The sequence below is a fragment of the Nerophis lumbriciformis genome, linkage group LG19 (assembly GCF_033978685.3).
Source record: "Nerophis lumbriciformis linkage group LG19, RoL_Nlum_v2.1, whole genome shotgun sequence".
In the NCBI taxonomy this organism is placed as follows: Eukaryota; Metazoa; Chordata; class Actinopteri; order Syngnathiformes; family Syngnathidae; genus Nerophis; species Nerophis lumbriciformis.
Genome location: NC_084566.2, coordinates 44,719,125 through 44,966,624, shown reverse-complemented (window position 1 = coordinate 44,966,624; position 247,500 = coordinate 44,719,125). Strand labels below are relative to the sequence as shown.

Here is a 247,500-nt window from a genome sequence, read left to right as displayed (position 1 = left end):
GTGGACTACATCTGCCCCACATGTGGCAAACCATGCGGGTCGCGCATTGGCCTGCACAGCCACATGCAATGGCATATACGGAACCCCCCTCAATAACCCATTACTGGAGCAACGTCATCATCGTAATCGATGGACAGCCATAAGCAGTAAGTGTGAGAGTCTACATGTGTGTGTGTGTGTGTGTGTGTGTGTGTGTTTTGGGAGGGGATGAGAGACAAGGGTGTGGAGATGTCACCATTCTCTATAGAAGAGATCACATTTGGTATTTTTTTATAAAGGACTGTAACATAGAAATGTTTGTCAACATTATTATGCTCCAGGCAAAAATGTTCCTACATAAATGTTTATTTATGAAAGTAAGGCCTACATTTTCTAATTGGCTTAATAGTTTACAATTATCAATCGAGAGGGTATACTTCTCGGGGGGCTAAAGATTGCGTCACTGCATAACGTAAATATATCCGGTTCTAATAATATAATTATTGCTCACTTACTAGCAGTGTTCTGAAAATTACTTTTAAAAAGTAATTCATTATAGTTATTCGTTACTTACCAAAAAAGTAATTCAGTTACTAATTGAATTATTCTTAAATAAATGTAATTAATTATTAGGGAAAGTAATTAATACATTACTTCCTTTTTTTTTTTTTTTTTTTTTTTTTTTTTTTTTTTTTTTTTTTTTTTTTTAAATGTCCTGTCCAGCTTCTCAGGCAAATCATATAGTAGATGTAGATGCCCATGTCGGCTGTTCAGATTTACTTTACAAAAGAGAAGTGTAGGATACTTCTCTTGTTGCCTTATTTGTATTTGACTTTATTAAATGTATTTATATTATCATTTAGTGCAGCCGGGCCGGAGCAGGAGGGGATAGAAAGAGAAAAAAAAAGAAGACAGAGGGGGAAATTGTGGGGACAAGAGGGGGATTAGACAGAGAGACAAAAACAACAACAGCAAACAACAACAACAACAACAACAATAGAGCAACATCAGCAAATATGACATGTACAAATATGATGGTAAAAGTAATAGCAAATAAGCAGTTAGCGAAAAATAAAAAATAATACAGAAATAACAATGAGCATTATTACACTACAAATGGATCAATACAAATACCAATAGAAATAGCGCTATTGATAATGAACAATACCAATAATTTACCTTTATTATCAACAATACAGTTGTTTAAATGCAACAATACATATACGTAATGATAACTTGAGATACGAAAGAATGCAGAAAAATGGAGGGGGAGAAAGAGAAGCAACCTACATTAACCTTGAAGATTGTTATAGTCACAATAGGTTAAGCTTTGTCAGTGTGCCATGTGTTACACCCAGTTTACCCTAGGGCAACAACGTTAATATATGTTTGATGAAACGTGATTATGTGCATGAGTGTAAGTATGCATATGTACTTGTATATGTACAGAATGTGTATATGTGTTTGTACAATGAATGTATATGTACAGAATGTGTATATGTGTTTGTACAGTGAATGTATATGTACAGTATGTGTATGTGTATGTTTGTATATTGAATGTGCGTGTGGATGTACGAACATTAGGTAGGTAAATATGTACTGTATTTGTGTATGTATGTGGGAGCGTAGGTACCTATGTACGTATGTGAGCATATGTGAATTTGCATGTACAATACATTCGACTCCCAGAGTGCGTGGGAGCCAGAGCACGGCCCCATCACCCCCGATAGCCCAACCCACAAACAGGAGGCGTGGTGCCCAGGGAACCAGGGACCACCGCCCCCACGCAGCCAAGCCGGCCAGCGACAGGAACCCCAGAGCCCGACCCACCGTACCGCCCACAAGGGCCAGCAGCAGGCCGCAGACAGACGCACCCGGCAGAGGACAGGGCACGAGAAAAGCAGGGGACAGCCAGACCCCAAGCCAGCGAGAGACCACACCCCACACGGGCAGAAAGGCGAGACGCCCCGCCCGAGGGACCCAGAGACTCCCCGCAACCGGACGGGAAGACCGCCCCCGCCCCACCGGCAACCGGGCCCCCACGAGCCCACCCCCCACCCCCGGAGAGCGCGGCGAGGCCAGCCCCCGGCCACCCCACCCAAACCGGCCGCCGCAGGACCACCCAGGCACAGGGCCACGGGAACCACCCACCCCACCCGCAGGGACCCCAACGATGGAGATGGAACAACCAGCAACCGCCCCGCCGAGCCCCCCCCCTGAGGGAGGGGAAAATTAAAAAATAATATTAATAAAATATATTAAAAAATAAATAAATAAATAAATAAATAAATAAATTAATTAAAAAAAAAAAGAATTAAAAGAAGATCACAGACATGCTGACAAACAAGGTCACTACCCCAGCAACTGGCCGACTCGCAGCACCTCGGAATACCTTGCAGCACCAAGCTACCACAATAGACGCAGGGACTAGGCCCAACAGGCCCCAACCAAGACGGGCACCCGGAAGGGATGGACAGCGGGACCCAGGAGCTCCAGACACGCAGTTCGGATGCAGTAGCCTGTGGCGTCGACCCCCGTCTGACAGGCAGGCCCAGAGCGTACCCCCAGAAATATACATACATACATACATATATACATACACATACACACATACACGTATACATACCCACACATACACATATATACATATACATACACATATGTACACATACACATATATAAACATACATACATACACACACATATACATACATATACACAGTTCGTCAGCCCCGACAGCCATCACGCGCGCGCGCTGCCATCAGTCACAACATCAGCCACACCCCTGCACCAGACCCAGCAGCCACGGGCGCCCACACCACAAACAAACGGCAGCAGAAACAGCAGCCGCAATAACCCCAGACAGCCTGCACCAGCCAATCAAATCAAAGCGATCAAAAAAAAACTGCGACCAGCAACCACACGCCACCAGGGCCACGGAGACCAGCCGGCGCCAGCTCGCCGGTCAGCCCGAACGCCAACACGCAAACAAGAGACACCAACAACCCCCCCAACCAGAAGGCCCCCCACCCCAACCCAAACCCGCACAAACACACCACCGCCCAAACAACCGAGACACAGCATCCAGACCAGACACGGGGGCTGCGCCGCCACCACACCAAGTCACCAACAGAGACCCCACAGCGCAAGGTCGGGCCACACGGGCACGGACCCCATCCAACAGGAAGCGAGACCCGCGCGACGCCACACACAAATAAATAATAAGATTAAAAAATAAATAAAAAAAAAAAAATAAAAATAAAAAAATAAATAAAATAAAAAAATAAATAAAATAAAATAAAATAAAATAAAAAATAAAATTTAAAAAAAAATAAAATAAAATAAAAATAAGTAAATAATAAAAATAAAAATAATAAATACATTAAAAATAAAAAAATAAATATATAACAATAATAAATGAATAAAAGCCTGGCAGGCCACCAGACCGCAGTCCCCGCCGGCCGACGAGGCAATGAGGGGTGCGCCGAACCCCAAACCCCCCATGCATGTGTACAAGGCCCCCAGAGTGTCTACTGTGTAGTTAAAATTAGGAGGTCAGCCGTTACAGCCGACCTCCAGTCCCTATTGATGTGTGTACTGTAGCGTGAGTGAGATATGTATGCTTGTGGGAACTAATAATGCGATTAAAATTGGGGGACATCAAGGTCATGGTGGGTCCCAACCAAACCAAGCCCCCCAAATCCTAAGTGTCTAATATGCAGCTAAGATTGAGGGATGGACGAGCAGGGGACAAGACAGGAGGACTGGAGCCCCATTGGAGGCATCCTCAACCCCCCGCCATGCCTCCCCGCAGGACAATCCCCAAAGTCCTATATATGTGTGACTGTGTGCGCTATAAGTAGGAGGAGTAGAGGGCCCGGACATCCCCCCAGTCCACGCGGCCGACAACCAGGAACTACGGCCAGGAGGCCGCCACCCCCCGCCACAGCCCGTGACCCACACCAGACCACTTTAACGTGACGCCACGCGAGCCCCCCCCCCCCGCCAAACAAAGCCAGCCCCCGCCCGCCCCAACCCAACCCTGCAGAGCCCATACCGGCAACCAAACGCAGAGAAACCGCACAGCCCCCACGCCCAATGCAAACACCGCATCCCGGCCATCCACACAGCAACGTGCCCATACGAGTCCCGGCCAGGGGAAGGAGCCCCCCAACGGGGGAAGAAGCCAATGCATCCCGTCCGCCCGCCAGCCCCCAAACCAGCCGGCAAGCCAACGCCAGCCAGCCCCACAACCCCACAAGCGCACAGACACCAGCCACAGTCCCCCAGCCACTCCAACCCAACACAGCGATGCCAACCGCTGGTATCACCGCAGCAACCATCACCACCACCGCCCGTCCGCAGCGCAAACACCCGCGGCCGCCGAAACCAAAACAAAAAAGCGACCGACCCCGTAAACCACAACAACGCACACCCCCGGCTACCACCGAGGCCACCAACCCACCTACCCCAACTCATCCACAGCCAGGCCAATTGAGCCACCGGACATCCACACCCATGCACACACCTACACATTCATATACACATACATACACACATACATATATGCATATACATACACATACACACATATACACACGCATGCATATACATATAAACATACACATCCACACATATATACACATTAATACACCCACACACATATACATAAGCCCACATATACACAAACACATACATACACAACACACACACAAAAATAAACCCTTTAAATAAAATAAAATAAATAAAAATAAATAAGAGGCCTGGTCGCCAACAGTGCCCAACGCCACCAAACCCCGCAGCCCCTCCCGCACGTCCAGGCCCCCCCCGCCCACCACCCACCAGGCATCCCATCCGGCAAAAAGCCATAAGGGCCCAGCCCTGCGCCCACAGCCGGCATGCCACGGCACCTCAGCAGACCCGGCGCCGCGATCAGCAATGCACACCGGGGCAGCGACACATACATATGTACCTACATACATACACACAGATTTCACCATACATATATACAAACGTACACACACCCACATACACGCGTACCCATATATAATTTAACAGAATAAGTTAAATATATTAAATAGATTAAAAAAATAATAATAATAATAATAATAATAATAATAATAATATATATATATATATATACATACACACATACATACATATATATACACATACATACATACATTCATACATACATACATATATACATACATACATATACATACATACACATATATATATATATATATATATATATACACATAAAATAAATTAAAATAAATAAATAAAATTAATAAAAAAATAAGGGCAGAGTAAAACACAGGAGGGGGACTCCCGCAGGGCAGTCGGGCAGCACCGCCGGGGCCCCAACAAGGGAGGCAAGCAGTCCCCCCAACCCGGCACCAGGCAGGCCCGCACAGCCGCAGCGCAGGGCGACCCCGGGCAGACCCCGCCCCGCGCCCCAGGGGAAGGAGGAAGCCCACGGACACCCGGAGCCAGAGGGGCACGAGCCGACCCCCGCCCGACAGCGGCAAGACCCCAGCCCCACGGGCGCAACCCCCCGCCCAACCACCCACGGGAGGGACAGCCCCCCTAACCAACCCAAGGCGGCCGCCCACAGCCCCACCCGCACCCCAACACCCGCCCAGGCACCTCCACCCACCCCCAGCCACCAGACCACCCACGGATCGGCCCGCCAGGCCGATCAAATATCTGGCATTTGCAGAATGTCCTAAAGTGCAGTGTGCGTGTGTCTGTACGTTTAAAAGGCGGGGCCTGTTGCCTAGTGACGTCATCGTGGGTTTTAACAGAGTCGTGTTTGGTAGCTTTAGCCGTTAGCTTTACACCGGATTGTTACCTCTGCTTAGTGATGAGATTGCATGTGCTTCCATGGCTGTCATATCCTCTTGTCAACAAACGGGGTATTGTTTGGATGGCAAGTTTGTCACTTCAATCATTGATTTGTTGTTCAATATTCCCAGTGTACGTGTGTATGTTGTCTGTGTGACGTCACACCTTCCTCTTCGATATCAACCTCATTTTAGTGTGATACTGCTTGTCGCTTTCACCAGTAAAATGATATTCCCTGCATTGAACTTGCTGCACTTATGAGGCTGTCTTGTTGGCGACATAAAACCACATCAAAAGTAGCGTGCCACGTTACATCAAGCTATCGCTAACAGCGCTGTATCAGACCTAAAAGTAATTTGATTACTCGTTACTAGTAAAAGTAACGGCGTTAGTACGAACACTGCTTACTAGTGTTCATTTAATTGGGGGACAGTTTTTAGGAGCTGATTTGAAAGTTTAAAATTGTCAGAATTGTAAGGGAAAGCAATTCAACAGAATACATGTAGTTGTAGTTCAATAACACCAGGGGGCAGCAATGAAAGTATCTGCAGCCTTAATATAGAATCAAGTTCTTGTCATTTTTGCAAGTGAATGTCTAAACATTTGACACAAATGCTGCAGTGTGGGAAGTCTCACCACCACCAAAGTCTACTTCAATCCACCTTGAAAGAGAAAGAAAATAGCTTTGTTAGATGACATGTTGACCAGCAGCATTCAAACTGAAAGCCTTGATTAATCAAACTCATACTTTGGTCAACACATTTAATACTTTCCTCTTATTTCCAACTTCCACATGTGGGGCTTTAAACAAAAAAAAAGTGAAATAAAGGATGATTAAAATACATTTGCTATTAAAACATTTACACTTGGTGGTTGTTGTCAGGCTGAGATGACATGTTTTAGGCTTCCGGAAAATAGTGACTTAGACTAGCATCTTGATTTTTTCACATTGGCTAAACCTGCCTTTACAAAGATGTTAATGCAATACTGGATCTTATGAGACGCTGCAGAAGTACATTAGTGTTTACAACACAATTGATCTTAGTACACAAAGTGATGCAGGAAACATTTCAATATAGTTCTCAGCTAAAGGGCTCGCACTTTTATAAACCAAGATGCAAATTAGTGATCATCTGGGGGTTCATTAGTGCTTGTGGGACATAGTTTCTTTAAAAGGGAGACAGAGTTTAAGAGTTCTAAATAGGCGTTCAAGCACACAAATAAGATCATTCTTTGCACAAGCAACATAAAGATGGCTACAGCTGACAGAATCAATCAGTCTCTTGCACACACTCACCTTTACTTTCCTATCATTTCCCAAAATGAACACACAGTTTGTAGTTTCATGTGCAAGACCCTCTCCTCGGCATGGAAAGAAAGACGCTCCTAAAAACCAACCCTACAAAGTGTACAATGACCTGAGAGTCAACATGAACTTACGGGACTTGGGGCTGAAAGATGGTCATGTGATGCCAAGTGCTAAATGTCGACAAAAGAAGGTTCTGGAGGAAAACATGGCTACTTGACAGCTCAGTTTCAAAACTGGCCGTACTACTTTAGTTGTCGTCGTCTTCATCGTCCTCGCTGACCAGGTAGCCCCGTGCCCCGCTGTAGTGGGGCGGGGAGGTCTTGTTAAAGAAGGGCAGACGGAAGGTGGGTGAGGGCGAGCGCTCCTCGCGGGCTGGACTGCTGCTCGGGCTCTGGCGGGGGCTGATGGCCTGCAGCATGCGACCTTTGCCCTCCTTCAGCATGTGCTTCTGTGGACACACACACACACACACACACACACACACACACACACACACACAGAGACAGAGACAGTGGTCAGTCCTGCCTGCATAGACTATGGTGGTCTTCTCCATCCTCACCAGCGCTCCTTCAGGTCCAAACATCTGCAGGAAGTTGCCAATGAACTCCCTGGATTTCTCCTCCCACTTCTGGATGAGGTCAATGCTCTTCTCCTCCACCTTGAGGACAAACTCTTTGCTCTTCTCCTCAACGTCTCGTACCTTCCTCTTCACCTTGTCCACGCGCTCCTGCAGGTGGTACTTCTTCTCCTGGGAACACACAAAGACTACGTTCACACTGCAGGACAACAGTCTTAGTAGATCACATACAACACACCCACTAATAGAACACACAAAGACTACGTTCACACTGCAGGACAAAGTGACACAAATCACACTTTTTGGAGATCTGATATTTTCTAGCTGACTGTTTACTCTGCAAGAAAAATGTGAACTTATATCAGTGTAAACACACACAGGCCCCAATGTGGTCCCAATGTGGTCCCCAATGTGGTCCCAATGTGGTCCCCAATGTGGTCCCAATGTGGTCCCCAATGTGGCCCCAATGTGGTCCCCAATGTGGCCCCAATGTGGTCCCCAATGTGGTCCCCAATGTGGTCCCCAATGTGGTCCCAATGTGGTCCCCAATGTGGCCCCAATGTGGCCCCAATGTGACCCCAATGTGGTCCCAATGTGGTCCCAATGTGGTTCCAATGTGGTACCCATGTGGCCCCAATGTGACCTCCACATCACTTGCATGCACACTTCCATCAAGTGAAAACAAAGGAAGTTGACCAGGAGGAAGTGGCTACAATTACAAAATAAAATAAATGTTGAACCACCTTAAAATGAGTGTTTCTTTAGGTGAAAGTAAAGTAATATAAAGTATGAATGAATGTATATAGTGTCATATATTTGTCATCTTGTTATGTCTGCTAAGTAGAGGAGCCACGGACATCACATTTATTCTTCAAAACAAATGTGCCACAGCATCAATTGAGTCTTTCAACGATCACTATTTCTTTAGAATGAAAATATATATTCCTATATTACATCAAGCACTATTCTGTCATGTTAAATACAAACAGAGATGTAGTGATGATGAAATATGCTGTAGGAGCCAAATAGAGAGCCATACTTGAATCTATGTGTATTGTATTATTTTGAGTGATTGATGTGTGTATGTCAGTGTGCAGCCTTTGCAGGTGGTGAAAAGTTCCCACTCAGGCCTATAAGGGGCAGGAGCATGCTGGGCGCGTGATTGGCAGTCGGGCACCAGCATACCGTCTTTGAGCTCACCAGGTGAGGTCTACAGACAGGTGACACCTGTCTGTAGACCTCGGCTTTATATAGGCTAACATTTATTTTGTTTCTTGAGTATTCTGTTCCTTGATTTTTGTAAATAATAATAAGGGTTAATGTGGTCAACATATATCAAATAAAAACTAAATAAGATAAGGCTCAGAATGGTTTCTTAACAAAACCTTTCTACATATAAAGTGCTTTTTTTGATTGATTGATTGAAACTTTTATTAGTAGATTGCACAGTACAGTACATATTCCGTACAATTGACCACTAAATGGTAACACCCCAATAAGTTTTTCAACTTGTTTAAGTCGGGGTCCACGTTAATCAACATTAAACTGCCTCAAGTTGTTGCTCAGATTAAATAAAATGACACAACTTTTCTTCTACATATAAAAAGTGCAACATTAAACAGTTTCAAGTCAACTCATCATGCTTAATTTATTACAGCATTTGGGAAGACTGTAGTTTATTTTTATTATGTAAATGTTATATTTGTATCAACATGTGATAGCAGGGACCCTGCCATTCAAAACTAGGCTGCTGCATTACTAATGATTAATGTAACTATAGCTGAAAAAATAGTACAATAGCAATAGGAGAGACTATTCATCCCTGAACACCATGGAGTTCATGTAGGCTTAATGATGCACTTACATTATTATATCAACTATCAGACAGAAACTCTTCATTTAACAAAATGTCCTTTTTTGCTGCTTCAACACAGCTCAATCAACACAGAAAACGTTAAAGTAAAATAACAGACAGACAGGGCTTTGCTGTCCATAAGACAGACAGACGGACGGACGGACGGACAGACGGACATACATCAAGCAAGAATGGGAAAGAATTCCACCTGAGAAGCTTCAAAAATGTGTCTCCTCAGTTCCCAAACCTTTACTGAGTGTTGTTAAAAGGAAAGGCCATGTAACACAGTGGTGAACATGCCCTTTCCCAACTACTTTGGCACGTGTTGCAGCCATGAAATTCTAAGTTAATTATTATTCGCAAAAAGAAAATAAAGTTTATGAGTTTGAACATCAAATATGTTGTCTTTGTAGCATATTCAACTGAATATGGCTTGAAAAGGATTTGCAAATCATTGTATTCCGTTTATATTTACATCTAACACAATTTCCCAACTCATATGGAAACGGGGTTTGTGTATATATGTGTGTGTATATATATATATATATATATATATATATATATATATATATATATATATATATATATATATATAGTGTTTATGTGTTTGTGGTGTACAGACCTTTGATTTTCAACTGTGTTGTTCTTCAAGGTCTATAGAAGTGAAGTTGGTATGGTATGATATGGTGTTGTATGGTGTGGTGTGGGAATGATGTGGTGTGGTATGGTATGGTGTTGTATGGTGTGGTACATTCAGGTCACACACAGATGGGATAGTTTAGACTGCAGTCACAATTGAAAAGATCAGATCCAGGACTACTTCCTGATGTGGTCTGAATCTGATGCCAACAGATGGGATGTGAAGCACTTCAGAGCGTTTAGACTGGCCAAACTAAATCAGGTGTGTGTCACTTGGGTTTTCTCACATTGATGAAGCTGACGTTGAGCTCCTTGGCCGTGTAGCCCCTCTGCAGGTTGCGCCTGACGTACAAGTCGTAGTCGCGGACAATACGTGTGATGATGTCAGAGGTGGAGATGCCTTCTGTCCGCTGGGTGGGAGCAAACATGCCTGTGGAGGACAGCAGATAGTAATTAGTGCAAAGATACTGTAGATACTATTCCCACCACTGCTGATGAGTGGGTCTATTTTCATACAATGATTATAAGGCGCACTAAAGAGGTTATATTATGATGATCTTCTACTTTAAAAGACTTCCTGGTGGTCTACATAACATGTCATGCTCAAAATGTTGCATACATGATGTTTTACACACCATCCTCAAACTGCTTTCTGACTTTCTTTTCAGGATGTGCCATTTTGTGGGAGGTCTTAATTACATGCCTCCACTTTGACACCGTCATCTTTTGTTGTAGCGGTAGGTTTTAGCGCTTCCATAGCGAGTCTACTGACAGATATAAGTTAGAACTCTACGCTACTTTGTGTTAGAAATGGCAAGAGTGCAGGATACATGCTCCACAACACCAAGATAGAGAAAAAGAAGGAGCTTCTCGACTAAGACGTCGGCGCAGACTACAATGGTGAACACATGCACATTTTCAGGACTTACGCAGATCCCAAATACACATCAGCAGGTACCAGAAAGTAAGAAAAGTTGGTTTTGCATAATATTGCGAAACAATGCTAGATAATGTCTGCTAACAGGTGCCATTTTTAAGTCCTTCTACACACACCATTATAATACTGTATGTTGAAGCACAGTACGTCTGACTATGGTAGCCGTAATGCTACGAATGCCATTAATAATAAGCAGCTTCATAGCTCACCAAAGTCGTATTTAAACATTTTGACAGATGTTTTTAAGCAGCATGAGTAATGTTCTATATTCTCTATGAAACATCAAAGTGTTGCTTGCTACTTGCTCGCGTCATTTATTGAACAAGCGTCAACCTGCAGTCCACACGTATCTCTTATTTGTGACTGCCATCCAGTGCGCCTTATAGTCCGACAAATATGGTAGGTGTGTTTATGCACTGGGTGTGTGTGTCTTTATTGACATAGCAATCCTCAGCTAGCATGTCCCCTAGAAGCAGAGTCAACTAGAAATGCATGCATGTAGATGACCATAATGTACGCCACAGAGCATCCAACAATTGCTTATGATACAGGATTGCTTATTATTTTTATTGGATAGTAGTCTGTTTATTTCAATTGTTAGTTTTATTTCTTTTTCTTTATTACCTCTTGTGTAATTTATTTTTTACCCCATATTTGTTCCCACTACCGCACCTTAAGTTGGAGTCCTTAATCTCGTTATATGCAAATATAATGACAATAAAGTCCATTCTATTCTATTCTTCTATATTGTAGATTGGGGTGTCCAAATCTTTTTCACAAAGGGCCGCATAGTGAAAAATGCAAAAATGCTGGGGCCACTGTGATTTTACATTTGGTTCAAGTCACCCATGAAAACATTTTAGGCAAGCATTCATTTGATGACATTTTTCACAGCAATCATTCTGACACAGTCAAGACGTGTTAGAAGGACAAACACAATTAGTACAACGACAAAAACTATTTCCACCAACCGTTGCAGAGGGAGAAAGAAGCCATTAAATGTTAGTGAAGATCCTAATAAAGCTCACTACAATAATAATAATATTTAGTTTGTTTATTCTAATGTAACAGAAGAGCTGTAATATAAAAATACGTTCATATTTAGTCGATGGAAATGTACGTCACACCCCATGAGTCATCACTCACTACCATGCAAACCTGTTGTTTACCTGTCAATCTTCTCCTTCAATAATGGACAAATATTACAATCTGCTGCTGCACAACACACTACACAGCAGGGAGGCGCTCAGCAACACCTAACAACCACACAACACTAGACAACTACATAACACTAGACAACTACACAACACTAGACAACATGTAACAATGAGACAACACGTAACAACTAGACAACACGTAACAACTAGACAACACTAGACAACTAGACAACACTAGACAACTAGACAACACGTAACAACTAGACAACACGTAACAACTAGACAGCACGTAACAACTAGACAGCACGTAACAACTGGACAACAAAAGGTTGACACTTCGTGGTGGATATGATTTAACACGCTCAACTCAAGTCTTCACAGGAAATCTTGGAGGGCGTTTGAGAACAAGATGTGCAGAGAGGTACCTGTCTCACTCCCCCTCGTTAAGAGAGTTGATATCTTGTGTTTGCTGAAGATGTTCAGAGAGTTACCTGTCTCACTCCCCCTCGTTAAGAGAGTTCAAAGAAAGCCAGTGATCAAAGATGAGCCTTTACACTGTGCAATCATCACAATACATGTTACATTTCATGAATGCTAGTGGAACTATAAGTAGTGTTATTGTCATTTTAGGGATCAAACAGAGTTTGCGTTGTATTTGCTGGGAAATAATCTGAAATGTCTTTTTGAAAGCTGAAGGTGGTTAAGCCCCATCCCACATGAATAGGAAGTAGCCTGCAAACTAAAACACTTTTATTACATTTCTTTTAGAATTACATCGCTGTGGAGTGTGTTTGCATTAGTTAGTTAGCAAGATAACACAATCAATCAAAGTTGACTTATATAGCCCTTAATCAGGAGTGTCTCAAAGGGCTGCACAAGCCACAATGACATCCTGGGCTCAGATCCCACATCAGGGCAAGAAAAAAAGTCAACCCAATGGGCACAACCACAAACCTTGCAGGGGACTTCAGATGTGGGGACCCTCCTGGGTGACCGGTGCAATCAATGTATGCCGTTAATAAAACTTCCCCTTCCAACAGATGGATTATTATCCTATGAAGTGGACCTTTCTTTCATACCATGGTGACTCAAACTACAACAATTATTACTCTTTCTCCTGATCTTCACCAACATTTACCGTATTTTCCGCACTATAAGGCGCACCTAAAAACCACAAATTTTCTCAAAAGCTGACAGTGCGCCTTATAACCCGGTGCGCTTTATATATGGATAAATATTAAGATTCATTTTCATAAAGTTTCGGTCTCGCAACTTCGGTAAACAGCCGCCATCTTTTTTCCCGGTAGAACAGGAAGCGCTTCTTCTTCTACGCAAGCAACCGCCAAGGTAAGCACCCGCCCCCATAGAACAGGAAGCGCTTCTTCTACTGTAAGCAACCACCCGCCCGCGTAGAAGAAGAAAAAGCGCGCGGATATCACCGTACGTTTCATTTCCTTTGTGTGTTTACATCTGTAAAGACCACAAAATGGCTCCTACTAAGCGACAGGTATCCGGTTCATGAAAAGACGCAATCTCTCCATCCGCACACGGATTACTATTTCACAGCAACTGATATTCCTGTGAACCGCACTGTGGATACAACAGGAGCACGTACGGTGAATATTCGCACCACAGGGAATGAGAAGTCATCCTTCACTGTGGTTCTAGCTTGCCATGCTAATGGCCAGAAACTTCCACCCATGGTGATATTCAAAAGGAAGACCTTGCCAAAAGAGACCTTTCCAGCCGGCGTCATCATAAAAGCTAACTCGAAGGGATGGATGAAGAAAAGATGAGCGAGTGGTTAAGGTAAGTTTAAGTTTACGCGAAGAGGCCGGGTGGCTTTTTTCACGCAGCTCTGTCCATGTTGATATACGTATGTTTGTGATTGCACATTTGCGTACATTTTGGGAGTGAACAGAGTTGTTAGAACGCTGGTTTTTAATATATTATTAAAGTTTGACTGACCTATCTGACTGTTTTTTTGACATTCCTTTAGCGCAGTTAGATGCGGCTTACAACACGGGGCGGCTTATAGGTGGACAAAGTTTTGAAATATGCCGTTCATTGAAGGCGCGGCTTATAACCCAGGGCGCCTTATGGTGCGGAAAATACGGTACTTTCTTCCATGTCTCCTGTATGGTAATTCTACTAGTGAGTTAATGTATCTGTCCTATTGACTGTGTAATTCTACTAGTGAGTTAATGTATCTGTCCTATTGACTGTGTAATTCTACTAGTGAGTTAATGTATCTGTCCTATTGACTGTGTCAAAATGATTGCTGTGGAAATATCATTCAAACATTCAAATTAGTGGTGGCCTAAAACTTTTGCACAAGACTGCATATTTGAAGAAGCCTGGGCATCCATTTTGTGATGTAGGTGACAGATTATTAATCGTAGGACCTCGAGAGGGACAAGTGGTAGAAAATGGATGGATGAAAGTTTTCTCGTTACGTTTCACTTTTTGCTCATTCTTTGATCTTTGATCTATCAATTTTACAAATAACTCAACTTTGTTGTAATGTTCTTCTTGTTAAGGTCTGACTTTATTCCCATATTTTCACTGAAGTCTCATACTATTATTACTGCAACAGTATACTTTGTTTTGTTTAGGGAAGTGCCGATTGATCGACCACCAATTGGTGTTGGACAATTTTAGTGAAAAAGAATGTGATCGCCATCGCTCTTATGGCATTTCAATTACAAACACCAATGGCCTCTGGCTGACACTATTTATTTTCACTGCCCTGGCTGACAAGCAGATACCAGCTAATGATGTGTTTCCATACACTGTGTAGAGCCACTCCTCTAAACTAATAATAATGGCCTCCATTACGGCATATAAGCAGCATTTCAAAGTATCTTAAGTATTATTATCACTTGAAGATGAGGCTAAACATGTTACACAGCGAGAAAAAGAATAAGGAACTGGTTTAAATATTGTTAACCTGTCAATAGCACTCACCATAAATAAATGGAAAAGTATAAAGTTATTACATGCAGGGATGGGTACTTTTCAAATTTGAACCGATACTCTACCGATTCCTGGTCCCTGGGAATCGATTCCGGTACTTGACGATACCAACTTCCGGTACTATTGTGTGTGTGTTAATAAAATGGACACTTATTTTTCATTGAAAAATTGAAAAATGAGCCAATTATTATAACTAATGTCCAGTTGTTGTAACTGGTTTCATAATCACACGTATGAGTACCATTTGCAGGTATGACACTTACTGTATTTTTCGGACTATAAGTGGCAGTTTTTTTCATAGTTTGGCCGGGGGTGCGACTTATACTCAGGAGCGACTTATGTGTGAAATGATGAACACATTAGCGTAAAATATCAAATAATATTATTGATCTCATTGACGTAAGAGACTAGACGTATAAGATTTCATGGGATTTAGTGACAGATTGTTTGGTAAACGTATAGCATGTTCTATATGTTATAGTTATTTGAATGACTCTTACCATAATATGTTACGTTAACATACCAGTTGGTTATTTATGCCTCATATAACGTACACTTATTCAGCCTGTTGTTCACTATTCTTTATTTATTTTAAATTGCCTTTCAAATGTCTATTCTTGCTGTTGGCTTTTATCAAATACATTTCCCCAAAAAATGCGATTTATACTCCAGTGCGACTTATATATGTTTTTTTCCTTCTTTATTATGCATTTCCGGCCGGTGCGACTTATACTCCGGAGCGACTTATACTCCGAAAACTACGGTAGTTTAGGGTCTGTTGGCCACTTCATTTTTTGCTGTCTGCTGCTATGTTACTGTAAGTATTGTACTTATTTGACTGTAATGTCAATCTTAGTTGTAGTTTGCATTAATACATTTGAAGGTGTTGTTTAAATTGATAATGCTAATAAGTAGCATGTCAATAGCAAAGCCAATGTATATTAGCATCAAGCTAGCACATGATTTGTGTAAAAGTGGAACCTTACTTTGCTAACATTGGAGCAGTTTTTCAGTCAATTTCTTTGTTGCCATTGAAAATTGCAACATTACCTAGAGGTAGTTGGTGGAGTGATTGCCAGGTGCCAGGTGGAGTGATTGCCAGGTGGCAGGTGCAGAGAGCTCGCTGAGTCAGCAACCAGGCATGACGTCATGCGCAACCCAAGTACCGAAACATGGTATCCTTGAATTTGGAATTCAGTTGGTGCCAAAAAAGTACCGGATTTTGTACCCATCCCTAATTACATGTGATTGATACTGGTATTGGTATCGGTCGATCTCACTCAGAGATGATCCTAGTTTTGTCTATATATTATATTCAGACTTTTAAAAATATATATATTTTATTTAAGATTTCCAAAAATATATTTTGGCCCCATTTTTGCTGTTTTTTCTTTTTGAGTTTTCCCAGATAGACAAAGAAAACAAAAAGTGTTTGGTTACCAGCTTCCTTGATGTGCTTGTAGACGTCGTCACTGCCGGCTGAGGAGTAAGGGATGTCATCATGGGCCACAAAGTCAATCTGCTCAACACAGTGATGTGTTCTTTCAACAAGATGCATGATGGTCTTTAAAGGGCTTTTATTGACTCACGCGATGTTTGGCCAGAAACTCTGGCGACAGCGTCCAGGGGGCGTTGCGCACCACTTCGTCCACGTAGCGACAGTGACAGACAGCGTCGTAGCGCTCGTCTTCGTTCATGACTGTGAAGCCCTTGTACTTGTGTGTCAGGTCATCGCTGCACACTTGGAACAAGATGGGAGAATAAACACAATAAATGATACGATCAGGTTTTCATAGCCAGACACAATCCAATGGGTGTGCCAAGTAAACCACAGACTCTACAATTACCTCCAACTCTGAGGTGTGTATTGGGGAAGATGTACAATTACCTCCAACTATGAGGTGTGTATTGGGGAAGATGTACAATTACCTCCAACTATGAGGTGTGTATTGGGAAAGATGTACAATTACCTCCAACTATGAGGTGTGTATTGGGGAAGAGGCATTTTGCCTGCATTAGAGCCCTGGCGTGTCCTGAGTGGAAAACATCAAAGATTCCATCTGCATACACTCGCACTGGCCGGTCAGCTGAAAAACAAAACATCCACCAAAGACCTCGTATGTGTTCATGGACAAAAGGGAGATGAATGATAAGAGTTGAAGACTCACGTGGTGTTCCCTGTTTGGCCTCCTCCATGTTGACTCTCTGGTATGGCTGAGCATCAGCTGGCACCAGCTCATCGGCGAAAGGTGCAGGGTGCTTCAAGCCCTAATGGAGCCACGTAGAAAGCACAAGAGGAAAGAACAATTGGCAGTAATATGTCATTATGAAGTCATACAAGTCAATGGGCCAACAAGCTAAATGTTCCCAGCAAATAATCAACTCTTTGATCATGCGTAGATCAACAGATGTGTAGCATACAAGTAGACACACACACACCTTGAAAGTGACAACTTACCACAGTACATCTGGCGATTTTCCCAATCTTGGCTGCCACCTCATTGTCTACGTTGGAGACATCTCGTTTCCTCTTTCGGGACGGGAGCGATGGCACGCTGGAGCTCTGCATCTGGGTCAATGGACAAAGACATCTGGTTTATCTCTGCACACACTACAGATGGTCCGCAGCGTGGTCACACACACAAGTGTCTGCTTTCTTCTCCATCCCTGAGATACAACGTCCAGTCACCACTTCCAAAGAGTGTGAAGTGTCCAGCTGCAGCCTGGACCTTTTCCTTCATGACACAATGCCCAATGGCCATTTCTGCAGAGCGTTTCATTGACCGATCGCGTATAGTTTCACAAGGCATAAACTCCTTCCATATTGGCACTTTTACGTTGTTGTAATCTTTTATCATTCAAATCGGGCACATACTTAGACATTTGTTTTGGGCAATTTATTTTAAGCAACTAACTTAAGTCTAAATAAAACATCCAAGTTTTGTCTGTTCATGCCAGTCTGAGCTGGCAGCGTTTATTCAACTTCAGCATATACTGTACACACTTCTTCTGCTTACGAGACTTAGACTTCCTTTTTATTGTCATTCAAATTTGAACTTTACAGTACAGATAAGGATGAAAATTCGTTACATTAGCTCATGGTAGTGCAGGATAAAAAAGCAATAAGGTGCATATATAAATAAATAAATAGGTTACTGTACAGATCAATATATTGCACTTTTTCACATACATCCACGTTTATGGATGTATGTTATATTGTCTTTATATTCCAGCAAGTTAATCCATTTTGGGGGGAGTTGAGGGGATCATTATGATGCGTTCAAGAGTCTTACGGCCTGAGGGAAGAAGCTGTTACAGAACCTGGAGGTTCTGCTTCGGAGGCTGCGGAACCTCTTTCTAGAGTCAAATATGTCAACTATCAGTTACTATGTCAACCTTCAGTGTAATACATACACATATACTGTAAATATATATACACACATATATATAACGTATATGTGTGTATATTTATATAAATGACTGTTTCAACAATGGCAAAACAACATTTGTCTCACATGAGAGACATTAACAAACTCCATTTTCACATGAAGGGAAATGAACAATTTATGCCAGGACTGTAATCCTGAGTACCTTTTATACCAGTGTTAAGTAAGCTGCATCGCCTCCCTCCTCCCTGGGTAGCTTCTTCCATAACAGCCACAATAAAAATGGTAAAAAAAAACAAAACAAGCAAATACAGAGAGAAAGTGTTTTATTGTTTGTGCGATGTCGCCATCTTATGGAGGAGTTTGCTCACTGCAAGTGTCCTTCATTTACAGGTAGTGATTTGTTGTAGCTGAGATAGGCTCCAGCGCCCCCCGCGACCCCAAAAGGGAATAAGCGGTAGAAAATGGATGGATGGATGGATTTGTTTTGAGGATTTTTCAACTGGAGTTCCGTTTGGCTTCCAGCTGTGCATAGCGTATGAATTCTTACCTTACAGTAGAACTAAAAGTGTTTATACCTACTAAAGTGTCCCATGTGTGATGTCTGTAGGAGTGTTTTCATGCATATTTGTACGTGCTATTGTATTGTAATGACTTATTACATAGTTATGAGCTAATATGCTAACATGTTTACAAGTGTCTGTGTTAGTATTATTAACTTACAATGGAACTAATCTTCTATTGTTTTCTTCGTAAATTCACCAAGCTGTCACCGTTGAGTTATTGAGTGTGTTTAGCTGATTGGAGAGCTAGCTTCCGCAGCTAATGGGTCCATGACCATGACTTCTGTTTTATTTGATCAGCTGTTTTACTGCCACGTTACAGACACAGTTTTTTTAAACAATTAAGGTATATAAATAAACATTTACAAAATATTTCATATTGATATATATATATGTGGCTTATAGTCCGGTATGGCTAATACATGGAAAATATTTGTTTTCTTCTAAAAATGTTGTGAGTGCGGCTTATATCCCAGTGCGCTCTATAGTCCTGAAAATACAGTATACATACATATATGCATGCATGCATACATACATACATATATATATATAAATATATATACATAAGCAGTTAAACACATATATATATATATATATATATATATATATATATATATATATATATACCAATATATGTACCAATCTAAGGTAATACGCAAGGACATTAACACATCCGACACATATGTAGGATTAACCGAGGGATAATTCAAAACCAGATGGAACAACCACAAGGCTTCTTTCAGGAACCAAAACCTGCGGAATACCACAGAACTCAGCAAACACATTTGGGACCTCAAAGACAATAATGTTGAATATTCAATAACATGGCAAATTCTTGCATCCAGCACACCTTACAATAGTGGTAATAAAAGATGCAACCTATGCTTGAAAGAGAAACTGTTTATTATTTACCGTCCAGACCTGTCATCCCTCAACAAGCGCAGCGAAATTGTAACAGCATGCCGCCACAGACGGAAACACCTCCTAGGTAACACATGAGCCAATCACCACGCCCCTACGCCAGCCTGTACCCACCCACTCTGTGCCCTATATAAACCATGGTATGTGAATGCTCCCATTAAAATCTCCTGATGATTGAGGGTACCCCCCCTCATGAAACAGGCCTGTAGAGATGAAATAGTCTTGTGATTTTTTTTCCCACACATACATATATTGCGCTCTACTACGGTATCGAGCACTATTTTTTGGATAACCTTATTAAGACATATATATACATACATATACACTTATTATATATCAAGGGCAGAGAGAGAATTGTCCAATGAACATGAAAATGTTATACACAACATTTACATGTCATTATTTTCAACTACCATGGAGCGTCCCTGAAATCATACTTTTGTAATATCAGTAAATGAAACCAGACCAAGCCGCTCAAAAGCTGCCTTAGCCATTTACTGTAGTTTGATGCTAACTGACGTCTGCCTCTGCTTAAAGTTAGGACTGTCAGAGAGATAGATTAGTCATGAAGATGTAATTGGACCAACATTCTTAATCGACTTACAGCAGCTTGCGAACGTTCAGACCCCTACGGACTGGAGATCTTATTTTGAAACTCTGGACGGACGTTAAGAAGTCTGCGTAAACAGGAAGCCCCGCCAGCACAACAACGCCCACTTGTGGCCCCAGTTGGATGATATTGCAAAGAAAGTGAAGTCTGGTTGCCGTCACATGGATATGTGACACATCCACATTAGCTGCTGATTGACTTCAGCTGAGCTTGCTCACATGTCAGTGTCCACAGGCACGGTCCTAACTCCCGTTAAAGACACAAAGGTAATTTACATGTCAGTGTCCACAGGCACGGTCCTAACTCCCGTTAAAGACACAAAGGTCATGTACATGTCAGTGTCAACAGGCACGGTTCTTACTCCTGTTAAAGACACAAAGGTCATTTACATGTCAGTGTCCACAGGCACGGTCCTAACTCCCGCTAAAGACACAAAGGTCATGTACATGTCAGTGTCCACAGGCACGGTCCTAACTCCTGTTAAAGACACAAAGGTCATTTACATGTCAGTGTCCACAGGCCCGGTCCTAACTCCCGCTAAAGACACAAAGGTCATGTACATGTCAGTGTCCACAGGCACGGTCCTAACTCCTGTTAAAGACACAAAGGTCATTTACATGTCAGTGTCCACAGGCCCGGTCCTAACTCCCGTTAAAGACACAAAGGTCATGTACATGTCAGTGTCCACAGGCACGGTCCTAACTCCTGTTAAAGACACAAAGGTCATTTACATGTCAGTGTCCACAGGCCCGGTCCTAACTCCCGCTAAAGACACAAAGGTCATGTACATGTCAGTGTCCACAGGCACGGTCCTAACTCCCGTTAAAGACACAAAGGTCATGTACATGTCAGAGTGTCCACAAGCACGGTCCTAACTCCCGCTAAAGACACAAAGGTCATGTACATGTCAGTGTCCACAGGCACGGTCCTAACTTCCGTTAAAGACACAAAGGTCATGTACATGTCAGTGTCCACAGGCACGGTCCTAACTCCCGTTAAAGACACAAAGGTCATGTACATGTCAGAGTGTCCACAGGCACGGTCCTAACTCTCGTTAAAGACACAAAGGTCATGTACATGTCAGAGTGTCCACAGGCACGGTCCTAACTCCCGTTAAAGGCACAAAGGTCATGTACATGTCAGAGTGTCCACAGGCACGGTCCTAACTCCCGTTAAAGACACAAAGGTCAGGTCCTATGGAGTTTTTCAGGTGACAAAAAGAAGTTGCTAGAACTAACTTAGTGTAGTTTACTAGATGAGTGTTTGTCAATGATGTTCTGTCATGGGTAGAGAAATGAATATGACCTCCCTGTATTGACAACTTGATATCTAGTCATTCCCACTGTGTGAGTTACATTCTGTCCGTGCAACTGACAACTCACTTTTGATTTGCATTCCTGTCACTAACTTCTCTACCTCTGCTAGATCTGTACACACCTGTTCCTCTGACATGTGTGCACTGCTGCCACCTTGCTGCAGGCGTGTGTATACAAACAGTGGACACAAATAATGAGAAATCTCTCAGGGAACTATTTGGGAAACACTGTGATAGATCATCCTCTCTCACTATACAATCTTTGGTTGTTGCACAGAGCACTGAAACAGAGTCCAGCCATAGAAGTTCACATTTACATTTAACATTATTCTCCCATCCCACAATAAACATCATCCGATCCGACCAAAGTCTGCTGTCATCAATCATATGACTCAGTCCTGATTTAGAGACCTCTGAATACTCGCTAAATATGGCGTCACATTTGCCAAGTTGCCAAATCTGATCCCTTCTGCAATGTCTTCTTATCCTCTGGCAGAGCAGGTGCGTATGAGAGGTGAGGAGTTGTAACCACCAGCTCATAGCTCATAACATTTGCTGTTTGCAATCCAGTAATGCTATGTTACTGTACCTTTCATGCCTATTTGACTTTATCACTATGATTCTAAAACGTGTCATAGTTGTCACGTCCATCAATAGTGGTTCACATAGCAGACTTCTTTGCAATGGCCGTAGATGGCATAGACTTGCACCACAACAGTGAAAATAAGACCAAAAGGTTTGCTTGTCTGGCTGAATTGAAAGAAAAGAGTTGTAAACATTGTCAACTACTAACACAGAATCCACAGAGGTGGAGGCTCCATTCCATACATGCTACACACAATACAGCAGGGTTATTAAAGGGTGTGCTTGTTATTTTTAAACATCCAACCGGTCGGACACTGTGGACTTCTTGAACTCACCACTCATGAGAGAAGTTTGCAGCTGTGCTGCTCATAAAAGTGCAGACAATTACAAGGCAGGCGTGCTCAGACGCTCAGCTCTGAAATAACTTTACTGTAAACAAGAGTCACAAATCTGTGCATGTTACATGGCAAGTACATGGATTGAAGATTGAATCGAGGATTGTGTTGAATTGAGAATCGATTCTGAATGGAATCCTCACCCCAGGAATGGGAATGGGATGGAATTGATTCCCACCTCTAATAATACACACTTTTTCCACCTCAGGAACTTTGTCAGGAAATAAGTTCCCCCTGTGCTTCCACCAAAAACTACCCGGGTAGATTTAGTTCTTTAGGAACCTTTCGGAGTTCCTCCTACACTCTTAGAAATAAGGGTTCTAAAAGGGTTCTTCTACAAGGGCTGAGGTTCTAACTGGAACCATTTGCTTCTGAAAAACCCTTTCCCGAAGAAAGGGTTTTTCAAGGGTTCTTGGTAACGCTAATGGTTCCAGTAAGAACCATTTTGATCCAGAGAACCCTTTAAAACCCCTTTTCTGAATAATTGGTTTTAAAAGGGTTCTCACTAACACTAAGGGTTCCAGTAAGAACTATTTTGATCCAGAGAACCGTTTTTGGAAGAAAGAGTTCTTCAGGGATTGTTGAAAGCATGGGTAAGATCCTGTGTCACCAGGGACATACTTCCTGATAACATTTGCCAATAATGGTGCCTATCTTTAAATAAATGTTTTTCTCATTAAAATGTTTTGAATGTTTGTTCAATGTCAACATGATAAATGACCACAATATAATATGAACTAAACTGATCTGTAGAATACAATATGGTTCTTTATAGAACCCTCAGAAGACAAGACGGTTATCGGTGAAAACCTTTGAAAAGGGATGTTTTTAGAACCCCCTGTGTCAGGTCTAGATGAAACCCTTGAAACATGAAAAAGTTCTTTGTGGAACTCCTGTGTGGGTTCTAGATGAAACCCTTGAAACATGAAAGGGTTCTTAGTGGAACTCCCTGCATGGGTTCTAGATGAAACCCTTGACAAACGAAAGGGTTCTTAGTGGAACTCCCTGTGTGGGTTCTAAATGAAACCCTTGAAATACGAAAGGGTTCTTAGTGGAACTCCCTGTGTGGGTTCTAGATGAAACCCTTGAAACATGAAAGGGTTCTTGGTGCAACTCCCTGCGTGGCTTTTTTGTAGAACCTCTCATGGGGGGTTCTGGGTGGAACCTTACACACACAGTTCTAGGTAGAACACTCCAAAAGGGTTCCAGGTGGAACCTTTATAAAAAGGTTCTACCTGGAGCCAAAAAGGGTTCTCCTATGAGGACGAGCAGAAGAACCTTATATGGTTCTACTTAGCACTTTTATTTCTAAGAGTGTAGCTCGGTGGGACTTTTCCAAGCGACCAGGAACATTTTGGGGGGCGTCAATCACTGATTGGTTGAACACAGTGGGGGGCCTTCCTAAAACTTCCCTTTCAAACCCACGACCTCCATTGAAATATACGCAGAAACTTATTCATTTCTTGTGTATTTTCTAGGACAACTACCGGTAAGAGAAAGAGAAGAAAAGAAAGTTTCAAAATGCAGGAACTTTTGTGTGGCATCTTTGTGCTGAAGAGCACTGATCAGTGGAACTACTCAGTCGTAGTCTTTAAACTCTACACAGTTTATTATTTGTCCAAACTTCATTTCAATACGCCAATGTAGGAGAAGTGGATGGACTCTTTCAAAGGTGCATACGAAGGTGCATGAAGCGGCGACCTCAGCTGCTTACTACTCGGACTTCGTTGGATAAATGTGGAAATAAAGGAGGCAGCACACGAGGTAAATAACATCAAATATTAACTATTTACCTTATTACATGTTGTACAAGTAGTGAGTGACACTCCATTTGTGTCGTTATTTGCCTCAATATGAGTGAACAGAATGCTACTGCTAACAAGCTAATGCTAAGGGCAATGTGTTTGTAGTGTCGGGGTGAGATAAACACTGACATTTATTATTGATATATTGTTATTTACAGATAAACACTGACATTTATTATTGATATATTGTTATTTACAGATGAACACTGACATTTATTATTGATATATTGTTATTTACAGATAAACACATTTATTATTGATATATTGTTATTTACAGATAAACACTGACCTTTATTATTGATATATTGTTATTTACAGATAAACACATTTATTATTGATATATTGTTATTTACAGATGAACACAGACATTTATTATTGATATATTGTTATTTACAGATGAACACTGACATTTATTATTGATATATTGTTATTTACAGATAAACACATTTATTATTGATATATTGTTATTTACAGATAAACACTGACCTTTATTATTGATATATTGTTATTTACAGATAAACACATTTATTATTGATATATTGTTATTTACAGATAAACACTGACCTTTATTATTGATATATTGTTATTTACAGATAAACACTGACATTTATTATTGATATATTGTTATTTACAGATAAACACTGACATTTATTATTGATATATTGTTATTTACAGATAAACACTGACCTTTATTATTGATATATTGTTATTTACAGATAAACACATTTATTATTGATATATTGTTATTTACAGATAAACACTGACCTTTATTATTGATATATTGTTATTTACAGATAAACACTGACATTTATTATTGATATAATGTCATTTACAGATAAACACTGACATTTATTATTGATATATTGTTATTTACAGATAAACATTTATTATTGATATATTGTTATTTACAGATAAACACATTTATTATTGATATATTGTTATTTACAGATAAACACTGACATTTATTATTGATATATTGTTATTTACAGATAAACACTGACATTTATTATTGATATATTGTTATTTACAGATAAACACTGACCTTTATTATTGATATATTGTTATTTACAGATAAACACTGACCTTTATTATTGATATATTGTTATTTACAGATAAACACTGACATTTATTATTGATATATTGTTATTTACAGATGAACACAGACATTTATTATTGATATATTGTTATTTACAGATGAACACTGACATTTATTATTGATATATTGTTATTTACAGATAAACACATTTATTATTGATATATTGTTATTTACAGATAAACACTGACATTTATTATTGATATATTGTTATTTACAGATAAACACTGACCTTTATTATTGATATATTGTTATTTACAGATAAACACTGACATTTATTATTGATATATTGTTATTTACAGATAAACACTGACATTTATTATTGATATATTGTTATTTACAGATAAACACTGACCTTTATTATTGATATATTGTTATTTACAGCTAAACACTGACTTTTATTATTGATATATTGTTATTTACAGATAAACACATTTATTATTGATATATTGTTATTTACAGATAAACACTGACATTTATTATTGATATAATGTCATTTACAGATAAACACTGACATTTATTATTGATATATTGTTATTTACAGATAAACACATTTATTATTGGTATATTGTTATTTACAGATAAACACATTTATTATTGATATATTGTTATTTACAGATAAACACTGACATTTATTATTGATATATTGTTATTTACAGATAAACACATTTATTATTGATATATTGTTATTTACAGATAAACACATTTATTATTGATATATTGTTATTTACAGATAAACACTGACATTTATTATTGATATATTGTTATTTACAGATAAACACTGACCTTTATTATTGATATATTGTTATTTACAGATGAACACTGACATTTATTATTGATATATTGTTATTTACAGATAAACACTGACATTTATTATTGATATATTGTTATTTACAGATAAACACTGACTTTTATTATTGATATATTGTTATTTACAGATAAACACATTTATTATTGATATATTGTTATTTACAGATAAACACTGACATGTATTATTGATATATTGTTATTTACAGATAAACACATTTATTATTGATATATTGTTATTTACAGATAAACCCTGACATTTATTATTGATATATTGTTATTTACAGATAAACCCTGACAATTATTATTGATATATTGTTATTTAAAGATAAACACATGTATTATTTATATATTGTCATTTACAGATAAACCCTGACATGTATTATTGATATATTGTTATTTACAGCTGAAATGGACCAAAAGGAACACAACATGAATTCATCATTTACTGAGAGGACGTCTTTCTGACTGTTGGACATTGCAGGCAAAAACTTGACTTTTTATGAACAATTCGGTACACTTTATTGTATAAATAATATCATTTTATATATTATTGCTTTGTATTACAATTACTTACTTTTTAGTCAAATAAGTGTGACCTAATAATGTCTGTTTATTACCATTGTATCAGTGTAGAAATATAGAAAACCGCTCCTCCATACGTCATCAGCCTGATTTTTATAAACTACCTGACCTGTGAAATGCAGTGGAAACACAAACTACACACTTCTACGGGAACCAAATGTTCCTAAACTTTTGGTGGAAAATGGGCCTAATAATATAATATTTGTTGAATACGCAGATATTAAAACATATGCAATTTCATACATTACTTGTTTTTTTTCCAGTCAAAATGGAAATAATGAATACATTTAGTAAAAAAGATGAGGTAGATTATTTCCAGGCTTTCAAGGGCCGCATTAAAAGATGTGGCAGGACATATCCAGCCCCTTTAAGACCAGTATTAGTGTCTATAGTTGTAATGCAATTCAAATAATGCAACACATCATTAGGTCAATCTGTAACTTGGAGAAGGACTAGGACTAAACATATTCTGCTTCTTCATACTCATTCTGGGAATTAAAAACATATATTGTCCTATTTGACACAGACAAAAGAGAAATACTCCACAACTTTCCAGCTTGAGAACATGAAGAAGATGATCTTGTGAAAGTGTGTGATATTTAGTGCATGATGGAATGTAGCATAAAGAAAGTGTGTGATATTTAGTGCATGATGGAATGTAGCATACAGAAAGTGTGATATTTAGTGCATGATGGAATGTAGCAGACAGAAAGTGTGATATTTAGTGCATGATGGAATGTAGCATACAGAAAGTGTGATATTTAGTGCATGATGGAATGTAGGATACAGAAAGTGTGATATTTAGTGCATGATGGAATGTAGGATACAGAAAGTGTGATATTTAGTGCATGATGGAATGTAGCATACAGAAAGTGTGATATTTAGTGCATGATGGAATGTAGCAGACAGAAAGTGTGATATTTAGTGCATGATGGAATGTAGCAGACAGAAAGTGTGATATTTAGTGCATGATGGAATGTAGCAGACAGAAAGTGTGATATTTAGTGCATGATGGAATGTAGGATACAGAAAGTGTGATATTTAGTGCATGATGGAATGTAGCAGACAGAAAGTGTGATATTTAGTGCATGATGGAATGTAGCAGACAGAAAGTGTGATATTTAGTGCATGATGGAATGTAGCAGACAGAAAGTGTGATATTTAGTGCATGATGGAATGTAGGATACAGAAAGTGTGATATTTAGTGCATGATGGAATGTAGCATACAGAAAGTGTGTGATATTTAGTGCATGATGGAATGTAGCATAAAGAAAGTGTGTGATATTTAGTGCATGATGGAATGTAGCATACAGAAAGTGTGATATTTAGTGCATGATGGAATGTAGCAGACAGAAAGTGTGATATTTAGTGCATGATGGAATGTAGCATACAGAAAGTGTGATATTTAGTGCATGATGGAATGTAGGATACAGAAAGTGTGATATTTAGTGCATGATGGAATGTAGGATACAGAAAGTGTGATATTTAGTGCATGATGGAATGTAGCATACAGAAAGTGTGATATTTAGTGCATGATGGAATGTAGCAGACAGAAAGTGTGATATTTAGTGCATGATGGAATGTAGCAGACAGAAAGTGTGATATTTAGTGCATGATGGAATGTAGCAGACAGAAAGTGTGATATTTAGTGCATGATGGAATGTAGGATACAGAAAGTGTGATATTTAGTGCATGATGGAATGTAGCAGACAGAAAGTGTGATATTTAGTGCATGATGGAATGTAGCAGACAGAAAGTGTGATATTTAGTGCATGATGGAATGTAGCAGACAGAAAGTGTGATATTTAGTGCATGATGGAATGTAGGATACAGAAAGTGTGATATTTAGTGCATGATGGAATGTAGCATACAGAAAGTGTGATATTTAGTGCATGGAATGTAGCAGACAGAAAGTGTGATATTTAGTGCATGATGGAATGTAGCAGACAGAAAGTGTGATATTTAGTGCATGATGGAATGTAGGATACAGAAAGTGTGATATTTAGTGCATGATGGAATGTAGCATACAGAAAGTGTGATATTTAGTGCATGATGGAATGTAGCAGACAGAAAGTGTGATATTTAGTGCATGATGGAATGTAGGATACAGAAAGTGTGATATTTAGTGCATGATGGAATGTAGCAGACAGAAAGTGTGATATTTAGTGCATGATGGAATGTAGCATACAGAAAGTGTGATATTTAGTGCATGATGGAATGTAGCAGACAGAAAGTGTGATATTTAGTGCATGATGGAATGTAGCAGACAGAAAGTGTGATATTTAGTGCATGATGGAATGTAGCAGACAGAAAGTGTGATATTTAGTGCATGATGGAATGTAGCATACAGAAAGTGTGATATTTAGTGCATGATGGAATGTAGCAGACAGAAAGTGTGATATTTAGTGCATGATGGAATGTAGCATACAGAAAGTGTGATATTTAGTGCATGATGGAATGTAGCATACAGAAAGTGTGATATTTAGTGCATGATGGAATGTAGCATACAGAAAGTGTGTCATATTAGTGTATGATTGAATGTAGCATACAGAAAGTGTGATATTTAGTGCATGATGGAATGTAGCATACAGAAAGTGTGTCATATTTAGTGCATGATGGAATGTAGCATACAGAAAGTGTGCTATTTAGTGCATGATGGAATGTAGCATACAGAAAGTGTGTCATATTAGTGTATGATTGAATGTAGCAGACAGAAAGTGTGATATTTAGTGCATGATGAAATGTAGCATACAGAAAGTGTGATATTTAGTGCATGATGGAATGTAGCATACAGAAAGTGTGTGATATTTAGTGCATGATGGAATGTAGCATACAGAAAGTGTGATATTTAGTGCATGATGGAATGTAGCATACAGAAAGTGTGTGATATTTAGTGCATGATGGAATGTAGCAGACAGAAAGTGTGATATTTAGTGCATGATGGAATGTAGCAGACAGAAAGTGTGATATTTAGTGCATGATGGAATGTAGCAGACAGAAAGTGTGATATTTAGTGCATGATGGAATGTAGCAGACAGAAAGTGTGATATTTAGTGCATGATGGAATGTAGCATACAGAAAGTGTGATATTTAGTGCATGATGGAATGTAGCATACAGAAAGTGTGTGATATTTAGTGCATGATGGAATGTAGCATACAGAAAGTGTGTCATATTAGTGTATGATTGAATGTAGCATACAGAAAGTGTGTGATATTTAGTGCATGATGGAATGTAGCAGACAGAAAGTGTGATATTTAGTGCATGATGGAATGTAGCATACAGAATGTTTCTATGACGTCACTGGAGGACACACAAGGCCTCATTTGCCTTCCGCTGGAATGACAAAGTGAACTTTTATGGCACTCACTCAACTATATGGCACTTTTATACACACCTATATGCCAATGACATGTTATAAAGCGCAGTGATTGAAAAGAAGAAGTCTATCAGGTGCAGTTAGTGACTAAGACAAGTGCAGTTAGACAAGTGACACTGGTTGAGCAACTTTGAGCTTTACAACAAGACGCTAACTTGTCTTCTTATTCACCTTATTGTTTACTCACTTTATTGTTTACTCACTTTTGTCCGATGTGCGGCTTTTCCCCAGCGGTTGTTGTCTTCCTGCCTGTTAGCGCCGAGCTAGCGCAGCTTTGGCTAAGCTAACTCCCAGTCTACTGCTGCTAGCTGGCTTAGCTGCCGAAGCTAACTAGCTAGTTAAGGTGAAGGCTGCACACAGCAGAGAAGTGTCAGCAGTGGAAGGCTGCACATAGCAGAGACGTGACAGATTGAACTACAACCACTCCTCAACTACACAAGTGCAACATTGAAGTATGCGGAAGTGATTTGCTAGAAACTACATTTCCGGGTTTGTTGTGGGCAGTGCTGCCACCTGCTGGAGTAAAGCTGGAATAACACAATTGTTGTGGGCAGTGCTGCCACCTGCTGGAGTAAAGATGGAATAACACAATTGTTGTGGGCAGTGCTGCTACCTGCTGGAGTAAGTCTAGAGTAACACAATTGGCTGCCGTCAATGTGATGTTATGAGCTAGGGATAAAGTACTACACTACCCAGCATGCAACAGTAGTGACGAGCATGCGCAGTAGCCCCGGGAAGATTGTTGAATGTCGCCATGCCCATACACATCTTCTAAGGGGAGCACCAGTAGCGCTGCTGACGAGACGCCGGGGCCGCCATCTTGGAGTGGTGATCCGCTCCACTCAGTGCAATTCATTTGGCAGGAGCAATGAACTGTCAGCGCATTTAATTCATCTTACCTCACTGAATACCACTGATTTTCACACGTTTTTGTTGTCATACGCGTAGCTATGATAAAGGACACATGTTTTATCATTCATAGTTTGCTTAACAGTAATATAATACTCTTATATGCTATAAGTGACCAGACGTCCCAGATCAAAACTGGGCAGAGGTGGGTAGAGTAGCCAGAAATTGTACTCAAGTAAGAGTACTGTTACTTTAGAGATTTATTACTCAAGAAAAAGTAAGGAGTAGTCACCCAAATATTTACTTGAGTAAAAGTAAAAAGTATGTTGTGAAAAAACTACTCAAGTACTGAGTAACTGATGAGTAACATACACACTCATATATATATATATATATATATATATATATATATATATATATATATATATATATATATATATATATATATATATATATATATATATATATATATATATATATACATACATATATATATATACATACATATACATTGATATATACAGTATATAATTTATATGTATTTATTTTGGTGTTTTTGTTTACATGTTAAAGGTGTTTTAATGAATATACATTCATGTTTAACATATAGATTCCTTTCTTTCATGAAGACTAGAATATAAGTTGGTGTATTACCTGATTCTGATGACTTGCGTTGATTGTAATCAGACAGTAGTGATGATAACGTCCACGTTTTCAAATGGAGGAGAAGAAAAGTTCCTCCTTTCTGTCTAATACCACATGAAAGTGGTGAGTTTTTGGCATCTTATTTGTCCAGCTTCCATATTCGTTTTTATACACTTTACAAGAAATATATTGGCGTCAAACTCCGTAGCTTGCTAGCTTGTTTGCGCTGGCTTTCGGAGACTCTTGTTTTGAAAGCGCAGGCGCGATGGAGCGGCACTTTTATTGTGAAGACAGGAACGTCCTCATGTGCGGTCAGTCTTTAGGCTTTTGACGGGATGTACGGTTGAAATAAAACAAGTATATTTTTTCCTTCACACTTTTGATTGATTGATTGGAACTTTTATTAGTAGATTGCACAGTACAGTACACATTCCGTACAATTGACCACTAAATGGTAATACCCCCATAAGTTTTTCAACTTGTTTAAGTCAGGTCATGTGACCACCTGGCTCTGTTTGATTGGTCCAACGTCACCAGTGACTGCATCTGATTGGTGGAACGAAGTGAAACGTCACCAGTAAGGCAGGCACTTTGAAGGTCTGTCTGACAGACCAAAACAAACAAAGCGTGCATTAACAGATCGATAAAAATTAGTAGCGAGTAGCGAGCTGAATGTAGATAAAAGTAGCGGAGTAAAAGTAGCGTTCCTTCTCTATAAATATACTTAAGTAAAAGTAAAAGTATGTTGCATTAAAACTACTCTTAGAAGTACAATTCATCCCAAAAGTTACTCAAGTAGATGTAACGGAGTAAATGTAGCGCGTTACTACCCACCTCTGAAACTGGGAATATAATCCCAGAGAAGGGTCAGCTATTTTTAAGTTGAAGAAACAATATGATTAGGTTATATATACATGCGTATATCCTTCATAAACAATGTATGAATACATTAGATATCTATATATATATATATCTTATATACTGTACCTCTGTTGCTGCAGCAGCAGAGAGTTTATTCTGTCTTGACACTTTGTATTGACATTTTCTATTACATTCTTCCCTTAAGTGATCATGTCTACACTGATAGGGAGGTGTTTAGGGCACGTCCGACCGGTAGGAGGCCACCGGGGAAGACCCAGGACACGTTGGGAAGACTATGTCTTCCAGCTGGCCTGGGAATGCCTCGGGATCCTCCGGGAAGAGCTGGACGAAGTGGCTGGGGAGAGGAAAGTCTGGGCTTCTCTGCTTAGGCTGCTGCTCCCGCGACCCGACCTCGGATAAGCGGAAGACGATGGATGGATGATGGATGGATGGATGGATGGATTAGTTGTTGGTTGTTAATTGTTAAGTACTTGAACTAAAGTGGGCACATCTCTCGCTGAAGGAACACAATCCGTTTATTCCACCTTTGACATTACTGAAGTTAGCTTAGCAGGTTTTTCTTTATTTTTCTCAACACGTTGCAGCGTCTCTAAAAAACGATACTCCTGGAGGAGGCCCACCTCGTGTTTTGAGCAAAAGAAAACCTGACATAAATGAATGCTAAAGCAGTGTTTTTCAACGTTTTTGAGCCAAGGCACTTTTTATTTTTAATTGAAACAATGTGGAGGCACATCATCAGCAGAAAACATAAAAAAATTAACTTTTTTGCTGTTTTCCTGTGTGTAGTGTTTTTCTTCTTGTCTCGCGCTCTTATTTTGGTGGCTTTTCCTGTTTTGTTGGTATTTTCCTGTAGCAGTTTAATGTCTTCCTTTGAGCGATATTTCCCGCATCTACGTCATTTTAACAATCAAGAATATTTCACTTGTTTTTATCCTTCTTTGTGGGGACATTGTTGATTGTCATGTCATGTTCGCATGTACATTGTCTTTGCTCCTCAGTAAGTCTTTGCTGTCGTCCAGCATTCTGTTTTTGTTTACTTTGCAACCAGTTCAGTTTTAGTTTCATTTTGCATAGCCTTCCCTAAGCTTCAATGCCTTTTCTTAGCAGCACCCACTTTTTGTTTATTTTTGGTCTAAGCATTAGACACCTTTTTGCCTGCACGATGCCTCCCACATATTGTGATCACGACAAGCCATGTTCCGACATCTACAAAGCAATTAGGTACCTGCTGCCACCTACTGATATGGAAAAGTATTACACGGTTACTCTGCCGAGCTCTAGACAGCACCGACACTCAACAACAACACATCATTTACAGACTATAATTACTGCTTTGCAAATAATATTTTTAACCCAAATAGGTTAAATTAGATCATCTCTCACAGCACACCAGACTGTATCTCATGACACACTAGTGTGCCGCAGCACATTGGTTGAAAAACACTGTGCTAAAGAACCCAACAAATATGGATCAAAAACTAAATGTGTTTTTCTTATATTTTTAGATGTCAGGCTTGTCTCTGCATAGACGTGAGATCAAGCCTGTCATTTGTGAGAAACCCCATGTTTGTCTTCTGCACAGCACAATTACAGGTACTGATGTTGACCACCTGGCAGAACACCTGGAGACGTCTTCTTTCATTCCCCTGCTCCTTGATTGCAGCCTTGCTTGCTGGTGTTCAAGTGGAACTTACTAGCAAACATGAAAATGGGCAGACGATGAACACAGGACTTATGTATTAATGACTAGGAATGAGAGACTATGGTGGCCTTATGTGGTCATGTCACCAACCTCCGAGCCGCACATTGATTGATTGATTGAGACTTTTATTAGTAGATTGCACAGTGAAGTACATATTCCGTACAATTGACCACTAAATGGTAACACCCCAATAAGTTTTTACACTTGTTTAAGTCGGGGTCCACGTTAATCAATTCTTGGTACAAATATATACTATCATCATAATACAGTCATCACACAAGTCCATCATCAGAGTATATACATTGAATTATTGACATTATTTACAATCCGGGGGTTGGGAGTTGGGGGGGGGGGGGGCGGGGGGGGGGGGTGCTGGTTGGGTTGATATCAACATTTCAGTCATCAACAATTGCATCATCAGAGAAATGGACATTGAAACAGTGTAGGTGTGACTTGGTAGGATATGTACAGTGAGCAGAGAACATAGTGAGTTCAGAAAGCATAAGAACAAGTATATACATTAAAGCATAAGAACAGACATTCCTTCTTTAGGACCTAAACAGCAGTTGGCTCTGCTTCCCCTCTATTTTCTCACCATCTGTTTTGGTACAGGGGTTCATTTTTGACCTTCTGGGACATGTTTTGTCACACATATTTGACATACTTGAGCCATGAGACAAAATGGAACACATTTGAAATAGGCCTGGGTGATATGGCTTTTTATTAATATCTCCATATGTTTAGTCCATGTCAACATACACCATATATATGTGGATATGTTTAGTCCATGTCACCATACACCATATATATGTGGATATGTTTAGTCCATGTCACCATACACCATATATATGTGGATATGTTTAGTCCATGTCACCATACATCATATATATGTGGATATGTTTAGTCCATGTCACCATACACCATATATATGTGGATATGTTTAGTCCATGTCACCATACACCATATATATGTGGATATGTTTAGTCCATGTCACCATACACCATATATATGTGGATATGTTTAGTCCATGTCATGATACATCATATATATGTGGATATTTAGCCTTAGCCTTGAATGAACACTTGATGCATATAATGAGAGCAGTATGATGATTCTATGTGTCTACATTAAAACATTCTTCTTCATACTGCATTAATATATGCTACTTTTAAACTTTCATGCAGAGAGGGAAATCACAAGTAAAAGTGTATTTATTAAAGAGTTATTAAGCAGTGGCACAAACATTCATGTCATTTCCAAACAGAAAGTGCAAGATTGTCAGAGACATTTTAAAACAAGCTATTAGTGCACTTTTGTGCATGATGTCACTAAGATGACATATCAAAACAACACTAAATTAAAGTGCACTTTTTGTACAGAACGCCACTACAATAGTTAAAAATAAAGTGCACTTTTGTGCATGATGTCACACAAGATATTTCAATAAGTGTCAAATAAAAATGAGCTGCATAATAGGAAATCAAATAGTGTATGTCCTTCACTGTGTGGTAGGTTCCTGCGGACGTTATCTCCTTCTGTTGTTGACTATTTGTTTCATACGGTGTTGATGTGGAAATGGTTGCCTAGGCATTTTGTGGGTGTGGCACTGAACGGAGATGTTGACATGCGGAGTTTCAAGCACTCTTCATTCTCTAGCGGGTGACTTTTCAAATGATGCTACACATTAGCATTCATGCTACTTTTTGTAGCAACGCTTTAGCCGCATACTTGACATATTACGGTTGTCTGTTCGACATCTTCCCGCTTGAAGCCAAACCAGTGCCAGACGATGGACCCCCTGCTGTTTTTCTTGAGAATTAATTATTCCTTCATTTGTAACCAGATTTGCACCTTCTCTCTCTCGTATTATCACTCGCACCACAGCTAATGTTACCCATGCTGCTACCTGTCTGCTCCGCGAGGGTGTATACGTATGTGACGTATGTAAGAAGGTGCGCTTGTTTTATGTCTCTGTGAGAAGGAGAGACAAGAAAGAGTGTGTGTAGTGTAATGCCTGCAGCTAAAAGCAACTGTGTGAGAACGTATACTCCAATATCACCATATAGTCATTTTCTATATCGCACAGACACAAATAAAAACCCGCGATATATCGCGTATATTCCATATATCGCCCAGCCCTAATTTGAAGCAAAAATGTAGCAGTTCTAACCAATGCCTGCACCTTAAATATCTTATTGACTTTAGGACAACTGACATGTTGTGTGCTTGCAGGTGTCAGCGCTGCAGATGCATGAGGGGAGGAGCTCAGTGGAGACTCTTCATACAGGTATTTATGAACAGGTATGATGTGAGGCAGGTGAGACAAGAGCAGCACTGCAGGGGTGATGCAGCAGCAGCAGGTGAGCGTGACTCTTTTTGCTGTACAAAGTAGGGTGGTTGAATGTGTCTCGCTGTCATGAACAAAACAACAATGTCATTAACAATCAATAACGTATTGTGACAACCAACCACATCTCAGGGATGGTTGTTGCAGTCTTATTGAAATGGGAAAAACCTTTTTTAAAGGTAAGTTTATTTGCGTTGACAACTGACATTGACATCCAGGGGCCTAGATCTTCCTGCACATAGCAGACAGGAGTAAAAGAATCAAAGTATGCATTGGACTACAGCCCTGTACTTGATCAAAAAAAGATGTGTGGAGTAATAACAAGGATTATTCGTCAGTCGAGTTCCCAAACATGTTGAACAATGGTGTGCTCCTGACGTCATTTTACACCACAACACTTGTAAAAGCATGGAGGTCTACAACGTCTTTGTGTGTGTCTGGGTCTAGGACTTTGGTATCAAGACCCTCCCGGGTAAATATGCATTGTTTTTGCTCGGGTAAGTTTGCATTTCAGGATTTAACCTTGCGTCTACTGCCATGTTTGTTGTTGTTGTTGTTGTCGCACGCACCGTTTACCTACACGTGATTTTCCCCGTCTTTATCAAAATATAACTATAGATGTCAACATTGTGTACGTGCTGAAAGATTCATTTATGATTGTTTATCAAAATATAACTATAGATGTCAACATTGTGTATGTGCTGAAATATTTATTTGTGATTGTTTATCAAAATATAACTAAAGATGTCAACATTGTGTACGTGCTGAAATATTAATTTATGATTGTTTATCAAAATATAACTATAGATGTCAACATTGTGTACGTGCTGAAAGATTTATTTGTGATTGTTTATCAAAATATAACTATAGATGTCAACATTGTGTACGTGCTGAAAGATTCATTTATGATTGTTTATCAAAATATAACTATAGATGTCAACATTGTGTACGTGCTGAAAGATTCATTTATGATTGTTTATCAAAATATAACTATAGATGTCAACATTGTGTACGTGCTGAAAGATTCATTTATGATTGTTTATCAAAATATAACTATAGATGTCAACATCGTGTATGTGCTGAAAGATTCATTTATGATTGTTTATCAAAATAGAACTATAGATGTCAACATTGTGTACGTGCTGAAAGATTCATTTATGAATGTTTATCAAAATATAACTATAGATGTCAACATTGTGTACGTGCTGAAAGATTTATTTGTGATTGTTTATCAAAATATAACTATAGATGTCAACATTGTGTACGTGCTGAAAGATTCATTTGTGATTGTTTATCAAAATATAACTATAGATGTCAACATTGTGTACGTGCTGAAAGATTAATTTATGATTGTTTATCAAAATATAGATGTCAACATTGTGTACGTGCTGAAAGATTCATTTATGATTGTTTATCAAAATATAACTATGGATGTCAACATTGTGTACGTGCTGAAAGATTCATTTATGATTGTTTATCAAAATATAACTATAGATGTCAACATTGTGTACGTGCTGAAAGATTCATTTATGATTGTTTATCAAAATATAACTATAGATGTCAACATTGTGTACGTGCTGAAAGATTCATTTATGATTGTTTATCAAAATATAACTATAGATGTCAACATTGTGTATGTGCTGAAAGATTCATTTATGATTGTTTATCAAAATATAACTAAATGTCAACATTGTGTATGTGCTGAAAGATTCATTTATGATTGTTTATCAAAATATAGATGTCAACATTGTGTACGTGCTGAAAGATTAATTTATGATTGTTTATCAAAATATAACTATAGATGTCAACATTGTGTACGTGCTGAAAGATTCATTTATGATTGTTTATCAAAATATAGATGTCAACATTGTGTACGTGCTGAAAGATTCATTTATGATTGTTTAACAAAATATAACTATAGATGTCAACATTGTGTACGTGCTGAAAGATTCATTTATGATTGTTTATCAAAATATAACTATAGATGTCAACATTGTGTACGTGCTGAAAGATTCATTTATGATTGTTTATCAAAATATGACTATAGATGTCAACATTGTGTACGTGCTGAAAGATTAATTTATGATTGTTTATCAAAATATAACTATAGATGTCAACATTGTGTACGTGCTGAAGGATTCATTTATGATTGTTTATCTGTCAGGACTTGATCTTGGGAGTTTGCTTTTCCGGGATGCAGCGGAAAGTTGGCACGGGCGAGACGGGAACCAAGGTACATGATTTATTTATTAAAAAAAGATCAAACAAAAAGTGCGCACAATGGCGGAGAATAAGCTATGAAACCAAAAGACTATAGCAAAAAAGTACAAATGAAAAGCACGCACAGTGGCGGAAACTATGAACAATTAAACAAAACATTAACTGTGGCTTGAGAAACAAAAACTTACTTGGCATGGAACCGGCATGAAAAAGGAGCAGCAAGGATCATAAGGGTGTGCAGAAGCATATATGGTGTGCGTCGTCAGGACGAACAACAGAAAATGAATGAACTTAAATACTATGGACATGATTAGTGAAAGCAGGTGCGTGACTCAAAACGTGAAACAGGTGCGTGACGTGACAGGTGAAAACTAATGGTTGCTATGGTGACAAGAGTGCACAATGAGTCCAAACGTGGAACAGGTGCGTGACGTGACAGGTGAAACTAATGGTTGCTATGGTGACAAAACAAAACAAAAGTGCACAAAAAGTCAAAAATTTAAACCGAACATTACTAAAACAAAACATGATCACACAGACATGACATTATCAAAATATAACTACAGATGTCAACATTGTGTACGTGCTGAAAGATTCATTTATGATTGTTTATCAAAATATAACTATAGATGTGAACATTGTGTACGTGCTGAAAGATTCATTTATGATTGTTTATCAAAATATAGATGTCAACACTGTGTACGTGCTGAAAGATTTATTTGTGATTGTTTATCAAAATATAACTATAGATGTCAACATTGTGTACGTGCTGAAAGATTAATTTATGATTGTTTATCAAAATATAACTATAGATGTGAACATTGTGTACGTGCTGAAAGATTCATTTATGATTGTTTATCAAAATATAACTATAGATGTCAACATTGTGTACGTGCTGAAAGATTTATTTGTGATTGTTTATCAAAATATAACTATAGATGTCAACATTGTGTACGTGCTGAAAGATTCATTTGTGATTGTTTATCAAAATATAACTATAGATGTCAACATTGTGTACGTGCTGAAAGATTCATTTATGATTGTTTATCAAAATATAACTATAGATGTCAACATTGTGTACGTGCTGAAAGATTCATTTATGATTGCTGCCTTTGGTAAAAAGTGAACTCTTTTAGGTGTGCGTGTGTTGGCCCTGTGATGAGGTGGACTCGGCCTTCCTCAGCTGGGATAGGCTCCAGCCCCCCCGCGATACCGAGAGGGACAAGCGGTAGAATATAAGGGTATATGTGACGACCAAACTTTAAGTGGGATTCTGCAAACTTCCATACTACAAATTGAGAGACAGTGCGAGAGATAAAGAGTGCAACCCTCCTCCCTCTCCTATTATTAGCTGAGAAGTGGTGAAGAATGGCAGGTGAAGATGTTCATGTTGCAGATGCCAAGGATGAGTTGTGGAGTGTTCCTGCTGGGGGCTCTATGCTGTCTGCTGATCATGCCAGGTGTGTGTGCTATTCACATCATCTTGGAGTTTTAGTTGAAGTATGACTTCTCCACCTCCCTACAGCCTTGCTGCAAGCCTCGTCTCTGATGCGACTCAACAAAGATGCAGGTATTTGGTCTTTTATGAAGCAGTCTTGTAGTCTAACATCTTGAGTAGAACGTTGGTGCATTTGGTTTCTATAGAGGTGACATTGGTAAGCATACCGCAGGAAGTGACAGCACAACAATATGACCACACAAACTTCATACAAGAGCTGCTGGGCTTTTACAAAGGTCATTGTTCACAAAAAAGTCCAAATTACCTTAAGTTAACTACGGCAAGACAGGAGGGTCAAAATACAACTCGAACTACAATACTAATTTCCACCACTAGGTGTCTTAGAAAATAACATTGTGGGGCATAACAAAGTAATATGATACTTTTAAAAAGTTATTTAAAACCAAAAAGAAAACCTTCATTGTCAGGTTCACATTGCACCATAAAAAAGATTTAAAAAATGTAAATAAAATAGAATAAAAGCGCAGTGTTATACACCTCAGTGCTACAGAGACAGATATATATGAAATATATTTGATTTTTTTTTTAAAAGAAGGAATTGTATTATTGTAAGAAAACTTTGTGGGTCTAATGTTATCAAAATGATGGTGGGTGTTTTCATGAAAGCATACAACTTGTTTATGTCAGCACTGCCAAGACCAATATTATTATTATTATTATTATTATTATTATTATTATTATTATTATTAGATCGTTTATGTCAGCACTGCCAAGACCAATATTATTATTATTATTATTATTATTATTATTATTATTATTATTAGATCGTTTATGTCAGCACTGCCAAGACCAATATTATTATTATTATTATTATTATTATTATTATTATTATTATTATTATTATTAGATCGTTTATGTCAGCACTGCCAAGACCAATATTATTATTATTATTATTATTATTATTATTATTATTATTATTATTATTATTATTATTGGATCGTTTATGTCAGCACTGCCAAGACCAATATTATTATTATTATTATTATTATTATTATTATTATTATTATTATTAGATCGTTTATGTCAGCACTGCCAAGACCAATATTATTATTATTATTATTATTATTATTATTATTATTATTATTAGATCGTTTATGTCAGCACTGCCAAGACCAATATTATTATTATTATTATTATTATTATTATTATTATTATTATTATTATTATTAGATCGTTTATGTCAGCACTGCCAAGACCAATATTATTATTATTATTATTATTATTATTGGATCGTTTATGTCAGCACTGCCAAGACCATTATTATTATTATTATTATTATTATTATTAGATTGTTTATGTCAGCACTGCCAAGACCATATTATTATTATTATTATTATTATTAGATCGTTTATGTCAGCACTGCCAAGACCATTATTATTATTATTATTATTATTATTATTATTATTATTATTGGATCGTTTATGTCAGCATTGCCAAGACCAATATTATTATTATTATTATTATTATTATTATTGGATCGTTTTTGTCAGCACTGCCAAGACCAATATTATTATTATTATTATTATTATTATTATTATTATTATTATTGGATCGTTTATGTCAGCACTGCCAAGACCATTATTATTATTATTATTATTATTATTATTATTATTATTATTATTATTATTATTATTAGTATTAGTATTATTGGATCATTTATGTCAGCACTGCCAAGACCAATATTATTATTATTATTATTATTATTATTATTATTATTGGATCGTTTATGTCAGCACTGCCAAGACCATTATTATTATTATTATTATTATTATTAGTAGTATTATTACTATTGGATTGTTTATGTCAGCACTGCCAAGACCAATATTATTATTATTATTATTATTATTATTATTGGATCGTTTATGTCAGCACTGCCAAGGCCATTATTATTATTATTATTATTATTATTATTATTATTATTAGTATTATTATTATTGGATCGTTTATGTCAGCACTGCCAAGACCAATATTATTATTATTATTGTTATTATTATTATTATTAGAAAATTTATGTGAGTACTGCCAAGACCAATATTATTATTATTATTATTATTATTATTATTATTATTGGATCGTTTATGTCAGCACTGCCAAGACCATTATTATTATTATTATAAGATCGTTTTTGTGAGCACTGCCAAGACCAATATTATTATTATTATTATTATTATTATTAGATCATACCATAGATACATTTGGGCCCGAAGCAGAATTTTATTTGGAGAACCCCAATTACACATTTTTTTCACTCTATTTACGTGAAATTATTTTTGTACTATTTTAAATCATATACACAGGTAATACATACTTTTTAGTATGTATTATATTAGTAATAAATATAATTTGTATTAAAATATGATGTTCCTAGAAGGGCAGCCATAACTGCCATGTGTTATACCAAATTTGGTCTTATTTCCTGCTCTTTTCCTCCTTCACATGAAATGCAGTCAGCATTGAGTCGGCCAAGGCGCACGGCTTCTTGACTCATTCTCGAGCCAAGAGGAACATGGACCCCAAGTGGTACAGAGGCACACCTGACTTCCAGTCCTATTACCGCTTCTACACCAGCATTGGACATATTGAAGGAGTACGTTTGTTGTCTTCACAATGATTACGTTGCACTGTAAGTCTCATGTGTTTCTCTGTCAGATCTATGAGATAGACAGAATCCGGATGCTGTACCAGCAGATGCGCCACTTGGAGCTCACCTATGGCCCGGATGCCTCCAGCTACCAAAGTGTCTTAGGTGTACAGACCACCACTGCAGCTCCTACTAGCACCACCCAGCCTCCCACCAGCCCAGCTCCTACATCTGACCCTCTGGAGCACGCTCAGAGGATCTACCTGTGCCACCCAGAAGACCCTCTTTGCAAACCTCAGATTGTCTACATGCCCACCGGGGCCATGGTGGTGCTGTGCGACCCACGGCACAACCCGGCCTGCAGGCCCAGGACGGAGGAAGAGATCAAATCCGCTGCTTCTCATCCTCCTCAACAGCCTCCAGCTCCTCCTGCTGCTCCCAAAAAGTCTGCTCCACCTCCTCCCATCACTGTGAAACAAATGGACTACCACTGCGACCCTTACTGGGATCCCGATTGCCTCAGGGACTACCCCCCCAGTCCCGTGCAGGACACCACGGAGTCTGTTGAAGAGAAGGCGGTGAACGAGGACGACGCGAACGCTGAGGAAAGCGTGCCTGCAGGAAGCACCAAGAAAGAAGCCAACTACCCTTACTTTGACCCCTATGATTTTAAACGTGACCTCTATGACCCCTCCCACTTTGCCAATCCAGACCCTGGGGAGCAGTAAAAACCCTAAACCAGACTACCAACAAACCTGTCAAGTCTAGATCAGCACACCTGTGTTGTTATCATTAGTTACACGCAATATTAAGCAGAATAACAGCAATAAATTTTTAAAAGTGGTCCTGTGTGTTGACTGTGTTTCATCACTTTAAACACATCATGTTTAATAATAGAATTGTCATCATTTTTTATCAATGTAATTATTGTCTAATTATATATTATATCTATCATTATTCTCGTCTCCATTACTGTAACCTATCATTTTCATGTCTCCCTATGTCTAGCATTAAAAGATTACAGTTGGTACAAAATGCGACTGCTAGACTTTTGACAAGAACAAGAAAGTTTGATCATATTACGTCTATACTGTATATACCTTTATATACATATACATATATACCTATATATAAACCTATACTGGCTCACCTGCACTGGCTTCCTGTGCACTTAAGATGCGACTTTAAGGTTTTACTACTTAGGTATAAAATACTACACGGTCTATCTTGTCGATTGTATTGTACCATATGTCCCGGCAAGAAATCTGCCTTCAAACAACTCCGGCTTATTAGTGATTCCCAGAGCCCAAACAAAGTCTGCGGGCTATAGAGTGTTTTCTATTGGGACTCCAGTACTATGGAATGTTCTAGCACAGGGGTCGGCAACCCGTGGCTCCGGAGCCGCATGCGGCTCTTTGATCACTCTGATGCAGCTCAGCTGCATACGTGCCAACCCTCCCGATTTTTCCGGGAGTAACCCGAATTTCAGTGCCCCTTCCGAAAATCTCCCGGGGCAACCATTCTCCGATTCACCTACTCAGTGGCCTAGTGGTTAGAGTGTCCGCCCTGAGATCGGTAGGTTGTGGGTTCAAACCCCGGCCGAGTCATACCAAAGACTATAAAAATGGGACCCATTACCTCCCTGCTTGGCACTCAGTATCAAGGGTTGGAATTGGGGGTTAAATCACCAAAAATGATTCCCGGGCGCGGCCGCCGCTGCTGCCCACTGCTCCCCTCGCCTCCCAGGGGGTGATCAAGGGTGATGGGTCAAATGCAGAGAATAATTTCGCCACACCTAGTGTGTGTGTGACAATCATTGGTACTTTAACTTTAACTTTATTCTCACCCGTACAACAACATCGAGGGCACGCCGTGATGGCACTGCCTTTAGCGTCCTCTACGACCTGTCGTCACTTCAGCTTTTTCATCATACAAACTGCGTGCCGGCCCAGTCACATGTTGTATACGACTTCTGCAGACACACGTAAGTGACTGCAAGGCATACTTGGTCAACAGCCATACAGGTTACACTGAGGTTGGCTGTATAAACAACTTTAACACTGTTACAAATATGCGGCACACTGTAAACCCACACCAAGCAAGAATGACAAACGCATTTCGGGAGAACATCCGCACCGTAGCACAACATAAACACAACAGAACAAATACCCAGAATCCCTTGTAGCCCAAACTCTTCCGGGCTACAATACACGCCCCACCGCAACCACCAAACTCTCACACTATTATGTTAGATCCACTATGGACTGGACTCTCACAATATTATGTTAGATCCACTATGGACTGGACTCTCACAATATTATGCTAGATCCACTATAGACTGGACTCTCACTATTATGTTAGATCCACTATGGACTGGACTCTCACTATTATGTTAGATCCACTATGGACTGGACTCTCACACTATTATGTTAAATCCACTATGGACTGGACTCACACTATTATGTTAGATCCACTATGGACTGGACTCTCACACTATTATGTTAGATCCACTATGGACTGGACTCTCACTATTATGTTAGATCCACTATGGACTGGACTCTCACACTATTATGTTAGATCCACTATGGACTGGACTCTCACACTATTATGTTAGATCCACTATGGACTGGACTCTCACACTATTATGTTAGATCCACTATGGACTGGACTCTCTCACTATTATGTTAGATCCACTATAGACTGGACTCTCACTATTATGTTAGATCCACTATAGACTGGACTCTCACTATTATGTTAGATCCACTATGGACTGGACTCTCACAATATGATGCTAGATCCACTCGACGTCCATTGCACCGGTCGCCCGGGGGGGTTGGTGGTGGTGGTACCTCACATCTGCGGTCCCCTCCAAGGTTTCTCATTCTCATCCCATTGGGTTGAGTTTTTCCTTGCCCTGATGTGGGATCTGAGCCCAGGATGTTGTTGTGGCTTGTGCAGCCCTTTGAGACACTCGTGATTTAGGGCTATATAAGTAAACATTGATTGATTGATATATAATAATTGTTGTAATAATAGTATTATTCCAGGATAATTAGATCTGAGGTTGCATTAATGAAGCATGATTTGGATGTATTTATGACAACAACTTTTCATGGAGTCTTTGACTACTTGCTGCGTGCAGTATATTTTCCGCCTGCGGGGGGCGGTAGTTGTTCCCGGTTGTGGTGGCGAGTGCCGAGGAAGAAAGGCCGCGGCGTCTCCCAGCCTCCTTCCAGCATCATCACCGCCATCACTTACTGCTCTTCACCAACAACATTGTCGTCACTGGCTGCTTCAAATCTGACGTCAGGTGATTATCTCTTCACGCACATTTGACATGTACGCGCTTTTTCCCCCCGGCTTGTTGGGATGATTGTGACAGCAGAGGCCCGCCGGATTAGCATGCTAACCTAGCTAGCTAGCGGCCCGTCCGCTTTTAATGACACGGATTAGCATGCTAACTTAGCTAGCTAGCGGCCCGTCTGAGCTGCTAATTAGACAAATAATCTTGTCGGACAAGATGACTTGCTGGTGGAAAACTTCGGGCATGACATTCACAAGTGACTCAAATAAAGAGCAGTTTAATGAATGCTGCATTTGTCCTACTAGCTATTGTTATGTACAGTTGTCAGCGGGAGGGGCGGGGTCACGCCCTCACAATGACGTCAGAGATGGAAAACACAGATTTTGGGACACAAAGATGAATGATATCTTATAATTGTGCTTCATGTATTGAATTCAGATGGTTTGAAAGTGCAGTTTAAGACTACGCCCTATGTGAAGTCATGAGGTTGTACAAAGATAAAGAGAACATTGTAATGATCAGATGTCAGCAGTGTGACAACTTAAGCCCTGGGCCATTTCTTTGGGAGGATTATACAAACATACTTGCTGACTTTCTTTACGACTAATGTGTTGAAGAAGTCCAGCTAAACCCACTCTTAACTGACAATAAAATGTTGATTTTTTTAAAAATATCGTCGCTCATTTTTATTGCTGTTAATTGGCCTCTAATTGGACTCCTTTAATCCAACGTAGTGTACATCATTTAAAATAAGACATATGCTCCACTGAATGCACTTATTTAGTGAACAATACTACTGAAGTGTTTATAGTAGAGGTGGGAATCCTTGGCCACCTCACCATTCGATTACGATTCAGGAGCCAATATTCAATAAAAAATCGATTATTGTTAGATTTAGACACATTAGATGCATTTTTAATTTATTTACATTGATGCAGTTTTACATTTATTTTGGTTTCACTAAATAACTGTTTATTACTTGCAACTTTAAAAAAAACAGTACATTTGTAATAAGAAACAGTTAATTAATTCCCATCAACATAAGTGCCCTAAAATAAAGGAGCTGATCCAATCTCTCGCTGCAGTCAGACACATTTTACAACTGTCTGCATGACTTTATTTACAATAAATACATCGATTATCAATTATTGATGTTTGCTCATTGATTTTATAATCCTCCATGTCCGAATTGCGATGCATCTAAAAATCGATTATTTCACCTCTAATTGTTTCTAGGGTTAGTGTTCAACTTCAGCCTAAACCCTTTCGGTCTGCAACATTTTCAATTTATGAATGTACAACTGTTTGTTTATTTTGTTTTGATTGATTGATTGATTGATTGAAACTTTTATTAGTAGATTGCACAGTACAGTACATATTCCGTACAATTGACCACTAAATGGTAACACCCCAATAAGTTTTTACACTTCTTTAAGTTGGCGTCCACGTTAATCAATTCGTGGTTGACCACTGACCGAAGAAATAATTAACTAACTAACTAACTAATTGATAGTCTTAGTTAGTTAAGACATTTCTTTGTCTGAAAATGCTCAGATCAAGTCCAAGATATGCTTTACAAAAAACAAATCTGCAATAGATTAAGCCTGTGAATTTTCAAAGTGACTGTAGCAAGAATAGTCTCCTTCCATGCATGAACGATCGAATTTAAGTGCCGTAATCTGCAATACAACCACAATTATGAAGAAGCATGATGTTAAATGAATACTTCTCTGACAAGTCATGATCTGTGTAAATTGTTTTTGTGTTGGTCTGTTGGACAAATGTGCTGTATTAGCTAATGTTCTGACCAAAAAGTGTAAATAGCTATCTGGTAAAAAAAAAACTAAGTTGTTAGTAACGCTTAAAGACCTTTGGTAATAGTGATGTGTAAAAGTAATCAGAGTTTCCTACATATTGCCAATATACCATGCTGTCATTATATGATCATTTGCATTATCAGCGATAATGCATACATTTAACATTTATTTACATTTAAAGAGGATAAAAAAATGTTGTACATGTATTTAAAAACAAATCTGTGTTATTAGTAATTATACAGTATATTTTGTTCTTATACCGTTTTGCTCTATTTTTCAATTGTTGCTGCACTCTTCTTTAATGACATATTATTCTGCCCTCCCTAAATGTTGGAATTTAGTTTATGTAAGCAGTCTTTTAAATTAGAGATGCAAACAACTACTTGAGATTGTTTATTGTAAAACTAAGAGCAATAAACACACAAAGGAAAATCCATTGATATACATATAAAGTGCATATACTTGTTCAATCAGTTTGTTGTATAAACTGGTAAAAAGAAATGCAATTATACAGGATGAAGGCAGGCTGTAATGCTGCTGGCTTAATACTAGCGTACAAAGATGAAATTTAGCACAGCGCACTTGTTTAAACGTTTATCAAATGCAAATTTAATGGGAAAAAATGGACATAGAACAGCAAATGTATTTTTACTAACAGGCATATATTCACCAAACTGTAGAAACAAATACTGACTTTGTTCTCCTAAATGAGTCTTCTGCTGCGTGTATGTGCCACACAAGCCTCAAACTCTTTTGATTGGAAAACAAATAACCTTATCAATGTTTTGGGGATATATATATATATATATACAGTCTATATATATCATTAGATATATAATACATATATACAGTACAGGCCAAAAGTTTGGACACACCTTCTCATTCAATGTGTTTTCTTTATTTTCATGACTATTTACATTGTAGATTGTCACATCAAAACTATGAATGAACACATGTGGAGTTATGTACTTAACAAAAAAATAACTGAAAATATGTTTTATATTCTAGTTTCTTCAAAATAGCCACCCTTTGCTGTGATTACTGCTTTGCACACTCTTGGCATTCTCTCCATGAGCTTCAAGAGGTAGTCACCTGAAAGGGTTTTCACTTCACAGGTGTCATAGTTTTGATGTGACAATCTACAATGTAAATAGTCATGAAAATAAAGAAAACACATTGAATGAGGAGAAGGTGTGTCCAAACTTTTGGCCTGTACTGTATATATATATATATATATATATATATATATATATATATATATATATATATATATATATATATATATATATATATATATATTAAGGCTGAAACGACGCGTCGACGTAGTCGACGTCATCGGTTACATAAATACGTCGACGTCGTTTTTATGCTTCGACGTGTCGCATATTTACGTCACACTGCCGTCATGGCGGAGCGCAAAGCAGATGATGCGAGCGGTGCGAGCGAGGGAAAAAAAGCACGCCAAAAGTCGTCAAAAGTGTGGGAGTATTTCAATAAACGGCCTAATAATGTTGTAGCGGTGAACAGCTGTCTCGTCAGCTGAAGCGCGAGCTCGCAACCGTGGCTGTTTAGCAACCAGCCAAACCCCACTTAATAAAATTATATTTTATCTTAGAGCACATCCGCATCCCTATTCACCTAGGCAACCCCAGGAAATGTATATAATTCGGCATTATTTCGGCCAGTCGGCTTATAAAATCAGAGCCGATCAGTTTACGTTCGCGCGCAGGTATAACGCGGCGCGCTCCTGTCTCATCTGCTGGTGCGCGAGCCCGGTAATTAGACCGCTGTGTCAAATCAAGGAGTACAAAAGACGCCAGCGCAGAGTGGAAAAAGGTTTAGTTCATTACAGATAACCAAGAGTTGTGCCAAAAGTATGTAAGATTTAATATTTCTCTTCGTGGGTGTGGCGCACCTGTTGCGCTGGTGAGATGGGGGGCGGGGTTGTGTGCATGTAGCGTGCTTAGTCTGGAGGCTAAATACACACAGTGTGTTATGTAACTGTTGTTTAGTGTTGATATTCTTTGCTTAGTTTGATAAATGTTGGAGCAGTTTGCTTCATCAGGAGGGTGAAGTCGCTCAATTTAAAGTGTTGGATTTAACTGTGTTGGTGAGGGCGTAGAAAAAGGGGCATTTTTCTACCAGTAGACAGCGTTTAAGATTGAGTGTTTCACTGCTAAATTAATAATATATTTATATTGAATATGGATTTTAAATATGTATCTAAATAGGTGGTTAATTGGTTAGGTATTTATGTATTTGCATATTGGGTTTTCTGTTGCATTTATCTATTGTGTTTCTGGTGTTAAATGTATTTTATATGTATCTTGGTGCATTTATGTTGAGACAATTTATTTAAAATCTGTTTTAACTTAAAGGGAAAAGATGTGTCCATTTTCTTGCACTTGTTTAATGGTTAAGAGTTTGATAGCCTAATTAATAGTTGTAAATTATGGGATTGATAATTGATTGATTTTTTACAGCATGTTAATCTTGTGGTGTTTTGTCCTTAAAGGTTTTTCACCTACTAAAGAAGCTAAAGGCTACTAAAGGCTACTAAAGGCTACTAAAGACAGCTAATGACAGCTAAAGAAACTAAAGTCTATTAACACTGCTAAAGACTGCTAAAAAGACTAAAGAAGAAAAAAGAAGCTGTTTCTTGGTTGGAAAAACTGTTGCAAACTAAAGGAAAATAAAAGGAAAAAGTAACTACGGTCTGGTCTTTTGAGTGAAATCCAGAAGCCACATTCAGCATTGGTACATCCCTTCAAGTGTGGGATAAGCACAGCGAAAAAAGCAAAACACTTTACAGTTGTTGTATGCACACTGTGTCGAGCGGAAATGGCCTATCATAGCAGCACAACGGCTATGAAGGAACATTTGAAAAGAAAACACCCGACAGCGTTCTTGCCATCACCATCAACTAGTCAATCGTCCGCGTGAGTATACGTTGTCATCATTACACAAAATCATGAATGTGTCATTTGTATCTGCGTTGTAAATTCATAAACTAAAACACTGTTTCGCTCTGAGAGGCGCGTTTGGCGTGCCTATTCAGTGTTTACAAAGACGCGCTCCTCTTTAACGCTAACGTTAATTAGTTGTGCAAATACCTTTTACAACATTAACAGTTACATATACTATGTACAAACCAACAATTAACTTTCACTTTAATCATACTATCATTGTTGTGTTATTAAGCAAAATAAGCAATACTTTTACTTTTGTTGAAATGTTTACACTGTTACAGAATATTTCGTTTTGCACTTTTTTGTATTGGATGTTTATCTTTATTTTTGCACATTTTAAAGCAAAATAAGCAATACTTTTACTTTAGAAATGCTTATACTATTGCAGAATATTAAGATTTGCACTGGATGTTTACTTTTATATTTGCACATTAAAAAGCAAATAAGCTACTTTTAATTGTGTTAAATGTTAAAAGTTTTAAATGTTTACATTGTTACAGAATATTTTGTCATGTTGTTGTCAATGTTGACTGAGTGGCCATACTTTTTTTTTTGTATATAAAAGTCATGCCTTTTGAAAAAACTGGCCAACATTTATTTTTTCATCTTCATTTTAAATAAAAAAAATAATCGGTAAAAGGAAAAATAATCTATAGATTAATCGAAAAAAATAATCTATAGATTAACCGATTAATCGAAAAAATAATCTATAGATTAATCGATAGAAAAATAATCGTTAGCTGCAGCCTTAATATATATATATATATTATACATGAGCTAGCCAGATCGCAACACAGAAAGCTAATGCACATGCTGGTGTTATGTACATCATTAGCTGCTGAAAGATATAATGCTCACAACACAGGTGTGGTAAAGCTCGCAAACAAGCCCTTTATGAGAATAATTAGTACAAAATATGATGCACTTTTATGCATATACTTTATAGGCATATTTTTCCAGAAGATTTGGTTTCAATTTGACTGCATTGAAGACGTTTGTTGTTGTTGAGAAGGTTGGTGGTCACGCCTCACTTGCAACTGGACGTATATTTGCTCTCAGCGCAGGACGACATGTGAGTGTTCACTATTGATCTCTTCCTGCAGAATGTCTGACAAGAGTGAGCTGAAGGCTGAGCTGGAGAGGAAGAAACAGCGGATCGCCCAGATTCGAGAAGAGAAGAAGAGAAAAGAAGAGGAGAAAAAGAAGAAAGATGTGAGTGGCCCGAGGTGTAAGGCTCCAAACAAGAGGAACTCATCTTGTCCTTGTTGTGTACAGGGAGACTCCAAGCGTGGTGTGGACCATGAAGACTCTGACCTGGAGAGGAAGAGGAAGGAGGCAGAGGCCATGCTGCAGAGTGTTGGCATCACCTCAGACATAACACACGGTACACACACACACCAGCATGTGTAGTGTTGGCATCACCTCAGACATAACACACGGTACACACACACACACACCAGCATGTGTAGTGTTGGCATCACCTCAGACATAACACACGGTACACACACACACACACGCACACACCTGCATGCTCTTGTTTTATCAGCACTGTAACACACATGAGGTCTGCTTTGATGCCCTTTAACAAAGTCTCCCTCTCACTGTAACTTTAACAAAGTCTCCCTCTAACTCAGTGGTTCTTAACCTTGTTGGAGGTACCGAACCCCACCAGTTTCATATGCGCATTCACCCAACCCGAACCGTAATCATAAAATGATGTTATTACGGTATATTAAAGAAATACTAATAGATATATATTTTACAAACAGAAAGAGACAGGAATGTACACATAATCCCAAGTTTACATCTCATTGTGCAACATGTGAAAGTTTTAGTGGGAACTAAATGCCATATCTGAAAGGGGTACAAATGATTTCCAAAGTAGGACCCCCACCCAGACGTATAATACTAGTACACAGCTCATGAAAAACAATATGTTATAGTCATTGTAAGTGGGCCAAAACACTTATATTAGAAAATAATCTCATGGAAATTACTGTTGTCTTTTGATTATAATAATAAAACATTGAACTTGTTATTTCGTCAGGTTTGGGACAGGTGTGCTGCAGGTGTGACCACATGTGCTCCACCGAATGCTCAAGGAGTTTTTGCGTTTGCTCACACAGATGGAAAATTAGAGGGAACATTGTTTGGGGGTATCCATAATATGCCGATAGGGAGAAGTTTTTATTTACACGATTAGTCGGGCGTGTCTTGACCTCCGCCCCCTGAGGCCGACTCACCGAACCCCTAGGGTTCGATGGAACCCAGGTTAAGAACCACTGCTCTAACTGTAACTCCTTCCACCCCTCTCACTTCTCATCATATCTGAGCATGTCATTTACCTTCTCATTCTCTCTTCTCTCTCCTGTGTGTGTATTGTCACCCCTTTGCTGCATGCACACACACCTGCTGCTCACAGCTCAGCCCCTCAGGGTAGTAACAGAAGATACCTGTCTGTTTCACTACCTAGTCCCCGCCCCCATGTCTCCCTCCAACAAATCAGTGGGCAGCGACGCAGGAAGCCAGGATTCTGGGGACGGAAACGCCGGACCAAGGTGTGTGTTTGTATTTGTGAGATGAGCTTATTGCATGTGCACTTTAGCACGAAAGGAGTGGACAGACACTTCATTAGGTACACATCTAATCCAAATAGTGTCTTTACAAATACATTAAGATCAGTTGTAGTATTTCCTGTAGCCATAGATAACACACAACGTTGCTGTAATAGCAGTGGTGTACCTAATGTGGTGTCCATGAGCTGTTTGAATGAAGCAGCATGCTGATGTTTACTCAATTAACATGCTCTCTCCCTGTCATCTTCAACTCTCTTCCATCTCCCTTTCTTGTCCCGTCCTGTGTCTCCTGTCTCTAATTGCTAACTCCATCCTCTGGTGGTTTGGCCCCTTTAAGGACATTGCACTGGGACCCTGACCCCTCTACTCTGCAACTCCACTCCGACTCTGAGCTGATGGGGTACTGCTCCTCCTTTAGCTTCTCTGCTTTCATCAGTCTTAGTCCTTTCTTTGTACTGGAAGCCATTTTCAGTGTTTTCCCGCTCATCTCACCTTCTCTCCTGTGCTGCAATCTTCCTCCCGGTGTTTATTTCCGCTGTGATGCCTATATGCAGGCGTGGGGCGGTGAAGCTCACCATGTCCAAAGTGACTCAAGTGGACATTGTCCCTAAAGAAATGGTGTCTTACTCCAAAGAAACCCAGACCCCCACTGAAGCTCACACAGAAGAAAAAGCTGGTAAGCAGACAGAGAGTGACACTTGAGGGTGTGATCTGGGAGTGACAGGCTTGTGGCTTCTACAGATGAGGATGAGGATGATGAGATAAGTGCCCCCCCACCGACAGAGGACACACAAGAAGACAAAGAAGACCAGGGTGACCAGCAGGAGGAGGGTAAGCGAGCTTGAAAAATGAAGCACTTTGAGTCTTGTCCACATGGAATTCTTGGCTCAAAGAAGAAAAGAGCAGCTGTCGATCATTTAAAAGTGAAAAAGTTGTAATGTTTGCAGAGCCAGCATTTCACCATAGCACGTGATCAATAATGCAGCATGTTATTAGAAAACATCCTTCATATTTAAGTGCAGCATCAATGTAAAAGTCTATTTTGGCACATCTTCTATTTTTGACTTGCATAACAAATGTTTTCTTCAAACACATTGAGGAATGTGTCAGTGGCTACAGTGAGTGTGTTAATGCTAACTCCTCCAACTCATTTTCATACTCATCATTAATACAATAGTTTTTTAATTCATCGATTCATTTTCAAATGTGTGAAATACATTGTCACACAATTTATTACACTTTATCAGAGAGTATTTTTGTTTAGTTCAGTAATTTGTTATTTATTACCGTATTTTCCGCATTGTAAGGCGCACCTTCAATGAATGGCCTATTTTAAAACTGTTCATATATAAGGCGCACTTGCCAACCTTGAGACGTCCGATTTCGGGAGGTGGGGGGTGGGCGTGGTCGGGGTGGGGCGGGGGCGTGGTTGGGGGCGTGGCTAAGTGGGGAGGAGTATATTTACAGCTAGAATTCACCAAGTCAAGTATTTCATACATACATACAGTATATATATATATATATATATACATATATATATACTGTATATATATATATATATATATATATATAAAATAAAATAAAATTAAAAATATATATATAGCTAGAATTCACTGAAAGTGAAGTATTTTCTTCTATATATATATATATATATATATATATATATATATATATATATATATATATATATATATATATATATATATATATATGTATCTCAAGAGGGACAGAGACAGCGCACAGTGCATGTGGATCACATGTTACCATGGCGAGAAAACATGGAGAGACTGCCAGTTATCTAGTCTCCACCAGTTGCAGAAAATGTGCCATCAGTACAACTGGACAGTGCTGTTTCAATTCCATCATCAGGACCATCAGTGAGTCAAACACAAACTAGTCTCATCATTGAACCAGATTCAAGGGCTGCTGAGTTGCCATCATCAGAACCCAGATCACCCACAACAAAAACCCCACCAGTGATCCGCAGGTACCCAGAAAGGTTTCGAGTACCACCAAATAAACTGAATCTCTGAAGACAGTATAATAATCTGTGTTAAAGATGTACAAATACTGTTTGTATAATAAGCATGTTATTGTTTACAAATGAGGGTTAAGAGTTCAGTACTAAAAAAAAAAAAGAATGTGGCTTAAGTACAGTTTTTTAATTGAGCTGCTGCATTTTTTGGTTGGGTTGTTTATTTCTTTTGAGTAACTTCCACATTTCTAAAAGGGGAGGAATGTAATTGAGTGATCTTTGTTTGTCTGTTGCCATCTCCTGGTGAATGTTGGCTATAGCGTACTGGGGTTACTTTTTGGTTGGCCAACGATTTACGTGGTGTTGCGCACCTGACGTCAAGTGTGTGAGTCTGTTCTGAAGTCTACAGTAGAGAGACGTACTTCATCACCTCGCCTGGTTATTGCCTCCAACTCAATATATTACAACAACATTGCTCCATGCGGACCTGGAGGGGGCGTGGGCTCCAGGCCCGCCTGAATTTCGGGAGGAAATTTGTCCCGGGAGGTTTTTGGGAGAGGCGCTGAATTTCGGGAGTCTCCCGGAAAATCCGGGAGGGTTGGCAAGTATTTATATAAGGCGCACCGCATTATAAGGCGCATAGAATAGAGGCTACAGTAGAGGCTGGGGTTACGTTATGCATCCATTAGATGGAGCTGCGCTAAAGGGAATGTCAAGAAAACAAATAATGATTGTACTGACACTTCTACTTGCTGCTCTCTGTTCAACAACCACTTTGTCCTCCAACTGTAGCCATCTTGCTTTGTTCCCTCTGTTTAGTCCTCTTTACTTGGCTCAGGTCATCATGTTGCTTCTTCCACTTCCACACCATTCATTCCTTAATGTTCAATTCTCTCGCTGGTGCTCTATTCCCGTGTTCTACTGCGTGACTGATCGCCTTGAGTTTGAACTCTGCGCCGTAAGCGTGTCTCTTCACAGGAGCCATTTTTGGGTCTTTACATAAAGTTTAGGTCTCGCAACTACGGGACTTCATTTTCCCCCGTAGAAGAAGAAGTTCTTCGGTAAGCAGCCATAGAAGGGGGAAAATGAAGTCGGCGTAGTTACCGTAGTTGCGAGACCTGTTGTGGCTCAATATTGGTCCATATATAAGGCGCATTGGATTATAAGGCACACTGTCAGCTTTTGAGGAAATGGGAGGTTTTTAGGTGCGCCTTATAGTGCAGAAAATACGATACCTAGTTTTAGGTAGTAAAAACCCTCTTTATTTCACCAATGTTCTCTAAAAGATGCATTAGGGTTAGAAAGTGTGTTTTATTCGATGATTCAAACAAATGAATCAATACATTACTTGATTACTAAAACAATAATGGATAGCTGAAGTGCTATACATCATCATTTGACATAGGGGTCATAAAATATGGTCACTACTGCATTGTTTCTCTTGTTATATCTCCCTCTCCATGTGACACAGGCTCCTTCTTTGGCTATTTTTAAGACCAACCCAGCATGAGACTGAGATTTTTTAACTGCTTTTTAACTTTTTAACTGCTTTTTATCTAACAAATTGTTCTTAGGGTAATTTGTATTTGCTTTTTCATTGTGTATTTTTATTTCTGTTTTAAATGTTATTTTTTAGTCTGTCCTTTGCCTGTATTTCTTTTTGGTGTACAGCCCTTTGTTCTTCAACTGTGCTTGTTTTTAAAGGGCTTTATAAATAAAGTTGGTATGGTATGGTATGGTATCTATCTATCTATCTATCTATCCATCTATCCATCTATCTATGTATCTATCTATCTATCCATCTATCCATCTATCTATCTATCTATCTATCTATCCATCTATCATCTATCCATCTATTTATCTATCTATCTTTTAAAAAGACAACTTAAAAGTGCTTTAGTTGTAATTCCAGTTTCAGTTTCATGAAGAAGGAATGTTTCTCCTGTGTGTGTGTGTGTGTGTTTCCCCTGTGTGTGTGTGTGTGTGTGTGTGTGTGTGTGTGTGTGTGTGTGTGTGTGTGTGTGTGTGTGTGTGTGTGTGTGTGTGTGTGTGTGTGCAGACACAATCAAAGAGCTGACTGAAGAAGAGAAGCTGCAGCTCCTGCACTCTGAGGACTTCCTGACCTTCTTTGAGCGTGGCAGCAGGATTGTGGAGCGAGCGCTGGCCGAGCAGGTGGACGTCTGCTTTGACTACAGCGGGCGAGACCTGGAGGACAAAGAGGGGTGAGAAGAGAGAAGTAGATGGAGTGTTGCAGCACTTGAAATGGTGTGTCCTGCTCAGGGACCTGCAGGCAGGAGCCAAGCTGGTTCTGAACAGACAGTTTGCTGATGAACGCTGGACAAAAAACCGAGTGGTCACCTGTCTGGACTGGTCTCCTCAGGTGGGCTTGCAGTAGTAGATCAGCACACTTTGAATGAGACTAATAGGTGTGGTCTGCCAGTACCCAGAGCTGCTGGTGGCCTCCTACAACAACAATGAAGATTGTCCCCATGAGCCTGACGGAGTGGCGCTGGTGTGGAACATGAAGTACAAGAAGGACACACCAGAGTACATCTTCCACTGCCAGGTAGGAAGAACACTCATTTTGGTAAGTTACAGCCTTATTCCTAAATGGAATACATTCATTCTACACACAATACCCAATCATGACAATATAAAAAAAACCAACTAAAAACTTTCAAGTATTCACAGCCTTTGCTCAATACTTTGTTGATGCATTGATGGCAGCAATTAGTCTTTTGGATGACGATGCCACAAGGTTGGCACACCTATCTTTGGACACTTTCAACCATTCCTCTTTGCCGCACCTCTCAAGCTCCATCAGGTTGGATGGGAAGTGTTGGTTTTCATCCAGGATGTCTCTGTACATTGATGCATTCATCTTAGTCTAGTCAGGGAGGTGACCAAGACCATGGTCATTGTGTCACAGCTACATCATTCCTCTGTGGAGAGAGGAGAACCTTCCAGAAGGACAAGCTACCAATCAGGCCTGTATGGTAGAGTGGCCAGACAGAAGCCATTTCTTCCTAAAAAGTTTGCCAAAATGCACCTGAAATACTCTCAGACCATGAGAAAGAAAAATGATATGGTCGGATGAAACAACAATTGAGTGGTGGCAGCATCATGATGTGGGGATGTTTTTCAGCAGCAGGACCATAAAGTCTTTAACACAACAAATACTGGTGCTTAGTCTACATCCAACCATAAAGTCTTTAACAGGACAAATACTGGTGCTTAGTCTACATCAAACTATAAAGTCTTTAACACAACAAATACTGGTGCTTAGTCTACATCAAACCATAAAGTCTTTAACAGGACAAATACTGGTGCTTAGTCTACATCCAACCATAAAGTCTTTAACAGGACAAATACTGGTGCTTAGTCTTCATCCAACCATAAAGTCTTTAACAGGACAAATACTGGTGCTTAGTCTACATCCAACCATAAAGTCTTTATCAGGACAAATACTGGTGCTTAGTCTACATCAAACCATAAAGTCTTTAACACAACAAATACTGGTGCTTAGTCTACATCAAACCATAAAGTCTTTAACAGGACAAATACTGGTGCTTAGTCTACATCCAACCATAAAGTCTTTATCAGGACAAATACTGGTGCTTAGTCTACATCAAACTATAAAGTCTTTAACACAACAAATACTGGTGCTTAGTCTACATCAAACCATAAAGTCTTTAACACAACAAATACTGGTGCTTAGTCTACATCCAACCATAAAGTCTTTAACAGGACAAATACTGGTGCTTAGTCTTCATCCAACCATAAAGTCTTTAACAGGACAAATACTGGTGCTTAGTCTACATCCAACCATAAAGTCTTTATCAGGACAAATACTGGTGCTTAGTCTACATCAAACCATAAAGTCTTTAACACAACAAATACTGGTGCTTAGTCTACATCAAACCATAAAGTCTTTAACAGGACAAATACTGGTGCTTAGTCTACATCCAACCATAAAGTCTTTAACAGGACAAATACTGGTGCTTAGTCTACATCCAACCATAAAGTCTTTATCAGGACAAATACTGGTGCTTAGTCTACATCAAACTATAAAGTCTTTAACACAACAAATACTGGTGCTTAGTCTACATCAAACCATAAAGTCTTTAACACAACAAATACTGGTGCTTAGTCTACATCCAACCATAAAGTTTTTAACACAACAAATACTGGTGCTTAGTCTACATCCAACCATAAAGTCTTTAACAGGACAAATACTGGTGCTTAGTCTACATCAAACCATAAAGTCTTTAACACAACAAATACTGGTGCTTAGTCTACGTCCAACCATAAAGTCTTTAACACGAACACATACTGGTGCTTAGTCTACATCCAACCATAAAGTCTTTAACACAACAAATACTGGTGCTTAGTCTACATCCAACCATAAAGTCTTTAACAGGACAAATACTGGTGCTTAGTCTACATCCAACCATAAAGTCTTTAACAGGACAAATACTGGTGCTTAGTCTACATCCAACCATAAAGTCTTTAACAGGACAAATACTGGTGCTTAGTCTACATCAAACCATAAAGTCTTTAACAGGACAAATACTGGTGCTTAGTCTACATCCAACCATAAAGTCTTTAACAGGACAAATACTGGTGTACATTAGATTTAGCTGTGTTATGGTCTTCTTTCATTGAACTCAATAGCACCTGAAGTGAATGCTCAGTAAACCCAAATGTGTTGTGCTCAGTCAGAGGTGATGTCAGCCAGCTTTGCAAAGTTTCACCCCAACCTGGTGGTGGGCGGGACTTACTCGGGACAGATCGTCTTATGGGACAACCGCAGCAACAAGCGCACACCTGTCCAGAGAACTCCCCTGTCTGCAGCTGCACACACTGTAATGCACACACACACACAGACACACACACACTCACACACACACGCTGAGTGAGACTTTCTCTCCTGTGGCAGCACCCGGTCTACTGTGTGAACGTGGTGGGCACCCAGAACGCCAACAACCTGATCAGCATCTCCACAGATGGCAAGATGTGCTCGTGGAGCCTGGACATGTTGTCCCAGCCGCAGGTACTCCCAGCGCCCAGGTGAGTCCCACTCTCAACACGCCCTGTTGTAAGAGGCCCCGCCCCCACAGGACAGCCTGGAGCTGGTGTTCAAGCAGAGCAAGGCGGTGGCCGTCACCTCCATGGCCTTCCCCCTGGGTGACGTCAACAACTTTGTAGTGGGCAGCGAGGACGGCTCTGTGTACACCGCCTGCCGCCATGGAAGGTGAGTTCACAGCAGGTGCTTCTGCTTCTTGGTGTGGCCTTCAAACCTTGCAACGTATTATTAGGGCTGTCAAAGTTAACACGTTAACTATAAGTTCATTTAACGGCGATACGTTTTTTGATGCAAATGCGTCCTGACTCCTCTTTGACCCTCGGTCCATTCCGTAGTGTGGGAAAATGGAATGGCATCCAGTTACTGTTGAGCCACATGCTTGAAAATAGGGACAAAAAAGGGACATTCTAGAAATCTCTGATCCAAAGCCATGGCAAGTCCTTCTCCCGACCAGACAAGACCATTTTATCTTCCATCGCCGTCAGACGACATCATTGAAGCCATCGCCTGCTGGCGGCTTGTAGAGAGGAGGAGCTTCACATCCATGTTTACATTACAGTTAATAACATCAACTGGAGATGGTCACTCAAACTGCTTCAGGAAGATGACATAAAAGCTCAGCAGAAAGGAAGTCTAGAGTCACTTTAATCCCAGACTTTCATCAAAACACTTCTCATAGCAATCACACACTGCACCATGATCACTAATTATTATGCAGGCGTACTCAATATAATACAAAAAAGTACAGCAACTCAGTCAACAACACGTGAGTTTCTTTGTTGAAGAACTTTATTCCATGTCAGCTGACTAGTTTGACACACAATGTTTGGCCCGTATAAAAAAAACTTGTTTTTCTGAAAAGCAAGGTTTGAGCATGTCAGTATTGTGTGTGTTCCAGTAAGGCGGGCATCACTGAGGTGTTTGAACATGTCAGTATTGTGTGTGTTCCAGTAAGGCGGGCATCACTGAGGTGTTTGAACATGTCAGTATTGTGTGTGTTCCAGTAAGGTGGGCATCACTGAGGTGTTTGAACATGTCAGTATTGTGTGTGTTCCAGTAAGGCGGGCATCACTGAGGTGTTTGAACATGTCAGTATTGTGTATGTTCCAGTAAGGCGGGCATCACTGAGGTGTTTGAACATGTCAGTATTGTGTGTGTTCCAGTAAGGTGGGCATCACTGAGGTGTTTGAACATGTCAGTATTGTGTGTGTTCCAGTAAGGCGGGCATCACTGAGGTGTTTGAACATGTCAGTATTGTGTATGTTCCAGTAAGGCGGGCATCACTGAGGTGTTTGAACATGTCAGTATTGTGTGTGTTCCAGTAAGGCGGGCATCACTGAGGTGTTTGAACATGTCAGTATTGTGTGTGTTCCAGTAAGGCGGGCATCACTGAGGTGTTTGAGCATGTCAGTATTGTGTGTGTTCCAGTAAGGCGGGCATCACTGAGGTGTTTGAACATGTCAGTATTGTGTGTGTTCCAGTAAGGTGGGCATCACTGAGGTGTTTGAACATGTCAGTATTGTGTGTGTTCCAGTAAGGCGGGCATCACTGAGGTGTTTGAGCATGTCAGTATTGTGTGTGTTCCAGTAAGGCGGGCATCACTGAGGTGTTTGAGCATGTCAGTATTGTGTGTGTTCCAGTAAGGCGGGCATCACTGAGGTGTTTGAACATGTCAGTATTGTGTGTGTTCCAGTAAGGCGGGCATCACTGAGGTGTTTGAACATGTCAGTATTGTGTGTGTTCCAGTAAGGCGGGCATCACTGAGGTGTTTGAACATGTCAGTATTGTGTGTGTTCCAGTAAGGTGGGCATCACTGAGGTGTTTGAACATGTCAGTATTGTGTGTGTTCCAGTAAGGCGGGCATCACTGAGGTGTTTGAACATGTCAGTATTGTGTATGTTCCAGTAAGGCGGGCATCACTGAGGTGTTTGAACATGTCAGTATTGTGTGTGTTCCAGTAAGGCGGGCATCACTGAGGTGTTTGAACATGTCAGTATTGTGTGTGTTCCAGTAAGGTGGGCATCACTGAGGTGTTTGAACATGTCAGTATTGTGTGTGTTCCAGTAAGGCGGGCATCACTGAGGTGTTTGAACATGTCAGTATTGTGTATGTTCCAGTAAGGCGGGCATCACTGAGGTGTTTGAACATGTCAGTATTGTGTGTGTTCCAGTAAGGCGGGCATCACTGAGGTGTTTGAACATGTCAGTATTGTGTGTGTTCCAGTAAGGCGGGCATCACTGAGGTGTTTGAGCATGTCAGTATTGTGTGTGTTCCAGTAAGGCGGGCATCACTGAGGTGTTTGAACATGTCAGTATTGTGTGTGTTCCAGTAAGGCGGGCATCACTGAGGTGTTTGAACATGTCAGTATTGTGTGTGTTCCAGTAAGGCGGGCATCACTGAGGTGTTTGAACATGTCAGTATTGTGTGTGTTCCAGTAAGGTGGGCATCACTGAGGTGTTTGAACATGTCAGTATTGTGTGTGTTCCAGTAAGGCGGGCATCACTGAGGTGTTTGAACATGTCAGTATTGTGTATGTTCCAGTAAGGCGGGCATCACTGAGGTGTTTGAACATGTCAGTATTGTGTGTGTTCCAGTAAGGTGGGCATCACTGAGGTGTTTGAACATGTCAGTATTGTGTGTGTTCCAGTAAGGCGGGCATCACTGAGGTGTTTGAACATGTCAGTATTGTGTATGTTCCAGTAAGGCGGGCATCACTGAGGTGTTTGAACATGTCAGTATTGTGTGTGTTCCAGTAAGGCGGGCATCACTGAGGTGTTTGAACATGTCAGTATTGTGTGTGTTCCAGTAAGGCGGGCATCACTGAGGTGTTTGAGCATGTCAGTATTGTGTGTGTTCCAGTAAGGCGGGCATCACTGAGGTGTTTGAACATGTCAGTATTGTGTGTGTTCCAGTAAGGTGGGCATCACTGAGGTGTTTGAACATGTCAGTATTGTGTGTGTTCCAGTAAGGCGGGCATCACTGAGGTGTTTGAGCATGTCAGTATTGTGTGTGTTCCAGTAAGGCGGGCATCACTGAGGTGTTTGAGCATGTCAGTATTGTGTGTGTTCCAGTAAGGCGGGCATCACTGAGGTGTTTGAACATGTCAGTATTGTGTGTGTTCCAGTAAGGCGGGCATCACTGAGGTGTTTGAACATGTCAGTATTGTGTGTGTTCCAGTAAGGCGGGCATCACTGAGGTGTTTGAACATGTCAGTATTGTGTGTGTTCCAGTAAGGTGGGCATCACTGAGGTGTTTGAACATGTCAGTATTGTGTGTGTTCCAGTAAGGCGGGCATCACTGAGGTGTTTGAACATGTCAGTATTGTGTATGTTCCAGTAAGGCGGGCATCACTGAGGTGTTTGAACATGTCAGTATTGTGTGTGTTCCAGTAAGGCGGGCATCACTGAGGTGTTTGAACATGTCAGTATTGTGTGTGTTCCAGTAAGGTGGGCATCACTGAGGTGTTTGAACATGTCAGTATTGTGTGTGTTCCAGTAAGGCGGGCATCACTGAGGTGTTTGAACATGTCAGTATTGTGTATGTTCCAGTAAGGCGGGCATCACTGAGGTGTTTGAACATGTCAGTATTGTGTGTGTTCCAGTAAGGCGGGCATCACTGAGGTGTTTGAGCATGTCAGTATTGTGTGTGTTCCAGTAAGGCGGGCATCACTGAGGTGTTTGAACATGTCAGTATTGTGTGTGTTCCAGTAAGGCGGGCATCACTGAGGTGTTTGAACATGTCAGTATTGTGTGTGTTCCAGTAAGGCGGGCATCACTGAGGTGTTTGAACATGTCAGTATTGTGTGTGTTCCAGTAAGGCGGGCATCACTGAGGTGTTTGAGCATGTCAGTATTGTGTGTGTTCCAGTAAGGCGGGCATCACTGAGGTGTTTGAACATGTCAGTATTGTGTGTGTTCCAGTAAGGCGGGCATCACTGAGGTGTTTGAACATGTCAGTATTGTGTGTGTTCCAGTAAGGCGGGCATCACTGAGGTGTTTGAACATGTCAGTATTGTGTGTGTTCCAGTAAGGTGGGCATCACTGAGGTGTTTGAACATGTCAGTATTGTGTGTGTTCCAGTAAGGCGGGCATCACTGAGGTGTTTGAACATGTCAGTATTGTGTATGTTCCAGTAAGGCGGGCATCACTGAGGTGTTTGAACATGTCAGTATTGTGTGTGTTCCAGTAAGGTGGGCATCACTGAGGTGTTTGAACATGTCAGTATTGTGTGTGTTCCAGTAAGGCGGGCATCACTGAGGTGTTTGAACATGTCAGTATTGTGTATGTTCCAGTAAGGCGGGCATCACTGAGGTGTTTGAACATGTCAGTATTGTGTGTGTTCCAGTAAGGCGGGCATCACTGAGGTGTTTGAACATGTCAGTATTGTGTGTGTTCCAGTAAGGCGGGCATCACTGAGGTGTTTGAGCATGTCAGTATTGTGTGTGTTCCAGTAAGGCGGGCATCACTGAGGTGTTTGAACATGTCAGTATTGTGTGTGTTCCAGTAAGGTGGGCATCACTGAGGTGTTTGAACATGTCAGTATTGTGTGTGTTCCAGTAAGGCGGGCATCACTGAGGTGTTTGAGCATGTCAGTATTGTGTGTGTTCCAGTAAGGCGGGCATCACTGAGGTGTTTGAGCATGTCAGTATTGTGTGTGTTCCAGTAAGGCGGGCATCACTGAGGTGTTTGAACATGTCAGTATTGTGTGTGTTCCAGTAAGGCGGGCATCACTGAGGTGTTTGAACATGTCAGTATTGTGTGTGTTCCAGTAAGGCGGGCATCACTGAGGTGTTTGAACATGTCAGTATTGTGTGTGTTCCAGTAAGGTGGGCATCACTGAGGTGTTTGAACATGTCAGTATTGTGTGTGTTCCAGTAAGGCGGGCATCACTGAGGTGTTTGAACATGTCAGTATTGTGTATGTTCCAGTAAGGCGGGCATCACTGAGGTGTTTGAACATGTCAGTATTGTGTGTGTTCCAGTAAGGCGGGCATCACTGAGGTGTTTGAACATGTCAGTATTGTGTGTGTTCCAGTAAGGTGGGCATCACTGAGGTGTTTGAACATGTCAGTATTGTGTGTGTTCCAGTAAGGCGGGCATCACTGAGGTGTTTGAACATGTCAGTATTGTGTATGTTCCAGTAAGGCGGGCATCACTGAGGTGTTTGAACATGTCAGTATTGTGTGTGTTCCAGTAAGGCGGGCATCACTGAGGTGTTTGAACATGTCAGTATTGTGTGTGTTCCAGTAAGGCGGGCATCACTGAGGTGTTTGAGCATGTCAGTATTGTGTGTGTTCCAGTAAGGCGGGCATCACTGAGGTGTTTGAACATGTCAGTATTGTGTGTGTTCCAGTAAGGCGGGCATCACTGAGGTGTTTGAACATGTCAGTATTGTGTGTGTTCCAGTAAGGCGGGCATCACTGAGGTGTTTGAGCATGTCAGTATTGTGTGTGTTCCAGTAAGGCGGGCATCACTGAGGTGTTTGAGCATGTCAGTATTGTGTGTGTTCCAGTAAGGCGGGCATCACTGAGGTGTTTGAACATGTCAGTATTGTGTGTGTTCCAGTAAGGCGGGCATCACTGAGGTGTTTGAGCATGTCAGTATTGTGTGTGTTCCAGTAAGGCGGGCATCACTAAGGTGTTTGAACATGTCAGTATTGTGTGTGTTCCAGTAAGGCGGGCATCACTGAGGTGTTTGAACATGTCAGTATTGTGTGTGTTCCAGTAAGGCGGGCATCACTGAGGTGTTTGAGCATGTCAGTATTGTGTGTGTTCCAGTAAGGCGGGCATCACTGAGGTGTTTGAACATGTCAGTATTGTGTGTGTTCCAGTAAGGTGGGCATCACTGAGGTGTTTGAACATGTCAGTATTGTGTGTGTTCCAGTAAGGCGGGCATCACTGAGGTGTTTGAGCATGTCAGTATTGTGTGTGTTCCAGTAAGGCGGGCATCACTGAGGTGTTTGAGCATGTCAGTATTGTGTGTGTTCCAGTAAGGCGGGCATCACTGAGGTGTTTGAACATGTCAGTATTGTGTGTGTTCCAGTAAGGCGGGCATCACTGAGGTGTTTGAACATGTCAGTATTGTGTGTGTTCCAGTAAGGCGGGCATCACTGAGGTGTTTGAACATGTCAGTATTGTGTGTGTTCCAGTAAGGCGGGCATCACTGAGGTGTTTGAACATGTCAGTATTGTGTGTGTTCCAGTAAGGCGGGCATCACTGAGGTGTTTGAACATGTCAGTATTGTGTGTGTTCCAGTAAGGCGGGCATCACTGAGGTGTTTGAGCATGTCAGTATTGTGTGTGTTCCAGTAAGGCGGGCATCACTAAGGTGTTTGAACATGTCAGTATTGTGTGTGTTCCAGTAAGGCGGGCATCACTGAGGTGTTTGAACATGTCAGTATTGTGTGTGTTCCAGTAAGGCGGGCATCACTGAGGTGTTTGAGCATGTCAGTATTGTGTGTGTTCCAGTAAGGCGGGCATCACTGAGGTGTTTGAACATGTCAGTATTGTGTGTGTTTCAGTAAGACGGGCATCACTGAGGTGTTTGAACATGTCAGTATTGTGTGTGTTCCAGTAAGGCGGGCATCACTGAGGTGTTTGAACATGTCAGTATTGTGTGTGTTCCAGTAAGGCGGGCATCACTGAGGTGTTTGAACATGTCAGTATTGTGTGTGTTCCAGTAAGGTGGGCATCACTGAGGTGTTTGAACATGTCAGTATTGTGTGTGTTCCAGTAAGGCGGGCATCACTGAGGTGTTTGAGCATGTCAGTATTGTGTGTGTTCCAGTAAGGCGGGCATCACTGAGGTGTTTGAGCATGTCAGTATTGTGTGTGTTCCAGTAAGGCGGGCATCACTGAGGTGTTTGAACATGTCAGTATTGTGTGTGTTCCAGTAAGGCGGGCATCACTGAGGTGTTTGAGCATGTCAGTATTGTGTGTGTTCCAGTAAGGCGGGCATCACTAAGGTGTTTGAACATGTCAGTATTGTGTGTGTTCCAGTAAGGCGGGCATCACTGAGGTGTTTGAACATGTCAGTATTGTGTGTGTTCCAGTAAGGCGGGCATCACTGAGGTGTTTGAGCATGTCAGTATTGTGTGTGTTCCAGTAAGGCGGGCATCACTGAGGTGTTTGAACATGTCAGTATTGTGTGTGTTCCAGTAAGGTGGGCATCACTGAGGTGTTTGAACATGTCAGTATTGTGTGTGTTCCAGTAAGGCGGGCATCACTGAGGTGTTTGAGCATGTCAGTATTGTGTGTGTTCCAGTAAGGCGGGCATCACTGAGGTGTTTGAGCATGTCAGTATTGTGTGTGTTCCAGTAAGGCGGGCATCACTGAGGTGTTTGAACATGTCAGTATTGTGTGTGTTCCAGTAAGGCGGGCATCACTGAGGTGTTTGAACATGTCAGTATTGTGTGTGTTCCAGTAAGGCGGGCATCACTGAGGTGTTTGAACATGTCAGTATTGTGTGTGTTCCAGTAAGGCGGGCATCACTGAGGTGTTTGAACATGTCAGTATTGTGTGTGTTCCAGTAAGGTGGGCATCACTGAGGTGTTTGAACATGTCAGTATTGTGTGTGTTCCAGTAAGGCGGGCATCACTGAGGTGTTTGAACATGTCAGTATTGTGTGTGTTCCAGTAAGGCGGGCATCACTGAGGTGTTTGAGCATGTCAGTATTGTGTGTGTTCCAGTAAGGCGGGCATCACTAAGGTGTTTGAACATGTCAGTATTGTGTGTGTTCCAGTAAGGCGGGCATCACTGAGGTGTTTGAACATGTCAGTATTGTGTGTGTTCCAGTAAGGCGGGCATCACTGAGGTGTTTGAGCATGTCAGTATTGTGTGTGTTCCAGTAAGGCGGGCATCACTGAGGTGTTTGAACATGTCAGTATTGTGTGTGTTTCAGTAAGACGGGCATCACTGAGGTGTTTGAACATGTCAGTATTGTGTGTGTTCCAGTAAGGCGGGCATCACTGAGGTGTTTGAACATGTCAGTATTGTGTGTGTTCCAGTAAGGCGGGCATCACTGAGGTGTTTGAACATGTCAGTATTGTGTGTGTTCCAGTAAGGTGGGCATCACTGAGGTGTTTGAACATGTCAGTATTGTGTGTGTTCCAGTAAGGCGGGCATCACTGAGGTGTTTGAACATGTCAGTATTGTGTGTGTTCCAGTAAGGCGGGCATCACTGAGGTGTTTGAGGGCCATCATGGTCCTGTGACAGGCCTGAGCTGTCATACTGCTGCAGGACCTGTGGACTTCTCCCATCTCTTCATCTCTGCTTCTTTCGACTGGACCGTCAAACTGTGGAGCACCAAGGTCAGACATTAACACACACACACACCACTGTGTGGACACTATTAACACACACACACACACACACACACACACACACACACACACACACACACACACACACCACTTTGTGGACACTATTAACACACACACACGCACACACTACTTTATGGACACTACTAACACACAGTACTTTGTGGACACTACTAACACACACCAATTTGTGGACACTATTAACACACACACACACCACTTTGTGGACACTATTAACACACACACACACCAATTTGTGGACACTATTAACACACACACACACACCACTTTGTGGACACTATTAACACACACACACACACACACACACACACACACACACACACTACTTTATGGACACTACTAACACACAGTACTTTGTGGGCACTACTAACACACACCAATTTGTGGACACTATTAACACGCACACACACCACTTTGTGGACACTATTAACACACACACACACCAATTTGTGGACACTATTAACACACACACACCACTTTGTGGACACTATTAACACACACACACACCACTTTGTGGACACTATTAACACACACACATCTTACATTGGATACTATTAACACACACACACCACTTACATTGGATACTATTGACACACACACACCACTTACATTGGATACTATTAACACACACATCACTTACATTGGATACTATTAACAAACACACACACACATTGGATACTATTAATGCACACACACCACTTACATTGGATACTATTAATGCACACACACCACTTACATTTGATACTATTAACAAACACACACCATTTACATTGGATACTATTAACACATACATACCACTTACATTGGATACTATTAACAAACACACACCACTTACATTGGATACTATTAACACACACACACACACACACACACCACTTACAATGAATACTATTAACAAACACACACCACTTACATTGGATACTATTAACAAATACACACCTTACATTGGATACTATTAACAAACACACACACACCACTTACAATGAATACTATTAACAAACACACACCACTTACATTGGATACTATTAACAAATACACACCTTACATTGGATACTATTAACACACACACACCACTTACATTGGATACTATTAACACACACACACATTGGATACTATTAACAAACACACACCACTTACATTGGATACTATTAATACACAGACACCACTTACATTGGATACTATTAACAAACACACATTGAATACTATTAACAAACACACACCACTTACATTGGATACTATTAACAAACACACATTGGATACTATTAACAAACACACAGCACTTACATTGGATGCTATTAACAAACACACATTGGATACTATTAACAAACACACATTGGATACTATTAACAAACACACAGCACTTACATTGGATGCTATTAACAAACACACATTGGATACTATTAACAAACACACAGCACTTCTATTGGATACTATTAACACACACACAGCAATGACATTGGATACTATTAACAAACCTGTGGTGCAGAGTACCCGCCCACTTTACTCCTTTGAGGACAGCTGCGACTATGTGTACGATGCCATGTGGTCTCCTACGCACCCTGCTCTGTTTGCTTGTGTGGACCTGGCTGGACGTCTGGACCTGTGGAACCTCAACAACGACACTGAGGTTCTCTCGCCATGGAATGTAACACCTGTAGGAAGCAAGAAGGTGTCTTGACGCAGTGATGTGGTCTTCCTCAGGTTCCCACTGCCAGTGTGTATGTGGAGGGGGCTCCAGCGCTGAACCGCGTGCGATGGGCTCACACCGGAAAAGAGATCGCCACCGGAGACTCTGAGGGACAAGTGCAGGTGTACGACGTGGGCGAGGTGAGGCGGCAGCCATCAAATCATCCAACTCGAGGACAAACTATTGCCAAAAGTATTTGCACACCTGCCTTGACTCACATATGAAGTTGAAGTGTCATCCCATTCCTAACTCATAGGGTTCAATATGATGTTGCAGCGATTACAGCTTCAACTCTTCTGGGAAGGCTGTCCACAAGGACTGCATTTGTTGCACAGGTGGCATCCTATGACAGTTCCACGCTGGAAATCACTGAGAGCGGCCCATTCTTTCACAAATGTTTGTAGAAACAGTCTCCATGCCTAAGTGCTTGATTTGATACACCAAGTGATTAGGACACCTGATTCTCATCATTTGGATGGCTGGCCAAATACTTTTGGCAATTTAGTCTACGTACAGTATGTATATACTGTATATATCCATCAATCCATCTTTTTCCGCTTATCTGAGGTCGGGTTGCGGGGGCATCAGCCTATATATATATATGTATACAAATATATATATGTATATATACACAGTATATACATACATATATATGTATGTATATATACATAAATATATGTGGTTGTGTGTATATATATATATACAGTATATATTTACATACATATATATATATACATGTGTATATATACGTATATATACACAGTATATATATATATATATATATATATATATACATACGTATATGCATACATGACTGTCTCAGAAAATTAGAATATTGTGATAAAGTCCTTTATTTTCTGTAATGCAACTAAAAACATGAAAATGTCATACATTCTGGATTCATTACACATCAACTGAAATATTGCAAGCCTTTTATTATGTTAATATTGCTGATTATGGCATACAGCTTAAGAAAACTCAAAAATCCTATCTCAAAAAATTTGAATATTTCCTCAGACCAAGTAAAAAAAAAAAATTTATAACAGCAAAACAAAATCAAACATTTGAAAATGTCAATCAATGCACTCAGTACTTGGTTGGGAATCCTTTTGCACGGATGACTGCACCAATGTGGCGTGGCATGGAGGCAATCAGCCTGTGGCATTGCTGAGGTGTTATGGATGCCCAGGATGCTTCAATAGCGGCCTTTAGCTCATTTGCATTATTGGCTCTGGTGTCATTCAGCTTTTTCTTCACAATACCCCACAAATTCTCTATGGGGTTCAGGTCAGGGGAGTTGGCAGGCCAATGGAGGACAGTAATGTCATGGTCAGTACACCAGTTACTGGTGGTTTTGGCACTGCCAGATCATGCTGGAAAATGAAATCATCATCTCCATAGAGCTTTTCAACAGATGGAAGCATGTAGTGCTCTAAAATCTCTTGGTACACAGCTGCATTGACTCTGGACTTGATGAAACACAGTGGACCAACACCAGCAGCTGACATAGCCCCCCAAACCATTGCTGACTGTGGGAACTTCACACTGGATTTCAAGCAACTTGGATTTTGCTCTTCTCCAGCCGTTCTCCAGACTCTAGCGCCTTGACTTCCAAATGAAATACAGACTCTGGACCACTCTGCAACTGTCCAGTACTTCTTTCCATAACCCAAGTCAGGCGCTTCTTCCGTTGTCTTGAGTTCAGGAGTTGCTTGACCATGGGAATACGGCTATTGTAGCTGTATCTGTTGAAAAGCTCTATGGAGATGGTGATTTCATTTTCCAGCATGATCTGGCACCTGCCCATAGTGCCAAAACCACCAGTAACTGGTGTACTGATCATGGCATTACTCCGGTCTGCCAATCCAGAGGTACCACCCCTGATGTCCACGCGATGTTGCAGAGTCTTGTCCACTAAGACAGCCCCACAGCATCCAGAGCCTTAAGGGACTTCGGGCAGATCTCATCCACCCTCGGGGCCTTGCCACCAAGGAGCTTTTTAACTACCTCAGCAACCTCAGCCCCAGAAATAGGAGAGCCCACCACAGATTCCCCAGGCACTGCTTCCTCATAGGAAGACTTGTTAGTGGGATTGAGGAGGTCTTCGAAGTATTCCCTACACTGATCCACAACAGTCACAGTCGAGGTCAGCAGAACACCATCCTCACCATACACGGTGTTGACAGTGCACTGCTTCCCCTTCCTGAGGCGGCGGATGGTGGTTCAGAATCGCTTCGAAGCCGTCCGGAAGTTGTTTTCCATGGCTTCCCCAAACTCTTCCCATGTCCGAGTTTTTGCCTACGCAACCGTGAAGCTGCACACCGCCTGGCCTGTCGGTACCTGTCTGCTGCCTCCGGAGTCCCAAGAGCCAAAAGGACCCGATAGGACTCTTTCTTCAGCTTGAAGGCATCCCTAGGTTCTAGGATTACTGCCACGACAGACACCAACCACCTTGCGACCACAGCTCCAATCGGCCGCCTCGACAATAGAGGTGCGGAACATGGTCCACTCGGACTCAATATCCAGCACCTCCCTCGTGACATGTTCAAAGTTCTTCCGGAGGTGGGAATTGAAACTCTCTCTGACAGGAGACTCTGCCAGGCGTTCCCAGCAGACCCTCACAGTGCGTTTGGACCTGCCAGGTCTGTCCGGCATCCTCCCCCACCATCGCAGCCAACTCACCACCAGGTGGTGATCGGTAGAAAGCTCCGCCCCTCTCTTCACCTGAGTGTCCAAAACATAAGACCGCAAATCCGATGACACAACTACAAAGTCGATCATGGAACTGCGGCCTAGGACGTCCTGGTGCCAAGTGCACATATGGACACCCTTATGTTTGAACATGGTGTTTGTTATGGACAATCTGTGACGAGCACAAAAGTTCAATAACAAAACACCACTCGGGTTCAGATCCGGGCGGCCATTCTTCCCAATCACGCCTCTCCAGGTTTCACTGCCGTTGCCAACATGAGCGTTGAAGTCACCCAACAGAACAAGGGACTCACCCGAGGGAGCACTCTCCAGTACTCCCTCAAGGGAATCCAAAAAGTGTGGGTACTCTGAAATGCTGTTTGGTGCATAAGCACAAACAACAGTCTGGACTCGTCTCCCCACCCGAAGGCGGAGGGAAGCTACCCTCTCGTCCACTGGGTTGAACTCCAACGTGCAGGCTTTGAGCCGGGGGCAACAAGATTTACTACCTCAGCCCGTCGCCTCTCACTGCGTGCAACGCCAGAGTGGAAGAGAGTCCAGCCCCTCTTGAGAGAACTGGTTCCAGAGCCCTTGCTGTGCGTCGAAGTGAATCCGACTATATCTAGCCGGATCTTTTCCACCTTGCGCACTAGCTCAGGCTCCTTTCCCCCCAGCGAGGTGACGTTCCACGTCCCAAGAGCTAGCTTCTGTAGCCGAGGATCGGACCGCCAAGTGCCCTGCCTTCGGCTTCCGCCCAGCTCACATTGCACCCGACCTCTATGACCCCTGCTATGGGTGGTGAGCCCATTGGAGGGGGGACCCACGTTGCCTCTTCGGCCACCAGGTGCTCGCCATCGTGCCCCACCCCCAGGCCTGGCTCCAGAGGGGGGCCCCGGTGAGACGCGTATGGGCGAGGGAAAACTGGGTCCTTCATTTGTATTCTTCATAGAGGTCTTAGAGCTGACGGTTTTGTGATAATGAAAAATGTGAGTGGTATTACTAGCTGTCTAGAATTTTACCACGGTGGATTTTACTGTTATGGATATAAATGATAAATATAATTGATATTAAAGGCCTACTGAAATGCCATTTTCTTATTTAAACGGGGATAGCAGGTCCATTCTATGTGTCATACTTGATCATTTCGCCATATTGCCATATTTTTGCTGAAAGGATTTAGTAGAGAACATGGACGATAAAGTTCGCAACTTTTGGTCGCTGATAAAAAAGCCTTGCCTGTAGCGGAAGTAGCAGACGAGTAGCGTGACGTCACAGGTTGTGGAGCTCCTCACATCCAAACATTGTTTACAATCATGGCCACCAGCAGCCAGAGCCATTCGGACCGAGAAAGCTACGATTTCCCCATTAATTTGAGCCAGGATGAAAGATTTGTGGATGAGGAAAGTGAGAGTGAAGGACTAGAGGGCAGATAGGGAAGATGCTGTGAGAGGCGGGTGGGACCTGATATTCAGCTGGGAATGACTAAAACAGTAAATAAACACAATATACTCTATTAGCCACAACACAACCAGGCTTATATTTAATATGCCACAAATGAATCCCGCATAACAAACACCTCCCCCCTCCCGTCCATATAACTTGCCAATACAACTCAAACACCTGCACAACACACTCAATCCCACAGCCTAAAGTACCGTTCACCTCCCCAAAGTTCATACAGCACATATATTTCCCCAAAGTCCCCAAAGTTACGTACGTGACATGCACATAGCGGCACGCACGCACGGGCAAGCGATCAAATGTTTGGAAGCGTACTCACGGTACCGCGTCTGCGTATCCAACTCAAAGTCCTCCTGGTAAGAGTCTCTGTTGTCCCAGTTCTCCACAGGCCAATGGTAAATCTTGACTGTCATCTTCCGGGAATGTAAACAATGAAACACCGGCTGTGTTTGTGTTGCTGCAGCCGCCCGCAATACACCGCTTCCCACCTACAGCTTTCTTCTTTGCTGTCTCCATTGTTCATTGAACAAATTGCAAAAGATTCACCAACACAGATGTCCAGAATACTGTGGAATTTTAATAGCTGGCCACCATGCTGTCCCAAAATGTCCTCCACAATCCGTGACGTCACGCGCTGACGTCATCATACCGAGACGTTTTCAGCAGGATATTTCGCGCCGAATTTAAAATTGCACTTTAGTGAGCTAACCCGGCCGTATTGGCATGTGTTGCAATGTTAAGATGTCATCATTGATATATAAACTATCAGACTGCGTGGTCGCTAGTAGTGGCTTTCAGTAGGCCTTTAAGAGTAAGCAAAAGTAAAGACTACTACCTTGTTTACGTCCTTCACTTCAACTTTTATCATCATTCACAAATATTGCTTGCATGTTTGAAACAAACTCAACTCAACTCAAGCATTTAAACATGGTTTGTATTTGTCCCATCATGCATTGTGCTGAATAGAACTGTTTGTATTTGTCCCATCATGCATTGTGCTGAACAGAACTGGCTGTCATTTGTAATTGACTTGATAAAGTCATGTTGACACATTCCTTACTGAGCTTGTTTGCTGACTTCTGCTCTCAACTTAATACTCTCTGATCACTTCTGTGTCCTCCTGCAGCAAATCTGCGTCCCCAAAGCAGACGAGTGGACTCGCTTCGTCAGAACTCTCGCTGACATCAACCAGAACAGAGATGAAGCTGAGGAGCTGGCCAACGTTTGATCACACCACACTTTATCCAGAAATCACACCCACTACACCACACTTTATCCCTAAATCACACTACTCATCCCTGCTGGACGTGGAGGACCTGGCTGTGCATCTCCTCCTCTTCATCATGACTGTCCATCTCCTCCTCCTCATCATGACTGTCCATCTCCTCCTCTTCATCATGACTGTCCATCTCCTCCTCATCATCATGACTGTCTATCTCCTCCTCCCTCCTCCTCATCATGACTGTCCAGCTCCTCCTCCTCCTCATCATGACTGTCCAGCTCATCCTCCTCATCATCATGACTGTCCATCTCCTCCTCATCATCATCATGACTGTCCATCTCCTCCTCATCATCATGACTGTCCATCTCCTCCTCATCATCATGACTGTCTATCTCCTCCTCCCTCCTCCTCATCATGACTGTCCAGCTCCTCCTCCTCCTCATCATGACTGTCCAGCTCATCCTCCTCATCATCATGGCTGTCCATCTCCTCCTCCTCCTCGTGGCTGGCCATCTCCTCCTCATCAAGACTGTCCATCTCCTCCTCATCATCATGACTGTCCATCTCCTCCTCCCTCCTCCTCCTCCTCATGACTGTCCATCTCCTACTCATCATCATGACTGTCTATCTCCTCCTCCCTCCTCATGACTGTCCATCTCCTACTCATCATCATGACTGTCTATCTCCTCCTCCCTCCTCATCATGACTGTCCATCTCTTCCTTCCTCCTCCTCATCATGACTGTCCAGCTCCTCATCATGACTGTCCAGCTCCTCCTCCTCCTCAGGACTGTCCAGCTCCTCCTCCCTCCTCCTCCTCATCATGACTGTCCAGCTCCTCCTCCTCCCTCATCCTCCTCAGGACTGTCCAGCTCCTTCTCCCTCCTCATGACTGTCCATTTCCTCCTCCTCCCTCATCCTCATCATGACTGTCCAGCTCCTCCTCCTCCTCATCATGACTGTCCAGCTCCTCCTCCCTCCTCCTCCTCATGACTGTCCAGCTCCTCCTCCCTCCTCCTCATCATGACTGTCCAGCTCCTCCTCCCTCCTCCTCCTCATGACAGGTCCAGGAGTGCTAGAAGAGACCACCTTACATGTTCCACTCTTAGCGTCTGCTACAACCAAACTCTCAATAGTTTCCATCTGAAATTGAGCTCTGAAATTAGAACCTTCTTCATCCGCTGACTGCTCCTCAACAATATGCAAACCTTTCTACTTGCACCTTTATACTAACACTTGAATATTGTTCTGACAGCCTCCCTGGTGCTGAAGATGGAGAAGACTAGCACTCACAAGTGTTGCATTTTAACCCCTGCAATATTTAATATTTATTCTGCTCATTTGAATTGAAGTGCATTAACATGTACAAGCCTAAGTAGCACACTAACAAATTGGCACCTCAATTAGATTTCATGTGTGAGAGGATTCAGTGCCCTTTCTTTTACATGATGAAGAGGTCAGATGTACTTTGTACCCTCAATGCAACTTCAGAGACATCCAACACCACGTCAAGGACCATACTTAACAACTTTTTTGTTTTTAAAAGAAGGAAATTGTATCCTTGTGTCCAATTCATTTAGTCACCATCAAGAAGTGTTTTTCCAAATGCATTTAAGAAACTGTTAAAACTACACAAATCAATCATAAATGGTTTTGTATTTGAATACTTCCTTCTATGATCACGTGAGGCCCGTGATCAAAGTCACAATGGGAGAAGAAATATTGATTAAAAACAATGTAACAAAGTTTGCTCTCTTGATATGTGCACCTTTGGGTAGTTTAGGACCTAGAAGAAGAAACATTCATCCTCAGAGTCTGAAAATGTATGTTGAGCATTCTTCAAATGTTGGCCTTTCCTTCTTTGACAAAGAGAAACCATTTGAATGCATAGAGAAGTGTATTATTATTATCCTCATTGGAATAAAACTCAGAATCTGTAGTTGTAAAATCAAAACCATATGGATGATTTATTTCAATAAAATGACTGAATTATATGCTTTTAATTTAATAACTAATGTCTCACTGATTTGTATTGCAAAGGAAGAAAAAGTCTTCTCATAGACCGCCTTGCCGTCACACCACCATGCACACATTTCCATCTCAGCACAGCTTTACAATATGTACAGTACACCACTTTGTGCACTTTTACAGTATGTACAGTACTCATCCTCTATGTCAGACAACACAAATCATAACGTAATACAGGAGTGCATAAGGCTGTTTTATATGAAGTGAGGAGTGTGAGCCACTGAAGACACAAGGCAGCGTCCTGATGGGCTGAGGGCCACAGCTCCTTCATCCAGGCTTCTTCTTCAAACTGGCTTTGTGGTTTTTGCAAATGTAAATATCTACGTGGCGATATGAAGGCTCCTAAGGGGCCTGAGCGGGAGCGGCGGGCTCGGGCAGGTGGATGGACGCCACGCCGGATGACTTGAATTTGGGCAGGTGGAGCCCAAATTTGTTCTCCACTCCGGCAAAGGTGGCGGCGGCCAGACGGTAGCCTCCCACGTGATCGGCGTTGATGGGCGGAAGCTCCAAGATCCGGGACTTGGGAGTGGGTTCGGATCCGGACGGGCGACTGCACAGGGAGAGGACACAATGTTTGATGTTCTACTTGCAGTGGAAGCTCCATTTCCCATGTGCCCTTTTGCAGCCCACCAACGTTTACATGGAGCCAAATATGTCTTGTGTTCATGCATTCATTCATTAACATAATCATCAACTTAGAATTTAATGGCAGCAACACATTGCAAAAAAGGCATTTTTACCAGTGTGTTACATGGCCTTTCCTTTTAACAACACTCAGCAAAGGTTTGGGAACTGAGGAGACACATTTTTGAAGTGGAATTCTTTCCCATTCTTGCTTGATGTACAGCTTAAGTTGTTCAACAGTCTCCCTTCTCATATTTTAGCCTTCACACATTTTCAATGTCTGGACTACAGGCAGGCCAGTCTAGTACCCGCACTCTTTTACTATGAAGCTACGCTGTTGTAACACCTGGCTTGGCATTGTCTTGCTGAAATAAGCAGGGGCGTCCAAGGTAACGTTGCTTGGATGGCAACATATGTTGCTCCAAAAGCTGTATGTACCTTTCAGCATTAATGGTGCCTTCACAGATGTGTAAGTTACCCATGCCTTGGGCACTAATACACCCCCATACCATCACACATGCTGCCTTTTACACTTTCACCCTAGAACAGTCCCCATGCTTCTTTTCCTCTTTGGTCCACAGTTTCCAAAAACAATTAGAAATGTGGACTCGTCAGACCACAGAACACTTTTCCACTTTGCATCAGTCCATCTTAGATGAGCTCAGGCCCGGCGAAGCGTTTCTGGGTGTTGTTGATAAATGGCTTTGGCTTTGCATAGTAGAGTTTTAACTTGCACTTACAGATGTAGCGACCAACTGTAGTTACTGACAGTGGTTTTCTGAAGTGTTCCTGAGCCCATGTGGTGATATCCTTTACACACTGGTGTCGGTTTTTGATGCAGTACTGCCTGAGGGATCGAATGTCCATAATATCATGGCTTACGCGGAGTGATTTCTCCAGATTCTCTGAACCTTTAATGATATTACGGAGCGTAGATGGTGAAATCCCTAAATTCCTTGTTGAGAAATGTTGTTCTTAAACAATTTGCTCAGGCATTTGTTGACAAAGTGTTGACCCTCGCCCCCGTCCTTGTTTGTGAATGACTGAGCATTTCATGGAAGCTGCTTTTATACCCAATCATGGCACCCACCTGTTCCCAATTAGCCTGCACACCTGTGGGATGTTCCAAATAAGTCTTTGATGAGCATTCCTCAACTTTCTCACTCTTTTTTGCCACTTGTGCCAGCTTTTTTGAAACATGTTGCTGCCATTAAATTCTAAGTTCATGATTATTCGCAAAAGATAATAAAGTTTGTCAGTGTGAACATGAAATATTTTGTCTTTGCAGTCTATTCAATTGAATATAAGTTGAAAAGGATTATTATTATTTACACAAGGTGACAACTTCACTGCTATACTCACCTTCTAGTGTCTTCAAAGTCTCCATTTGTGAGTATAAAATAGGGACTATTATTCATGTTTACGTGGCTTCTTATGGGGAAATGTGTTTCACTGTGCGAATGCTTTAGTTGGCGAAGCATGTTCAAGAACCAATCAAGTTTGTAAATGGAGGTTCCACAGTACATTCAATCCTAAAAGTGTTAAGTGGTTGAATAATTAAATTAAAACAACAACTTACTGTCCTCCAAAGTCAACATAGAACCACCTCTGCAAGAGTTCATAGGTGACTAGAGTGACACCAAACTGAGGTGAGGAGCGACACATACGAGCTGGAGGAGAAAGCACATGGTGTTTAACACTGACTTCTCTAAATCCTTCAACAACACACACACCTCCTGCTCCCTTCCACAGAGCTCGGAACCCCTCCTCCTTCATGATCTTCCTGAAGCAGTCCAACACGCCCGTGTAGGTGGTCTGTCCCGCCCGGGCCGCCACTTGCAGGCGTGTCTTGATGACGTCGGCGGGCGTCACCAGCGAGGCCGCAGGGATACCTGGGAAATACAAGCACGGGACATTAAAGTGACAATGTATGTTGAAGTTGTTTCACAAACATTAAAAGCAACAAGACCGTATGAAGGTGTAAATATCCAAACAACAATGATGTCATAGAATAAAAGGGTAAGAGTAACAATATCAAATGAAGAATAGTAAACAAAGCAGGTAGTAAACTACAGTCTTTTTAAAGGAGCTGACACTTTGAGCAGACCTCAGATCAGCAGCACATTTGTTTACATTTCATACAATCTCTTCTACAAACACTGGAAATCCTATTTCTATTATTTACATTTCAAACAATCTCTTCTCCAAACACTAGAAATCCTATTTCTATTATTTACATTTCATACAATCTCTTGTACAAACACTAGAAATCCTATTTCTATTATTTACATTTCATACAATCTCTTGTACAAACATTAGTGCTGCAGACACTGCAAGGTCACACAATGTCAGGCCACAGCAGCAGATGTCATCAAAGCTTTTTACACTCTTGAAATGTTTCTGAGTCCCCTCTTTTACACATTTGTTTTATTTGTTTGAGTCCCCTCTTTTACACATTCGTTTTATTTGTTTGAGTCCCCTCTTTTACACATTTGTTTTATTTGTTTGAGTCCCCTCTTTTACACATTCGTTTTATTTGTTTGAGTCCCCTCTTTTACATATTTGTTTTATTTGTTTGAGTCCCCTCTTTTACACATTTGTTTTATTTGTTTGAGTCCCCTCTTTTACATATTTGTTTTATTTGTTTGAGTCCCCTCTTTTACACATTTGTTTTATTTGTTTGAGTCCCCTCTTTTACATATTTGTTTTATTTGTTTGAGTCCCCTCTTTTACACATTTGTTTTATTTGTTTGAGTCCCCTCTTTTACACATTTGTTTTATTTGTTTGAGTCCCCTCTTTTACATATTTGTTTTATTTGTTTGAGTCCCCTCTTTTACATATTTGTTTTATTTGTTTGAGTCCCCTCTTTTACACATTTGTTTTATTTGTTTGAGTCCCCTCTTTTACACATTTGTTTTATTTGTTTGAGTCCCCTCTTTTACACATTTGTTTTATTTGTTTGAGTCCCCTCTTTTACACATTTGTTTTATTTGTTTGAGTCGCCTCTTTTACATATTTGTTTTATTTGTTTGAGTCCCCTCTTTTACACATTTGTTTTATTTGTTTGAGTCCCCTCTTTTACATATTTTTTTATTTGTTTGAGTTCCCTCTTTTACACATTTGTTTTATTTGTTTGAGGCCCCTCTTTTACATATTTATTTTATTTGTTTCTGAGTCCCCTCTTTTACATATTTGTTTGAGTCGCCTCTTTTACACATTCGTTTTATTTGTTTGAGTCCCCTCTTTTACACATTTATTTTATTTGTTTGAGTCCCCTCTTTTACATGTTTGTTTTATTTGTTTCTGAGTCCCCTCTTTTACACATTTGTTTTATTTGTTAGACCTTGTGCTTCTTAGTGCCCAAATATGAGACATGAAGTGTTATGCTCTACTTGAAGTATCTTCATGTCAATAGTACCTGCAATGCTCTACTTGATGTATCTTCATGTCAATAGTACCTGCAATACTCTACTTGAAGTATCTTCATGTCAATAGTACCTGCAATGCTCTACTTGATGTATCTTCATGTCAATAGTACCTGCAATGCTCTACTTGATGTATCTTCATGTCAATAGTACCTGCAATGCTCTACTTGATGTATCTTCATGTCAATAGTACCTGCAATGCTCTACTTGAACTATCTTCATGTCAATAGTACCTGCAATGCTCTACCTGAAGTATCTTCATGTCAATAGTACCTGCAATGCTCTACTTGATGTATCTTCATGTCAATAGTACCTGCAATGCTCTACTTGATGTATCTTCATGTCAATAGTACCTGCAATACTCTACTTGAAGTATCTTCATGTCAATAGTACCTGCAATGCTCTACTTGATGTATCTTCATGTCAATAGTACCTGCAATGCTCTACTTGAAGTATCTTCATGTCAATAGTACCTGCAATGCTCTACTTGAACTATCTTCATGTCAATAGTACCTGCAATGCTCTACCTGAAGTATCTTCATGTCAATAGTACCTGCAATGCTCTACTTGATGTATCTTCATGTCAATAGTACCTGCAATGGCTCCCGCAGTGAGAAGCTGCAGGGCGCCCAGCCGACCTTGCTCGTCAGCCATGGTGGACTTGAGGTGGGCGTAGGCGGGGAAGTAGATGGCGGAGAAGGGGATGTCCCTCAGGAAACAAGCCTTGGCTCCCTAAAACATGCATGGGTTTAAAGAGCGAGCCACACATGGACCTTGTGGGGTACAACACCTCACCTTGTAGAGGCCGAAGAAGCCCAAGTCTCGCACCACGTTGAGGGCGCTAACTCGAGGTCCTGTGGTGATCTCACCTGCCACCTGCAGGCGAATCTTCACGATCTCCAACGGGTTGGTAAAAATCACCTGGGAGCCTCCAGCCTTTATGAAGAAGGAGAAGTTTGCACTTTTCCTGTCGCGTGCAGTGGTTGCTGCTACTCACACAGCCACCGGCCATGATCTCTGCCACGAAAGGAATGGAGTTGTCCTTGTCCGTGAACTTGTCTCGTACAAAGTCGTTGACCTGTGAAGCGTCAGTACAAAGGAAGTTGCTGTGTATGGACTTCTTCACACTGCAGGTGCCCAAGTCTAGGCTATTATTCTCAATTCCTCTATATATTTGAGACAATACCGCCATACCTGTACCTTTTGATGTGCCTTTGTCAGGCCGTTTGTTCTTTTGTGCGCCTGACTGGCGAAGCACAGGCCACACCCATGTGTTTGTGGAGGCTCCTCTCTGACGCATCAAACTTTTTAAAAAATAGGGCGACTTCTCGACTCCCGAGTGATGCAATGCTTTGGTCAGACAATGTTTTGGCTTTTGGTGAATGACTAAATCTTTTCTTTACACATCCACCACTTTGCTTGAGAACATATCTCTCCTGGTAAAGATTTTATAACTATTGTGCAAGTTGTTGACTTCTGTTAGCGACTTAACACAGAAGCTAAGCTATACCTCCTCTCTGCTACTAGCTGGGTGTGTCAAATATTTAGCTACAAGCCGGTGCCTCCACCCACAGCCTGTGCGGACTAAGCTACTGTAGTAGCTTTAAGCTTAACAGCTAGCGGCTTTCACGCAGTACAAACTCCATCTGTCACAAGCGTGAGGATGTAAACCTAACATTCATAAACAAATGAAGGAAAATTGCTTTGACATAGCAACGGCTAACTTAGAACTTTTTAAAGAATAAACAACACAATGGTTATCTAGCCATAAAACACTTAGGCACCCTTAAGCACTTTATTATCCCACTATTCCAACTAGAAATACTGTGGTATGGCCCAGCCCTACCCATACCTGACCTGTATTCAACTGTTCTCATGTCAGTGTGAACACAGCAATTCACATTTTTTCTAATCCGACCCAGGCTGCTTTCCTATGTGGATATAAATCTGATATGTATGGAATGGGACTCAAGGAGCCTTCATCTGACCAATATGTCATCAAATAGCGATAAGTGTCATCATTCTTGGCAAAAATAGACAGTTGTTAACAAAATGAGCAAACTTAATGTTATGAATTCATGCCAACGTTCCACCACTGCTGCCTCTGACTGCTCGTCCACTTTTCAGGGCAGACATGGAGCAAATGTTATGCAAACCACAAGAGCCAAAATGCTTGCCCTCTTCCATCTTAATCGTTTGCCGTTTGGAAAATGCTGACTTTGATCGGAGAAAATCCTTGAAATTGCCACAAGAGCGCCATGACGGAGACCTCCTAGAAACAAAGCCACTGCAGCAGGTGTGACGTCATGACATCATGTCTGCATGCGGGTCACTTTGCATTCACATTACACATTTTTTGTAAACTGGACGATTACATAAAAAGATTAAAAATCTGAATTTGGCCAGTGTGAACGTAGGTCAGGTCTATCTTTGATTTCTGATGCAATGTTATTGAGTGTGTGAGGAACTTACAGTGAGTTTGATAGCCTTCTCAGGGGCCACACCAATGAGCTGAGGAACCAGACCTGTGGGGCATCAAGGGTGAGTCAGACATAGTTATAACATGAAAGTGTTTGTTTCATTAATGGCAGATGAAATGAAGAAGATGCAGGTGAACTTTAGCCCTTGTGCAACCTTAAGATTGACTACAGGAGGGATATATAAGGGATGGGATTCGCGCATAAGTCAGCATTTTTTATTTTTTACTTTCAACGCTTTAAATTTTTCCTATCTAGCTATTGATAAAGTCTCTAATATCATGTTTATCTTTTCTTATGTTTCATGGCTTTCTTCAAAAATAACAGTTTATAATGAGAAAATGCAAAATAGGGCAATATTACTAAAATAAGAGTGGAATATTTGAGGTTGTGTAATTACAGACTTCAATTCAGAGATTCATTCAATTTTCATGGAAAAAGCATTAAAAATAGCAGTTATAATAGGGATGATTTATTTTTATTGACATATCTTCGATTCAGCAACATAGCTGCTGGAGGAATTAAAGGGGCTGTTTAAAACAATGCGTTTTGGTGTCCTTTAGTGGTTTTTGATTAAGTTTGTTTTTTTCATAGAATTGGGGCTGCAACTAATGATTAATGTGATAATCGATTAATCTACCGATTATTACTTCGATTAATAATCGGATAAAAGAGACAAACTACATTTATATCCTTTCTAGTATTTTATTGAATAAAAACACCATACTGGCACCAGACTTATTTTGATTATTGTTTCTCAGCTGTTTGTACATGTTGCAGTTTATAAATAAAGGTTTATAACAAAAAAACAAATTTTTACTAAAAAAATAAAATTTGCCTCTGTGCATGCACATAGCATAGATCCAACGAATTGATGACTAAATTAATCACCAACTATTTTTATAATCGATTTTGATTCGTTGTTTCAGCCCTACATAGAATATATATATATCATTTCAATATTTCTTATACAAAAAAAACCTCTTGAAGAGTAAGTGCAGCTTCTCTGCCACGCACCTTCAGCGGTTAAAAAAACCCGATGTCAATGTAGATGCACTGCACGACTGCTTCTAAAATGCCCAAAAAAATTTGTAAATGTCTCCTGCATGTTTAAAAACAGCAAAACGTCACAGGTAGGAGCATGACAACATGAATGTGCAGTAATAGTATAGTACAGTAGACACACAATCCTCATTTAAATAAGGCAGTCTGCAACACTTTACAATTGCACACACGGTCTTAGTAAATCACACACACTATTTTATAGATTGCTCACGCTGTTTAGTGCGTGGTTTTTGGATCTTAGTAAAGCAGGCCCAATTCTATGAAGAAGGCAGTGTTACAACAAGTGCATGATGTAGCAGCATGTACACACGGTGCCCCCTTCACATTTCTGACTGCCCCTCATATATGCCTGCCTAGAACCGGCCCTGGAAGGAATACACGTAAAGCCCGTTTTGGTAGCAGCATACCTCTGTAGAAGCCGAAGAATCCTTCATAGCGCAGCACCTTCTTCGCGCAGTCAAAGCTGTTCTTGTACATCAGCTCCCCCACAAAAGAGCCGGTGGACCTCTGGTTCTGCATCCGGGTCTTCACCAGGTCGATAGGGTACACAGCTGTCGCACCCGTGGCTTCACAGACAAACACAAACTTGGACTGAAGAGTCTTTCTTTTCTCTGCTGCTGTGATTGTCAAACTGTGTTACGTGTACCACTAGTGGTACGTGGGACTTGATTAAAGTACAGTGTTTTAGTTTCCTATATTTAAACACAGTGTTACTGTTCAAACTGTGTGTAATGTTACAGTGACCGACATTTATAAATATAATTATAATAAATAAAACATCTGCCTTGTTTTTAATGAATACTTATGCCTACTACGCTACAGTATTTGAATGTTGGTCACTACGGGGAGGGCCAAGTTTTTCCTGGGGTGGTACTTGGTGAAAAACTGCATTGTTGGTTTTCAGGATAAAAAAAAAAAAGACTTCTGAGTCTTACCTCCAGCAATGGAGCCCAAAGTGAACCTGTAAGCAGATTCTGCAATTTGGAGCCACACAGGCCTTGAACTGTCCCCGTGAGTCTGATGGAGGAAGCAGAATCAGACCATTATGATGAAGTGATAGCACTTTCTCAAATATAGATAGATGCTGCAACAATGAAATACTGGATGCATGGGGCACCAGGACAATTAACTACGATAAGACAAATACAAACCAGGTTTCCATATGAGTTGGGAAATTGTGTTAGATGTAAATATAAACAAAATACAATGATTTGCAAATCATTTCAAGCCATATTCAGTTGAATATGCTACAAAGACAACATATTTGATGTTCAAACTCATAAACATTTTTTTTTTTGTGCAAATAATCATTAACTTTAGAATTTGATGGCAGCAACACGTGACAAAGAAGTTGGGAAAGGTGGCAATAAATACTGATAAAGTTGAGGAATGCTCATCAAACACTTATTTGGAACATCCCACAGGTGTGCAGGCTAATTGGGAACAGGTGGGTGCCATGATTGCCCTTTGAGACACTTGCGATTTAGGGCTATATAAGTAAACATTGATTGATTGATTGATCTGTCAGGTTGATGTTTACAGCGGCAAAAGTGAAGCAAATGCTTGCAAACGTTCCAATGTGGGAATCAATTAAATATTCATTTTTTTCAAAGAAATTTACAGAAGTCTAGAAGTAACTTCTCCCTTCAAAAACCCATTGTCCCTAAAAGGTATATTATTGAGTAGATAAAAAGGACAATGGGGTGTGTGTGTGTGTGTGTGTGTGTGTGTGATAGAGAAAGTGACAGTGGTGATGTTACCTGTTTTTGGGTTTCAGCCAGGTTATAGGGAAGACTTCCCTCTTCTAATGGAGCTATTCTCTCGATGTCAGCCAGGTTCAGGCGCCTGACAAAGAGTACACACACCACTGCTGAGAGCTGCCATGTCTGACACAACTCATTTCAAAGCAGTCATTTATGCACAATGTTTTTGTTTACACTGTCGTGGTAAATTATAGATGTATTCAAATGTACCATCTTATTAGCAGGACACTTTTCCTTTTTTGTTGTTGTTACCTATCAGATGTTCAAACTGATCATGTGTCACACTGACCCCAGTTGTTTGTTTTTGAAGTGTGTTTACCCTGAGGGGGAGTGCAGTCCTGATAACTGGTAGAGGATGTCAATTTCCATTGGCGTGATTTGACCAAACTTGTTGGCCCCATGAACAAACTCCTCTGCAGATAAGATACAATTGTAAACAGACTTCCCTTGAAAGCTTCCACATGGTTGCCAACAGACAAACTGGACGCACCTTTGGTGACTAGTGTGTCGTTCCAGGAGCCAGCCAGTGTGCTATAGATCTTACGGATCAGCTCCATGTTGTTAAGCAGAGAGTTAAAGGCGTTAAAATAAGAGAAGCTGACAACGTGAGAGGTGCTGCCTCCTGCTGCCTGGAAGGAGAAAGACATACATATACATTCAGTATGTGTGTATAAACATATACAACTTGTGAAATGTTATATATATATATATCAGGGGTGTGCATCTCTACTTTAAATGACAGTTCAATATGAAACTCGATACATGGGTTACGATACCATTCACTAACAATACTTTTTAAAACATTACAATTCCATTCAATGCAGATGGAAGCTTTGCATGGTGAAAAAAAAATCCAATACATCATGTCATGTCAGAACAATGTCATGTGTGTATTTTTGAAATAGACACATACAAAACAGGCGATGCCTGCATTAATTATGAGCTAACTTCAAGGCATTGCAATCCATATACTGTATGTGAAGAAAAGAATATGTAAACAAATCACTTTTGGAAAAGTGAGCTGGTATTTCATGTAGCAACAATAAAGTAGAGAACAATCAAGTGGAGGTGTTATAACACCACAGTAACACAAGTGCAAGATACAATGAAGTGCCAGCAGTAAACTAAACTGCAGCTCAAACACTTTTATTTATTCACTACTTCCAATGCATTAGAAGTACATCAGTCTTTCATGATTGTGAACATTCCAAAACAAGTGCAGTTCCCCTTCAAGTGACCTTCACTTGAAACTCATGAGGATGAATTGTTGTGTTACCAACTTTTATGTGGGGTTGCTTCTTATTTCTAATCATTCTAAAGTCATTTGTGATGTGTATGCAATGTGAAAGTGTGTCATAACTACCACCATCAGATGGATAAAACAAATAGCGGAAGCAGTATCATGAGTCCAGAATCTTCACTGACCCAATTAGAAAGCAGTACTAGTAGTTGATGTGATTACCTCACAGAGTTGTGTCTAAGTTGGGGCTGGACGTCTTTAAAATCATTCTTGCCAGTCGGTAGGTCTGCTAGCATTAGCATTCTTAGCTCCTTCATCACCGGCTTGAGTGTCCCAATACAGGTGAGTGCTCAGATTAGTTCTGCTACTTTATTGCTGCTTTCCAGCATGGCCATACTTTTATCCAACTGACCATTCTTTTTTTTGTCTTTTATCCAAACGTTAACTACACCTTAGATTTAATATTCCTGGGCGCATTGTTTGTAATTGCCGTCTGACATGAGTCGCTAACGACAACGGTACACTCGTATTACGTCATCACAGAAATCTCGCAAGGTGAGAGCGGCCATCTTTTGTAGTAGATCTATAAGCAACCAATTCATGGCTTCCAACATTACATCGACCGATCCATACCATATATAGATCCATCCAGAGGCTCACCAAACGATGTATTCATACCTCTTAAGTTAAAATCGATTTGTACCGATTATTTTTTACACCCCTAATATATATATATATATATATATACATACATACATATACACACATCATAATCATTCCATAATTGTTGAGGGTAAAAGTATAACTGCACTAATACTGAGCTGTGTTGTGCTAACGACACATGTGGGGAGAAGGGGTTTGATTGGTTAGGTTGTTTCTCACCATGGCCTTAATCAAGACAACCTCGACACATATAAACTCACTGAGACAAGGTTCTCCTCCACGAAGGGGGTGAGCATGTGGTGCCTGATGGTGGCCATAATGTCACTGAAGTCCAAGGCAGAGATGACGCCATTCTTGCCTTTGTCCTTCTGAGCAAAAGCCTGCCGTGCGTGCTCTAACTGCAGTTCCTAGAAGAACATGACACCGCACAGACGAGGGTAAAAATATAGTGGCAGAACGAGTTTAACCTTGGAGATTCTAGGCATTTGCATTTCAATACCTGCAGAAACTGAGTGAACTCGAGGTAGTTGAGACGTTTCTTGCGGTCACGGCCAAAATGCAAATGGATAAACTCACAGTCCCAGTTGAAGGGAATGTGGTGGTGCACTGTGGTCTGGCTGAAAATGTCTCTCACATTCTCTGTAACATAAACAGACATGGAAACTGTGTCACGGTAGCAAAAGGCATTGTTTGGATTTGGAGAGAAAGTGGAAGTGGTTAAGTGCACCCGTGTGTAATTGTGTAATGAGTCAGACAGAGAAACATTGGGAAATTCAATGTCAGCTGTGGACTGCAAGGCGCTCTAAAGATGCAACACACAAACAAGTGCAGCTGCACACAGTCCAATGTATTTTTGGATCAACTGCAATCACATGACTGCAACATAAGCCCGGTGTTGGGCAAGCTACTTGTAAAGTCTAGGTAGCTAAATGACAAGTTAGTTTACATTCAATGTAACGAGGTTCACTACACTGAAGCTACCCACCAGAGAAATGTAGCTAAGCTAAGCTGCAATAAAGGTAACTTATAGGGGAACATTATCACCAGACCTATGTAAGCGTCAATATATACCTTGATGTTGCAGAAAAAAGACCATATATTTTTTTAACCGATTTCCAAACTCTAAATGGGTGAATTTTGGCGAATTAAACGCCTTTCTAATATTCGCTCTCGGAGCGATGACGTCACAACGTGGCGTCACATCGGGAAGCCATTTTCTCAAACACCGAGTCAAATCAGCTCTGTTATTTTCCGTTTTTTCGACTGTTTTCCGTACCTTGGAGACATCACGCCTCGTCGGTGTGTTGTCGGAGGGTGTAACAACACGAACAGGGACGGATTCAAGTTGCACCAGTGGCCCAAAGATGCCAAAGTGGCAAGAAATTGGACGTTTGTTCCGCACACTTTACCGACGAAAGCTATGCTACGACAGAGATGGCAAGAATGTGTGGATATCCTGCGACACTCAAAGCAGATGCATTTCCAACCATAAAGTCAAAGAAATCTACCGCCAAACCCCCATTGAATCTGCCGGAGTGTGTGAGCAATTCAGGGACAAAGGGCCTCGCTAGCACGGCAAGCAATGGCGGCAGTTTGTTCCCGCAGACGAGCGAGCTAAACCCCCTATCGACCCTAGCTTCCCTGGCCTGCTGACATCAACTCCAAAACTGGACAGATCAGCTTTCAGGAAAAGAGAGCGGATGAGGGTATGTCTACAGAATATATTAATTGATGAAAATTGGGCTGTCTGCACTCTCAAAGTGCATGTTGTTGCCAAATGTATTTCATATGCTGTAAACCTAGTTCATAGTTGTTAGTTTCCTTTAATGCCAAACAAACACATACCAATCGTTGGTTAGAAGTCGATCGCCGAATTCGTCCTCGCTTTCTCCCGTGTCGCTGGCTGTCGTGTCGTTTTCGTGGGTTTCGCTTGCATACGGTTCAAACCGATATGGCCCCATAGCTTCACTTTCTTCTTCAATTTCATTTTTGCTACCTGCCTCCACACTACAACCATCCGTTTCAATACATGCGTAATCTGTTGAATCGCTTAAGCCGCTGAAATCCGAGTCTGAATCCGAGCTAATGTCGCTATAGCTTGCTGTTCTTTCCGCCATGTTTGTTTGTGTTGGCTTCACTATGTGACGTCACAGGAAAATGGACGGGTGTTTATAACGATGGTTAAAATCAGGCACTTTGAAGCTTTTTTTAGGGATATTGCGTGATGGGTAAAATTTTGAAAAAACTTCGAAAAATATAATAAGCCACTGGGAACTGATTTTTAATGGTTTTAACCATTCTGAAATTGTGATAATGTTCCCCTTTAACAACATCAGAGCTATTTTTAAGGACCAAACCTAATTCCAAGTCATTGCTATATAACCATTAAAACTGTGATACAGACAGATCAAATCAGTTCAATTGATTTCCCACTTTTATCAGTCAGGTATAAATGAAGACTACATTTTACATTTGGATAACACGTGTCTTACTACCACTGCAATATGAATATTGCTTGAGCTAATACTGTAATTGTCTCATTATAAACAACTGTATTAAATAAATAATGTATTTCAGTTGTTGGTATGACTAAAGAATCAAACACACTGCTTTGCTTACATGTTGCCGGCTTGTGCTTGTTCTATGTTTACTTTCTGCGTGACTTGAGAAGTGACACAAAGTTGTTTAGGTAGGGCCAAGGTGATTTACACAACTGTGCGTTGGTGCTTTTCATCCGAGCTGCAACATAATTTGCGGGCATCATTTTATACCCTCCAATCTCAGCTGCGGAAGGATACCGAAGTGACGTAATACTGAAGATATACATCTAGGCTTTAGAAATGCCTGGGAAAATGTAGTTTCTGTGGGCACAAAATTAGTTTGAGCACTGAAAAGCTCTAGAAAATACAAAAGAGCAAAGCTCTGACCACGTTACAGAAAATGTAGTTAAACTAGAAACAAGACTACTTGTAGTGCCGCTACTGCCCAACACTAGCTACGTGTACATGGGCTAAATGTATTCAATGTGATCATAATTCAGATTAGAATGTTACAAGGTACATGGACCCTGAAAAAAAACATCCGATTATGACGAGCGTTTTCATGCATCACACCTGAAATGGGGATACTTTATTTGATCTAGCGCAGCACATGCTGTAAATGGAAGTAGAAGCAGCAGTGACTTCCGCTGTAAACAAACATGGCTCTGTGCATTTCTGCTTTTCCGACATCACGTTATTTATTTGATCATTTTTTCCTTCTGTTCACTACTTTTGTTTGACCTCTCTTTTTTAAATGGAGCTGTTTTGTGCCCTCCATGTTGTGATATGTACAGGTTGCGGTAGTTCCTGTGGTCGCACACGTGACGTCATCAGGGCGCGTCTTCATGTTATGACATTCTGTATACGTGCCTGAGGCTAGCAGTTAGCACTTGGAGTAGCTGTAAACAGCTTGCTTTATTGAAACATCTACACATGACACTCCAGACCATACTCTTGTTTTTGCTAGTCTCGGTTTTAGAGCAACAAACAATATATAACGCTACGTCTGTATATGTTGAATGGGGGGAGACAGCAAGACAATCGCTTCATTCCGGGACTATTCAATTTAGTCCCTCCTCCACCACCAAAGTATGGCTGACGTCACAAACATGCGCAGCAAGGATCATTTCGACCCAAACTTTGGAAGAAGTGTTCTCATGCGCTACCATCTGAATGACTATCGGCATATACCACACATTTCTATCAGAAGAAAATCTAGATCTGAACGTGTGTGATCGGGTCAGAATATTCCGAATGTCGTGTTTACATGAAGCATTTTTATTCTTGTTAGTTTTTTAATCCAATTAATTGTATCCACATGCACATAGCTACTGGTTGAGCTGAATCACAAAAACACAAAACAATGGAACGTACCAAAGGAAATGTCTCCAGTTCCAGTCTTGTCAAAGAGCTGGAAGGCAACAATGAAGAGAGCATCTGGTGCACACAACACAGATTCAAAAGCCAGAAATTCCTGGAATGAGATCAGCCTGCCAAAGACGTTGGATAAGAAATAAATTGATGAGTTGCATGTTACACACACAAACAGTACAACAGTAAACTGGAGGTAAAGGGAAACTGCACTTTTTGGGGAATTTTGCCTATCTTTCACAATCCTTTTTAAGAGAAGAGCACAGGTTTACATTTTTTGATGCATACTCATTAGTAAATAAATGTGATCAAAAGTCCGCTCACAATGGAGCCTATTGGAGTCGCTCTATTCTGCTTATAAAAACATCCAAACACTTCCATTAAGGTTTTATGTACACACTGCAAGTATATATGTAATGTAGTAACATTTAATATTTACGTACTTTGCTCATTTTAAGCATATGCGGCACATTCATTTGCTTTTTTTTTTTTAAAACAACAACACTGATTTCTACTCACGGCAGAACGTATGTGAGCCAACAAACATAATAACACATCACTTACTGTACAATGTTTGCTGTCATTAAGATGCTGATTGATAGAACCTTGTTATAGTCCTGTTTTTAGATGAAGAATAACTCATAATCCTCGCAAAGAAAAGGGGGTGGAAGCAAATGTCTTTTTGTGTCGTTCTCGTCATTTCAAGGCTGTTAAAGTGTACCAAATTGTCGGAATATGTCCTCATTTACCATGAATTGATTAATGTAGACCCCGACTTAAACAAGTTGAAAAACTTATTGGGGTGTTACCATTTAGTGGTCAATTGTACGGAATATGTACTGTACTGAGTAAACTGTACTGTTTCATATAATGTATTCCCTTCCTTTGCAATCTACTAATACACATTTCAATCAATCAATCAATCATCCTTCTACTATCCAGGTGAGAGGCATGATTTATCATCTACAATAAACTGCCACAAGCAAGAAAGCATCTTACCACTGGGTAATGTCAAAATGGGCTCTTATAATAACAATATCACTAATACTTGGTTAATATTCAAGTCCCAAAATGTAAATGGTGTATTGTTGGCAGTTTTTGGATGGTTATTTATTGGGTTTTATGGGCGGAATAGAGGACCTCGCATTGGCTCTGTTGTAAGCTGACTTTTATTTACAGTTATTTACGAGTTAGAATGCATTAAAAAAAAAAACATATCCGTCGTCATGTCTTTCATAATGATTGTGAAATTCCCCCAAAAAGTGTAGTTCCCCTTTAAGACAAGATTAAAACAAATGAAATCCTCCTATATCTAGGAGTGACACTTAAATACTTCACATTGACAGACCATGTGTGTGTGTGTGCATAATTGCATGGATAACAAGTGGTCTATCTTATCTACACAACACAGTAGTAGCAAGTACTTATCAGGGAAAGCTCAATAAACATTCATTAGTGGCATTTAAGGCTCTGCGCTGGTACACACCCGTCCTTTGTGGTGTCGGCAACAGCAGACAGCAGCTGTACAGTTTTGGGGTTGTGGTGAATCTGTGTTTGCAGACCCAGATACTTCTGGACAAAGTCTCCTGGGGTCATAAACTTGTCTCCATCCTTGTCCACAATGCTGGCATACTAAGTGGGAAACAAATGCACGTGTCAGCCTTCACAGACAATTACATTACTTTCTTTCAGCTTTAGTAACCCAACAACCAATTACATAACTTTTATGAGTTGTATGCGCTATTATATAAACACGTTAATCACTTTGCATGACGTGTTATCAACAGCCTTGGTAATCCCCAGAGTTTTCCTTTGAATGTGCACGTTTGTTTCACAATCCCGCGTAAGAAAGTGTTAACAGAAGCTGTTGGCAGGCACTCGAAGGTGATTGGACAAACAATCTGTCAATCACATTAACTCAAATAAGCGCAAGAGTAAAATGCATAATGACAAGTAGAGAAGAAAATGTTGATTGTTCTTCTTTTAATTCCTAAACATCCAGGTGTGATATAACTGCTGCTATAACAGCGTCAACACTATTGTTAAAATCTATTTGCTATGTACAGTGTGTTCCATAATATCCACATATAAGACCTACTTTTACAGAGCCTGAAAGGCGCCTAGGGAAATTTCTACATGCAAACCAACAAGTGGCGCCCAACAACTATTCCTTAAGCGAGTCTGAGCTTTTCTTCCCGTCACTCACACATATTGTTTGTTAGCAAACAAAAGAGGAGTTATGATGCCCAATTTAGAAAATAACCGTTAAGCCACTAAGAAATATTCAATTTTATTACTAAGAAAATAAAGTAAAAAAACATTTCACTGTTACTATGCTTTAGAAATGTTTTAGTTGGTCTTTTTTGTCTTTAAAAAAAGTGTTGAAAACGTCTTACAGTCAGGTCAATACAGTAGATTGAAAACCTCATCTTTAGCTACTGCCGCTTTCATCAAACCCTTTTAACGGTTTCTCTTTACTGCTGTTCTGTAAATGTAGCTATGACAAGTACTGTGGTGACAAAGTCATGTTGCCAATATTGTGCTTGCTGAAGTAGTATCAGAGCAATGCTCGAGGCAGGACAACAACTCACTTGTTGATGCTGGCGCTGACGTTACCAAGCATAACTGTTGGACTGCAGGATGCCGTGTTTCTGTGTAAAAGCCCACACATCTGTGGCAATATCCCGCCATTGCTGGGTTCTGCACAAAAAGGCCACTTCCACTGTCATGGCTACTTTGGGGGATTTGTGTAAAAGAAGGCATCTTAAAACCATGTCTAAATTGTGGGTGTTAGCGAGATGGATTTACAGTAAACCCCCGTTTTTATCGCTTTTATTGGTTCCGGTCTTGACCGGGGTAAATGAATAAAAGTAAAATTATTAATTATAAATCAAAGATTTTCATAGTGAGAGCATTATACACTATTTTTTAACATTATGAGAGTCTTCTAGATATTAAATAACACCTACACAGTCACATTTACACTCCTTTAAGATAATATTTATATCAATTCTACTCTATTTACATCCTATTCTCGTTACATTATTTTTAATGTACGTGCTCTCGTTCTTGTGCTACTTATTGGGCCAAATCTGGGATCTTGGGTACTAAATTTTGTGCGGTCTCATGCATGCTGGTATGACAATAAAGTTCCTTGAATCCTTAATATAGTAATGCTGCTAGATGCTGAGCTAATCAGTGGACGCAATACTGAACAGTGAGCTCTGATTTTGTTTAGTCTCATCCGGTGACTAATACTACAGAAGTATTGCTATTTAAAGTTTATTTAGCCATTTTAGGCCTGAAAATGCTTAATTTAAGAAAAAAATACATACAATATACTTAAAAAAATAAATCAAGGAAATCTGTGATAGAGTGAAGCCGCAAATTCCAAAGCACGATGTGGCAAGAGACTACTGGACAAGAGGACACACTTTGATTGGCTGGTTCAAATGACCTGTTCAGTTGATTGACCTGTACGTGTACGACACTTGTCTGGAGAAATAGAGTTGAAGCTGTTTCTTACATGCTGTGGCTTTCACTACAAAACTCTGCTAACTTTCCGATCAAAATGAAGAAGAATGCAACAGCTTCAGCTGCTGCGCACCGACAAATTCTGATGATGTGGCGTGACATGTCTGACTTGCACGAACCCAACAAATATTTGGTTTTTTTGGCTTAAGCTTGTGTGCTATTTGATCTGTGTGTTTTCCAACACCGAGAAGAGCTTTGTCATGCAACTGTCACACACTGTCCATGCACAGAAGGTGAAGGTTAACTGTAATAACCCAGTACAGTTATTTTTAATACTTAACATGATCAAGGGTGTGATCCAGAGCGTACAAAGGTATACACTTTCTCTTTTGCGCTCATAAAACAGCCAGCACTACAAACATCATAGTGAAATGAATAACAACATAAAACACACAAGCTTCACTGGTCACACAACATCTCAATGACTGACAATTTTAGATGAGCGAGACTTGATATTCCCAGCATGGAGCAAAGCAGCGAGTTCTGCCAGTTGAACTGTATCTAACAGTCTAATCTAAACCTTGTGACACAAGCTCACTCGGCAAGCCTGGCCTCCTCATTTACCAAGAACAAACACTTCTTTTGCTTTTAAAATGAAATGTGTGACACGCTCACCTTCTGGAAGATGGTCTTCAGCTCACTTGGATCCCCACGTTTGGTAGATTGCACCTAAAAACAAAGCGGTTGTTAAAGTAGGTCGGGGATAAAGCGGTTGTTTACATATCATTAAGTGCTGTGGCACGTTTCCTTATTGCTGTACAAAAACACGCACAATCACGTCTACCTGTAACCTTATGCAAAGTAACATGTTACCCATCACAACAATGAACGTGTAACCTTATGCAAAGTCACATGTTACCCATCACAACAATGAACGTGTAACCTTATGCAAAGTAACATGTCAGCCATCACAACAATGACGTCTACCTGTAACCTTATGCAAAGTCACATGTTACCCATCACAACAATGAACGTGTAACCTTATGCAAAGTAACATGTCAGCCATCACAACAATGACGTCTACCTGTGACTTTGACATGTTACCCATCACAACAATGAACGTGTAACCTTATGCAAAGTAACATGTCAGCCATCACAACAATGACTTCTACCTGTAACCTTATGCAAAGTCACATGTTACCCATCACAACAATGAACGTGTAACCTTATGCAAAGTAACATGTCAGCCATCACAACAATGACGTCTACCTGTAACCTTATGCAAAGTCACATGTTACCCATCACAACAATGAACGTGTAACCTTATGCAAAGTAACATGTCAGCCATCACAACAATGACTTCTACCTGTAACCTTATGCAAAGTCACGTGTTACCCATCACAACAATGAACGTGTAACCTTATGCAAAGTAACATGTCAGCCATCACAACAATGACGTCTACCTGTGACTTTGACATGTTAGCCATCACAACAATGAACGTGTAACCTTATGCAAAGTAACATGTCAGCCATCACAACAATGACGTCTACCTGTAACCTTATGCAAAGTCACATGTTACCCATCACAACAATGAACGTGTAACCTTATGCAAAGTAACATGTCAGCCATCACAACAATGACTTCTACCTGTAACCTTATGCAAAGTCACGTGTTACCCATCACAACAATGAACGTGTAACCTTATGCAAAGTAACATGTCAGCCATCACAACAATGACGTCTACCTGTGACTTTGACATGTTACCCATCACAACAATGAACGTGTAACCTTATGCAAAGTAACATGTCAGCCATCACAACAATGACTTCTACCTGTAACCTTATGCAAAGTCACGTGTTACCCATCACAACAATGAACGTGTAACCTTATGCAAAGTAACATGTCAGCCATCACAACAATGACTTCTACCTGTAACCTTATGCAAAGTCACGTGTTACCTATCACAACAATGAACGTGTAACCTTATGCAAAGTAACATGTCAGCCATCACAACAATGACGTCTACCTGTAACCTTATGCAAAGTCACGTGTTACCCATCACAACAATGAACGTGTAACCTTATGCAAAGTAACATGTCAGCCATCACAACAATGACTTCTACCTGTAACCTTATGCAAAGTCACGTGTTACCTATCACAACAATGAACGTGTAACCTTATGCAAAGTAACATGTCAACCATCACAACAATGACGTCTACCTGTAACCTTATGCAAAGTCACATGTTACCCATCACAACAATGATGTCTATGTGTAACCTTATGCAAAGTAACATGTTACCCATCACAACAATGAACGTGTAACCTTATGCAAAGTAACATGTTACCCATCACAACAATGAACGTGTAACCTTATGCAAAGTAACATGTCAGCCATCACAACAATGACGTCTAGGTGTAACCTTATGCAAAGTCACGTGTTGCCTATCACAACAATGACGTCTAGGTGTAACCGTATGCAAAGTCACGTGTCAGCCATCACAACAAGAATGACAGCTGTCATTATTACAGAAAAGGAGCCAACTTGCAGCGACAAGCTAACAAGCTAACAGGCTAGCACTAAAGTCATCACACGCTAACGCTTACAGTGTGAAATAAAACACACATGAAAAACACACGCAGGAGGTTAAGTCACGAGAGTGAGAAAAATGTGAGTTGTAGTCAGGAAGAAAGAAGTAAGCAATGACAAGTGGTTAGCATGAAGAAGCTATCCCCAAGTCTCATCCGTTCAAGGCCAGCAGCCGCCGGGCGTCAGTCAGCTAGCAGCCGCACTGATGCGAGGAGCTCCGGACAGCACGACGCCCTTCTTGCCGCCTGAGGGGCTCACACGCTCGCCTACACTGTCCCCGCGCGTTAAAACGCGCAAAACACAAACAGGAATGACAAAGTAAATGTTACAAATCACTAAGGGAACGATGCCGAAGTCACCTTGACCGCCATGCTGGTGTGACGTCACGTACACTGACACTGAGCGAGAGGGGGAGAGAGAGAGAGAGAGAGGGAGAGAGAGAGAGAGAGAGAGAGAGAGAGAGAGAGAGAGAGAGAGAGAGAGAGAGAGAGAGAGAGAGAGAGAGAGAGAGAGAGAGAGAGAGAGAGAGAGAGAGATAACAAAGCCCTTACCTACAGAGGGACCCTAGAGCAGGGATATCCAAAGTGCGGCCCGGGGGCCATTTGTGGCCCTCAGCTAATTTTTTAACGGCCCCCCGGCACCCTTGAAAAATACTACTGAATAAGAAAATGAAACATAAAAAAGTGGAATAAAAGAGCAAACAGGTGAAATGTAACAAGAAAAAGTTGCAATTTTGTCTCTAATAAGACAAAGCTGCCCTGCAACTTGTCCAGGGTGTACCCCGCCTTCCGCCCGAATGCAGCTGAGTAGGCTCCAGCACCCCACGCAACTCCCAACGGGACAAGCGGTAGAAAAAGGATGGATGGATGGAAGACAAAGCTGCCATACAGGCATTTTTTTCATTCAAAAATGTCCATCCATCCATCCATTTTCTACCGCTTGTCCCTTTCGGGGTAGCGGGGGGTTCTGATTGATTGATTGATTGATTGATTGATTGACTGAAACTTTTATTAGTAGATTGCACAGTACAGTACAGATTCCGTACAATTGACCACTAAATGGTAACACCCCAATAAGTTTTTCAACTTGTTTAAGTCGGGGTCCACGTTAATCAATTCATGGGTGCTGGAGCCTATCTCAGCTGCACATGTCATTGCTCCAAAAATAATAATCAATCAAATGTATTGTTTTGAATTATTGACCTGTTTAAGGCTCCAATTACTTCACTTCAAAAATGAACTATTTTGGGGGGGAAATATTACTTATTTTATGTGTTTGCCGTATAAAAAACAAAGTTTTCTTTGACAAAAAGGGTATAAAATAAACAAACCAACCAAAAAATGTCTAGAATAATAAAAACATATAATCAACAGACAGATCTGAAGTTGATCTAGAGACCATACTTGCCAACCTTGAGACCTCCGATTTCGGGAGGTGGGGGGTGGGGGGCGGGGGGCGTGGTTGGGGGCGTGGTTAAGATATGTATATATATATATATATATATATATATATATATATATATATATATATATATATATATATATATATATATATATATATGTAAATAAATAAAATAAATACTTGAATTTCAGTGTTCATTTATTTACACATATACACACACATAACACTCCTCTACTCATTGTTGAGTTAAGGGTTGAATTGTCCCTCCTTGTTCTATTCTCTGTCACTATTTCAGAACACACACATTATACAAATATACATTATAAAATCAATAAGAAAACGGGAGCTCTAATTTGGGAGTCTGAATTAGGATCAGAAGTTCCTATATAAACATTGCGCACTCACGTCGCCTTTTTGTATTGATTACTGCAGCTGTGCACTGGATTCATTCACAAATACAAACTACAACTCACAAACACTTTAGAGTTAGGCTCCACCATCAGAATGTGTACTTAAACTTATAAAGATCACATGGATATTATTCAGTGAGTTAAACTAACCTGTTATACAGGAGGAAAAAGCACACAGGACGTTTCAATTGTTCACAGACTGGTCGCTCTCATCAGAATGACAAGACACTTCCGGTCTGCAGGTGATAGCATTCAATTGGGAAGAAACGCCCTACTGCCCCCTACTGACCAATGTGAATACTGATAAAGTGTAATGACAGCTCCAAAAACAAATTCAAACCACAAAATAAAATAAATAAATCAACACAAAAATGTGACACATTATGGGTGGGTCACATATGCATGTACAGAAGATGGCAGTATTATCCTGTTTAAAAGTGTCACAACATTGTTGTTTACGGCAGACGAACTGCTTTACGGTAGATGAAAACTTGACTGCTGTTGTTGTGTGTTGTTACCGCGCTGGGAGGACGTTAATGAAACTGCCTAACAATAAACCCACATAAGAAACTAAGAACTCGCCCTCCATCATTCTACAGTTATAACGTGATTGGGCAGGCATGCTATGTATATTGTGGGAAAGCAGACGTGAGAACAGGCTGTCAACAGTCACTCAGGTCCGCATGGAGCTGGAGGGGGCGTGGCCTCCAGCTCCTTCTGAATTTCGGGAGATTATCTGGACAAAATTTGTCCCAGGAGGTTTTCGGGAGAGGAGCTGAATTTCGGGAGTCCCTTGGAAAATCCGGGAGGGTTGGCAAGTATGGAATAAGATGATTGTGCCAAATAATTACATGTATTACTAGCTGTTGAAATAAAGATAATAGAATAAGATGATTGTGCCAAATAATTACATGTATTACTAACTGTTGGAATAAAGATAATAGAATAAGATGATTGTGCCAAATAATTACACGTATTACTAGCTGTTGGAATAAAGATAATAGAAGATTATTGTGCCAAATAATTACATGTATTACTAGCTGTTGGAATAAAGATAATAGAATAAGATGATTGTGCCAAATGTGAATGTTGCCAGGTGTCACGTGACTGCGGTGAAGGTGAACACGTGACTAGTAATGGCGTCCTCCGGCGCTGGCCGACTAGTAAGAAGATCAGGTAGGCGACCACTCTAGTCCTGAGTCCTTCACTAATGTCTAATAACTCACTGGAGTGTACAAGTCACTTGTAGATCATCTCCCTGCGTTTAGAAGTACATCTTTCTTGTTTAGTAGCTTCACTCACTGAGCCCACACGACAACGTCCGGGTTCTCAGGGTCTGTCTATGCACTGGAAACAGAGGATCTGTTAGTATCTCAGGGTCCATCTATCCGCTGGAAACAGTAAACAGAGGTTCTGTTAGTACCTCTCAGTCCGTCTATCCACTGGAAACTGTGACCAGAGGTTCTCTTGGTATCTTAGGGTCCGTCTAAGCAGTGAAAACTGTAACCAGAGGTTCTGTTAGTATCTCGGGGTCCGTCTATGATCTGGAAACAGTAAACAGAGGTTCTGTTAGTATCTCAGGGTCCGTCTATGAACTGGAAACAGTAACCAGAGGTTCTGTCAGTATCTCAGGGTCCGTCTATGCAGTGGAAACAGTAACCAGAGGTACTGTGCAATCTACTAATATAAGTTTCAATCAATCAATCAATCTGTTAGTATCTCAGGGTCCGTCTATGCACCGGAAACAATAACCAGAGCTTCTGTTAGTATTTTAGGGTCCGTCTATGCACCGGAAACAGTAACCAGAGGTTCTGTTAGTATCTTGGCAGTTTATATCAAGTTCAGCTGCTTTAAACAAAATATTGGCTTGGAACAATAACAGCAGGAGTGGTTCATGGCAATATTCATATTGTGTTGCTTGCTACCTTGTCATTAAACATGTAATTGTTTCCTGTGTTATTGTTGTGAGGAGAATATTGTCAATATGAGTCATTTTGTACATGTGTTAGCTTTACATTACAGTAATACCACTCAATAAAATGGTTTTCCTCTTTTCTTACAATTTGTGTACAGCTGTATTTATATTTCATGTGGTTCTTGACTCAGTGTGATAGCACAGCTATTGAGACTACAGCATTATTCTATATTCCTAATTGCGATTTTTCTCTTCAAAATGGCAATTCGATTTGACATTAGAACAATATGCAATAATGTATCTTAAAAACAATTGGCCTTCTGCAGACAGACTCAGAGCTTTTGTCTACACCATGCTCTTAAACTAAAGAAATGATCGATACAAACTATACAGTGTTTATAATGTAATGTAAATATAATATATAATAATTATAATGCAAGTAACCTTTTAAAATGATATGAACTTTTATTTCTCATTACTGTAAAATTGTTAATCATTGTACTGTAATTGTAAGGTAAATAACTGTTATCCTAAATAAATAAACCAACCAAAAAAAAAAAAAATTGATTCTCATTTCTGTAAGAAAACATTTAACTTAAATACATTTTTAACATCCTAAAATGCTTTTTTTTTCCAAGTTAGAAAAAGTAGATCTCTCCATTCTTGCTTGTTTTTCCGTGATGATGGGCTCATATTACCCATCCGATTTGAAGCTGCAATATTCCCACAATAAGACATTTGGCTTCGTAATCGTATTTTTTTCCACCTGATTTTTTGTTATTTTGCGGAACTTCTCACTGGTGAGTCCGCAAGGTGCTCTAGCGTCTGTCTGTGCATCCCGTGTGTGTGGTCTCGCTGAGTCGCTTCCTGCCCACCGAGACAAAGATGTTGGATAAGTGAAAGAGGGCTCACCCTGTTCAGTTAATTTTACTGTTAAATAAACACGCTCGGGTGCTAAAAGTGATGCATAAAATGAGACCTCGAGAGAGACGAATAAACGCGAGGCTCAACAATTCTGATTGGTGAACATGTCTGTCACTCAAATGCCAGTGACGACGGAGAAAGAAAAACCCCATAGGAGCACTATGTTGTTTTTAAGGACCTTCTGCAAAAAAGCTAGTCAAAGATCATCTCTAGGACAGCACTCAAGTGTTTTTAAGAATCCGGTACAAAAATGTGACTCCCTTAAAGTTGTTTTGACTGAAGTCGCCGTCCACCAGTTAAATAGCCTATATGAGGAAAAAGAGAGGACCTTAAATGGAACCTTGAGGAACACCTAAGTTATTTCAATCACAAGTTAGGACCTTAGTGGTCTATGCTTGCTAGCAAAATTCTAATGTCAATGCAAGGATCCGTCAATGTGTTCACAGTAGTCCACATTTTCCCAGAAACAAGAGCACTCTAGTGTTTTTAGGAATGTACTGCAAACATGTTTGTTTTGAACTGAGCACAGGGGCCGCATTTGGTTCCGGGTCTGCAAGTTGAATAGACCAGCCTTATGCTTTACCGTATGTAGCAAAGAGTGTTACTGACTAAAAAGGATGTAAGTTTGATTGAAGGAAGTCATTAATACTCATGCAATTTAAGTTTGCATTATTGATAAAAAGATTGGACAATTCATTGTATTTATTTATTATGACATAGTTCTTGTATAAATGAATGACTGTAGGTTTTATTTCGGAAATGAAAGAATATTGCAAAACATAATACAAGTCAACATTTAGAAAACAATCCTACACCTTCTCCCGCTTGCAGCAGAATTAGTTCAATTAAATGAAATACATGTATCATGATGTTTATATAAGCACATACATTGTGTGAAAAACACAATGATTATCAACACTTGCCTTTCTAGCTGCTCAGTGTTCAAATAATGTGTTTGTGTCGCTGACTTATGCTCCAACATTACTTAAGTGCCCCAATTAGTCTTTTCCATAACCTCACTCCATCAATGGGAGCATATAAGGTTTTTTTTTATTGTTATGTGGGCAAAACAATGTTTTTAGTTGATACTTTTCCTTAAGTTATACCCACCTTTTCTGTGAAAAGCAAAATTTTAGTATATTACAGGCAGAGCAAGTTAGGGGGTTGCTTGTCGTGAGTTATCGGTTCCTTTGCTATGAGATCTCAGTATCCGTGTCAAGGTGGTTGCTGTCATCCAAAGGCTGTTTTTTGTCCATTGCTGCAGGAGCGGGTGGTCTTCTTGGAAGGGTGCACTGTCTTCAACAGCGGGGGTCTTCCCCACTGCCACTGTGTCAGCAACATGGCCGCTTCTTCTGGGAGAAGTGGAAGAAGGCCCACTCTCACAGTGTAGTTGGCCCTGCTACTGTACGACCTGCTTACGCAGTACCAAAGGTACAACTTTACAACCTGATATTTTTGCTTTTTTAGGTGACCAGACACAATGAGGTCATGTATTTTTTTTCCATTCAAAACACCTTGCCTGTGGTTTTTTTTCCTGTCAGGAGTTATTTTACTCATTTTGTTTCATGGCATTCTTGTTGAATTGATGCTCAATAAGCCTATTCTGCGGAGGTAGTTATAATATAAATAAGGACGGTGCCGACACCGATTGGTATCGGCCGATTTTCGTGAAAATCTCTCTGGCTGACAAGCAGCTAATGATGGGTCTCAATACGCAGTGTAGAGCCGCTCCCTTAAACTAATAATAATCACCATCATTGCGGCAAATAAACTACATTTTAAGTCAAATTATGGAGGACGAGGCTAAACTTGTTACACACCAAGAGAAAGCCAGGAGCAGGCATGATAAGAACTAAGTAAGCCTACAGCAGGAAGGGAATTCATACAGCCCCATTCGTCACAGTTTACCTGACACACGAAACGTGACGAATTGGGGGTGCACTATCCACTTTAGCCGCCAGATGGTAGAGTGTTGAATTAAAAAAAATGTCTTGTGGTAATTCCAACTTTGCCCACAGTTTCAGCTGCTATGTACAGTCGCACTTTCCATAATTTTCAACAGACTGCATTGCCAAAATTACCTCCACATGAATCCCTTCCCTACTGTAGCTTTAAACAACACTAAGAAATAAAGCCTTAGTGTAGAAAGTAATTAGCATGAAAGTAGATGACTGTATGATATAACTGCAACTGTTGGTGTGGCACAGTCACCACACCACACCACACGGAAGAGGATTGGATCGGTCCATAAATTGGTGGTGTTAATAGTAAGGGTAATATCAGTATATGATCGATGCTGGAGTGATCAAAACGATATTTTTATTTTCTCCCAAAAAAAAGTATTGTTTTTTTTTCATGTTTATTAACTCAGGGAATAGTTCCATAGACCCAGGAGGACTTTCAGGGAGAAAACCCTAATGTATTTAAATGAGTAGCAGAAAGTAGTCTTTGCTTTTGTGTACTATTGACTTTGTTTTGATCAAACGATTTTATGCACCGACTCAGCGTAAATGCATTAAAAAATGTACAGTTAACACATGTGATCGGTGTTGGTATCGACTGATCTTGTTATGCCCATTTGATTGTAGACTCTTACTGACACCTTGTGGCGATATGAAAATACTACGCGTCATTAGTTTGGGCACTTCCGGGTTGGCGACGTCAGTTATGTTTATGAGACAATTGAGAAGTAGACAAGTTGTGTTAGCTCTTACAAGCCTTGGAAAAGGTAAGTCTGTAAGTAAACTGTTTAACTTGTTTATGTAACTCAATATTAAGGTGGAAAGGGGTTAAATTTGATACTAAGATGTTTATTGAAAAACGTTTTTTGTGCTCTGTTTCAATGGATGTTTTGAGGACTTAAAATGGCTGCCAGTCGTGTATTTCCACCATCGAAATAGTTTCCACACTCAGAGGTATTTGTTTGATGATAGTACTGTATATTTGTGTGAAGCTAATATTTGCATATTGTGTATTACATTTCAGTATGTTAATAGAATCACATAGCTTATACATTTGTCATTGTGTGTATTTCAGTTTTACAAAAAATAACAGTCCAGTGCAAGACAAAAGTAAAGATAGGAAAAGACAAAGCAAGATCAACAACAATAAAGAGCCTAAATGGATGAATCTGCTTTGGAACTTTATTAGATGTCTTGGATTGTTTGTTAGCTGTCTGCCAAGCTGTATAACCTCAACACGTATAGTGAGGGCAGATGGATGCTCGTATCGGCAGCATGAAACTTTGATGGGAATATCCCTAATGGTAACGTCTTTAGGGTTGGTCTGGTTCTTGCCTACTGAATAATAAGTGCCAATAAGGCTGCACTATTCATCAAATGTAATCGTTACTGCTACGATTAAATGAGGGTGATCGTCGGCGATATTAACATTTAAAAGTTCAAGTACTTTCACAAGCAACAGTCAGCCGACCACCAGGGGGCGACCATCAGTGGACGAGTAAGAGTGAGTGAGAGGGACATCAAACAAGATGTAATAAAGTTGTAGAAGATGTATACTGTGAGCAGTAAAGTGTGTTCCATGTCATTTTGTGCATAAACTTATTTCACTGCAGTGGCATATTTATTTTGACTTAGCCCTTTTGTACTTTTTATTTTAGAACTATTTTTTATTACGTTTCATTTTGAAATGAATGCCCAGTTAACATACTGTTTGCTGAAAATAGAAAGGGCAATAAAAATGTTTTCCATAACATAGTGAATAATCGTGATTTTAATATTGATAAAAATAATGATGATGATTATTTTGGTGCTAATGACACAGCTCTAAGTGGCAACTAAGTCCACAGACAATATTCCTTCCAGAAGTGATGGTACTCAATGACGTTCACATGACTTTTTCTAAAACTGTAGTTCAGAGATTCTCAAACTGTGGTACGGTACGCGGGCTCCAAATAGTGGTACGCCAAAGAATCACTTAATTAAATATTTAAACAAAGTGTTACTGTTCAAACTGTGTGTAATATTACAGCTACCACACACATTAAATATACTTTTTAAAGGAAACTTCTTCCTAGTTTTGATGACTATTTAGGCCTACTGTGCTACTGAATTTTAATGCTGGTTTCTTGGTGAAAAAAGTATTTATTAGAATTTGCGTAACCCACTGTTCTCTCTCCTGTCTGACTTGTAAGCACATTGTGCGCCCAGATTACGTCAGCACAGGACTGGTCCCAGAATGGCCGGACTACGTAGAAATCCACAATCCAGAGCAGATCCAAGGCCTGGCCAGAGCCTGCCAGTTAGCCCGACATGTGCTGCTACTAGCCGGACACAATCTGAAAGTAGGCACACGTCTTGCTTTGTTACCAACTGAAGATCACTGACATGTTGTTGTTGTTTTAGGTTGGTATGACAACAGATGAAATAGACTTCATTGTACATCAGGAGACTATCCGGCATAACGCCTACCCCTCCCCTCTTAGATACGGGGGTTTCCCAAAATCTGTTTGTACGTCTGTGAACAACGTGGTGTGTCATGGCATACCTGACAGGTAATTATCATCTATCTCACAGCATGTATACATCAATATTGTTATATGTAACAATATAGCAGGGGTTTCCAAACATCAAGCTAAAGAATTTGGCTGGGGGCCGAAAGCCGACTGCATGTAAAGTAACAATACACACACACACACATATATATAACATGTGTGTACATATATACATATTATATTAATATATTATATATTTGTGCATATATGTGTGTAGATGGTGGTCAAAAGTGTACATATACTTGTAAAGAACATCATGTCATGGCTGTCTTGAGTTTCCAATCATTTCTACAACTCTTATTTTTTTGTGATGTAGTGATTGGAGCACATACTTGTTGCTCACAAAAAACATTCATGAAGTTTGCTTCTTTTATGAATTTATTATGGCTCTACTGAAAATGTGAGCAAATCGGCTGGGTCAAAAGTATACGTACAGCAATGTTAATATTTGCTCACATGTCACATGGACACATTTAAGACCTTCTGGAGGAAAGTTCTGTGGTCAGATGAAACACAAATTGAGCTATTTGGCCACAATACCCAGCAATATGATTGGAGGAGAAAAGGTGAGGCCTTTAATCCCAGGAACACCATACCTACCGTCAAGCATGGTGGTGGTAGTATTATGCTCTGGGCCTGTTTTGCTGCCAATGGAACTAGTGCTTTAAATGGGACAATGAAAAAGGAGGATTACCTCCAAATTGTTCAGGACAAGCTAAAATCATCAGCCCAGAGGTTGGGTCTTGGGCGCAGTTGGGTGTTCCAACAGGACAATGACCCCAAACACACCTCAAAAGTGGTAAAGGAATGGCTAAATCAGGCTAGAATGAAGGTTTTAGAATGGCCTTCCCAAAGTCCTGACTTAAAGGTGTGGACAATGCTGAAGAAACAAGTCCATGTCAGAAAAGCAACACATTTAGCTGAACTGCAGCAATTTAGTGGTCAAGTGGTCAAGCAGAAGCTTGTGGATGGCTACCAAAAGCGCCTTATTGCAGGTCAACTTGCCAAGGGACATGTAAGCAAATATTAACATTGCTGTATGTATACTTTTGACCCTCACATTTTCAGTAGAGCCATAATAAATTCATAAAAGAAGCAAACTTCATGAATGTTTTTTGTGACCAACAAGTATGTGCTCCAATCACTACATCACAAAAAAATAAGAATTATTGGTAACTCAAGACAGCCATGACATGATGTTCTTTACAAGTGTATGTAAACTTTTGACCACCACTGTATATATACAGACAATGTATATACAATTATATATATTTAAATAGTTCTAAAGTTATATAGATATTAAATATATGTGTAATGTAATTAAATAGGATTCTGAATAAATGTTTATCGAAATCACTCCGCTAACTTCAGTGTTTTATAATGATTTCTTACAACTAGTGTATGTGTGCTGTCTCAGAGTGATCACAGATGTTTTGACACCTAATCTGCCATCACAATGATTTAAATCTGCAAACTAAATTGAAGAGGGAAGTTAGTCAGACATGTAAGAATACAGTACATCCTGCGGTGAAGCCATATATGGATGCGATTTTACATTTGTTTTCCTTTCACTACATTCCCACATGTATTAAATGAATTGGAAAAGTGGAACATTAGTGCTCGATAATAAAGGAGCTGCTCGGATCTCTTGGTGAGTCAGACACATTTTACAACTGTCTACATGACTTTATTTATAATCAATACATCAATTATAGACCTTTACTTATCCATTTTATAATTGTCCATTTGCAATGCATGTAAAATGTATTATTTCCCCACCTCTACACAGTACGGTGCTTTTTTCCACCACACAGCAGAGCGTTGATAATCATTTGTGGCAAAATAACACTTTAGTTAGCATTGATTAAAGCAAGCTATAGCAGACTGAACAACAACACATAACTGCAACTACTTCTACTTTAACAACCCCCGCACATCAGACTTGACAGAAGTATAAACAATAAAACATTGAATACTATGTGAAAGTTCGACTCTTACCTTGTTTACTTCCCTTACGACCTCCTTAAAGTTGGGTATTCAAAGTCAAGAAGCTATAATGTGCAAACATGGGGAAGTGTGGAGAGTGTTTTGCATATCACCCATCATGCATTGTAGTGAAAGTATGTATTTTAAATCATATATGGTGTTTGAATGTGTTTTATAATGTCCACAAAGTTCAATGGAGGTGTGTTATGTGCGACTTTATTTGTTGGTTATAGGTCATTTATACCATAAGTGGGAATGGTTGTTTGGATTGGGTCATATACATTGATTCTGTGCTTAACTCCCTTCCAAATTAAACCCATGATCATTGACGATGGTTGAGGGCGGCGAGATCACTCCGGTTTGAATCACGGGGAACTAAATTGAGGCAAAAAGACGCCGCGGGCCAATTTGTGATGTCAGGATGGTGGTGGGCCGTAGTTTGGACACCCCTGCCCTGCGTGTGTGTGTGAGAGATCCAGAATTAACGGTGTTGTTGATGTGCCTGCAGTCGGCCGCTTGCAGACGGTGATATCATCAACGTCGATGTCACTGTAAGTCGACGGATGAACGCACACAAAGATGCTTGGAGCAACAGTCATTCAGCCTCTCCCCACTTAGGTGTATTTGGATGGTTACCATGGCGACACATCGGAAACCTTCTTAATTGGCCAGGTGGATGAGGTTGGGCGGCGACTGGTTGAAACGGCGAGGCGCTGCAGAGATGAAGCTGTCGCAGTTTGCAAGCCGGGTGCACAGCTTTGTGTCATTGGGAACACTATTAGGTATGCACACACACACACACACACACACACACACACACACACACACACTTAGTTACCAGTAATCATACAATTAAAGCAGCCATATGTAAAAATGTGGTCCGAAATGGTACTGCAATCACGGTCAAAATTCTGTAGTCCCCTCCCCCTCTCCCTGACTGAGGTTGCCAGATACACAGCCCAATCCAGCTGGATGGACTGGACTAGGGAGTCCTTATACAATGGGACATAAGGACCGGGTTGAGGGAAATAGGAATGTTTTGCACTTTTTCTCTTCATCTTTTCATTTGGGTTCACATAAAAAGTGTTCCATTTGACTTTAGTTCTCTTAAAGTGTCCCCAGACAGGCTTTGTTACAGCACTTGATATGCATATAATACAGTACATGCATATAATACACTATATGCATATTATACACTACATGTTACAGCACTTGATATGCATGTGATACAGAACATGCATATAATACACTATATGCATATAATACACTACATGTGGCCCTGCGATGAGGTGGCGACATGTCCAGGGTGTACCCCGCCTTCCGCCCGATTGTAGCTGAGATAGGCTCCAGCACCCCCCGCGACCCCGAAGGGAATAAGCGGTAGAAAATGGATGGATGGATGGATGTTACAGCACTTGATATGCATATAATACAGTACATGCTCAAGTTCAGTCTATTCAGCCTTTAACATGTATACACACAAGCCTTTAACATGTATACACACAAGCATTTAACATGTATACACACTAGCATTTAACATGTATACACACTAGCCTTTAACATGTATACACACAAGCCTTTAACATGTATACACACAAGCCTTTAACATGTATACACACAAGCCTTTAACATGTATACACACAAGTGTGTCCTCTTGAAGTAAAAGTGCCGTTACATTTACTGCACTTTATATACTTACATTTCATTGAAGTATTGTCCTCTTTCAGACAGGCTTTGTTTCATTTACTGCACTTTATGTATATAATAAAGTAGGCAGGCCTATATATAAGTTACATTTACAATATTTTATATGTATAGAATACAGTATATGCTCAAGTTCAGGCTAGTTACGATGGATGTAATCATTTATCTAAACATGTATACACAAGTTCAAGGGTTTCATTGAGTTTTTTTGGGTGTTAAACTGCAAATCTTTGTTTAATTTACAGCACTTTAGCAATGTTCTTTGCTAATAAAGCACTTGAAGTATGACTAAATGCTTTCTTGACTTCCCCTTCCTTACTGACCACCAAGTGACCCCTGGGGCCAGGGCCCAGAGGCTAATATGACCTGTGGAATAATGTCAATTAAATCAAAGCATTTAGTTTTTTCATATACAAGATACACATGTTTCTATGCGTTTCAGGGTTTTGGGGAGCCACACCCTCAAATTTATTTTGGCCGTGCAGTTTGGCCGTGAGGAGTGTTCCTTATTTCCAGTTCTGAAAGGTGGCAACCCTGTTGACCGGGCTAGCATGCTAACATTGGTTGCAGGAACATACTAGCTTTGTTAGACAAGATCAAAGACTGTATTGGACAATATAGTTGACATACCAAATGTCCATTTCCATTTATTACAAGTCATAAGAAAAGGTAAATGCCTGACTTGCCTATCCAGGAGGAAATGAGCAAGTTTGGCGTCAGATGAAAAAAATCTTCAATGGTCTCCATCTTTCAAATCCCGGTTTTGTTCCTGACTTTGTCATGAATAAGTTGAGAGTGGTAACTTTTACATGGACTAAGGTCTGACATGTTTAGTAACTTTACCAGTGGCAGTAGCCAGACCAAGATGGCAACTTATATGATTGCACTGCAACATGTATGCTAACATTCATTGAAACACTGTACCTACTGTATGTGTGCTATCATAAAGCTCATACGATTGTGTTGTTCTGCAGTGAAATTGCTCAAGCAAGTGGATTCCAGGTGTGTCCTTATTTCATTGGACACGGCATCGGCTCCCACTTCCATTGCCACCCTGAGATCTGGCACCATGGTAAGACCTTGTTGTGTGCTTCATGCTTGTATTTATTTATGACCCAGCACTCCCTTTCATGTTGCAGCCAACGATAACGACATGACCATGGAAGAAGGCATGGCCTTCACCATAGGTGAGTGTAAAAGTCCATGAAACGTGAGGAGTATGGTTCGATGATGTCTGCTTTGTTGGCAGAACCCATACTGATGGAGGGCTCTCCAGAGTTTAGAATACTGCAAGATAAGTGGACTGCAGTGTCCACAGACCAGAAAAGGTGGGTTTGAACATTCTTCATGTCATGAGAAGTGAATGGAGATCATTACATGTTATTTGCCTTGGTGCAGGTCGGCTCAGTTCGAACACACGCTGGTAGTTACGTCTGACGCAGTGCAAGTTCTCACCAAGTTGCCAGAGGAGAACAAGCTGTGACCTGACTTGAAAAACATCCAACAAACTTCAATGCATCTATTTCAATATATTTTCTCCCTCACATTTGAAAATCAGCCTTAGAAACAAGTTAACAATCAACAGGACACGTCTCTCTTTTTCAATCAAATCTCACCTCAACTTTATACATTATTTTTATGTGTTGAATGCATCAAACTTAGAGGATAAAAAAAGTGTTCCTGTTTTTTTTAAATCGCTATTGTACCGCATTTAAGTTGGGGGACATTTATAAAGTTAACCTATATGTCTATTTGAGGTGAGGCGTAAAGTAAAGTAGACCTGGCAACAATTGAGCCCCAATCATTGTATTTCACTACAAGGTAACAATGTGTGCTGTTTGTTAGAATCCTCTCGTGCTCCAGGTTTAGTGATCTGTAGTACTGGGGAGCGTCTGTCCTCTTGTGCTCCAGATTTAGTGATCTGTAGTACTGGGGAGCGTCTGTCCTCTTGTGCTCCAGGTTTAGTGATCTGTAGTACTGGGGAGCGTCTGTCCTCTTGTGCTCCAGGTTTAGTGATCTGTAGTATCGGGGAGCGTCTGTCCTCTTGTGCTCCAGGTTTAGTGATCTGTAGTACTGGGGAGCGTCTGTCCTCTTGTGCTCCAGGTTTAGTGATCTGTAGTACTGGGGAGCGTCTGTCCTCTTGTGCTCCAGATTTAGGGATCTGTAGTACTGGGGAGCGTCTGTCCTCGGGGACGTTGCTGTTCTTGCCTCACTATATCTGTGGAAGTGTGTAGTGCTTGGCTTCACTGTGACTACCGTGGGAGACCAGGAAATACTGATGTCTTTTTTTTAATTGTTAATAAGGATACAGCGTTATGCAGAGGTGTACTTAGAACAATTGAATAGACAAATGAGGGGCTGTGAATATTTTCTTAATATTTTCTAATTAAGAAGCACTATTAATCAATGTTTGGTTAGTCAGCACATTCATTGAGTAACCTTTCATAAAACAAAATGATATAATGTACACTGGTACCTCAACTTATGAGTGTTTTGAGATAAGAGCTATCTCTGGACTAATTGTTATGTTTCTGAGGAAGAAGCATCCACACCATTAGTTGGGCTAGTAAGCCATTCTTACTTGCTATCATTAGCGTGTAGCTAGAGATGGACATAAGGAGAAGTGGATGATCTTTGAATTAAAGAAATCAATCATCAATACCATGACCCGGTGTGTAGTGGACATGGGGAGCAGTGCTCGTCTGCACCACACTGAGGCAGGGATGTTAAAATAGTATCATTTATCCATGAAAATATGAGAAGCTGTCAATGGAAGGAGACACAGTAGGAGTGCTGTACAATATTATTATATTACTTAATAAAACTACTGTAATTGTTTATTGTATTGTTTTTATAGCATATTTCTCATCTAAAAGTTGTTCTCTTGAAAAGGCATGTTTCATCTTGAAATAGTGCAAATATCAAATTAACAGCTCCTTCATTAAGATTCTGAATGAACAGTTAAGAAAAGTCATCTACTTTACATATGCCCAATTTTTCAAATTGACTTCCTTATTGCCCCAAATTATTGTTTTGTAAGTAAACATTTTACTTTGCTGGATTGGTTTGAATGTAAATGACACTTTGGAACTCTAAGGGAGCCCTTCAAAGAAACAATATTTTGTCATTGTGTGTTTGAGTGATCTAACTTTAGTTTTAAAATGACTTTTGTATAAGAATGATGTTTTTGGAGGTTAACTTATTTTCTACAGGGTGTTGCTTTGCCGCATTTGTTTACATTTCAAATTCACTAACTCATTAACTGTAGGGGGAGGGAGCAGAAATGTTGTCTATTTCGGCTTAAAAATCACCTATAAGTGCCCTATTTTTCCAAATGTTACACCTTTAATCCCCAGAAGTTCAAATCCATTATGGATTATATACACTTTGTCATCAAAATTATTGGGACATCTCGCAATTACAGTAGGTTAAAAAAAAAAAAAGTGAGTTAGTCCCCATTTAGCAGCAATAACTGTGTCCTGGGAAGACTTTCTACTACATATTTAATGTGTGTCCACTCTTCCAGAATAACATTTGTAAGGTCAGAGGTCACTGCTGTCATCTTAAACTGGTTGCTGTGACCATCAAGTTGGCAGCATAAAAGTGTCCAGCAGATGGCAGCATAGCCTTGTCTTCCCTGGAATGTTTTTGCAAGCACTCTGGAAGTAAGTAACAATGTTTTCACATCTTGATGCAGGCTTGTGAGCAAGACTTATCCATTATAATTTTATACAGGACTCCACAACTCTGCTCCATTTTTACTAGGAAACTATATAGTTGTTATTGTGTACTAACTAGAGTTGTTATTGTGTACTTTCTGTACCCTGAGGGCACATGTTCTGTCTGAACAAGGCAGCTCACATCAAGTTGGATGGACATTGATTTGACCAATTACAAGTCCTCAAATCACTTAACAATGCTGTGTATTTCTATATTGTTGTGTAAAAACGGCGTACACACGATGTCAGAGACTAATACCAGTGAGTGGTGATAGATTGCAGTGTAGAGTTGTTGTTGTCCTTCCTGTGCAGCCAAATTAAAAAGAAATATGTGATGAAAATCATGTCCACTCTATATTGCATGATGAACTTAATGATGATTGTGTAATTGTGTCTGAAGGGAAGACACCTCAGCTTGAAAAACGCAGCCTTGAGGGTTTGCTAACTTCCCAGTCATCAAGGTGTGTTGTGGGTGTGGCGCACAAATAAAGGTGAGTCTGTCCAGCCAGGAAATGATTCACATGATATGATTTTTTTTTACCATGGAGATAAAAGACCAACTGCACGTTTGTTCTCCACCTGAATCCTTACGTAATCCGATTTTATGATGCTTTTGAGGACACATTGTGAGGTAAACAGTGCATTGGGCAACAGAGGTGGGGAGAAAGTTGGTAAGCATGAAGGATTTCAGGAGGAGCTGGGAGTGTCAGACATGCTTCATTCCTTTCCAGCATGTTGGGACTCATTCCCGGCCTGCACTCTTTTCTAAAACCATCTTGATTTTCCAAAGAAGTGTTTGGCACCCATTGTCTAGTTCCTCCACGCCAAACTCAGCCAACCATGCCTGCAGCTTTGTGCACAGACCACAGTGTTCAACAACAACAAGTCATCATGTCATGCTTGCATTGGCAATGATCTTCTTCTCCCATCTTCTCAGATAGCAGCTGGTCCTCTGTGTGATTTATCACACTTACCTGAGACTCTGCTGAGGAGCGCCTCAGGAATTCCAGGATTCCACGTCAACCTCAGAAACACGGTGAGTCCGCTTGTAAGACTTGTGTGAGCACATCTGTCTTATTACACACAACTGAAGCATCAATGTCTTATTACACACAACTTAAGCATCAATGTCTTATTACACACGACTAAAGCATCAATGTCTTATTTCACACAACTGAAGCATCAAATGTCTTATTACACACAACTGAAGCATCAATGTCTTATTACACACGACTAAAGCATCAATGTCTTATTACACACAACTGAAGCATCAAATGTCTTATTACACACAACTGAAGCATCAATGTCTTATTACACACAACTGAAGCATCAAATGTCTTATTACACACAACTGAAGCATCAATGTCTTATTACACACAACCGAAGCATCAATGTCTTATTACACACGACTGAAGCATCAATGTCTTATTACACACAACTGAAGCATCAAATGTCTTATTACACACAACCGAAGCATCAATGTCTTATTACACAGGACTAAAGCATCAATGTCTTATTACACAAAACTGAAGCATCAATGTCTTATTACACACAACTGAAGCATCAATGTCTTATTACACACAACTGAAGCATCAATGTCTTATTACACAGGACTAAAGCATCAATGTCTTATTACACACAACTGAAGCATCAATGTCTTATTACACACAACTGAAGCATCAATGTCTTATTACACACAACCGAAGCATCAATGTCTTATTACACACAACTGAAGCATCAATGTCTTATTACACACGACTGAAGCATCAATGTCTTATTACACACGACTGAAGCATCAATGTCTTATTACACACAACTGAAGCATCAAATGTCTTATTACACACAACCGAAGCATCAATGTCTTATTACACAGGACTAAAGCATCAATGTCTTATTACACAAAACTGAAGCATCAATGTCTTATTACACACAACTGAAGCATCAATGTCTTATTACACACGACTAAAGCATCAATGTCTTATTTCACACAACTGAAGCATCAAATGTCTTATTACACACAACTGAAGCATCAATGTCTTATTACACACGACTAAAGCATCAATGTCTTATTACACACAACTGAAGCATCAAATGTCTTATTACACACAACTGAAGCATCAATGTCTTATTACACACAACTGAAGCATCAAATGTCTTATTACACACAACTGAAGCATCAATGTCTTATTACACACAACCGAAGCATCAATGTCTTATTACACACGACTGAAGCATCAATGTCTTATTACACACAACTGAAGCATCAAATGTCTTATTACACACAACCGAAGCATCAATGTCTTATTACACAGGACTAAAGCATCAATGTCTTATTACACAAAACTGAAGCATCAATGTCTTATTACACACAACTGAAGCATCAATGTCTTATTACACACAACTGAAGCATCAATGTCTTATTACACAGGACTAAAGCATCAATGTCTTATTACACACAACTGAAGCATCAATGTCTTATTACACACAACTGAAGCATCAATGTCTTATTACACACAACCGAAGCATCAATGTCTTATTACACACAACTGAAGCATCAATGTCTTATTACACACGACTGAAGCATCAATGTCTTATTACACACGACTGAAGCATCAATGTCTTATTACACACAACTGAAGCATCAAATGTCTTATTACACACAACCGAAGCATCAATGTCTTATTACACAGGACTAAAGCATCAATGTCTTATTACACAAAACTGAAGCATCAATGTCTTATTACACACAACTGAAGCATCAATGTCTTATTACACACAACCGAAGCATCAATGTCTTATTACACACGACTAAAGCATCAATGTCTTATTACACACAACTGAAGCATCAAATGTCTTATTACACACAACTGAAGCATCAATGTCTTATTACACACAACTGAAGCATCAAATGTCTTATTACACACAACCGAAGCATCAAATGTCTTATTACACACAACTGAAGCATCAAATGTCTTATTACACACAACTGAAGCATCAAATGTCTTATTACACACAACTGAAGCATCAATGTCTTATTACACACAACTGAAGCATCAAATGTCTTATTACACACAACCGAAGCATCAAATGTCTTATTACACACAACTGAAGCATCAAATGTCTTATTACACACAACCGAAGCATCAAATGTCTTATTACACACAACTGAAGCATCAATGTCTTATTACACACAACTAAAGCATCAATGTCTTATTACACACAACCGAAGCATCAATGTCTTATTACACACAACTGAAGCATCAATGTCTTATTACACACAACCGAAGCATCAAATGTCTTATTACACAGGACTAAAGCGGCGTTCTATGTGACTCATGCAGTCCCTTTTACACAACAAGTGGACCCCGACTTAAACAAGTGGAAAAACTTATTGGGGTGTTACCATTTAGTGGTCAATTGTACGGAATATGTACTGTAAAGTGCAATCTACTAATACAAGTCTCAATCAATCAATGAAAACAGACTTAGTCAACGCACCTGAGGGACAACAAAGCAAGTCCTCCCAATTTAAACTGAACATTTAGTTCACTGCTGTGTCTATACACTAGTTCTGTGGTCCCCAACCACCAGTCCGGGAACCGGTACCGGTCCGTGACGCATTTGCTACCGGCCCACACAGAAACATAAATTATGGGCCTGCTGCAATGCCAGCAGCCCATATTATTATTGCTCATATTTCATACTTTATTATTATTGTTCTTCTATCTTATCCTGCCACGGATAATACAAGATGAACAGGCCAACAAACCCCCACATATGTTATACCGTCGGAAAGGTGCCACCCACGCCAACGAGGGAACTCTAAATTGGGAACATTTTGTGTTACCATGGCGACGCTCGTCACGAATAAACAAAAAAAATGTGCCAATAGAATGGGTACGCCCCTTTTATAATGGCGGATATTTCCAGCAGAAGGCTCCAAAAAGACAAGATTACCTCCTCTTGTATCTTAGCTATACTTTCACATAGCTTGTCTACTTTAACCCTGGCTAAAAAGTTTTGACATCCAATGTTTGGTTTTGGCTGTATGGCCGTCGGAAGGAGGCGAGCGCCATCGGCCTTCCTCTGGATGGCCTTCACTCTAATTTACTGGAGTGTAGAAGCCCTGAAAATGTGCTTTTCTTTGGTGAACAACCTGTCCTCACGGCCACATCTTTTATTCCACTGTCATGTGATTTGGTGAAAACGTTGTCACATGTCCTCTCTCAGAAAATGTCACTTTTACGGAGCTCATGTGTCCCATGTGGCTTCTGGTGGGCCTCAAAGCCAAGAAAGTCAGTTAAATCTCTCATTGACTCCAATGTTAGAAGTCAGCGCCAAAAAAGACAAAAACACACACATTTTTATTTTCCTACTCGCTCTAACTCGGCCATTTCTCACCTGACATCACATGGACAAAGATAAGACCTTCTGGCGGAAAGTTCTGTGGTCAGATGAAACAAAAATGGAGCTGTTTGGCCACAATATCCAGCAATATGTTTGGAGGGGAAAAGGTGAGGCCTTTAATCCCAGGAACACCATTCCTACCGTCGGCCTGTTTTGCTGCCAATGGAACTGCTGCTTTAAATGGGACAATGAAAAAGGAGGATTAGCTCCAAATTGTTCAGGACAAGCTAAAATCATCAGCCCGGAGGTTGGGTCTTGGGCGCAGTTGGGTGTTCCAACAGGACAATGACCCCAAACACACCTCAAAAGTGGTAAAGGAATGGCTAAATCAGGCTAGAATGAAGGTTTTAGAATGGCCTTCCCAAAGTCCTGACTTAAAGGTGTGGACAATGCTGAAGAAACAAGTCCATGTCAGAAAAGCAACACATTTAGCTGAACTGCAGCAATTTAGTGGTCAAGTGGTCAAGCAGAAGCTTGTGGATGGCTACCAAAAGCGCCTTATTGCAGGTAAACTTGCCAAGGGACATGTAAGCAAATATTAACATTGCTGTATGTATACTTTTCACCCTCACATTTTCAGTAGAGCCATAATAAATTCATAAAAGAAGCAAACTTCATGAATGTTTTTTGTCACCAACAAGTATGTGCTCCAATCACTACATCACAAAAAAATAAGAGTTGTAGAAATGATTGTAAAGTCAAGACAGCCATGACATCATGTTCTTTACAAGTGTATGTACTTGTTTGACCACCACTGTATATTGTGTACCGTGTGTGTTTTAAGAGATGGTCACAAAAAGGAAGAGAAACAGGAACATATAAGTAGATATATTGTAAAGAGTGTGTCACAAAAAGGAAGAGAAACAGGAACATATAAGTAGATATATTGTAAAGAGTGTGTGTCACAAAAAGGAAGAGAAACAGGAACATATAAGTAGATATATTGTAGAGAGTGTGTGTCACAAAAAGGAAGAGAAACAGGAACATATAAGTAGATATATTGTAAAGAGTGTGTGTCACAAAAAGGAAGAGAAACAGGAACATATCAGTAGATATATTGTAAAGAGTGTGTGTCACAAAAAGGAAGAGAAACAGGAACATATAAGTAGATATATTGTAGAGAGTGTGTGTCACAAAAAGGAAGAGACACAGGAACATATAAGTAGATATATTGTAGAGAGTGTGTGTCACAAAAAGGAAGAGAAACAGGAACATATAAGTAGATATATTGTAGAGAATGTGTGTCACAAAAAGGAAGAGAAACAGGAACATATAAGTAGATATATTGTAGAGAGTACGTGTCACAAAAAGGAAGAGAAACAGGAACATATAAGTAGATATATTGTAGAGAGTGTGTGTCACAAAAAGGAAGAGAAACAGGAACATATAAGTAGATATATTGTAAAGAGTGTGTGTCACAAAAAGGAAGAGAAACAGGAACATATAAGTAGATATATTGTAGAGAGTGTGTGTCACAAAAAGGAAGAGAAACAGGAACATATAAGTAGATATATTGTAGAGAATGTGTGTCACAAAAAGGAAAAGAAACAGGAACATATAAGTAGATATATTGTAAAGAGTGTGTGTCACAAAAAGGAGGAGAAACAGGAACATATCAGTAGATATATTGTAAAGAGTGTGTGTCACAAAAAGGAAGAGAAACAGGAACATATAAGTAGATATATTGTAGAGAGTGTGTGTCACAAAAAGGAAGAGAAACAGGAACATATAAGTAGATATATTGTAGAGAGTACGTGTCACAAAAAGGAAGAGAAACAGGAACATATAAGTAGATATATTGTAGAGAGTGTGTGTCACAAAAAGGAAGAGAAACAGGAACATATAAGTAGATATATTGTAAAGAGTGTGTGTCACAAAAAGGAAGAGAAACAGGAACATATAAGTAGATATATTGTAGAGAGTGTGTGTCACAAAAAGGAAGAGAAACAGGAACATATAAGTAGATATATTGTAAAGAGTGTGTGTCACAAAAAGGAAAAGAAACAGGAACATATAAGTAGATATATTGTAAAGAATGTGTGTCACAAAAAGGAAGAGAAACAGGAACATATAAGTAGATATATTGTAAAGAGTTTGTGTCAAAAAAAGGAAGAGAAACAGGAACATATAAGTAGATATATTGTAGAGAGTGTGTGTCACAAGCTGAGACTAATCTGCAGGAATGCAAGTTGTGCATCAGATCTGACTTAGTAAACTCAAGTCAGCAGATTGTTGTCCACCTTGATTGACACTTACAGGGTCTAGGGACAAAACGTGTTTTGTTTTAGATCTCTTGGCTCGTTAATTGTCTGTAATACTTCTCTTTGTTCTTGGAGTGGATGTGATGTTGATGTAAACATGTTCTTGTAGTTCTAGTTGTTGTTTTTATGCTCCATCTAAGTATGTATTTGTTGTTTTTATGCTCATCTAAGTATGTATTTGTTGTTTTTATGCTCCATCTAAGTATGTATTTGTTGTTTTTATGCTCCATCTAAGTATGTATTTGTTGTTTTTATGCTCCATCTAAGTATGTATTTGTTGTTTTTATGCTCCATCTAAGTATGTATTTGTTGTTTTTATGCTCCATCTAAGTATGTATTTGTTGTTTTTATGCTCCATCTAAGTATGTATTTGTTGTTTTATGCTCCATCTAAGTATGTACAGTATTTGTTGGTGTGAGCCAACTCTCTTATTTACTTTCTGACAAATACACTCCCAGCATTGAGGTTTATTATTGTGTTGACCATTTGTTCAAAGATGATACAACTTAGAGGATGTCAGTATTAAGTGTGTATCAGTATTAAGTGTTAAGTATGCATCAGTATTAAGTGTTAAGTATGTATTCGTATTAAGTGTTAAGTATGCATCAGTATTAAGTGTTAAGTGTGTATCAGTATTAAGTGTTAAGTATGCATCAGTGTTAAGTGTGTATCAGTATTAAGTGTTAAGTGTGTATTAGTATTAAGTGTGTATCAGAATTAAATGTTAAGTGTGTATCAGTATTAAGTGTTAAGTGTGTATTAGTATTAAGTGTGTATCAGTATTAAGTGTTAAGTGTGTATCAGTATTAAGTGTGTATCAGTATTAAGTGTGTATCAGTATTAAGTGTTAAGTGGGTATCAGTATTAAGTGTGTATCAGTATTAAGTGTGTATCAGTATTAAGTGTTAAGTGTGTATCAGTATTAAGTGTGTATCAGTGTTAAGTGTGCATCAGTATTAAGTGTGTATCAGTATTAAGTGTGTATCAGTATTAAGTGTTAAGTGTGTATCAGTATTAAGTGTGTATCAGTTTTAAGTGTTAAGTGTGTATCGGTGTTAAGTGTGTGTCAGTATTAAGTACTAAGTGTGTATCAGTGTTAAGTGTGTATCAGTATTATATTAAGTGTTAAGTATATATCAGTATTAAAGTGTTAAGTGTGTATCAGTGTTAAGTGTGTATCAGTATTAAGTGTGTATCAGTATTAAGTGTGTATCAGTATGTATCAGTATTAAGTGTTAAGTGTGTATCAGTATTAAGTGTGTATCAGAATTAAGTGTGTATCAGTATTAAGTGTTAAGTATGTATCAGTATATATTAAGTGTTAAGTATGTATCAGTATTAAGTGTTAAGTATGTATCAGTATTAAGTGTTAAGTATGTACCAGTATTGAATGTGCTAACTAACATGTGTCCCAAAGCATGTTTGCAGGATTAGAAACCGCACCCGGTAGGGGATGTCATCAATAACATTGAGTCATGTAACAAAAATAGCTGTTGTTATTTTCCACATGACTGTCTCTATACTCAGCTTAAAGTGCCCTAAAATACTCACCTGATAGCACAAACACAAAGCTCTAAAAAGAGATTTTTATATACATTGACCTTTCTGATAGTAATTGGATCTGGCAAAAACCGGTTATTCCGTTGAAAGCAAACACCTTTGGTGTGTCGTGGTACGGCCTGGCTGCCGATGCATTAGCATGAACCAGCTTTGCACGACAACAAGAGTTGCGTGAATGGAATTACAACTAAATGAAGTGCTATGTTTTTTTTTGTTTTTTTTAATGAAAAAATACAATCATGTGTGCTTACGGACTGTATCCCTGCAGACTGTATTGATATATATTGATATGTAATGTAGGAACCACAATATTAATAACAGAAAGAAACAACACTTTTGTGTGAATGAGTGTGAATGGGGGAGGGAGGTTGTTTGGGTTGGTGCACTAATTGTAAGTGTATCTTGTGTTTTTTTATCTTGATTTAATAATAAAATTACAATTATTTTTATTTTTTTTTGTTTTGTTTTAATCTCTTGTGCGTCCCGGTACCAATCGATCCACGGACCGGTACCAGGCCACGGCCCGGTGGTTGGGGACCATCAGAATTAAGTGTGTATCAGTATTAAGTGTTAAGTATGTATCAGTATTACATGACACGTAACGGTGGTTATTTGGTCAAAATGTTGCATAGATGATGTTTTATAAACCATCTTTAAACCGCTTTCTGACAGTCTCTTCAGTCTGCAATGTTTTGTCTTATTTACATGCCTCCACTTTGACAGTGTGTTCTCCCCGTCATCTTGGTTGTACCGGTAGTTTTTAGCGCTTCCATAGTGAGACTACTGACAGATATAAGTGAGAATTGACTCCTCAACGATGGGCGCTTTTGACCTTCCTTTTTTTCCAATAACACCTGGTGTCGAACTTTGACACACAAACATTTCAACATCTCACCCAAGTTAATTGGGCATACATGCACGCACCCTTCCTCTCCCCCTATCAACACCTTCACCACTGCTTAATTCCTCTTCGGGGTTGTGGACGGCTGAGTAGCGCTTTGTAGCGGCAGCCGGCCTCCAGGGCCCCAAATCCCCCCCCCTCTGTTGAGAGTTGTTGTGATTACATGTATCTTGTTTATGTGTGCTATGCTATGTGAGGTTTTTTCCTTGGACTCAGTCTGGACCCCTCCCGAGGGTCCAGCCTTAGACTGATACTTTTTTTTTACTCTTCCCCCTTTCCCAATGTCACCTTTTTCTCACCTTTTTTAAGGAGCGCTCTAAGTGGCTGAGCCGTCGGCGGTCCCGTCTTGTCCCCTTGTAAGGTATGTCTGCTCTTAGTGGGACTGTGCCCAAAATGACATTTCAGTTCTTATGTGTCTTGTACATGTTAAAGAATGGACAATAATAAAGCATCTTAAACGTGATCTTGATCTTGAGATACAAGTGAGAATTGTATGCTACTTTGTGTTAGGAATGGCAACAGAGGAGGATAAACGACTGAAAACAAGAGGATAGAGTAAAAGAAGGAGCTTATTGATTACAGCGTGGGCTACGATGGCGGACGCGCGGACACAATAGGTAAGAAAAGTCGGTTTTGCATAACAGATCGAAACAAAACAGCAGATATGTCTCCTAATAGGTGCCATTTTGGGGTCCTTCTACAGACACCATAACAATACTGAATGTTGAAGCACAGTACGTCTGACTATGGTAGCTGTAATGCGCCGACAATCCATCAAACGTGATTTCAGAGCTTACCAAAGTTGTACTAAAGTGGCTGAGCCGTCAGCGGTCCCGTCTTGTCCCATTGTAAGGTATGTCTGCTCTTAGTGGGACTGTGCCCAAAATGACATTTCAGTTCTTATGTGTCTTGTACATGTTAAAGAATGGACAATAATAAAGCATCTTAAACGTGATCTTGATCTTGAGATACAAGTGAGAATTGTATGCTACTTTGTGTTAGGAATGGCAACAGAGGAGGATAAACGACTGAAAACAAGAGGATAGAGTAAAAGAAGGAGCTTATTGATTACAGCGTGGGCTACGATGGCGGACGCGCGGACACAATAGGTAAGAAAAGTCGGTTTTGCATAACAGATCGAAACAAAACAGCAGATATGTCTCCTAATAGGTGCCATTTTGGGGTCCTTCTACAGACACCATAACAATACTGAATGTTGAAGCACAGTACGTCTGACTATGGTAGCTGTAATGCGCCGACAATCCATCAAACGTTGTGATTTCAGAGCTTACCAAAGTCGTACTAAAACATTTTGACAGATTTTTGAGCGTCGTTTATAATGTTTTATAGTCTTCATGAAACATCAAAGTTTTGGGCCTGCTTTATTGCAGTCCACACGTATCTCTTATGTGTGACTGCCATCTACTGGTCACACTTATCATTGCACCATGTACCAAATACAATTGCTTTGAGGTCGGTAAGCACGACCAGAATGAATGCGTCCATTAGACGCACCGGGCTATAAGGCCATTTTTGAGAAAATGAAAGGATGTTAACTGAGCTCTATATAGTCAGCAAAACACGTACAGTAGATCAGCAAACAATATTTTTGTTCCTAACGTCATAAAAAGCAGAATTTCACAACCAACTGAAAACCTCTTGTCTCGAAAGTGGAGCTAACATTTGGCGTTCATAAACATATTTGACTTTAAAACGTCATTAAATTACATTTCAATACAACTACAAGTACCGTATTTTCCGCACCATAAGCCGCCCTGGGTTATAAGCCGCGCCTTCAATGAACGGCATATTTCAAAACTTTGTCCACCTATAAGCCGCCCCGTGTTATAAGCCGCATCTAACTGCGCTAAAGGAATGTCAAAAAAACAGTCAGATAGGTCAGTCAAACTTTAATAATATATTAAAAACCAGCGTGATGTGGGCGCGCATGGAGTCGTATATCAACATGGACGGAGCTGCGTGAAAAAAGCCACCCGGCCTCTTCGCGTAAACTTAAACTTACCTTAACCACTCGCTCATCTTTTCTTCATCCATCCCTTCGAGTTAGCTTTTATGATGACGCCGGCTGGAAAGGTCTCTTTTGGCAAGGTCTTCCTTTTGAATATCACCATGGGTGGAAGTTTCTGGCCATTAGCATGGCAAGCTAGAACCACAGTGAAGGATGACTTCTCATTCCCTGTGGTGCGAATATTCACCGTACGTGCTCCCGTTGTATCCACAGTGCGGTTCACAGGAATATCAGTTGCTGTGAAATAGTAATCTGTGTGCGGATGGAGAGATTGCGTCTTTTCATGAACCGGATCCCGGTCGCTTAGTAGGAGCCATTTTGTGGTCTTTACAGATGTAAACACACAAAGGAAATGAAACGTACGGTGATATCTGCGCGCTTTTTCTTCTTCTACGCGGGCGGGTGGTTGCTTACAGTAGAAGAAGAAGCGCTTCCTGTTCTATGGGGGCGGGTGCTTACCTTGGCGGTTGCTTGCGTAGAAGAAGAAGCGCTTCCTGTTCTACCGGGAAAAAAGATGGCGGCTGTTTACCGAAGTTGCGAGACCGAAACTTTATGAAAATGAATCTTAATATTTATCCATATATAAAGCGCACCGGGTTATAAGGCGCACTGTCAGCTTTTGAGAAAATTTGTGGTTTTTAGGTACGCCTTATAGTGCGGAAAATACGGTATCTTGTTTATGTGTGCTATGCTATGTGAGGTTTTTTCCTTGGACTCAGTCTGGACCCCTCGCGAGGGTCCAGCCTTAGACTGATACTTTTTTTTTACTCTTCCCCCTTTCCCAATGTCACCTTTTTCTCACCTTTTTTAAGGAGTGCTCTAAGTGGCTGATCCCTCGGCGGTCCCGTCTTGTCCCCTTGTAAGGTATGTCTGCTCTTAGTGGGACTGTGCCCAAAATGACATTTCAGTTCTTAGGTGTCTTGTACATGTTAAAGAATGGACAATAATAAAGCATCTTAAACGTGATCTTGATCTTGAGATATAAGTGAGAATTGTATGCTACTTTGTGTTAGAAATGGCAACAGAGGAGGATAAACGATTCACAACAAGAGGATAGAGTAAAAGAAGGAGCTTATTGACTACAGCGTGGGCTACAATGGCGGACGCGCGCCATTTTTTGGGACTTATGTAGATCCCAAATACACAATAGGTAAGAAAAGTCGGTTTTGCATAACAGATCGAAACAAAACAGCAGATATGTCTCCTAATAGGTGCCATTTTGGGGTCCTTCTACAGACACCATAACAATACTGAATGTTGAAGCACAGTACGTCTGACTATGGTAGCTGTAATGCGCCGACAATCCATCAAACGGTGCAATTTCAGAGCTTACCAAAGTCGTACTAAAACATTTTGACAGATTTTTGAGCGTTGTTTATAATGTTTTATAGTCTTCATGAAACATCAAAGTTTTGGGCCTGCTTTATTGCAGTCCACACGTATCTCTTATGTGTGACTGCCATCTACTGGTCACACTTATCATTGCACCTTGTACCAAATACAATTGCTTTGAGGTCGGTAAGCACGACCAGAATGAATGCGTCCATTAGACGCACCGGGCTTTAAGGCCATTTTTGAGAAAATGAAAGGATGTTAACTGAGCTCTATATAGTCAGAAAAACACGTACAGTAGATCAGCAAACAATATTTTTGTTCCTAACGTCATAAAAAGCAGAATTTCACAACCAACTGAAAACCTCTTCTCTCGAAAGTGGAGCTAACATTTGGCGTTCATAAACATATTTGACTTTAAAACGTCATTAAATTGCATTTCAATACAACTACAAGTAGTACACTTTTCTCTTCATGTAAGCACTCCCTCCAAAATACAGACTTCTTCTCAAATCAAATCATTCAACTGAGAGAAAAAGCTTTATTTGGTTGTCACGTTGTTGTTGTTGTTGTTGAACACATGTAGGACCAACAGTACATAAATATACACTTTTGGGCTTCAGCCATTGAGCCAATACTTCAAATTATTTCATTAGAAAAAAGATTTGATTTATATTGTGTTGTTTTGATTAGTTGTGTGTAACTGATACATAATCAAATAAGTCATTGATAAGAATTGATCAAATCCGGGCTGAAAGTGTAAATACGAGCACATACTGTAGTTCCTGCAGTAGAGCGCTGGTGTTAGTCATCTGTCTGTTTGATGGCAAACAAAGAAGAGCTTTTTCTTTTGGCAACTTCTATTTTAAGCACACATGGTAAAATTGCACTTTCAACGTTGATGATGTGCATTTATTTCTTTATTTCAACCATTTTCCCTAAACTAGGGCTATAAAGTGTTTTTATACAATTAATCCAGCAAACTAATCAATAGATTACTTAATTACTAAAGTACTGATTATCTGCAGTCCTAAAATATTAAACACTGACAGCAATAACATTTAAATACTTGCATTAGTGCTTCAACTCCCAGGCAGAAGGAGTTTGACTTTGGACTTAACTGCATGTTGACACATCATACATCACCTGTCATGTTGACATCATACATCACCTGTCATGTTGACATCATACATCACCTGTCATGTTGACATCATACATCACCTGTCATGTTGACATCATACATCACCTGTCATGTTGACTGTCACGTTCAAACACTGAGGACATCTATTAAACAAGACAAAAGGCAAGGAATCAAACAGAGACAGAATTCAATTTAGACTCAATATTGAGGAGAGACATGGCCACTGCACTCTCTGTACAGTCCTGCACCACGCTCTGACGAAGAAGGTTTTCGTCTCCTCATTTATTCAGATGTTCAATGTTCACGCACCAACACATGTCACAGCAGGAATGGGAAGTATGTAAAACAGTCATTGTTTTCGGTCGCTTTGAAGACCCAAGAAGAGGATTTCTCGGGCTTGGGCTCTTCATGGATCCAGCTGGGGCAGGTGTTGGAGGACAATGGATAACCCCTCCCGTCTCCTGACCACAGGGACTTCAAGAGGGCAGCGGGTCGTAAATAGCGTTGACCTCGGTTACCAAATAGTTGGAAGAGAGTTTGTGAAATACTTCAGAGAGAGTTCGTTTAACACTTCAAAGAGAGTTCCTCTTGAAGTTGAGCAGATCCTGCCATCTGTCCGTGTTGAAATCACAGTGGCGTTTCACGAGCATTCTTCCTCTTGTTAGGCCTCGAAAGACAGCATTCATCTTCTCATCAGGAACATAATGTAATATAATGTTTCTTTTGTGATAACTTACAAACAATTATTCCAACATTGACATCATACATCACCTGTCATGTTGACATCATACATCACCTGTCATGTTGACATCATACATCACCTGTCATGTTGACATCATACATCACCTGTCATGTTGACATCATACATCACCTGTCATGTTGACATCATACATCACCTGTCATGTTGACACATCATACATCACCTGTCATGTTGACATCATACATCACCTGTCATGTTGACATCACCTGTCATGTTGACATCATACATCACCTGTCATGTTGACATCATACATCACCTGTCATGTTGACATCACCTGTCATGTTGACATCATACATCACCTGTCATATTGACATCATACATCACCTGTCATATTGACATCATACATCACCTGTCATGTTGACATCATACATCACCTGTCATGTTGACATCATACATCACCTGTCATGTTGACATCATACATCACCTGTCATGTTGACATCATACATCACATGTCATGTTGACATCATACATCACCTGTCATGTTGACATCACCTGTCATGTTGACATCATACATCACCTGTCATGTTGACATCATACATCACCTGTCATGTTGACATCATACATCACCTGTCATGTTGACATCACCTGTCATGTTGACATCATACATCACCTGTCATGTTGACATCATACATCACCTGTCATGTTGACATCATACATCACCTGTCATGTTGACATCATACATCACCTGTCATGTTGACATCATACATCACCTGTCATGTTGACATCATACATCACCTGTCATGTTGACATCATACATCACCTGTCATGTTGACACCATACATCACCTGTCATGTTGACATCATACATCACATGTCATGTTGACATCATACATCACCTGTCATGTTGACACCATACATCACCTGTCATGTTGACATCATACATCACCTGTCATGTTGACATCATACATCACCTGTCATGTTGACATCATACATCACCTGTCATGTTGACATCATACATCACCTGTCATGTTGACATCATACATCACCTGTCATGTTGACATCACCTGTCATGTTGACATCATACATCACCTGTCATGTTGACATCATACATCACCTGTCATGTTGACATCACCTGTCATGTTGACATCATACATCACCTGTCATGTTGACATCATACATCACCTGTCATGTTGACATCATACATCACCTGTCATGTTGACATCATACATCACCTGTCATGTTGACATCATACATCACCTGTCATGTTGACATCATACATCACCTGTCATGTTGACACCATACATCACCTGTCATGTTGACATCATACATCACATGTCATGTTGACATCATACATCACCTGTCATGTTGACACCATACATCACCTGTCATGTTGACACCATACATCACCTGTCATGTTGACATCATACATCACCTGTCATGTTGACATCATACATCACCTGTCATGTTGACATCATACATCACCTGTCATGTTGACATCATACATCACCTGTCATGTTGACATCACCTGTCATGTTGACATCATACATCACCTGTCATGTTGACATCATACATCACCTGTCATGTTGACATCACCTGTCATGTTGACATCATACATCACCTGTCATGTTGACATCATACATCACCTGTCATGTTGACATCATACATCACCTGTCATGTTGACATCATACATCACCTGTCATGTTGACATCATACATCACCTGTCATGTTGACATCATACATCACCTGTCATGTTGACATCATACATCACCTGTCATGTTGACATCATACATCACCTGTCATGTTGACATCATACATCACCTGTCATGTTGACATCATACATCACCTGTCATGTTGACATCATACATCACCTGTCATGTTGACATCATACATCACCTGTCATGTTGACATCATACATCACCTGTCATGTTGACATCATACATCACCTGTCATGTTGACATCATACATCACCTGTCATGTTGACATCATACATCATTTGTTTATCTGGAATCACAAGAAGTGTTTGTTTGCCATGTCTCCAGAGTGTCATACTGGACGTGTCTCCAGAGTGTTTTACTGGACGTGTCTCCAGAGTGTCCTACTGGACGTGTCACCAGAGTGTCCTACTGGACTTGTCTCCAGAGTGTCCTACTGGACTTGTCTCCAGAGTGTCCTACTGGACGTGTCACCAGAGTGTCCTACTGGACTTGTCTCCAGAGTGTCCTACTGGACGTGTCTCCAGGGTGTCCTAATGGACGTGTCTCCAGAGTGTCCTACTGGACGTGTCTCCAGAGTGTCCTACTGGACGTGTCTCCAGGGTGTCCTAATGGACGTGTCTCCAGAGTGTCCTACTGGACGTGTCACCAGAGGGTCCTACTGGACGTGTCTCCAGAGTGTCCTACTGGACGTGTCACCAGAGGGTCCTACTGGACTTGTCTCCAGAGTGTCCTACTGGACGTGTCTCCAGAGTGTTTTACTGGACGTGTCTCCAGAGTGTCCTACTGGACGTGTCTCCAGAGGGTCCTACTGGACTTGTCTCCAGAGTGTCCTACTGGACTTGTCTCCAGAGTGTCCTACTGGACGTGTCTCCAGAGTGTCCTACTGGACGTGTCACCAGAGTGTCCTACTGGACTTGTCTCCAGAGTGTCCTACTGGACGTGTCTCCAGGGTGTCCTAATGGACGTGTCTCCAGAGTGTCCTACTGGACTTGTCTCCAGAGTGTCCTACTGGACGTGTCTCCAGAGTGTCCTACTGGACGTGTCTCCAGGGTGTCCTAATGGACGTGTCTCCAGAGTGTCCTACTGGACGTGTCACCAGAGGGTCCTACTGGACGTGTCTCCAGAGTGTCCTACTGGACGTGTCTCCAGAGTGTCCTACTGGACGTGTCACCAGAGTGTCCTACTGGACTTGTCTCCAGGGTGTCCTACTGGACGTGTATCCAGGGTGTCCTAATGGACGTGTCTCCAGAGTGTCCTACTGGACGTGTCTCCAGAGTGTCCTACTGGACGTGTCTCCAGAGTGTTTTACTGGACGTGTCTCCAGAGTGTCCTACTGGACGTGTCTCCAGAGGGTCCTACTGGACGTGTCTCCAGAGTGTCCTACTGGACGTGTCTCCAGAGTGTCCTACTGGACGTGTCTCCAGGGTGTCCTACTGGACGTGTCTCCAGAGTGTCCTACTGAACGTGTCTCCAGAGTGTCCTACTGGACGTGTCCTACTGGATGTGTCACCAGAGTGTCCTACTGGACGTGTCTCCAGAATGTCCTACTGGACGTGTCTCCAGAGTGTCCTACTGGACGTGTCTCCACAGTGTCCTACTGGACGTGTCTCCAGAGTGTCCTACTGGATGTGTCACCAGAGTGTTTTACTGGACGTGTCTCCAGAGTGTCCTACTGGACGTGTCACCAGAGGGTCCTACTGGACGTGTCTCCAGAGTGTCCTACTGGACGTGTCACCAGAGGGTCCTACTGGACTTGTCTCCAGAGTGTCCTACTGGACGTGTCTCCAGAGTGTCCTACTGGACGTGTCACCAGAGTGTCCTACTGGACTTGTCTCCAGGGTGTCCTACTGGACGTGTATCCAGGGTGTCCTAATGGACGTGTCTCCAGAGTGTCCTACTGGACGTGTCTCCAGAGTGTCCTACTGGACGTGTCTCCAGAGTGTTTTACTGGACGTGTCTCCAGAGTGTCCTACTGGACGTGTCTCCAGAGTGTTTTACTGGACGTGTCTCCAGAGTGTCCTACTGGACGTGTCTCCAGAGGGTCCTACTGGACGTGTCTCCAGAGTGTCCTACTGGACGTGTCTCCAGAGTGTCCTACTGGACGTGTCTCCAGGGTGTCCTACTGGACGTGTCTCCAGAGTGTCCTACTGAACGTGTCTCCAGAGTGTCCTACTGGACGTGTCCTACTGGATGTGTCACCAGAGTGTCCTACTGGACGTGTCTCCAGAATGTCCTACTGGACGTGTCTCCAGAATGTCCTACTGGATGTGTCTCCAGAGTGTCCTACTGGACGTGTCTCCACAGTGTCCTACTGGACGTGTCTCCAGAGTGTCCTACTGGATGTGTCACCAGAGTGTTTTACTGGACGTGTCTCCAGAGTGTCCTACTGGACGTGTCTCCAGGGTGTCCTACTGGACGTGTCTCCAGAGTGTCCTACTGAACGTGTCTCCAGAGTGTCCTACTGGACGTGTCCTACTGGATGTGTCACCAGAGTGTCCTACTGGACGTGTCTCCAGAATGTCCTACTGGACGTGTCTCCAGAGTGTCCTACTGGACGTGTCTCCAGAGTGTCCTACTGGACGTGTCACCAGGGTGTCCTACTGGACGTGTCACCAGAGGGTCCTACTGGACTTGTCTCCAGAGTGTCCTACTGGACGTGTCTCCAGAGTGTTTTACTGGACGTGTCTCCAGAGTGTCCTACTGGACGTGTCACCAGAGGGTCCTACTGGACTTGTCTCCAGAGTGTCCTACTGGACTTGTCTCCAGAGTGTCCTACTGGACGTGTCTCCAGAGTGTCCTACTGGACGTGTCACCAGAGTGTCCTACTGGACTTGTCTCCAGAGTGTCCTACTGGACGTGTCTCCAGGGTGTCCTAATGGACGTGTCTCCAGAGTGTCCTACTGGACTTGTCTCCAGAGTGTCCTACTGGATGTGTCTCCAGAGTGTCCTACTGGACGTGTCTCCAGGGTGTCCTAATGGACGTGTCTCCAGAGTGTCCTACTGGACGTGTCACCAGAGGGTCCTACTGGACGTGTCTCCAGAGTGTCCTACTGGACGTGTCTCCAGAGTGTCCTACTGGACGTGTCACCAGAGTGTCCTACTGGACTTGTCTCCAGGGTGTCCTACTGGACGTGTATCCAGGGTGTCCTAATGGACGTGTCTCCAGAGTGTCCTACTGGACGTGTCTCCAGAGTGTCCTACTGGACGTGTCTCCAGAGTGTTTTACTGGACGTGTCTCCAGAGTGTCCTACTGGACGTGTCTCCAGAGGGTCCTACTGGACGTGTCTCCAGAGTGTCCTACTGGACGTGTCTCCAGAGTGTCCTACTGGACGTGTCTCCAGGGTGTCCTACTGGACGTGTCTCCAGAGTGTCCTACTGGACTTGTCTCCAGAGTGTCCTACTGGACTTGTCTCCAGAGTGTCCTACTGGACGTGTCACCAGAGTGTCCTACTGGACTTGTCTCCAGAGTGTCCTACTGGACTTGTCTCCAGAGTGTCCTACTGGACGTGTCACCAGAGTGTCCTACTGGACTTGTCTCCAGAGTGTCCTACTGGACGTGTCTCCAGGGTGTCCTAATGGACGTGTCTCCAGAGTGTCCTACTGGACGTGTCTCCAGAGTGTCCTACTGGACGTGTCTCCAGGGTGTCCTAATGGACGTGTCTCCAGAGTGTCCTACTGGACGTGTCACCAGAGGGTCCTACTGGACGTGTCTCCAGAGTGTCCTACTGGACGTGTCACCAGAGGGTCCTACTGGACTTGTCTCCAGAGTGTCCTACTGGACGTGTCTCCAGAGTGTTTTACTGGACGTGTCTCCAGAGTGTCCTACTGGACGTGTCACCAGAGGGTCCTACTGGACTTGTCTCCAGAGTGTCCTACTGGACTTGTCTCCAGAGTGTCCTACTGGACGTGTCTCCAGAGTGTCCTACTGGACGTGTCACCAGAGTGTCCTACTGGACTTGTCTCCAGAGTGTCCTACTGGACGTGTCTCCAGGGTGTCCTAATGGACGTGTCTCCAGAGTGTCCTACTGGACTTGTCTCCAGAGTGTCCTACTGGACGTGTCTCCAGAGTGTCCTACTGGACGTGTCTCCAGGGTGTCCTAATGGACGTGTCTCCAGAGTGTCCTACTGGACGTGTCACCAGAGGGTCCTACTGGACGTGTCTCCAGAGTGTCCTACTGGACGTGTCTCCAGAGTGTCCTACTGGACGTGTCACCAGAGTGTCCTACTGGACTTGTCTCCAGGGTGTCCTACTGGACGTGTATCCAGGGTGTCCTAATGGACGTGTCTCCAGAGTGTCCTACTGGACGTGTCTCCAGAGTGTCCTACTGGACGTGTCTCCAGAGTGTTTTACTGGACGTGTCTCCAGAGTGTCCTACTGGACGTGTCTCCAGAGGGTCCTACTGGACGTGTCTCCAGAGTGTCCTACTGGACGTGTCTCCAGAGTGTCCTACTGGACGTGTCTCCAGGGTGTCCTACTGGACGTGTCTCCAGAGTGTCCTACTGAACGTGTCTCCAGAGTGTCCTACTGGACGTGTCCTACTGGATGTGTCACCAGAGTGTCCTACTGGACGTGTCTCCAGAATGTCCTACTGGACGTGTCTCCAGAGTGTCCTACTGGACGTGTCTCCACAGTGTCCTACTGGACGTGTCTCCAGAGTGTCCTACTGGATGTGTCACCAGAGTGTTTTACTGGACGTGTCTCCAGAGTGTCCTACTGGACGTGTCACCAGAGGGTCCTACTGGACGTGTCTCCAGAGTGTCCTACTGGACGTGTCACCAGAGGGTCCTACTGGACTTGTCTCCAGAGTGTCCTACTGGACGTGTCTCCAGAGTGTCCTACTGGACGTGTCACCAGAGTGTCCTACTGGACTTGTCTCCAGGGTGTCCTACTGGACGTGTATCCAGGGTGTCCTAATGGACGTGTCTCCAGAGTGTCCTACTGGACGTGTCTCCAGAGTGTCCTACTGGACGTGTCTCCAGAGTGTTTTACTGGACGTGTCTCCAGAGTGTCCTACTGGACGTGTCTCCAGAGTGTTTTACTGGACGTGTCTCCAGAGTGTCCTACTGGACGTGTCTCCAGAGGGTCCTACTGGACGTGTCTCCAGAGTGTCCTACTGGACGTGTCTCCAGAGTGTCCTACTGGACGTGTCTCCAGGGTGTCCTACTGGACGTGTCTCCAGAGTGTCCTACTGAACGTGTCTCCAGAGTGTCCTACTGGACGTGTCCTACTGGATGTGTCACCAGAGTGTCCTACTGGACGTGTCTCCAGAATGTCCTACTGGACGTGTCTCCAGAATGTCCTACTGGATGTGTCTCCAGAGTGTCCTACTGGACGTGTCTCCACAGTGTCCTACTGGACGTGTCTCCAGAGTGTCCTACTGGATGTGTCACCAGAGTGTTTTACTGGACGTGTCTCCAGAGTGTCCTACTGGACGTGTCTCCAGGGTGTCCTACTGGACGTGTCTCCAGAGTGTCCTACTGAACGTGTCTCCAGAGTGTCCTACTGGACGTGTCCTACTGGATGTGTCACCAGAGTGTCCTACTGGACGTGTCTCCAGAATGTCCTACTGGACGTGTCTCCAGAGTGTCCTACTGGACGTGTCTCCAGAGTGTCCTACTGGACGTGTCACCAGGGTGTCCTACTGGACGTGTCACCAGAGGGTCCTACTGGACTTGTCTCCAGAGTGTCCTACTGGACGTGTCTCCAGAGTGTTTTACTGGACGTGTCTCCAGAGTGTCCTACTGGACGTGTCACCAGAGGGTCCTACTGGACTTGTCTCCAGAGTGTCCTACTGGACTTGTCTCCAGAGTGTCCTACTGGACGTGTCTCCAGAGTGTCCTACTGGACGTGTCACCAGAGTGTCCTACTGGACTTGTCTCCAGAGTGTCCTACTGGACGTGTCTCCAGGGTGTCCTAATGGACGTGTCTCCAGAGTGTCCTACTGGACTTGTCTCCAGAGTGTCCTACTGGATGTGTCTCCAGAGTGTCCTACTGGACGTGTCTCCAGGGTGTCCTAATGGACGTGTCTCCAGAGTGTCCTACTGGACGTGTCACCAGAGGGTCCTACTGGACGTGTCTCCAGAGTGTCCTACTGGACGTGTCTCCAGAGTGTCCTACTGGACGTGTCACCAGAGTGTCCTACTGGACTTGTCTCCAGGGTGTCCTACTGGACGTGTATCCAGGGTGTCCTAATGGACGTGTCTCCAGAGTGTCCTACTGGACGTGTCTCCAGAGTGTCCTACTGGACGTGTCTCCAGAGTGTTTTACTGGACGTGTCTCCAGAGTGTCCTACTGGACGTGTCTCCAGAGGGTCCTACTGGACGTGTCTCCAGAGTGTCCTACTGGACGTGTCTCCAGAGTGTCCTACTGGACGTGTCTCCAGGGTGTCCTACTGGACGTGTCTCCAGAGTGTCCTACTGAACGTGTCTCCAGAGTGTCCTACTGGACGTGTCCTACTGGATGTGTCACCAGAGTGTCCTACTGGACGTGTCTCCAGAATGTCCTACTGGACGTGTCTCCAGAGTGTCCTACTGGACGTGTCTCCACAGTGTCCTACTGGACGTGTCTCCAGAGTGTCCTACTGGATGTGTCACCAGAGTGTTTTACTGGACGTGTCTCCAGAGTGTCCTACTGGACGTGTCACCAGAGGGTCCTACTGGACGTGTCTCCAGAGTGTCCTACTGGACGTGTCACCAGAGGGTCCTACTGGACTTGTCTCCAGAGTGTCCTACTGGACGTGTCTCCAGAGTGTCCTACTGGACGTGTCACCAGAGTGTCCTACTGGACTTGTCTCCAGGGTGTCCTACTGGACGTGTATCCAGGGTGTCCTAATGGACGTGTCTCCAGAGTGTCCTACTGGACGTGTCTCCAGAGTGTCCTACTGGACGTGTCTCCAGAGTGTTTTACTGGACGTGTCTCCAGAGTGTCCTACTGGACGTGTCTCCAGAGTGTTTTACTGGACGTGTCTCCAGAGTGTCCTACTGGACGTGTCTCCAGAGGGTCCTACTGGACGTGTCTCCAGAGTGTCCTACTGGACGTGTCTCCAGAGTGTCCTACTGGACGTGTCTCCAGGGTGTCCTACTGGACGTGTCTCCAGAGTGTCCTACTGAACGTGTCTCCAGAGTGTCCTACTGGACGTGTCCTACTGGATGTGTCACCAGAGTGTCCTACTGGACGTGTCTCCAGAATGTCCTACTGGACGTGTCTCCAGAATGTCCTACTGGATGTGTCTCCAGAGTGTCCTACTGGACGTGTCTCCACAGTGTCCTACTGGACGTGTCTCCAGAGTGTCCTACTGGATGTGTCACCAGAGTGTTTTACTGGACGTGTCTCCAGAGTGTCCTACTGGACGTGTCTCCAGGGTGTCCTACTGGACGTGTCTCCAGAGTGTCCTACTGAACGTGTCTCCAGAGTGTCCTACTGGACGTGTCCTACTGGATGTGTCACCAGAGTGTCCTACTGGACGTGTCTCCAGAGGGTCCTACTGGACGTGTCTCCAGGGTGTCCTACTGGACGTGTCTCCAGAGTGTCCTACTGGACGTGTCCTACTGGATGTGTCACCAGAGTGTCCTACTGGACGTGTCTCCAGAATGTCCTACTGGACGTGTCTCCAGAATGTCCTACTGGATGTGTCTCCAGAGTGTCCTACTGGACGTGTCTCCACAGTGTCCTACTGGACGTGTCTCCAGAGTGTCCTACTGGATGTGTCACCAGAGTGTTTTACTGGACGTGTCTCCAGAGTGTCCTACTGGACGTGTCTCCAGGGTGTCCTACTGGACGTGTCTCCAGAGTGTCCTACTGAACGTGTCTCCAGAGTGTCCTACTGGACGTGTCCTACTGGATGTGTCACCAGAGTGTCCTACTGGACGTGTCTCCAGAGGGTCCTACTGGACGTGTCTCCAGGGTGTCCTACTGGACGTGTCTCCAGAGTGTCCTACTGGACGTGTTTCCCTCCCTGTGTAGATGATGATGCTGCTTGTTCCTGAGGTCCGCAGACAAGGCAGGCTTTGTGTGTGCACTCAGACCGAGGCCAACAGAAAAGGGAGGAAGAAGCCGCCCACATACTGTACAAAAGGCAAAAATAATGGTGTCCGAGCAGAAGCAGGGAAAGGGCAAAGCAGGAATGTGGTTCTTATATCTAATTATCATGCATGCTTTCAAGCTAGCAACTGAAAACCAAAACAGTTTGAAATATTAACATGCAGGCTTCAAACTACGACTGGACTTCAAATCAAGTTTTTCACTGTTTAAAACTTGAGAGACAAGAGTACATTGTTGTGTTGTTTTAGTTCCAGTTAAGGCTGGCAACCATGGGAAGACTGCCAGGAGTCAGGAACAGTAATCAGCCTCAAAGTCAGGACCAGTAATCAGACTTAAAGTCAGGAACAGTAATCAGACTTAAAGTCAGGAACAGTAATCAGATTTAAAGTCAGGACCAGTAATCAGCCTTAAAGTCAGGAACAGTAATCAGACTTAAAGTCAGGAACAGTAATCAGACTTAAAGTCAGGAACAGTAATCCGACTTATCACCTCAAAGTAACTTGTGGTAACTCACTCCTGTTTTCTTACTCTTGGCTTTTTTACTATTGTATTTATGTAAGTAAATGTTATTTATAAAGCACTTTTCACAGATCACATGACAAAGCGCTGTATAAAACATAGGTGAAGTAAAACAACAATTCAATGAAAACAACAACATCATACAAAGGTGATTAAAAATGATAGTTAAAAGGAGCATTAACTCAAATCTTTACTAAAAAGAGAAGTTTTCAAGTGTTTCTTCAAAGTGTTGACTCAGTCAAGATCACGGAGGGACTGGTGCAAGTTGTTCCAGAGTCTGGGAGCTAGAGTCTGGTATGGCAGGTTTTAAAATGACTTTTGGGATCTTTAGAAGACTGAGGACCCTGAAGAGTAGGGCATAACAAATCAGTGATGTACTGAGGGGCCCCACCATGCAACTGAAGAGTAGGGACATAACAAGTCAGTGATGTACTGAGGGGCCCCACCATGCAACACATGAAAAGTCAGGACTAAAATATTCAACTGAAGGTTGGACCAATGAATACTGGACCAATGAAGACTGGACCAATGAAGATTGGATCAATGAAGACTGTACCAATGAAGATTGGACCAATGAAGACTGGATCAATGAAGATTGGACCAATGAAGACTGGATCAATGAAGATTGGACCAATGAAAATTGGATCAATGAAGACTGGACCAATGAAGACTGGACCAATGAAGACTGGACCAATGAAGATTGGATCAATGAAGACTGGAGCAATGAAGACTGGACCAATGAAGACTGGACCAATGAAGACTGGATCAATGAAGACTGGACCAATGAATACTAGACCAATGAAGACTGGACCAATGAAGACTGGACCAATGAAGATTGGATCAACGAAGACTGGACCAATGAAGACTGGACCAATGAAGACTGGACCGATGAAGACTAGACCAATGAAGACTGGACCAATGAAGACTGGACCAATGAAGACTGGACCAATAAAGGTTGGACCAATGAAGACTGGACCAATGAAGACTGGACCAATGAAGACTGGACCAATGAAGACTGGACCAATGAAGGTTGGACCAATGAAGACTGGACCAATGAAGACTGGACCAATGAAGACTGGACCAATGAAGACTGGACCAATGAAGACTGGACCAATGAAGACTGGACCAATGAAGATTGGATCAATGCAGATTGGATCAATGAAGACTGGACCAATGAAGATTGGATCAATGAAGACTGGATCAATGAAGACTAGACCAATGAAGACTGGACCAATGAAGATTGGATCAATGAAGACTGGACCAATGAAGACTGGACCAATGAAGACTGGACCGATGAAGACTAGACCAATGAAGACTGGACCAATGAAGACTGGACCAATGAAGACTGGACCAATAAAGGTTAGACCAATGAAGACTGGACCAATGAAGACTGGACCAATGAAGACTGGACCAATGAAGGTTGGACCAATGTAGACTAGGCCAATGAATACTGGGCCAATGAAGACTGGACCAATGAATACTGGACCATTGAAGGTTGGACCAATGAAGACTGGACCAATGAAGACTGGACCAATGAATACTGGACCATTGAAGGTTGGACCAATGGAGACTAGACCAATGAAGACTGGACTAATGAAGGTTGGGCCAATGAAGACTGGACCAATGAAGACTAGACCAATGAAGACTGGACCAATGAAGACTGGACCAATGAAGGTTGGACCAATGAAGGTTGGGCCAATGAAGACTGGACAATGAAGACTGGACCAATGAAGACTAGACCAATGAAGGTTGGACCAATGAAGACTGGACCAATGAAGACTGGACCAATGAAGGTTGGACCAATGAAGACTGGACCAATGAAGACTGGATCAATGAAGGTTGGACCAATGAAGACTGGACCAATGAAGACTGGATCAATGAAGGTTGGACCAATGAAGACTGGATGAAAAGGGGGTGATGTGGACTGTTCTGGTCTAAAGTCATTTTGTAGTGTCTGAAGTCTCTTTAGTGTTGACTTGTTGAAGAGAGAATTGCAATAATCAATATGAGATGAAATGAACGTGTGAATAATCATTTCTACATCCAATTTTGTCTGACTTTAGAAACATGATGTATATTATATATACTGTATGTATATTATATATACTGTATGTATGTTATATATACTGTATGTATGTTATACACTGTATGTATATTATATATACTGTATGTATATTATATATACTGTATGTATATTATATATACACTGTATGTATATTATATATACTGTATGTATATTATATATACTGTATGTATATTATATATACACTGTATGTATATTATATTCACTGTATGTATGTTATATATACACTGCATGTATATTATATTCACTGTATGTGTCATGATCGTTACCCGGATCATGGCATGATTTATGTTGGTTATGTTTCTGGTTTTAGTCTGTTTCCTGGTTGCACCCTCTTTTCCTGTTTATTCTTGGTTTCCATGGGCACTGATTCTCCTCACCTGTCTTAGTTTTGCAATTAGTGTTTCCACCAGGTGTTTTGGCTAATCACTCCCCTTTATAGTTTCCTGTCACCCAGCAGTAAGTGCTGGGTCAATGTTTGCTTTATGCAACATTTACGTTTCCTCTGGTTTTCTCCTCATAGTAAGTTTGTGCACGCTAGCATTCCTTGTTTATCACCCTTGGTGACATTTTGGTTTTTTGTTTAGCTCCACGCTTGCTAGCGTCCTCAGTTTCGTATTTTTGTCCTGCCTTTTATTTATTAAAAATACTTAATCCTACCTGCACACTCCTCCTGCTTGTCTTCTGTACTGGAAGGAACACACCAGCACAGCTATGCGTCCCCGAAGACGTAACAGTATGTATGTTATTTATAGTGTATGTATATTATATTTACTGTATGTATGTTATATATACTGTATGTATATTATATATTTACTGTATGTCCTTCACACTGTGAGTTCAGGTAAATGTAACAAATGGGTTAGGAGTTTTGGGAGGGAATTTCCCTGAAGATAAAGAATCATGAAAAGAAGATGAAAGTGTGACTCCTCAACCTTTGTGCAACGACACGTCATGTAAGAAACATTTCTCCATCTTCTTCAGCTACTGCATGTGTACTTTTTTATACTGCATGTATTACCATGTGTACTTTTATACTGCATGTGTACTTTTATACTGCATGTTTCTAGCTCTCCCTGAAAACAACATTCTAGCAAAGCATTAATTACATTTCTTAGTAATGACTCAGGTGATTAATGAGGTTAATAAGACAACTTGACTATCAGTAGTGCTACACAATGTGCACAAGTCAGTAGTGCTACACAATGTGCACAAGTCAGTAGTGCTACACAATGTGCACAAGTCAGTAGTGCTACACAATGTGCACAAGTCAGTAGTGCTACACAATGTGCACAAGTCAGTAGAGCCTTTGGTTACTGATAAAGCACCGACTGACACTTTTACAACAGCATTGACACAATAACACAACTTGTCATGCACTAAAGACACAATGTCTGCATGTTCATCATCATCTTCTTCTGGAATTACCACAAGTCCATACTTACCTTGACACTAATAAACTCATGTACAAATTACAACTAACCACTCCACTGACGCATGCCTTCTCTATCTGACTTCAGAACTAACCACTCCACTGACACATGCCTTCTCTATCTGACTTCAGAACTGACCACTCCACTGACACATGCCTTCTCTATCTGACTTCAGGACTAACCACTCCACTGACACATGCCTTCTCTATCTGACTTCAGAACTAACCACTCCACTGACACATGCCTTCTCTATCTGACTTCAGAACTAACCACTCCACTGACACATGCCTTCTCTGTCTGACTTCAGAACTAACCACTCCACTGACACATGCCTTCTCTATCTGACTTCAGAACTAACCACTCCACTGACACATGCCTTCTCTATCTGACTTCAGAACTAACCACTCCACTGACACATGCCTTCTCTATGTGAGCGACCACATCAAACATGAGGTGGACGTGGGCATGGTCATGCTGGACCTTCAGAAGGTATTTGACAGCGTTAACCATGCTATACTGTTGGATAAGCTCAGAGCAATCGGATTTGATAAAACCTCATGGAGCTGGATGCAATCTTACTTGGAGGGGAGGGAACAGGTGGTAGAGGTGAACGGCACCGTGCCCCCCCCCCCTCTCAGTGAGCTGTGGAGTCCCCCAAGGCAGTATATTGGGGCCTTTACTGTTCCTAGTATACATAAATGACTTGTCATCAGCATGCGACTGTGAGTTGTTCTTGTTTGCGGATGACTCGGCCCTGCTGGTATCAGACAAGGACAAGTCACAGGTGGAGAAAATCCTCAGTAGAACTTGCACCTGGCTCGCTGACAACAAGCTATCCATACACTTGGGTAAAACTGAATCCATTCTGTTTGGGTCCCACATCAACCTTAAGAAAGTCAGTGACTTCACTATAAAAGTGGGTGACATTGTTGTCACCAGGAAGGATGAGGTCACCTACTTAGGTTCCATTCTAGAGGCTAATCTTTCCTGTGATCAAATGGCAACCAAGGTCATCAAAAAGGTCAACCAACGAACGAGATTTCTCTACAGAATCTCCTCTCTGGTCAACAAAAGCACCATGAAGATTCTAGCGGGAACTCTCGTTCAACCCTTTTTCCATTACGCATGCACCTCCTGGTACCCTAGCACCTCCAAAACCCTCAAATCTAGACTCCAAACATTCAATGTATATACTCTGATGATTATCTTGTGTGATGACTGTATTATGATGATAGTATATATCTGTATCATGAATTGATTTAAGTGGACCCCGACTTAAACAAGTGTGAAAAACTTATTGGGGGGTTACCATTTAGTGGTCAATTGTACGGAATATGTACTTCACTGTGCAACCTACTAATAAAAGTCTCAATCAATCAAAAAACTCCATATATTAATTCCCCGTAAAAGGCTTAGAAGACTAAATGACAAAAGATAATGAGTCAGCAGTCCAGTGACACCATATGTACAAATATGTTTAATGACCATTTCCCACTTCTGATTGGTTGTATCATGACCCACACATAAGCACCTTGAGTATCGATTATACTTAATAACTGTTAATTAGTGTTTAGCACTGTTGTGACACCCTTGGGGCAGTTTGAATAATGGTGTCATTATTGTAATTTAATGTGAATAAAGGGAGAGGGGATACAGTTTTAAGGTGCCATTATTTTTAATGTAATGTGAATAAAGGGAGGGGAGATACAGTTTAAAGGCACAGTTGATAAAGTAGATTATGTTGCTGCAACCTGCAAACAAAACAGTTTATAAAAAGCAAATGTTATCCATTCCATATTGTACTGATAAAATATGGTAAATAGTGGCAATACATGTTATTGTAATGTACAGCGAGCATATCTAAGTAGATAGTGGATGGCTTTTGTTCTGGGTTTTTTTTTTTTTTTTGTAAGTCTTCCATGCTGAGAGAGAAAGTACACACCAACATGTGAATTGTCATCATTTACCAGGCTGACACCAACACTAAGCAGACTAGACTGCCTGCAGCCAAATAAAGCTATACATTACCAGGAGTCTTTGTAATACACACGCACACTCTCACACACACACACACACACACACACACACATGCTTTAAAGGCGTGAAAAGCCAACCATCACAGTAGTCCTTGAAGCAGTGAAGACTAGATTCCTAGCCCCCCGCCACCCCGAAAGGGACAAGCGGTAGGAAATGGATGTATGAACGCAACAAGAGTAGATTCCTAGTCATGTTCAGTGTCTCCCTGCACAGATGGCAGAACACGCACCAACATGCAACCTGTTGACACATTTGAATGGCTCTTAAGATGAGTCCACTGGTTACTGGTTGTACTTTAGAGGATGTTGCATCATATTTCATGTGTCATGGTTCATGAATGAGAGCATTTGGTGATGGGATGAATTAAGGCTTCAGCCATAACTGAGCACAAACAGCTCATGAGCAGCGCACATATTTAGCACTTATCTTATAAGCAGGTTAAAAAAGTGTGAATACAAGCAGGGTGTACCCCACCTTCCACACGAATGCAGCTGAGATAGGCTCCAGCACCCCCCGCGACCCCAAAAGGGACCAGCGGTAGAAAATGGATGGATGGATGGATATTAAATGTCAGCTACATAAGAAATAAATTAACAACAAACTGCAAAATTGTATTTCAATTCAATGATTATGTTGTTTTGAAATGACTGTATCACAAGCTGCAAATAAATCCACACTTAAAGGAGCCATATGTGATAATGTCATGTCAAGTCATCATTAAATGATATGTCAAAAAGCATTAATAAATCATCTTATTTTCCAACACCTCTCTAACTGATAACAGTAGTTCATATGATCATTTCTAAATTAGATTTACAGCCTCGAAATATTGTTATTGTTTTCATTTCGATGCCCCGCCCTCCACCGCTTGACCAATTAGAAAGTCCGTGAGTGTGTCACATCCAGGTTGCCATCTTGGTCTGGCTACTGCCACTGGTAAAGCATACTTGCCAACCTTGAGACCTCCGATTTCGGGAGGTGGGGGGTGGGGGGCGTGGTCGGGGGCGTTGTTAAGATATATATATATATAAGAAATACTTGAATTTCAGTGTTCATTTATTTACACATATACACACACATAACACTTATCTACTCATTGTTGAGTTAAGGGTTGAATTGTCCATCCTTGTTCTATTCTCTGTCACTATTTCAGAACACACACATTATACAAATATACATTATAAAATCAATAAGAAAACGGGAGCTCTAATTTGGGAGTCTGAATTAGGATCAGAAGTTCCTATATAAACATTGCGCACTCACGTCGCCATTTTGTATTGATTACTGCAGCTGTGCACTGGATTCATTCACAAATACAAACTACAACTCACAAACACTTTAGAGTTAGGCTCCACCATCAGAATGTGTACTTAAACTTATAAAGATCACATGGATATTATTCAGTGAGTTGATTCACCAAAACTAACCTGTTATACAGGAGGAAAAAGCACACAGGACGTTTCAATTGTTCACAGACTGGTCGCGCTCATCAGAATGACAAGACACTTCCGGTCTGCAGGTGATAGCATTCAATTGGGAAGAAACGCCCTACTGCCCCCTACTGACCAATGTGAATACTGATAAATGTGGAATGACAGCTCCAAAAACGAATTCAAACCACAAAATAAAATAAATAAATCAACACAAAAATGTGACACATTATGGGTGGGTCACATATGCATGTACAGTAGATGGCAGTATTGTCCTGTTTAAAAGTGTCACAACATTGCTGTTTACGGCAATGTTGTGAACAGGCTGTCAACACGTCACTCAGGTCCGCATGGAGCTGGAGGGGGCGTGGCCTCCAGCTCCGCCTGAATTTCGGGAGATTTTCGGGAGAAAATTTGTTCCGGGAGGTTTTCGGGAGAGGCGCTGAATTTCGGGAGTCTCCCGGAAAATCCGGGAGGGTTGGCAAGTATGGGTAAAGTTACTAAACATATCAGACCGTAGTCCATGTAAAAGTTACCATTCTCAACTTATTCATGACAAAGCCAGGAACAAAACCAGGATTTGTATCGGGGGATGCCTTTGAAAGATTTTTTCATCTGACACCAAACTTGATCATTTCCTCCTTAATAGGTAAGTCAGGCATTTACCTTTTCTTATTAGCCTACTTCGTAACAAATGGAAATGGACATTTGGTATGTCAACTATATTTTCCAATGCAGTCTATGATCTTGTCTGACAAAGATGGTATGTTCCTGCAACCAATGCTAGCATGCTAGCTGGGTCAATGACACATGGACATGCATGCTAACATATGCTAGTTAGCATGTATGTCCATGTGTCATCCAACTGACAGGACAACATGTATTTAGTACAAATAAAAGCTATGTGGGTATGGGTAGTGTCAGTGCCTATTTCCTTTTCACTATGCTGACACACTGAGGAAATGCTTCCAACATTAGTCATCATGACAATGTGAAAGGTATGGAGACAAATCACATGATCAAATAATTCCTCATTGGTGTTTGCATATTGTGGACTACATGTACCAAGTTATATGGCAATGTGAAAGGTTTGAAACAGTAGCCTATAGGCATACCTTGGTCAAATGTCTCCTTTAGTTTTGGGCGTACATTAGGCTGCTAAGCATGCTCTACTTATGTTCACCAGTATAACCATTGCTAGTTGTAGTTGGTTTTAGTCTTTGTTTTCTGACAGTACTGACAATAACCTTATGATTGTTGTCATATTGTACTTACTTCTTCCTGAAAATAGCCTCATTTCTGTGTCAAATGTGTTGGTTAGAGATTTGTTATTGACTTGTCTATTCAGCTGTTATGGTCCCAGACCTCAACCTCGACCTACTCAGTGGCCTAGTGGTTAGAGTGTCCGCCCTGAGATCGGTAGGTTGTGGGTTCAAACCCCGGCCGAGTCATACCAAAGACTATAAAAATGGGACCCATTACCTCCCTGCTTGGCACTCAGTATCAAGGGTTGGAATTGGGGGTTAAATCACCAAAAATGATTCCCGGGCGCGGCCACCGCTGCTGCCCACTGCTCCCCTCACCTCCCAGGGGGTGATCAAGGGTGATGGGTCAAATGCAGAGAATAATTTCGCCACACCTAGTGTGTGTGTGACAATCATTGGTACTTTAACTTTAACTTTTTAACCCCTAGTAAGAGGCAGTGGAAGTTTGAAGTTCCTTGGAGTAGTCCAGTCCATCCAGCTGGATTGGGCTGTGTATCTGGCAACCTCAGTCAGGGAGAGGGGGAGGGGACTACATAATATTGACCGTGATTGCAGTACCATTTCAGGCCAGATTCCTACATATGACTCCTTTAAATTGGTGGATAAAAGACCCATCATGTTGCAGATTACTCAAGAAATGCAACCTACTCAACACCCGGAGGTACTTGAACTCCTCCACATGGGGCAAGATCTCCTACCCAACCCACTAATAAGAGGGATTCCCAACCCAGATCCATAGTGGATGTAACATAATAGTGTAAGAGTCCAGTCCATAGTGGATCTAACATAATAGTGTGAGAGTCCAGTCCATAGTGGATCTAACATAATAGTGTAAGAGTCCAGTCCATAGTGGATCTAACATAATAGTGTGAGAGTCCAGTCCATAGTGGATCTAACATAATAGTGAGAGTCCAGTCCATAGTGGATCTAACATAATAGTGTGAGAGTCCAGTCCATAGTGGATCTATCATAATAGTGTGAGAGTCCAGTCCATAGTGGATCTAACATAATAGTGTGAGAGTCCAGTCCATAGTGGATCCAACATAATAGTAAGAGTCCAGTCCATAGTGGATCTAACATAATAGTGAGAGTCCAGTCCATAGTGGATCTAACATAATAGTGTGAGAGTCCAGTCCATAGTGGATCTAACATAATAGTGAGAGTCCAGTCCATAGTGGATCTAACATAATAGTGAGAGTCCAGTCCATAGTGGATCTCACATAATAGTGTGAGAGTCCAGTCCATAGTGGATCTAACATAATAGTGTGAGAGTCCAGTCCTTAGTGGATCTAACATAATAGTGTGAGAGTCCAGTCCATAGTGGATCTAACATAATAGTGTGAGAGTCCAGTCCATAGTGGATCTAACATAATAGTGAGAGTCCAGTCCATAGTGGATCTAACATAATATTGTGAGAGTCCAGTCCATAGTGGATCTAACATAATAGTGTGAGTGTCCAGTTCATAGTGGATCTAACATAATAGTGTGAGAGTCCAGTCCATAGTGGATCTAACATAATAGTGTGAGAGTCTAGTCCATAGTGGATCTAACATAATAGTGAGAGAGTCCAGTCCATAGTGGATCTAACATAATAGTGTGAGAGTCCAGTCCATAGTGGATCTAACATAATATTGTGAAAGTCCAGCCCATAGTGGATCTAACATAATAGTGAGAGTCCAGTCCATAGTGGATCTAACATAATAGTGAGAGAGTCCAGTCCATAGTGGATCAAACATAATAGTGAGAGTCCAGTCCATAGTGGATCTAACATAATAGTGAGAGTCCAGTCCATAGTGGATCTAACATAATAATGTGAGAGTCCAGTCCATAGTGGATCTAACATAATAGTGAGAGTCCAGTCCATAGTGGATCTAACATAATAGTGTGAGAGTCCAGTCCATAGTGGATCTAACATAATAGTGTGAGAGTCCAGTCCATAGTGGATCTAACATAATAGTGAAAGTCCAGTCCATAGTGGATCTAACATAATAGTGAGAGTCCAGTCCATAGTGGATCTAACATAATAGTGTGAGAGTCCAGTCCATAGTGGATCTAACATAATAGTGAGAGTCCAGTCCATAGTGGATCTAACATAATAGTGTGAGAGTCCAGTCCATAGTGGATCTAACATAATAGTGAGAGTCCAGTCCATAGTGGATCTAACATAATAGTGTGAGAGTCCAGTCCATAGTGGATCTAACATAATAGTGTGAGAGTCCAGTCCATAGTGGATCTAACATAATAGTGAGAGTCCAGTCCATAGTGGATCTAACATAATAGTGAGAGTCCAGTCCATAGTGGATCTAACATAATAGTGTGAGAGTCCAGTCCATAGTGGATCTAACATAATAGTGAGAGTCCAGTCCATAGTGGATCTAACATAATAGTGTGAGAGTCCAGTCCATAGTGGATCTAACATAATAGTGAGAGTCCAGTCCATAGTGGGCCCATATGGAGACCTCAAAATGAGGGTAGTCCTAAAGAAGTAGGCATTTTTCAGAGGTCTCAAGAAGGTAACTAATACAAGAATGTGTGTGTGTGTGTGTGTGTGTGTGTGTGTGTGTGTGTGTGTGTGTGTGTGTGTGTGTGTGTGTGTGTGTATAGTAGTGGGAGGGGCAGGTCCCAGTGAAAAGTGTTAGCCCTCCTGCATCACTCCCAGTGTCAGTGTGCTTCTCCTGCAGAGACCATTCACCTTTCTCATTCTTCCAGTGGACTTTGTCACTCTTCCAGTGGACTTTCTCACTCTTCCAGTGGACTTTGTCATTCTTCCAGTGGACTTTGTCATTCTTCCAGTGGACTCTGGGATGCGTGCTAAAAGGTCAGGTGGACTGTGGCTGCTGTGCTTCTTGTTGGGATGCAGGCGACTGGCAGCTTTCAACTTGGACACGGAGGAGGTCGTGCGGAAGAACGGAGAAGCAAACAGCTTGTTCGGCTTCTCCCTGGCCATGCACCGGCAGCTGGAGCCCTCTGACAAAAGAATGTAAGACAACTTGTTACTTATCCTTTCCTTTGTCTTACGTGTGGAAACATGAATACTGCAAAGTGGGCTAGGATACCCTTAGTTGGAAAACAAGCCATTTGGGGCTCAGCACAGGTACAGGTGTCAGTCCACATTCTCTTTTCAGTCTGTGTTAATGTTTGCTAAGACTTAACTTATCCGTCAGGTTGAATCATTAGCCAGCTCTCTGGGCTCACATGCCTCAGGTGAGAACTCAAATGCCTCAGGTGAGAACTCAAATGCCTCAGGTGAGAACAAACCTGCAACAACAACTGCAATCACACACATTAGTTTCTTAGGAATTTTCAGGAAAAACGGAAGAATAATCCATTACAAAGAGGATTTAGGTACATAGTCTTATAGTCAACCTTACATTTGTACTAATACATTTTCATTATTAATCCGTTCCAAAGGGTCTGTCATATGAACAATTCTTCCAATAGGAAACAATGTAAATCTAGTTCATATTGTCCAGAAACTGTAAGCACAAAACACCTTTTATAGACAGTAATTATTGTTTACATGCATAAAACAATTCAAAGTGTACATGAATTACAAATTAAAAAGAGAACTGAACACTTCTACCCTTATTGAAGACTTTTGACGGTGATAAGTGGTAAGGGGGAGTGTGGGGAGGGCCCCCACCAACACAACTTTGCTACGTCGTCTTTCTTACATTCACTTATGTTGTCAGAACAGTGTTTGTAACACGGCAGTAAAACGGCTGCTCAAACAAAACAGAAGTCCTCATCATTAACCCCTTAGCTGCTCTCCAATCAGACTGTATTTATATTATTCACATGTGAATAATGCTGTATAATAGACTGCATTTATGTTATTCACATGTGAATAATGCTGTATAATAGACTGTATTTATATTATTCACATGTGAATAATGTTGTATAATAGACTGTATTTATGTTATTCACATGTGAATAATGCCGTATAATAGACTGTATTTATATTATTCACATATGAATAATGCTGTATAATATACTGTATTCATGTTATTCACATGTGAATAATGCTGTATAATAGACTGTATTTATATTATTCACATATGAATAATGCTGTATAATATACTGTATTCATGTTATTCACATGTGAATAATGCTGTATAATAGACTGCATTTATATTATTCACATGTGAATAATGCTGTATAATAGACTGTATTTATGTTATTCACATGTGAATAATGCCGTATAATAGACTGTATTTATATTATTCACATGTGAATAATGCTGTATAATAGACTGTATTTATGTTATTCACATGTGAATAATGCTGTATAATAGACTGCATTTATATTATTCACACGTGAATAATGCTGTATAATAGACTGCATTTATATTATTCACATGTGACTAATGCTGTATAATAGACTGTATTTATGTTATTCACATGGGAATAATGCTGTATAATAGACTGTATTTATATTATTCACATGTGAATAATGCTGTATAATAGACTGTATTTATGTTATTCACATGTGAATAATGCCGTATAATAGACTGTATTTATATTATTCACATGTGAATAATGCTGTATAATAGACTGTATTTATATTATTCACATGTGAATAATGCTGTATAATAGACTGTATTTATATTATTCACATGTGAATAATGCTGTATAATAGACTGTATTTATATTATTCACATGTGAATAATGCTGTATAATAGACTGTATTTATATTATTCACATGTGAATAATGCTGTATAATAGACTGTATTTATGTTATTCACATGTAAAAAATACCTAAGTGTTTATTGTTTATTGTGAGCGAACTGTGGTGCTGAATTTCCCCCAGGGATCAATAAAGTACTTTCTATTCTATTCTATTCTAAACAGACTCAATAACTCCACAGTGACGTCTTTACTGAGGAATTTGTGAAACTGGAACAATACAAAAAGAATGCTATTGTAAGTTAATAATACAAACAAAGACAAACATAAACCTGTTAGCATATTAGCTAATGCTAACGACGCCAGCTTCATTACACGTGCAAATACAAAACACATAAGTAAGAATAGTTTTAGTTACATTGTAAAAGTTAAAAACGTTGCTTGGAGTGATGAATAAAAGATCCATTCGAGTAGAAAAGCTACGGACGATTAGAAGACGAAATGGCACTTCTACCGCCGGTTCAAAGCTTTAAACAGCAGGAATTCACATTCACCCAGCAGCACAAACAATAACACAATTTAAGTGTATTTGCATGTGTTTCATTAAAAAACTGTTTGCATTATGGCCTTCAGTGAAGAAAAATCCATAATTTAGCCGCACCGTTTTATTAGCCGCAGGGTCCGAAGCGCAGGGAAAAAGTAGCAGCTTATATTCCGAAGTCTAGGGTAAATTTGTTGGCGCGGACATTTTAGCAAGAGTGTTTGCTAGCACACAAAGCATCTGCAGCCATTTACTGATAATTAAGTGTGTTAGCGCCACCTGTGGTCAGCAACACAACATGACTGTAAATACTGACTGGTAGCATGCAGTGCACTTGAGTAAACACAACTTTACTGTAAATACTGACTGGTAGCATGCAGTGCACTTGAGTAAACACAACTTTACTGTAAATACTGACTGGTAGCATGCAGTGCACTTGAGTAAACACAACTTTACTGTAAATACTGACTGGTAGCATGCAGTGCACTTGAGTAAACACAACTTTACTGTAAATACTGACTGGTAGCATGCAGTGCACTTGAGTAAACACAACTTTACTGTAAATACTGACTGGTAGCATGCACTGCACCTGAGTAAACAAACACAACATTTGAACGTTAGAAGAATAAAGTGCCAAAAAAAACAAATTACAGATGTTAATAACTTTTTTTTAATTTTTTTTAGCTTTTCTCCTGTCTGTGAATCCTAACTAAATAATTGCTATTGCCTTTATTTGACAGCCCTTTTCCCAGCATAGTGCTGCTGCCATGTGCCTCACTTTGGGGCCAATAGAAACACACCATGTTCAAAACAAGACTCAAGGTGGCCTCACGCCAAGTGATGTTATAAGCTGAATATATATGACATGAAGAAGGAAAAGTATCTTCCATATGAGGAGGTGTGAACAAGTGATGACATAAATCAATAACATTGCATCTAATAGACAATGTCTCATTTGTGGTGACATCTATCAAAATGAGGGTGGTCCCAAAAAGGAGGGATTTTTCACATTGACTGTGTGTCGCTTTTAAAAGTGCTCCCCCTCTGGTCAACATATGAAATAACAAGTGTGTGTAAGAAATTGAAATGCACCCCCTTTGGCCAAAATTAATTAAGAAAATAAATAAGTCTATAGAGACATACTGTAATAACTTGAAGTAAATAATGAATATCAAAAAACAATTACAAAAAAATAAAAATAATAAAAAATAACTAAAATTATTATTATTATTATGAAATTGGGGACAATTTTTCATATGCTTTCTGTTTCTGTAATTTGCAATATTTTCTCGTAAAATGATTACTTTTTAATGTAAAATGGTGACATTTGTCATATAAAAATCTGACTTTTATCACAATATTGCCAATTTTTTTTGTTGTTCTTGTAAAATAGTGACATTTTTGGAGTAAAATTGTGACTTTTGTCATAATTTTGCCAAGTAAAATTCCGATTATTATTATAATATTGCCCAAAATTGTAAAGTTTTCTTATAAAAGTGTGACTTTTGTCAAGTTAAAATTACGACTCTTTTCTTAAAATTGCCAAAAGGTGAAGCTTTTCTTGTAAAAACTGCGACTGTTGTTGAGTAACATTACAACTTTTATCATAATATTGCACAAATGTTCAGTTTTTCTTGTGAAATTCCAACTCATTTTTCACAACAATTTTTGTTATATGTGCATAGTATGTATATATTATTCATGTTGTAAATACACATCTTTATATATCTAGAAAGGCTGGTCCTAAAAAGGGAGGCATTTTTCTCAGGACTCAAGAAAGTAACAAATACAAGTGTGTGTGTGTGTGTGTGTGTGTGTGTGTGTGTGTGTGTGTGTGTGTGTGTGTGTGTGTGTGTGTGTGTGTGTGTGACTTTATTGATTTACTGTAGTTGTGTCTCCATTTGTGGCCCCTCCCTTCACACCTTACCCACAAACCCTAGCAGCCACGTGTGCATCAAATATTTACTCATATCATACTTCTTCACACCCTCCAGCCATGATTTGTGCATGTAGCTGCAGGTGAGGACAAGTGTGTGTGTGTGTGTGTGTGTGTGTGTGTGTGTGTGTGTGTGTGTGTGTGTGTGTGTGTGTGTAATGTCAAGCGGTCTGCAATAGTATTAAGACAGAGAAGTATTTATTGAATAATATTTGCAGGGATGAAGAACCAAGCAAATTCTTTTATTGTCTGTAGCTTCTGTGCAGTCATTATTTGTACTAACATTTCAACTTTTTCAACCGTCTTATGAAAAGAAGTGAACTACTGCATTTTGAAATGGAATCCAATTAAAACAAAGTGAAGTCACAAATGTGTAATAAGAGACGGGAGCAGGAAGCTGATCAATATTGTGACTGAGTGACGTTGTTTGCTTGAATGATTGAATTATAGCATTTATTGACCATAAACTGCTTAGAGGACAAGGAGTAAATTAGAAGCATGCCATTCTTGTAGAGAGAATCTTCTTTCTCATCTTACGTCCATGCCCCACTTCTATGTGTACCACCCTGAAAGCCAGCGTCCTCTGCAGTGGACATTTTTCCTCCACAATGTTTATATTTGACAAAAGAAATATGGCAAAAAGACTGCAGAGAATGGTGATTTCCAGGAGGATGTACAAACATAAATGTTGAAGTTAAAAGGGGACATTAATCTACCTTTAACACAGTTCCTTGTCCTAGAGCAGTGTTTCCTAACCATAGGGCCAGGGCCCATTGTTGGGCTGCAAGTGCCCCGAAGGGTGGCCAAAAATATATTTTTGTAAGTTGTAATACACTTTTCCACCACTTGTGGCAGTAATGACAATATCAAGCAAACAGAAGAAGTCTGGAGCTTATATTCATAGAAATGTTTCTTAAGCGCAAAAATTATGACTACAGTAGTCAAGCTGCACATTAATTTGCGCTTAGATTTTATTGGTAGTTTATTTAACAAACATATATTTTATTGCAATTGATTATTTAATTAGTGTAAATCTAGTTATTGCAGCACTGCGTAATTGTATGTATTGTAAAGAAATATACATTTTCATCAGTTTTTATGACACCCTTCTTTTGATTAGCATTGACTTTTGTAATCTAGTATTTTCCAACGCATGCAGAGGTAGATCTAGTATTTTCCAACACATGCAGAGGTAGATCTAGTATTTTCCAACACATGCAGAGGTAGATCTAGTATTTTCCAACACATGCATTGGTAGATCTAGTATTTTCCAACACATGCAGAGGTAGATCTAGTATTTTCCAACACATGCGGAGGTAGATCTAGTATTTTCCAACACATGCAAAGGTAGATCTAGTATTTTCCAACACATGCAGAGGTAGATCTAGTACTTTCCAACACATGCAGAGGTAGATCTAGTATTTTCCAACACATGCAGAGGTAGATCTAGTATTTTCCAACACATGCAGAGGTAGATCTAGTATTTTCCAACACATGCAGAGGTAGATCTAGTATTTTCCAACGCAAGCAGAGGTAGATCTAGTATTTTCCAACACATGCATTGGTAGATCTAGTATTTTCCAACACATGCAGAGGTAGATCTAGTATTTTCCAACACATGCGGAGGTAGATCTAGTATTTTCCAACACATGCAAAGGTAGATCTAGTATTTTCCAACACATGCAGAGGTAGATCTAGTATTTTCCAACACATGCAGAGGTAGATCTAGTATTTTCCAACACATGCAGAGGTAGATCTAGTATTTTCCAACACATGCAGAGGTAGATCTAGTATTTTCCAACACATGCAGAGGTAGATCTAGTATTTTCCAACACATGCGGAGGTAGATCAGGTAACAAGCAGCTGCTCACATCTTGTGGAGTTGACAAAACAAGGAGGTTGCCTACAGCCACAGCTGCTGATGTGTTTTGGACTGGTGCTAATTAGAGAGACCATTTTGCCTTTGAATAGCAAACAAACAACAGACATCATTTATTGTAGTATATGTTGATTAGTTTATTATCTCTAGTGTATATTGTAGTATATGTTGATTAGTTTACTATCCCTGGTGAGATATTGTAGTGAATAACACTCCACATTCCTATGTCACAGCATCATTATTCAAAATGAGGTTGAACTCCTCACCTTGCACTTTTGTGAGTGTATCTTATGTTTTGGCCAATGAGGGGTGTGTGGGGGGGGGGGGGGGGGGGGGGGGGGGGCATAAGCCCGAGTGTCCGCTTTAGTTTTCTGTGTCCTGGGGTTGTGTTAGATCATCCAACATGAAAGATGTGAAAGATAAAGAGAAGAGGCATGACTCCATTGTACATCTGGGCGCTGAATATATGCCATTTTAAAAAAACCAAACAGATTTGGGTTGGGCTTCTGGCACATGTGAGGGGGCCGCACATGCTTGCACTGGACTCTCTCTCTCTCTCTTTGGGATAGGGTGCAGACACTGGTTGCCAAGCAACAGGCTTGTAGGCACCCCAGTAAGCAGCCTGGTCACCCCCTGTAAAAAAAATAGAAAATAAATTACACCTCTCTTGACGGGATGTCTTTGTTATTGTCACTGTTGTGTGTCCCACATGCGTGTGTGTGTGTGTGTGTGTGTGTGTGTGTGTGTGTGTGTGTGTGCGTGCGTGCTTGCAGGCCTTCACACATGAGTGCACACACACACTGTCTGTGTGTCCTTCCTGCAGACAACATGGTGGACTTCCTCTGCTGCTGCTGAATGATAAGATCATCAGCTGTCATAACTAACTATAAGATGATCAACTGTCATAACTAACTATAAGATTATCAGCTGTCATAACTAACTATAAGATGATCAACTGTCATAACTAACTATAAGATTATCAGCTGTCATAACTAACTATAAGATTATCAGCTGTCATAACTAACTATAAGATTATCAGCTGTCATAACTAACTATAAGATGATCAACTGTCATAACTAACTATAAGATGATCAGCTGTCATAACTAACTATAAGATGATCAGCTGTCATAACTAACTATAAGATTATCAGCTGTCATAACTAACTATAAGATTATCAGCTGTCATAACTAACTATAAGATTATCAGCTGTCATAACTAACTATAAAATTATCAGCTGTCATAACTAACTATAAGATGATCAGCTGTCATAACTAACTATAAGATTATCAGCTGTCATAACTAACTATAAAATGATCAGCTGTCATAACTAACTATAAGATTATCAGCTGTCATAACTAACTATAAGATGATCAGCTGTCATAACTAACTATAAGATGATCAGCTGTCATAACTAACTATAAGATTATCAGCTGTCATAACTAACTATAAAATGATCAGCTGTCATAACTAACTATAAGATTATCAGCTGTCATAACTAACTATAAGATTATCAGCTGTCATAACTAACTATAAGATGATCAGCTGTCATAACTAACTATAAGATGATCAGCTGTCATAACTAACTATAAGATTATCAACTGTCATGACTAACTATAAGATTATCAGCTGTCATAACCAACTATAAGATGATCAGCTGTCATAACTAACTATAAGATTATCAGCTGTCATAACTAACTATAAGATGATCAGCTGTCATAACTAACTATAAGATTATCAGCTGTCATAACTAACTATAAGATGATCAGCTGTCATAACTAACTATAAGATTATCAGCTGTCATAACCAACTATAAGATGATCAGCTGTCATAACTAACTATAAGATTATCAGCTGTCATAACTAACTATAAGATGATCAGCTGTCATAACTAACTATAAGATGATCAGCTGTCATAACTAACTATAAGATTATCAGCTGTCATAACTAACTATAAGATGATCAGCTGTCATAACTAACTATAAGATTATCAGCTGTCATAACTAACTATAAGCATGGCAGGCTGAAGTCTCCAACACCAAAATGTAGGACAAATGGACATTACTTAGAAAAAACTAAAGTAGGCTGTAAAAAAAAAGTGCTCTTGACAAATGTCACAGACAGTCCCATTATAAAGTGTTCATTAGCGACAGTAAGCAACTCTGATTTTCAAGGGTTAACTTCACAAATGTTGTTTGAATAGATATTTGTTTTGGTCCCAGTATTGATCCCTGGGTTACGCCACAAGATATATAAAATGCTGTAGAGATGTGTTCACCTATTGCTTCCTGTCGGTGTGTGCATGGCAAACACTAAAGTGGCCCCTCATACCCTTTTTGTTGTGTGTGGCCCTCGCTGGAATAAGTCTGGCCACTCCTGCTCTATACTGTCTAATGTTTGATTAAACATTAACCTGTTGCTAGGCAGAGTTCATAAAGTTCATGATGATCTGGAAACTATTTAGCTGGCTAATTAGAGTACATATAAAATACCTAAATGGACATACAAACAAAACATTCGCTGCCAGAATATGTCAGGGGACAAAAACATTTTTGTCATGTTTGGTTTCATTTCAAGTCACCCAACTACTTACACAATGTGTTAACCTTCCTGACGCTTCAATCTTTATCCTACGAGCCATTTGGACCATTTTATGTGTCCAACTCATAGACATCTTATAAGTAGACGCAGCATTGGCTTCTGTGACGCGAGAAATTGGGCCGCCATCTTGAAGTGGTGATGAGGACCCAGCGAGCAGCCTAAACTGACAGTTTACAGGTAGGAAACAAAGATGCTAAACTGACAGTTGACAGGTGGAAAACAAAGATGCTAAAATGACAGTTGACAGGTAGAAAACAAAGATGCTAAACTGACAGTTGACAGGTAGAAAACAAAAATGCTAAACTGACAGTTGACTGGTAGAAAACAAAGATGCTAAACTGACAGTTGACAGGTGGAAAACAAAGATGCTAAACTGACAGTTGACAGGTAGAAAACAAAGATGCTAAACTGACAGTCGACAGGTAGAAAACAAAGATGCTAAACTGACAGTCGACAGGTAGAAAACAAAGATGCTAAACTGACAGTTGACAGGTAGAAAACAAAGATGCTAAACTGACAGTTGACAGGTAGAAAACAAAGATGCTAAACTGACAGTCGACAGGTAGAAAACAAAGATGTTAAACTGACAGTTGACAGGTAGAAAACAAAGATGCTAAACTGACAGTTGACAGGTAGAAAACAAACATGCTAAACTGACAGTCGACAGGTAGAAAACAAAGATGCTAAACTGACAGTCGACAGGTAGAAAACAAAGATGCTAAACTGACAGTTGACAGGTAGAAAACAAAGATGCTAAACGGACAGTCGACAGGTAGAAAACAAAGATGCTAAACTGACAGTTGACAGGTAGAAAACAAAGATGCTAAACGGACAGTCGACAGGTAGAAAACAAAGATGCTAAACTGACAGTTGACAGGTAGAAAACAAAGATGCTAAACTGACAGTCGACAGGTAGAAAACAAAAATGCTAAACGGACAGTCGACAGGTAGAAAACAAAAATGCTAAACTGACAGTCGACAGGTAGAAAACAAAGATGCTAAACTGACAGTCGACAGGTAGAAAACAAAGATGCTAAATCGACAGTCGACAGGTAGAAAACAAAGATGCTAAACTGACAGTTGACAGGTAGAAAACAAAGATGCTAAACGGACAGTTGACAGGTAGAAAACAAAGATGCTAAACTGACAGTTGACAGGTAGAAAACAAAGATGCTAAACTGACAGTCGACAGGTAGAAAACAAAGATGCTAAACGGACAGTCGACAGGTAGAAAACAAAGATGCTAAACGGACAGTCGACAGGTAGAAAACAAAGATGCTAAACTGACAGTTGACAGGTAGAAAACAAAGATGCTAAACTGACAGTCGACAGGTAGAAAACAAAGATGCTAAACTGACAGTCGACAGGTAGAAAACAAAGATGCTAAACTGACAGTCGACAGGTAGAAAACAAAGATGCTAAATCAACAGTCGACAGGTAGAAAACAAAGATGCTAAACTGACAGTTGACAGGTAGAAAACAAAGATGCTAAACGGACAGTTGACAGGTAGAAAACAAAGATGCTAAACTGACAGTTGACAGGTAGAAAACAAAGATGCTAAACTGACAGTCGACAGGTAGAAAACAAAGATGCTAAACGGACAGTCGACAGGTAGAAAACAAAGATGCTAAACGGACAGTCGACAGGTAGAAAACAAAGATGCTAAACTGACAGTTGACAGGTAGAAAACAAAGATGCTAAACTGACAGTTGACAGGTAGAAAACAAAGATGCTAAACTGACAGTTGGCAGGTAGAAAACAAAGATGCTAAACTGTCAGTTGACTGGTAGAAAACAAAGATGCTAAACTGACAGTTGACAGGTAGAAAACAAAGATGCTAAACTGACAGTTGACAGGTAGAAAACAAAGATGCTAAACTGACAGTCGACAGGTAGAAAACAAAGATGCTAAACTGACAGTTGACAGGTAGAAAACAAAGGTGCCAAACTGACAGTCGACAGGTAGAAAACAAAGGTGCCAAACTGACAGTCGACAGGTAGAAAACAAAGATGCTAAACTGACAGTTGACAGGTAGAAAACAAAGATGCTAAACTGACAGTCGACAGGTAGAAAACAAAGATGCTAAACTGACAGTTGACAGGTAGAAAACAAAGATGCTAAACTGACAGTTGACAGGTAGAAAACAAAGATGCTAAACTGACAGTTGACAGGTAGAAAACAAAGATGCTAAACTGACAGTTGACAGGTAGAAAACAAAGATGCTAAACTGACAGTTGACAGGTAGAAAACAAAGATGCTAAACTGACAGTTGACAGGTAGAAAACAAAGATGCTAAACTGACAGTTGACAGGTAGAAAACAAAGATGCTAAACTGACAGTCGACAGGTAGAAAACAAAGATGCTAAACTGACAGTTGACAGGTAGAAAACAAAGGTGCCAAACTGACAGTCGACAGGTAGAAAACAAAGGTGCCAAACTGACAGTCGACAGGTAGAAAACAAAGATGCTAAACTGACAGTTGACAGGTAGAAAACAAAGATGCTAAACTGACAGTCGACAGGTAGAAAACAAAGATGCTAAACTGACAGTTGACAGGTAGAAAACAAAGATGCTAAACTGACAGTTGACAGGTAGAAAACAAAGATGCTAAACTGACAGTTGACAGGTAGAAAACAAAGATGCTAAACTGACAGTTGACAGGTAGAAAACAAAGATGCTAAACTGACAGTTGACAGGTAGAAAACAAAGATGCTAAACTGACAGTTGACAGGTAGAAAACAAAGATGCTAAACTGACAGTTGACAGGTAGAAAACAAAGATGCTAAACTGACAGTTGACAGATAGAAAACAAAGATGCTGAACTGACAGTTGACAGGTAGAAAACAAAGATGCTAAACTGACAGTTGACAGGTAGAAAACAAAGATGCTAAACTGACAGTTGACAGGTAGAAAACAAAGATGCTAAACTGACAGTTGACAGGTAGAAAACAAAGATGCTAAACTGACAGTTGACAGGTAGAAAACAAAGATGCTAAACTGACAGTTGACAGGTAGAAAACAAAGATACTAAACTGACAGTTGACAGGTAGAAAACAAAGATGCTAAACTGACAGTTGACAGGTAGAAAACAAAGATGCTAAACTGACAGTCGACAGGTAGAAAACAAAGATGCTAAACTGACAGTTGACAGGTAGAAAACAAAGATGCTAAACTGACAGTCGACAGGTAGAAAACAAAGATGCTAAACTGACAGTTGACAGGTAGAAAACTAAGATGCTAAACTGACAGTCGACAGGTAGAAAACAAAGATGCTAAACTGACAGTCGACAGGTAGAAAACAAAGATGCTAAACTGACAGTTGACAGGTAGAAAACAAAGATGCTAAACTGACAGTTGACAGGTAGAAAACAAAAATGATAAACTGACAGTCGACAGGTAGAAAACAAAGATGCTAAACTGACAGTCGACAGATAGAAAACAAAGATGCTAAACTGACAGTTGACAGATAGAAAACAAAGATGCTAAACTGACAGTTGACAGGTAGAAAACAAAGATGCTAATCGGACAGTCGACAGGTAGAAAACAAAGATGCTAAACTGACAGTTGACAGGTAGAAAACAAAGATGCTAAACGGACAGTTGACAGGTAGAAAACAAAGATGCTAAACTGACAGTCGACAGGTAGAAAACAAAGATGCTAAACTGGCAGTTGACAGGTAGAAAGCAAAGATGCTAAACTGACAGTTGACAGATAGAAAACAAAGATGCTAAACTGACAGTTGACAGGTAGAAAACAAAGATGCTAAACTGACAGTTGACAGGTAGAAAACAAAGATGCTAAACTGACAGTTGACAGGTAGAAAACAAAGATGCTAAACTGACAGTTGACAGGTAGAAAACAAAGATGCTAAACTGACAGTTGACAGGTAGAAAGCAAAGATGCTAAACTGACAGTCGACAGGTAGAAAACAAAGATGCTAAACTGACAGTCGACAGGTAGAAAACAAAGATGCTAAACTGACAGTTGACAGGTAGAAAACAAAGATGCTAAACGGACAGTCGACAGGTAGAAAAGAAAGATGCTAAACTGACAGTTGACAGGTAGAAAACAAAGATGCTAAACTGACAGTTGACAGGTAGAAAACAAAGATGCTAAACTGACAGTTGACAGGTAGAAAGCAAAGATGCTAAACTGACAGTTGACAGGTAGAAAACAAAGATGCTAAACTGACAGTTGACAGGTAGAAAACAAAGATGCTAAACTGACAGTTGACAGGTAGAAAACAAAGATGCTAAACTGACAGTTGACAGGTAGAAAACAAAGATACTAAACTGACAGTTGACAGGTAGAAAACAAAGATGCTAAACTGACAGTTGACAGGTAGAAAACAAAGATGCTAAACTGACAGTCGACAGGTAGAAAACAAAGATGCTAAACTGACAGTTGACAGGTAGAAAACTAAGATGCTAAACTGACAGTCGACAGGTAGAAAACAAAGATGCTAAACTGACAGTTGACAGGTAGAAAACTAAGATGCTAAACTGACAGTCGACAGGTAGAAAACAAAGATGCTAAACTGACAGTCGACAGGTAGAAAACAAAGATGCTAAACTGACAGTTGACAGGTAGAAAACAAAAATGATAAACTGACAGTTGACAGGTAGAAAACAAAGATGCTAATCGGACAGTCGACAGGTAGAAAACAAAGATGCTAAACTGACAGTTGACAGGTAGAAAACAAAGATGCTAAACGGACAGTTGACAGGTAGAAAACAAAGATGCTAAACTGACAGTCGACAGGTAGAAAACAAAGATGCTAAACTGGCAGTTGACAGGTAGAAAGCAAAGATGCTAAACTGACAGTTGACAGGTAGAAAAAAAAGATGCTAAACTGACAGTTGACAGGTAGAAAACAAAGATGCTAAACTGACAGTTGACAGGTAGAAAACAAAGATGCTAAACTGACAGTTGACAGGTAGAAAACAAAGATGCTAAACTGACAGTTGACAGGTAGAAAACAAAGATGCTAAACTGACAGTTGACAGGTAGAAAGCAAAGATGCTAAACTGACAGTTGACAGGTAGAAAACAAAGATGCTAAACTGACAGTCGACAGGTAGAAAACAAAGATGCTAAACTGACAGTTGACAGGTAGAAAACAAAGATGCTAAACGGACAGTCGACAGGTAGAAAAGAAAGATGCTAAACTGACAGTTGACAGGTAGAAAACAAAGATGCTAAACTGACAGTTGACAGGTAGAAAACAAAGATGCTAAACTGACAGTTGACAGGTAGAAAACAAAGGTGCCAAACTGACAGTCGACAGGTAGAAAACAAAGATGCTAAACTGACAGTTGACAGGTAGAAAACAAAGATGCTAAACTGACAGTCGACAGGTAGAAAACAAAGATGCTAAACTGACAGTTGACAGGTAGAAAACAAAGATGCTAAACTGACAGTTGACAGGTAGAAAACAAAGATGCTAAACTGACAGTTGACAGGTAGAAAACAAAGATGCTAAACTGACAGTTGACAGGTAGAAAACAAAGATGCTAAACTGACAGTTGACAGGTAGAAAACAAAGATGCTAAACTGACAGTTGACAGGTAGAAAACAAAGATGCTAAACTGACAGTTGACAGGTAGAAAACAAAGATGCTAAACTGACAGTTGACAGATAGAAAACAAAGATGCTAAACTGACAGTTGACAGGTAGAAAACAAAGATGCTAAACTGACAGTTGACAGGTAGAAAACAAAGATGCTAAACTGACAGTTGACAGGTAGAAAACAAAGATGCTAAACTGACAGTTGACAGGTAGAAAACAAAGATGCTAAACTGACAGTTGACAGGTAGAAAACAAAGATGCTAAACTGACAGTTGACAGGTAGAAAACAAAGATACTAAACTGACAGTTGACAGGTAGAAAACAAAGATGCTAAACTGACAGTTGACAGGTAGAAAACAAAGATGCTAAACTGACAGTCGACAGGTAGAAAACAAAGATGCTAAACTGACAGTTGACAGGTAGAAAACAAAGATGCTAAACTGACAGTCGACAGGTAGAAAACAAAGATGCTAAACTGACAGTTGACAGGTAGAAAACTAAGATGCTAAACTGACAGTCGACAGGTAGAAAACAAAGATGCTAAACTGACAGTCGACAGGTAGAAAACAAAGATGCTAAACTGACAGTTGACAGGTAGAAAACAAAGATGCTAAACTGACAGTTGACAGGTAGAAAACAAAGATGCTAAACTGACAGTTGACAGGTAGAAAACAAAGATGCTAAACTGACAGTTGACAGGTAGAAAACAAAAATGATAAACTGACAGTCGACAGGTAGAAAACAAAGATGCTAAACTGACAGTCGACAGATAGAAAACAAAGATGCTAAACTGACAGTTGACAGATAGAAAACAAAGATGCTAAACTGACAGTTGACAGGTAGAAAACAAAGATGCTAATCGGACAGTCGACAGGTAGAAAACAAAGATGCTAAACTGACAGTTGACAGGTAGAAAACAAAGATGCTAAACGGACAGTTGACAGGTAGAAAACAAAGATGCTAAACTGACAGTCGACAGGTAGAAAACAAAGATGCTAAACTGGCAGTTGACAGGTAGAAAGCAAAGATGCTAAACTGACAGTTGACAGATAGAAAACAAAGATGCTAAACTGACAGTTGACAGGTAGAAAACAAAGATGCTAAACTGACAGTTGACAGGTAGAAAACAAAGATGCTAAACTGACAGTTGACAGGTAGAAAACAAAGATGCTAAACTGACAGTTGACAGGTAGAAAACAAAGATGCTAAACTGACAGTTGACAGGTAGAAAGCAAAGATGCTAAACTGACAGTCGACAGGTAGAAAACAAAGATGCTAAACTGACAGTCGACAGGTAGAAAACAAAGATGCTAAACTGACAGTTGACAGGTAGAAAACAAAGATGCTAAACGGACAGTCGACAGGTAGAAAAGAAAGATGCTAAACTGACAGTTGACAGGTAGAAAACAAAGATGCTAAACTGACAGTTGACAGGTAGAAAACAAAGATGCTAAACTGACAGTTGACAGGTAGAAAGCAAAGATGCTAAACTGACAGTTGACAGGTAGAAAACAAAGATGCTAAACTGACAGTTGACAGGTAGAAAACAAAGATGCTAAACTGACAGTTGACAGGTAGAAAACAAAGATGCTAAACTGACAGTTGACAGGTAGAAAACAAAGATACTAAACTGACAGTTGACAGGTAGAAAACAAAGATGCTAAACTGACAGTTGACAGGTAGAAAACAAAGATGCTAAACTGACAGTCGACAGGTAGAAAACAAAGATGCTAAACTGACAGTTGACAGGTAGAAAACAAAGATGCTAAACTGACAGTCGACAGGTAGAAAACAAAGATGCTAAACTGACAGTTGACAGGTAGAAAACTAAGATGCTAAACTGACAGTCGACAGGTAGAAAACAAAGATGCTAAACTGACAGTCGACAGGTAGAAAACAAAGATGCTAAACTGACAGTTGACAGGTAGAAAACAAAAATGATAAACTGACAGTTGACAGGTAGAAAACAAAGATGCTAATCGGACAGTCGACAGGTAGAAAACAAAGATGCTAAACTGACAGTTGACAGGTAGAAAACAAAGATGCTAAACGGACAGTTGACAGGTAGAAAACAAAGATGCTAAACTGACAGTCGACAGGTAGAAAACAAAGATGCTAAACTGGCAGTTGACAGGTAGAAAGCAAAGATGCTAAACTGACAGTTGACAGGTAGAAAAAAAAGATGCTAAACTGACAGTTGACAGGTAGAAAACAAAGATGCTAAACTGACAGTTGACAGGTAGAAAACAAAGATGCTAAACTGACAGTTGACAGGTAGAAAACAAAGATGCTAAACTGACAGTTGACAGGTAGAAAACAAAGATGCTAAACTGACAGTTGACAGGTAGAAAGCAAAGATGCTAAACTGACAGTTGACAGGTAGAAAACAAAGATGCTAAACTGACAGTCGACAGGTAGAAAACAAAGATGCTAAACTGACAGTTGACAGGTAGAAAACAAAGATGCTAAACGGACAGTCGACAGGTAGAAAAGAAAGATGCTAAACTGACAGTTGACAGGTAGAAAACAAAGATGCTAAACTGACAGTTGACAGGTAGAAAACAAAGATGCTAAACTGACAGTTGACAGGTAGAAAGCAAAGATGCTAAACTGACAGTCGACAGGTAGAAAACAAAGATGCTAAACGGACAGTCGACAGGTAGAAAACAAAGATGCTAAACTGACAGTTGACAGGTAGAAAGCAAAGATGCTAAACTGACAGTTGACAGGTAGAAAACAAAGATGCTAAACTGACAGTTGACAGGTAGAAAACAAAGATGCTAAACTGACAGTTGACAGGTAGAAAACAAAGATGCTAAACTGACAGTTGACAGGTAGAAAGCAAATATGCTAAACTGACAGTTGACAGGTAGAAATCAAAGATGCTAAACTGACAGTTGACAGGTAGAAAACAAAGATGCTAAACTGACAGTCGACAGGTAGAAAACAAAGATGCTAAACTGACAGTTGACAGGTAGAAAGCAAAGATGCTAAACTGACAGTTGACAGGTAGAAAACAAAGATGCTAAACTGACAGTTGACAGGTAGAAAACAAAGATGCTAAACTGACAGTTGACAGGTAGAAAACAAGGATGCTAAACTGACAGTTGACAGGTAGAAAACAAAGATGCTAAACTGACAGTTGACAGGTAGAAAGCAAAGATGCTAAACTGACAGTTGACAGGTAGAAATCAAAGATGCTAAACTGACAGTTGACAGGTAGAAAACAAAGATGCTAAACTGACCGTTGAAAGGTAGAAAACAAAGATGGTAAACTGGCAGTTGACAGGTAGAAAACAAAGATGCTAAACGGACTGTCGACAGGTAGAAAACAAAGATGCTAAACTCACAGTTGACAGGTAGAAAACAAAGATGCTAAACTGACAGTTGACAGGTAGAAAACAACAATGCTAAACTGACAGTTGACAGGTAGAAAACAAAGATGCTAAACTGACAGTTGACAGGTAGAAAACAAAGATGCTAAACTGACAGTTGACAGGTAGAAAACAAAGATGCTAAACTGACAGTTGACAGGTAGAAAACAAAGATGCTGAACTGACAGTTGACAGGTAGAAAACAAAGATGCTAAACTGACAGTTGACAGGTATAAAACAAAGATGCTAAACTGACAGTCGACAGGTAGAAAACAAAGATGCTAAACTGACAGTTGACAGGTAGAAAACAAAGATGCTAAACTGACAGTTGACAGGAAGAAAACAAAGACGGTGTTCAAATGAGCGGACTGTTAAAAATAGGAATCTGGGGATTACTTTTCACGAGTAAGATTTAACATTAACGTACTATTGGTTGTATTTTGTGAAAAGAATGTTAGCACAGAGTTGAGAAGGAGCAAAGATCGTCAATAGTACTGAAATCGTAGCTGCTAGCAAACAAGAGTATGACCATGATAGAATTGCTTGTCAATGAAATTAATTACATTTAAAAATGTCATACTTGACTAACATAAAGTTGAAATAAATGATGAAGACTAAGATTGTAAGACAGAATTTGGTTTTATTCTGAATACAGTGAACCAGATTGGTGGTTTTAGCTGATATAAAGACTTTCAGGTGTTTATATATGTTTATGTTAAAGTATTTGGCAGACGCTTTTATCCAAAGCGACATACATCAAAAATACATATAAAACAATCAGTGTAAACATGATCATTTAAGGGAAGAATGTAATAGAAAATATCAATACAAAGTGTCAAGACAGAATAAACTCTCTGCTGCTGCAGCAACAGAGATACAGTCTATAAGATATATATACAGAGATATCTAATGTATTCATACATTGTTTATGTAGCATGTATATATAACCTAATCATATTGTTTCTTCAATTTAAAAAGAGCTGACCCTTCTCTGGGATTATATTCCCAGTTTTGATCTGGTCACTTATAGCATATAAGAATGTTCTATTACTGTTAAGCAAGCTATGAATAATAAAACATGTGTCCTTTATCATAACTACACATATGACAACAAAAACGTGTGAAAATCAGTGGTATTCTGTGAGGTAAGATGAATTAAATGCGCTGACAGTTCATTGCTCCTGCCAAATGAATTGCACTGAGTGGAGCGGATCACCACTCCAAGATGGCGGCCCCGCGTCTCGTCCGAGCCAGTAGGCAGTAGCGCTCGATGCTGCGTCTATTTATAAGATGTCTATGTCTACCACAAACACTCCAAATGATGGACAAACGTCTCCTCAGAAGAGCAATAGCTGCACATTTTCACACAGCTCAATCTCAAAATTCTAAATTTGAAATGTAAATATTTAAGCTCAGGCAACGTAATGGACAGCTAAAGTTAGCCGCTAGCTAGCAAAGCTAGCATGCTACGTGGTCTCTTGTTATCTTGTGTTTTGTTGATGGTGAACTCTTCTTTACACTTGTGAAACCCTTCAAAAGGTAAAAACAAAAAAAGCAACATTCATTATCATTGTTAAAGCAATTTTATAGTGCTAACCTTTTTTTCTTTCACTTGTAGGTCTGTTAGAAATATTGTAAATGTTACATGTTAGAATATTGGTAACGTTTCAAAATGGACTCTAGTACAGATTATTTTCTTCTAGATTATTAGTCTCAGGGTGGACTGGCTTTGACTTTTAAGGTTCCTCTGTATTTTCTTACATGTTTACATACTGTAGTTTACTTTGCTGCTGCACCAAACAACAGACTAATAACTTCATTTCCAGGCTGTAGAGCGCACTGCTTGTTAAACCACTCCCAGATGTGCAGATATGTACCGGTACAAAAGATTTTGTAAATGTTTATTTGCATACCCTAATTGTTTCCAAACGATGCATGTCACACGGCAGTAAAACGGCTGATTAAACAAAACGGAAGTCATCATCATGGACCCACTAACTGCGGAAGCTAGCTCTCCAATCAGCTAAACAAACTCAATAAGTCAACTGTGATGTTCTGGTGAATTTACAAAAACGGAAACAATACAAAAAGAATAAACCAATCAATCAATCAATGTTTATTTATATAGCCCTAAATCACAAGTGTCTCAAAGGGCTGCACAAGCCACAACGACATCCTCGGTACAGAGCCCCCAAAAGAATGCCATTGTAAGTTAATAACACAAACACTTGTAAACGTGTTAGCATATTCGCTAATGCTAATGACAATAGCTTGATTACGTTACGATAGTATGTACAAACATGCGTGAAAACACTCCCACAGACATCACACATGGGACACTTTAGTAAGTATGAATTATTTTAGTTATATTTTAAAACTTGCAAATGTTGCTTGGAGTGATAAATGAAGGACCCTTTCATGCACAGACGCTCTAGTCGAATAGTAGACAAAACGGGATATACTTCCAGCTCAAGGCGCAAAACAAAGTACATTTTCAACCAGCAGCACCTACAGTGAGTGGGACGGTATAGCTCGGTTAATAGAGCGGCCGTGCCAGCAACTTGAGGGTTCCAGGTTCGATCCCCGCTTCCGCCATCCTAGTCACTGCCATTGTGTCCTTGGGCAAGACACTTTATTTACCCACCTGCTCCCAGTGCCACCCACACTGCTTTAAATGTAACTTAGATATTGGGTTTCACAATGTAAAGCGCTTTGAGTCACTTGAGAAAAAAGCGCTATATAAATATAATTCACTTCACTGAGCAAACACATCCAAAAGATGGCACCATAGCACAAACAATAACACCTTCTCAGTGTCTCCGTCTGTGTTTTATGACAACTATTTGTTGAATACAAAACGTTATGGCCGTTGGCACAAAAAAAAAAACATAAATTAGCCGCACAGTCTTATAAGCTGCAGGGTTCAAAGTGTTGGAAAAAAGCAGTGGCTTATAGTCCGGGCAATACGGTAAGTGCACTGCAAAAAGTGAAATGTAAGTAAGATGAAATATGTCAAATAAGGCTGATATTTGCTTATTTTCTGTCTGATAAGATCATTCTTCTCACTAAGCAGATTTGATGTTAGAGTCTTTTACTTGTTTGAAGTGTTTTGCTCCTAAATGATCTCAGTAAGATATTACAGCTTGTTGCTGAGATGTGATGACCTATATTGAGTAAAACATGCTTGAAACTAGAATATCAAGTGTTGTGTCATCAACACTCACAAGTATAAAACTACTTTTTGGGGCGGCATAGCTCGGTTGGTAGAGTGGCCGTGCCAGCGACTTGAGGGTTGCAGGTTTGATTCCCGCTTCCGCCATCCTAGTCACTGCCGTTGTGTCCTTGGGCAAGACACTTTACCCACCTGCTCCCAGTGCCACCCACACTGCTTTAAATGGAACTTAGATATTGAGTTTCACTATGTAAAGCGCTTTGAGTCACTAGAGAAAAAAAGCTATATAAATATACTTCACTTCACTTTTTTTAAGTAATCATTTCTTATTTCAAGCTTGAAATAAAAAATCATGACTTTGACACAATTGTGTCTCATAATTAAAACAGATGACAGCCAAATGGACTTAGCTGTTTTATTTTCAATGAAACAATATAAAATATGTACTCATATAGTAGTACAGTTGGCACAGTACAGTAAACTGACAGTTAATATTTAAACATTTAACGTGACATTTCTAGCTATTTTGAACAGAAATAGTTCATGCACATTCAGATGAATTCTTTAAAATTATAATGAAACATTTTTTGGCCGGGGGCCGGGCTATATATATATATATATATATACATATATATATATACATGTATATATACATATATATATATATACGTGTATATATGTATATGTATATATATGTGTATATATATATACATATATATATATATTCCTCGCGCACTAATTGACTGAAAGAGCACGCACTTGGCGCGATGATGTCATGTTATCCATGGAAAAATGCATTTTTAGACAATATGATTTGCCTGAGCGGCTAGGAGACCCCGAGAGTAACAAGCGCTTGCCTTGTTGCCTTTCCATTAAGAACAATAAACTAGTTTTTAGTATAAGTTTGCTGGTTTCAAGAAATGTAATATCATTATGTCAAGATAATGGCACTAGCATTTACTTCATTTAAGAATATAATATATAAAACGGTCTCATATTTTTTTTTCTACCAAGAAAAGTGCACTTGTTATTAGTGAGAATATACTTATTTTAAGCTATTTTGGGTTCATTGAGGTTAGCTAATTTGACTTGTTTTGGAAAGTCTTGACAAGCCACATTTTCTTGTTCTATTAGCAGATAATTTTGCTTAGTTCTAATAAAATACCCCTCATTTTTGTATTCTTTTTTCTTGTTTTTGAACACTGACTTTTTGCAGTGTGTAGAATACATTTTAAGCACTTTTATGTACTTTGTGCAATTGTCTTTTTTCTTCCTGTGGGGTCATGTGTCTATTTGCTGCGATACGTGTGAAAGTGTGCGCCGACTTCCAAGGTCTGCGCTCTGAAGCGTGTACCTGCAAATGCAGCTAAATGTATCTGCTTAATCAGATCTGGTGTACAACTTCAAGTCAAGGTGGGGATGAAACAAACATGGTGGAGCATAAAGATGATTAACAAGTAGTGTGGATGCTAAAGAGAGGACATCCTTGTTGGCATGATCCTCCAACCACAAAGGCATGCTGTGTGTGTGTGTGCGTGTGTGTGCGTGTGCGTGTGCGTGTGTGTGTGTGTGTGTGTGTGTGTGTGTGTGTGTGTGTGTGTGAGGGAGATAAAAGACATGTTGTGTGTTCCACTCTGGAATGTGTTGCTTGTCATTGAGACGGTCGTCTACACTGATGCTTGTGTTGCAGCCTGCTGGTCGGGGCTCCCAAAGCCAGCGCCTTGAATCGTCAAATAGCCAAAGTGACGGGCGGCCTCTTCAGCTGTGACATGAGCTCGTCCTCTCAAGGCTGCGACCGAGTGAACTTTGACAATGAAGGTAAGACACAGCACACGTGCACCTGCTTTCTGCTAACCACTGGTGTTGAAACGGCTGTGCAGAGGACATCAAAAAGGAGAGCAAGGAGAACCAGTGGATGGGGGTGACAGTAAAGAGTCAGGGGCCAGGAGGCAAGGTGGTGGTAAGTTGACTTTGGAGCCAACGTCAACAACACGGCTGTGACAGTAAGTGTGTTACCCCCACCTAGACATGTGCCCATCGATACCAGCGCAGGAGCAATGTGAAGACCAAGCTTGAATCCCGAGACATCATTGGCCGCTGCTATGTGCTGAGTCAGGATTTGAAAATCAACTCCGATTCAAGCGACGAGGGAGGAAATTGGCACTTCTGTGACAGCCGGCCACGAGGACACGAGATGTTTGGTTCCTGCCAGCAGGGCCTCTCAGCCACTTTCGACAAGGACTACCACTACATCATCTTCGGGGCTCCTGGAGCATACAACTGGAAAGGTGTGATGTACCATTTTACTGTCAGACATACTGTAAACCCCATATGGTGTAGTGGTCTTGTACAATCTTACTGTCCCACATACTGTAAACCCCATATGGTGTAGTGGTCTTGTACCATCTTACTGTCAGACAAACTGTAAACCCCATATGGTGTAGTGGTCTTGTACCATCTTACTGTCAGACATACTGTAAACCCCATATGGTGTAGTGGTCTTGTACCATCTTACTGTCCCACATACTGTAAAACCCATATGGTGTAGTGGTCTTGTACCATCTTACTGTCCCACATACTGTAAACCCCATATGGTGTAGTGGTCTTGTAGCATCTTACTGTCCCACATACTGTAAACCCCATATGGTGTAGTGGTCTTGTACCATCTTACTGTCAGACATACTGTAAACCCCATATGGTGTAGTGGTCTTGTACCATCTTACTGTCCCACATACTGTAAACCCCATATGGTGTAGTGGTCTTGTACCATCTTACTGTCAGACATACTGTAAACCCCATATGGTGTAGTGGTCTTGTACCATCTTACTGTCAGACATACTGTAAACCCCATATGGCATAGTGGTCTTGTACCATCTTACTGTCAGACATACTGTAAACCCCATATGGTGTAGTGGTCTTGTACCATCTTACTGTCCCACATACTGTAAACCCCATATGGTGTAGTGGTCTTGTACCATCTTACTGTCAAACATACTGTAAACCCCATATGGTGTCGTGGTCTTGTACCATCTTATTGTCCCACATACTGTAAACCCCATATGGTGTAGTGGTCTTGTACCATCTTACTGTCCCACATACTGTAAACCCCATATGGTGTAGTGGTCTTGTACCATCTTATTGTCCCACATACTGTAAACCCCATATGGTGTAGTGGTCTTGTACCATCTTACTGTCCCACATACTGTAAACCCCATATGGTGTAGTGGTCTTGTACCATCTTACTGTCAGACATACTGTAAACCCCATATGGTGTAGTGGTCTTGTACCATCTTACTGCCCCACATACTGTAAACCCCATATGGTGTAGTGGTCTTGTACCATCTTACTGTCAAACATACTGTAAACCCACCCCTATGACCATCTGCTGTCCTAGGGTTACACCAGATGTTTCTGTGGTAGCCTCCCAGAGAAACATCTGTCCTAGGGTTATACCAGATTTTTCTGTGGGACGCTACCACAGAAACATCTGTCCTAGGGTTTTACCAGATGTTTCTGTGGGACGCTACCACAGAAACATCTGTCCTAGGGTTATACCAGATGTTTCTGTGGTAGCGTCCCACAGAAACATCTGTCCTAGGGTTATACCAGATGTTTCTGTGGTAGCGTCCCACAGAAACATCTGTCCTAGGGTTATACCAGATGTTTCTGTGGTAGCCTCCCAGAGAAACATCTGTCCTAGGGTTATACCAGATGTTTCTGTGGTAGCGTCCCACAGAAACATCTGTCCTAGGGTTTTACCAGATGTTTCTGTGGTAGCGTCCCACAGAAACATCTGTCCTAGGGTTACACCAGATGTTTCTGTGGTAGCGTCCCACAGAAACATCTGTCCTAGGGTTATACCAGATATTTCTGTGGTAGCGTCCCACAGAAACATCTGTCCTAGGGTTACACCAGATGTTTCCGTGATAGCGTCCCACAGAAACATCTGTCCTAGGGTTACACCAAATGTTTCCGTGGTAGCGTCCCACAGAAACATCTGTCCTAGGGTTACACCAGATGTTTCTGTGGTAGCGTCCTACAGAAACATCTGTCCTAGGGTTATACCAGATATTTCTGTGGTAGCGTCCCACAGAAAACATCTGTCCTAGGGTTACACCAGATATTTCTGTGGTAGCGTCCCACAGAAACATCTGTCCTAGGGTTACATTAGATGTTTCTGTGGTAGTGTCCCACAGAAACATCTGTCCTAGGGTTATACCAGATGTTTCTGTGGTAGCGTCCCACAGAAACATCTGTCCTAGGGTTACACCAGATATTTCTGTGGTAGCGTCCCACAGAAACATCTGTCCTAGGGTTACATTAGATGTTTCTGTGGTAGCGTCCCACAGAAACATCTGTCCTAGGGTTATACCAGATGTTTCTGTGGTAGCGTCCCACAGAAACATCTGTCCTAGGGTTACACCAGATGTTTCCGTGGTAGCGTCCCACAGAAACATTTGTCCTAGGGTTATACCAGATGTTTCTGTGGTAGCGTCCCACAGAAACATCTGTCCTAGGGTTACATCAGATGTTTCCGTGGGACGCTACCACGGAAACATCTGTCCTAGGGTTACACCAGATGTTTCTGTGGTAGCGTCCCACAGAAATATCTGTCCTAGGGTTATACCAGATGTTTCTGTGGTAGTGTCCCACAGAAACATCTGTCCTAGGGTTACATCAGATGTTTCCGTGGGACGCTACCACGGAAACATCTGTCCTAGGGTTTTACCAGATGTTTCTGTGGTAGCGTCCCACAGAAACATCTGTCCTAGGGTTACACCAGATGTTTCTGTGGTAGCGTCCCACAGAAACTTGCAGAAAAAGCAAACCGAACATAACTTTTTGGCAATTTAGAAAAAGATGAACTCTGATTTCCACAACTATTGAGTTTTCCTTGTATGCAAAAATACTAAAAGACAAATAAGTAATTTTGAAAGTCTGTAGTAGAGTTGTATGGTATACTGGTACCAGTATAGTGTCATGGTACTAATGAATCAAAAATGGTACTATACTCAGCACGTCGTAGTCACGTGGTGACATTGCTGGTTTTACGAGCAGAGGAGCATGTTGGGCAGTGCACACACACAGAGTACTTACAAGCAGACACAGTGTGTAGACAGAAAAGGGAGAATGGACGCATTTTGGTGTAAAAAGTCAAGATAAAGGTGAAGTTATAACACTGAAACACCCTCAGGAAGAGATGCTTTAAGACATGGCTAGCTAGTTAGCGGCTAGCACCCATCCGCAGTGTTTTAGCTACTTCTAAATCACTAATCCTGGCCTCCATGGCGACATACACTATAAACTACAACTTACAAGTAGCATTATCACTGGCGGACGAGGAATAGCTAAACATGCTTCACTACACACCGTAGGAGGATACAATAGCTCACCGGCGTCACAATGTAAACAAATGCCATGGGTGGATCTACACCTGACATCCACTGTAATGATACCAAGTACAGGAGCGTATCTAGTCCATACTACTATGATTACTTCTTTCGTTTTTTAAATGTATATTATGTTTATAAATTTAGTAAATATGTCCCTGGACACATGAGGACTTTGAATATGACCATTGTATGATCCTGTAACTACTTGGTATCAGATCCATACCTAAATGTGTGGTATCATCCAAAACTAATAGTATCAAAGAAGAGAAGAATAAGTGATTATTACATTTTAACAGAAGTGTAGATAGAACATGTTTGACGAGAAAATAAGCAGATATTAACAGTAAATGAACAAGTAGATTAAAAATCCATTTTTACAGTTTGTCCCTCATAATGTGTACAAAATAATAGGTGTATAAATGACACAATATGTTACTGCAGACTAATTAGGAGTCTTTGTTTGTTTACTTACTACTAAAAGACAAGTTCACTATTTTATTGAAGGACTAAATGACAATAATAAACATATGTTTCATGTACACTAACATTTGTTGTTACAATAAAGACAATAATGACATTTTCTTGTGGTCCCCTTTATTTAGAAAAGTACCGAAAGATATGGAAAAGTATCGAAATACATTTTGATACCGGTACTCTTTTGTCACTGTCCAATTAAAACCTCATATCTTCATTTTTAAATGAAAAAACATCAACAATATGTCTCTGTCATACAGATAGCATTTTTTCAAGTTCTCAATTCTTTTTTTCTCCCTTTTTAGTGATATCGTTGTTTTTTTATCAGTAAAATCCTGTTTTGAGGTTAATATTGCTTCCATCGGAGAAGATTTGACCAACATTTTGCATGCAGGTGTGGTGCGTCTGGAACAGAATAACGACACCCTGCTAGAGTTGGGCATCTATGACGATGGCCCCTTTGAGGCAGGAGACGAGAACGAAAAGGACCCTGATCTCGTCCCCGCTGCTCCCAACAGTTACCTTGGTAACTATTCTTCTTCTTTCAATTGTGGAGAGGAAAGGTATTATTGGTTTATTGTGTTTTAAGTAATAAAATAGGAGTTTAACGATTGATCAATATATTGATTCCTAAATTTCAAGGATATGGATGTAAGTTGGCCTTCTGGAAGATAAATATCGACCCAACATCAATTTAAAAGGCAATATAACCATTTATCGATACTAGAAAAAAAGAAAACTTTGTACCGTATTTTTCGGAGTATAAGTCGCTCCGGAGTAGAAGTCGCATTTTTTGGGGAAATGTATTTGATAAAAGCCAACAGCAAGAATAGACATTTGAAAGGCAATTTAAAATAAATAAAGGCTGAATAAGTGTACGTTATATGAGGCATAAATAACCAACTGGTATGTTAACGTAACATATTATGGTAAGAGTCACTCAAATAACTATAACATATAGAACATGCTATACAATCTGTCACTCCTAATCGCTAAATCCCATGAAATCTTATACGTCTAGTCTCTTACGTGAATAAGATCAATAATATTATTTGATATTTTACGCTAATGTGTTCATCATTTCACACATAAGTCGCTCCTGAGTATAAGTTGCAAACTATGAAAAAAACTGCGACTTATAGTCCGTAAAATACGGTATTTAAGAGCGGCTGACTTTATAAGAAGTTTAGCACTTTTACTGATAATTACAGTAAACGTACCGTGAATTGATTAACGTGGACCCCGACTTAAACAAGTTGAAAAACTTATTGGGGTGTTACCATTTAGTGGTCAATTGTACGGAATATGTACTATACTGTACAATCTACTAATAAAAGTTTCAATCAATCAATCAATCAAAAAAAAATGTTAAGCCTGTATGCTTGTCTGTGGCCTCATAAAAACCAAAAAGGTGGATACCTACGGTGGTTGAGAAAGGTCATACCAAATGCAAATGCCACAGAACAATATGATTACTTACAACACAAAAACTTTGCAAAAGCCACACCACATTATAATACAAAGCCACAACACAACTTATGTATGTTAGTATTCCTAAAAGTCAACAAAAAGTTATTTATGACTGAAAAAGTGCACACTTGACTTTGTTTATGACACACCATCTGGTCCGCGTGTCACCCAAACTTGATGTTGCCTGTTTATTAACATGTGAGTAGTGGCAGGTCAAACACTGCTCATCTAATCTGAAAAGATTTGGTTGCACTCAGCAAATCTACTGGTAATTCCACCTGAAGTGGTGTTGTATTATGTTGAAAAACAACAGTTTATGTTTGGCCAACAATTGAGTCTGTCCAGAAGAGTGCAAGAGGTGTCCAATTCTCAGCGTGTCGCCCGGACGGGCCCCCAAATTGTTGCGTTTTGGACCAGTTGTTCCTCCCAGGGAATTCAAGTCACAATTCGCTCCCAAGTTCTTTCCGACACTTAAAGCTGAGTTGAAAAACCACCAGAGACAGAATAGGTATTTTGTTGTATATTCTCAAAGCTTTGCCAATATACATTTTTTGAGACCAGTCCAGCATAGAACATTCTATCGTGCCGCCCAAAATGGTCTGTCTTCCCAACGCCAAAAACCTCTCTTTCCTTCCCCCTCCCTAGCCATAATACAAGCACAACGTCTCCCTAGCCATAATACATTCCAAAGAACTCAAGGTTAACACACACAGTTTGCTTGCTGACAGAGCAGAAAGAGAAGAAGTGGAAAAGACGAGCTGTTTTCAAATATGACAAAGAAATGGAAGAAGTACAACTTAAATTCGGATATACAGGTAAAAGCCAGTAAATTAGAATATTTTGAAAAGCTTGATTTATTTCAGTAATTGCATTCAAAAGGTGTAACTTGTACATTATATTTATTCATTGCACACAGACTGATGCATTCAAATGTTTATTTCATTTAATTTTGATGATTTGAAGTGGCAACAAATGAAAATCCAAAATTCCGTGTGTCACAAAATTAGAATATTACTTAAGGCTAATACAAAAAAGGGATTTTTAGAAATGTTGGCCAACTGAAAAGTATGAAAATGAAAAATATGAGCATGTACAATACTCAATACTTGGTTGGAGCTCCTTTTGCCTCAATTACTGCGTTAATGCGGCGTGGCATGGAGTCGATGAGTTTCTGGCACTGCTCAGGTGTTATGAGAGCCCAGGTTGCTCTGATAGTGGCCTTCAACTCTTCTGCGTTTTTGGGTCTGGCATTCTGCATCTTCCTTTTCACAATACCCCACAGATTTTCTATGGGGCTAAGGTCAGGGGAGTTGGCGGGCCAATTTAGAACAGAAATACCATGGTCCGTAAACCAGGCACGGGTAGATTTTGCGCTGTGTGCAGGCGCCAAGTCCTGTTGGAACTTGAAATCTCCATCTCCATAGAGCAGGTCAGCAGCAGGAAGCATGAAGTGCTCTAAAACTTGCTGGTAGACGGCTGCGTTGACCCTGGATCTCAGGAAACAGAGTGGACCGACACCAGCAGATGACATGGCACCCCAAACCATCACCCAACCATGCAAATTTTGCATTTCCTTTGGAAATCGAGGTCCCAGAGTCTGGAGGAAGACAGGAGAGGCACAGGATCCACGTTGCCTGAAGTCTAGTGTAAAGTTTCCACCATCAGTGATGGTATAATTCATTTATACGTAATTCCCTTACAAGAAATACCAGGATTATAGCAAACTTCACCTGCACTGTTTGATGTCCTTTTTGCTCAAAAGTTTCTGAAACAATTTCAACTCACTGAATGATTTCGGATGTGTTTCTAAAAAAAAGGAGATAGTCTCTGAATTCTTTTGGCAACCACGAATTGTGAACAGAATGGTTAAAAGGAATGGTTCCACCCCTAGTAAAATAAGGTATATGTGCACCCTTGTGGTGGCAGGTTTCTCTCTGGACTCAGGCAGCAGTCTGACCAAGAAAGGCCAGCTGACAGTTGTTGCTGGAGCACCAAGAGCCAACCACAGTGGCTCAGTGGTGATGCTGAAGAAAGGCCCGGAAACCAGCAGCATCCTGCTGCACGAGTACACGCTGGACGGGGAGGGGCTCGCCTCCTCTTTCGGTTACGACCTGGCCGTGTTGGACCTCAATGGTGACGGGTAAGTCCAACCTGCAGCAGTATTATTGTCCATACATAACTACTCCTATTTGTCAGTTGGGAAGACATTGTGGTCGGAGCACCTCAGTACTTCGAGAAGGACGGAGAAATCGGAGGCGCCGTCTATGTCTACGTCAACATGGCCGGCAAGTGGAACAAAGTCAAACCCACCAGAATAGACGGGCCGGAGGACTCCATGTTTGGCCTGTCTGTGGAAAACCTGGGAGACATTAATCAGGATGGTTACCATGGTGAGGATGAGCACAATAACACCTCTGATCCATTCAAATATTGCAGTTTTACCACACTGCAGATTTAAAAATAATAATAATAATCTATTGCCCTAAAATAAGCAATTTCAAGCTAAATGAACCAAATATATCTAATGATACCAAACCAATCAGATCATACTGTTCAGTATCGTGGCCACTTATTGGCTCAGCCTCAGGCAACGTTACTAAATTGGATTAAAAGAGTTTAAAGGTGACTATGTGGGTGTTACTTCATGTTTAGAGAGCTCCTAAAGCAGGGGTGGGCAATTCATTTTTACCGGGGGCCGCATGAGCAACCCGAGCACTGCTGGAGGGCCACGTCGACAATATTTCAATTACATTTTGCTCAATATTATTTTTGATGTATACCGTAAGATAAATAATAATAATAATAATACTTTCATTTAACCTAACTTAACTTTATACCAAAAGCACTGCTTTGGAAATCATTTGTACGCCTTTCAGAGATCACATTTAAACATCCTCATGTTGCACAATGAAATGTAAGCATAGGATGATTTCCTGTAACAGCATTCCATGATTAATATCAATAAATTAACATTAATAATAAATGACAGTAAAATAAGCACACGTATGACTGAGGAGTCATAGTGTAACTTTGGGTGGTGTTTGAGTTGTCCGACTTTTTGTGTGGCCATAAAGGCACCAGTGGCTTAGTGGTATGCGTGTTGGTGACAGATGACAAGTTGCTTTTGGCCTGCTTTGTACGGCAGAAAATGACTAGTTTTTCCAGATACAAGTTTTTTACTCATGTTTTTGGTGTGGTTATGGCCCAATATAAACAGTTTTGCTCAATAAAGTGATGGATATAATTCCTGGCCTCGAAGCATCTCGATAGACGTTACAATAATTGAAGGGTGTTGACGAACACCGTTAGGGCCGCTTGTTGTCACTGTCACTCAGAGTTGCATTGCAAAATTACACAGAATAAATGTCTTTATTTTGTTTAGAATTCAGATGGGATTTGATTTGGTGCGCGGCATATATTTGCTGTGCGCAGAGGACGCTTGAGCAGTGCGCAATTGCGCAGGCGCGCACCTTAGAGGGAACGTTGCTTGGCAGTCCATGTCTTGTTGAAAACACGCCATTCCTCATCAATTTTTCTCTTTTTAGCGTCTCGGGAGTAACCGTGCATCACTTGTCGCTGTGCACCTTCACTCACAGGTTACACACGGACATACGTCCATAAATAACACTTTTCAAAATAAAAGCAGCACAGTTGTATTGCGCGCACGACATAGATGTTTTTTCAACTTTATTTTGTAATTTGTGATTGCAGCTGTTCACATTCACTCACAATCACGCACGAGCATACGTCCACACGGAAGTAATACAAATAACGCTTTTCAAAACAAAAGCAGCACCATTGTATTGCACACTCGACATAGATACTTTTTTAAATGTATTTTGTAATTTATGATTGGCCTCACGCGGGCCGGACAGGGACGCACAAAGTGCCGGATGTGGCCCGCGGGCCGCAGAATGCCCAGGTCTGTCCTAAAGTATTTAGAAGGTAGTAAACTGATTTTTTTTATGCTCCTGCGATGAAAATATTTGATTTCCAATTAACCAAACTAAATTATGCTCTGCTTTTTCCTACGTTTTTTAGACATGAGAAACTGGAAATATGTGATGTATCGTATTGTGGTTGTATCATACCTGCCAACTTTTGAAATCAGAAAAACCTAGTAGCCAGGGTCCAGGGGCCGCAGGCTCCGGTAGGTCCAGGACAAAGACGCAAAATGATTGATTCCATTCAGACAGGTTAAAATGTTGCTAAAACCATCACTTTTCTATCAGTCACAGTGACTTTTCAAAACAAAAATATTACAGCAAAAATCATATGGGTTGATTGGCATGTTTATTCTGTAAGCTAACTTCAATAGTTTGAAATTATTTTGACAGTTAATGCCAGTTATCCTGTCAACCTTTCACAAGACTTCAATTTGTTCATTGAAAGTATAAACAGTATAAACACTTTTTACAGTAAACAAATGGTAAAACAGTACTAAACAATTCCATAAAAAAAAAAATTGGTGTCATTATTAACTTTCTGTCCAAGCTTGTATAATCTACTGCCTTGTTCAATTGTAAAAAATATTCTGTGCCTAAAATTCACATTTCTATCACAATTATCATACTGTAAACATGGTAAGCTAACTTCATTAAAATTAATAGTCCTGTCAATAGCATGGAATTACAATTCAAATGTAGTTTCTTTGTAAGCCTTTCAAAAGAATTCAAAATATGAAAAATTCATGAAAATTAATTGAAGCCATCAGACACTTGAAAAGTGGCACATCACATCTCTAATGTAATCATTTGAACTTTTCAACAGAAATAGCACTGCAAAAATATTAAGGACATACTTCTGTATTTTGGTAGTTATGCTGTCAACATTTAACAAGATTTCTTCAACTTGGACTTGAAAGCATAAATAGTATAAACACTTTTAACAGTATAACAGTACTAAACAATTCCAATAGATAACATTGGTGTCATTACCTTTTTGTGGCTAAAATCCAAATTTAGCAACGGCATTAGACTTGTGTTTTTTTGTCCCAACGTGGTCTTTTACATCGCTAATTCCTCCGTGTCCGATCGAAAAATCTTGTCTGCACAAGGTGCAATTCGCGTAGTTTTCACCCTTTTTGGAACGGATAATTATTCCCGGATAGGCTTTTGAATATTCTTCACGGAATGACTGCAGTTTTCTTTTCGGTTTAAGACTCGTTTGCGATTTTGCTCCGGCTGATTCCATGATCGTTCGCTCGTTTGGAAACAATGGCAACTGGTGCCTCGTGCTTGGCAGCGGTGCTATAAATAGCCTCGCGCATGGCATTCGGAATGGCTCGATAGGAAGTTACGGGAAGCAGTGTCGATTGTCATTGTTGTTACGCGATTTCGTGAATAAAACTTAAAAAAAAAAAAAAAATTTAATTAATGAAAAACCGTATTTTTTATCACTGCAACCGTAACCCGGAATAGGTTGATGAAAACTGTACTAATTACGGGAAAACCGGAGTAGTTGGCAGGTATGTTGTATGCGTGTTTGAAATAAACTGACATCACAACCATAATGATTCATAAAGAGCCTACTCAGTGGCCTAGTGGTTAGAGTGTCCGCCCTGAGATGGGTAGGTTGTGAGACTATAAAAATGGGAGCCATTACCTCCCTGCTTGGCACTCAGCATTCAAGGGTTGGAATTGGGGGTTAAATCACCAAAAATGATTACCGGGCGCGGCCACCGCTGCTGCTCACTGCTCCCCTCACCTCCCAGGGGGGTGAACAAGGGGATGGGTCAAATGCAGAGGACAAATTTCACCACACCTAGTGTGTGTGTGACAATCATTGCTACTTTAACTTGAACTTAATTCCTACTTCATGGAAATGAATTTATCATGATCATGTCCGGAACCAGTGAACAGCGATAAAGAAGGGATTCAAGTAAATTGTAATCGTAAAACCTTAATACCTACAATGTTTGAAGTAACATGCCCAGCTGTCATACAACGGGGAAAAAATAAGTAAACTTTTGTTAATAGTAAAATGTGAATTCCAAACGTATTCACTTTGTAGAAAGTTACTTTATGCTTCAGGACAGCGTTTTCATCTTTTCCCTGCCATGCCATTCTTTTATTATTTTGGGCGTCGTCTTGTACTGAGCAGCCTGGATAGTGAGATGTGTAATAAGTGAAAGAAACATGAAAAAACTACTAAAAAGCCAAAGAAAAGTCAAATTGTATGGAGTTAATATTTGCTTCATTTCTGCAGAGGAATGATGTGCGACTTCAAATGTACTTTTTCTTCACTAAAACAGATTTTGCGGTGGGAGCCCCGTATGACGATGAAGGCGCAGGAAACGTCTTCATCTACCACGGAGCCGACGCAGGTCTCAAATCCAAGAAAGCTGCACAGGTGCACACAGACACAGACTTACACACAAGGACACAAGGAGAAATGTAGTTATCCAACCAGACTTTTTCTTTAGATTCTATCTGGCAAGCCTTTAGGAGTGAAGATGTTTGGCTACTCCTTAGCTGGCAACATGGACCTGGATAAGAACTCCTACCCGGACTTGGCTGTTGGATCCCTCTCTGACGCTGTCTTCGTCTACAGGTGAGTACGTCCCTCTTCTTTTTAATCTTACATATCCTTCCTGGAGACATCTCTCCATGTCTTTCCAGAGCTCGCCCTGTCATTGCCATTAAGAAGGAAGTCAAGATCACGCCAAAGGAAATCGATCTGACGAAGAAGAACTGTGGGAACAGCTTCTGGTACGTTTTTGAGTATTAGATTTGCGTTACGCATCAATTCTACACATTCCTAAGTCCTCCTGTGCCCAAATGATTCACCAGAGTTGGACCCTTTGTCAAGCAAGGAGCCATATTTGCTACCTTAAACCAGAGTTAGCGTCAGTGTGAGGGTGTTAGCCAGGCCATTGATCACAGCCGATCATCAACAAATCATCTTCATCTATCTCTGCATGCTTGTTACAATGTTGCTTGCACCACTCGGTTGTTGTTGTGAAATCCATGCTTGTTACACTTGCCATACTGGCATCAACAGCTGTTTGCATAGGTTCTGTTCATGCTGTTAATAAAGACATATGCTTGTTAATACATTATCATTTGTAACAGGTTATTATTTGGTCCATGGTCTAGCCTGGTGTTTCTTAACCATTCCTCATAATAATAATAATAATACATTTTATTTGGTATAGTGCTTTTCAGGGTACTCAAAGATGCTTTACAGGATACAAATGTAAATATAAGACAGTTCATAGTAATAATAGTGGAAATATAAAAGCAGTACATAGTAATAATACATAATAACACTGGACATGACGAGACACAGAACACTAATCACTGGTTAAAAGCAGATCTGAAGAGGTGTGTTTTGAGAAGGCTTCTGAAGGTACGAAGGTCTGAGCAGTCACGGATGGGTTTGGGGAGAGAGTTCCAGAGGGTGGGAGCAGCCATGGAGAAGGCTCTGTCACCCCAGGTCCGGAGCTTGGTTCTGGGTGGCGGGGAGAGGAGGTTGGCGTCGGAGGAGAGGAGGCTGCGTGAAGGGGTATGGCAATGAAGCAGGTTGGTGAGGGCTTTGTGGGTGAGAAGGAGGATTTAAAAGTGGATCTGGTGAGGAACGGGGAGCCAGTGGACTTTCTGAAGGACTGGGGTGATGTGCTCACGGGAGCGGGTGTGGGTGAACAGAGTTTTAAATGTATTGGACTTTATTGAGGATTTTGGAGGATGAGCCGTAGAGGATGCTGTTGCAGTAATGGAGTCTGGAGGCCATGAAGGCATGGATCAGGTGATGAAAGCATGGATCAGGTGATGAAGGCATGGATCAGGTGATGAAGGCATGGATCAGGTGATGAAGGCATGGATCAGGGTTTCAGCGGCAGAGAAGGAGAGGGATGGACGGAGACGGGCAATATTTTTGAGGTGGAAGAAAGCAGTTCTTGTGATGTGGTTGACGTGGTGTTCAAATGAGACCTAACCGTTGTTGGGTGGCGAGCGCCCCCTACAGGGCCGCCGGAAACATTTTCTTAGCTGCGGCCCATACGGACCACAGCTGTACTTGGTTGTAATACACTTTTTCACCACTTGTGGCAGTAATGACGATCTCAAACAGACAGAAGAAGTCTGTAGCTGAAGTCATAAAAAGTTTCTCAAGTGCAAGAATTATGACTAAAGTGGTATTTTCATTTTGCAATTTAATTCTATTGACAGATTATTTAATAAACATATATATTCATTATTATTAATTTATTTTATTTATTTTAGCACTGTGTAATTGTATGTACATTTATTTTTCATCAGTTTTCCTGAGTCCCTTCTTTTGCAGTGTATGTGATTAGTATTTGAATGTGGAGTAAATATATGATGTGTTCTCACTTCTCTGTATCGACTTGATAGATGTATAAATCTAATCCATTATTATTAGTATTTATGTAGGGCGGTATAGCTCGGTTGGTAGAGAGGCCGTGCCAGCAACTTGAGGGTTGCAGGTTCGATCCCCGCTTCCGCCATCCTAGTCACTTCCGTTGTGTCCTTGGGCAAGACACTTTACCCACCTGCTCCCAGTGCCACCCACACTGCTTTAAATGGAACTTAGATATTGGCTTTCACTATGTAAATGTAATTCACTTCACTTCACAATTTGTGTAATCCGCCTGAGCTAAGCCTTGATGATAATCTTTGTGATTAACACATGGTTTCATATCATTTCACAAAGTTGGTCCTGGTAAACTGTAAGTAGGTTTGATATATTTTTTGAATACGATTAAAATCAAGAGTAGCATAACTAAATGTGTTAATATTTGAGTGGGTCCCAGGCCCCTCTGTAGTGGAAAAGTTGGGCCCCCAGGTCATAAAGATTAAGAATCCCTGCTTTATCCCTCCATTAAGTATCCTGGAAGTTGCTTGGATAATCCTGATGAATTAGTTTATTGGTAGAATTTACTAGTGCTGTCAGAAAAAATGAGAGATTAATTAACATAATTTGTCATCAATTAATCTCTTTTTTAATCTCACCTACAGAAAGCCCTCCCCTTGAGGTATTTTCATTTAAATTCATTACGTTATTTTAGAGTAAAAACAAAAAGTGACTTTATGAAGTAATTTATTATTTTGACACATACCGCCTGTTTGACTGACTCAAATACAACACCAGCTCTATACAAAGTGCTGAAGTTAAATGTTAAACTTGGTACTTTTCCTCTGCTTGAGATAATATAAGCTAAATAAACAGACCCATCATACACAGTGCTAGCAATGTGGTTTAAGAGAACAGATTTAACAATTAAATGTTTATATTTGTCACAATTAAATTAAAACGAATTCGAGGAAATGTTGACTTTGACTGTCAATCACATATTTCTTATGCACGTACCTCACGTATCATGCTGTAAACCGTATTTAACGGCAATATATGAAGTTGTATATACTATATTAGAGGTTTGGTTTCAATTGGTCCACTGGCAGACACGTAGAGCGTGAGACGCCTCTATATACCGGTAAGTATGCTTTCATTTTCAATATGATGTACACATCTTTCTACATATCATGTTTCACTGTGTTGATGCACACATGTGTTATTGTGGTGTAAAGTCAGGCTTATGTGGGTCAAAACACTTTTGAGAGTGACGCCTTCTTTCCAAAGCTGGTGTCTTCTAATACATCCATCCATCCTTTTTCTACCGCTTGTCCCGTTCGGGGTCGCGGGGGTGCTGGAGCCTATCTCAGCTGCATTCGGGCTGAAGGCGGGGTACGCCCTGGACAAGTCGCCACCTCATCACAGGGCCAACACAGATAGACCAGTGTTTTTTAACCACTGTGCCGCGGCACACTGGTGTGCCGTGAGATACAGTCTGGTGTAGAGATGCGCGGATAGGCAATTATTTCATCCGCAACCGCATCAGAAAGTCGTCAACCATCCGCAATCCACCCGATCTAACATTTGATCAGAACCGCATCCGCCCGCACCCGCCCGTTGTTATATATCTAATATAGACGATGCAAGGCATTAGTGAGGTTATAAAGCTTTTGCCTGTTAAAGAAAGGAGACTGATCCAATGCAGCACAGACATTCGCGTGCCACGCTGTCACGACCCAGACGCACACCAGTGCGCAATCATATGGGAGCCGCGCTGAGCGCACTTCCAAGCGCGTCTCGCTGCCGGCGACGGCCGGGTGTGGGCCCGACGCTCCAGCGCCATCCATTTTCAGGGCTAGTTGATTCGGCAGGTGGGTTGTTACACACTCCTTAGCGGGTTCCGACGTCCATGGCCACCGTCCTAGCTGCTGTCTATATCAACCAGGGTGAGCCCCACCCTTTTCGTGAGCACACTGCGCGCGGAGTGACCCCTGTTACGCGCCCCCGGCAACAGGGGTGGCAGGCAGGTAAGCTGCGCGGGCGGAGCGCGCGGAGTGACCCCTGTTACGAGCCCCCGGCCACGGGGGTGGCGGGCAGGTAAGCTGCTTACCTGCTGCGCGTAACGCCGGCCGCGGCGAAGGCGGACGAGGCGGGGTGTCGGTGCGGTGGGCGCGGTGGTGACCCTGGATGTGCGTCGGGCCCTTCTCGCGGATCGCCTCAGCTACGGCTCCCGGTGGGGCCCTCTCGGGGGAAGGGGCCTCGGTCCCGGACCCCGGCGAGGCGTCAGGGGCCTTCTCCGCTCCGTAAAAGTGTCCATCTCTTTTTTTTTTTTTCTTCTGTTGTGGCATATGCAGCAGGTGCCTGCTCGTTTTTCGTATGTGGGTAACAACATTTAAATATGTATATATATTTCCCAATTGGTTTAACTGCCACCCGCCTGAATCTATTTAAAATCTAATTGTTTTTATTTCAACCGCCCGACCCGACGCGACCCGACCCGCGGATAAAATCCAATTTTTTTAAATTTCATCCGCCTGATTCGCGGATAATCCGCGGACTCCACGGTTGTGCCCGCAAACCGCGCATCTCTAGTCTGGTGTGCCGTGGGAGATTATCCAGTTTCACCTATTTGGGTTAAAAATATTATTTGCAAAGCAGTAATTATAGTCTGCAATGATGCGTCGTTGTTGAGTGTCGGTGCTGTCTAGAGCTCGGCAGAGTAACCATGTTATACCATACCATATCAGTAGGTGGCAGCTGGTAGCTAATTGCATTGTAGATGTCGGGAACACGTCGTGTGAGACGACAATGGTTTGTCGTGATTACAATATGCAGGCGACAGCGGGAGGCAGTGTGCAGGTAAAAAGGTATCTAATGCTTAAACCAAAAATAAACAAAAGGTGAGTGCCCCTAAGAAAAGGCATTGAAGCTTAGGGAAGGCTATGTAGAACGAAACTAACACTGCTACAAAGTAAACAAAAACAGAATGCTGGATGACAGCAAAAACTTACACCCAACAAATTTAGCTGAACTGCACCAATGTTGTCAAGACGAGTGGTCAAGTGGTCAAGCAGAAGCTTGTGGATGGCTACCAAAAGCGCCTTATTGCAGGTAAACTTGCCAAGGGACATGTAAGCAAATATTAACATTGCTGTATGTATACTTTTGACCCTCACATTTTCAGTAGAGCCATAATAAATTCATAAAAGAAGCAAACTTCATGAATGTTTTTTGTGACCAACAAGTATGTGCTCCAATCACTACATCACAAAAACAATAAGATGGTTATGGTTTAAATTCATATCCAACAATTGCCACCACGACTTTTTATGGTCTCTACTGAGTTTAATTTTTTAATGATTTCTGCTGGTAGTGTGCCTCCGCATTTTTTCAATGAAAACAATGCGCCTTGGCTCAAAAAAGGTTTAAAAACACTGAGATAGACAACATTCACACTCAAATTCACACACTAGGGCCAATTTAGTGTTGCCAATCAACTTCTAATACATATTGAAGTTTATTATATCTATATATATATATATATATATATATATATACATACATATATATATATATATATATATAAATAAATAAATAAATATATATATATATATATAGAAAATGGATGGATGGATATATATATATATATATATATATATATATATATATATATATATATATATATATATATATATATATATATATATAAAATCTCCTGATGATTGAGGGAACCCCCCCTCATGAAACAGGCCTGTAGAGATGAAATAGTCTTGTGATTTTTTTCCCACACATACATATATATATATATATATATATATATATGTATATATATATATATATATATATATATATATATATATATATATATACACACAGGTAAAAGCCAGTAAATTAGAATATTTTGAAAAACTTGATTTATTTCAGTAATTGCATTCAAAAGGTGTAACTTGTACATTATATTTATTCATTGCACACAGACTGATGCATTCAAATGTTTATTTCATTTAATTTTGATGATTTGAAGTGGCAACAAATGAAAATCCAAAATTCCGTGTGTCACAAAATTAGAATATTACTTAAGGCTAATACAAAAAAGGGATTTTTAGAAATGTTGGCCAACTGAAAAGTATGAAAATGAAAAATATGAGCATGTACAATACTCAATACTTGGTTGGAGCTCCTTTTGCCTCAATTACTGCGTTAATGCGGCGTGGCATGGAGTCGATGAGTTTCTGGCACTGCTCAGGTGTTATGAGAGCCCAGGTTGCTCTGATAGTGGCCTTCAACTCTTCTGCGTTTTTGGGTCTGGCATTCTGCATCTTCCTTTTCACAATACCCCACAGATTTTCTATGGGGCTAAGGTCAGGGGAGTTGGCGGGCCAATTTAGAACAGAAATACCATGGTCTGTAAACCAGGCACGGGTAGATTTTGCGCTGTGTGCAGGCGCCAAGTCCTGTTGGAACTTGAAATCTCCATCTCCATAGAGCAGGTCAGCAGCAGGAAGCATGAAGTGCTCTAAAACTTGCTGGTAGACGGCTGGGTTGACCCTGGATCTCAGGAAACAGAGTGGACCGACACCAGCAGATGACATGGCACCCCAAACCATCACCCAACCATGCAAATTTTGCATTTCCTTTGGAAATCGAGGTCCCAGAGTCTGGAGGAAGACAGGAGAGGCACAGGATCCACGTTGCCTGAAGTCTAGTGTAAAGTTTCCACCATCAGTGATGGTTTGGGGTGCCATGTCATCAGCTGGTGTCGGTCCACTCTGTTTCCTGAGATCCAGGGTCAACGCAGCCGTCTACCAGCAAGTTTTAGAGCACTTCATGCTTCCTGCTGCTGACCTGCTCTATGGAGATGGAGATTTCAAGTTCCAACAGGACTTGGCGCCTGCACACAGCGCAAAATCTACCCGTGCCTGGTTTACGGACCATGGTATTTCTGTTCTAAATTGGCCCGCCAACTCCCCTGACCTTAGCCCCATAGAAAATCTGTGGGGTATTGTGAAAAGGAAGATGCAGAATGCCAGACCCAAAAACGCAGAAGAGTTGAAGGCCACTATCAGAGCAACCTGGGCTCTCATAACACCTGAGCAGTGCCAGAAACTCATCGACTCCATGCCACGCCGCATTAACGCAGTAATTGAGGCAAAAGGAGCTCCAACCAAGTATTGAGTATTGTACATGCTCATATTTTTCATTTTCATACTTTTCAGTTGGCCAACATTTCTAAAAATCCCTTTTTTGTATTAGCCTTAAGTAATATTCTAATTTTGTGACACACGGAATTTTGGATTTTCATTTGTTGCCACTTCAAATCATCAAAATTAAATGAAATAAACATTTGAATGCATCAGTCTGTGTGCAATGAATAAATATAATGTACAAGTTACACCTTTTGAATGCAATTACTGAAATAAATCAAGTTTTTCAAAATATTCTAATTTACTGGCTTTTACCTGTGTATATATATATATATATTGCAATACATGTTGGATCAATATTATCTCCACTATTTAAAGCCGCTAACATTCGTGACACAGTGAAAGCTCTTTTTGCCACATATTATCTTTGGTTGCTGTCAGTCAAGTAGAGGAAGGGGAAGTCAGGCATACAGAGACGTGACGTCAGAGATGACCATTTAGACGAACAAGATTAAAAGAACATGACATGTAATGAATGAGTTGACTCTCCTGTAAATATTTCCGTTTGTTTCCCTCAGCCTGAATGTTGAAGCTTGCTTCACCTACACGGCCAATCCCAAGACTTACTCTCCCAGGCTGAGTAAGTCTTCACCTCCATCTCCATTAGCATGTTCTCTCCTTTTTAGCAACAACCCTGCCTGCTATGTCGCCCTCTAGCTGTTGCATACGCCATGGCGGTTGACGCTGAGCAAAGGAAGAAGAACCTCATCCCCCGGGCTTCCTTCCTTCAAGATGCGGCCTCTGGAAACAGCTACGAGTCCACAGGGACCCTGGTCATCGATGGACAAGGACGAAGACAATGTGTCTCACGTTCCATCGCCTTCCAGGTGCCACCCTGGCTCTTCCACACCATGACGAGCTCCCAGTAACAAAGTGTGGTCCCACAGGACAATATCCGTGACAGACTGCGAGGGGTCCCCATCGACGTGGACGTTGACATCCTGGATGCCAAACGTAAACGTCGGCAGAGTTCATCTGAGATGCCACCTGTCCTGGACGTGGTAGACAAAGTGCCAGCTCGCTCGGAGGTATGCCAGACATGAAGCCATGCTTCAAATAAAAAGATTTACTTTCTTTGGGATACAAGCTGCTCTCTATTGGTACGGAGAAAAACTACAACCTTCATTTACAAACACCTCTAATGGAAGTTGTACACATTTATATTTAAATATACTAACCCCGTTTCCATATGAGTTGGGAAATTGTGTTAGATGTAAATATAAACGGAATACAATGATTTGCAAATCCTTTTCAACCCATATTCAGTTGAATATGCTACAAAGACAACATATTTGATGTTCAAACTGATAAACAATTTTTTTTTTGCAAATAATCATTAACTTTAGAATTTGATGCTAGCAACACGTGACAAAGAAGTTGGGAAAAGTGGCAATAAATACTGATAAAGTTGAGGAATGCTCATCAAACACTTATTTGGAACATCCCACAGGTGAACAGGCTAATTGGGAACAGGTGGGTGCCATGATTGGGTATAAAAGTAGATTCCATGAAATGCTCAGTCATTCACAAACAAGGATGGGGCGAGGGTCACCACTTTGTCAACAAATGCCTGAGCAAATTGTTGAACAGTTTAAGAAAAACCTTTCTTAAACTATTGCAAGGAATTTAGGGATTTCACCATCTACGGTACGTAATATCATCAAAGGGTTCAGGAGAAATCACTGCACGTAAGCAGCTAAGCCCGTGACCTTGGATCCCTCAGGCTGTACTGCATCAACAAGCGACATCAGTGTGTAAAGGATATCACCACATGGGCTCAGGAACACTTCAGAAACCCACTGTCAGTAACTACAGTTGGTCGCTACATCTGTAAGTGCAAGCTAAAACTCTCCTATGCAAGGCGAAAACCGTTTATCAACAACACCCAGAAACGCCGTCGGCTTCGCTGGGCCTGAGCTCATCTAAGATGGACTGATGCAAAGTGGAAAAGTGTTTTGTGGTCTGACGAGTCCACATTTCAAATTGTTTTTGGAAACTGTGGACGTGGTGTCCTCCGGACCAAAAAGGAAAAGAACCATCCGGATTGTTCTAGGCGCAAAGTGTAAAAGGCAGCGTGTGTGATGGTATGGGGGTGTATTAGTGGCCAAGGCATGGGTAACTTACACATCTGTGAAGGCACCATTAATGCTGAAAGGTACATACAGCTTTTGGAGCAACATATGTTGCCATCCAAGCAACGTTACCATGGACGCCCCTGCTTATTTCAGCAAGACAATGCCAAGCCACGTGTTACATCAACGTGGCTTCATAGTAAAAGAGTGCGGGTACTAGACTGGCCTGCCTGTAGTCCAGACATTGAAAATGTGTGGCGCATTATGAAGCCTAAAATAGCACAACGGAGACCCCTGGACTGTTGAACAACTTAAGCTGTACATCAAGCAAGAATGGCAAAGAATTCCACCTGAGAAGCTTAAAAAATGTGTCTCCTCAGTTCCCAAACCTTTACTGAGTGTTGTTAAAAGGAAAGGCCATGTAACACAGTGGTGAACATGCCCTTTCCCAACTACTTTGGCACGTGTTGCAGCCATGAAATTCTAAGTTAATTATTATTTGCAAAAAAAAATAAAGTTTATGAGTTTGAACATCAAATATGTTGTCTTTGTAGCATATTCAACTGAATATGGCTTGAAAAGGATTTGCAAATCATTGTATTTCGTTTATATTTACATCTAACACAATTTCCCAACTCATATGGAAACGGGGTTTGTACTTGTGTATATATAAATATATATGTGTGTGTGTATATATATATATATATATATATATATATATATATATATATATATATATATATATATATATATATATATATATATATATATATATATATATATGTATATGTATGTGTGGGAAAAAAATCACAAGACTACTTCATCTCTACAGGCCTGTTTCATGAGGGGTTCCCTCAATCATCTCCTGATGATTGAGGGAACCCCTCATGAAACAGGCCTGTAGAGATGAAGTAGTCTTGTGATTTTTTTCCCACACATACATATATTGCGCTCTACTACGGTATCGAGCACTATTTTTTGGATAACCTTATTAAGACATATATATATATATATATATATATATATATATATATATATATATATATATATATATATATATATATATATATATATATATATATATATATATATATGTGTGTATACATATATATATATATATACTCACCTTTTGTTTATGTTTGGTTTAAGCATTAGATACACTGCCTCCCGCATATCGTGATCACGACAAACCATGTTCCCGACATCTACAAAGCAATTAGCTAGCTGCTGCCACCTACTGATATGGAAGAGTATTACACGGTTACTCTGCCGAGCTCTAGACAGCACCCACACCCAACAACAACACATCATTTGCAGACTATAATTACTGCTTTGCAGAAATTATTTTTACCCAATTAGTTGTAATTACATAATCTCCCACGGCACACCAGACCGTATCTCACGGTACACTAGTGTGCCGCGGCACAGTGGTTGAAAAAGACTGCTGTACAGTATCTACTATGGACACATACAGTATTTATTCTTAATCTCTATCAAATGGGTCGTTTCACGTCTTGGCCTCAACATTCTTAAGGGACTAATGCTGGGTTTTGATTACCACTGTTAGAGAGGTAATCATTTAAGAAAAATGTGTTTGAAATGTTAATACCAACCTCAATGGTAATCAGACTAATGAAGTGCTGCAGCGACTGTATAATATTTGTGTATTGCCAGTGGTTGTACACTCACTATCTTCCTATGTGTGCCTGTAGGTGCAGTTTGTGAAGGAGGGTTGTGGAAGTGACAACATTTGCCGCAGTAACCTAAAGGTGGCTCATCGCTATGGTTACAGGGCAACAGACGATGAGACTTTTACTCCATTACCACTGTGAGAACAAAACACGGACTTTGGAAAAAAAACTAGGTGCTTTTTTCCCTTGTCCTTAACTTGTGGTGGTATTTGTTGAAAGGGAGAACGGTGTACCGGTGATCTCGCTGAGCAACCAGAAAGACGTGGCCTTGGAGGTGAAGGTGAACAACAAGAATGGAGACGACGCACACGAAGCATCGGTGGTGGCCTCCTTACCGCGTTACCTCACCTACGCCGCATACCGCGGTCCTAAGGTACGTTTGTTTTCACGCACACACTCATCCCACGTTGTGGTTGTGATGGGAAAACACTGCTTCCAGGATGTAACTTGCACGGCCAACAAGAACGGTTCTAAGGCCACGTGTGAACTGGGAAACCCCTTCAAACGAGACTCTGAGGTAAAACCTTCAGCTCCTCCTCCTTTTGCTGAGCAACTGATTTTAACCAAGTGTTTGTTTGTGTCCACAGACAACATTCTACATCATTCTGAGTACAGTAGGGATCTCACTGAACACAACTGAACTGGAGGTTGACCTTCAGCCCAGAACGTGAGTATGCTGCTTGGCCACTTCATTAGGTACACCTGCTAGTTGCTGTACCACAACATCTGCACTCTGATGACATTTTGTCTGCCTTGTACGGTGGCCGTTTAAGCTCTATCGTGACAGTCTCTAAGGGGCGCCGCAAGGATGAGATGTCATATTTATTTGTACTAGCGATGCAACAATATAAACATTTCATATCATGTTTTTTGTGATCAAAATGATCACAATTATCATTATTATCGCGGTACTGTTGAATGTGCTCAAAAAGTACACTAAAATATTTTAACTAGGTTTTGTTTTAAGAACTAAAATAAAAATTTCTTGGTGGAAGAAACATTAAATATTGTTCAGGCTTCATAAGAGTGTGTATATTCTTCCATTTTAATTTGTAAACATTTCATTTTTTTAGTAAAGACACACTGAGTGCGTACTTTGCTTCACTTCCGGTTTGTGTGATGTCATGCCAGTCCACTTCTGGTTGAAGACACCTCCGTCTGTGTCAGTTTGACACTTTCAAGTATCATCATCGTTTTTTTCATCATTATTTTATTCCTTTCATGAAAGTGCATATATACAAGCCACGTACAGTTCACACTTTCATTGCTTTTTTGTTTCTTACACATTTCCATGATCAGAAAGGAGCAGATGGAAGAATAATATTCTTATATTTATCTGTCCCCTTTTTTAACACAAATTATTTGAGATGACTTTATCACCAACACCCAAACTCCAACATACTTTTTCATTTTTCTTGAAGCATTTTCACAATGACACGTCCAATCAAAACCAAAAATCAGTTTGATATAATTCCAGTGAATAACTCTTTTAAATTCCAAAATATTCTCGCAACTTTTTAAGTCTTTTTTAAGAGAATTCCATGCTTTCACACCAACAAGCACATTTGTTTCAAATTTGTTGGCGCTCTTGGATGTTTAAAATCATACTTCTGTGGTTCTCATCTTCAGACGTCAACACCAATAACTTTTGTAAGAAGAACTTTATTTCTAGCTTTGAACATCACTGATAGAGTTTGCAATTCTACAATGTCTTTTAGTTGTAATAATGAAGAGTAGATTTGTGTGCTCTCTATATCCTGTCAGAGTTTGTAGGTGCCGAACCCCAAGATGCAGAGAAGGCGGAAGGCATTGTACGAGAAAACATGATTTAATTAAACACTAAGGCAAAACAACAAACGAAAGGGTAACAACAAAAGGCGTGCACAAGGCGGAGAACAAACTTGGTTATGAACTAAAATACACAGAGGCTAACTTTGGACAAGAAACAAAAACACTTACTGTGACACGAAGGAACTAGGACATGAGCAGAGTGAAACAAAAATAGACAGAGCTACAACGACAAGTGTTAAGACAGGTAGTAATGACAATGACAATAATCCAGCACTGACTGGAGGGGAAGGCAGGTTTAAATAGCAGCTGGCTGATTGACACCAGGTGCCAATCAGCCGCAGCTGAGGGGAAGCAGCACTCAGGGAGACAATGAGGAAATAACCAAAATAAGAGCGTTGACAGGAAATGACAGAGGAAAAACTAAAACTTAACCAAACTGTCAGGGACAAGCCTGACATATCCTACTTTAAAAATAATACCAATGACTCTTTTCGGTGAAAGAAATAAGGCATTAAGTTGCTGTGATATGTATTTCCCCATATTTCTGCACAATAATTGAAATAAGGTGGAATAATTGAGCAATATAACATTCTCATTGTATTCTACGGGAAACCTTGTTCAAAATAAATCAACTTATTTTTCCCATGCAATATATGAGCTTTCCATGTCAACTTTTCATCTAAGATGACCCCAAGAAATCTGATTTCAGACACCTTCTCAATGTTCACATTGTTTATGGATACCTCTCTTTTATTACTGAATACTATACATTTTGTACTTTCCAAATTTATTTACATCAAACCACAATTTTAGTTGAACCATTTCCTCTTCAATAATATCGGCTAAGATGTTCAAGTCATCTCCTGAACAGTAAACATTTATAATATGTACTGTAACAGTTTCAAAACCTCACAAATATCATTCATACATCAAATAAAAAGTTTGGGTCCTAAAAGGGAACCTTGTGGAATTCCACTTTCAATATTCCTACATTCTGACCTACAATCATCAATCTCAACACATTGCTGTAAATAGCTGCTTCACAACTCCTCTAACTCCCTAAGTATATCATTTAGAAATGAGAATTAGATGATCTATAGCAGTGGTCCCCAACTTTTTTTGCACCACGGACCAGTTTTATGTAGGCATTATTTTCAGAGACCGGCTTTCCACTTGTGCCAGATAAATACAGCAAAAATAAGTGCATGAAAAATACAAGTCACTATAACGCTGAATTAGTGGGAGCTCTGGACTTGTTTCTTTGCAATGAGATGTGGATGGAAAGCAGCCTTTGGCTACAATCAGTCACATTTATATTTTAGATGCTCATTAATGTGCATTGTATCATGTCACAAAGTTATAACAAATGGCAACTCCATATAAGGAAATGTATTATACATCTATAAACAAGCTTATTGGTGTGTCAAGTGGGATAGGCCAAAGTTTAATCGGAGAAAAAGCAGTCGTTTGTAAATTATTTGATGTTTCTCTGTGGCCCGGTAGCAAATGCGTCACGGACCGGTGGTTGGGCACCACTGATCTATAATGTCGAATGCCTTCTTTAAGTCAATGAACACTCCTATTGTGTATTTATTTGGATCAATGCACAAAGCTTTTTTCACTGCTCACAGATTGTTTGCAAAACATTTGGTGCAAATAGTGAAAAAAGTCCTCACACAATCGAGGCCATGTTTGTTTATAGCAGATCTTCTAAGATATCTTTAGTTACGCCCTCCTTAGGAAGAAGTCAATATTTCACCCCACCGCGACTATAAGTAGTTGTATCATATGTCTATAAACTAGTTGGAATCACACCTCTGCATAACAATGAATGCTAATTTATACGTTGTCTTATTTTCTCGTCCAGCAAAAGAAACAGCATGTTTGCCGAGGTCACAAGCGCCTGCCCTACTATTTGTTTGCTTTACAGTTAGTCAGCACGGCACACATTCTAAGGAGCGCTCCATTTGCTCACCCTAACCCACACACACACAGCACAGGACGGGTACTCTCGCCCGTAATGGATTCATAATATGACCTCATACTTCCTCATATTTGTCTAATATATTCATCGTCCACCCTGAAGAACTATAATTAATTAATTAGTTCATTCTCTTACTCCATCATGGTTGGTTTGAGTTGCTTTGGTGGTGGATTTGCATGAAAGTTGTAGGATGAAATGTTTACTAGCAGTGAGAGGATGAAAGTGATGTGTGTTGATCCTCCAGCACCAGCGAGCAGGCCTCACTAGCTGCAGTCAAAGCCAAAGCAAACGTGGCCATCCTGCTGCAGCTGTCCATGTCAGGGTAACTATTCTACACGCACACACACACACACACACACACACACACACACACACACACACACACACACACACACACACACACAGGGTGCTCAATAGCTGCTCTGCGGGCCAAATTCAGCCCACCATAGCCTTTCATTTGGGCCGCCAAACATCACCAAAGTGATGAAACTGATTTACAGCAAAATGTGCACGTGCAGAGAAACAGTAAGAAAAAAGTGTGTGTGCTTTTTCTCTTTTCCCAGACAAGCTCAGCCCTCTCAGGTGTATTACTCTGGAAAAGTCAAGGATCAGAATTCCATGAAGAGCGAGGGTGACATAGGAACTCCAGTCACGCACCAGTTCAGAGTGAGTATAGGCAAACAACTTTAAAGTGAGTATAGACAAACAACTTTAGAGTGAGTATAGACAAACAACTTTAGAGTGAGTATAGACAAACAACTTTAGAGTGAGTATAGACAAACAACTTTAGAGTGAGTATAGACAAACAACTTCAGAGTGAGTATAGACAAACGACTTTAGAGTGAGTATAGACTAACAACTTTAGAGTGAGTATAGACAAACGACTTTAGCATGAGTATAGACAAACGACTTTAGAGTGAGTATAGACAAACGACTTTAGAGTGAGTATAGACAAACAACTTTAGAGTGAGTATAGACAAACAACTTCAGAGTGAGTATAGACAAACAACTTTAGAGTGAGTATAGACAAACAACTTCAGAGTGAGTATAGACAAACAACTTTAGAGTGAGTATAGACAAACGACTTTAGAGTGAGTATAGACAAACGACTTTAGAGTGAGTATAGACAAACAACTTTAGAGTGAGTATAGACAAACAACTTTAGAGTGAGTATAGACAAACAACTTCAGAGTGAGTATAGACAAACAACTTTAGAGTGAGTATAGACAAACGACTTTAGCATGAGTATAGACAAACAACTTTAGAGTGAGTATAGACAAACAACTTTAGAATGAGTATAGACAAACAACTTCAGAGTGAGTATAGACAAACGACTTTAGAGTGAGTATAGACAAACAACTTTAGAGTGAGTATAGACAAACGACTTTAGAGTGAGTATAGACAAACGACTTTAGAGTGAGTATAGACAAACAACTTTAGAGTGAGTATAGACAAACGACTTTAGAGTGAGTATAGACAAAAAAATTTAGGGTGAGTATAGACAAACGACTTTAGAGTGAGTATAGACAAACAACTTTAGAGTGAGTATAGACAAACGACTTTAGAGTGAGTATAGACAAACAACTTTAGGGTGAGTATAGACAAACGACTTTAGAGTGAGTATAGACAAACAACTTTAGAGTGAGTATAGACAAACGACTTTAGAGTGAGTATAGACAAACAACTTTAGGGTGAGTATAGACAAACGACTTTAGAGTGAGTATAGACAAACAACTTTAGAGTGAGTATAGACAAACAACTTTAGAGTGAGTATAGACAAACGACTTTAGAGTGAGTATAGACAAACAACTTTAGGGTGAGTATAGACAAACGACTTTAGAGTGAGTATAGACAAACAACTTTAGAGTGAGTATAGACAAACGACTTTAGAGTGAGTATAGACAAACAACTTTAGAGTGAGTATAGACAAACGACTTTAGAGTGAGTAGACAAACATTGAGAGGGAATTGTGGCAGTGCTTGATGAAAAACATGATTTCAGATCCTCAACCTATCAAAGCGTCTGGCAGACTTTGGCACTGCCACGCTGCACATTGACTGGCCCAAGGTGACGGACAAAGGCAAGTGGCTGCTCTACCTCACCAAGATCACCTCCACAGGTGTGCGGCACATGGAGTGCTCCCCCAAGTCAGAGATCAACTCTCTCAAAAAGGTCAGTCATGAACACTGTCTTCAACCTGCAGGTAGGGCTGGGTATCGCTCACATGTGTACGTACCAATGTGTACCAATGTCCGCTACCTGGTCAATCAATGTGCTACTTTTGTGTGTGTTGATAATATTCTGTGAAATTGTTATTGAGTCCATTTCTTTGTCGGCATTGAAAATTGCATAGAGGTAGTTTGGCTGAGTCCGCTCTCAGTGCTGATGGAGTGATCGCTAAGTGCCAAAATGCAAAGAGTCGGCAACCGGGCGTGATGTCATGCACACCCGGGTACCGTAATCAAGCACCGTTGGAATGTACATGAATCAATGCCTGGTAGGAACGGCAGGATTCGCTCGGTGCCACAAAAAAGTACCTAATTCGGTACCCATCCGCACTATAAGGCGCACCAGATTATAAGGTGCACCTTCAATGAATGGCCTATTTTAAAACTTTGTTCATATATAAGGCGCATAGAATAGACGCTACAGTAGAGGATGGGGTTACGTTATGCATCCCGTAGTTGCGAGACCTGTTGTGGCTCAATATTGGTCCATATATAAGGCGCACCGGATTATAAGGCGCACCGGATTATAAAGCGCACTGTCAGCTTTTGGGAAAATTGGAGGTTTTTAGGTGCGCCTTATAGTGCGGAAAATACGGTATTTAAAAAAACATTGACATTGCATACAGTAATATTTTTTTCCTGTACATATGTACTTTTCATCAATATATTTGTTAATTTTAACCATTTGTGTAGCACGCCAAGCACAACCATTTACCATTTATTTAACCCAAATAACCACAACAGAGAAGGAAGGAAGAAAAAAAGAAAAACAAATACACAAAGAAAAGCAAGTAATTTCATTATAATAAGATATCAAATTCAATGTGTGTGTGTAAAAAAAAATAGAATATGTCAAATATAATATTTATTTTTGATTTTATTTATTATACCGATGATAATTCCACATATATTATTTTAAATGCTATTAAGTAAAGTTGTATCCATGTGGAACAATTAATACTGTATGGGCCTGATTTACTAAGATCCAAATAGCACGTGCTAAACAGCGTGTGCAATCTACGAAATAGCGTGTGATCTACTAACTTTGCACGTGCTATTCATAACTGGTGCAAATTGCCTGATTTAAATGAGGTTTTTGCATGTCCTACGTAGCTTTGACCAGGGAGACACTCCATCATTTCCTGCACATTCATGTTGTCACCTGTGGCCTTTTGCTATCAAACAAGCAGCAGGCATGTACCACTTTTTATGGGCATTTTAGAAACAGTCCACAATGAAACCCACTTTAGCGGACATTTTAATAATATATATTCTAAATGAAAAGACGAACGCCATTAAAAAAACCCACAAGCAGACACCAAGAGACATCAATCGAATTTGTATTAATCAGCACATGAACTCACCCAAGATGCAGATATAGAAATATAAAAGTATGTTGCTGTATAAGACTAATGTATTTGCCTGACAGATCATGCAAATATGCTGACACACTTGGTCTGTGTTGGCAGCTCACAACAACACCAGCATCGATCCTGCTGCCGTCAGTTTGCACCTAAGTTTTACACGTGCTAAATAAAAGGCAAAATATTGCTCGCAAAACAGTGATGAGTGTTGATGAATCACATTGCGTGTGTTTGCATCCTCTCCTCCCAGTATTGTAGGTGGTTTGCTAATCTGCATATTCATGAAGACCAAGATGCTAAATAGATTGCACGCCTTATTCTGCTCACTTAACAGGTGCAAACCACTTTGCAAATAAATAAATAAAGGTTTTTCTGTCAGGGATATAAAGCACTAAAATGAATAATGAAAGACATTTATTTTCCTAAACTCAGTACTACTAAGCAGTGTTCGTAATAACAGCGTCATGTAATAATGGCGTTAGTACCGAGTAATCTAATTACTTTTAGGTCCGTTACAGCGCCGTTAGCAATAGCTTGATGTAACCTGGCACGCTACTTTTGATGTGGTTTTATGTCGCCAACAAGACAGCCTCATAAGTGCAGCAAGTTCAATGCAGGAAATATCTTTTTATTGGTGAAAGCGACAAGCAGTATCGCACTAAAATGAAGTTGATATCAAAGAGGAAGGTGTGACACAACATGCACACACGTACACCATGGGAATATTGAACAACAAGTCAATGATTGAAGTGACAAACTTGCCATCCAAACAATACCCCATTTGTTGACAAGAGGATATGACAGCCATGGAAGCACATTCAATCTCATCACTAAGCAGAGGTAACACAAGCCGGTGAAAAGAGACAAATTAGCTGGTGTCAAAGCCGACAAAGTGCGCTGCTAATTGCTAAAGCTAACAAACACAGCTCTGTTGAAACCCCTTGATGACGCCACACGTCACTAGGCAACAGGCCCCGCCTTTTAAACGCACAGACTCCACACACTGTGCTCTTATAGTAAACAAAAGTTGTTTTTTATGTAACCTATACATTAATTATAGTAATTAATTACATTTATTAAAGAGTAATTCCGTTGGTAATTCAGTTACTTTGCTGGTAAAGTAAGGAGTAACTATGGATGAATGACTTAGTTACAAAGTAACTTTCAGAACACTAAGTGCTGTCCTTGTGTGTGTTTCCACTGGAAGGAAGCAGGTACCATGCGGAGCAGGAGGGCCGCACAGAAGGTCAGAGGTGGTGATGAGGCCATTATTTCACGCTTGGTGGACAAGAACTCTGCTAAAATTCTGGTAAGAGAAATGTTTATACTGTATATACCTTTCACACAGCAGCCATGTTGGCACAGTGGATAGGAGGAGCTTCCAGATAAGTGCAAGAGACTCAAACATGACTTATGTTGTACTTCTTTAATGTAGTCATGTGACCAAGTGTTTATGAAGAGACTCACACATGACTTATGTTGTACTTCTTTAATGTAGTCATGTGACCAAGTGTTTATGAAGAGACTCACACATGACTTGTGTTGTACTTCTTTAATGTAGTCATGTGACCATGAGCCAAGTGTTTAAGAAGAGACTCAAACATGAGACTTGATTCATGTCTTTAATGTGTGCAGTCATGTGATGACGGGGCCAAGTGTGTGAAGATCAAGTGTCCCCTGCGGGGCATAGACAGTAATGCAGTCATCACCGTACACTCCCGCCTGTGGAACAGCACCTTGGTGGAGGTATGTGTCCTGCACTCATTCAACTAAGTTACCACCTTGGTGGAGGTATGTGTCCTGCACTCATTCTCCATACAATCACAACAACTAAGTCACTGACCTTTCACCTCCATGACAAAACAATAATCATTCTGAAGTGAGTTAGTGAAAGATTTGTGGTTTTAGGAAGTCACTAAGTGGCAGGACTTATATTGGTGCGTCCTATTATGAGGGTAGTATGTTCACAAAAATAATCATACATCTGAAATATTGTATTCATGAAGTAGTCAATCAGGTTTAAATGTTCTTGTGTTTCAGTTGTAAACATGGTAGGCTGTAGGCTAGTAGGAGCCAGCAGCTACACAACAGCTAAGCACACAATAGCACACGAGCTAGACATATGTAGGGCAGCACGGTGGAACAGGGGTTAGTGCATGTGCCTCACAATACGAAGGTCCTGAGTAGTCCTGAGTTCAATCCCGGGCTCGGGATCTTTACGTGTGGAGTTTGCATGTTCTCCCCGTGACTGCGTGGGTTCTACTACAGCTTCCTCCCACCTCTGAAGACATACACCTGGGGATAGGCCCCTCCCACCTCCAAAGACATGCACCTGGGGATAGGCCCCTCCCACCTCCAAAGACATGCACCTGGGGATAGGTTGATTGGCAACACTAAATGGTCCCTATTGTGTTAATGTTGTCTATCTGTGTTGGCCCTGTGATGAGGTGGTGACTTGTCCAGGGTGTACTCCACCTTCTGCCCAAATGCAGCTGGGATAGGCTCCAGCACCCCCCGCAACCCCAAAAAGGGACAAGTGGTAGCAAATGGATGGATGGATAGACATATGTAATTATTTGAGCAATATTGCAGTCCAAAACCCAACATTTGTCCACATCAAATACTTAAATTACTTACACATGCAACATCTCCAAGGTAGAGGCTTCATAGAGCGTATCCAGTAACAAACGTGTCCGCATCACTCAACTCACTGCATCAGGACCTTAACTTAAAAGTTAAAGTACCAATGATGATCACACACACACACAAAATTATTCTCTGCATTCGACTCATCACCCTTGATCACCCCCTGGGAGGTGAGGGGAGCAGTGAGCAGCAGCGGTGGCCGCGCCCGAGAATCATTTTGGTGATTTAACCCCCAATTCCAAGCCTTGATGCTGAGTGCCAAGCAGGGAGGTAATGGCTCCCATTTTTATAGTCTTTGGTATGACTCGCAACCTACCCATCTCAGGGCGGACACTCTAATCACTATGCCACTGAGTAGGTTGGTAATGAAATATTGTGGCCACTTTTACCTCTCCACTTCAACTTAAAGGCAGCATAGTGTAAGTCTATTTCAGAGCAGCAAATAATGAATAGTTGAGAGTTTTTCATTCCTACCATTGTTGTGTCTGGACTCAATTCACTTGATCAACCACCTTTTCTAACGGTCCACACTGCAACATCATAGACGTGTGATTGGGATCAATAACGATATCGGCCAATATCGTATCGCATGTGGAAAAGTTGTATCGTTACCTTTGAACTTTGACCCTCAACTATCCAGCTTAGTGCATATCTGAATACATGTGGTTGTCAAACATTTAGTGGTAGGCCAAAAGAACCACTTCATTCAAGTACAGTGTTTTATTCTCTCATATTCAAACACAGTGTTACCGTTCAAAGTGGGTGTAGTAAAAACATGAAATAACACCTGTTGAGTAAAATATTTGCCTTGTTTGTAATGAATACCTACGCTAATGTTGGTCATTATGGTGAAAGAAGTACCACTGCAGAGTAGACTGACCATACGTCCTCTTTTCCCCGGACATGTCCTCTTTTGTTCTTCCGGAGGTGGGAATTGAAACTCTCTCTGACAGGAGACTCTGCCAGACGTTCCCAGCAAACCCTCACAATGCGTTTGGGCCTGCCAGGTCTGTCCGGCATCCTCCCCCACCATCGCAGCCAACTCACCACCAGGTGGTGATCGGTAGAAAGCTCCGCCCCTCTCTTCACCTGAGTGTCCAAAACATGAGGCCGCAAATCCGATGACACAACTACAAAGTCGATCATGGAACTGCGGCCTAGGGTGTCCTGGTGCCAAGTGCACATATGGACACCCTTATGTTTGAACATGGTGTTCGTTATGGACAATCTGTGACGGGCACAAAAGTCCAATAACAAAACACCGCTCGGGTTCAGATCCGGGCGGCCATTCTTCCCAATCACACCTCTCCAGGTTTCACTGTCGTTGCCAACATGAGCGTTGAAGTCACCCAGTAGAACGAGGGAATCACCCGGGGGGGCACTCTCAAGTACTCCCTCGAGTGAATCCAAAAAGGGTGGGTACTCTGAGCTGCGGTTTGGCGCGTAAGCGCAAACCACAGTCAGGACCCGTTCCCCCACCCGAAGGCGGAGGGAAGCTACCCTCTCGTCCACCGGGTTGAACTCCAACGTGCAGGCTCTGAGCCGGGGCGAAACAAGAATTGCCACCCCAGCCCGTCGCCTCTCACTGCCGGCAACGCCAGAGTGGAAGAGAGTCCAGCCCCTCTCGAGAGAACTGGTTCCAGAGCCCTTGCTGTGCGTCGAAGTGAGTCCGACTATATCTAGCCGGAACTTCTCCACCTCGCGCACTAGCTCAGGCTCCTTCCCCCCCAGCAAGGTGACGTTCCACGTCCCAAGAGCTAGCTTCTGTAGCCGAGGATCGGACCGCCAAGTGCCCTGCCTTCGGCTTCCGCCCAGCTCACATCGCACCCGACCTCTATGACCCCTGCTATGGGTGGTGAGCCCATTGGAGGGGGGACCCACGTTGCCTCTTCGGGCTGTGCCCGGCCGGGCCCCATGGGGACAGGCCCGGCCACCAGGCGCTCGCCATCGTGCCCCACCTCCGGGCCTGGCTCCAGAGGGGGGCCCCGGTGACCCGCGTCTGGGCGAGGGAAATCTGGGTCCTTGGTTTTTATATTTCATGGAGGTCTTCGAGCTGCTCTTTGTCTGATCCCTCACCTAGGACCAGTTTGTCTTGGGAGACCCTACCAGGGGGCATAAAGCCCCCCGGACAACATCTTCAGCTCTCACTGGATCGGTTCGCAGCTGAGTGTGAAACGACTGGGATGAGAATCAGCACCTCCAAGTCCGAGTCCATGGTTCTCGCCCGGAAAAGGGTGGAGTGCCATCTCCGGGTTGGGGAGGAGATCTTGCCCCAAGTGGAGGAGTTCAAGTACCTCGGAGTCTTGTTCACGAGTGAGGGAAGAGTGGATCGTGAGATCGACAGGCGGATCGGTGCGGCGTCTTCAGTAATGCGGACGCTGTATCGATCATTTGTGGTGAAGAAGGAGCTGAGCCGGAAGGCAAAGCTCTCAATTTACCGGTCGATCTACGTTCCCATCCTCACCTATGGTCATGAGCTTTGGGTTATGAACGAAAGGACAAGATCACGGGTACAAGCGGCCCAAATGAGTTTCCTCCGCCGGGTGGCGGGGCTCTCCCTTAGAGATAGGGTGAGAAGCTCTGCCATCCGGGGGGAGCTCAAAGTAAAGCCGCTGCTCCTCCACATGGAGAGGAGCCAGATGAGGTGGTTCGGGCATCTGGTCAGGATGCCACCCGAACGCCTCCCTAGGGAGGTGTTTAGGGCACGTCCGACCGGTAGGAGGCCGCGGGGAAGACCCAGGACACGTTGGGAAGACTATGTCTCCCGGCTGGCCTGGGAATGCCTCGGGATCCCACAGGAAGAGCTGGACGAAGTGGCTGGGGAGAGGGAAGTCTGGGCTTCCCTGCTTAGGCTGCTGCCCCCGCGACCCGACCTCGGATAAGCGGAAGAAGATGGATGGATGGATGGATGGATGTCCTCTTTTGCGGGGCTGTCTGGGCGGGGTTTCTTAAATGCCTCAAATGTGTGGCATTTTGAGTCAGGGTTGCGTGTATTTTCAATGTACGTCCAGGGTTAAGAAGGGGTTAAAAACAAAACAAATTGTGAAGGTGTGTGCAGCAACATTCGTGAGGGAGGGGCAGAGACAGAGAGAGAGAGAGAGAGAGAGAGAGAGAGAGAGAGAGAGAGAGAGAGAGAGAGAGAGAGTGAGGGAGTGAATTGATTGACATACTTGCCAACCCTCCCGATTTTCCCGGGAAAATCCCGAATTTCAGTGCCCCTCCCGGAAATCTCCCGGGGCAACCATTCTCCCGAATTTCTCCCGATTTCCACCCAAACAACAACATTGGGGGCGTGCCTTAAAGGCACTGCCTTTGCGTGCCGGCCCAGTCGCATAATATTTACAGCTTTTCACACAAACAAGTGAATGCAAAGCATACTTGGTCAACAACCATACAGGTCACACTGAGGGTGGCCGTATAAACAACTTTAACACTGTTACAAATATGTGCCACACTGTGAACCCACACCAAACAAGAATGACGAACACATTACAGGAGAACATCTGCACCGTAACACAACAGAACAAATACCCAGAAGCCCTTGCAGCACTACCTCTTCCGGGACGCTACAATATACACCCCCCGCTACGAAGTGATTGGAATTGAGAGAGTTGTATGTGTGATGTGTTCCCCCAGGACTACAGCAAGGTGCATCATGTGGAGGTGCTGGTGAAGGCACTGCTGCAGATGGAGAGCACCAGAAAGAACATGGTGGTGCAGAATGCTGAGACACAGGTGCGCAGAGAGGAACATCTCCACAGGTGTGCTCGGTCAATACTAAATCCACTTCCTGTCCTCCTCCAGCTGAGAATAACCGCCTTCCCCGAGCGTCGTGAGGCCAGCTACGGCGGCGTGCCCTGGTGGATCATCTTCCTGTCCGTGCTGCTGGCGCTGCTCCTGCTGGCGCTGCTCATCTTCCTGCTGTGGAAGGTGGGAGCAACACCCGGGTGTGGCCACTCCAAACATCTTCTAACCACTTCTTTATCCCCAGTGTGGAGTCTTTGGCAAAAAGAAACGGGACACGTCCGAAAAAAAGAGGCTGACACCAAATGCCTAAAAAAAACAAACCGAGGGGTAATTTGACCCGGCCGATACCGAGCGGTGCAAATGTTTCTTCCTCAAGTCTTCATGCACATGCATGGCCTCAGGGTGGCGCTGTTCAACTATTCTATTTCACCTCCGCATCGCTTCTTGTTGCACTTGAACACACTCACCCTCCGCCCGGCTTTCTTCATCTCTGCATTTGTGTTCCAGTGTGGCTTCTTCAAGAGGAACAAACAGCTTCCACGTTACACCGCCGTACGCATTCCAAGCAAGAACAGAGATGTCAACAACACCCGCTGGCAGAACGTGGACAAGAAGTCCTGGAGGACAACCTGGCATGACAATGAACATTATTCACAATCCAAAGTATTTGCCTAAAAGGACGCTCATGTAAATATCACCTCTTTGTGCTTCAGGGATTATTAGTTATTACATTGCAATCTTTGACTTTTTATATTTATTCACTTCAACCTCCTTTGTTACGTGGAAGACACACCACTGCATTGTTCTGTTAGTACTTCTATAAATACTTTAGTACTTCTCTAAATACTTGTTAGTACTTCTCTAAATAGTACTTATTTCTTTAAATACTTGTTAGTACTTCTTTAAATACTTGTTAGTACTTCTCTAAATACTTGTGTTAGTAGTTCTTTAAATACTTGTTAGTACTTCTCTAAATACTTGTGTTAGTACATCTCTAAATACTTCTTGTGTTAGTACTTCTCTAAATACTTGTGTTAGTACTTCTTTAAATACTTGTGTTAGTACTTCTCTAAATACTTGTTAGTACTTCTCTAAATACTTCTTGTGTTAGTACTTCTGTAAATACTTGTGTTAGTACTTCTTTAAATACTTGTGTTAGTACTTCTCTAAATACTTGTGTTAGTACTTCTTTAAATACTTGTTAGTACTTCTCTAAATACTTGTTAGTACTTCTCTAAATACTTGTGTTAGTACTTCTCTAAATACTTCTTGTGTTAGTACTTCTCTAAATACTTGTTAGTACTTCTTTAAATACTTGTGTTAGTACTTCTCTAAATACTTGTTAGTACTTCTCTAAATACTTCTTGTGTTAGTACTTCTGTAAATACTTGTGTTAGTACTTCTTTAAATACTTGTGTTAGTACTTCTCTAAATACTTGTGTTAGTACTTCTTTAAATACTTGTTAGTACTTCTCTAAATACTTGTTAGTACTTCTCTAAATACTTGTGTTAGTACTTCTCTAAATACTTGTTAGTACTTCTCTAAATACTTGTGTTAGTACTTATCTAAATACTTGTGTTAGTACTTCTCTAAATACTTGTGTTAGTACTTCTCTAAATGCTTCTGTTAGTACTTCTCTAGTACTTCTTTAAATACTTCTGTTAGTACTTCTCTAAATACTTGTGTTAGTACTTCTCTAAATACTTTTTGTGTTAGTACTTCTCTAAATACTTTTTGTGTTAGTACTTCTCTAAATACTTGTTAGTACTTTAAATACTTGTGTTAGTACTTCTCTAAATACTTGTTAGTACTTCTCTAAATACTTGTGTTAGTACTTCTCTAAATACTTGTTAGTACTTCTCTAAATACTTGTTAGTACTTCTCTAAATACTTGTTAGTACTTCTCTAAATACTTGTTAGTACTTCTCTAAATACTTGTTAGTACTTCTCTAAATACTTGTTAGTACTTCTCTAAATACTTGTGTTAGTACTTCTCTAAATACTTGTGTTAGTACTTCTTTAAATACTTGTGTTAGTACTTCTCTAAATACTTGTGTTAGTACTTCTCTAAATACTTGTGTTAGTACTTCTCTAAATACTTGTGTTAGTACTTCTCTAAATACTTGTGTTAGTACTTCTCTAAATACTTGTTGTATTAGTACTTTAAATATTTGTTGTGTTAGTACTTCTCTAAATATTTGTGTTCGTACTTCTCTAAATATTCAGTCAAGGAGCAAACATTTTGTGAAATACATTTAAAAAATGTTGCAGTGTAAAATTGTTATGACAAATTAAAAGATGAGTCAAATTTGAAATGATTATTTATTAAAAGATATAATTTAAAAGAAGTATAAAAAAAGAGGTAAGATGCTGGTGAAGGTCCAAGAGAAAGTTCTAGAGCAGAGACTCGGTCCTAGGAAGTGTGTCAGTGTGTGGCCTCTTCATGTTGTCCATCATCAAGCAGGCTTTCTCCTTCTTGGCTCTCTCCTTACGTCTCACCTTCTCTTCCTTCTCATCTCTCTTCTTCAGCTCCTTCAGCTTCTTCTTCAGGGCACAGCGCTCACTTTGACTCACGCCCAGCGCCTGACAGCACAACATTATTTTAACACCAGCGCCTGACAGCACAACATTTGACTCACGGCCAGCGCCTGACAGCACAACATGCTTTAACAACATTGGCCACCAGAGGGCGACAAACATACAAATCAATATGCTGCTCCATTTCTGAAAGGGATGGATCCGTCTCTGAAAGTTATGTACTCCTTTGTCGTTACAACAACATTGTAAAAGTGGTCTACATTTGGCACTGAGGTTATGTACTCCTCTGTCGTTACAACAACATTGTAGAAGTGGTCTACATTTGGCACTGAGGTTATGTACTCCCTTGTCGTTACAACAACATTGTAGTAGTGGACTACATTTGGCACTAAGGTTATGTACTCCTTTATCGTTACAACAACATTGTAGAAGTGGTCTACATTTGGCACTAAGGTTATGTACTCCCTTGTCGTTACAACAACATTGTAGAAGTGATCTACATTTGGCACTACGGTTATGTACTCCTCTGTCGTTACAACAACATTGTAGAAGTGGTCTACATTTGGCACTAAGGTTATGTACTCCTCTGTCGTTACAACAACATTGTAGAAGTGGTCTCCATTTGGCACTAAGGTTATGTACTCCTCTGTCGTTACAACAACATTGTAGAAGTGGTCTACATTTGGCACTAAGGTTATGTACTCCTCTGTCATTACAACAACATTGTAGAAGTGGTCTACATTTGGCACTAAGGTTATGTACTCCTCTGTCATTACAACAACATTGTAGAAGTGGTCTCCATTTGGCACTAAGGTTATGTACTCCTATGTCGTTACAACATTGTAGAAGTGGTCTACATTTGGCACTAAGGTTATGTACTCCCTTGTCGTTACAACAACATTGTAGAAGTGGTCTCCATTTGGCACTAAGGTTATGTACTCCCTTGTCGTTACAACAACATTGTAGAAGTGGTCTACATTTGGCACTGAGGTTATGTACTCCTCTGTCGTTACAACAACATTGTAGAAGTGGTCACTGATTTTCCATTAAACTGCTTCCAAACTGCTGTTGCTCAACAATTCCACAACATGAAAAAGGAAGTCAAAGCCAATCAACAATTCTCATCTTCTTCACTTCCTGCTTCCTGCGGTCACGCCCCCACCTTGCCCTCCCCGCGGCGCAGAGGATTCTGGGAGATGTAGTTTACTTTCAGACCCGTGCTAGAATAAAACTACACACCAAGATATTATTTGATACGTCACAACATCATTGTCAAGACTTTGAAACCGAAATTTCCCGGTATCTACAAAGCTGACATTACACCCTTAATTCATCATTTTTATTTGTCCTTTTTTTAGTATTGAGAGAGACAAGCAGTAGAAAATGGATGTCAAATTCCATCCTATGTATTGTAAAACTGGGATTGGGTTGGAGTTGTTCTATTTTTATCTGCTGTATTACATTAACATTCTCACATTTTTTTAATAAATTCTCTTTAAAAAGATGTTTTTTCAGCCAACAGTTTGTGTCTAAATGGTACATGAAGAGCCAAGAGGAGCTTTTGTGTCCTCTAACTTGTTTTATTATAATCCGTTGAGCAAATAATATATTAGGAGACGTCACCATAAAGAATGGGAATGGAATGTTGACTGCTAACTGAACAAACAGTACACAGTGCTGTCCAAAATGTGCCTTTTCTTTGCAGGATAAGGGCTGACCTTGAGTTTGTCCTTGTCCATGGCCAGCAGCTGTGTGCCGTCCACTCCTGCAGCTGAGAGGTGGGCCACACATGCCTCCATGTTGGCGGCCGCCAGCCACAGACTCACGTGATGGCTGCTCCACTCAGACACCGCTCCACTCTGCCACGGCTGGTCCTCCTCCACCTGGTCCAGAGTCTGCAGGCATGAGACATGCAGCAGGTGACCAGCACACACTCAGGACTTGGAGCAAATCAGCGGCACAAAGTAGGAAGCAAGGCGACAGGAAGGAAGGAAAGGCTGCTTACCTCTGAGGAAGACAAGGTGAAAGTCAGAGAGTGTCCAGAAAGCGAGTGATTAGAGCCACGCCCCTCCCAGTGATTAGAGCCACACCCCTCCCAGTGATTAGAGCCACGCCCCTTCCAGTGATTAGAGCCACGCCCCTTCCAGCTGAAGCCAACACTCTGGAAGCGACAGAAAGGAGACTTTGCACCTGCACATGTGCGGCGTGCAGACCGGGGCCAGTACGTGCAGACCCGGGGCCAGTACGTGCAGACCCGGGGTCAGTACGTGCAGACCCGGGGTCAGTACGTGCAGACCCGGGGTCAGTACGTGCAGACCCGGGGTCAGTACGTGCAGACCCGGGGTCAGTACGTGCAGACCCGGGGTCAGTACGTGCAGACCCGGGGTCAGTACGTGCAGACCCGGGGTCAGTACGTGCAGACCCGGGGTCAGTACGTGCAGACCCGGGGTCAGTACGTGCAGACCCCGGGTCTGCACGTACTGACCCGGGGTCAGTACGTGCAGACCCGGGGTCAGTACGTGCAGACCCGGGGTCAGTACGTGCAGACCCGGGTCACTACGTGCAGACCCGGGTCACTACGTGCAGACCCAGGTCACTACGTGCAGACCCAGGTCACTACGTGCAGACCGGGGCCAGTACGTGCAGACCAAGGTCAGTACGTGCTAGAATCCTGGCCTCAGCGATCAAAGGCAGGACACCAGCCAAGGTGTTTGCGTACCTGATCTCCTCGCCCTGAGGTGGTCAGGTAAGGCAGACTGCTGCTGGACATGGAGCGCAGCTTCCACCCGACGCCTCTCTCGCCCTCCTCTTCTTTCTCTCTTCCACGCTCCCCAAACCAGGTGAAGGGCAAGCAGGAGGGCATGGAGGAGGCGGAGCCTGATGGAGACACTTGGGAGGGCACCTGCGCCAGGTGGCCACAAGACGCCCTGGGCACAAAACACCAGTCAGGTCATGTGACACAAGCATTGAAGGAGGCCAAGTTCACTGACCTTGTGCGCCCGTTCTGGGTCTTCATCTTGCCCAGAGACTTACGCAGACCGCTGCAAGGACACGTTGGAATTAGACTCTTGTAAGGAACAACACCAACCAAATGCCAAATATATCAGACTTGGAATCAGACTCTTTGTAAGGAACAACACCAACCAAACGCCAAATATATCAGACTTGGAATCAGACTCTTTCTAAGGAACAACACCAACCAAACGCCAAATATATCAGACTCTTTCTAAGGAACAACACCAACCAAACAGCAAATATATCAGACTCTATGTAAGGAACAACACCAACCAAACAGCAAATATATCAGACTCTATGTAAGGAACAACACCAACCAAACAGCAAATATATCAGACTTGGAATCAGACTCTTTGTAAGGAACAACACCAACCAAACAGCAAATATATCAGACTTGGAATCAGACTCTTTGTAAGGAACAACACCAACCAAACAGCAAATATATCAGACTTGGAATCAGACTCTTTCTAAGGAACAACACCAACCAAACGCCAAATATATCAGACTCTTTCTAAGGAACAACACCAACCAAACAGCAAATATATCAGACTTGGAATCAGACTCTTTCTAAGGAACAACACCAACCAAACAGCAAATATATCAGACTTGGAATCAGACTCTTTCTAAGGAACAACACCAACCAAACGCCAAATATATCAGACTCTTTGTAAGGAACAACACCAACCAAACAGCAAATATATCAGACTTGGAATCAGACTCTGTAAGGAACAACACCAACCAAACGCCAAATATATCAGACTTGGAATCAGACTCTTTGTAAGGAACAACACCAACCAAACGCCAAATATATCAGACTTGGAATCAGACTCTTTGTAAGGAACAACACCAACCAAATGCCAAATATATCAGACTCTTTCTAAGGAACAACACCAACCAAACAGCAAATATATCAGACTCTATGTAAGGAACAACACCAACCAAACGCCAAATATATCAGACTTGGAATCAGACTCTTTGTAAGGAACAACACCAACCAAACAGCAAATATATCAGACTTGGAATCAGACTCTTTGTAAGGAACAACACCAACCAAATGCCAAATATATCAGACTCTTTCTAAGGAACAACACCAACCAAACAGCAAATATATCAGACTTGGAATCAGACTCTTTGTAAGGAACAACACCAACCAAACGCCAAATATATCAGACTTGGAATCAGACTCTTTGTAAGTGTCATAGTGTTAGTGTTTGTGGTAATTCCACATGATGAAACATTCCACACTGCAAGAGTTAAAAGTACATCCCTCATGTTGGCGGGCGCACCTGAAGTCAGGAATCTTCCTCTTGGACTTCCTGGATGAGGACGACTTGGTGTGGGGGGGGCTGCTGGTGTCAGTGACGTAGATGGTCGGGGTCACGTCCTGGCTTGGCACCTCCGCCTGCGATGGTGACTCTTGACCTCCATCCTGCGGAGGCAAGGTCGTGACGGCCATGTTCCTTCAAAGGTGAAGTAGTGTACTCACACCTCCTTCTTCAAGCTCTCCCTCAGCTTGTCACGGGAGGGCGGGTGGCGCCGGGACTTCTGAGCCAGCTGACCTCGAGCTATGTGAGCGCTGCAGTCCAGTCGCTGGGTGCCAGGGACCGCCACGTGCCAGTCTGGATCTGAGACATCACACTTAGAAACCACCACGTGCCAGTCTGGATCTGAGACATCACACTTAGAAACCACCATGTGCCAGTCTGGATCTGAGACATCACACTTAGACACCACCATGTGCCAGTCTGGATCTGAGACATCACACTTAGAAACCACCACGTGCCAGTCTGGATCTGAGACATCACACTTAGAAACCACCACGTGCCAGTCTGGATCTGAGACATGACACTTAGACACCACCACGTGCCAGTCTGGATCTGAGACATGACACTTAGAAACCACCACGTGCCAGTCTGGATCTGAGACATGACACTTAGACACCACCACGTGCCAGTCTGGATCTGAGACATCACACTTAGAAACCACCATGTGCCAGTCTGGATCTGAGACATCACACTTAGAAACCACCATGTGCCAGTCTGGATCTGAGACATCACACTTAGAAACCACCACGTGCCAGTCTGGATCTGAGACATCACACTTAGACACCACCACGTGCCAGTCTGGATCTGAGACATGACACTTAGAAACCAGCACATGCCAGTCTGGATCTGAGACATGAGACTTAGAAACAAGTGCAACATGTCTCCCAAAGCCCGCTACCTACCTGAGGCCAGACTCTGCCCTCCGGACTGCGGCTCTTTCCCTTCCAGCTGAGAAGAAAAGAGAGCAGGAGCACGATGAAGACATTTTGGTGTAAGATTTAGACAAGTTCCTGACCTGAGCTTGAAGTCTTCCTATGGTCTCCCTGTGCTCCTCTAGTTCCTGACACAAGTCTGCCTCCCTCCTCTGCGCCTCCTCCTCCCTGCACAAACATTTCTTTGTTGAAAGGTTGAATCCCGCAGAGATTAGCGGCGTATAATCGCAGGCTAATTGGGAAGGAATTAAGTGATTACCTGCTCTGGTAGTCTCGCAGAAGTCTCTTGGCCTTGCAGTACTTCACCTCCAGGCCGTCTGACTGGCTCTGGGCGTCCGCCAGGCGCTGACTGACCAGCCTGCACAGAGTCTGGGCCTCCTGCCAGTACCTGCTCAACAACATGCATGCTTCAACCTTCAACTTCACTTGTGTGAAAACATTATTATTATTATTATTATTATTATTATTATTAATGCATCCATCAAACATTATTGATATTATTATTATTAATGCATCCATCAAACATTAATATTATTATTATTATTAATGCATCCATCAAACATTATTATTATTATTAATGCATCCATCAAACATTATTGACATTATTATTATTATTAATGCATCCATCAAACATTGATATTATTATTATTAATGCATCCATCAAACATTATTGATATTATTATTATTATTATTAATGCATCCATCAAACATTGATATTATTATTATTAATGCATACATCAAACATTATTATTATTATTATTAATGCATCCATTAAACATTATTATTATTATTCATGCATCCATCAAACATTAATATTAATATTATTATTAATGCATCCATCAAACATTATTATTATTAATGCATCCATCAAACATTATTGATATTATTATTATTAATATTATTAATGCATCCATTAAACATTATTATTATTAATGCATCCATCAAACATTATTGATATTATTATTATTAATGCATCCATCAAACATTAATATTATTATTATTAATGCATCCATCAAACATTAATATTATTATTATTATTATTAATGCATCCATCAAATATTATTATTATTATTAATGCATCCATCAAACATTATTGATATTATTATTATTATTAATGCATCTATCAAACATTGATATTATTATTATTAATGCATCCATCAAACATTATTATTATTATTAATGCATCCATCAAACATTATTGATATTATTATTATTATTATTAATGCATCCATCAAACATTGATTTTATTATTATTAATGCATACATCAAACATTATTATTATTATTATTAATGCATCCATTAAACATTATTATTATTATTAATGCATCCATCAAACATTAATATTATTATTATTAATGCATCCATTAAACATTATTATTATTAATGCATCAATCAAACATTGATATTATTATTATTATTATTATTAATGCATCCATCAAACATTATTATTATTATTAATGCATCCATCAAACATTATTATTATAATTAATGCATCCATCAAACATTATTGATATTATTATTATTATTAATGCATCCATCAAACATTGATATTATTATTATTAATGCATCCATCAAACATTATTATTATTAATGCATCCATCAAACATTATTATTATGATTATTATTAATGCATCCATCAAACATTATTATTATTATTAATGCATCCATCAAACATTATTGATATTATTATTATTAATGCATCATCAAACATTATTGATATTATTATTATTATTAATGCATCCATCAAACAATATTATTATTATTAATGCATCCATCAAACATTATTGATATTATTATTATTAATGCATCCATCAAACATTATTATTATTATTAATGCATCAATCAAACATTGATATTATTATTATTATTATTAATGCATCCATCAAACATTATTATTATTATTAATGCATCAATCAAACATTATTATTATTATTATTATTATTAATGCATCCATCAAACATTGATATTATTATTAATGCATCCATCAAACATTATTATTATTATTATTAATGCATCCATCAAACATTATTATTATTATTAATGCATCTATCAAACATTGATATTATTATTATTAATGCATCCATCAAACATTATTATTATGATTATTATTAATGCATCCATTAAGCCAAATGTGTTGTACAGGAAGTGCATCCCTACTTACAAGAACTATTTCTATTCCCCACTGCAAAACAAAGCAACTGATCCTTTGAGCTACTTTTAAAACTCATCATCCTCTTTTCACTTGAGTATGCTGGTTGTCCCACTTGCATCTAATAATAATAACAATAATAATAATAATAATAATGATGATGAAGCACTCGTCTACAAGACACAAATGTGACGCCCGTTTAAACAAGCAATGAAAATTGAGACCTCGTTTGTTCATACTGCTACTCAACAATAACATTGTTGGGACTTTTATCTCGGTTCAATTGTTTAAAAAAAAGTTTTGAATTGAACATCCAACACTGAGCTGTACATACCAGTGATCTTGTTTTCCCACACATCTGTCTCATTTGCAAGTACTGCACTATGTAGTTTCATCAACTTTTTAAAGTTTTAATTCCAAGACATTAGATGGCAGTAGTGCATAGACTTAGCCTCAGTCAGGAAGTAGTCTTTGCTGTCAAGTTGAATGTTTTGTTATATTCAAAGTATTTACTTATCACAGCAGATTGTAACATGCATCTTAGTTGTAGTTTCCATTGCCAAATGTGGAGGTATTGAAATAGCTAAAGCTAATAAGTAGCATGTTGATGGCGAATCCAAGGTAACTTAACATTGAGCTAGCGTTTTTTGAAAAGTGGAGCCTCGATGTAACTTTTGAGCACCGCCTTCTTGCTTTGTTGGCATGGAAAATTGGAACAGGACCCAGAGGAAGTCCGTCTGAGTTCGCTCTGACTGCTCGACTACCTGCCAAGTGTTTGGGCCGGTGCAAAGTCTGCAACCGGACGTAATATGGCACCCTTTCATTTGAGGTGAATCGGTCAGTACCTACAATAGTACCGAGCTCGGTACCCATCCCTATTCTTACGTCTCATTAGAAGTAAACACAATATCCTACTTTTCTAGCTTGTCAGCCTTCTCTTCTGCATCCTCCACTTTTTGTTCCAGCTCAGCCTTCTGGCTCTCCCAGCTCGCCTGCTGCTCCTCATAAGCTTTCAACTGCATGGAGGGAAAACACCATTTTTTTAATGTTTGTAGCATACGGTATGGCCAAAACACAAAAGGGATGCCATCATCTCAAAGAGATCTATTTTAAGCACCGCCAATAGCCAATAGCTCCAAATAAGTCACTGATCTCACACGGTTTGATGGCAGCCACAGATTGTGTGGCTTTTGTATGAACTAGCCAGCAGTTTGAGGAGTGTGAGGTATTGGAACGAGGCCCGTGTCCTAATAACGCCATGGCGCCGTGAAAATGGGTCAGACGGTCCCAAATGTGATTGATTTAGTGTGCAACTGACCTACCTTCTCTCTGGCGTGTTGGAGCTGGGCTGCTCGACTTCGCCGTCTGGAGCCGAGCTGTCAAGACACAAGGTGAGCACAATAGTGACTCCAACCACATCTGAGATCATCTCCAGGGAGACTTTTAAGCAGATATAAGACACAACAGGTTCTTCAGCACCAAACTGCGTACCTTTCGGTATTTGAGGCACACCTGGTCGCCATCAGAACAAGAAAGTAACAACGTATTCTCCTCATCTTCATCCTCTTCCTCAGACACACAATCATCACTTTCGGACTCCTTGCTTGTTGCATTCTGTTAAGTAGGACACAGACAAAGGATTACGGCCTTATTCTCAGGACTATTTGAGACCGTGTACCTTTTCCTTTTGCGTTGCCTTCTCCAATTCCAGGCTTTCATTGACTAAGCGTGCAACCTCACTCTCCACCCCCTCCTTGTCTCGGCCAATCAGAAACCTTGCAGAGGTGAGAGGAGGAATGGGTCATCACTCAGATACATTTACTAAAAAACACTTACGGACGACACGTTCTCAAGCTTTTTCAGAACGCTCACATTGTCAACGTTTGGAAGTCTTCAGTTCATTTGCCAGTAACATTCTCTTGCCAGGAGGATGCAGTGAACTTTATGTTTTGATAGTTTTTTTTTTACAAATGGAGTTCAACCATCATTTATGCAAATACAGTTGCAAGAAAAAGTATTACTTCATTGTCCTGTTGCATCACCCATCCTCTCTTCATTGTTCTGTTGCATCACCCATCCTCTCTTCAGCCTCAGTTGGCAGACAGATGGTCTTAAAGTTTTCCTGCAAAATGTCTTGATAAACTTGGGAATGACTTCTGTCATTGACAGCAATCAGTCCAGACCCTGAGACAGCAAAGCAGACCCCAACCATGATGCCACCTGCACCACATTTCACCAGTTTTGATGTTGGTGTCTTGTCTTTTCCCCTCACATCACATTGTGACTTTCTTCCAAACAACTCCATGTTGCTTTTATTCATCCTCAGAATGTTTTACCAGTAGTTCTGTGGAACATCTCGGTGCTCTTCTGAAAACTCCAAACGTACTGCAATGGTTTTCTTTGACAGGAGTGGCTTCCTCCGGATGAACTCCATTCTTGTCTAGTCCTCTTTGTTGATTAATCCTCAAAATCTTAGCATGTAGTCTCTAGCTGACATTCTTCGATTATTTTTCCACTTCATTGACCGTTCTTGCGGTCATCTTTACAGGATGACCACGCCTATGGAACTTTCTCCATTTGTAGACAATCTGTCTTACCGTAGACACTTTTGAAACACTTTCCAGCTTCATGTAAGTCAACGGTTCTTGATTGTAGGTTTTCAGAAAGCAACACAACTGTACTTCTTGAGAACAACAAACTCAAACCTGGTCTGGTTTTCATAGGGCAGGGCAGCTTTAACCAACATCTGCGATCTCATCACACCGGTCAGACTCCAGGTTGGCTGACGACTGGCTCCAATTAACTCTTAGGGAAGTCATTAGCTGAGGGGTTCACATACTTTTTTCACCCTGTGCTGTCAATGTTTACTTGTTGCGTACAATACAAAATGAGAACATGACATTTTGAGTGCAGTATCAGTTTAAGAAGACATGTAGTCATATACATGGCCCTGCGATGAGGTGGCGACTTGTCCAGGGTGTACCCCGCCTTCCACCCGATTGTAGCTGAGATAGGCTCCAGCGCCCCCCGCGACCCAAAAGGGAATAAGCGGTAGAAAATGGATGGATGGATAGTCATATACATGAAGATCGCAACACATTTTATGCCCTATGTATACTAAAACCCAAGTAATCCCAAAAGTTTCACATAAAACAAAACTTGGAATTCCATCATGCATGTAAGTTGAGAGAAAATCAACTATTGTTGAGACTTTAAATGAGTAACACTTTATTTTAATGTAATTATTACACTTTATTATTCCAGCAATACCTATAAAACACCACTAGATGCCAGCATTGCTCTTCAAACAATAGAGGTTTTCAAAAGATGAGTACAGCGGTACCTCGACTCAAGAGTGCCCCAACTTAAGTGTTTTGAGATAAGAGCTGTCTTTTAGCTAATTATTTCTTTAAGTTGCAAGCAAACATTTGAGTTACAAACATCCCCGCCATTAGTTGGCGTTGCAAATGCTACAGTCAGGGCTATTGCTAGAAATTCTGGGCCCCCTACACCATTCATTGCCTGCGTGTGCGGGGCAGTGTGAGCCTTTAGAATTGTCATCACCTATGTGATGGCACTGGCTACAGTGAATCCCGTAAGATTCGTCTAAAACATCCAGTTCGCATTAGCTTAAGGCTAGAGATGGACATAACTTGGTTTTTCCGGTCATGGAAAAGAAGAAAGTGATCGTGAAGGACAGTGCGGAGAAAAACATACATGATTATCATTGAATTAAAGAAAGAAATGATCAAAAACGTGATGAAGCGGGCCGCTAACTAACTTGGTGAAGCAGTTGGAGCAAAGCACTGCCCATCTGCACCATACTGAAGCAGAATGGTCAATAACGCCAGCCAATGACGTTTAAATAATTATCCTTGAAAATATAGAGAAGCTGCTGATGGTGTGTTTGACAGAAAAGCAGCTGGAAGGAGGTACCGATGCTGTACATTGTTACATTACTTCATAAACTACTGTACATTTGGTTGTATTGTTTTTCATGCAATATTTCTTATCTGAATGTGTATTTTTCTGTTTAAAAAGGCATGTAACGTGTTCAAATTGTGCTGTTTTGAGGAGCCAAGCACTTATTTCATCACAATGGGCGAATTAAGTGTTTTGGGTTGAGAGCTCTGTCACGTAACCCATTAAGCTTGTGAGTTGAGGCACTTCTTCTAAATGTAGAACTTATGTTGCAAACGTACATTGTCTGTACAATAGGTCAAACTTGTATGTCGGTGATGCTCTGCTTCTTCCTACTCCTTTTCGGACATGTTGAAGCGTGAAAGTGTAGATGTGTGTAAACACAAACTCATAGCCTAGCGATGATATTAGCATCTTACTTGACCAAGCCTGACGTGTTCTTCAGCACCGTGGATGCAAACAGCTGCGACACGCCCACCAAACTGACTCCATCCACCTCCACGATCTGGTCATTGACCTGGATCCTAGGGTAAAGGCAAACAATTGACGTTCATGGCACTTATTTTCCACAGGCTACATTTAATGGAAGATGGCGCCACAAAACAGCATGATGAAACTGTCATATTTTATATTGCATATAAAGTCTCAGCCTGTATATTTCTATTATCTACACATCTAGGGAGTGGTCAACCTTGCATCCGCCGACGTCATCCATCATTTGGACTAATCCCTGAAATGCCCAGCATGCACTTAAATGTCCTCCTGCTGCCACAGTCCAGTTTCTAATCATGTTCACTCAGGCTAAATATAAGCCATGTTTTATTTTCTAATAAAAAGAACGGCAGATATGGCAACGTACCTGCCATCTTTGTGTGTTTGGCCTCCTTCAGTGACAGTCTTGACAAAGATTCCTAGTTTTTCCAGGCCCTGGTCCGCTCCTACTCCCATCCCTATGATACTGATACCCAGGCCATCGTCTCCTGGAGGTTTGGGGAAAGAGACGAAGATGATTTGTTATGTGTGAGGCATGGCTTTCTCTTTAGTTTCTGATCTGGCAGGAAAAGACAAACCCTTTTTTATTTCCACTTCAAAAACATCCATCTTGTCCACTCGCTTCTCCAGCTCGTACTCGGCCGAGGCGGACACCGGGTCGATGTCTTCATTGTGTCGGTGGTAGTCGGCGTTGGAGTAGGTGTTGTACACCTGGGCATGACAAAGAGCACACAACTGAACTGACGGTCGCTGATCTGTGACGATACACGCCCACATGCTACACTTGTTGATGTTCCCAAGAAGCTCCAAAGTGAGTTCCTTTAAAGACTGCAGCAGTTTACCGTGTTTTATTCTGATGGAACCCTGACAGAGTCAAGCAAGTAGGATCTTGTCTTTTCTCCACCCTGACAATGCAAACATGGCTCTGGGCTAACGTTTCTGCATGAACACAAGCTCGGTATCGCTACAAAAAACACAGAACTTTCAAAAACATCTCCTCACCTTGATCGGTGCTGATGAGAAGCGGACTTTTGGACTTGAGGTCTCTGCTGCGTCTCCATCATCATCATCAGGCAGTTGAGGAATGCCGGGAATTTCTTCGTATTCCAATGAAAGCAAAGAAGTGTCCACACCTTGCAGCGGAGATGTTACATGACATTTGACCTCCCTGCCTCCCTCAACCTTTCCAACGTCATCTTCTCCCAATACCTTCTGCTCCATGTTGGCACATTCCTGCAACTCAGGTGTCGCCTTCCCGGCCTTTGTAGACCCTTGGCTCTGGACTTCACCCATCTCTGAGAGCTCCTCTCTTGGCTCGTCAGCATGTTGGCTCAGCTCCTCCCTTTCAGTCTCACGACATTGTTCGCTCACTTGCTCGTACTTGTCAGCCATCTCAGGACAGTCCCCCGCGTTTAGTCCCACCGTCTCCACACTGGGCTCTTCAAAAACCTCATCCACCAGCTCTTCAACGTTTGCCCCCATGAGCTCATCACTTTTAAACGCCACCCATTCCTTCTCCTTTTCCTCGCTTTCATCGCTATCCGAGGACTTCACGTGGACAAGCTCAGCCCTGAGTGGCTCCTCAGGGTTCAAGCAAGGCTCCACAATCACTTCTTTGGCCTCTTCTTCTCGTTGACTTTTTGAGCCTACACAGGGAGGAGACCCACCGAGGAGATCGGACGTAAGAGATTTAGGGTCTGTTGTTGGAATGCACATATTTATAGTGAGTTTGTCTTGAACCAAGCTCTCTTTTTCTTTGCTCAGACTACATCTGGACACCTGAGCCGGAGCAGCGCCGGTGAAAACCTTGGTCTCAAACAACTTCCTGGTGACAGAGAACTTTTGGGCCAGGGCAGCTCTGTCTATATCCCTCATCTCCTCTGATCTGGCTGCTTTATCTTGCAAGAAGGCTTCAGGTGTGCTAATGCTGGAAACAGAACCCATGACCGGACGTCTGCAGGCAGAAAAAGGTGACGTTTGGAGCTGCAGGCTTGGACTCTGCGGCGAAAGGAGGGCGGTTGTAGAGCCGGAACTACACTGCACCGAGCCACCATCTTGTTTCGACTGTTGGCTGTCCATTTGGAGGAAGATGTTGTCTCGGATTTTAGTCCCTCTGCTGCTGTGGGTTCTTGGTCGGCCGCACACAAGGGGATCGGAGAAACTGGTTGGTAGTGCGGACTGGCGCAGGTCAGAACACTGGGCAGGGGCAGCTTTGGAGCCATGCTTCAGGCTGGTCCCGCTGTCAAAGGAGCATTTAATGGCATGGAAGTCAGTCTCGTATGTGATCCTGTGAGGAGAGGCGCTTCTGCCTTTGTGGTCTGTACGCATCATTGGAGGATGGACGCCCACTTATAGACTTCTCAGGTAGTGAGCAGGAGATATTGTAGAGCTTTAAGGTGAGCTGGTTGAGGAAGTTATCCGTGAACTTCAGGTAGACTTCAGGTAGGCTGGTCCCACTGTCAAAGAGCATTTAATGGCATGGAAGTCAGTCTCATATGTGATCCTGCGAGGAGAGGCACTTCTGACTTTGTATAAAACACTGGCCATACAGCAGTAGATGATATCTGACATGTTAGCTATAACTCTCTTTCTTTATAATGTACATTACTCTCTATTTTATGCTGCAACTGTAATATTGTACATGGTAATTGTTATATTGTATATATTATATAAAATATCAGTATATATCATATACTATATATAATATGTAAATATTACATATGTGTTATATTTTATATTGCTACTACGGTACATTTTTAGTCTACTTTATACCTGCATTATCCTTTCCATCCTTACACTTTCCATCCTTTGTAACTGAGCTACTGCGTGGAACAATTTCCCTTGTGGATCAATAAAGTTAGTCTAAGTCTTAGACATCTGCATGTAGCCTCGGGGTCAAATTCTAAAGTGTTTAAACGACACACATGAGCAAATTGTTACACTAGAAGGTTTTTCCCCCCACTAAAAGTTTAAAGAAGAGAATAAATGTCGACTCACTGAGCAGAAGTCACGGCGTTTGGGCTCGTCGAACTTTCCACACACCTGTAATTACTATCACCTTGTTTGCTGCATTCAGGGACTGTAGGAGATTGGACAACATATATGTTACTAGGCGATCAAGGAACCCGGACTACACAAAACGATATACGCCGTTTTTACTTTTAAAATCTCTGTAGTAGCCCTACATATTTGTTAAGCCGAGCATCAAATATTCCCCCAAAGAATGTTCCTTATCGCGAGGGTACTTGAAAGCAGCATGTTTAGCCTAGCATCAAATATTCCCCCACAAAGAGTGTTCATATTCACGACGGTACTTGAAAGCAGCATGTCTCGTGTGGCCCTCCTTTGAAGAGCGCGCCTTTTTAGAAGCCAGGAAACGTTTTTTTGTCGTCCAAAAAGTGAAAAATGATAGCCAGAAATGTATTCTTACCGGGAGTGGATTCAGAAATGTCTTCTTACCGGGAGTGGATTCAGAAATGTCTTCTTACCGGGAGTGGATTCAGAAATGTCTTCTTACCGGGAGCGGATTGAGCAGGTACTGAACAGTGTCTCCCTCGCGACGTCGAAGACAGACAGATGGCGACTCATGCTACTAAATAGTGTAAATGGATAATCCCTGCTAATCCTGTGTAAACTACCCCACTAACTGCTGCTGAGTAAGTAACGTACTATGTTATCATGATAACAATTAATAATCAAATGTACTATATTAATAATTAAATGTACTATGTTATCATGAGAATAATTAATAATCAATTGTACTATGTTATCATGATAATAATTAATAATTAAATGTACTATGTTATCATGACAATAATTAATAATCAATTGTATTATCATAAGAATTACTAAATAAATGTACTATGTTATCATGATAATAAAATAATAATAAAATGTACTATGTTATGACAATAATTAATAATCAATTGTACTATGTTATCATGATAATAATTAATAATTGAATGTACTATGTTATCATGACAATAATTAAATGTACTATGTTATCATGATAATAATTAATAATTAAATGTACTATGTTATCATGACAATAATTAATAATCAATTGTATCATCAAAAGAATTACTAAATAAATGTACTATGTTATCATGATAATAAAATAATAATAAAATGTACTATGTTATCATGACAATAATTAATAATCAATTGTACTATGTTATCATGATAATAATTAATAATTAAATGTGCTATGTTATCATGACAATAATTAATAATCAATTGTATTATCATAAGAATTACTAAATAAATGTACTATGTTATCATGATAATAAAATAATAATAAAATGTACTATGTTATCATGATAATAATTAATTATCAAATGTACTATGTTATCATGATAATAATTAATAATCAATTGTACTATGTTATCATGATAATAATTAATAATTAAATGTACTATGTTATCATGACAATAATTAAATGTACTATGTTATCATGATAATAATTAATAATTAAATGTACTATGTTATCATGACAATAATTAATAATCAATTGTATCATCAAAAGAATTACTAAATAAATGTACTATGTTATCATGATAATAAAATAATAATAAAATGTACTATGTTATCATGACAATAATTAATAATCAATTGTACTATGTTATCATGATAATAATTAATAATTAAATGTGCTATGTTATCATGACAATAATTAATAATCAATTGTATTATCATAAGAATTACTAAATAAATGTACTATGTTATCATGATAATAAAATAATAATAAAATGTACTATGTTATCATGATAATAATTAATAATCAAATGTACTATGTTATCATGATAATATTACTAATTAAATGTACTATGTTATCATGACAATCATTAATAATCAATTGTATTATAAGAATTACTAAATAAATGTACTATGTTATCATGATAATAATTAATAATTAAATATACTATGTTATCATGACAATAATTAATAATCAATTGTACAATGTTATCATGATAATAATTAATAATTAAATGTACTATGTTATCATGACAATAATTAAATGTACTATGTTATCATGATAATAATTAATAATTAAATGTACTATGTTATAAGAATTACTAATTGTACTATGTTATCATAAGAAGAATTACTAATTAAATGTACTATGTTATCATGATAATAATTAATAATTGAATGTACTATGTTATCATAAGAATTACTAATTAAATGTACTATGTTATCATGATAATAATTAATAATTAAATGTACTATGTTATGACAATAATTAATAATTAATTGTACTATGTTATCATAATAAATAATAATTAAATGTACCATGTTATCATGATAATAATTAAATGTACTATGTTATCATGATAATAATTAATAATCAAATGTACTATGTTATCATGATAATAATTAATAATCAATTGTACTATGTTATGATAATAATTAATAATCAATTATACAAATTTATCATAATAATTAATAATCAAATGTACTATATCATGATAAGAATTAATAATTAAATGTACAATGTTATGATAATAATTAATAATCAAATGTACTATGCTATCATGATAAGAATTAATAATCAATTGTACCATGTTATGATAATAATTAATAATTAAATGTACTATGTTATCATGATAAGAATGAATAATTAAATGTACTATGTTATCATGATAATAAAAATCAAATGTACTATGTTATCATGATAATAATTAATAATTAAATGTACTATGTTATGACAATAATTAATAATCAATTGTACTATGTTATTATGATAATTAATAATTAAATGTACTATGTTATCATGACAATAATTAAATGTACTATGTTATCATGATAGTAATTAATAATTAAATGTACTATGTTATAAGAATTACTAATTGTACTATGTTATCATAAGAAGAATTAATAATTAAATGTACTATGTTATCATGATAATAATTAATAATTAAATGTACTATGTTATCATAAGAATTACTAATTAAATGTACTATGTTATCATGATAATAATTAATAATTAAATGTACTATGTTATCATGACAATAATTAATAATTAAATGTACTATGTTATCATAATAAATAATAATTAAATGTACCATGTTATCATGATAATAATTAAATGTACTATGTTATCATGATAATAATTAATAATCAATTGTACTATGTTATGATAATAATTAATAATCAATTATACTAATTGATCATAATAATTAATAATCAAATGTACTATATCATGATAAGAATTAATAATTAAATGTACAATGTTATGATAATAATTAATAATCAAATGTACTATGTTACCATGATAAGAATTAATAATCAATTGTACCATGTTATCATGATAATAATTAATAATTAAATGTACTATGTTATCATGATAAGAATGAATAATTAAATGTACTATGTTATCATGATAATAAAAATCAAATGTACTATGTTATCAGGATAATAATTAATAATTGAATGTACTATGTTATCATGATAATAATTAATAATTAAATGTACTATGTTATCATGATAATAATAATCAAATGTACTATGTTATCATGATAATAATTAATAATGAAATGTACTATGTTATCATGATAAGAATTAATAATTAAATGTACTATATTATCGTGATAATAATTAATAATCAATTGTACTGTTATCATGATAAGAATTAATAATCAAATGTACTATGTTATCATGATAATTAATAATCAAATGTACTATGTTATCATGATAATAATTAATAATCAATTGTACAATGTAAGGTTTTTTTTTTCAAAACCTTTATTATATATATATATATATATATATATATATATATATATATATATATATATATATTTATATATATCCTTTATATTCAACATTTACATACAATCATAGAAAAAATAATAATCAAAACAAGTACAACAACAGTACAGAACAGCACCAGGGGGTTGTAAACTCAATAAAGCAACTAAAGAAGAATGTAAAATATATACAAATATGTGTAAAGCCATAGACTCACACAAGTTCCGTAAATAATCCACATTGGAGCACAGCATCATAGTTTTTGCAGCTTTTTGGTTGTCAGAGGTAGAAAGCGTTTTAAAGTAAATTTCTAATTCTTTTTTAAAGGCACAAAAAACAGGTCGGGCATTGAGAAACTTACATTTATGAATATAAAACTTAGCCAATAGTATAATGAGGTTGCAAAGGCAAAATTCCTTTTCAAATGTTTTCTCATATTGTAATGTAAGGCTTTTCTCCACTTACCTTTACGGGTGTTGCAGCGTCATGGCGTCTGCTCCTCCTCACCTACTGAGGTCCTCAGTGGGAGATTGGGAACAAAAAGTACCAATGATTGTCACACAAAAGCTCGGTGTGGTGAGATTATCCTACGCATTTGACCCATCACCCTCAGCCCCTGAAACACACCTGAGTGCAGGTTGCAGGTGAGTGCAGATGAAGTAGCGATGAAGTACCTGCCGTGTGTGTGTGTGTGTGTGTGTGTGTGTGTGTGTGTGTTGTATTTGTGTGTCTGCTTGTATGCCAGATAGACCTGACTGATCACACATGAAGCTGAGCGCTTCACTGGCTGTGACCTGGATCTGTTGGGAGAATGGAGACCATGGTCCCAGGTGGTGATAAGGCCTAGTTAATATAAATAGTGGCCAATGAAGAAGCCCTCGTCAAAATGAGGTGAAGCAAAACCGGGAGGGTACGGAGGGAAAGTAATAGAAGTATTAGAAGAAGAACAAAAGTAGATTTCAGAGCCAATCAGAGCACACTTAGTCAATAATAACAACAAGAAGTAACAGATGATTGTTGATGAGATGTTTTTGACATGAAGTGTAGACTCCTGAACAAAATGACTGTACATACAGAAGTATCTCGGGTTTTGTTAATCGGACAAACACAGAATTGTAAAAAGCAGAAGCAATTATTACTTCAAGTAATAATGTAAATGCTAATAATCTGTTCCAGACACCCAAACTAGTGATGGGTCCGGCAACACCGATGCATCGGCGCATGCGTCGAGCTCATAGAGCAAAACCCTGTGTCGGTGCGCGTACCGCTTTTAGAAAGTCACGTGACCGATCATGAGCTGTTTTGGTCACGTGACCGATACGCGAACTGTGTCGCACTGACGCCTCCTCTGTGCCCTGTGAGCGGCTCTTTTCTACAGCCGGAGAAATAATAACTAAGAAGACAAAGCGTCTAAAATTGAATACGTTGGAAAAACTGTCTTTTTTTTTAAATAAAAATGTGTAAAAAAAATAAAAAATAATAACTTCCAGGTCCACAAGCATCCTCATTCACAACACGTTCTCTTAGTTTTCCATGTTATGATACATGTTCACATTATTTATTGACTGTATTTAAAAAAGACAACAAATATATTTTTATTTAAATGAAGTTATGAAATAATCCTAAATGAAATACAATGACTTGGTTTATATTATTGTATATACTAGGTCAGTGGTTCTCAACCTTTTTTCAGCAATGTACCCTCTGTGAATTTTCTTTTAATTCAAGTACCCCCTAATCAGAGCAAAGCATTTTTGGTTGAAAAAAAAAAAAAGATAAAGAAGTAAAATACAGCACTATGTCATCAGTTTCTGATTTATTAAATTGTATAACAGTGCAAAATATTGCTCATTTGTAGTGGTCTTTCTTGAACTATTTGGAAAAAAAGATATAAAAATAACTAAAAACTTGTTGAAAAATAAACAAGAGATTCAATTATGAATAAAGATTTCTACACATAGAAGTAATCATCAACTTAAAGTGCCCTCTTTGGGGATTGTATTAGAAATCCATCTGGATTCATCAACTTAATTCTAAACATTTCTTCACAAAAAAAAAAAATCTTTAACATCAATATTTATGGAACATGTCCACAAAAAATCTAGCTGTCAACACTGAATATTGCATTGTTGCATTTCTTTTCACAGTTCTTTTTGACAGACATTTTAGTGACAAACCTGAGCTTGTGCTTCACTGAGTTTATGAACTTACATTCATATTTTGTTGAAGTATTATTCAATAAATATATTTATAAAGGATTTTTGAATTGTTGCTATTTTTAAAATATTTTTTTTAAATCTCACGTACCCCTTGGCATACCTTCAAGTACCCCCAGGGGTACGCGTACCCCCATTTGAGAACCACTGTACTAGGTCATAAAATCAGTGTCAGTTGAGTCGGTCCATAGGTTGCCTGTAGGGATTTTTAATGTCCAGCAGATGTCAGTATTTAGTGACACAGTATCGACACAGTATCAATACAGTTTTGCAATGTGTCGAAACGCTTCATGACGCCTCATCAACCCATCACTAACCCAAACATATGAACAGAAAACACATTTAATTTGGAATACTTCAAGGTTTAGGTCAGGGGTGTCAAACGTGCGGCACGTGGGCCGTATCAGGCTGCCAAACGGGTTTAATCCTCAAAATGACTTTGCTAAGTATAAAAATATACTGCAATTTTTTTCACTAAAGTAACTGCCGTTCTAAATGTGTCTACTAGATGTCACAATAGCTATTGAGGTATGACCCACGTCACACTGTTGAAGTGTCAGCTGACTTTAAGCGATCTCTGGATTGGCTGCCTCGACTCCAGGTGCAAACAATCAGCTGCTCCTGTTGAGGCTGGCTGCACAATACCTTCTTTTATTGTAAATCATCCACTCAAAGGATTAAATAACCCAACGGTAAGATGCAAAAACTTAGCATGACCGTCATCTTTGTTATTGGGTATATTTTTTTGGTGTGTACCTGTTTGTTGTATGTTGAATATTGCTTATATGAAAGGAATGCTTCATTAGGAGAAGGCTAGGCTCTCCTCTGTGTGACGAGTCACAATATAATGTGTGTGTGTGTGTCACTGCCCCATATGCTTATCTGTTCCCTCAGCCGTACTCAGTCTGTCTGCTCGTCCAGGGAATGACACTCTCAGTCTCTCAAAAGATGAACACACAATTCAGTATTTAAATGAGAAAAACCACAATTCTGCTATGAAGTTGCAGGAAAGCAATATGAGAAATTGTGATTAAATGATACTGCCACCCAGTGCTGAAATGGCTGTATTGCAAGCTTGTCTTTATAACAGGTTGAGTAAGTGTTGATAAATTGAACAAAGGTTGTCAAAGTGAAGTACAGGGATCCTCTTCCTGGGGTGTGGCCTCTCTTCAGCAGCAGGAAGCATGAAGTGCTCTAAAACTTGCTGGTAGACGGCTGCGTTGACCCTGGATCTCAGGAAACAGAGTGGACCGACACCAGCAGATGACATGGCACCCCAAACCATCACTGATGGTGGAAACTTTACACTAGACTTCAGGCAACGTGGATCCTGTGCCTCTCCTGTCTTCCTCCAGACTCTGGGACCTCGATTTCCAAAGGAAATGCAAAATTTGCATGGTTGGGTGATGGTTTGGGGTGCCATGTCATCTGCTGGTGTCGGTCCACTCTGTTTCCTGAGATCCAGGGTCAACGCAGCCGTCTACCAGCAAGTTTTAGAGCACTTCATGCTTCCTGCTGCTGACCTGCTCTATGGAGATGGAGATTTCAAGTTCCAACAGGACTTGGCGCCTGCACACAGCGCAAAATCTACCCGTGCCTGGTTTACGGACCATGGTATTTCTGTTCTAAATTGGCCCGCCAACTCCCCTGACCTTAGCCCCGTAGAAAATCTGTGGGGTATTGTGAAAAGGAAGATGCAGAATGCCAGACCCAAAAACGCAGAAGAGTTGAAGGCCACTATCAGAGCAACCTGGGCTCTCATAACACCTGAGCAGTGCCAGAAACTCATCGACTCCATGCCACGCCGCATTAACGCAGTAATTGAGGCAAAAGGAGCTCCAACCAAGTATTGAGTATTGTACATGCTCATATTTTTCATTTTCATACTTTTCAGTTGGCCAACATTTCTAAAAATCCCTTTTTTGTATTAGCCTTAAGTAATATTCTAATTTTGTGACACACGGAATTTTGGATTTTCATTTGTTGCCACTTCAAATCATCAAAATTAAATGAAATAAACATTTGAATGCATCAGTCTGTGTGCAATGAATAAATATAATGTACAAGTTACACCTTTTGAATGCAATTACTGAAATAAATCAAGTTTTTCAAAATATTCTAATTTACTGGCTTTTACCTGTGTATATATGTATATATATATATATATACATACAGTATATATATATATATATATATATATATATATATATATATATATATATATATATATTACACCTTCTCATTCAATGTGTTTTCTATATTTTCATGACTATTTACATTGTAGATTGTCACATCAAAACTATGAATGAACACAGGTGGAGTTATGTACTTAACACAAAAAGGTGAAATAACTGAAAATATGTTTGATATTCTAGTTTCTTCAAAATAGCCACCCTTTGCTCTGATTACTGCTTTGTACACTCTTGGCATTCTCTCCATGAGCTTCAAGAGGTATTCACCTGAGGTGGGTTTCACTTCACAGGTGTGCTTGAAGCTCATGGAGAGAATGCCAAGAGTGTCATCTACAATGTAAATAGTCAGGAAAATAAAGAAAATGCATTAAATGAGGAGAAGATGTGTTCAAACTTTTGGTGTGTGTGTGTCTATATGTATGTATGTATGTATTTATGTATGTATGTATGTATGTATATATACATATATATATATTATACACACACACACACACACACACACACAGTCGTGGTCAGAACTTGACATCCACTTGTAAAGAACATCATGTCATGGCTGTCTTGAGTTTCCAATCATTTCTGCAACTCTTATTTTTTTGTGATGTAGTGATTGGAGCACATACTTGTTGCTCACAAAAAACATTCATGAAGTTTAGTTCTTTTCACTGCAATAAGACGCTTTTGGTAGCCATCCACATGCTTCTGCTTGAATTTTTGACCACAAAATTGCTGCAGTTCAGCCAAATTTGTTTGGTTTTCTGACATGGACTTGTTTCTTGATTTAGCCATTCCTTTACCACTTTTGAGGTGTGTTTGGGGTCATTGTCCTGTGGGAACACCCAACTGCGCCCAAGACCCAACCTCCGGGCTGATGATTTTAGCTTGTCCTGAACAATTTGGAGCTAATCCTCCTTTTTCATTGTCCCATTTAAAGCAGCAGTTCCATTGGCAGCAAAACAGGCCCAGAGCATAATACTACCACCACCATGCTTGACGGTAGGTCATGGTGTTCCTGGGATTAAAGGCCTCACCTTTTCTCCTCCAAACATTGCTGGGTATTGTAGCCAAACGGCTCCATTTTTGTTTCATCTGAAGGTCTTATCTCGGCAGCAAACTTTAGACGAGCCTTAAGGTGTGGCTTCTGGAGCAAGGTCTTCCTTCTTGCATGGTGGCCTCTCAGTCCATGGCCATGCAAAACAGGCTTGACTGTGGACACTGACACCTGTGTTCCAGCAGCTTCCAAGTCATTGCAGACCTGCTTTTTGCTGGTTCTCGGTTTAAATCCTGATCATCCTGACCAATTTTCTCTCAGCAGCAGGTGATAGCTTACGTTTTCTTCCTGATCGTGGCAGTGACAAAACTGTGCCATGCACTTTATACTTACTAACAATTGTCTGCGCAGTTGCTCTTGGGATCTTAAACTGCTTTGAAATGTCTCCAAGTGACTTTCCTGACTTGTTCAAGTCAATGATTTGTTTTTTTCAGATCTGCGCTGAGTTCCTTTGACTTTCCCATTGTGGCGTTTGTAAGCGAGTCTGATGACTGCATCACATGAGCCATATTTAAATGTGCTCAGAGAAGTCAACAATCATAATCACTCACATGAAGTTAAGAGGCCATGAAGCTCATTTGATTTGATTGTAACTTTTCTACATCACCAACATTGATCATGTATGTTGCTGTATGTATACTTTTGACCCTCACATTTTCAGTAGAGCCATAATAAATTCATAAAAGAAGCAAACTTCATGAATGTTTTTTGTGAGCAACAAGTATGTGCTCCAATCACTACATCACAAACAAATAAGAGTTGCAGAAAAGATTGTAAAGTCAAGACAGCCTTGACATGATGTTCTTTACAAGTGTATGTACACTTTTGACCACCACTGTATATATATATATATATATATATATATACGTATACGTGTGTGTGTGTGTGTGTGTGTGTGTGTGTGTGTGTGTGGATATACACATGCATAAATACACACATTTTTACACGGCAGAAGTGTCACAAAAGTCAGGTGTAAAAAGACAGCTAATAGAGGGTTCCTCCTTCACACACACACGTCTAAATACGCACATGTACACATTTTTTTAAACACACAATCAAAATACGGACAGACTGATATTTTTGTATACACAGAAAACTTAAAACACACACACGTGGCCCTGATTACACACACACAGATTGTTATACAGACACACATATTGTTAAACACACACAGATTGTTATACAGACACACATATTAGTACACACGTACGTAAATTGGATTACACACACACAGAGATTGTTATACGGACACACATTAGTACACACGTACGTGAATTGGATTACACACACAGATTGTTATACAGACACACATATTAGTACACACGTACGTGAATTGGATTACACACACACACACACAGATTGTTATACAGACACACATAGTACACGCGTACGTGAATTGGATTACACACACAGATTGTTATACAGACACACATTAGTGCACACGTACGTGAATTGGATTACACACACACACAGATTGTTATACAGACACACATTAGTGCACACGTACGTGAATTGGATTACACACACACACACACACACACACACACACAGATTGTTATACAGACACACATAGTACACACATATGTGAATTGGATTACACACACAGATTGTTATACAGACACACATTAGTACACACGTACGTGAATTGGATTACACACACACACACAGATTGTTATACAGACACACATAGTACACACGTACGTGAATTGGATTACACACACAGATTGTTATACAGACACACATTAGTGCACACGTACGTGAATTGGATTACACACACACACAGATTGTTATACAGACACACATTAGTGCACACGTACGTGAATTGAATTACACACACACAGATTGTTATACAGACACACATTAGTACACACGTACCTAAATTGGATTACACACACAGATTGTTATACAGACACACATTAGTACACACATACGTGAATTGGATTACACACACAGATTGTTATACAGACACACATTAGTACACACATACGTGAATTGGATTACACACACAGATTGTTATACAGACACACATTAGTACACACGTATGTGAATTGGATTACACACACACAGATTGTTATACGGACACACATTAGTACACACGTACGTGAATTGGATTACACACACACAGATTGTTATACAGACACACATATTAGTACACACGTACGTAAATTGGATTACACACACAGATTGTTACACAGACACACATATTAGTACACACGTACGTGAATTGGATTACACACACACAGAGATTGTTATACAAACACACATTAGTACACACGTACGTGAATTGGATTACACACACAGATTGTTATACAGACACACAATTAGTACACACGTACGTGAATTGGATTACACACACACACACAGATTGTTATACAGACACACATAGTACACACGTGCGTGAATTGGATTACACACACAGATTGTTATACAGACACACATATTAGTACACACGTACGTGAATTGGATTACACACACACACACACGGATTGTTATACAGACACACATAGTACACACGTACGTGAATTGGATTACACACACAGGTTGTTATACAGACACACATATTAGTACACATGTACGTGAATTGGATTACACACAGATTGTTATACAGACAAACATATTAGTACACATGTACGTGAATTGGATTACACACACACAGATTGTTATACAGACCCACACATTAGTACACACATACGTGAATTGGATTACACACTCACAGATGTTATACAGACCCACACATTAGTACACACGCACGTGAATTGGATTACACACACACAGATTGTTATACAGACCCACACATTAGTACACACATACGTGAATTGGATTACACACACACAGATTGTTATACAGACACACATGTAAGTACACATGTATGTGAATTGGATTACACACACACAGATTGTTATACAGACCCACACATTACTACACACATGCGTGAATTGGATTACACACACACAGATGTTATACAGACCCACACATTAGTACACACGCACGTGAATTGGATTACACACACACAGATTGTTATACAGACCCACACATTAGTACACACATACGTGAATTGGATTACACACACACAGATTGTTATACAGATACACATGTAAGTACACATGTATGTGAATTGGATTACACACACACAGATTGTTATACAGACACACATATTAGTACACACGTACGTGAATTGGATTACACACAGATTGTTATACAGACACACATAGGTACACATGTACGTGTATATACAATGTAACCCCTGGAATGTTGTACTGTCTGATAGTAACACATTCATACAAAGTAAAAGAATTGCTCAGTCACCCTCCATTTATCACGTCTGTTTGAGTGCATTGTCTAGCAAACGTACACACACACACACACACACACACACACACACACACACACACACACACACACGCACACACACACACACACGCACACACACACACAGTCTGCAGGCAGCAGGTGCTTACACTTTAGTTCTCTGGTGGTAGTACAGTACTGCACTACTTACACGTACAAAATACTAAACGGTTCAGCACCGTCTATCTAATCTTGCTGATTGTATTGTTCCGTCCAGAAATCTACGTTCTAAGAACGCTGGCTACGTAGTGATTTCCAGAGCCCAAAAAAGTCTGCAGGCTCTGGAGTGTTTTCTATTTTGGGCTCCCGTACTCTGGAATGTTCTACTAGCAAGAGTTTAAGATCCAAACATTTAGGTCCCACCTTAAAACTCATTTATTCTACAGGGGCGTCAGTCATTTCAGTTCAGGGGCAACATGGAAGGAAATCTAACATGAATGTTGATCCACTTGCATTCTTACGTCATTCAGGCTGATTGATGATATTTCAGTCATTTTTCTGGAGTGACTAAAAATATAATGTTGATATTTTTGCTGTCTTTGCTCCACTTATTGACAGAACTGGTGTTTAACTTCTATCAATGAACAAACTATTCACTCCATCCCTGCAAGCAACAATGTCAACAAAAGACCCCAGGATGGCTGTCACTCCAACACGAACATACCCTTTTAGTTTCCTGATGCTGCACACATAATACCAACATACCTGTGGAGGGGGGGCGTGGCCTGCGGGCCTGCCGCGTAGTGGGGTGTGTTAAAACTGGCCTCGAAGCCAGCAGCAGGTGAGTAGATTGCCCAGCTGGGACTTGTTATCTAACCACCTGTCACCTTTATTAGCAGCAGCCGGGGAGAGACATGTTTGAGTTGGAGTTGCTGGCAGGCAGAGAGGAGAGACCGTGGGGTGAGCAGGTAAGCATAAGGCTGCGGACACTCCCCAAATTACAAACCCCGTTTCCATATGAGTTGGGAAATTGTGTTAGATGTAAATATAAACGGAATACAATGATTTGCAAATCATTTTCAACCCATATTCAGTTGAATATGCTACAAAGACAACATATTTGATGTTCAAACTCATAAACATTTTTTTTTTTTTGCAAATAATCATTAACTTTAGAATTTGATGCCAGCAACACGTGACAAAGAAGTTGGGAAAGGTGGCAATAAATACTGATAAAGTTGAGGAATGCTCATCAAACACTTATTTGGAACATCCCACAGGTGTGCAGGCTAATTGGGAACAGGTGGGTGCTATGATTGGGTATAAAAACAGCTTCCCAAAAAATGCTCAGTCTCACAAGAAAGGATGGGGCGAGGTACACCCCTTTGTCCACAACTGCGTGAGCAAATAGTCAAACAGTTTAAGAACAACGTTTCTCAAAGTGCAATTGAAGAAATGTAGGGATTTCAACATCTACGCTCCATAATATCATCAAAAGGTTCAGAGAATCTGGAGAAATCACTCCACGTAAGCAGCATGGCCGGAAACCAACATTGAATGACCGTGACCTTCCATCCCTCAGACGGCACTGTATCAAAAACCAACATCAATCTCTAAAGGATATCACCACATGGGCTCAGGAACACTTCAGAAAACCACTGTCACTAAATACAGTTGGTCGCTACATCTGTAAGTGCAAGTTAAAGCTCTACTATGCAAAGCGAAAGCCATTTATCAACAACACCCAGAAACGCCGCCGGCTTCTCTGGGCCCGAGATCATCTAAGATGGACTCATGCAAAGTGGAAAAGTGTTCTGTGGTCTGACGAGTCCACATTTCAAATTGTTTTTGGAAGTATTCGACATCGTGTCATCCGGACCAAAGGGGAAGCGAACCATCCAGACTGTTATCGACGCAAAGTTCAAAAGCCAGCATGTGTGATGGTATGGGGGTGCATTAGTGCCCAAGACATGGGTAACTTACACATCTGTGAAGGCACCATTAATGCTGAAAGGTACATACAGGTTTTGGAACAACATATGCTGCCATCTAAGCGCCGTCTTTTTCATGGACGCCCCTGCTTATTTCAGCAAGACAATGCCAAGCCACATTCAGCACGTGTTACAACAGCGTGGCTTCGTAAAAAAAAGAGTGCGGGTACATCCTGGTCGCGTGCAGTCCAGACCTGTCTCCCATCGAAAATGTGTGGCGCATTATGAAGCGTAAAATACGACAGCGGAGAACCCGGACTGTTGAACGACTGAAGCTCTACATAAAGCAAGAATGGGAAAGAATTCCACACCACCTTAACTTCAACAATTAGTTTCCTCAGTTCCCAATCGTTTATTGAGTGTTGTTAAAAGAAAAGGTGATGTAACACAGTGGTGAACATGCCCTTTCCCAACTTCTTTGTCACGTGTTGCAGCCATGAAATTCTAAGTTAATTATTATTTGCAAAAAAAAAATAAAGTTTATGAGTTTGAACATCAAATATGTTGTCTTTGTAGCATATTCACCTGAATATGGGTTGAAAATGATTTGCAAATCATTGTATTCCGTTTATATTTACATCTAACACAATTTCCCAAATCATATGGAAACGGGGTTTGTATAATAAACACCGCCCAGTCAACTACTAGTAACATCACTATGAGCCCGTTGACATTCTAGAAACATTCGCGGCATCTCAGCTCGCTTGCAGTCCTTGAGGTGAAGGCTCATTAGCTTTTAAGCGTAACGTTAGCTCATTGTGCGGTGTGTGCACGTGCGCGTGTGTGTGTGTGTGTGTGTGTGTGTGTTACGGACAGCAAAGCCCTGCCTGTCTGAGAGAAAGACAAGCATTATTGACCTACAGTTAACAACTAAGTTATTTCACTCTACCTTTTTCTGTGTTGATTGAGCTGTGTTGAAGCAGCAAAAAAGGACATTATGTTAAATGGAGAGTTTCTGTCTCTGATAGTTGATATAATAATGTAACTGCATTATAAAGTCTACATGAAGTCCATGGTGTTCAGGGATGAAAAGTCTCTCCTATTGCTATTGTACTATTTTTTCAGTTATAGTTACATTAATAATTAGTAATGTAGCAGCCTCGTTTTGAATGACGTGGTCCCTGCTATCACATGTTGATAAAAAATATAACATTTACATAATAAAAATCAACTACAGGCTTCCCAAATGCTGTAATAAATTAAGCATGAGTTTTTAACAATTTTAACTCTTTTTTTTCAAACGCTTATTGCAAACACTTACTTACAGTAAGTCATTAATTTGACTTAAGTCATTTTTTTGTCATTATTTTGGCTTAATAAGTCGTTATTTTGTCATATTTTTGACTTACTAAATTACTAAGTCAAAATATTGACTTACTAAGTCATAATAATGACATACTTAATATCTCAGGTAACTAGGACTGTTTTGTGTATTGTTTCCACTTTACGGAAAAAAATATCGAGATATATATAGTATATCGGCATTCAGCATATGGAGCGGAAAACACAACCAAAAATTGTAGGCTTCCTCACGTGACGAAGCCGGCCTACTTCATCACAGTCTGTAGTCTATTCCCCCCCCCCCAGACTGTGGTGGCAGCGATTAGATGGAGACGTGATGGCGACAGGTTGAGTTACGCTGTTCCTTATGACCACCCACCCCCTTCCCCCTGGAGTGACACCACCTTAACTAACACATTTTCTGGGGGAAACACTGTAATACCAACATACCCTTCCATGTTTCCTGATAATGCACACATAATACCAACATACCCTTCCACGTTTCCTGATACTACACACATAATACCTACATACCCTTCCATGTTTCCTGATACTGCACACATAATACCCACATACCCTTCCACGTTTCCTGATACTGCACACATAATAAGCTGCTGTTTGCATTGTTCGTTCTAAAGCATGTTTTTGTGTTGCAGTGTTGGAGTCCTCCCAGCAGCTGAAGTCATGTGCATGAAGAGGAAGGCAGCAGCAGTGTGCAGCTGTGTGTGTGTGTGTGTGTGTGTGTGTGTGTGTGTGTGTGAGGCGGCTCCACAGCAGCAGAGGGAGGGGAGGGGAGTGCAGGGGAGGGGCCGTGTAGCCAGAGCTGGGCATACATTCACCGGGAAGCATCGTAGCCACGAGCCAGCTTCCACCGGGACAACGAGATGGTCGCGATGCAGGCGTCCCCTAATGTGTGTCCTTCGGAGTGGATCTGCTGTCTGGACAAGAGGTGGGTGAAACTCGGTCCACGCGGGAAGGATGGTAGGGTTCTCGCCACCACTCCCTCCTCCTCCTCCTCCACCCCCCCGGGCCTGATTCATTCAACCGCGTCAGCGTGATTGATCACAACCGGCGATGTCTGCATGTGCAGTGTGAGGGTGCGATGCAAGGCAGTGTTTAAATGCTGCTTAGCCTGCATGTTGCACGTCTGCAGGGATGGTCAAGGTGGATTTCTATTCCACATGTTGGGTTATTCCATACAGAGGTGGCGCTGTGTTGGTGCTCACTGCACTGCACACCTTGGAGGATGTATTGTTTCAGTGTCTGTGGAATCATCTTTTAAACACTCCATGTTAGGGCTTCTTTAATATTGTTTATTATTCAATCATGCCATAATGCTCCTTAATCATTCTATAGTTGCAATTAAGGTGGAGGGAAAACAACTTAGCTGCTGCTGTGCCCTAATCCCTGGAGTGTGTATATATGAAACAATGAGAGGCATGCACCCTACAGCTGCACACCCACACATTCAGCACACACCTCACGATGACACATCCTCACGTTACCATTAGCAACGTGAGCCATGGTCACCTGTGTGGAAGATGTAGCATTCACCGAGAGGGGTGGCTGACTCCGTTAGTGTCACAATGTCTGTGCGGACAAAATCGGGCATTCGCGCCGCTGCTTTGTTGCAGCAAAAACAAGACATTTCCCTGAAGAGAAGACAGCCCTGAATATCTCTCTGGTGGTGCATGAAATAACAACTGCAATATAAACAAATATTCCTTAGCTGCCTGATAATGGTATGATGGCTCTTCTTCAATCATCTGAAACTTGGTGTCACAACTCCGCCTGTGTGGTGTGCTAACTTGCCCTACGAGGCTGCACGTCACCATATGGCATACTTGCCAACCCTCCCGGATTTTCCGGGAGACTCCCGAAATTCAGCGCCTCTCCCGAAAACCTCCCGGGACAAATTTTCTCCTAAAAATCTCCCGAAATTCAGGCGGAGCTGGAGGCCACGCCCCCTCCAGCTCCATGCGGACCTGAGTCCGCTTTCCCACAATATAAAGAACGTCTACAGTAAAGCAGTCCGTCTGCCGTAAACAGCAATGTTGTGACACTCTTAAACAGGACAATACTGCCATCTAGTGCATTTGATGAAAGCACTTTTGTGCGTGCCACACAGCAATGCATCATCAGAGAGGGTGTTCAGCATGGTTAGAAAGATAGTGACAGAGAATAGAACAAGGATGGACAATTCAACCCTTAACTCAACAATGAGTAGATGAGTGTTATGTGTGTGTATATGTGTAAATAAATGAACACTGAAATTCAAGTATTTCTTTTATTTATATATATATGAAATACTTGACTTGGTGAATTCTAGCTGTAAATATACTCCTCCCCTCTTAACCACGCCCCCGCCCCAACCACGACCCCCGCACCCAGCCCCCACCTCACAAAATTGGAGGTCTCAAGGTTGGCAAGTATGCCATATGGTGTGTGTGAGTGACAGGGAGAAAAGCTTCGACTTAAGGAGTCGTTTGGCGTCACTTGTTGCTTTGCATCTCTTCTGTTTGCCTCAATACCATACTTAACAAGCAAACTAACATTTGTATTCAAACTGCACTCAGAGCCGCAACTAACGATTATTTTAATAGTCGACTAGTCAGCGATTTTTTGGGGGGCGAATTAGTCAACTAGTTAAAGGATTACTGCTCATGATCTGCTGTACACGTTTGAGTTTGACATTGAGCCTCCCGCTTGATTTTAAAACCTTTTACAGTACATTCAACAGTGAACTTGCATTACTGAGAAACAAGTGTTTTGTACTTTATTCCACAAAGTATATAACCACAGTGAAAAATAAGTCTTGTAAACTTGATGTTCAGTAAAAAATATTTGTACTGTTAGGGTTTTAGCTGGCTGCAATCGTTTCCTTAATTGTAAAAACATTGCTGGCGGTCTGTCAATTAAAATGTTATTGAGTTGACTAGTTGACAAAAACACATTTTATGTATGAATTTCCCCCCCCGTAACCCCAAAAGGGACAAGCGGTAGGAAATGGATGGATGGAT

The 247,500-nt window shown here is 40.5% G+C and overlaps 8 protein-coding genes across 28 annotated transcripts in view; 5 read left to right on the top strand and 3 right to left on the bottom strand.

Moving 5' to 3' along the window:
• Positions 1-6,577: 6,577 nt before the first annotated feature.
• Positions 6,578-31,200, bottom strand: pcyt1aa (phosphate cytidylyltransferase 1A, choline a). 2 transcript variants are annotated; one of them, XM_061978697.2, is made up of 9 exons: positions 30,909-31,200; positions 17,738-17,848; positions 17,448-17,547; positions 17,250-17,366; positions 16,869-17,020; positions 16,720-16,798; positions 10,497-10,639; positions 7,698-7,886; positions 6,578-7,586 (listed from the first exon to the last, which is right to left on the bottom strand). In XM_061978697.2, the coding sequence occupies exons 2-9, from the start codon at positions 17,846-17,848 to the stop codon at positions 7,386-7,388; spliced, it is 1,092 nt and encodes a 363-aa protein (XP_061834681.1). In that variant the 5' UTR covers positions 30,909-31,200; the 3' UTR covers positions 6,578-7,385. The 2 variants fall into 2 exon arrangements, with proteins under 2 accessions (XP_061834681.1, XP_061834680.1); XM_061978696.2 differs by having other exon boundaries at positions 30,925-31,199.
• Positions 31,201-37,136: 5,936 nt separating this feature from the next.
• On the top strand, positions 37,137-44,440 carry LOC133618973 (uncharacterized). Its single transcript, XM_061979831.1, has 5 exons — positions 37,137-37,159; positions 40,718-40,826; positions 40,892-40,936; positions 43,333-43,472; positions 43,535-44,440. The coding sequence occupies exons 1-5, from the start codon at positions 37,145-37,147 to the stop codon at positions 44,192-44,194; spliced, it is 969 nt and encodes a 322-aa protein (XP_061835815.1). The 5' UTR covers positions 37,137-37,144; the 3' UTR covers positions 44,195-44,440.
• A 2,266-nt stretch (positions 44,441-46,706) lies between these two features.
• LOC133618391 (dynein, cytoplasmic 1, intermediate chain 2a-like) lies at positions 46,707-77,196 on the top strand. Of its 9 annotated transcripts, XR_012050995.1 has the most exons (18): positions 46,707-46,776; positions 52,660-52,940; positions 53,979-54,114; positions 54,470-54,532; positions 54,687-54,808; positions 54,874-54,963; positions 58,167-58,329; positions 58,388-58,487; positions 58,548-58,673; positions 60,826-60,972; positions 61,047-61,160; positions 61,228-61,361; positions 69,353-69,497; positions 71,014-71,154; positions 71,229-71,354; positions 76,493-76,690; positions 76,745-76,765; positions 76,884-77,196. XR_012050995.1 is itself a non-coding variant. In XM_061978705.2 (17 exons), exons 2-17 carry the CDS (start codon positions 52,661-52,663, stop codon positions 76,592-76,594), a joined length of 1,875 nt encoding a protein of 624 aa, XP_061834689.1. In that variant the 5' UTR covers positions 46,707-46,776; position 52,660; the 3' UTR covers positions 76,595-77,196. The 9 variants fall into 9 exon arrangements, 8 of the variants coding, with proteins under 8 accessions (XP_061834689.1, XP_061834687.1, XP_061834691.1 ...); XM_061978705.2 differs by having other exon boundaries at positions 52,660-52,768; positions 52,832-52,940; positions 54,030-54,114; positions 76,493-77,196; XM_061978703.2 differs by having other exon boundaries at positions 52,660-52,768; positions 52,832-52,940; positions 76,493-77,196.
• Positions 77,197-78,526: 1,330 nt separating this feature from the next.
• LOC133618390 (electrogenic aspartate/glutamate antiporter SLC25A12, mitochondrial-like) lies at positions 78,527-100,251 on the bottom strand. 3 transcript variants are annotated; one of them, XM_072915251.1, is made up of 19 exons: positions 99,629-100,199; positions 99,486-99,582; positions 97,933-98,108; positions 95,270-95,415; positions 93,787-93,902; positions 90,372-90,511; positions 90,133-90,279; positions 88,460-88,598; positions 88,289-88,382; positions 87,967-88,051; positions 87,142-87,223; positions 86,614-86,772; positions 85,137-85,189; positions 83,662-83,742; positions 83,460-83,600; positions 83,258-83,396; positions 80,972-81,130; positions 80,818-80,908; positions 78,527-79,164 (listed from the first exon to the last, which is right to left on the bottom strand). In XM_072915251.1, exons 4-19 carry the CDS (start codon positions 95,377-95,379, stop codon positions 78,957-78,959), a joined length of 1,944 nt encoding a protein of 647 aa, XP_072771352.1. In that variant the 5' UTR covers positions 95,380-95,415; positions 97,933-98,108; positions 99,486-99,582; positions 99,629-100,199; the 3' UTR covers positions 78,527-78,956. The 3 variants fall into 3 exon arrangements, with proteins under 3 accessions (XP_072771352.1, XP_061834682.1, XP_061834684.1); XM_061978698.1 differs by lacking the exons at positions 99,486-99,582; positions 99,629-100,199 and adding an exon at positions 100,206-100,251 and having other exon boundaries at positions 97,933-97,986; XM_061978700.1 differs by lacking the exons at positions 99,486-99,582; positions 99,629-100,199 and adding an exon at positions 96,375-96,483 and having other exon boundaries at positions 97,933-98,977.
• Positions 100,252-102,766: 2,515 nt separating this feature from the next.
• metap1d (methionyl aminopeptidase type 1D (mitochondrial)) lies at positions 102,767-115,466 on the top strand. Of its 2 annotated transcripts, XM_061978712.1 has the most exons (10): positions 102,767-102,833; positions 105,761-105,927; positions 108,650-108,799; positions 108,861-109,009; positions 111,504-111,546; positions 111,614-111,777; positions 113,674-113,771; positions 113,839-113,886; positions 113,949-114,027; positions 114,098-115,466. In XM_061978712.1, the coding sequence occupies exons 1-10, from the start codon at positions 102,794-102,796 to the stop codon at positions 114,180-114,182; spliced, it is 1,023 nt and encodes a 340-aa protein (XP_061834696.1). In that variant the 5' UTR covers positions 102,767-102,793; the 3' UTR covers positions 114,183-115,466. The 2 variants fall into 2 exon arrangements, with proteins under 2 accessions (XP_061834696.1, XP_061834697.1); XM_061978713.1 differs by lacking the exon at positions 102,767-102,833 and having other exon boundaries at positions 105,785-105,927; positions 108,666-108,799.
• Positions 115,467-126,543: 11,077 nt separating this feature from the next.
• On the top strand, positions 126,544-212,164 carry LOC133618395 (integrin alpha-6-like). Of its 7 annotated transcripts, XM_072915250.1 has the most exons (26): positions 151,848-152,251; positions 174,655-174,782; positions 174,845-174,924; positions 174,991-175,252; positions 179,226-179,357; positions 182,228-182,441; positions 182,498-182,691; positions 186,555-186,652; positions 186,726-186,853; positions 186,922-187,011; positions 194,337-194,398; positions 194,476-194,645; positions 194,706-194,846; positions 197,603-197,718; positions 197,801-197,954; positions 198,021-198,098; positions 198,169-198,248; positions 201,601-201,678; positions 201,920-202,022; positions 203,358-203,528; positions 206,156-206,257; positions 206,584-206,694; positions 211,231-211,329; positions 211,399-211,524; positions 211,586-211,668; positions 211,849-211,997. In XM_072915250.1, exons 1-25 carry the CDS (start codon positions 152,076-152,078, stop codon positions 211,649-211,651), a joined length of 3,159 nt encoding a protein of 1,052 aa, XP_072771351.1. In that variant the 5' UTR covers positions 151,848-152,075; the 3' UTR covers positions 211,652-211,668; positions 211,849-211,997. The 7 variants fall into 7 exon arrangements, with proteins under 7 accessions (XP_061834700.1, XP_061834699.1, XP_061834704.1 ...); XM_061978716.1 differs by lacking the exon at positions 211,586-211,668 and adding an exon at positions 126,544-126,656 and having other exon boundaries at positions 152,065-152,251; positions 197,801-198,098; positions 211,849-212,164; XM_061978715.2 differs by lacking the exon at positions 211,586-211,668 and adding an exon at positions 126,573-126,656 and having other exon boundaries at positions 151,876-152,251; positions 197,801-198,098; positions 211,849-212,164.
• Positions 212,165-213,647: 1,483 nt separating this feature from the next.
• Positions 213,648-229,196, bottom strand: LOC133618397 (neurabin-1-like). Its single transcript, XM_061978721.2, has 20 exons — positions 229,145-229,196; positions 228,712-228,793; positions 226,717-228,170; positions 226,293-226,425; positions 226,082-226,202; positions 225,642-225,746; positions 222,980-223,076; positions 222,793-222,915; positions 222,624-222,677; positions 222,217-222,317; positions 219,412-219,540; positions 219,236-219,320; positions 219,123-219,168; positions 218,384-218,520; positions 218,182-218,324; positions 216,871-216,921; positions 216,600-216,807; positions 215,886-216,041; positions 215,599-215,775; positions 213,648-213,925 (listed from the first exon to the last, which is right to left on the bottom strand). The coding sequence occupies exons 3-20, from the start codon at positions 228,043-228,045 to the stop codon at positions 213,737-213,739; spliced, it is 3,384 nt and encodes a 1,127-aa protein (XP_061834705.1). The 5' UTR covers positions 228,046-228,170; positions 228,712-228,793; positions 229,145-229,196; the 3' UTR covers positions 213,648-213,736.
• A 16,075-nt stretch (positions 229,197-245,271) lies between these two features.
• LOC133618398 (rap guanine nucleotide exchange factor 4-like) overlaps positions 245,272-247,500 on the top strand; it is a 78,978-nt gene continuing 76,749 nt past the window's right edge. For 2 of the 3 annotated variants that reach the window (XR_009817298.1, XR_009817299.1), the window contains exon 1: positions 245,272-245,429. Coding sequence is in view for 1 of the 3 variants with exons in the window: in XM_061978723.1 (XP_061834707.1) it covers positions 245,365-245,429 (65 nt within the window). In the remaining 2 variants the exon portion in view is untranslated. The remainder of the gene's footprint in view (positions 245,430-247,500) is intronic. The other variant, XM_061978723.1, reaches the window with a different exon arrangement.

Coding starts and splice junctions, on each gene's coding strand:
- LOC133618973 (XM_061979831.1), top strand. Junction 40,827..40,891: donor CTGTCTGCTGATCATGCCAG/GTGTGTGTGCTA, acceptor ACCTCCCTACAG/CCTTGCTGCAAGCCTCGTCT. Junction 43,473..43,534: donor GCATTGGACATATTGAAGGA/GTACGTTTGTTG, acceptor TTTCTCTGTCAG/ATCTATGAGATAGACAGAAT.
- LOC133618395 (XM_061978716.1), top strand. CDS start 152,076: ATGCGTGCTAAAAGGTCAGGTGGACTGTGGCTGCTGTGCTTCTTGTTG. Junction 182,692..186,554: donor TAATCAGGATGGTTACCATG/GTGAGGATGAGC, acceptor TCACTAAAACAG/ATTTTGCGGTGGGAGCCCCG. Junction 211,330..211,398: donor TGCAGAATGCTGAGACACAG/GTGCGCAGAGAG, acceptor GTCCTCCTCCAG/CTGAGAATAACCGCCTTCCC.
- LOC133618391 (XM_061978701.2), top strand. CDS start 52,661: ATGTCTGACAAGAGTGAGCTGAAGGCTGAGCTGGAGAGGAAGAAACAG. Junction 54,115..54,469: donor GACGGAAACGCCGGACCAAG/GTGTGTGTTTGT, acceptor GGCCCCTTTAAG/GACATTGCACTGGGACCCTG. Junction 58,674..60,825: donor AGTACATCTTCCACTGCCAG/GTAGGAAGAACA, acceptor TGTTGTGCTCAG/TCAGAGGTGATGTCAGCCAG.
- metap1d (XM_061978712.1), top strand. CDS start 102,794: ATGGCGTCCTCCGGCGCTGGCCGACTAGTAAGAAGATCAG. Junction 113,887..113,948: donor AGGCATGGCCTTCACCATAG/GTGAGTGTAAAA, acceptor CTTTGTTGGCAG/AACCCATACTGATGGAGGGC. Junction 114,028..114,097: donor GTGTCCACAGACCAGAAAAG/GTGGGTTTGAAC, acceptor GCCTTGGTGCAG/GTCGGCTCAGTTCGAACACA.
- LOC133618390 (XM_061978698.1), bottom strand. Junction 85,190..86,613: donor ATTCTTCGGCTTCTACAGAG/GTATGCTGCTAC, acceptor GATGCCCCACAG/GTCTGGTTCCTCAGCTCATT. Junction 80,909..80,971: donor TCTGTGGAAGGGAGCAGGAG/GTGTGTGTGTTG, acceptor TTTCTCCTCCAG/CTCGTATGTGTCGCTCCTCA.
- LOC133618397 (XM_061978721.2), bottom strand. CDS start 228,045: ATGATGCGTACAGACCACAAAGGCAGAAGCGCCTCTCCTCACAGGATC. Junction 225,747..226,081: donor CAAACACACAAAGATGGCAG/GTACGTTGCCAT, acceptor CCTTTACCCTAG/GATCCAGGTCAATGACCAGA. Junction 222,318..222,623: donor TCCAACACGCCAGAGAGAAG/GTAGGTCAGTTG, acceptor CCCTCCATGCAG/TTGAAAGCTTATGAGGAGCA.
- pcyt1aa (XM_061978697.2), bottom strand. CDS start 17,848: ATGCAGAGCTCCAGCGTGCCATCGCTCCCGTCCCGAAAGAGGAAACGA. Junction 17,367..17,447: donor GGCCAAACAGGGAACACCAC/GTGAGTCTTCAA, acceptor TTTGTTTTTCAG/CTGACCGGCCAGTGCGAGTG. Junction 7,887..10,496: donor TCAACGTCAGCTTCATCAAT/GTGAGAAAACCC, acceptor GTGTGTTCCCAG/GAGAAGAAGTACCACCTGCA.